Consider the following 246216-nt stretch of genomic DNA (forward strand, 5'->3'; position numbering starts at 1 on the left):
TTAAGCACCTTGACCAGATCTCTGCTGGTCACAATGAGTTACTATGTAAAGTGCCTCCTGAAAGAATTGAAGTTCCAGGTCAGTAATCAATGCTTCTGCGCCCATAAGATTGTGGACTTGTACTTCTTGGCTTCTCAGTGGTGGTATCAGCATCAGTCTTGCACAAAGGCTATCATCTGAGATCTGCATATGGGGTATAATATAACGAGTATCGTGCTAATCCAAGGCAAAAGGAAGCTCACAAAGTAAGACCATAGCAGAAGTGTGTTGGTTTGGAAGCTGCCTTTTAACGGATGCTGGTGTCTGGTTCCTTGCCAAATGCAGCCTTCATTGTACAAGGAAGAATGTCCGCACGCCTTCCCTTAAGCGGTGACCAGTGAAGAGCAATTAGCACAAAACATCCCTACAAGAAAACACACAAATCTGCCACTTGATCTGAGCTGAGACTGATGTCCTTCACGGTGAGTGATGCCTTGGTTGTGCTTTGCACAGCTCGCACTGCACCTGTGGCCATTCTGGTTGTTCCTGCAGTTGCTGGGTTGGGTTTGCAAGCGGAATTCTACTCCTTGTAGTGAATTCCCTACTCGGGTACAACAGGCACTGTTTCATTCACCGCAGCGCTTTCTCTCCGCAGGTATTTCACTGTTTGTGTCGCTGGCAGCAAGGTAATGAACACTAAAAAGTCCAATACAGCTGTCACCGTTCATGCTTTGGCTCATCTCATCCCTTTTGACAAGTTCCTGTTCCCGTGCTCCAGCACCTCACCCGCTGTAGGGCTGGCTTTTGGGTTTCTCCCACTGTCTCGTTAAATCCAACCCAAACCATTATCCGATGACGTTCAATAAGTGGATTTTATTAACTTACAAGTGTATTGTTATGTTTAAAAGGGAATCTCTTTTGATGGGTAGGAGCTGTCAGTACGTACCTTTTTGACATGATAACACAGCTGAATATCTTGCAAATGTTTATCATTTAAGTCTTGCTGGAGTATTTTTCGCCTGAAGCATTGGCTGTTCAACTAAAAGGCTGCAGCTCTGTATCAAATGCCAGCCAGAGTCCGTTGGGTTTAAACGATGGTTTGCTTGTGTTCTGTAAAGTGAATCACCTTATACACGTCTTTGGGTTTTTGAACTTCATAGCCTTGGATTGGTTGGGTTTCTTCCAGCGAGTTCTTTCGGAGACTGGAGCGTCCACAGAGATGGGGCCTAAGCATGAAATGATGTGTGCAGCAGAACGAGACGCTTGGTTTTCCCCTCTCGATTGCTCTGCTTTACCAAGTTAAGAGTTTCTAGAAGATGAAACTTCACCCTTGTGCTTGGCCGCCCTTGCCTCTTCACTAGATATGAGCCAGGGGACAGGCACACCACGGTATTTGTGTATCGGGATGGGTGCGCTTGGGTCTTTGCATTTCCCTTCTTTCGCTGGATAGTTTTCCCTCCACTAGGATCAGATAGGAATTTGAAAGAGAAATGAAATGGAAACTTATGGTTGAAGGAGCTTAGAGATGTAGTCAATAGGGAGCGTCTCTGCTGGGAGTTTAATTCCAAGGCCTCTGTTTGTTATATAGTCTGCAGAGGATGCTTTACCTGAATCGCTACCATTTAGTGCTATTCCCTTCTTTAGCTTTTGACTTCCCTGGGTAATGTTGCAGTCACATTGCTGATAGACAAGCTGATAAAAACCAAACCAGAAAGCAAACTAAATCAGGTCTGTGAAGGTTGAGAGTCCTCTTCCGCCCCCCACTTCTGCAGTATGGATGTGAAGCTCCTTGAGAGATTATTATAATTGCTAATCTGAGCACCATTATGTTTTCCTAATGATGCTGTTCGTGTTTTGCCAATTTGGAAGTTATTTTATACATTCTTTACTGTGCTGCTGTAAATAAGTGATTCCAAATAAACAGCTCAGAAAAATCTGAGCTTTGTGTCTTCTCCTGCAGCCTGTGCCCTTGAATCCCAGCTAGGGATGGGGGAGAATCGTACTGCGTCTTTTAAGGGCTCTTTTACATACACTAGCATGGAATTAATCTCTCCTTGCTGCCTACCATAGGTAGGGGAGGAAGACACAAAATAGGATTGAGAGAATCTGGTTTCAGGTGGTCATTTCTGGGTTATTTTATGACGAGAAACAGCTGGACAGGCACAGCTCACACTAAGCTAAAGCTTGGATGTGTTTGTTTTAAGCGTGATGCATGTGAGCACGAGTATGGGACTGGTACCTGACACGGGCCTCTGTTTGAGTAAGATACTGGCTTAACAGATTTTCAACACCATTTTAGATACCTGTTCTTTAAAGGGTAGCTTCGGAAGGCAGCCACAAGTTTTAATGCTGCTTTCAGCTCTACACTGGAAAGGCTGGAGCGAGAGATGCCACGAAAGCAGGAAGATAGAGCTGTGACTGTGCGAGGGATTTCAGAGCTGGGAGTGTGGCAAATCAAGCTCCCAGCCCCATGCCCTGATGTGACCACTGCTTGGTTAATAGGGCTGGGGGAAGCATGCTCCTTGCTTGATGGCTGTGAGATCCCTCCCTCCTACAAGCGGGGAGCATCCATTCCTCCTCTCTCCAGATGGGAGTTTGCAGCTGCAACTCATCAGTTGGGCTTTTGGCAGAGGAAAGTGCCCAAAATATCTCTTGCTGCTTTCTTGCCCCAGTTTGTTTGTTTCCAGATGTCTGCAGCTTCTTCAGCTGCAGGCAGTGAAGTGTTTTCCCTGATCAATATTTTAACCTTCTTGTTGGTATTTACTCAATGCTGCTGAATAAACTGCATTAAGTGGAGCTGCGTGGATGAGAGAGTAAATCTACATCTCTGTCAGCTCTCTGGAGCTTCCCCAGTAATTCACATTATCTGGGGTTATCGTTAAACTAGGATATTAATGAGCGCATCTTCCTCGTGTCTCTCGAAGCTTCAATTCACATCTCACTCACGGTGCTAAGACAACACCTCCGTTGTGATCATGGAGAGGAAAAAGCTTTGTGTTTCCCACTTGCCAGCTCCAGTTTGAAAGAACGCCTTTAGCTTTATCAAGGTGTAGTTGATACAACTCCATCCATTTGCCTTTGACCTCCATGAGGATGATGAGATTCAACCCGTCCCTGTGGGCCCTCATTGCAGTTTTAAATCCTGCTGTGGAGGTTGCTGCTCCTCCTCCTTTTACCATTCCCTTTTAGAAGTCTGAAGTCTAATTAGCAGTGAGCAGAAGAGTTGCCCTCCTTTTCCTCCAGCAGTTCTGGTGTTTGTTCACTATGCAACACAGGAACTTGGTTATAGAACTGCCTGTTCCATGTTCTGCTGTGCATGTCCTTTACCCAGTGTTTCACCTCCAAATACTGACTTCTTTTAGCTCTTTATTTTGCTTTGGGTAACTTCTGTCCTTTAAGAAACAGGTTCACAGTGTTTTGCAAGCCACCCGGACCCATTCATCATCATCGTTTTAGTGGATGCGTGCAGCAGAAGTCAAATAGCCTCAATTGTGTCTTATATTGAGCTCATCTTTTCTCCTCTGCTATTTCTTTATTCTGCTATAATAAAAGTAGCCCTGTCACTGCTGAGCTATTGCTCATCTGTCTCCCTCTATAAGATGGGCTCTGCATCTGGTCTGGAGTTGGCAAAAAAGAAAATGCTTATGTGAGGTAGGACGGTATCAGGCCACCAGATCCCAGAAGTATTTCTTCCATGCTGCTAATGCTGTTGCAGCTGCAGTGGTTGTAGCTGTCCCCTGCCAGTCATACACATAGGACAGCTCATAGTAGCTTAGCCAGTATTAGTAAAGGAGCAGGGAAAGACTCCAGTTTTGGCTTCTCTTCTCAGTAAACCCTACCCTCCGGATGGCACATGTTCTGCACCAACACCTGCATCAGAAGCATGTGCTGTGGTGACTGCATACATCAGCTTCTCTTCTGGGGCTCTGCTCTGTACTTGGAGTATGCTTAAAAGACCTGGGGATTGGATTGTCAGATCTATATCCTTCTGTTCAGCTGACCGTGCTGATGCACACCATCCTAGGCTAAGCCTTTGTCTTCTGTGCTTTGCTTTCTTAACTCTCCATGGAAGTACCAGTGCTGGAAAACACTGTGCTGATGGGAAAAACTGGGATGGGATGCTTGGAGCTGGACTCGCAAAAGCATCTCCCCCTCTTGTCCTCGGACCAACCTCCTGATGAGATCTCTGAAGTCAGATTCATTCTTCATTGCTCCCTTTTCCTGTTTCTCACCTGCAAGTCTCTTCATCTTCTGCTTTCACCATGTCTCAGAGAGGTTGGTTTAGTGGGTTCGTGGTGGTTGTTCTTGGAGGGGTTTGTTTTTTGCCTTGCTTTTTCAATGACCGCTTTTATTTCCCTTCGGTGTGTGAATGGAATGCGTACCGGAGAAAACATCCTTTGATGGCAGGGATCACAAAGAAGAGAACACCAAAAAGCAGGAAAATGAAGGTGCAAGCGCAGATAAACACTGCAAATAATCAGTGCAATGTTTATATCACCTGGAGAGGGTATTTCTCCTTGTGAAAGGACAGGGCTGTGACTAAACACGCTCTGGGTTTAGTCCTGAGATATGCTAAGCAAGCCTGCCTGACCTTACTGAAGTCATGCCATTGCTCCAGCCCTCTTTCCCATCTCTAAAATGGCAACGCAGTGCATCTACTTGTTTGGAACTCATTTAAATGCTCTGATCTTCCAGGGTTGTGTCTCTGTGTGTACAGCACCTGAGAGAGTGTGTAATCAATCTCTTTTGGAAGCGTTAAGCACTAACTACACACACATATATATGTATTTATTTATGAGATTACGCAGTAGCTAAGGGAATGTGTTGCTTTCAAAAGTGGGAATAAGCAGAAGCGTAAGGATGGAGGCTGCTGAGAGGCAGGATATGGCCTAGAAAGGAACGAATGAGTGCCCAACTGTTGGTTTGAGCCAGGAATTTGGGTGAATGTGGGCATATTGCTGCATTTCAAGTTAAAAGGATTGCTGTGATTGTGGCAGCCGCTGTTTCAATGTCTGTAGTGCCAGCGTGGTAGCAGGGCTCCCACATCTCTGGGAAGCAGGCCTGTAAGGCAAGTCATCTCTGCATTCCTGGCTGCAGAACCAAGCAAGGCAGTGCCATTCCTGACTTCATTACAGCCTGTATCCTGCAACCACGTACGTGCCTGCTGCAGCGGGGTGGGGGGGAGTGAGACAACACAGTGTGTGGAGCATCCTCTTCAGATGGGGCTACCAGCATCCACCCATGGCCTTACATCAGGATTGCAGATACCATTTCTGACTCGAGCTCGTCTTCGATTCACACACATTTTCTTTTGCATGAAAAAGAAAGCAAACAAACTGTTCCACAAAATGTTCCTTATTTATCTAAGTCATCCTACTAACTTCTTTGAGCCATCTAAATATCTATATATAATTAGATGGGCTTCTTTATGTAACTGCCACAAGATAGTTACTCCGCTAACCGGTTCCTTCAAAGCTGTTCTTATCTATAAAATTATCTAATTTGGACATGTTCTATTACCAACAGAAAGTGGTTATGAACCTTGAAGGAAAAATCTGCCACACGCAGAATAGATTCATTTCTTTATATTTCAGTCAAATGAGAAATCTTGCCTTGTGCAGTGTCTTTTCTCCCCAGAAATCTCTTAGTCCTCCATGCATTTGACTGACTCTTTCTTACAGCGGTAACTGTTATTTACTGTTCTGCTGAAATACGGCCACCTATGAAGATAAATGTAGCAGTTGTTTAAATGATTCACGACTCAACTTCACGTCAGGTTGAGATCAGAGCCCCTCTTAGTGCAACTGAGAGGGAAAAGATAATGTAATTGCTCAGATATATCTAATGCCGCGAGGCAAGCGCTGTGGTTACTGATGGTGGCTATTTCCCCCAGATGTTTGGATCTGGAGACGTTACATTATTCCGTGGAACAAACAGTCTGTTGTTAGGGAAAAAGGGGGCAGCCTGATCCATATGCATCACTGCAGGCTTTATTATACTCTGCATGGGCACAGCTAGCAAAGCGGCCGGTGGGGAAAGCGTGGGTTTGGTCTGGAATGAGCTGGACCTGCAATAGTGCAGCTCTCTGTTTTGAGCTCTTTTGGACAGGTAAGTCCTTTTCTGGGACTGTCTCATTTTCCCTTAGGAAAGGCCTTGCCTGACCTAAGAGAGCATCTTCACAGTGGCTACCAGGGAATGAGCTTTCTGGTGCAGTGCTGAACTCCCTGGAGGGACAGGCGCTGCCTCTCTGGCTTTCTGATGCATCAGTGTCCCTTCCCTGTCCTTCTGTGCCCTGGGGAGTAAGCAGGATCCCAAACCTCCTCTAATCTTTACATGCAGAGTCTTGCAATAACAATAGTTCCTTCCACAAACAGGATTTTCTAGGCCATCCGACTCCCTTCCTTTTGCAGGCAACCGGGTCGGATACCCTCATTCATAAAATGACCAAACTCTATTCGAAATCCAGTTGGATGGCTTCCCTCTCCCCCGTCTCCCCACATAACACTTTGTGGCAGAAGGCAGTTTCAAACCTCTCCTCTTATGGTTGGAATCCCTTTTATTTCCAAACCGGATTTATCTGCAGACAGTTTCTACCCTGTTTGTTCTTTCAATTATCTCAAATGCAACGATGCCAACAGGTTTTAAACGCAACACAACTGCCTCAGAAGCTGGGGAAGGCAAATGAAGCTGGAAATAATGGGAATCCAGCTATCCTTGTTCAGACTTAGCGGTGAGACTTGCAGCAGGACAGCTTGAGCTTTTCAAGAGCAGAAGGAGAGGGGAAAGGGAACCTCTCCAAAGGCAGGAGATGGCAGGGTCATGAGGAGGATGCAGCATCCATCGGGACCATGCTTGCCAGGGATGCCCAGAGGGAGCCCTGCCTGGCTCAGGTAAGAGGCAGATTCCTTCAATCTCCCACTGCTGGCGCTTGCACAGGGGCTGCTTTTGGTCCAGAAGCAATCCCAGCCCTGGCAGGTAAACCTGTGTGCTCCTGTCTCTCAGAACCCATTGCTCTGCCCATGCTCATCTGTGAGCACGGAGCCCTGTTCCACGCAGCGCTGCGCTGCAGCCCAGGCAGTTGTGAACCGGGACCTTGAGGGCCACAGTCATGGATCTCCAAGCAAATGCAGCCCAGACGCAGGGAAATGCTCTTCTATCCTGAGGATAATAAATGCTTGGAATGGCCTGGCGGGCACGGTCACTGGTGCAAAGGCCCAGGGATCATTCGCAGAGGCATTGGCTTGTAGCTGTTGTCCTACGGGAAATGATGTGCGAAAGGGATGAGCTCAAAGCACCCTGTGCCTGTTACCTATGTATCTTATGAGTAATTTGTCTCTGAAGCAGAGGCGTTTCACTTTTTTCTGCTGTGAGGCGGATTCTTTTCCTCCAGCTTATTTCTTCTCAGCAGGAGGGGAAGATGAATTCCTGTCAAGGAGTAGTTCATTGCTCCTAATGCAAGAGTCCAATTAATTGATGGTTTACAAGCTTTGCTTTGCTCGCTCTTGAAAACAAACAGGAAAACAAAACTGCAGTGTAGCAGAGACGGCTGGAGCATTACAGCCTACAGGGACACCATGGCTTAGGAAGCTGGCCGCCTGCTGCTGCATTTCCCAGCCTTGCACTAGACGACAGGTCCTGTTCGTCCCACTCCTACCAGTTTCCCAGTGCTGGCTGATGTCTCTTGGCCAGCATTGTGTTACTGTGCAGGGCACAAGGAGGAGATTAACGTTGAACATGAAGATTTTAGGAGCTCTGGGCAAAAGTGTCCTTTCCAAGTAGTGAAGAAGGAGAGGACACAAAGGGAGAGGTAAGAGCAGGGAGTGCTAAGCAGCTCAGGATTTGGGATGTGTAGGGAGAGAAGGCACAGCCTTTCCCTCTCGGCAGTGCTCAGCCTTACGAGAACCGGTCACTTTGGAAGCAACAGTTCCAGTACCCCACTGCTCCCTGCCCTCCTGACCCCCTCCTCAGTCCCCTCCCCTTCCTGCATCCCTCTGCTCCCTCCATCCTGGTTTCTGCCCCGTTTCCTGCCATCCTCACTCTGCCCTCCTTCGATCTCCGTTCTCTAGCCCCTACTTCCTGCCCTCCCTCCATCCCACCTCCCTCCATCCCGCCCCGCTCCACGCTGCCCCGCACGCCCGCGGGGGGGGGCCCCCGCGCCGCTCACCCCCTTCCCGCGGCGCCGTGCCCCGGCAGCCGCCCCTGCAGTTCCCCCGCTCGCCGCTGGGGGCCCGACGCCGCCGCCGCCGCCGCGGTCGGAACGGGGCCGGAGCAGCCGCTGGCAGAGCCGCGCCGCCCAGCCCAGGTAGGAGCCGCCGCGGGGAGGGAGGACCGGGCACGGGGGGTGGAGGATGAAGGGGCGGCGGGGACCCAGAGCACCGCTCCCCGCTGTGGAGGCACCGGCCGCGGTCCCCGTCCGCCCCCCATCGCGGGATGCCCGGGCCCGGGATGCGCCGCTCGCCCGCCGCTGCGGAGCCGGGAGGCGCTGGGAGCCCCGGGCAAGGCTCGGAGCGGGGGGCGAAGCGGAGCCGGACGCGCCCATGCTTGCCGGCGGCAGCAGCCCCGTTCGCCCCGGTTACGGCAGCACTTGGTGAAGGACTTTGTTACCAGCCCTTGTGTGTGTGTGTGTGTGTGTGTGGAGGGGGGCCGCAGTGTGTTTAGCGTAGGAAGAGTTGCAAAATGTCGTGTTCCCCCTTTCGGGAGAGCTGAAGTTCACGGAGTGCGGGGAATGGGGGGCTCTGTGTGACTGCAACTCCTCTGGGTTACCTAGGAACGGTCCCCGGGATGTCTCCAGCGTGCGGTGGACACCGGGAGCGGGGCTGGCTGGAATGGATGCTCCCCGGGTACTTGCGTGTTGCTGTATTCTCAGCCTGCGTGCGACAGGCATAGGCGGGGGGGGAGATGGTGTTGAAGTGAGATTTTTCTCAGGCTTCGGATTGGAAAGAAAAGGTTCATTGTTCTGGAATGCGTTTCGCTGGAGTTGCGCTCGTGAATAATTTGTCTTGGGATACATGAGGTACTTGTATGCGCAGACGTGCAGGTTTGATGCTGGCGGAGACTCCTTTAATGAGCAAGCAGTGTTGATTCTGGGCAGTGGGGGGAAACTCCATGCAGCAGCCTCTTCCTAGGCCCAACTTTATTCTGTGTTGTTGATGCATAAACTCCGGCATAGCCTGCAGCTCTGGGAGCTCTGCGTAAAGAGATGCTGTGAGCGTTACTCAGCTCTCATCCCCCATCAGGCCTTTTCCTTTCCCAGCTGTGAGACCCCGAGGTTGTGCCCCTGGGGAAGTTAATTTAGCCCGCACGGGGGCTGTTTCATCTCCCACACGTGTGGCCTTTGCAGCGTGGTGCTGCTTCCCGGAGGAGCCGGAGCTGCTCCCCGCTTCCCCGGGGGCCTTCCGCTAGCGGGAGATGCCGAGGGGATGGCTCACTCTGCCACCGCATCCTGGGCACCGTTCCTGCCCGAGCGCTGCTGGGCACTGGCTGTCCCACGCCGCGGCAGCGGGAGGTTCCTCTGCTCGCCCCCAGCAGGACCCAGTCCCTTTGTCTCTCTGAAGCCTTTCCTCCGAGGAGCCGCATCCCGGCTGGATGTGACCGCCGCGGTTAGCCGGGAGGGAGCACAGCGTTCCCTGCTTCCCTGGACAGGCAGCCGAGGCTCTATAGCATCGCAGAGCGAGCGAGCAAGCAAGCAAGCATCCCCATGGAGTCGCTGGTGCTCCCGTAGAGCTGCCGGCAGCAGCTCCTGCCACAGGCTCCTGGGCGCTAGGACGTGTGTGCTCACAGGTAGGAGATGATGTTCTAACGCTGCTTTTCTGCCATGGCTTGCTTTAGTCTGCGTTTTTGCATAGGGGTAGAAGTGTGCTCTGTGGAAGCAATCTGCAGAGAGGCTCCCACCGTGCCAAGGCATTTAAAAAGTGCCTTGGTGCAAGTCTGCTTTAGTGTCTGTGCATATTAGCATGTGTATTTGAAGGGAACCATCTGGGTAGAGAAATATATGGTAAGCGGCTGAACCTTTCCCCGTTGGTTTCCATTTCGGGGATGGGTCTCATTAGCAGTCAGAAGTTGGGAAGTTGCTGCGTGGCTCTGTCTGGTTTGCAGGTGCTGCTTTCCCCACACCTGGTGTGAATTAACACCCTAAAGTGAGACACCTGTACCTGGGTTGTGGGCAAGGGGGAGCTGACAGCCTGTGCTGAGCAGGAAGAGGGCTTCAGAGTGTGATAGAGCTGATGAGAATGCTCTTTAAATGGCAGTTTGTTTTAACCCTGTAAGAGCTGGCTCCTGCGGAGATGATGTGTGTGCTCTTGGTGATGGGAGCAGCGTGAGCCCCAAATGAAGGGCTGTGGGCAGGCCAGTGGGTTTCCCAGAGTGGGAAGAGGCTGATGGAGGCATCAGCATCTCCTTGAGAAGAGTCACCTGTGAAAGGTTGGCTCTGAAAGGGGGTTTAGGGCAGCTGCCAGCGAGTGAGGGACCCACGGAGACAGTGCTGATGCTGTCTGCAAGTTTCTTGCTGGAGATTTCTTTTGCAAGCTGTGCAAGGAGGAGAAGCCAAACAGTCATGTGGGCTGGCAAAGACCTAACTGCTCAGGTGCCAAGGAGCATGCAGCAATCTGTGGGTGAATGGCAAACGATTCGAGGGAGCTGGTCCTCAGAGAGCTCATCAAAGGCACAGCAAGGAGGTGCTGCCTCCAAACTGGCTATTCTGGAAGCTACATTTGGTCAGGAAATCCCATCTCCAGCACAGGGGAGCGTGCTCACGCTGATTCCTTGGCTTGCTGCAAAGCGAGTGAACTTACAGCTCGCCCGGGACTTGGGGAAGATCCTCAGATGCTGACTGATCGCATGAGTTCTGATGGGCAAGCATCCGTCTGCAGTGTAGGATCTCTGCTTTGACCACGCTGGCTTAGGTAATGCTTTCTCTGGGAGCAGCAGCTGGTTTTCCACGTGAGATGAGGCCTTGGTCTCCTTTGCTGGGAGAGGAGCTGTGTGGTTTTGCTGGCTGTGCATGCGGAGAGAGAGCCTGTCCATGCGGGAGGGTGGGCTTCCATGGCAGAAAGGGGGAAAAGCAGGGGAGAGGAGAAGTGATGAAGGAGCAGGTACATGCTTAGACTCAGACATCACTGGGCCGTATGGACAGAGATACAGAGCAGCACCTAAGAAACTTTGATTTCTTTGACAATTGCTTAAGCTCTATTCTGTATTCAGCCTGCACTAAGCATCTGCAGATGTCTTGCCCTTTTTAAAGGCTTGCTGATGAGCCTGGGTTGTGGATATTGATTCTTTCTGACTTTGAGGGGGAAGATCTTCATGCCCAGGACTTGCTAGGGTCAGATTTGATTTATTTTTCATGCTTTAGGTGGCAAAAGGTGAGACAAAAGTTTTTCAAGCCTTCTCAGAACTGTTTTTCTGCCCTTATGTTTTCAGCATACATAAGGCTGAAGTATCTTTTAAAACAGGGAACATCTTGCTGTGTGTGAATAGGAAGGAACACCCTGATAACTCCCCATAGTAACTTTTTGCCTGATGCATGGGACATGGCTTGGAAGGATAATCAGTGCTGTTAATCCAACAGTGCTTTCTGTGGCCTTTGTTCTGTGCCTGTGGAAGGCTTGGTGTGCTGCTGGGGATGGATGGGGCAGTTTTAACGAAGGTGCAGCAAAACACAGTGAGGACCAGCTCAAACAGGATCATTTCCATGTTGGTCGACAGCGAGTAGCAGATGGGTAGAGCAGAGATCACAAACCTCAACCAGTTCAAAAGCTATCAGGGCAGTAAACCCAGGAATGTTTCCTGTACCTTGAAATGCTCACCTAGTGTCTATAGGAGCTAATGTAAATGAACTGAGCCTGGGCCTCCTTGGGTGCTTTTCAGCCACGTTTCTGCAGGTGCTGTGCAAGAGAGGGGAGAAAGGAGGCTCAGCTGTGATTTATCACCGCTCTCCTGCCACCAGCTTCTCTATGACTAAGCCAAATGAGGTGAGCTAGACACAGGACCTCAGTGTCTGCTCGTTGCTCTGCCTCTGTGGGAGACCTTGCTGGAGCTGGGAAAAGCCTCCCCGTGCTCCTGGATGCAGTGAAGCATCAGCAGCGTTGTGTAGGTGGTGTCCAGCACAGCCAGGCAACTGCAGGATGCTGAAATGGGCAGCAGTAGTGAATGGAGGCTCCCTGAACCCCAGTATGTAGGAGAAGCTGTGGCTGAAGGAAAAGTGATTTCCTTGTACCAGCATGTTGAGGAAATCCTTCCCACCATTTGCAGTAAATTAGCAGTGATTGAACTGTTTAAAGAGCAAATAATGACCAAAGGGAAAAAAACCTGGGTGTTGTAAATGAGTGGGACTGGGGATGGTTCATCTGAGAGCCCTGAAGTAAATAAAGTGTGAAATAGAACCAGCTGTTAACATGGAAGGGATGGTTCCTCCTCTTCCTCCTTGCTGGGAAGTTACCCCAGAGGAACTGAAGCGGTCAAAAGGAGCTGCCGGATACAGCAGGAGTTTTACCATGCAATGCCTTTACAGAAACCAAATCTGAGGGTAGGTGAGTTTTGCTTCTGTTCTATGCTAGGTGGGGGGGTGCTAATTATCACAGATAATGGGTCTGGAATGGATGGGTCTAACCTTGGGGGGTTAAATCACCATAGCTTATATGGGGAAGATGAGTAGGGAAGCCTGCCTTCCTAATGCTACTTGCAGCTTGGCAGGGTAATGAAATAGGCACTGGAAATGTACCTCATTTATTTGGATTTTTCATTAGACTCACCTGAAAGGGACTATTTTGGGAAATAAATAGCTATAGGGTAAGGGGCAGAGTTCAGTGCCAGCTTTCCTAGTTAAGCTGTGGAAAATAGAAGTGTAATGGAGGGGTGCTGATCAGAGCATAGATAGGTGGTTATGTGAAGGCTCCTCACACTGGGGCTAGGCTTATTTATTCTCTTTAATGATTTGGAGGTGGAAGCAGATCAGAGCTGAGTTAGAGAGAGTGAGAACAGAAAGGGTTTGCTTTAGCTGTTGAACATTTGGAAGGATTAAGAGACAAGGCTGATGGATCTGAGCGTGCCGGTGGTTCGGCCACTGTAGTTGGGGTATAACTCAGAGCATGACAAGCACATGAAAAGGTAAAACACAAGCACATCTTTTCCTAATGATGTAGCCAAAGTGCTTCTGTGGGATTCCATAGGAGAACATGCAGGGGTGTGATCCGTGTGCCCCTGATGAGGACTTGTGGCTGTGTGGGCAAAGGGGAGCCATGGGAGGTGCAGGTGGGCTGTGTGGTCCAGGGGGTCTGTGGAAGGGGTGTTTGCAGTGATGGAGCAGGGGCAGTCAGCTCTTCCCAAAGCCTCTTGTGTTGGGTTAGGGATTCAGTGCTGCTGGAGCAGGAGCTGTGGGCATCCAGATAGTGCTGCATGCAGCTGGGCTTTACGGTGAATTATGGGGAACTTTGCTGAGTCCTGGTGGCTGCCCCCCCCGGGTTTTCCAAGGGGATGGATACCATCTTACTGAAGGAAGAAGGGAGCTGAGATGTAAGCTGTCCATCTACATGAGTGGATGGACGCATCCTCCCCACATCCTCCGTGCCTCTTACCCAGAGACTTGGGAAGTGTTCAGTGTTGGAAGGGGAGTGTTACTGTTTGCTGCTGTCTCACGGTGGTGGCAGGGGGATCAGAGAGCCCAGAGGGTTCCTGTTCCTGCTCGATTGCAAAGCCCTGAGCCAGGTCTTGGTCAGGTGGCAGGGGAACTATTCTGACCATCCTTTACATGGAAGCAGCTGCATAATACATGCCCAAGCAGTGTCTTAACTGAGCACCCGGTGAGCCATCCAGCACGAGGGGGATTTTCATCTCTGCCGAGATCTCCCGGCTTCAAAGCTTGTGGAATTTATTTGCATCCTTCATGAGCGAGAGAGCCTGGCACACATTTCTTTTCCCTTATTCTCTCTGTTCCTCTCCCCCCCCTCCTCCTTCCCCACTCGCTTTTCAGTTTGTTTATTTGGTTAGCTCAGCATCAGCACAATGATGTGGAAATAAAGCAAAGGAGCTTCGTCTTGGCCTTATTGCGTATGCATAAATGGGAGAGATAGATCATCGTGGCAATCCCGAGCTAGGCTGCAGTTAATGGCAATTCTTCTGTGACCTTATAAACCCTGCTTTGCAAGGGTTTGTAATGAGTCTGCAGGAATTCATTCTGGGCACAAACAAGTCATCTGAGGTCTTAGACCCCGGGAGCACACGGTAATAATAATAATACTCATTTCCCACCCACTCTGGCATGTGCTCAGCTCCTGAAAGGTTTTGCTGTATTTAAGAAACAGGTTTTTTCCTTTCTGGGATCATCATATATTGTGTGTCGAGTTGGGGGGAGGATGATGGCTGGTGGGGAACAGCTCTTTCTGTGCATCCTAATGCCAGTTCACCTGCATCCCTTGGGAGCATCACGGTGGGTGCTTCCCATGGCTATGGATGAACTGTGTGATCGCACCTCAGCTGATTGAGCACAAAGTCAGCTCTTTCTCCATGGTAGTGGCTCCTCACCCTCACTCCCCTTCCTACACGGACATCTGAATCGGGTAGCAAAGATAGTATGGGATGGGTTGTTAAACATCACTGCCATGTTTTCTATTGCCTTCATGTTTGCTTGTAACTTTTCTGTGGAAACCAAGGGTTTTGGGGTGCAGCGACAGAAGTTGATGTTTTTCTGAATGAAGTGAGGTTTTTAATGCCTCTCTGGCCCTGCTCTGAGTGGTTGCAAGGCTCCTTGTCACTGATGTTTGAGTCTGTAGTGGGATTCATGTTGGGCATCAACCCCGTGCTTTCTCTTTATAGCATATGATGAAGCAGCCAATTGTTGTGTCTGATAGAGTCGTTCTTAATGTGGCTCACCTCAGGTGAAGAGGCAAGAAACGGAGCCACGGGCAGAGCCTGGCTGCAAACACACTAGTGCACTGCAACCACTGATCTGCAAGCTGTTAGATGTGCCAAACCTGCTTTTTTTCACCCCAAAATAGCTTGATCAAAAGGTATTTCGCTCTACCCACGCTCACTATTTGCCGTTGTTTTCTTGTTTGGTCTCGGCTTGTTTTCTGTTTCTGCTCCACCTTGTGTGTGATCCGGTAACATCTGGTGTTAAAAGATAGTATGTGTGCATGGGCAGCTTTGAAAGCAGGCTATCACATCTCTGTTTAAGCTGAAAAATGTTTGGGGCAGAGACTGTGCTAATGTTCACAGAGCATCTGGTCCTCTCCAGGTCCAATTCATCACTGTCTTGCGCTCTGCATTATTGTTCACACCAAGGGAAAGTGGGTGTGAAGCTGGAATAATAATGTTTCACACTTGCTTTGCATTGGTTTTGATATCCAGCAGCAATGTTAGCCTATCAGAGAAGGGGCAAGGAAATGGAGTAGTTGGAAGCTGAAAACAGAGTCTACAAAGAACACATTAATTCCCCTTACTGAGAACATGACCGCTGTGATTGATCCTCTCTCAATGTAATCCTCTATCAATGGCAAACTTAAACAGCAAGAGGGGATTTTCAGGTTCTAACTTTAAGGGTTCAAATTATCACTCAGGAAGTAGGAGGTGAGGGCAGCAGCAGAACCCTGTGCCCATGATGATGGCAGCTATCACGTAATGGTTCCCCCAAAGTCAATCTTCTGCTGTACAGGTCATCCAAATGCAACTCCTGGTCGGGCAGCGGTGGTAATCTGAATCTGGGAGAGCCCTGAGCACCATGTCTGTCGTACAAAATGCCTTGCTCACTTAAAAAGGGGTTGTTGGGAATACTAGTTGTTAAATGATGTCGCTTCTTTAATGAAACCTAATGGAAAGAATGTAATGCTGCATGGCCTATCTGAAGTTCTGTGTTTGGGAAACAGGGCCTTTAGGTACCGTTACTATGGACTTCTCAAGGGTCTTTAAAGGAGACGTATCTTCCTGTGATTTACACTGACATGCCTTTTGTTCTGTTCCTGCCGAGTGTTAAATAAGATTTAAGTCTCCTCAGTCACTCTTTAGTTATTGAAGAGCATCCCAGCCAACACAAATGCAAACAGAACTGTCTGGATGTTTGTTTATGCAACAGATCATTAGAAAGTCTGCAGGAAAAATAAATGTTCTGGTCTCTTAGATAATTAATCTGCATTTTAAGGATTGTCTGAAGACGTATTTGCAAGCTAGTCCATTGAGCTGCTGCTCATCGAGTCCATAATCCCCAGATTTAATAGTCCCTAAGAATGTATTTCCATAATACCCAGTGAACAGTTGAGAAATCTGCACCTTTTTTGTCTTAAGATGTCAGTGCTTGCACGTTTGCTGGGACGAATTTCTTTCTTGGTGCAAAAAGCAGTTGGTGTTAGCATCCAACTGGTAAGGCTGGGGATAGGGAGAGGGAAAGCTTCCTAATGCAGACCCCTGGGTCCTGATCCCTTCAAATGCTGGATGAGTTTGCAGTTTTGATGTGGCATGAATCTGCAATGTGCTGGCAAGCATTGCCCAAAGCACACCTCGGGGCTGGCTCCGGCTCCTTGTCCTGCGTGGGTCAGAAGCACGATGATGGCTCTAGGAGGAGGATCTGAGCTATGTCTTGAGCTGCATCTGAACCAGCACTGTGTGGCAGGGGTAGTTCTGTTGGAAGGGGTGTGAAATGCTGTAGTCCTTGTGTGGTAGATGGTTTCTGGCAGGAGCCTGGAGTGCAGATACCCTGGCACTGCCTGGCTGTGGTTGATGGAGCTGGTTTGGCTCCCAGGAGCTGGCTTTACTGCAACGGCACCAAGCAGGGTTTGGGACCTGCAGCTGTGTCGGGGCAATGAATGGCCTGTTCTGGCTGGGATCCTGACAGCAGGAAGCTCATGTATGGGATGGTGAACCAGGCTCTGGTTTTGAGGTGTCTGCAGCATGACCTGTGTTATCTGAGCCAGGGTAAGCCGTGTTCCGGTGCTGTGACAAACGTGAGGGTTTGAGAAAGAGCCTGAAGTGCAGTCAGGTTGTTTTGTAGTGGGAACTGGTAAATGTACAGACAGCTCTTGCAGCATCACTGGCATGTGATAATTTACTAATCCACATTAAGGAGGGTAGGGAGTAAAACCACACTTTGGGAGAGGAACCCCTGGGAGCTGCCATGCCAAGCTGAGAAGCTGAAGCTTAATTTCATTATCTTATCAATAGCTAGCTGGTCTTGTGGTGTGGCTTCTCAGGAGTGCTAATGCTATCTTTGGCTGTCTAAGCAAAGAAATAATGAATACAAGTAGGGAGATCATTGTGTGCAGCCGCGGTATCTGTACCTTTAAAATGATGTTGGCAAACTGGTGGGAGATAAGAGCCACAGGGATGGTGTGAGGTCTCAAGCATGCTGGAGACAGAACTGAAGCTCAATCTGTTCTTTTTAACTAAGATAAGGTTAAGGGGTGTTTTGATTACTGTCTGTAAGTACTTAACCAGGCGAAGGGACCTGTGCTAGCCAAAAGTACGGAGGCAGGATGTGGGTCTGCGTCTGGATGCTCCAGCTAGATAAATTCAGATGAGAGAAAGGCATGTTTTATTTTTGTACAGCTTTATGTTTAAGGAGAGGAGCAAATTACCCAGGACTTGGTACTTTGGCTGTTTCTAAATTGGAACGATGCATCTTGCAGAGTTCTTTTAGGTCAGCTTGCCGGCTGTGGAGTCGCACAGAAACAAAGGATGCTGCAACTACGAATCCCTTATGCCACCACCTGGGACATGTTCAGCAAACTCGGGGAGAGAGATTAAGAGGTATCATTACCATTCAGGTGGTGGCTGGTGTGTTAATTAGGGCACAGGGTATGCTTAGGAGGGTTACTTTCACCTAATACCCAGCTCCTTGCCAAACTTAAAGCTGCAGAGCAAGGTAGGAGTGGGAAGGAGCAGTGGCACGTTGCACCTTAAATGTGTTGCTCCAAGCCCTGTGCAACCTGGCCTTGTACATTTTTCAGCAGCCTATCATCCTGCAGCCTTGTCTTGTCTCCTTCTGTCCCTTTGACTTGGCCCTTTGCAGAATCAAAGGGGTATTTCCTCTCCCATGGTGGCATCTGAATTTCTCTCTTTCAACGTCTGATGTTGGTGCGTTGAAGAAAACTAAATTAGGGTGGTATCAGTACAAAGGAGCTTGCCATTAGCAAAAGCACATTTTGCTTAAGTTAGTAATATTGTAACTGTTAATTGAGTGTTCATTGATTGCCTGTCACCACATTGATGTCATCTGTTACTCTCCATTCAGGAGGATGGCCTAGAACTGATGAAGTAGTACAGCAGCTCTTGCACTGCTTAACTGTCTTGACTGTTTGTTGTTATTCCCCCAGTGATTCCATTTTAACAGTGGTATAATTAGCATCCTCTCCTCCTTTTTGGAGTGATCTCAGCCTGCAGTGCCATTCTTGTTCTCTCCCAAGTCTGTTTAATGCATCTATTCTTCAGGGGTTTTAAGTGGCCTGAGATAAAGAATTTAAGCAGGGGATGCGTTTGAACTCTGCCCAAGAGCTGTTGTCTGCATGGATTTAGGGTCTGAGTTTCCCCAGAAATTGCTTCATTTGTTAGAGGTTCTTTGTTGCTGAAGGTTCAATTATGGAAGTGAATAGTGTTTTATGGGAATGAAGGGGGAACCGAAACCTACATTGCCTATGGCATCTTTCACATAAATGGCTCCTTAGTCAAGTAATCATGGACAAGCCGTCCAGGGTATCTGGTATGTAGCAGTGAGGTTATGTGTGTGCTCATGTAGTGCTTTTCGCTGGGGACTTGTCAAAGCCTTTTCCAGTGCTTCAGTGAAGCCCTTTTCTGCCAGGTTTTGCAGGAAAAAATGTTTGTGTTTGGTGGGCTTGAGCACCATTGAAAGATTGATTAACCCTAAGTGAGAGGCTGTGATTTAACGTTTATATAGGGGGGAGGGAAGTTAATATTCTTTCTGCCATGCTGAGTATGTTTAAACTTCTGCTTTCAGCTTGTCTGACTTGGAATATCTCCTAACTTGTACAAATGATGGAACAATTTATTTTAGATCATGAGTTATGAGACTATTGCTCATGCACCCAGAACATGACATTCTCAATCACATCTTCATTGCGCTGGTAAGAAAAAAATGATTTCTGTATCTTGACATGCTTATCCTTTGGAGACTGAGTCAATTATCATATTGTGTAAGAATTCACTCTATAGCCCTTAGGTCTCTGGGATTATCATCATGTCAAGAAGAAAATCCTGCAGGTTTTATTCCATTTGTTACAAAGTTGGAGTGAATAGCACTAGTTGATGTCTGCAGGTGGCATTCAGGAATAGGAAAATGACTTAATAAAGGAGTCATGTTAAAATACATGTTAGAGCCCATTAGGTTCTAGGAAAGAGCTGTCATAGAGAAGCAAACATCCTCAAATAGCCTGCTTTTCAGTGTACAGTCATACGGACAAAACCTTAGAGGGACAGGGGGATTATCTGGTCAGCCTCTCTGCTGACTATTTATTACACTATGAATGTCACCCTATGATAGCAGTGATGCCACCCTGGGTGGGTATGGTAGTGTATGTGCATAGTGAGCTTGGGAAGAAACCTGTGGCAGGGAGGTTAAAGCCACAAAGAGAAAACCATTTTAGCATTCATTTTGCCTATCGGTTTTTGGCAGTGTTGAACCTTTAAGCTTCAAGGCCACCAGAACCAGGAACTGGCTTTTCGTCAGGTTAAGATGAAGGCGAAGGTTCTTTTGCAGGCTCCTGAGGTGCAGATCCAGGGCTTTTAGCAATGTGTCAGGAATCATGAGTTGCATGATGGAATCAGCTTTGTCTTGAAGCTCCTTACAGCCCTTAACTGAGGTAATTGATGGGATTTGTGCAGTGGTTTGTGGGGTTCATCCTGCTGCGAACTGTAGCAGTTTGAGTTGTTCTCCTCCCTGTAGACTTGCTGGTTTGGTCGGGGGCATCATACTGGGAGGCCTTTCCTCAGTTCTCTCTGTGTGTAAAGCATGGACAAGACTGCGCTCCTGCAGTGTGGCAGATGACAGCGGGTTTGTGCTACAGGAGGTGCAAATGCTGTTCTGACCATACCACTCAAAGCAGTTTTCTCCTCGACTCTATGTTGAGCAAGTTTCCAGTCACAGCAACAAAAATAAGAGTCCCATTCGCAGGCAGTGGTGTTAATACAGTGCAGCTGATACGCTCCATTTGCTTGCATAAATGCAGCTCTTAAGGCTGCCACATATGCTAGATAGAGCCTCTACCCCTCACCTGCTTCTTCTTGGAATGGCAATGTTTGGAAGGGATTCCCAAGACCATGGAGATGATGGTTGTATCTATGCATTTGTGCATATGTCAGGGCTAGAAACCCACCATTTCCAAGCTGGTGTGTATAGCAACACTTGAGATGGAATGCTCCAAATGCCGTTATACAGATGGAATTTGGGAACTATATACCTTGGCTCAAGCGCTCCTGTTTTGGTGGCTTTGTTTATGTGCAGGGTTTTGATTTTCCCATTATTGAGGTTGTTATGTTTTTATAGTGGTGCATTACTCATTGGCTCCTTTTATTCCTTTCAAGTTTGCCAGCCATGACTAATGAGTTTTGCTGCAGCGCTGCTATGGAGTGGAGACTCAAGCCTGGGTTAAGGGGGCTTTTTCCTTCTCCTTTCCCACCCCCAGGATTTGATACCGAAGAGTTGGTGCTATCAGTGGGAAGTTGTGACTCCTTTCCCCCGCCAACACACACACAACCCAGGAAGGGGTGATTTAGGAGTGCTAATGTGGTGTCTCCGGTTCGGATGTGCATGCTATGGGCTGGTCTTTCTAGACAGATTAATGCATGCCCTGGTAAAGTACTGTCCCCGTGTTATATCCTGCGAGTCCCTGGCTGAGGGAGAAGCGTGTTCTCTGGAACTGTTAGGTCTCATGATGGATGGCAGGAAATGTGCTACCTTTTTCCTGGAGCAGCGGCAATGAGGTTTCTAGTTCATTTTGTTTCCATTACTGGGGTGTTGATGCTTTAATGAAGAGCTCCAATCAGGTAAAGACATCAGCCTGGTGAAGGGATGAACTTCTGTTCAAGTGAGAAGCTGAACCTGTCAGCAATTGGCCTGGCTTAAAGTGTGAGGGTCATTATCTCCCTGAGATAAAGAAGAGGAGGGAAATTAACAGTGCTTTAAATAGGAATCATTCTGCCCTGCTCCTAAAACACAGCTGCTTTCTCTGGACAGCTTTGCCTTCCCTGTCACGGGGGTATTGTTTGTGCAGGAAACCCCTCTTGGTCTGATGGGAGCACTGGAGTAAAGGTGCTTCCCAGTGACCCAGAATCACAATGGATTGAGCTGGCTGAGCGGCAAGCAGCAGCAGCTGGTGTTTTGCTGGAGGTTTTGTATTCAGATGGCAGAGTGGAACATTTTGTGCTAGAGGTACCTTGAGCAGTTGGCTCTGGACTAAAATGTGGGCATTTTCTCCCAGTGGAAGACATTGGATCTCCGTTGGGGAAGCAGGAAGATGGGCTGTTGTCTGCTCAGCGTTGATGCCCGTGGGCTGGGGAAGATGAACTAGCAGAAAATGCAGAGGTTTGGAATGCGGTTGGTGCCGCATCCCTCGCCACTGTGCAGAGCCACAAACGCATGGACCGCCCTTAGATGCGGGGATTGTCCTTACCCCTTTTCTCCACAGTGGTGTTGCAGCAATACGGAGTGACCTGCCTGGGGCAGACCCCTGAGTTGAACACCTATCTCCTGACCTGTCAGAATTAGCCCTGCTCATCCCATAGCTCTGCAATGCTAACTCCCAGCTCCCTGCTGTAAACACGTAGTCACCGCTCTGAAATTAAGCTCTTGTGCTTGTTACTTCTGGCAGCCTTTGGCTAATTTTGTTTCATTCTTTCCCCCCTGCACTTCCTTCTCTCTGTCTAACGAGAACTGCATAATAGACTTTTAAAGGCCACTTAATGATGCAAACATAAAAGCACAGAGGAGGCATGGTGAGACAAAGCAGGGGAGCGTGCAAAGGGACAGGGAAGATACCAGGCTCATATCTCGTCTCTAAGAGCCTCCTGTAGTGCAGGTGAGTGTAGGAGGACCCCATGAGAGCAGGTGATAAACAGTGCCTTGGAGGGCTGTGATTACTGCTTTGCATGTAGCATGCTCCCCCCCGGGTGGCCCTGTGTGCATCCATGCTGTATTCTGGCTATTTAAACTTGCCTGTAATTCAGAGGGATGCTGATTGCCTGGGATCCCAATATGAAGCATTAAATGGTTGGGAAAACCTGAATTCAGTTTTCAACAAACATCTACAGAGCTCATTTTTATCACGGTAGACAAGCTGGGTTCAGTACCACTTGTGGTATGCTTTGGGGTCATGGTGGTTTAGAATCTTGAATGTTAGGACCAGCGAGTGCTGCAAGTGGATGCTATTTGAGTGGTCCTTCACTCCATCCTCAAAGAACAATGGGTATTCATAACCTCATAATGCTGAGATTTTGGGTCTGGATGGCCCTCTGTCGCCTTCCTTAAGTGTGAATAAATTGGGCTGTGGCAATAGGTAGCTTTGGACAGGCAGCCATTACTTAATTCTGATTAAAACTGGCAAATGCACTTCCTATCCCTAAAAGACCAAGGCAGTGGGAAACAGATTGAGATGCCTTTGTGTAATTAAATGAAGCTGTTGGCTTGTGTACTCGGTGCTCCCACTGAGATGACTGGCTTCTAATTCACTGCCCGTTTATTGTTCACTGCTCTCCAGATTCTCTGCCTGAACTTTGCCCTGTGGGTGGAACTAGTGTTAGCCTTGTTACAGCATCTAAACCCTCTAATTACTGGAGAAATGGCTTGCAGTGGAGGGGAATTATCAAGCCAGCTGCTGCGTATGCGTTGGCTTGGTTTTCCTCCTAGGTGTGGTGTGAATGTGTCTTAATTTAAGCAACAGGGAGCATGTAAGTGTGGCTTGATTAGTGTGTCTGCATGAGGGGTCCGGCAGAATGAGGTGTGCTTGTGTGCCTGCAGGTGTTTTCATGGTGTGTAGCCACTGCTGTCCAAGCGAGCTCCGAATTGGTTTGTATTTGGGGTATTGTTAGTTTGCAACCGAAATGAAGTAACATGGAATATCTTAAAAGGCACAGAGCAACACGGAGCCACCGGGAGCCCTTAGTGAATCCAAAAAGGCCTAATGATGACAGGGAAAAGTTCTTTATGGGATCTGGGAGCAAAAAGCAGGGAACAAATGGGGACATATGCAAAGGCACAGGATGGGATTGATCAGGGAAGCAGGGCTTGCAAATCATTGCATATGCAGTCCTTAGTATCTCAGGTGATTCGTTAGGGTCTGTTGTCCCATCCTTCTTGGGCTAAGTGCCTGCAAGAAGGGAAAAAGAAGGTTGCATGGACTAAAGAGAGATAAAGAAGCCACTCAAAGGGTGTAACAGCAGTATAAAGTGGTCTGGAAGAATGAAAGGGGGAAGTATTGGAGGCATCTGTCTGGATTCTAGCTACTTGCAGTCAAGCAGTTATTGGCGAGGTGTTTGGTGCTGTGTGTGAAAGCAAGCCTTAGGCACATAAAATGGGGAGGCCAGCTTGCTGCCGGGTTGTCTTTTGCTATCTGTCTATGAAAGTGATAAGCTTTTGAGTCCCGTGTCCTTGCTTGGAGGCAGAGCCAGCCAAGACATGGTAGAAAGAAGCTGGGTTCCGTGCAGGACCACACTCAGAACTGTCAAAGTGGGCTCTGGCCATGGGGCTGGAGTACAGCTCACGTTGGCAGAGCTGAGTGCATGGAAAGAAGGGGGCATGGAGGTGACAAACAAGGAAGATCTCCATGCATAAGGAGCAGCTGGGAGCAGAGAGGCTGCTCAGCAATTCTGCTTCAGTTACAGGTGTGAGATCGTGCCCGTTTCACGTGCATTGTGGTTACTCAGCTTCCCTTCTCTTTCACTTGCTTCCCACCATGATCCCATTTTCCCCCATCTATTACTTGGTTTAAAAACTAGCTTGTGTTGCCTTGGTCCCGATTGGCGGTTGCTAGGTCCCAGCTATCTGGCACAGCGCTGCTCTCCTCTCCTTCTGGTTTCCCAAGACTACAAGCCAACGTTTCGAAGTTGGGAGCTTAAGGCTGAACTCCAGCATCCACAACTGAGGCGCAGAAATAACCCTTTGAATGCTGCATCTCTGAAGGTAATTGGCTTGTCTGAAACAGAGACGGATGCTTTGGGTACCCAGGTCTGTGTGCTGGGGTCTGCCTTCTCTGTGGTCGGAGTATGAGGGGGAAAATGAGGTTGGTGCTTTTAGAGAGTGGCTGTTTCAATTTTGGTTGCCAGTTTGAGACTGTAATAGGCAGAGCTCCTATTTGTGCTTCTGTCTTAGCTGTGCCATATGCATAGGCTTGGATGGCGATACAATGACAGCAGATTTCTGAGCCGGGCTTGCAGAGGGCAGTTCAAACGAGACTGCCCATCAGTTCCGTTCTGTAATGTTTGAATTATTAAAGCATGGAAACCTGCGGCCATCTCAGCCCAGAACACATGCCCACAGGAATCAAAGAGAAACAGTCTCAAAGAAAGGCAATGAACTCTTCTCAACAGCATCAATCGTGGCAAGAAAAATTGAGGCTGGACACGAGGAAACCTTGTTGAACAGTAAAAATAGTGAGGCGCTAAAATAGATTGCTAAGGGAGTTTGCAGAGCGCCTGTCACTGGAGGTTTGGCAGAACAGATTAGACAAATGGCTTGGAAGGATTGAGTTTATTGGGTAGACAGGGGGACTAACGGAGCTCTTCATTTACTCTCTGTTTCCCATCAGTGTCAGGGCAGCCTGAACTGCCCCGTGCTTGGCTGAGGCTGTGCTTAACTTTAACCTTGGCTTGGCACCATCTGGTTCTGGGGTCTGCAGACCCCTGGAGGCAGGGAATTTGGGGTTACTTTGCTCTTTCTGAACCATAACTCTCTGAGCACCGAGAAGTCCGTGCCAAGTACTGACAGTAATACATGGGCAGCAGCCCTGGGCTACTACAAACTTCAGTTTAATTCATAGCTCTGCCAGAGACCTCCCGTGTAACCTTGAGCAAGTCATATTAACCTCTTGAACGTGGGTCAAACTTGAAGCAACACATAGAGGCATCCGTGCTAGGAACTTGAGATGAGTTATGTTCTTTTACAGTCCACGAATAGCAGAGAGAAAGTGGGAAAGATCTTGACATGTATCCCATGATTCCCGAGAGCAAAAGCAGGACCAGGCTTTATAGTAATTAATTGGTTTTGCACTGTCTCAACACCTCTGCACCCCTTCTTGTGCATGCTTGCGGGTGGTTCTGCTTCTTTCCTTTCAAGCAGTTTCTCATGTAGATCGGGATGGGTGTTAGATGACAACGTTATACCGCAAGACTTGCAGGGCCCTGGAAGAAGGAAAAATACCTTTGGAAAATGAAATATTTCTGATGAAAGCCTGATAAATCTTTTGCTATTTAGGAAGCTGCGGCATTGAAATTGCAGAGCAGGCAGCGAGGGAGCTAAGGCAGGGTGCGTGGCAGGGTTGGCTGGGGCGAGGGAATCAGCAGAGAGACAGAGCTCGTGCGTATTCAGACAAGTCTGTGCCCCGGTATGGTTTCGTTTGTGTGTGTAAGGATAATGGCAAGCTCTTAGTATACAATGCTGAGCCTGCTTGTGTCTATAGTTATTATCACTTATGAGTATTTTCCCTTTGCCTGTGGTTTGAGAGTGCTGAGAAGACTGGGGGGGGAGTCACCCGTGTGTTTGTGCCCTTTCCCTGTCTGTTTTAATCTATGAAATCTCTACCAAGATAAACTGTGGAGTGACTTGAATAGCTGATTGCAGATGGAAAACCAATTGACAAATATATAAGCATGGGGAGAGGGAAAGGAGGGAAATGCATGGGTCACCCGGTGATCTGCTGAGTGCCGGAGTCTAGTTTAGAGCGCAAGATGTGTGACAGGGTAACTTCTGACTTGGCCTCCCTTTAAAAGGAAAATCACAGGGTGTTTTATTTGATCTGGAGAGACTGCATTCTCTGTCTTAGCAGGCTGTGTTAGCACTCTCAATGTACAAAGCACAAATTATGCCCTCCCTGTCTAAGAAAACCACTCTGTTCAGCCTTTGCTGGTCTGCTGGATCCCTAAGGCCAGATTTTGCTATATAAAGCAGAAGACATCATTGTGTTTTATTTCAGACTGAAGTACATTCTCGGAGAGATAGCTGATGCATTAACCTGTCAAGCATCCTTCTTGCCGTCATGTTCAGTTGTATGCCTAGGCCCTCAGATGGGGAAAAACCTTTGGGAAACCTGGGTTATAAGCTCTGGGACTGCAGCGAGGGGTAAATAGATGATCTGATCAGGTCAGAGTCTCTGATCTGAGACATGAAGCTCTGGCTGGATCCTAAGGGGTGACTTAGAGCAGGGTGGCAAAGTGGCAGCATGGTATTATCCCCATTTCACAGGGGGACGGAGTGGCCGGTCCAGAGTCACTTGGGGTCGTCTGCAGCAGATGCCAGGAGCTGGTTCTGCATCTCCTGGTGCCTCTTTCCTTTTCCTGCTCAGCAGGAGCTCTGGCGGCTGAGCTTATCCCCATGGAGGGACTGAGCACCCCTTACCCATGTCTCCAGCCCTCCGTAGGGTGGTGGCAAGCAGGATGCCAGGCAGCAGTCCCTTCCTTCCCATGAAGCATGGCCTGGCAGCTCCAGTGCCTCGGTTACTCTGGCAACAAACTGCAATCAGACAGCACCAAGTAGCTGAATTCAGCCCCTTGTTCCAGGGAAAATGCTCTCATTGAAGGCGAGCCGGAGCAAAACCCTCCTGCCTTTATTCTGCTGAATGACACCGACATCCATTCGTGCACTTACCAGTTAGTGTGTGTGTGGTGGGGAGCAGGGCAGGAGGTGCCCCACAGAGGGGAACAGTGGGCACAGCCACATCCTAATCGGGGCCACCGAGCCACTCTCCCCATGCCGTGGCCCTGGCGCTTGAGGAAGTCTTGCAAAGCACTTCTCTCCCTGCCCATTTGTCAGCTTACAACGGTATCAAAGGCACTTGCGGCACTGGGGATGTGCTGCTTCTCTGGGATCCAGGGAGCTGCCCAGAATGATAATTGGGTCCTTTTTCATTGGTTTTAAGAAGCTAACAGGCTACTGCACAAAGTAATTAACTGGACAGATGGATACAGCAGAATCTGTAAACAATAAGACTGGTTTTGTTCTTTGAAGGCCTTTTCTCAGCAGAAGGGCTCCGAGCTGGGGTTAGCTTTCAGGAAAGCAGGTAAATCAATGAGACTTAAAAACTAATCATCTTGGTAGCTGCAGATGATGCAGGTGTTTGGTGATGGCTGGCCAGAAGATGGAGGGGAAAGCGAAAGGGCCGGGGGTGTGCGCATCACATTGTCTCTGCAGAGCATTCCCCCTCTGTGCACTGTGAAGGGGTAGTCTCTCACCAAACACGTGAAAGGACTGAAAAACTATGATTGTTGCAGTAGCAAATCCCACCCAGGGATGTTACCATTAGCCTGGGACTGTCAGTTCTCTTTCAAGTTGCCTGTAATGGATGATCAAAAATGCTGGGTTTGGTAGAGTTTGGTTCAAGAGGGAAGGCACGCGTTTCTCCCACATTTGCTAACTACTCCTTTCAGATGGCTGGGTCTTTCCTGTGCAATGCATCAGGCTTTTCAATTCTTGCTGGTTTAGTTATGTGTGAGGTGTTCTTTGCATTGAAGAAATGCTGGTCACTTGTTATAGCAGTAGCCTTTCAGTTGATGGCCTGTCAACGTGATACCGAAGGCAAATGAAATACAAGTAGAGGGCATGGCTGTATGCAAGCAGCTCATGCAGAGCTTGCTTGGGTGCCTCTGGACCGTGCTGCATTGTGCAAGGAGTCTGACCTAAACAAGAGCAAAGTACCAGTGTTGATTTATAACAGGCTTTTCGTTCTGTGTTGCCATCCGTCTGTCCAACAAGACTCGGAGGATGTTGTCCTCCAGCATCAGCATCCCAGGAGACGTGTTCAAAGTTAGGCGAGAAGCCCATTTTCCCTGACAGCTCAGTGTATATCACCAGAACATCTATCCTCCAGATGAAATATTGTAGACACCGGGAAGGAAACTTGCTGCTAACGTGTTCCTGTGCTTCCAGCCAGCAAACAGGTCTCCGGGCTTGTTGGCATTTCCAGCCCCCTGTTACTGCACGTGGAGGGTTGTGACTATGTCTGTGGTGCTGAGCGAGCATCCCAATACTGGGGACACCTTGCCCCCAAAAGAATGGTTTGGTTTTGGGAGTTGTTTGCTTAATTTATTGCTTTTAGCAGCCTAAGTGTGTTACGGTTATGTCACTAGGGCTGGAACAGTGTGCTTTACGGCATGGGTGTTATGGTTATGTGTCACAGTAAGCACGAAGTCACTGCGAAGATTCTGATGCTGCACCCAAAGAGAGCATCTCCCTCATCATCTACAGGCTCTTCCTTTAATTAGCGGGCAGGAATTGGGACAAATTGTACCAACTGCCTAAGTGGGGGCATATGGGGAAGGAAATGGCTTAAAATTGGAGTTGCATTAGCATGGCAAGCTTTATTAGGAAGAGAGGGTAAGTAAAACATGAGTCAAGTGGTGTGCGGTGTCTCCTGAATTTGTAATGACCCTTGCCTAGCTGGAAACACCCTCTCCCTGGCAAAGGCAGTGTAAAGCATTCGACAGATCAAACCCTGTCAGGGAAACAAGGAACAACAGCAGGATAACCTTGTCTAAATCATGCTTGGCTAATCAAGTTAACTGTTTTATGGGATTGTGATTAGGGCTTTCAATACATTGATGCCAGAAGCATCTTTCCTATGGTTTGTGCTTCTGGTTTCCGTTTTCTTGTAGCGGTACCTTGTTTTCCTTCCCCTGGGAAGGATTTCTTTTTTCTTTTTTAGATGTTGCATTGAAATAGGTGGTTTTCAGGTTGTTTTTTTTTAATAGGAAAAAAAAGTCCTGTCTTTCTCCCTTGAAAAAGAGGAGATGTGTTGGGCTGTTGTGCCAGGGATTACACATTCTCTGCAGAAGCAGGGCAGGGTGAGTAGTGTTAGCATCCCCCTCTTGTCCCATCAGTGGGCTTTGGCTGGGGTCCTCTGCTCTGTTGCCAAGTCTCCATGTGAGCAATGGGTTCATCATCTTCCATGTAACGCAGCATCTGCCTGCAGACCTGCTTGCTATAAGATATCCTTGAGTTCAAAGTCATCCAGATTGGGCACTCTCAGGGCTAACAGGCAAATCAAAGCCGAAGAAGAGCCAAGGGTTAGGCATAACTCTCCCTCAGGACAGGTTAATCTGGTTTTCCTTGCAGCTTATTCCAGATCTAGTTTGGTCGGAGACCAGGTCTAGGACTGTGGATGCCAGAGCTCTGCTCTCATTGAGAGATTTATACATGTTGATGGTGATGTTTTAGCTTCTAGAAACTAAGATCCAGCAAATTCATGGGCCACCAGGCTTCATCTAAGCAGCAGGCCAAGGAAGCACACTTGAAATCCTCTTCAGCTTTGGTACCTATAAACCCAGTTTTACAACAAACTGTGTGTTGTGGATGAATTGTCTCCAGTTAGACTAAACTGCTTGTTCTCCTTCCATGCAAAAAAGCCTCCAGCCATTTGTGGGTGGCTTTACTGTTAAAAGCAAGATGATGTTAACAGGTGAAGTCCCATTTAGCTGAAAGCTCTTTCGTAGGCAGAGGGGCTGCTGGGAGCACAGGACTAGTGTAGCATCCCTTGGATTTTTGTGCTCTGTCTCAAAACGTTCAGGTCACTGATTCCTAAGATAAAAGACTCCTGACTTCAACATAACAGCTCTGCTACAAGCTGCTTTAGTTCGTTATGGGAGGGTAATTAGCAGACTCTTTCAACTCTAGTGAAGCTCAGGGCTGTCAGGCAGGGAGCAGGGGTAGGTTGTGAGGCTTTCTGCATGGCAAAGCACACAAATCAAGGCAGAAAACCTGTCCATATTCATACAGAGGGCAGGCATGGCTGATCAGGAGGCAGCCTGTGCTTGTGGCACTGCCTGGCTCCTGGTGATGCCAGCAGGAGTTGAAACTGCTCCTGGAGCTGAAGGAAGTGTACGTGTCTGCCTGGGATCTGCTCCAGAGCACCTGGACCAGGGGGAGGGCGATGGGCAGTGTGAGCAGGGGGTTAGAGGAGGGAAGCAGTGGTCAGAGACATGAGCGTACACACGTAGCACCCTCGATCGGCTGCTTCTCGCTTAGCACTGGCCTTTTTCTTGCTATTCTGATGGCTGTTGCACCTCTTACCAGTAGTGAATAGATAATAAAGGAGAGGAAATATCCGAAGGAAGACATAGCACATCAGTGACAGTGTCCACTGACGCCTTTTCAGGGTGAAAATGTGGGGGAGTGTAGCACAACGGCAAAGAAGGGTCAGGCTGGGCATCAGCATCAGGGAGGGAGGTTCTGAGCAGTTATTACAGTTAACTTCTTCAAGCCATTGGAGTGGAAAGGAAAGCAGTACGTTTTTATATGTAAAAATATATGAATAGTGTAATCAAGTGGAGTATTAGCTCACAGGCTGGAAGCACTGCTGTGTGCCTGAATCGAGGTGCCTGCCTTCTAGGTCATGGGAACAATTACACTGGGGAGAGGAGGCAAATGGGGTCATGTCCCCACTGCTTGTCAGCCCTCTCTGTCTGCTCTGTCAATTGGTGTGCAAATATAGGGCAGGGATAGCTGCTGACCGTGAGCGTGTTTGGCATCTTCCTCAGACTGGGTTCTCTTGCCTTGCCATGCTGGCAGTGCATATCCCCATCACCCTGCAGCCTCATCCCTGTGGGCAGGAGAGCATCTTTTGCCTCAGCCTGGGGCTGACCCAGTGGGAAAGCACATGTGACACAGGGCAACCTGAATTATCCCATCTGCCTTCTGCTCTGTGTGAGCTTGAGTAAACCCACGAGAGTTGGAGGAAGTTCCAAAATGGCAAAAATAAATAACAGGGATTAATAATCGCAGCTTTGGAGATAAAAAATGAAGTCACGTTCCTCCATCTCATGGCCTCTTTTCCCTTCTTGTTCCTTTTTCCTTTTTGTAAGAGCTTGTTTTCTATTGCACCTAATAAAGGCAATAGAAACTAAGTGTGCTACTTGAGGGGCTTGTGGGCAAAATTGGAAACTTCTTGGTGAGGGGGCTGAATTACAAAAATGATGAATTTTTGGAAGAAGGCCATTCTTTTGGCACAAAAAAAACTGAGAAATTCTCCCCAGCTCCAGCTCTAATGTATTTTGGCCACCATCCTGTGTAATCACAGTTCATTATTTATGGAGCACGGATGCTGCCTTAGCTGGAATATTCCTCACGTGAGAATGATGATGCCCCAGTGAGGTGGCAGCAGAGACCTGCTCTCCCCTCCTGACCCTGCTAGTAAGACTGGATGGCTCCCCTCTCCCTGCTCAATGGAGCACACTGTGCTTTGCTTATCCTCCAGCACCCCAAACCTGACAGAAGGTGCCTCTGCCTGGCTGGGAGTGCAGCTTACCTGGCCTCTGCCTCTGCAGCAGGGCCAGAGCAGAGGGAGAATGCTTTGACTCGTGGTGATGGGTTGATGATGCAGTTTTAAAGCTCCTTCTAATTCTTCTCCCTGAAGTAGACACGAGCGTTTTGCAAATGTTGTGAAGTACCAATGACAGCAGCACAATGCCAGTACTGTTCTATTTAGTTGCTTACTCTACCTCTCCTGCCTTCTCCCTCCCCTCAGCCTCCACTCCTCCCTGAGCACCTGCCTTTTATCCAATTTGATTTTCACACCTCCTTCTCCTGCTGCTGTCCGTGCCAGTTATCTCTGTGCTTATGCAATGGGTGTCTCTTTATTATAGCTTTGAAGGCTCCTATCCCATCCCAACCTGGCTTCCATGAGCGCAGCAGGTCTTATCCCAGAGCTGACTCTGTATGGCTTTCTTCTGTCTAGGGGAGAAACACCTTGGATCCTCACAAGTGCTACGGTTAACTTCAAATTTGTGCTGAAGTCCTGTTGATTTCAGTATAAACAAGTCCCTTCATCAGTCTGGCTGGCTGTGTGCTATCGCCATACCGGTACAGTGGAGAGAAGGGCACATTCCTCCTCTGCAGACTTGTCTGGTGGTTGCTGTTGTGTGCAGCCGCTGTTGCAAAGGCTTTTAGCCAGACCTCTCGTATTTATTCTCCTCCTTACCCTGGCTAGCCCTGCAGAGACGGTGCAGCAGCTGGAGAAGTCATCATCTGCTCTGTCTCGGGCATCACCAGCAGTGCTAATGAAGTCTCAGCTGAAGAGGCAGGCAATTGCACTTGTACATCCCCAAAACCAGAGCCGGATTCTCTTGGGCCCAGTGGCCTCATAGGCTGCCTTTGGCTTGTGTGATCTTTATGACTCATAATGGCAAAAAAGGGAAGGACCCAGCGTGAATCTACATCTCCCGTATGAGTTTACATGATTGGCAGTTAAGAAGAGTGGAGACAGAGAGAGTGATACGCTCTTAACAGAGAAATCTAGGCTCATTTGATCAGAGTCACCGATGTGCCAACAGAGATGCTTGCTCAACCATCCCATTTTTCAGAGTGCAGTTACCTTTTATGCAGGGCTGGGAAGGCAGAGTGTGAATAGCAAGGCTCCAAAGGGCAGTGGGTGGTGTACAGCCCCTTGTGCGGAGACAAGGCAGAGTCCTACGCAAGGTACTGCATCCTCTCTAGCGTGGCAGTGGACACTAAACTGAAAGGGAATAGGTCCCTTATCTAGTGAGGAGCACCCTGTTTGTTATTAACCTTGAGGTGCTCAGCCAGAGATTTCCAAGTATTGTTTTTGCTGTGAGCGTAATAGTTAGCACTTGCATGAAATAATGTCATCATCCAGTCGTCACTTGGAACATGCCATTCTGGAGAGGACAGCAAGGGTCTGTAATGTGCTGCTGAGGCACAGAGGGTGACACCTCCAGGGGTGGAGAGTGTCACCCTGGTTACGCATCCAGAACTGCTGTCTTTCCAGCCTGCTGTCACTGCATTAGTGGTCTCTGTCCCTGCCTGGCCTTGTCTCTTCCGAGGGCTGAGCTAGGGCAGCTAGCACTTACGTTCTGCATCCTACCAGTAACACCAGTATCTCTGTGTGAGTGTGTCTGCAACCCCATGCTGATTTATTCAATAAAGGATGCAGGTGATTAGGAGGGACCTTGATCAAAAAGACAAGAGGTTATCTCAACTGGGAGGAAGAGAAGATAGTGCCTGCACAGCAGGGCTGTCTGCAGCTGGTAACCTGCCTTGCATTGCCACAGTGCCCCTTTCTAACCGAGGAAGCGTGAAAGAGGGAGAATTGCCATCTTTTTTTGCTAGGATGAAAAGAAAACAAAGTGTGAAGGGTCATAATTTAGTGGGCTCCTGGGTAAGCTTGCTTTTCATTCCGATTATTGAGTGCATTCCCTAATTGCAGCAATAAAACGGCGCAGTCCGTCTTCTCAACGCAAGCGGTAGTGCTGATTGTTATTTAATTAGTTGTTTCCAGTGGTCGAGGGGTGAGCTTGGAATTGCAATTGCAGCTTGTATTATTTCACTGAGATTGCCGAATTAATTAGGAGAACAATGGGATTCTTCATTATGGGCATCTTAAGAACTTGTGACAATGACTTTAAAAGTGAAGGAAGAATAAAAGGCCGTAATGGATTCTTTTGCTGACACTCGGGAGCACTGCAGAGACTCGAGCTGTCTTCCCATCCCCTCTTTCCTCCTCTGCTGCCCTTCCTTGCCCTAGAAGCCGAGATGTCTACAGTGAAGTTTCTAGCCTTGCTAGAGAAGAGGACATGTTGTAGGAGAGAAGCAGCAGCTCTGCCACTCTGCAGCCGTATGATGAGTTGTGTTTGGAATAACAATAGCAGCAGTGAGGTGCCGGAGCAGAGCTTGCCATCGGGATGACATGAGAGAGAGGAGTCCTAAAGCATGGAGGGAGGAGCAGTGTGCACCTCTTGCTGGTGTGCAGTGCTCGTCTTCACTTTGTTGTGTTTCCCCTCTGCCCCGTGGTTGTGTGGGTGTAAGGAATTGGGCTCTGGGCAAGGAATCCTAGTGCGGGAGAGTGATGCTGTGATGGATGTTGCTGGTGCAGGGGCTCCTGCCTGCTGTGGAGTGAACTCCCTGGGTTTGCTATCTCATCTGCAGTTTGCCCCGCATGCAGCGGCATAGCAGTTGTAGCTCTTGTGCAGGGTGATTGCGTTTGCATCTGAGGAGGTTTGCTAACGGGATCTGGAGACCAAACCTTACATTATAAGGCAATTCCTTTGGCTGTATTTGATGTGCAAGGTTTTCTCTATGATAAGCAGACAGAAGTGTGTGGATGGATCATTCAGGCAAAACTATTAGGAAAGACAAGGTGATTTCAAGTCAAACTTGAGTTGCTGACGTGGGTTAATTCCCATGTATCGTGAAAAAATAGCCCGTGGTGTTCATTGTCACACAATATAATTGAAGTTGAGAGTAGATATTTATGTGGCTTATCAGAGTTTTTAGGGTTATAAATGTAAAAGCAAAAATGAATAGAAAGCTCTAAATTCTTGTGCTTCAGGATATGACCTAACTTAGGCTTAATGAGAGTTGAGTGGATGCTTAACCTCAGGGCAAGCTGTGTCTGCTCTGCCTTTGCACTTTGTTCTCAAGTACCCTGTGCTGGCTGCTGTCAGGTCCTGACAGCCAGACCAAAGAGATCAAGAGTGTGTCCCAAGGGAGGCTGTGTTATGTTCACCTTCATGATCTGCTGGCCCTCCACCCTGGAAGGTGCTGCCTTTAAAAGCATCCCGCTGTGATGGCTTTGTACCACGAGATGAAACCAAGACTATCACATGCCCCGTTCTCATTGCTGTACAGGTTGAGGGTGATTTGCGTCCGTGTCACAATGTTGGTCAAGAAAATAAGGTCTTGCTGTCTCCTGCCATCATCCAGATGCAGTGCTTGGGAATACAGCCGTGTTTCCCTTTGAGCTGGTAATGACCCGCCGAAAACGGTTCCTGAAGTGAGAAACAGAGAAGTCTTCAAGAACTGAAGCAATTTGCAGGTGTGTTGTGAGTGCTGGGCAGGAGGCATTGAGGTTTTGCTCAGAAAATGTTGTTTTTATTGTTTTCCTCTTATTTTATTTTAAGGAAAATGTGTTTCAAATAATGGCCTTCTTGTTGTGATGTGGCTTCTATTGTAGCTGACGGAGTATTTGTGGGGTTATTACAGCCTCGCAGTAGAAGAAAACACAGAAGAGGTTTGCTCAGAATACATGGGAGGACATCATTATGTTAAAGTAATCATCTTTCCTGACCGAACTTGGCTTCCTCTTTCATGGGTGCTCTGCAGAGAGTTGTTCCTTTCTTGTCTATGTCTTTGTATTGTCAGGATTAATTTTTCAGAGGGAGAAGTCTTCATAAGTTGTTATCTAGTCCTTGCTTTTTAGAGGCAGAAGTTACTATTCTTTTCTCTCCCCTGCAGAAATAGTGTGTCTGCAATCTACCACGTTGCTCGTTTTCTTCCCTTCCAGTGCCTGCTACCAAGTCTCTGTTTTCCTCTCCTTCTAGATGAGTGTTCTGTGTCGATTAGGGGTGTTTTGAAGTAGGCTTCTTTGCTCTCTGAATACTCCTTTGTGGGGATTTGCAAGGCCATTTTAGCTGGGGAGAGCTCAGGATAGGCTGATGTGCCCCAAGGGAAGCAGCTGGTGTGGCTGCAGTGGTGCTGGGGCTGTTTGCCCATCCACAGCATCATCATGGAGGCTTTCGTGACTTCCTGCCCTTCTTTCCCTCTCTCTCCAGCTCCTACATCCCCATACCCTTCTCTTTGGCGTGGTTTGGATTTCCTGCTTCTGACTCAACCCAGGGCTATATGTCACCTGCTGGCAGGACCTCTTCACTCTGGCTGTGCTTGTAGCCAGGCATGAGTAGCTGCCTGTGCCTCAGCATAGCCAGGAGCTCAGTGAAGGGGAGCTGTGCCTGGACAGGGCCTGAGCCCATGGGCAATGGGGCAGTGTGTGTAAGCCCTGACCCTCGAGGCTGCAACTGGGACATCCTCCAGGTACCTTGACCTGCGTGAGCGAGCATCCCCTGTGCTAGGGGAGGAGTCTGGCTGCCTTTTGGAGCGTAGGAGCTAGCAGGAGGTGAGTCTGTGGGCTGAAGAGGAGGGGATAATGTGGTCAAGAAGGGGTAGAAATCTCTGTGTGTCCCTGCAGGTTTCTTAGGAGGTGAGAGAAAAGGGCAGAGCAATAGCGGGGACACTTGGGGGAGCCTTTGGGAAGGGTGGCATGGAGAGGGGACTGTTCAAGAGCTGGGTTGGGTGGGTTTGGGCAGACCTGTCCCTGTCAGGCCTGACACTTTCACAACATCTCAGCAAGCTGCAAAAGCTCATGGGTATAAACTGTGCTCCAGGAGCCAGGGAGAAAGTGTGTGCTCATGTGTGTTGTGGGATGAAGGCATGGCAATGGGAGCACAAAGGATAGAGAGAATACAGTTCTCCCCCTCTCCGTCTAGTTTTGATGTTGGAGTGCTTCAAGTGCTTTTTATTCGCATTTGAAGGAAGAAGCTTGTGGCACCAGTTCGTTCTCTTCACTCAAAATCGATTTGAAGCACAGGGCAGAAGAGTTGGCAGTACCTTCTCTTTGTAGTCCAGCTTCCCCCTTCTCCTGTCCCTTCTTCACTTCTCAAGCCATTTTCTCCCCTTAGCTTCTGCTTGTACCTGACAAGCAAATGTGTCTCCTCCCGCTCTGCAGGTACCTTTTCTTTTTCAGCTCACTGTTTTTTTCCCCTTCAGACTCCAGAACATCTCTAATCTCTCTTCCCTCACTGATAAGTAAAATGAGTTCTTTTCCCCAACCAGCAACAACTCAACTTGGGCAGGGCTGAAGAGCAGTTTTGCTGTGATTGACAGGGGATCTTTGGGATACTGTGGGCTTCCCTCTTTCCCCCTCTTTTCCTCTGTCAACTTCCCACCTGCAAGGGCAACGGAGCTCCATGCCCGGAGTGCAAAGAGCAAGGGGAAGGAGGCACTGACCTGACAGGGGTGTGGGTGAGATGAGCCTTGCTGGGCACTGGTGGTCATGAGTCCATTGTCTGTGGGGATGAAAGCAGCTCAGGGGAGAGTGAGGTGAAGTAAAGAGAGCAGCAAGGAGGAGAAATAAGAATGGCACCCTGGAGATGTGGAAAAGAGCCAGACAGAACAGTGTTCGAGATAGCAGGGAACTGATAGTTAATATACAGTCTCCAGGGGAGGAAAGGGGAAAGAAAAGGGGAAAAAATAGCTTTGTTTTGAAGAGCTGATACAGAAGAGAGTCAGTGATGCTGTGGAAATACATGCATCTCCCTGACCCCAGGTTTCCTCCTCTTTCTACTGCAGTAGTCCTAGGAGTCCTGGTCAATGCAAACTACGTCTTCCTGAGGATCCAAGGGAAACCCTGGTCCAGGAGCTCTTCCTTACCACCATGGAGAGGTGCTAGGTTACACAGAGATGATGGAAGAAGAGCCGAAGCAGAAGGCTGCTTGCAGTTAGTGTGAAGCTGGGATTTGGGTTATCTGTTTTTGCTGTAAGTTGGATTTGAACGGGGTCATCCTTCCCCCCCCCAGTAGGCACCGGGCCCCTGAGATCAAATGTGGCCATGATTCTTGTTTCTTTGTCTGCTGCTGCCCCCAAGAGGGACATCACTTTGCCCTCTGGTCTGGCTCCAAGCTTTGCCTGGTATGTTTTCTCCTACTGTAGTCCTGTGCAACAGAGCTTCTGGATTTGCTGAGCCTTTGCCCTAATACACTAGAGGGTCTGTTCATCAAGGAACCCCTGGGAGTTGTGATTGCTGACTAGAGCTAAGGATTACTTTTAATCTGTGCATTTAGTTCAGGTTTTGAGGCATAAAATGGATCTTGTGCATCCAGTGATAGAAAACCTTCCTGAAGGCGGCCTCTATCCCCAGAAGCAAGAAGCCTAAAGATGTGCCAAAGAGAAAGGGGGCACAAGCTATAAGACATGATATTTCTTTGTCCTTTTGGTTGAGAGCTCCCTACAGCTTGAAGCTGGAGCTGCTGGAGTGAGCAAGTTGTGAGGCATATGGTGACATACCTCACATCAAGCTGGTCCCTGCTGTTCCTACCAGGAAAGCATTGCTGGCAATTATGAACAACTGCTCCAGCACTGCCTGCTTCTCCAAGGCTCCCTGGAGTCTGGGTCTGTGGTCTCTGCTGCAGGAGCAGTGCTCCCTGCTTGAATGGCACCTGGTCCAGCATCCCTCTTCCCAGACCTTTTTGCCTGTGCAGTATTGCTTCCTGCCTCCTTAGCTCCCCATCTCCCAGCTCTCTGGGACCATCAGCTGCTCTTCCCTTAATGTCAACCTATATGGCCCCTTCATTGTCATTGCCATTTGCTGAATAATTTACAGATTGTGTATTTTCAGCTTAAATACAGTATCCTTTCTTGGAAGAATCACCATTTAGGTTAATGGGATGCTTTAAAGCGGATGAAGCCATGGTGCGAGGGAGAGACTGGGATGCAGTGGAGATGCAGCTTGCTTAGTTCGGATGTGTCCAGATAGGTTATTCAGTGGCAAATCAGCCACTGTCTCCTTTGACAGGAATATAGATGCAATGGTTCTTTTTCACTCTGTCTGAAATAGCTTTGTAATAACAGTAGGAGTTGGAGAGGCATTTTTATTGATTAAACAATTGAAGCTATTTGTCTGTAGAAAACCAAAAGTATAGAGGTGTCTTTTGCTTCCTACATATACATTATACACATTCATTATAAGCAGCAGTCTCTGTAATGAAGCTGATGGTTATGGTGGAATGGTTTATAACCCTGGATTGAGGTGGTGTAATGTGAACTGAAGTGCAGGGGAAACCTGATATAAATATGCTGAATAACAAGGACTGGAATCGAGGCAACTCATGAAGGGAGGGAGGGAGGCAGGCCATGTACTGGCTTCTTGTAGGAGATGTGTGATGTGGGCAAAGAATTACTGCTCCTGTGCTCTCTCCCAGCAAAGCACCAGTGATTTCTAAGGCATTCCTTTGACCAAACACCATTTCAGCTATTGGAAAATCTGTAGCTGAATCTGTCTTTTGACCCTTCCTGCTGATGGTAGTGCATGATTGTCTAGTGTCAGTGTTTCTCTGAGGCCAAGGCAGAAGACCTCTCTGGTATGTCTGTGAAGAGGAGGGGTGTCTCTGATGCACACAGCTTAGCCTTTGGCATAGCAGTCATCTTATGATGTTTGTGGCTTTCTCTGCTCTCCCTCTTGTTTGGTGTTATCAGTTTCTAGGTGGTACCCACGATATGCCAGTCCCAGAGCATTGATACAGATCTTGCCTTTGGATGTGTTTGTACTACCTTGTTGGCAACTGACTGCTTGGGAATTATCTCTGACTGCATTTACTCTTATAGATTTTCCATTTTTTTTTGCTTTTTTTCTCCTTCTCCACATGGGCACATGAGCATTTCTCTGCAATCAGGAGCATGTGTGTGATGGAGCTCAGATGCCTTTAGACGTGAACGGACTTTCTGAAGTCAGCCACTGACCAGAGTTTGTATATGTCAGATACGAGAGCTCTCTTAGAGATGTGTCTGACTCCATCCCTAGCTTTGGGCTGGAAAAAGGGGCTTATTTTGGCAGGCCTGCATTGCATTGGCGATAACAAAGGCCCTTCAGGGGCCTGGGTTTCCCCTCTGTTTCACACTTGCAAACTTCCTTAGCAGCCTTCCCAGGTAAGGAGATGCAGTCCAAGAAGGGATGTGAGCCTGAACAAGTGGTTTGTCCAAACAGAAGTGAAGCGGATTGATTTTTACTGGATTACTGAGTGATCATTTAAATAGCAATACTTGGGGCTGGCTTGGTTGTTCCAGTTCTTCAGGGCTTCTTTAGGAAGCTATGGCCTACAGATTGGAGAGAAACCAGTTCAGCACAAAATGTCTTTGTAGGTGTGTTTGTTTATGTGGTATATTAGGTGCACAATATGTCTGTGTATGCCACAGCCACCTTCATCTTGAAGAAGTGGAGGGCTTGGCTGAAAACACTGTGTGTGTGTGGCACATATGTACGCGTTGCTCTGTTCTCCCTGTGTGATGTGTTGAAGGATTATTGGATGTAAGCCCGGACTGGGACCTTATGAGACATGCAGGCCTTGCAATCACCTGCCTTGGTAGAACTTAGCAAGCACCATCTCAGAATTGCTATTGGGTTTTTCCTTTGTTAGTGTTTGGGAAGGCTGATCTAGATTCTTGCTGCTCTACTGGATGGGAACGCCTTCAGAATGCCAGTCTAAATGAACTCAGAACTTGCTTAGCCCCATTAGTTTTTGTGTCATTATTATCCTTGGACGCAAATAGTCATATAGAGGAGCTGTCCACTGAACTAATCTTAGCTGATAACTGTGCACATCACAGTAGCATGTAGATGCAAGCTTACTTTGACTGGGTTTTGCTTCAGACTTCCTTTCAGCGTGAAGGGAAAAAGGTGTCCTTGTCACTGCAGCTTTGTAGGGGGTGATTTACATTTCCACAGAGCCTCCCTTCCGAAGAACATGCTAAACTTTCCCAGGTTAAAATGATAGCAAAGAAACCCAAAAACAGTGGATAAGAAAGAGGCATCTTGTGGAAAGGTTCTTTAATGAAAAACGTCTTTTTTTGATGTGACAAGCTTGTATGTGTGTGAAGTAATATCAGAGCTTTGATTTTTGCATGATTTAAAAACAATCAACTTTTGTCGTGTCCTAGAAGGGAGGAAAGGAGACTATATTAGTAGAACAAAGTGGAATGCCTGCTGCTCTGGGTGGAAGCTGTCTAGCTGCCCTCAGAGGGCTAGAGGGGGGACAGACAGCGGTGTACTTCATCCACCTGAGGACTGAATAAAGATGGCTGGAAAAATGTCATCTTCCTATACATGATATATGAGGATCTTATTTCATTTGGATGCTTTCATAACACATGGTCAGCAAGCAACCATATGGTCAGGCCCTTAGGGCATGGTAAAGGGGGGCCAGAGAGACCACCAGTCCTGGGTGTGCTATGTTGAGCATGGAGACAGCATGACGCTGGTGATTTGGGGGTTTTATGGCATAGTTGTATGAGGACTTTTATATAGCTAGTTTAACTCTGTCTGGTTAATGCAAGTGCAGGCATTTGCTCAGTAATGAGTGAAAGAAGTCCCTTGCCACAACTAAATTGTGAGCACTTTTGTCCCTCGGTTTCTTCCGAGCTGAGCCCATCCTTGTGCCGATTCCCTATCTCTTACATGGGAAGAAGAAATAGGATGGTTTAAGTGGCATATGTTTCTGTGAGGTGAAGGACCAGCTATAGAGATCAGCTGGTGGAGGGCTGAGCAGGGGTACCAGCAGCCACATTGTGCAGGGAGGGGGGTGAAGCAGAAACTGCCATTTGACTTAATGCGGCTGCTTGCAGAGCTGGGAGCGCTTGGCTGCCTTCTTCCTGCAGTGGTTTAGGGTTCATCAAGTTGTCTTTATGCTGCCACCGTGTCCCTTGGTTCTAGTTTTGCTACGTCTGCCTTAATTGGGTACTGCAACAGTTATGTATGTTAAAATAAATGAACTTTTTACTGCAAAAGAGGAGACGAAGAAAGACAGATGATCCCTCAGCAACAGCTGTTTGGAGAAAGAATCCCACAGAAGCTGCTTCCTTCACTAATTAGAAATCTGCTTTCCTTTAGGAAGGGTAGTGTCTACATTCTTGACTCCTGTTCTTGCTTCTAATTACTTGGAGAAATGAATGAAGGCACTGTTAAATGTGTTTTATTTAGAGTTGCTGAGGCAGAGAATGTTGGGTGGAAATATCTTCTGGAGCTGGGAAGGAAGAGAAGGGAATGAAATAAAGATGTCAGATGGCACTTTGAATTTGAGGAGAGGGGGGCTGTGTTTCTGCTGGCAAGAGCTGCATGAGCCCTGGATTAGAAGCGCTGGTAGAGCTGGTATGTGGGAACTTCTGGGTCTCTGGGGACAGGATGCTGTTCCTTAGAGAGGACAAATCTGTAGGAACTGGTACTTGGGAAAGATCACATTGAGAGGTTGCAGACAGCTGAATGGCTCTGCTGTAAAGCCAGACAGCAAACAGTTCCCTGTCCCCTGCAAGTGACAGCTCTCTTGCACAGTGGCTTCTCTCCATAATTTAAGTGAAAACCAGCACTGGTTGTTGCAAGTCGCTGTGTCCAGCTAGAGGGGAGCGAGTGATGCTGGGCAGAGGAGCCTGTTGCCATCAAGGAGGGATGCAGGACAGGCGTTTGAGGATGTCAAACCTGTCTGCGCATCAGGTTGGGTTTAGGTTTACAGAGGTGTTACTGAAATGAGGAAACTGCGAGGAGGTTTAACACCGTTGCTGAGAGGAGCCTGTTGCAGGCTGTGGTGGGTGGCAGCGAAGGGAAGGTGCAGCCATTCTGCAGAGCAGCCACTGTGGGAGGGGAGGAAGGTGAATCACAGCGAAGGCACCAGAACCTGCGTGGTGGGTGCTGCTAAGGGGCTTGCTGCTTCGCCTCGGATCCTGGCCTCCTCCTGTCTAGCCCAAGGCTTGTTCCTGAGGAAGGAAGCAAATAGAAATAAGCCCAGATACCTCCCTTCCTAATTGTCACTGCTTACAGTGGGAATTAACTATGTAAACCACTGTGGGGTTCCAGCTTAGTGATTACAAGACAGAGGGGCTCTGCAAGCGCCGCTGGATACCTGGTGAAGAGAGCAACTTCTTGTCAGAATGTGAATTCATCACAAAACAAGTGCTTAGAAAAGTGGAATGGTAAAGCTAAAATCCTAGAAAAGAGTAGATGTGTCTGTTTGGCATCTTGTAAAAAAAACAAAACAAACCAACCATGCTTTGATTGTGTTCCGTGAAGAAATAATTCTGGTTTGAAATGCATTTAATCTTTTTGTGCTTATAGATGCTGAAATAGCAGCAAAGCGTTTTATTCAACCTGAAACCATCAGTTTTGTGTTTTCCCCATTAGCCAGCGAGTGCTCTGGGAGGGGCAGGATGGAGGGAGCTTTCTTGTGCTGCTCTCTGATGGAAAAGGCACACAAGAGGCTTGTCGTTGTCCAGTGGCAGTGATTTGAGCGAAACCTCTCTCTTGCTTAAACCACCACACTGTATTTGCTGTACTTCTGAAGCCTTGAGCAGGTGGTGCTTTGCAGCCCAGCAATCCAATTACTCTGGGCAATAAATTTCAAGGTGAGTGTTGGAAACTCCATCACTTGAAGTACCAACGTTTTCCTTTTTTCCCCTGGTCTTGGAGGTAGCATCATCATCAGCAGAAGTAATGAAGCCTGGTTTCTTATGGATTTCTTTGTCATGGTTGGATTCTTTGATAACTAAATAAGCGTGAGCTGTGCCTGAATGCCCCGGCCACAGAAAGAGCTTCAGAAAAGCTGTATTGAGTGTAAATTCTCTAATAAGAAGCAAACTTGCTGTCCCTGAGGATGCTGTGAGACCGGCTATTGTCTGTCAGCTATTATTGTGCACGTTGAAGTAATTATCCTCTGTCAGATGTAGCTGCAGGTGGCTAGTGGGTTCATTTATGGCTGTGGGAGGCTGGTAGACACCTGCTTTCCATAGGAAAGCAGGTTAGATGTATAGGTGGGCAAAGAACAGTGGGGAAGATGTGACCCTGATGGATTTGTTGGCACCGTTTCTGGACTCTGACAGGAGGAAGGAGCACTTTTTTCCCCTCAGGAGTTGGTTTCTTCTGGGAATGTGTGAATAAACACATCCATTAGCACGGTGACAAACAGGACTTGGCATGCAGGGTGGATGAGCGTGCTACTTAAATTAAAGCTGTTAGTTTACCATGACCAGCGATAGGATTTAAGCGCATTGGTTCTTGTGTTTGGTGAGTACCGTATCCGTGGTTAGTTAAATGGCATGCAGATATTAAAATAATGATGTATTTCACTACTGCAGCTGCAGTCTTCCTCAAGTCACTTCACCTTTTCAGCGTTCGGCGTTTTCAGGAGGGTGCTTGAACAAAAGCAGTGATGTAAAGTGTATGTGAGTCCAGGCAGTAAGGAGGAAAAGGAGTGAAATACCTATTTCATCTCTCGCCCAGGGGCCATACAGATGAGTTCCTGTCTGCAGAACCTATGGTTTGCCAGATGAATTCCCCCAACTCTAAGAAGAACTAAGAATCAGGGGGCAAAATCAGTATGGGAGAGCCGAGTGACAAATCTTTCACGACAAATAGCAAGTGATAAGATGATAACTGGTAGCCTAGATAGGCAATTACCGTGATTGGTTAAATTAACTGATGGCAGACATCTCTCATGTAGAGGTTTGCCTCAAGACTTTGTGCCCTTTCTGAAGGCATGCAGGGGATAGCTGTGGAGGACAGGCATCTCCAGAAATCAGCGTGACTTTCAAGCAGCATGGATGATTAATGAGAGTTTATTGCTCTTGATGGACAAATGAAGCACCTCCGGTTTTCTTGTGAGTGATGTTCTGCTTGCTTTTTCCCCAGTAAATGATTCAGCTGCTCAAACTTTGCTAAGAACAATTAGAGGTAAAGAGAGGGGAGAGAAGGGAAGAACTGGCCCTTCTCAGCTTGATTTATGATCCAACTCTTTTGTAACGAGATTTCCAGTGTTGTAAAATATTAAATACATCCTTATATTCAATATCACATTTTGATACATTTCATGCCTCATTTGCTACTGGAGTCAAGGACAACTTCACATTTTTCATGGCACAAGGCCCAGATTTGTCTATTTATTTATTTTTAATCACTACATTTCTCTTTTTTTACCTGTATCAATTTGGATTAAATCTTGGCAACCATAGCAACCTATTCCACTGGGTGGTTTCGGGTCTCCAGCACGTGGGAACTTCTTGGTTTGGCTTATCCCTGACGGGCTGCTGTGCAGTAACCATCTATAGAGGATCATGGTTAGCAGGGAATGGGAGAAAGGTACGGATTTGTGATGAATTATACACTGAAGCAGGCAGCCCTTCCTGTCGCTGGCAGCATCGTTGTTAAACAAAAGGCTATTTTGTTTAACATCTCACGTGATATAATGAGGGGGATTAAGTGGAATTTGCTGCCACAGTTAAAGGAAGACGCACGTTAACTCCTGTTGGTTAGGAAGGGCTCGGGATTTGTCTTTGCCTTGATCTGTGTGGGAGGCTTTTTGATTATCGCTTCTCACATGGGGAACAACAGCTGAATTCTGTTGCCTTCTGTGTCGAGCTCCCAGTACACAGTGACTCTGCTTCTGCAGGTAGGGACGGCAGCTTGGGATGCGTCAGAGCTAGCGATGCATCTCTGGAGCTGGAACGTGGGCTCCATCCGATTTCAAGTTACTGGACCGTGGGTGCATCCTTTTGAATTCCCCTGTTAATCCAAGGAGTTTTTATGGGACTGTGTGAACAGCTGGGCTCTGTGGAAGCTGAGTGGTGTTGACTGGGGGAGGGTTATGCCTTTGGGGGAGAGCTTAATTCTCTCCACCCTGAGTCCATTCCACTTAGCTTCACTAAGGTGTCCTACCTCTTTCTTAAGCCAACATAGAGGAATTGGACTGTGTTCCCTCTGGAGGTGATATCTCAGATGTGAGTCATCCTCCTGGGCTCAGGGTGTCTGGCCTTCTCTTTATAAACTCCTGTTTCTATTTCCTAGTGGCAAGGTGACTCCAGTTTTTTTTGCCTGAGAAAATGCATTAAGAGCCATTTGCAAGTAACTGGAGCTCAAGAAGCTTTGCCTTGAAATACAAGACAGACGTTTTGAACAGTGAGAGTAATTAGAACCTGTAATATCTCCCCTAAGGCTTGTGGTCAATTATCCATGAATGGCAACTTTACATTGCCATTGGATGCTTTTCCTGAAAGATGTGCTTTAGCTGAAGTTGGAACGAGCTCAAGAAGGCCCATGGCTGGTTGTTTTGGAAGGGGGCCTGGACCACCACAGGGGTCCTGGCTGATCTCTAAGCGGGAGCTGGTTTAGCAAAAGAGTTCGGTGTTCACAGATACTTCTCAACACGCTCTTTTGAACTGCTTCAGCTTTGTCACAGAAGCCAAATTCCCAAGCGAGTGGCAGCCAGACTTGGAAGAGTTTGGCTGGATGAAAGGTTTCAGAGCTGACCTATTGGTGCTGGTGCCCCTTCTGTTCCCAGGAGTGCACATCTCCTTTCAGAAGTGATCAGCACCCAGAAACTGAATCCTTTCATGTTGAAGTGATAACATCTCCTAATGGGCAGGATCTTGGCTGCCTTTAGAGACAGGTCATCGCCAAGGCATGGCTCCCTGAACGGATGAGTTTGAACCTTGTATCCATTAGCAAAGGGATCTGTGGACGATGAGAGTTTCACAAATGATAAACAGCTTTTCTCTCTCCATAGGGCACTTGAATCTGTACTGGAGAACTTCTAAGACTTTGGATCAAAAAGGCTTCAAAGCCCTTCTTTTTAAATAAAAGTATCAATAGGAGTTGGGGCCCTTATTAGTTTAGGGGCTTTTAAAACTCCCATTAGGTGCTTAACCGCCTCTTTTGGTGGTTGATATCCTTTAAAGATCTGTCCCAGAGCATTTGAATCACTCCTGAAAGTGGAACTTGCTCTTTCAAATTACCTGGTTGTCTGCAAACACTATCCATAACGTTGCCTTTTCCTAACAGCCGCATTAATTAAAAGCCTTTCCACATCTGGCTGTCAGCAGGCCCTGGTGTATGATAGGGAGTGCAGGAGTTTCACCCAGGCTGGTTCTTTTATGATCCCACTGTTTTGCAAGTGAAGCAAAATTTAGTAAGAGAACCTGTCTTTGTTCCCCTCCTTCCCATACAGCAAACTAATTGAAAACAACATGAATGTTAATGATGCATTTCGCATTTGGAAGTTAGAGGGGTGATTAATACATTGTACGTTGTATATTAACACCTTCTCAGGGGCATAATGAAGACAAAATATATGCTCTGAGCCGAGACTGTTTATTTCACGGTGTTTCCTGTGTTCCACCATCCCTTTTTGCATTGAAATACAGGCTTTCCAATCCAGGGGGTTTTGTTTCAGAGAGTAATTTTAAATCAATCAATAAACTTTTATGTCTTAATCCTTTTCTCCTTCCCCTTTTGATTGGATAGCTGAAACAATGCGTGAGTGGAGATGCGAGGAAGAGGAAAGAAAAGCTCGGAGGATGATGTGAAAGGGCAGCGATGTGGCAGGTTCCTGAAGCTGTCACCTCTTGATGATGGTGGAAATGATCAGTTATGGGAGAGAAGGGTAACAAAGCATAACCTGTTAGAGCCCAGGCAAAGATTTCTTTCCCCTCCTCTGCTCCTTGACCGATGGCCACCTCCAGAATCCTTGTAAAGCTTTTTACAATTCCTGTGATCAATTACTCTTGTGAAAAGCTGGAGGCTGAAGCTTTTGATTAACCTCTAAGGCAGTTGGGTTCACTGAATACATCCATGTGACAAGCAGAGATTGGTTCCGGAACGACAAGCGCTGTCATAATTGGGCTGTGGTGACCCGTGACTACTGGAGCACCCATGCACCTTCAAAGGCGTGTCTGCTTCCAGTTAGGCTGGGACTTGGGCACTGTCATGGCCCCAGCCTTGCCACGGTCTGACTGTCCCAGTGTGCCACACTACAAAACCTCTTTGCCTCCAAGAGGACTTTAAGCAGGGTTCCAGGCCAGGTAAGCTGTCTTTGGTAATGACCAGTGTCCGTGTAGCTGGTGCTGAGCATCTTGCTTAGAACCTGCTTGCAGCCTTGGTGCAGGTTTTGGCTGAGCTGTAGGTGAGCAGCACTATCCTGCTCAATAGTTGCCAAGCTCCTCAGGCACAGAAAACAGGAGGAAATGAAGACTGCCAGATGTGTTGGTCTTCATATGTTACTTCATGAGATAATACGGGTTTGGAGCTTTGTTACTGCGTCACTTGAGATTTTGGCTAGGGTTGTTTATGATGGAAAGGCATGTGATTTTCTCTTTGGTATGTATGTGCCTAGATGGAACTTCTCATATCTGCAGGGACAGTGAAGTTCTAACCTGAGAAAGCATCTTAAGCCCTTTAGATGTGAAGCCAGGACACTGGTGTTGCATAGCTGAAGTATCAGGCATTGCAAAAGAAGTCAGTGGGTCTGCAAGCACGTGATGGATAAAAACCTTAGCACCAGCAGGGAGATGAAGCTGTGTCTGAAATCGCTTAGCACGGGGAGCAGAGCCTCCCAGCTCATGCAGATCACCACTGTCTATGAGCAGGCATGGTGTTCACCTCTTCCCATGGTCTCACAGACTTCCTGAGGACCACGAAAGGTGACGAGCATCTGCAGATCTGCATCCCTCAGCCTGCTCACAGGAAAAAGCTCTGGGAAATGACTGTTTAGCACGATCCGGCCCTTAAGCTGTAATATTGTCGTAGGTGGCAGCATGTGGTGGTGGCTGATTATGCAACTCCAGGAAGAAAAGATGATCACGCGAGCTCCAACACGTCTATAATTAAGCCCAGTGAATGGTTATAAAACAACAAACACTTTGAAAGTGCTGTTCTTGGCCACAACGGAATTGTTTTCCTCCTTCGGCAAAGTCATTAAAGGGGAAGGTGGGGGGGTGGGAGGAGGGGAGTGTGTTTGTATCAATCCACTCTGTGTGTTTGAAACCTTTGTTATTTTTTGATGAATGAAAACTGAAGCCTGAGAATGGGTAGAAAGTCCTGGCGAGAACGGCTGCGTTTCTCTTACTGATACCTGGCGCTGCTGTTGCCACTGGTGTGGTGAGGAAGAATTCCAGTTCTGATGTGTTTTTCAATGGGGAAAGGATCAGTTCCTACGTTCCAAGTCTGATGTTTATAAATTTTCAGAAGGGCAATGAATGGAAATGGGCTTTATCTATTAAAACAAGCAAAATGCCTTCAGAAATTGACTTTTCCTGTTCTTGCTGCCCTTAACGCCTTTTACCTGCTGTTTTCTATGTGTTAGCATTAAACCAGCTTTGTCTCTCTGTTTTGCCTGAAATGACACTAGGCTCAAATGAAGGGCCTCAGGCTTTTTGATGGCACCTTCTACCTGATTTGCTTGGCTCTGTCTCCCTGCCTTAGGAGCAGTATCCTGTGGCTGTTTATATGATCTTAACCTGCTGTGGCTCGGCTGTATCTTTAATGGCTTGCTTGTTTGGCTCTAATTAATCTTCCATTAATAACAGAGCCCAAAAGATACAGTTACAGGTTTCAGTAGTCCCAGATAGAAAGATCAGAAGTTTAGAGTGATGGTACCAAGGAAAAACGTCATTTTTCACATTGTGTAATAGAACAATTTTATCCTCCTTCTGTAATTCCCAGGCCAGCTGTGGTTGGAGGCAGGATTTACTGCTGCTCCTCTCTGGCAGGCAGGGTCATTCCCCTGACCTTCTGCTCTAGCAGACGTTTGAACCTGCACATAAATCTGGGGCTATTGCTTCTCCCAGGCATCTTGGTGATCTCACTGCTGCCTTGTGCTCGCTGTTGCGTATCTGCCTGTCTGCCTGCCTCTCTTTGTGCTCAGATCCCAGTTTTTGGGGGGTCACGGGGCTGTGTCCTTGCTTATCTGCAGTTTGCAAAGGGTGGAGAGGCACAGAGGGGAGGGTTGCGTTTCACAGTTTGGGCAGCATATCTGGTGTGTAACCTGAATGTGGCCTGAATGGGTGACTGGCTGGAGCTGGGTTACTGTGAACTGATAAACGGAGATGGGTACAGGGTCTGCCAAGGCTCAGGTACCATCTGTATCCTTGAAGTTAATGATTATTTCTTATAAGGGGAACCTTTTTAAAGGTGGAGATGTAAGGTCCTGAATTGCTCAGCTGCTCAGAGATTTCCAGCCCTCTCTTTCTGGGCACAATTGGTGTTTCATCCTGCTCTGCTCTGGAAGCATCTGAGTTGTGCTGGCCTGGTTGCCCATGCTCAAAAGCCTCTAAGGAATGCTGATGGAATTGCCCAGTGCTCTTGAGATCAGATGGGTTGATCTGATGACCGCGTCAGCAGTTCAGGTGTGCTGTAATGGTCAGCCAGGAGCCATAAGTGACTGTTCTTACAACTGCTCATGTACAGAAGATTCTCTTTTACACCTTGGTGCAGAGTAAATCCAAGCTGTCATAGCCCATAAGCATAAGTCCTTGTGTACAGCCTCTTTAGCAGACTGCAAGAGCTGCTTCCAGAGCAATAACTCAGGTAATAAGGAGTCCCTAGGTTCAGCTTAGTAATGGCTTGTAATGACTCCCAGGGAGTGATTTCAGCCTCCAATATCCTCCTAGCCATGCTCTCCTTCTATAGCAGTGTCTATGGGGAGCCGCATCTGTATCATGAGCAATCTTGTCCCTCGTGGAAAAGCTGAGTGCATGCTGTTGGTGGGGAGCAAAGGTATAAATCTATGGATGGGGGACAGTTGGGGAGGTAGGGAAATGTGTCTTATGTTACGGAGTTGGGAGCGGTGTTTGGAAAACAGCACTGTGGTGAGGAAGAGGTGAAGGGGAAGGGGCTGACTGAGCAGATAAGGGCACAGATCTGTTTAGAAGCCTTGATCAAGAAACTTCAGCCTCGGAGACTCTTAAGACCGGGATGGAGGCTCTGATCAATAGGCTTTGAATGAACTCCTATAAAAAAGAAGGATTTGGTTTTGACTTTGTAGGCACGCTGCAGGAGAATTGAATCCATTGTCCCCAAAGGAGTCTTTCCAGCCCTCCTCTCATCAAGATAGGCAGGGATTGAAAAACCTGCCAGGTTTTAGTGGGGTTGGAAAAGCAGAAGAGGTGGGGGAGAGGCAGAAATTAAACCTCAAATGTTCACAGTGCAGTGGTAGTAGAAATGGAGATGGACAGGGAAGACGAGATCATCCACATTGAGTCTCAGGGGACCAGTAACTTCCCAGGGCATTTTTGGCTCTTCTCAGGTCTTTGCCTGTGTGCTGCAAAGGCCTGTGCAGGCTGAACTCAATCAGTTGTTGCGGTTTTGGTGTATTTTGGTGTCAAGCCCTGTGATTGGCACCCAGGCAAGTGCTTGAATGCCTCCCACCTTTTGAGATAAGGCTTGTCCAAGGCTAAATGCCAGGCAGAGAAGTGAGCTTTCTGATGGTGAGCGCATGCCCGAATGTTTTGATGGAGAAGGGCCAGAGTACCTTGCCTTTTGTCAAATCAGCCTTCTATAAGCTTATGTTCTGCAAACAGATAGGTTTTTCACCTTGAAGCTGAGCTCTGTGTGTGTATGTACGAGAAGGCTGCTTTTTTATACTTCATTTTCCTGTGGTGCTCCTTGGCTTTAGCTCACAAATCCCCTTGCAAAGAGGGGCATGACCTTGTCAGCGTATTCGTATGTTGCTATGTGCTCCGAGAAAGAGTTGAAGGCATCATCTCTCCATGTAAAGAGTCATTACAAACACCCTTTGAATCCATGGTGGGACTTCCAGGCAAGCGTAACTGGAAATGGCAGTCTCCAGTTATGGAATACGTTACATGGCGTAATTGGGATGGCAGATCTGAAGCTCATTTGGATAGATCCATGCAGTACCAAAGCAAGATAGCCTGGTGGGGAACATTTCCAGTCTTATAGAGGGGGAAACAGTGGGAAGAAGAGACAGTTATTTCAGGATAAGGAACAGGGCAGTTGCAGAGCTAAAAATGGATTTCTGGAGTCCCAATTCAATAGACCAAACTATCACGCTGTGTGTGTTATCTTTTACAGGCTCACTAGCAGGCACAAACATGTACCCTCCCACACAGTTATAATCTCAGTTTGTGTGTCAGACATTGCTGATGGGTGAACCCAGAAAGCTCCACAAGGCAGTTGCAGAGGCATTGCCAAAATTTGCCTGGCTGTTAGTCTAAGAATGTCTGCCCCTTGGGTCTACCAAAGTGAGCTGGGAACCCTTGGAGAAGCATCTGTTACTTCTAGCAGTGGATTTCCTGGGAAGTGGATTCCCCGCCCCAGACTGTTGAGCTGTGATTTTTGTCCCTTCCGGTCCCACCCAGGGCTGACAGTGGGAATGAAGCCATGAAACCCGTGCTTCCTCCCCGGGAGCATGCACAAATCTGGGTCACATTTTGGTGGGGCATCGAGAGCATGCAGGGAAGGCTAGGTCCTCTTTGTACTTGTCCAAACCTGCCTTGTTGGCCAGTGGATCAGGTACTGCGCAACTGAAGCGATGTCTGAATGCACTGACAATGCTTTGATTGGGCTTTCTTTTTTCCTCTTGGACCTGCTGGACTCCTTCAGAGTCAACCATAAGCTCCCTGTGACATTCTGGACAAATTATTTGGTCTTTGGGTCCTGGTTTTGCCTTCTGCAAAGTGAGGATGGATAACGGTACCAAGGGAAGAAGCAGTATGCGGAGCTGTGCTGAGAAGGGGTCCTTGCATCTGTTGTCTTCTGACTCTTGCTGGTGGCAAGGATCAGATTGATTTGGACAAGGCTGTTTAGAGAGGGCTATTTAGGCTCCTCTGTAAACCCCAGCAAATCCGCTGTGGGATGGAAGGCTACTTGACAGCCATTACTGCCAAGCTTTGATACTCTATTTACACATGACAGAGATGGATTGTAGACACAGCGGATGACTAAACAGATTAGTTACCACATCGTTAATTACCTTCATCCCAGCACTGTTCTGGACAGTGCTCTGAGGCTGAACAGTGACCTGAGGATACCAGCGCTGTGTTGCCTGTCCTGAGCTGTCAGTGGGAGAGTTATTAGAATCGCTTGAACTGGTAAATCACTGGCGACTGCTTTTGTTTGGTGTGAGAGAGAGCATCTCTATAGAAGAAAGTTGCCTTGCATGGCCCATTTGGTTTGTGTTTACAATGAGTGACTTTCGTATGTCCTGTCCCACTGTGGAAGGGAAGAGAAATAGCTGAGCTTGACTGTGCCACAGGACGAAAAATCCCAGTGAATTCAATGGAGATAAGGGTGTTGTTAAAAGATGCTGTCTTCTCCTTTCACTAAATATTAGTCTTTGAGTACTGGCTAGAAACTTAAGGTGAGAAATGTTAATGGTAGCATCTTGTAGTGTGCACAGCACTGCACTGTGAGGCCTGGGCTCTATTTCGGGTTCCCCTCTTGGCTTGGATTTGCTGTGTGGAGCAGCAATTGTCTTGGTTTGGATGACAGGAGCATAGTATTTGGAGACAAGGATTTCATCTGGAGTCTTGAGGATTTCATTTGAAGTGCTGCTGTAGTTCAAGCAAATGACCAAGTCCAGCTAGGCAAAGGACCATAGTGTGGGTTTACTGGGGCAAGAGGGAGGGAAACCCATTCCAAATGCAGCTGGGAGAATGCTGCTCCAGGTTTCCAGCCTCTGGATTATTCCCAGCTGGAGCTAATGATGATATATGAGTCTTGCAGAACACTCTTCATGCTGACACCTCAAAGCCCTTCACTGAAGAGGTTTGCAACATTACTCTCACTAGGTACAGGTGGTAAAATTAATGCATTCAGAGAGCAAGTAGTTTAGCCAAGGAGTAGAACTGGGGATGAAATCTTGGTGTCCTGAAACAGTGCCATGCTTTGCCTCATAGAAGCCATTAGCTTTTCCAGCTCTTGGACTTCATTGGTGCTTTGATTGCCAAGTTAAGCCCTGCTGTTCTAGGAGGTCAGCAAGCTTATACCTCTTGTTCATGCATACTTGCTTGTCTGTTAGCTTCCATGAGACCCCATAAAGCGCTCTTAACCCTATCTGCCAGCATCTGCTGTGTGCTCACAATGACAAAATCAAACACAAGTTTATCATCATCTTCTTCCTTCTGCTGAGCAGCTGCTGTGAATAGCACATGCCAGTGCTTTAACTCTCCTAAATTGCCCACAAAGCCTAGGCAGATGTGTTGAAAACATTTTAGGGCTTTTTCTGGGCATGGTGTAAAAGCCATAGGAAAGAGTGAGCCTTGTGGCTGTTTGGGGACATGGCCCCGTGGTCCCTGTAGGCTCGCATCTCTGCATGCAGTGCAGCCTGGGCCTGTTGTTTGCTAGGAAGTGACTGCGGGCACACAGGCATCTCTTTTCTCATTCCTGGCGCTAGGGTAACCTGGATATAATCCTCAGATTAGTATGGTCAAACCAAGTGTGAAGGCTGAATTATATCAGCGGCAGAGTCCAACACACTGGCTGCTCCTGAAATACATCCATATTTCTTCCTCCCTCTCCAGTTCCCCTCCTAGGACGCAGAGCAGCTTGAAGTCCCTCTGCCTTTCTGCGTTCCCTGCCCTGTGTCTCTTAAACTATTAGCAGTTGAAGCCTGTTTCTTGCGGCTTGTATTATTATTCCCACTTTTGCCAGCATGGATGAAGCCATTTCACACCAGCCCAGGTACATACTTGGCTCTCTCCCTCCTCTTTGGCTGCAGCTACAACTGTGCCACCCTCACTCAAGCACATGTGTTAACTGCGGGCATTGTTCTCCTCCCCCAGGCTGGGTTTGCTTCCCTTGGTGTTGGCTCAGCTCCCACGGCTTCTTCCTCGCCCTGGGGAAGAGTTGGGTCTGCCACCCAGTGCGGAGAGCCCGGGCTGTGTAGGTGGCTGCCTCTTTCCTCTGCCTGGAGCACAGAGCCGGAGGTGTGTGGGAGAACACGGTCTCCGCATCCCTCCTGTGCGCTCTGTGTCGAGCTCTCCCTCCTGAGATGCTACCGCGCAGCACACAGATGGCCTGAACAGTTTGGGGAGCAGACTCTCTTCATTTGTGTAAAGGCAAATAGGCTTTGAAGTGACTAAACTGCTACAGCAATAGTGACGGGGGAATTCAGATCTTCCTGCGGGGTTTGTTCTTAGGCTTGCTTCCTTTCGTTGCAGCTACAGGCTTTGGCACACACAAGGAAACCTTCTGCATGTTTGCACTTTACGGTAGCATCCTGAGCTGCCTCTGACTGCAACAGCTCCTGCGGTTTTGCTCTGAACTGTGGCACGATGTGTCCAGCGTCTGCTGACGGTCGCTTGGAAGGGGATACCGGCTCTCTTTTGGGAAGCTTCCTGGTCATTAAGGAGCTTAAAAAGTCACTGGGGTGGAAAGAGCTGTTTCTGCCCTGTGGAAAATCCCTGCCGCTTGTTTTGTGAGCTAAAGGTCAATGTGGCAATCTCCCCTGTATAGATAAAATATGAATGCTTCCCTTCTCTGCTGGAAGCCTGGACCACTTCTTGGTCTTTCAGCATGCCTGTGGCAGGGAGTAATGGATCGGGGAGACTGAGGCTCCTTAGGTTTCTGGCTAACTTGGAGGCTTTACTCAATGCCTACTGTACGAGCAGAGATTGCTGACCATGAGCTGATGAAGTGAGACGCGGAGGAGTTAAAGGGAGCTTGAGATTACCCCTGCAGCTGTGATGGGCTGACAGGATGCGGCACAGCCCAAAATTCTAGTCAGGCTAAAATCAAATTAAAGTTTCCCAGCATGATATTTTAGGGAAAGGGCTGGGGGAGATGGATAAAGAAAAACCCAAACCAAAAAAAGCCCCCCACAGAGTTCATCTGGTGGATGGAGTTACATTAAGCGAATGGAAATTAAAGGCTTTTCATAGAGATCTTCAGTATAATTTGATGGAAGACTTTAATTATTTCCAAGTGCCTAAGAAAAGGAGCTTGGAAAGAATTTGGAGGGGTGAGCTCTCATAAAGATATCTCTCTTCGCAAGCCTTTAGAGCTGTTGTTGCTGCTGTCAGCTCCAAAAGAGGGATTTGAAATTCCTGTGCCCCCCATCCTCCCCAGAGACCGATTCCTGCATAAGTGGCAGTCAGTCTCATAAGAGGAGGCGGGTGAAGGAAGAGCAAAGCCTTGAGTACTGCCAAACAGCTCTCTTTATCAGCCTTCCCAAGGCAGGTGGGATGAAGAGGGCTCCTGGCCGTTAACATGAAGACAGCAGGATGTGGTTGATTTGGATCTCTCTTGGCGTTTGCACGGTAGAGCCAGAAAGAGCATCTTCTCCCTGGCACCCAGGGGAGATGGTCCATTAAAGCCATAATGCTAAAGTTGTCATTCATCCAATTCTTGCTTGGACAGCCCAGGAATTGATGGCTCTTTGTCTGGTCTCCAGGTTGTCATAAATTCAAGTATCTGGAGACTGTCCATTCTTTCCCTGGGACTTGGATGCTCTTCTCCTGCCTCCAGCCTGCTCATTTTTAGGCAGAAATGTGGCCTCTGCATGCTCTGAATGTTCAGTGTCTTCAACTCCTTTTCTTCCCCAGTCATGCTGGTTTGAGAACCCACTTTCTACCTCATATGCACCTCTCTAGGAGGTGGCCTGATGGTGTAGCAGGCAGCAGGAGGGCAGGACCGTGCTTTCTGATGGTGCAAAAATGGGTGTGATGCTGATTTGACCATGTGGGGCTTTGTGGGGTGCTGCATGTGCCTTACTAGAGACTTAGTGTGTCTCCTCTGGTGTGCTGGATCTCCTCTGCAGGGATGCTCTGAGGATTAACATGGCTGAGGATGTTCATAGCAAGCGAGTGGGGAAAAACAGACCCAATGTAGCTAAATAGGTGAGATGTGGGATCCATTCCTAAGGATGGGGGCAGGCACTCGTTTCTCCTGCTTGTGAGGATGGGTGTTTGGCTGATAGCTGGCAAAAAAGGCAGCGTTGGTAGCCATGGGGATGGGAGAAGGGGGATGCTCCATTGCAGGTAGGAGCCAGGGCAAAAGGGGTAGGCACACATCTAATGGGCTGCACCAGGCAGGTGAGCTGCCTCCCCTTCCAGCAGCCTGCAATCCTGAGCGATCACTGCCAGGCTTCAGGAACCACTGAGCTTGCATGACTTGTGGGGGAAACGGTCCCAAAGAGGGAGCCGTAGGGGTAAACATCCACACCAGCTATCCAGAGAAATCAGCTCTGTTCTTTGGAGGCTTGAGTGACTGCAGAGTGAGGAGAGAGAGAAGCTTGATCTAAAGGGGCAGTGTGTTTCTTCAGTCTGTAATAAGCAGCTCCCTGGATGTGCTCTCAGATGGAGCCCTGTAGGGATGATGCACCTGAGGCTGTTCAGGGGCCAGACTTAACCCAGCACTTCAGTAACAGGAAATGATGCCCTGTTTCTACTGAGAACCTTTTGGGTTTTTCCCCCTTGGTGTGTCAGAGGCTTTGTGCACCGGTTGTTCTTTGCTGCGTTTCCTTCCTAAAGCTGCTCTTGAAGGCAAAGGGGTTGGTGTTGTGGCACTGCAGAAGTCTGAGCTCTGCGTTTAACCCTTTCTGTCTGGTGTCGGCATCTAACCTCCTTCCTCCCACACCGCATCTCCTGCGCTCCGCAGGCACTCGTGCTGACGTGCGCTGGCGTCAGCGGGTGAAATCGGAGCCCCTCCTGACCCCCGTGGGTCCCACAGCCGACGCTGGGATCGGTGGCTGAAATCCAGGTGTGAAATGGCCTTCCAGATCGATGTGTCATCTCAGCACAAGAGCTGCTTCGGTAGAACGGCTCTTTGAGAGCAGACCGCTTCCTCAGCGGGTATATCTTCAGGGCAGGGACTGTTTGTATAGCAGGAAGCAACTGAGGTGATGGCAGTTGGTTTGGCTTTTAATTTAAGGGTTTATTTACACACACCAGGCTGTCCTTGTTCTGTTAGTAACGGCATCTGCACGCTGGGGTCCCCATCTCCCTTTGAGGCACTCTTTGAGGCCTCATTGTTTAAGCAACAGTGTTTGTTAGGGGTGGCAGAGAGAAAATGGCCCCCCAGTGTTAGTGATTTAACTTCTGGCAAAGCACGCTGAGAGGTAGAAGGGAGCAAGGGCTGCTCCTCGTGATGCTGGGGGAAGAGCCCAGGCTGGATGTGACTGCCTTCGTTCACCTTCAGAATACTCGGTGTTATCTGTCCCTCTGGGTGTTTTGTCCCTCTCCCATCAGCAGCGTCCGAGCTACTTTTGGAAAGGAGTCATGTGGAGTTCAGCATTAATAGCTCTTCTTTTGGGGGCAGGAGAAGATGCAGAGGCTGCCAGGCTGCAGCAGTTAGCAGCCATCAGCTGGGCTGATGGTTACTGGGCAGCTGGAGTAGTTGGAAGCCTGCTGGGCTCTAAACTGGTTCAAAATGCGTTGCGCTGAATCACAGGCACTCAAAACTTGCTCTGCTTGGAGCGTGTCTGAGCTGAAGTGAATCCCAGGGGGTCGGGGGTGGGGGGAGAAAACCCAAGTGGTTGCCATGAGCTGGGGAGTTGAGGCAGTCTGGTGTAGAGTTTATGCCTCATGGCTGAGTTCGTTCAACTCTAATTGATGATTTTTCCCTATATTTGGAGCGTGTATAACAACTTCCCTTTGTGGATTCCTGGGTGCCTAATGGGATTTGAGCTCAGATTCTATGACTCTTAAACATGTAATCCTTTATTCTGTGGGGAAATCTCTCTACTAGACGATTATTTCATTAAACTCATATAAACCAAGTTTCGTGCATCTGCATCCCCATGAAATTTGGTTGGATACTGGGCATCATATTCCAGGTGGATTAGGGATGGTCACGTCAATGGGTATTAAAAGCCTAACTGTGCAAGCTTTGCTTCCCCTGGTATTGAGAACAAACCAGAAGTGTCTGGATCAGCAAGCAAATTCAGGATGTCAGATGTCTGAGTCCTGTTGGCTCATCTGGCCAGACAGGCAGTGAATTTAGGCTTAAGGGTAACAGCTGCCTTAGAATATGGTGCTGGATTTTGGATGGCTTATAGGTCAAGATGCAAGCATTAAACTTGGGCTAAGGCTGGTTAATGAGGACAAATTATGCTTATAGCTTGAAGAGAACGATGCGATCAGGGTTTTCAGAGTGCTCAGTGTGGGCATAACTTAGTCCCTTTGTACTTCCCTCATTTAACTGGAATTGATGTTAAGGCAGTGATGAAAACAACTGAAAAGCCAACTCTGGAAAGAGTTGTTCCTTGCTCAGTTTGGAAATTGGATATTGCTGATGAGGATGAGTGCTCTGGGAGCAGTTTTGAGAATGCTGCTAAGTCAGGAGCACAGGCAGCCTGATTATAGCTCTCTTGGAGCAGGGGAAAGGCAAGGTGGTCAGAACCCATTTGTTTTGTGAACAAATTTGTTTTTCACACTGAGGCGATGCGCTGTGCCTTTGTGTGCTTGCGTGTTATGCTTTGCTAATGAAGTCAAGTGATCTTTGCTTGCTGCACGTTGAACCCCTGGATAAAGTCTGCAGCTGTGGTGTCATTCTTCTGCCTGTATCATACTGCAGATAGGCAGGGACTTCATGTGCTCAAGTAAGAATGGAGTAAGGGCCTATTAAGTGCCTGTGAGATTTATCCTATGCTCAACTCTTCACAGTGATGGTAAGATGCAGACTCCATTTGAATCAGTAGTGACATTCTTTGCTGGGTGTGGGGTTTTACTCGGGGCTTTCCTAAGGTTAGTGTCCATGGCAGTTCAGAAGTGCAAGTCCCATCAGCACTTTTAGAGATCTCTGCTCTCCTCTAGCATAGAAGAGCTTAGCTCTCTTGCAGGAGTGCCTCTGTCTGGACAAGGTCTCTGCAAGCGAGCAGGCTGATGGCATTTGGCTTGCTGAAAGAGGAAATGGCAAGTAACTTGGGCAAAATGGTGTGTGAAGTCTGGGGGTGTCCAGGAATTGTGTGTGTAATGGCCTGAAGTATCTGTCTGAAGCCAAGTGCGCAGGTATTTGAGAAACAAAGGGTAAACCAGACGAAGAGCGGTTGTCTCGAGGCTTATGAAACTCGAGTGGTGCTTTGTTTAGAAGTACTTCTTGCATCGTCAGGCAAGCTGCTCTGTGCCCATATTCCCTGTTACGCAAAAGGCTCTCCAAGCCTTAGAATAAATACATTAAAGGCCATGAGACGGAGAGAAGAGGATGGTGAGAAACTGAGAGATGCCAGAGCCAAGACTGCAGAGGGAAGCCATGTCTCTTAGTGAATTCTCTGTGCTGCCGTGAGGGGAAAAGCTGAGCAGCTTTTTGCCAAGGATATGTGCGTGTGATTTCTGTGGGGTTGTTTTGCCCAGTAATGCATCAACGGGCCTAACAATAAGGCCTTTTGTCGACAAACATTGCTTCATTTCTGCACTTCCACCGTCACTGCCGCAAGGATGCGCCTCCTGCGGATACAGCAGAAGTTGAGGGCTCATTTCCCAGTGAGGGAGGTTGGCAAACTCTGCCCCCTCCCGAAGCATCGCATGCTTGCACTTGGTATGGGTATTTCCCATGTGGCCAGGAGGGAATTTTCCCTCCCTTTCCTGCTGCTGCTTGATGTGGGATTTGGCGTGATGTTGCAACAGCGGGGGATAAATGCCAGAGCTGCCCATCCTCCATCCCTATGGGACCTGGGTGTTTCATCTTGGTAACGCAGTGGCACTGTACCTCTAATTGGATGATCTTTCTTGTTAAACTGTTGATCAAACACGTGGGTTTCTGGCTTGAAATCTCTTTTTTGGTCACTTATCCTACAAAGCAGGGTTAAAAGCTTCTGTCATGCAAATTAACGCCTTTAAATGCAGCATCTCCTATTAGTTTGGACTTTGGTTCTGCTTTCGTGTGCAAGGCTATTTACTGCTATAGCTGCTCTATTACTGCAGGAGCCCTCTTGTTGTGTGTAGTTCTACTGTTGCATGTACGTGCATCCCGTGACTCCTGTGTTTTCCTTTAGCTCTGTAGGTTTCCTTGCTCTCTGGTGCAGACTCTTCTCCTCTGCCCCTCCTCTGTCTGCTCCCAAGCCTATCACCCCTATGCTTTCTCATGCGTATTTTTAGCTTGGCATCTGTCCTCTTTCCCACCTCCTTTCAAATGCATATGCTTACTGTCTTCCAAACGCACACCCGAAAATTCTCACTCCATTAAAATACACAAACCAAAGCCTTACAAGCATCATCCTCAGCCATTCACAAATTGCCTCCTCCTAGCCTCAAAGTACCGGCTTTTTGAGCTTGTGTGTATCAAAACGTTCTTATGGTGATAGATGGGAGAGGAATCTATTTGTTTCATTTAGAGTCTGAGCAGCTAGCAGAAGCAGCAAAACAAGCTTTTTGGCCATAAACCACTTCTCGCAGGTTGATTTGGTAGAGGCTTCTTTGTTTTCTTTCTTTTCCCTCTTGAATCTGCCAGAGCCTCTAAGTGAAATAAATAGATTAATCTTCTTGCTGTAGCCCAGAGATCAGGGCGATGTATTTAAGAGCTTTTTCTCCCCCTAGACTTGATATGTTCACAGATCCGATTCATATTTTAGAACTTCCTTCATGTGTAAAGAGGCTCCATGGTAGCAGTAATTCCTCACTAACAGCAAATAGGGGCGAGTGCTGGTTGGGTTTCATTTCTTCTGAGAGAGCTGAAAATTCTCCATCCAAGTGTGTTTGATAAAAGGAAGCTTTCTAGCAAAAAATACCAGTCTTGGGGAGGGGAGAAACCGCCCAAAACCTGAAGATCTCCTTCAAAGGGGAAAGTTGCTCTTTTCCAACGCTGCATTCAAGAGGGTTCGATTGCTGCAAGGCGAATGGCTGAAAGCAGATTCCCAGAAGCGTGCATGCTCATCGAAACAGAGCTGTGAAAAGTGTGGCAGGACTGGAAAAATCATCAGTTTTGAGGAGGCGAAAATGGTTTTCTGCAGAGCTCTTTTCTGTGGTGAAAGGGTATATACGCTGTCAGGAGTATACCCCTATATAGAGACTATATACTGTAGAGTATAACCCTAACTCATGGAAGGGGTATTTTAAAGCGGTTCGTTCTGAACACAGTCTTTGGCACGTTATAAAGCTGGGGTCCTGGTGACTATGTTTTTCTTGTAGTGTGTGCACTTGCATCACAGCTTGGTGAGATGAAGTCAAGCTAAGTTGGAAGAGCTGCAGGTTTAATGCCGTCCGGGTACTTGTGTCTTACACCGCGCAGGGGAAGGTGCAGTATGGCTTAAAATGATGTGGTGAGTCTGTGTTCTTTCCTAGCGTAGCACAGGGAAAATGTAGGTGCCTGGCTTGCCCTTTCTGATACCCAGCTGCTAGAGATCTCCTAGATGAAGCCTGTGTCTGCGTCTGTCATGACATACAGCTCTTAGATCAGAGGAGCAATGCTGGTGTGGACATCTCTGGCCCCTGTTTAATGGCAGCTTGAGATCCCCATCCAGATGAAGGCTGCCTCTTTCCTTCCACCTACAGACACCCCCCCTCTTCCTTTAGGCTTGTGGTGATTTTTCCTTTATGATACCAGCTTCAAGGGAATTAAGAATGTCTGAAGTGGGTAGAGCAGATGTCGTCACTGTATGAGGCCACGGTGCTTTTGACTGCTATTGTTTGTTAATAAATAGAAATCGTGGACACTGGGGAGGTAGAAAATCCCACCTGGTCTTAGTTTCCTCTTCATTGGTTATTTTTTCCCAGTGACAAATGAGTTATCACAGCAAAAGGATGCTTTCGGTAGATGGTCTCAGGAGGGTTGTGCTGGGATGGTTTGGAAGGGTATGGGTCTTGTAATCCCTTCGTCTGGAAAGCATTGCTGTGCCTGACAGTGCCCTGTGAAGCAGGGCAGAAAGGCAGGGATAGCAGCACACACACTGAATGTTCTTGTGTTCCCAGAGGGTTTGCAAGCACTGTTATAGTGGCAGAATTTCCTAGCGGAGAAGCAGCTTAAACCTCTTAGAATACAATAAGCTGCCCCAACAACTGAGTTTTAATGCTGTCAAGTCAATGTCTGTAATGGGACTTCTGTAAGCATCCCTCTGAGGGGGCAAGCGGGGTTTTCACACTCGTAATTCACTTTGCTGTGCCAATACTGCTTTCAAGTATTGACCGACCCTGAGGGGCCTGATGGGTCTGGTGACAAGCCTGTGGAGGAGCAGGTAATTGAATAAAGACATCCTGTGACTCAGCCTCAAACTGCAACTGCTGAAGTCTCCTCCTGTTCACAGGTCTGTGTTTGATAGTGCTGTGGAAAAATCTTCCTGCGAGATAGCTGAGTCTATATGCAGCTTGTATGAGGAATTAGGATGGGTACATAGAGCTTTTATCTCTAAGCAGTGATAGGAGAAGTTGATCAAGCTTTGCTAATGCTGGGGAGGATTGAGAAGGGTGAGATGAGAAAGAACTCAGGATTGCGGGGAGAGGAAGTTAAAGGAAATAATCCTAAGGAATGAGAAATGTCAGGAATACATTCGTCCTTCTGCTTCACTGCCTCCAGAATTCTTTTCTCCTTGAAGTTTCTTGCTGCTTTTTCTGGAAGTCACGAAGGGTGGAGGGGAAAAAAATAGAAGGAGAGAGAGATAAAAGAACACAGCTAGAAGAATTCAAAAAAAACCCCATTTTATGTATCAGCTGAGCAGGCATTTATCACCAGCATCACCTTCCCTTGAATATCACCTCCTCTGGTGCTAAATGAATGACCCTCTGGGAGCAGTGCTGTCACTGTGGTGTGATGGAGAGTCAGAGGTCTTTTTGTCCGCCCAGTACCTGGGCGAAAGAGATACCACTGCTCTGTCTCTCACTTCAGATGAGTTCATTCCTGGCGAGCCATAGTGTGAATATTGTGAGGGCAATGTGAGGAGGGGAGAGGCTTGGTGGCTGAAAGGAAAGCAGGCTCTTTAATGCTGATGGAATCTCAAAGGAGACATAGTTTTTATAGGAACATAGAAATTGCTAGACTGGAACAGAGCTGTGCTTCATATTGTTATGTGTGCTTTTTCAGTGCTAGCTGCTTTCAGAAGCAGCTTATAGAGGCTTGCCCCGAGGGGTGATTCTTCTAACCCTCAGACACAGGGAGTTAGCCAGTGCCTTGCAGCATGAAGGGTTTTACATGCCTTCCAAAACCTTATTTTCTCTTTAACCCCCCCCCAACTTGACTATTGTAATTCCAGCTATTCGTTCTCTTTATACACATCTGATCCGTCTCTCAGTCTTCCCGAGGTTTTGACTGCAACCATACCTGGTGGTAATGATTTACCCATGCTAATTATGCAGTTTGCAGAGGAAAACGTACTGTTGGTAGCTTTAAATGGAGTGATTTTTCAGTTTAATTGAACTTACCTCTTTGTATCCCTGGGGCAGGCTTGCAATTGAGTTCCTCCCCTGCCCCTGAGACACACAGGCACGTTTTCGAGCCCAGCAACAGTCACTTGTTGAAATGTTTTCCAGTTGCTTTCCCTCTTGTCTGTTCCATTTACATCGGAGCCTCTCTGCAGATGAAGCTTTGCGAGAGGAAATAGCTTTCTCTGCTTGTCGAAAGAACGAAGAAAGCTCTGTTAAGTTGTTTGTTGATATTTCCTGACAGTTCTTCAGAGTTCCTTGCTGCTCTGCAGCTGTTAAATTTGTTGTCTCAGCTGCGAGGATTACTCTAGCTTTGCTTGAGCTGCATTTTCTCACCATTCATCAAGCTTCTGGTGATGCACGGAAAGATCCATCAACACCAAAGCCACCTCCAAAGTAGCGTTTGAGTAAAAGTCTGCCTCCCGATTGCCTGGATAAGATTGAAGTTGCTGCCAATTTTAAAGGGTGTTTGTGGTTTCTCAGCGAGCTTGCAGACGATGGTGTAGGGGGTTTGCAGTAGAAGAAAACGGAGGTTACATCAGGATATAAAGCACACGTTGGGGTTTCTGAAAGCCTCCTTCCAGGACCACGGAGCAAAGCGCAGCTGGAGATGCTGTGCCTTACCTTGATGGGGTGCAGCCCATCTTTAGGGCTCCTCAGCTGGAGACAGATGTGACAGGCCAAAGGTGGCAGGGCAGGTGGCAAGCAGGTTTTCAGGGTGGTAATAGCTTTGCAAGCGTGAACAGAAACAGAGCAATGAGCCTGGATTTCTTACGTGTTCTTGGCAAGAGGGAACAAGAGGGAGAGGAAGGAGGTGGCTGGTGTTCGGGCATACCTTCACCGTTGGTGTGGCAGCTTCAGGAGGGGTTTATTCTGTGATTTAGCAATTTATTCTGCCTTTTGGCTGTTGCTGTACTGTCTAAGATCTCATAATCCCAGGACGGTGTGGCAATGGTGCTCTTCTTCATTGCTACCTCAGAGTCATTAAAAATGTATAAGTAGTTTCAGAAGCAAGTTGCTTCCTCTGAGGAGCAAATCGTCCATAATTCTGCTTGGTATTTAGAGACTTATCTCCAGAGAGAGCTCAAAACTCTTCAGTGTGGTCTTGATTTATTTTATTCTCTTGAATTTTCAGAGCTAAAGATGAAAAAGGGCTTAGCAGGAAAAGAATTACAGGCTTGAGCTGCGCAGAGAGAAGCCAGGGGCCACCTTATGGTCCACTGCCTATTGAGCAACTCATGTACCACCCTGAAGGACCTAAGAAAGTCTTTTCTAGCCAGCCTACCCCTTTTGGAGGTAGCAGATTCAGACTGCTTTATAAACAGCTGTCCATCAACCAGGCTTGCTTGCTGTCAGAGCACTCTGCCAGTGTAATAAAAGGGAAACCATTGATGCAAGAGCTGTGCATGTATAAACAGGCTGGCGTGTTCTTGGTGCAAACTTGAGTAAAGGAAGTTTGGTTTGATTTATTTCCAGCAGACTGTGGTGAGAAAATGAGCCTGGGATAAGCCATCTCCACATGCACAAGAATTAGTGCAGCAAGTTGCTAAATACCCTTGATCTCTTAAGTGTTTTCTTGGCTTCTGAGGCTTTCTGCTTTGTGTTGCACGAAAGAGGGTTATCATCCTCCCCTCTCTGTGTGGAATCGGAGGCTGCGCTGGACTTGATGCCTACGAGTCATTGCTGCACTCAGGCAGAAAGCATGTTTTATAGCTACTACACATGGGGAGATGAGAGAGGGAAAGGTGCACCTTGCAGCTGTAAGGAAGCAAAAGCTTTTGGGAGGATGGCCAACTCAGCAAGGCAAACATTACCTTACAAAGAAGGGGTTTGAACTGTGTTTGCCACGCTTTCACACCTGAATTTAGAGAGTAGGAGACAGGAGCACCTTGGGGTTTCAGGAGTTAAAGAGCCATGAGGACTGAAATCCCTCTTTGTTCTTCTGAGAGTAGATACATTGATGTTAGGCAAGGAGGAAAAATCCTCTCATCCTAAGTCTTGAATTCCCATGTCTGTTCCCACTGCTCGGTGGCACAGGTGCGATGATGCCAAAGTGCCCATGTGTTGCAATCCTTGGCTGTTTTGCCAGCACCTCCATCAGCCAGATGGTCGATGGCTATGGGTTGCAGGAACCTGTGTAGTTCTGCTCTTTGGCGAACCCCAAGGTGTGTTTCTATTGCTGACAGATGCTCCTTGGGTTTGCACTCAAAAATCCAAGCACTGGGAAGCCGTTCTTAGCAGTGGGTAATGCGTTAGGTGAACGCAGCATCCCTCTGTGCTCCATGTTCTAGGTAATTACAACCCTGCCGCTCATGTAGCATAGCACAGCGGGTGCCCTGTATTTATTATTTAGCTTTGCTATTAGCACTGAGCTGGTGATGCAAAGGCAGCTGCTTCTCTGGGAATCTTGTAATTCTCCTCTTCCCCAAACCAGGCTGCAAACAGGAGAATCGGCCTTGTGGTTCATCCCTCCGATGTGCAAAAGGGAGGGGTGAGAAGTGGGAATGGGCTGTGGAGGGTGCAGGTACCCTGCTAAAGGCGATGGCAAGGTGCAAAGAGCCAAAGGTTTCTGCTAGTTTTTGTTACAAACCCTTTTGATGAGTTGTTCTTTTGAGCAAAGAGGCAATGCTGTGGTGAGGAAACAGCTGGGATGAGCATTTGACAGGTTTGTAGTCGTGTGTCAAGATGTGTTTGAAGCCTTTCTCCTGTGTCTCTGTCGCTGATGGCTCTTGTAGTCTCCTCTAGACTGCCTTGCCCAGGGAGGAAGCGACAATAGAGGAGAAATAAGGCAAACCACATCTGAGGTCCTTTATCAGATGTGCTTTGCTAGTTGACATGTAGTTAATCACCACCGGCTGGCTGCTCAGGACATTGTTTGCATGGAAAGCATGCCTAGGGCGGCAGCGCAGGACATAAAGGAAGAGAAGAAGACTGTGGGTCTTGTGCAGTGGCTTTGGAGCCGATCCTGAGCATGATGCAGCTCTTTGGGCTGCAGAACTCAAGCTTCTTTTGAGGTTCTCTGGCTCCTTCTGTGGCTCTGCAGGGAAGGATTGAGAGGGGATGTGTGTGTGTGCCTGTGTGCGACTTTGGTGCTGGTGGTACGGGTGGGAATAGATCTGATGTGATCCTGCTGTTGGGTCAATAACTTGGAAAGTCTGGAAAGAGCTGCTTCAAAGTGCTCAAATGATAACATTGCTCCACAATCTGTGCTTCCACGTAACCGATTTACCATGCACTTAACCTGTTAGGGGTTTTGACTCCCTAGGAATTAACCTGTAACTCCCACTAAAAAGAAGGCAAAATTGTCATTGCCTTTCTCAGAGGGGGCTAATGGTTTCCTGGTGGGTTTTGGCAGCTTTTGCTTGTTAAAAATGCATTGAACTCACAACTTGTGTCATCTTCAAATGTCCAGCTGATATTAGAGCATGGAGTCCCTTGATTTTCTCCACCTGAGAGAACTGGGACTCAGGATGCAAGGGAGGCATTGATCCGTAGAGAAATGAAGCCCCATGGAATGGAGATGCTGCTCAGCCCCTGTGTTGCCTTTGGTTCTATGGGCACATGTCAGTGTTTCTTCCCCTGTGAAAAGGGGTGATCTGTTCTGAGGAGCGCTGAGATGAGATGGAGGAAATGGGAATGTAATGTAAAATGAGACAAATGGAAAAATTCCAAGTTAAAAGCTTTGTCTTTCTCCAACAAAACTCCTGGTGACTTCCAAGGCAGGGTAAAGACTTTGCCTGTGTCAGGACTGAAGTATTTAGCCCAAGAATTAGACAAATGGAATAGCATGAGAATGTTTGCCAGATAATTGGACAAGGGGAGAGATAAGGGAACAGATTAAATAGTTTGCATTTAAGGACATTGCTGCCTTGGAGATAATTTGATCAACTTGAGGTACAACCATCTTTCCTGTAAAGTGAAATCCGCCCTGTAAGAGGAGCAACAAAAAGTGGTCCTGCTCTTAGTCTTGTCCTGAATCCTCTCGCACCTGAAAGGGAGGGAAAGAGGTGGTGACTGTCACTGGGGCAGGAGCAGTGCAAATAATGGGTTTGTAGTTTGGTGGCCCAAGTTATATTTTTGGTATGCAACTGCTTTGTCCTAGCCTAAAACCAGAAGTCAGTATTCTGGTTTAAGGTGGAGGCTGCTTTGAGCGGAAAAAAAGGGAGGAAGGTGGAAAGAGAAGTTAAAGATCTGACTCAGTATTGATTTCCACTTGGTTTTGTGGCAATGCTAAAAATGCCAAAACGAAATATTTGGACTTTTCCTTGTTTTGTTTCCATTTATTATTTTTTCTTTTTTTTTTGTTGGAAGCTCTTCTGAATAATTCATAGTCTGTAAATAGCTTCCTCCTCCTCCTCCTCCTTTGGTGAATAGACTCTTTGTCCCAAGTGCTTGGCAAGCTCGAAGCGGTGTCATCCTGCTGAGTCTCTGGTTCAAGAGCAGAGGTGCTCATGGTGCTTTGTGTTCTCTCTACAGAGAGTTATGTCATGCCCAGACCACCAAAGGGCTCCATGAGGATTTATGGAAGATGCCCCGTGTCTTGGCGCCTCTGGTGCTCCTTCTGCTGTGGCTGATGAGGATCACTGCCAGCCCCCATTCCCTGAGGATCGGTGAGTACAAAGCTTGCTCTGACCTGTGCTTAACCATCCTTCTACTCATTGTTTGAGCCGCTCTGTGTAGAAATGCTTGCACCAAGGGTGCCAAGCCTTGCCTTTGTTGGCTGGGCTCCCTGCCTTGGTGGTGTGCTCACAGTTCAGGTGGGGATGAGGTGTTATAAATGAAATGCAGTTTATGGTGGGTGTACGTATTTGCATTGATTTTTATGGTGGTAATTCTACCTGCTGGGAATCTTTCTGTGTAATATGAAGTGAAAGCCACTCCTCCGGGAGGCACTGAGGAGTAAAACTTTCCCCAGGCTCTGCTTGATGCTTTCCTAAGCTCCACACAAAAGGAACTGGTTTTCTGTCACAAGTTTATTTGCCCCCACATGGATGGGCAGGGAGTGTTTGAGTCCTAACCAAACCTAGTGAAGCAGTGCCACTTTCTTTGTAAGAAAGCCCTATGCAATCGGTCTCCTTCTGGCTTTATCAGAGTGTTCAAGAAGAGGCACCATCATCTTTGCTTGCTGCCTGTGCGGATGAGCATTCAGAACCTTGTAATGAAGCTTGCTTCACATTATTGACACGTTACTCTGTTGTTTAGAACCCTGACTGTTCTCTCTGGAGCTACTAGCTGGTTGTATTAACTATTTGTTGCAGATAAGCTAATCTATTCCTGTCCCCACTTGCAACTTTCAGAGGTGACACTTGAAGGACAATTACCTCTCCCTTCTGTTCCTGCAGCATGGAGCAGCTCAGAAATACAGCCAAGGAGGGTCTGTGCTGGCAGGAGTTTGGGAAGGGTGGCTGGTGCTTTATACCCCCAGCAACTGTGATTCATGTGGAGCACTCAACACTGCGTAGCCTCAGCTCCGCAGACTGCATTTCATGTTGATGGGCAGATCCCCTCCCTGAGCGAGCAGATGGGGTTGGGGATGGACAGTGTGTTATCAGCGTGCTGAGGGTGAAAGAGCCTTCATTGTACCTTGTGCCCCAACCGTCTTTCGTGTGTGCCTGGGGATGCAAACCAGTCTGGGAGCTGTGCAACCCAAATGGGAAGGTGTTGGAGAGAGGTGGGAATGTGTGTGTTTGTGTTCCTGGTTGATGGCTGGCAATGAAAATCTGTGCTGCATTGCACTGGGGGCAGCTACCAGGCAGGATTAGCTGCTGCCTTCCAGGTCTCAGCTTGGTGCGTGCTCAGGGCTCCCCAGTGGAGTTGATGGTGGCTGCTGTGATCTGTGTCAGTGCGGATCTCTGAGGGCAGGCAAGAACAAGCCGTGGTGTCTGTGTGCTAAGGGGGACAGAGAGTGTTAAATATGAGTGGCCAGTCAAGTGTCTCCAGTCACCTCCTGCCTCCGAAGGATGGGACATCTGGAGTCCTGATCATGGACCTGGCCGATTCCCACACATGGATTTCCTGAGGGAGGGGAAGCTTGGGTAGGTATGGCAGTACATATCTGCTGCTTTTGTTCTGCTCTTGGCCCCAGAGCCAACTGCTCTGAAAATGGTGCCTGAAGCAGATGGGCAAAGGGCTAAGGGGGGGTTGGGGTTTTATCTTTGTTTCTTCAGGAGATGCTTTTATTTTAACAAGCTTTTCAGCAAAAAAGTTAATAAAAATAAAGTACAGAATAAAAGGGCAGAAAAAATATTACTAGCAGCTCTGAAATCATTCCCAAATGCACGCTTTTGGCAAGGCAGGGAGATACGGTATCTAGCAACATAAATCAATGCGCTGCATAAGAAAGGAAAACAGGCCAGCATGAACATTTAAATGTTCAAAGAAAATGCAAGCTAACATTTAAAATCATCCTGAAACCCATCTGGTAATGGACTGCTCAAATGCACAGTTGTATGATTAGTAATGTGAAGTGAACACAGGCCATGTCGTGTTTGGGTTCTTCAAGTTGCTAGAAGAGATTATTGCCTGCTGCGCTTGGCTTCTAGGGTAGGAGGAGGCATGTTGGTGCTGAGTCAGGGGCACTTGGCTTTTACAGTAAGCACTGAGCTTCCCTGCTGCTGCTTTCTTGGGGTTTGGGGTGGATCTTCGCCCAGATACTTCTCAGTGGAGTTTCTAGGCAGCAGATTGCTTAATCTTTGAGCACACAGTGACAGGAAACGCTGCTAGCCTGGCCAGGACCAACAATGAGTGTTGCATTGCGGTGAGCTTTAGAGGCACAATCTCTGCAAGAAAGAGAGCAGAATACAGGCTGCAGGGTGACCTTCCCTGGGATGCTGGCATGCACAGGAGCAATCTGTAGACTATTGTATACTCTTTTTTTAGGGAAAAACATTGGTAAAAACCTCTGGGTTTTTTTCAGCCTTAAACTCCCTGTCCTCCCCTTCTGATCCAATCCTGGAGCAAGTCCCCTAAGACGCAGTGTGTGGGGAGAAACTCTAACCCACATGTCTTATCCCAAATAGTGTCCTTAAGAGTGTCTTTTGTTTATCAGTCAGTTTACCTGTCTCGGTGAAATATTATTCCATAGATGCTCAAAAGCTGATTGTGATCAGGGTGTGAAAAAGCAGGCAGGAATGGGCATGTTTGCAGGAGGTATGTAATGAATTGCCTCAATACATGCTGTAGCCCTGAGATAATATACATCCTACAATGTATATACATATAAAATATATATATATATATAAAATATAAAGACAATATACATCCTACCATGTCCTGGGAGCTAATCCCAATAGTTGGTCCTTTCCCAGTGTGTGCCCTTGCATCCGGCCGTACCAAGAGCAGGAAAGACATAGCTCCCTCCTGCTTATCCCAGTGGCAGGCAAGGAGATGGCTGGTGCAGCGTGCTCCGGGCCAGCATCTCCCCTAGCTCTGGTTTCCTGCAGCCTGTAGTGGCTGTAGAAGTGATTCTGAGGTTTTTCTGTTTGGTTGGTTGTTCGTTCATGCTCAATAAAGTGCCAGGGAATTTGCTTGAGTTATTTACGGAGTTATTTACTTGATCTTGTGGAGCAGGCTGACACTGCTCTAAATTGGTATTCTTGTGCTGGATTCATTGGGTGTACTAACAGCTCATTGAAAATTCATATGCAAGCCACTGTTGTAGTTTATACATGGCATTGCCCTAACTAGCAGTACATTCAGTAGCACTGATATACAGTCTACTGCCAAACTCCTTGCAAGGCCTCCTTCAGGCCTGCAGCTCTTTAAAGTGCTCTTTTCTGTTATTCCCTGTCTCCAAATCCCTTCCCTCCCTCTTTCCCCCACCTCTGCAAACTTCATACAAAAGGCAAGACACAGCTCTAGCATTAAGGGTATTTTGTTTGGTGAAACTTGGTGTTCTTCTATCCCTTACTCGCTGAACAACCTGCACTGCTGTCCCAGGGCTTGTGGTAGGGTTTCATCCATCAGAGAAGCAATATGTGGTTGGAGTCTGAACTGATGGTGGGACTAGAAGTGGCAGCCTTGGATGTTTGTCCTTGTATCTAGGCATGTTTCCAGAAATCTAGAGTAACTAAAGGGCTTTGGATCTCCTACATCTATTCAGATCATGGAACTATAATGGCAGGAAAATGTTCTTGGGATCCTCCAGAGCATGTGGAGTCATGGGAAAGGATTGGCATTTAGGTGTGCAGGCTGAAGTTTGTGCAAGAGACAGACCGGAGACGTGCATCCAGCTTTTCTGCATCACTGTGACTGTATAGTGCCCTTCTGTTTCCTGCCTGTCAGAGCAGTGTAGCAGAGCATCGTTTCTGTGGCCTTGCATCCCTGCATAATTACTCTCCTGAGGCACTTATGCGTTTAGTGAGCTGAAGTGCCTGTAGCTGCAGTGTGCTTCTGCCCTGTCCAGCACACTTTGTACACTGGTGTGTGCGGGCTGGGAGCAGGGGAGAAACACTGAACCTTAAAAACGTGTAAGGCAAAAATGAGCGATAATGGCAATGAAGAGAACTGTGGACTGTTTAGTTCAGCTCCCCCAGCTCCCAGAGGATATACATAATTCTCCTAAGGCATTGCAGAGAAGATCCCACAAAGCAACACGCTGTTTAACATTAACATTTGGAAGGGTGATGGTGCCACTGATGATGAGGGTGCAGCCAGTCCCCCGGATGCTGTAACAGAAAAGAGTTGATGTTAGACCCAACGGGTGCATTCTGAGATAGGAAGAAGCATGACTGTGCCCTTTATGGCAGGCAGAGCTGTGCCTTTGTGGCAGGTTGCTTTGTGCCAGCCCTACTGCCCCTGTATCCCAGTTGCAGCTAGCTGACATGGCCTGAAACTCCACTTCTCTCACCTGCCTGCAAGTGGAGGAGCGCATTAACGTAGACAAAGCATAAACTCCTTTCAGTATGCAGCGTTGCTTTCTGGCATGCCCAAGGCCTTTGTGGATGATATCAATGCAACTGCATTAAACTGCTGTCCACCAATTTGCTGTTCCCCAGCAGAGAAATGGCCTTACCCTGGCTTTGAACCTAGCAAGGCTGCGGTGATCAGCTTAAAGCAAAGAAACACTCTCCAAGTCTCACATGGTGGTGCTGTTGCTGGAAAACCTTTCCTCTTGTAATCATGGATAATGTTAAAGAAAACAAAGCTTCTGGTAGGGGTTAGGTGATGCTGCCCCTGGCCAGCTCTCCCACCAGCACTGGGAGCAGAGGCATTAGGTACTGCCTATGCAGGATGTGGCTCAGCTCATGACTCCTCACCAGAAGGCAGCAGGCTGGAGGGGAAGAGCTGGGCTAGAAAACAAAGGATTTCACTGAGACATGTGAGATTAGCTGGCTTCTCTGTGTGTGGACCTAACTGCTTTTAGAGGATTAAAAATAATCCTTAAATAGCCTTAAAAATAAGCCATTGTGAGCTACAGGGTGCCAGTACCCGACACTGTACCTGAGGGGCAGCAGCAGCAGCACTCGTGGGATATGTGACACATGCTTTCGAGTCCCATTGTGTTTGGGCTGTGGTAACATCAGCCTGGCTTGAGAAGAGAGGAGGGTGTAGTTGCTCTGGGGGGGGCAGGTTGAGGGGTACCTGTTTGGCACAAGGGACAGTGGATGAGTGAACTGCATTACGTTTGTCAAGTCGCATCTGGAGAAGTAAGGCACGGACAGAGGGCTGTGGTGACAGAGGCAGGTGTGAGCTGCAGCTAGGTTCACGTTAAATGTGGGTAGATGCTTCCCATGGGTATGTTGTTGTCCTAGTCCTTAGGGACCTAAGCTGGAGGCTTGCCTGGGGTGCCCTGTGGGTCCCCTCAAGCCCATATAATAGAGTCTTGCCCTGCGATGTGGCTCACCATTACACCCAGCCCTTGATGCTGGGAAGTGCTACTGGGTGCCTGAGTTTCGGTTCTGCCCTCTGCCTGATTCATACCTGACTGGGCTCATTTCAGCACTTGGACATAGGGTTTGGCTTGCACTGATTTGATGGTTTTTAAAAGGCTTTCCTGTTTTGTTCAGGACTTTACTAGGCTCTGAGACTATAAAGAGATAGAGAACTGTGCAGGAGGAAGAGAGGTATCCACATCTTTGTTGATGCATGATGTAGTATATTTGTCTGGCTGAAACAATATCCATTTTCCCCAGTAATAAAAAGGCCCAGTTGAGTTCATTAAGGCAAAGTAGATTCATAGTTATTCGCCACTTGCTGCTGAAGAGTGATGAAAGGTAGAGAAAACTGCAGTATCCATTTAACTGTTTGCCCTTTTAATTTTGTTTTCATTATTCTTGTAGGAGAGTGATATTTTATTTATGTGTTCTGAGTTCTGTGCATAAATATTTAGTTCCACAAGTTACCCATATAGATGCAGGCTCTTTCAGCAATGCCTTGTCTAGACCTGTGCTTGGTTCTTCACAGCTCTCCCCAGGTACCGCTGTGCTGCAGCGCTAGGAAGAGTGGCTAACAGCGCGCCTCTCCTAGCCAGTCCCTGCCCTGAGTGAGCAAAGGCAGCTCATCTATGGAAGCCTCTTGCAGGATGAAAGAGGTTGGCTTTTTCAGATAAAGGGAGCTGAAGCTGTTCAGAGAGGGACTGCATGCTGCTGGTGGTGCTGTGGTCTCTTATCTATCCCGTTCTTTACTGAGATCCAGTGAAAAGGGGTTTTCGTGGATGCTCTTGATGTCGGATGCTAAGGCAGTGCGTTCTGACTGTTGGTGTGGTCACTGCGTGCAGGCAGGGGCTTGCCTGCTGTTCCCTCTGGCTCTGAGAACGTGAGTTTCCCTGGGGACGTGCTGGGTGGTTTCTCTGCCTGCAGACAAGGAGGCTCATTAGCACCATGGAAGTGCAAGGGAAAACTGTGGGACGAAAGCGAGGGCTTCCCAGCGAGGAGCCATGGGAGAAAGAGTGGGAATCCGGTTGAGTACTTGAGGGATGTGGGAGTCCTGCATCTGGGCTTCATTTTGCTTGGAGTTTGAACAGCGAGGGGCCTGTTTGGCGTGCTGACCGAGGACTGGGTACCAAAGAGGGAGGGATTGATGGTTTCCTCCACCATAGAGGTTGCTACACGGATTGCTTGTGATCAAGGTTGAATGCATTTGGCTTAAAATGGACTGAGCCGCATGCTGCAGGGAGCCTTCAGGAAAGAAAGAGGGGTTTGGTGCAAAGTGGGGTGACCAGCCCTGCTGTTGGTCCCTCTGCAGGAGGAAGGTGTCTGTGGGAGCATTGCCCATAAGGCAGCACCCCTTGCCTTATGTAGGAGACCTTATGTAGGAGGCTGTGGTCTTGCTACTTAAAGCGTAATAAGCTCCTGGTGTACTAAGGAATCTGGCACTATAATAATATGAATAATAAATATTAAGCAGATTTATATCTTGGCTCAATGCTACAGGGCAAGGAATGAGGAGGCGTGTGGATTCAGCCAGACACACCATCTCTTGCATGTTTTGCACCCCTGTGGCAGAGTTATTTTTACTGATCTGATCATTAATGTCTGAGAGGCAGGCGACACAGTGCATCCCAAGAGACCTTAACCTTTGTTTGGATTCATTATATACCCACATATACTATATAGGTATGGATCTCTGTAGAGCATCTGCATGGGCAAGTCAGCTGGTAGCTCAGGAAAGAGCCGTGTTGCTAAAGCAGCAAATCAGCACAGAGCTCTGTTTTAACATTTGCTTGTTTGATGAGAGCTATTTGCTCCCCAGCACGGGTACAACTGTGATGTGCCAGGGCACAGCAGCCCTGTGCTGTACTGCCTTAGAGATCTGGAAGGTGAATGGGTGCGAACTAGGTGCTGATACAGCAGGATGAGGATAATGTGCTGTAAGGAGAGGAGCCAGGGAGAGAGGGGCTGGTCACTACCAGGGCCATATATGTCTGTCTCACAGGCACAGTCTTGTGTACTCATGGGGCAGGACACAGAGGGTGGACGAGGGTAGGTGCATGTACAGGTTTTGCTTCAGAGGTCTGATTCTTTACTTCTGTTCCTGAATGTTGACTCTGCCAAAGCCAAGGATCAGGATCTGAAAGCCATATAACTTGTTTTATATCTAAATACTGCTCCTGCCCTTGGGCAGCACTTTGTGTAGGTAGCTGCTGAGCCATTCTTAATACAGATCTTTTTGTTTCAGAGAGTGAAAGCCAGTAGCAGGAGCTACTCTGTAATTTCTTTCATTATTTTTTCATATGTATATATGAATAAAAAAAAAGTCAATTACATGAATGAAAGATGCTTGGTTCCCTGCCTAACAGCTGCCAAAATGAATTCCAACTCCCAGCCAAATTCAGCAAAACTGGATTTTCTGCAGCAAGCTCCAGTGCAGCATGAGGGAGGGTTGTGCCTTCGTCTGCATTACAGATTACTGCTGCCCAGCCCCTTGCCCTTGGCTGTCTGTGTGGGCAGCTGAGGAAGGATGGATTTCACACACCCCATGCTGAGCTTGATTTCGCTGCGGAATAAGCCTGAATTCAATATCCTTAGCAGTGCCTTGCTGGAGTGAGTGCCATCACACTGCAAAGCAATGCTCGCTTGATAGAGAGCAGCTGTCTCGGCAGCTCAGAGCACCTGAAAACTTAGTGACGGCATCAGCAGTACTTTGAGCTTCAGTTTTGTTCCTCCCCATGGACCAATCAACTTGCATTTCAAGAACCATCTGAACTGGAGATTGACTTTGGATGTGGACAGGAGCCGGGTTGAGTTATAAAATGTGATTAAGCACACAGGAGAAGCAAGCCCTCCATGCAGGCAGCACCTGTGGGAGGGCAGGGAGCAGTTATAAGGCTGATTACTGAGGATGGGGCACCTGTGGGTACAGGGCTGAAGAACATGGTTTCCTGCTTTTTGGGAGGTGCATATCTCTAGTGACCATAATGGGATGTGAAGTGAGGTGAAGGATAGCCTTGCAGATTAAGGTAGCGACCCAAGTGTCTAAAGGTGGGTTGAGATAAAGCTGAGAAGGCAAGCTGAAGGATGGCAGATGGGAGGAGGAAGACAGCAAGGCAACTCTTAGCTTGTAACAGTCTGTTGGAGCAGAGCTGAGAGCCTCACACTGAATGTAAGGTAGGGTTTCTTTCTGTTTGGAGCAGCATGCCTTGCGCTCAGATGTTTATTCCTCATTCTCCTGCTGTGTAACTCTTGGCAAGCTCACTTGTCCTTGTTCTGTAGGTGGGTGGACTGCAAGCTCAGGGACCTGCTCTCCTGGATGCAATGCGTGCAGCGCTCAGCTCAGTGAGGTGTTAAAGACCTCTTGCAAGCGTTAGGCACTGCAGGGCTGTTGGGCAGCCTGCCCAGGAAAGGTGCTTTTGACCTGACAGAGCCCTTATGTCGGGAGTCCCTTCTGCAGCTGATTGCTCATGGCTCAGTTTAAGATAACCATACCCCTGTAAAGCTAAAAGCCCAGGCTGTCCTGGCTTGCGTTCAGAAGCTCCGGGTGTTTTGAACCTATAGCATCTGAAGAAGTCCCAGTCCCTGGAGCAGAGAACAAACCTGTTGACAAAGCTCCTTCTGTGCTGCTGCTGCTGTGCCCTACACAGGGCTCCAGCCTCTGCAAGGAGCAGGTCCTCTCCTTCCTGCAAAGCCTTGCTTCTGGCTTTGTTCTTCTCTTCTCCCTCACTGAGACCTCATTGCCATGAGGTTGGAGCTACCGGCTGAGATTGCTGGGGCAATGCTGAGGGAAAAGGGAAGGGTGGAAGCATGTGAAAGAATGGATTTTGCTTTTCTGTAGGATGTCAGCTGTGGCAAGCAGAGCTGCAGTCTGTGCTGATGGGCAGGGGAAGAACCAGTGTGCATGTGGGAGAGAAAGGGGGCAGCATCCAAGCCCTAATCCATAGCTGTGAGCAGGCAGGACAAATGGGTGCCCTCAGCCTGGATGCTGGGAAAGCCATCCAAGAGGGTGCTGCTAGAGAAGCAAAGGTGGCAGATGCTGATGTGTTAGCACAAAGATGGACTTGGGCATAGAGTGAAAAGGAAGCCACAGAGGGAGATCTGCAGTGCAGGAGCAGCTTAGCCCTGTGGTTGCCAGCTCTGACTTGACCCCTGCCAAATGAGGACTGTGGATGTAAGGGGGCTGCAGGGAGGGATGCCTCCTTTTCCCAAGGACACCACTAATGAATTCCTCCTGCACCTCCAGACGCTGTAGGGGTTTGGAGAGACTAAATGGAACTTTATGTGAAACTGATGGCTGAATGTCAATTCTGCTGTCGAAGCCAATTTGGGAGCTGGAAAGTGCTAAAAGAATTAAGGTTGTTAAATGGAAATAAGTCTACTTGGTTGAGATAAAATAGGGTCTAAATGAGTGAAATTATCTGTGGATTACCCTTGTTAGACTACTGCCTTATTTAATAAACTGAGTTTTAATCTGCTGCAGGGATTCCTGAAGGAAAAGTTTAGCCTATGGGGGTACATGAGTGTGATGAAGGGGATGGACCAGCTGTGCCATCATCCTTCAGAAATGGAGCCACAAGAGTGAAGGGGAAGTAACAGTTTGTCCATGAGTGCTTTGTGCTTTCATAAGCATCTCATTTGCTGCTTTGTAAATGGTTTGATTTACTAACCTTTAATTTACTACTAAGTTGCTTGGGTAGTTCTCTTTTGTTGGCAGAATAGGAGGCCACTTCTTGTTCATGATACCTGTTCTGGACATCATGTGCCCCTTGGGAGCATTTCTAGCACAGGGCCATGCAGCACTTACTGCTTCCTGGGGTAAACGTAGTCAGACCTCCCCTTTAGCACTAGAAAGGGGTGTGCAAGGAAGGGAATGAACTCTTGCTGTATTTAGAAGGCAAAGAGAGAGTGCTGGGATCTTGAGGGCTGCAATTTGATTGCGAAGACAGAGCCTAGTAATTATTAATGGGCACTGATTATTTGCTTCTGCAAGAACAGATCTGTTGCAGAAGAGCCACCAGGCACTTGTAGCTAACTTTAGCTGGCCCACCTGACTTAATGCAGATGTCACCTGGCATCCTGCATGTGTTCCTGCCCCATCTCTCTTTAGTGGCAGTCATGAAGGCATAACTGCTCCAGATGCTTCAGAAACTGTCTGTAGGGGAAGGACCTGTTCTTAGTGTTGAGCAGTCATCTTTCCGCACTGTAGGACTCTGCTCTGGGCTGCTGGAGCCATATCATGACTTTGGGAGCTTAGGGCCTATGGGAAGGGTGCATGGCTTAGAGGAGAGGGTCTGAATGCAGAGTAAAGAAGGCTAATGCACAAGGAGGGATGAGGCTTGATTTTCCTCTTAGTTGTGTACCTCTGAGGTTTCAGAATAACTTTATGTCCTGTACTTGGAAGATTCAAGACTTTTCAGGCTGTTTTCAGACAGTTTTGAGAGAGAAATCAACTCCGAACTCATTGGTGGGTTATGAGACTCAGATGGGATGCAAGAGATCCGGGATCAGACTCCAGCCACTGTAGAAATGTGTGGGTAACCTGTCTGCGTTATGCTCCTGTCTGTTCAAAGGAGACTGCCTTCTGTAGATACCATGTCTTTGGTAGCCCTTGTTGTTGTCAGGGAAGCTAATAGTATTGGGTAGCAGGCAGAGCTGAGCCACCGCCTGCCAGAGCCATCCTATCCTGGATTGTGCCTCGTTTCCTGGGCCTGTCCTGACCACCTGGTCTCCATAGATAGTGCAGTTTGTTGCATCTCATGCTGCTAAAGTGGCTCTCAAGGAAGAAGTTAGAGCTGGGACAGCAGGACAAAGGCAAGGAAGGGACTCCATCTGCGCATGTGTTTTTCTCTCGTGGGGGGGATTGCTGTTCACTGCCCTGTGTTGTAGCACAGTGAGGAATCACTGGAGCTGGGCTGGATGCGCCGTGTCCTCTGGAATTATCTCTGGGTTGCTGTCACAGAGGTGCAGGCCAGCATGAATGCCTAAGATCTAGCCTGAGGCTCATCCCACATGATCTTAAGGCTTCTGTGATCTTCTTGCCAAGCCCAAGGGATAATGAAGTCTGAAAAGTCATAATGTGGCGTCAGCTTAGGTTTGTCTGGGGATCTTCACGTGTCTTACAGATTCCACCCCCTTCCCAGCCCTGAGTTGTGGTTCTGCTTGGCAAGAAGGAACCACTCACCCGTACCCGTCAGCACCACAGCTCACTGCTAGAAGGTTTTATAGTCTCAGCATCTTGCAGAATCGGTGCTTATGGCTGCACATGTGTGCATGCCACAGTGTTTGACAGCACATTTAACCTCCACCTTGTACCAGATCTGATTCATACGTGCCTAATTGAACCATGGCAGGATGTGCCTCATCACAGTTCTTCATTTACCCTGCCGTATGGTTTTCTGGTCGTGTTCAGCTGCCCCACACACCTTCCCTTTTGACCTTTTTGAAGTTCTTTCTGCCATTTGGTTTTGGAACATCTTGTTCCCCATCCCTTGCACTGCAAGGCAGTTTGCAGACCTTTAACATTTAGTATCTGTTGTGTTTCTATCCATTTCAGTGGCACGTGGAGTTTTTGGCATGCTCGTTTCATTGGGGGCCCTGGTACAGAGGGAAGAAGTGCTTTGTTATTCCAGGCATGTTTAGAGATGCCATCATTAGCAATCACACAAGACAAAGCCAAAGAACGGTTGAGTTGGCACTGAAAAGCCTTGTAGGACTTGTGCAGAGTCTTGGGTATCCCATACAATAGCCATCCCAGATAGCTCACCAGCCCCACTTCAGTGCAGAAGCTGGTGTTGGGCTTTTGGGACAGGATGAGACCGCAGTGTGTGGCTTTCCCAAGCAATAAGCAGTGCCCTGCAGCTCTTGTATAAGAGCTTGCCTCCAAGTCCCCAGCATGACCAGTCTTTGAGAGGTAATGCTATGGGATAGCTGCCTACCAGGTCTGGCAGAAAGAAAGCACTGTGGTTGTCCAGCTTGGCATGGCTGAGGAGCATTAGCAGGGTAGGATGGGACTGAGCTGAGTGCCTTGGGTTTTGGAGCAGAAAGCTTGTTTTCATTGTGATGGCTGTGGCTGAAAAGGCTGTTCTTCTCTTATGCGTTTAAATCCCATGAAGCATCTCATTAGGAACAAATGATGCCTCAGGCAAATAGAGCTATAGAGAAGTAATCTTTATTAAGCACCCTCAGCGGTCAGAGTTACTTGATGAGCTCCGGAGTTTTATTTGTAGGCAGCTTGGGTTGTTGTTTAGCAGTAAAATGCTTTGAACTCCCTCTCTTCCCTGTCTCTAGGTTACTGTTTTCTATTTCTGTGTGGTTTTAGTCCCTACAGCCCTGCAAATACTGCTGGTAAAATCATTAACACTGGGAACAAAAAGGATGGAGGAGACTGGGTAAGGAACATGCAGCCAGCCATGCCTGGGGAAGGTGCCTGCAGCACATCATGAGTTGCCCTGAGCAGGATGCAGGCACAGCTGTTTCCATGGGAAGTGGTGCACAGAACCCAGAGATTGATGTGGAAAGAGGAACTTCTGTTTCTGCTTCAGTGCAGCATATTTGAGGTAGAATTTCCACTGGGAAAGCAGCATGTCATCTTGGAGCAATCATCTCTGCTTCTCCATGCTGGCACCTATAGTAAGCTGGAGGGCTGGTTGTCATGTCTGGACTCTGCAAGTTCTCCACAGGTGATAGAAAATGGGCTGTAAACTGTAAGAAAAAGGGAGAAAGATGACTCCATGGTCATTATACTTGGCTTTATGAAAAGAAAATGAAGGCAGGAGATTCAAAAGTTCACCTGCATCTGTCTTGTCAGGCGTGTGAAGCTGACATGAGGATGGAGTCCTTACAGGCTCCTCTGTGCTCTTCATTTTTTGGTTGGTTGGTCGTTCCCCCCCGCATTTACTTAACAGCCTGTATTTGATCTGGAGGAGCAATCACTATTTGTCAAGCAAGAGCTTTTTGGTCATGTCAATCAGCTCTAGCATTCATAGTCCATAGGAGCTTTTTGGCATCAGAGTAAATGCCTCTGCAAAGTGCAGCAGTAAGAAGGGCTCAGTCAGTTCCTTGCACAGAGGTCGTATCAGATGCTTTCAAAGCTCTACACTATGATGGGGACCTTTTAGGCGAAAGACATTTTCCATGGGGCAGCCATGCATTGCTAGAAATGGCTTTGAGCTGGTTGTGGTCCCTCTGCTGCCTTCACTTCTCTTCCTCCTCATTGCCTAGCTCCTGCCCTTTCAGATGGCAAATGCAAGAGGTCGGTGGGTGTTTGTTGTGCTGGAACTGCTGAATGTATTGCGTGAAAATGGGTAAGCGTTACCAGGCATTGGCTAGCGGCACAGAGTGTTTGAGCAGGAGTTCGTGCCACTGAGCATGCTTTTGGAAGATGTGCCCTGATGCTTGGGGAATCAATTAACCTCAAACAAATGTGGTGCCTTTATTTAGAAGAGCACTGGCTTTGAGAGTCTCCTTCCCTGCTACTGAAACAAGCCACCTCTAGGGTGAAGCACGGATGCTTTCTAACACCGAAAGGTGAAGAGAGAACAAAAATAGATCCATAGCAAAACTCCATCAGATATGCAAGAAAGAGCATCTGTGTGACTAACACCCGGAGCCCTTAAACAGTCATTTGTTGAATATATAGCTCTACACTTCTGTTTTAGATGTCCTGGTGCTATTCTTTGCTTTTCCCCAACCCCGTCTAGAAACATTCCAGCATTATTCCTGCTTGAAAAGGCAGAACTGGCTCTCTGTGCTGAGCTACAGCCAGCACCTGCAGGGAGCTGTGCAACAGGTTACTGTCTGCTTGCTATTTTTGCTGCCTTTCGAAGGGAGAGCAGAGCAGTCTGTGTAGATGAGTGCATGCTGTGGGATGTGCATCCTCCCCTCCCTGCTTGCCCAGGTCAGTGCAACCTTTCAGGGCTAAAAGCGCAGGCTCCGCTGCGAAACGTGATAGTTCATGGTACTTCACTCTTGACACGTGGAATATCATTGCTTCTCTGCTGGTTTTCGAGATCTCTGCTGGAGCTCGATTGAGCACGGTCGGCACTGCCATGCTGAGAAGCATCATTAGCTTCCTGACAAGAAGTTTCTTAACCACCAGGAACACCCTTTCCAGGTTTAGGCTGAGGAGATGAGTTTTGCTTTCAGGTGCAGAAATGGAAACCTCAGTGAAATTAAGCACAGGCGTTATTGGTTCCTGCACCTCTCCCTTCTTTCCCTTCCCGTTCAAAAGCCAAGTGGATACCTGGCTTCTGAGACATCTGTGTTGTCTGTAAAATACAGCCATTTCCAGGAGCAGTACCAACCTCTGGCTTTGCCTTCTCAGAAGATCTCTCCCCGGTAGTAAATCTGAATGTGTTCAGTTAAAAGCTGAGACTCTGGAAATGTAAAAATGTTAGCATTGGGTTTGTGTATTTTTAGAGCCAGGATATCAATGTGTGAGTGGTTGGGACCAAGTGGATTTCCTATAGCACAGGAAAGGATGTCTCCTGGAGACCAGCAGGGTCTGATAGCTGGGATTGTGGTACAGGGTTCTGGCTTTTCTCCTTCTTTTTGTAAGCCTGGGCTCAACACACACGTGCTTTAGGTTTCAATCTCAGCAGGCTAATCTGCTTTCTGACCTAGTGATTATTGGTTTACTTCATGCAAGTCAACTGCACAAGTGCTTCCTTAGAAGAGCCAGGCTAGGTGACTAGAAGAGGTTCATTTTGTTCTTTCTATCATGTCTTCCATTTGGTGTAGGGCTGGATTTCTTGGGTTTGCTGTCTGTAGGAGGCCTGAACCCCGTTACTGCATTATATCTGTAATATGGCAAAATCCCTTGGCCTGGAGCAGAGAGGTGTTGTGAGGGAACGCAGTCAATGTGCTGTAGCATGGGGAGGCAGGAGCTGGCCAGCCCCACTTGAGGCTGGATGGATTTGGATGGGACTGTAAGGCACAGCATTTGCTGAATCACATTCTTCTTTGCCCACATTGTTCCCCAAAGTCAATCTGACCCTGCTTTGCACTGTATTTCCATGAAAGCTGGAGGGTGCTGAGCATCTTGCAGACATCAGAAACCTCTTTTAGGCTGGGATTATCCAACTAATCTTGTGATTATGGCGATAATCCCCTTTGCAATGGTGCCCCTCTCTGAGGAGCTCTTCCCTCAGGGACTTTCAAGTCCCAAATCATATTTTCTCCTAATGCTTAAGTACTCGATATTAAATTAAGGCACTCTCAAGGATCAGAGGTGTGCAAGTCCTCTGGTATTTATAGCTTTGGAATCTCTGGTGTGTCATCCATTAGGGCTCCTGTTAGGGATGGAGAGTGAGGGGCTCTCCTATTGCAGAGGAGATGCCTTTTCTGGCATGCGCCCATGTCCTTGTGGCAGAGGGAGCGAGCTGGAGCTGACCCACCAGCCTGGTCAGCGATGCCTGAGCCTGCCAGCTTGCTGCTTCAGGGGTTGGAAGCAGCCAAAGAGGGCAGGCACCTGATGTTCCCCTGCCTTGGAGGGCAGGCAGGGAGGCAATAGAAGCAGCGCTGCGCTCCGAGTTGTAATCCCTTCCCAGTCCTGCTGCCAGGTACTTGGCGGCAAGTAAATGTTTTGCTCACAACTCATTGGAGGTGGCATCTAACCAGATGTGCTCTCACTTGGTACAGCAGGAGATTTATTTGGTTGTCCATTTATAGCTTATTATTTTCTTCTGTCTCCCCCCTCCAGCCGCCCCAAATTAATAGCAGTTTGCTATCCACGAGGGTATACATTTTCTTCTGATTAAGTGCCATTTAGCCGTTGGCTGCTTGCTCATTTTACTTTTATAGACACATTTACAGCAGCACAGACAGAGGCACAAGCGCCTGGGAGCAAGGGTAAGGAGAATGGAGAGTCGCAGCAGCTCGGTTAGATTGGATGTTAATAAAGTTCCCAGCTAAGCTGCATCACAACTGTTCCTCACAGCGGAGATGCTGGAGGTGCGCAACTTCTCACCTGGTGGGACAGCCGGCGGGAGGCTTGTCATTACATCCTTGGCCATCGGGATGTTTGAATTCCATGTAGCCCGGAGCTTGTCTTTCCAGGGTGAGGAGCGATTTCCCAGCTTTCGGCAGCTGCTAATTAGTTGCAGATGATGAGATAATTTATAAGAATTAGGAGTGATTTTCTCCATTGTGCTAATATCGCTTGGCAATAAACCCGCGCTTTTCCAAGGGTGACTTCTCTCTAATGTAGGGATCAAGGCTAAAAATACAGACGTGTGTGTATATCAGTAGAGCGAGAGAACGTGCTTCTTAACCACATGCAAGGAGGTGTTTCAGACTTTCATTTGAAGCATAAGAATGGATTCAAATTGAAATGCAGATTTCACTGTCACTTACGGCAGCGTATGGAGAAAATGCTTGATGGTGTCACCTTGGTGGCAGGGCAATAGAAAAACCCTCTGCAGCATGCTGTGGAAGGAGGTTTGAACGTGGAGCAGACAGCTTGCCTGACGTGGCAGATTTGGCAGTGAATCAGCAAAACGAAGGTGGTTTTCATTCCCTTCCCCAGGAGTGACAGTGATTCATTGCCAGTTCATAGTCATGCAGGAGTAGCAGCTCGTGGGGAGACTTACAAGAGGAGTGTTTTGTCTCTTGTGAAGGGTGCCTGGGGGGCAACAGGATGCATGAATGAGAGGAAGAGGTGGAAGAGAGTGTCAGGGAAAGGCTCAGCAACAGTGCTGCTTATCCAGGGGCTTGCTGTGGCAATGGAGTCGAGATGCAACTCCTCATCACTGGGCGCATGTCCCACCTATCGTGCGGTGGGGTTGAGACACAGTGGTGGGATTTGTTCCCCATGCCGCATCAGTGTTTGAAGGTGAATCCTGTGCTGTGGCATTGCTGCTGGGCTTCTCTCCCTCACATGAGCCTCAGGCATTGCTTGTTCCTTCAGCTGGCCTAAGAGTAAATCGAGCCCTCAAGTGCGTGCCTGTTTCTTTCTGGTCTAGTGAGAACTGAGAAGCAGGAGCGTTGTTGCAGTTGTTCAGAAAAAAGGCGTTCATTAGCCTGAAGAATGAATTTTCCACAGACTCAAAAGGCTTCCAGTGCTCCATCACATTCCTAATGATTTTGTCACGCTGTTAATCCCTCAGGTGAGTGGCAGCATTTTGATATCAGCGAACAAATTGTGTTTCCGCATAGATAACCCAATAGAGAGTCAAGCATGAGAGCAGAAAACAATTCATCAGCTCCTAATGGAGCCTGCAGGTTTCAAGCAGGGCTGGATTCAGCTGTGTTGCAGAAGGGAGCCTGCGCCTGGAGCAGTCTCTGTGAGCCCTGGGTGCCCGGAGGAGAGCGTGTCTGCATGGGGCAGTTGTGCAAGTGCACGCGGGTAACCTTGTTTGGCTTGTGGTGATGCCCAGGGTTGCTGTACAGCGTTACTTATACCAAGAGGTAGTGGAAGGTTTGCTGAAGGGCAAATCATGAGCAGAGTGGGGAAGGTGGAGAGCATCAGTTGCTTTGTGACTCTCCTGATAGGAGAACCAGAGAATGCTCATAGGAGCCAAGTTGAGAACAAACAGCAGGATGGTGGTTTAGAGCAACAGGTGATTGATGTGTTGAGCTCAAAGGATGCTGTGGGTACAGAAAGTTTTCATAGATTTAAGGGGAAACTGGGCAAGTGCAGGGCAGAGAAAGGCACTTAAGAGTTATTAAATATATAAACAACATCAGTTTTAGAAGTTTCCTAACCTGAGAGTAGCTGAAGGCTGGGAGGCCATTAGTAGGAATTATTGGATGGACTTCGCATTTGACAGTAACATTTGTTCTTGCGATCCAGATCTGAAGCAGAGGCACAGAGAAAATGGGAAGAATTGCCTGTAGCAAGCTCTCAAATTAGCACCTCTATCTCCCAGGTCCTGAGCTAGTGGACTGTCCATCAAGACTGAAAGGTGTGCAAGTCATGTGGGCTGTTGCAGCCTGCTCTGGGAAGCTGGAGGAGGTATTTGCACAAGCCCAGCACTGGAAACTGCTGCTGGAAATTATTCCCTAGTTTTGAGGAAGCAGAATTAGTTTAAACCCAGGTTTATTTTATCTTGCATGAAACAGAACATCCTTCTCCTGTTCGGGCAGCTCTGCGTTCATTTCTTCCTTTTAATGCCATCTTTAAATATCTGCTTCATCAATAAGTGATTCTCTCTTGCACTTTGGAGTTATCTTGCTCTCCCAATCTCTCCTGCCCTCTCCATGCATCAGTTTTAGTTGCCACTTTTCTCGGAAAAGCATGTTGTGTTCCTTCAACCTCTGCGTAGATGTTGATCCATAATTCTTTCCAGCATTTTATTAGCCTCCCTTGGATCCCTCCTAATTTAAACATCTTTGGGTTTATAGCTTTGTGCCTCTTGCTTTCTCTCTCTGTATATACACAGAGCTGTGAGCGCAACCTCATTGAGACTCCATTAGGAGGATTTATATCCTGGCCTAATCTTATCTATGATATGCCTTTGAATCTTTCCTTACTGCAAGTCCTTTTCTCATTCAGTCTCTCATACATCATCATGCAAAAATCCTGGCTAATGCCTGTCTCTGGCCTTGTTGAAATGAGGTGGATCTGAGTGACTGCTCATGTGCTTAAAGGAACAAAAGGTGGGGCAGGGGAAAACAACTGATGCTTGCACAGTTCCACCTTTCCAAAGGAGGATTTTGCATCAGGCTTCTGCAGGGAGGCAAGTCCATCTAGTCCAGAGAGGGAGATCTGCTGCGGGTGGATTAGGAAGCCTTCTGTGGCAGGAGAATCTATGTGAATCATAGAATGGTTTGGGTTGGAAAGCACTTTAAGATTATTCAGTTCCAATCCCCTGCCACAGGCAGAGACACCTCACAGCAGATCATGTTGCCCAAGGCTCTGTCCAACCTGGCCTTGAACGCTGCCAGGAATGGGGCATTTACCATTTCTCTGGGCAACCTGTGCCAGCACCTCAGCACCCTCAGAGTTAAGAATGTCTTCCTTATACCTAACCTGAATTTTCCCTGTTTAAGTTTGAACCCATCACCCCTTGTCCTATTGCTACAGTCTCTGATGAACGGTCCCTCTCCAGCATCCTTGTAGGCCCCCCTCAGGTATTGGAAGCTGCTCTGAGGTCTCCACTTAGCCTTCTCCAGTCTGAGTGTGTGTGACTAGTGTTGTGATGTCAGGCTAAAACAGGTCAAGCTGCCATCTGTGGGCTTCAGCTATGGCTGGACAAAGCAGAGGAGACGTGGAGAGCTAATGAGGAAGGAACCAGGTCATCTTATTAGCAAATGATGCTTGCAGAGCATCTCGGTCCTCTTGCCCTTCAGGTCAATAAAATGAACACTTCTTACGGCTGAATCAGAGACTCCACAACTTCATTACATGTGTAAAATCAATCACCATTATCTAGCTCTCTTTCTATTGATCCATGCTTCAGTATGTTGACACGTTCTGGCAGGTGGCTATGAGCAGAGAGTGGTCTTATGTCTGCGTGCCATTTTGCTGAGGTCCATTAGAAGACACCCTGAACAGAGTGGTCTTTTCCAGATGGGTCAGACCTTCCTTGGGTCTTTCATCAGGGCTCTCTGCAGATGACTTTGCCATGTCAGCACACTGCTGCTCAGAAGGTGTATTGGAGCAAAGAGGCCACAAGCTATGCGGGAGGGTCAGTTTGCAATGTAAAAGGCAATGCAGCCTTGTGAGCAGGGTTACTGAGGGGAATTTGTAGCTTCCGGACTGCTGCTGGGAGCCTTGGATGTAAATGACAACGCAGCTAATAAGGTCTAATTGGCTATTAAAGGAGGAAGTGGCCCTGGAGATGCTAAGGGCCAATTAACCCTGGGAGCCGGGAGCGTGACACTGTATTGCTGTGCAGTGATGTGTGCATGAGGCTTTCATAAATGGATATAGAAAAGGAGCAGTGGAGGTCCATACGAAAATCCTTTTGAAATAGCTTGGGATACTTCGGCCATACAGCAAGTTAAGTGTTCACTTGCCTTTGTAGCAGACTGGAGGCTGGATTTGTGGCTGACTAGCGTGGGTACACCCAGCACAGATCTTACAGAAACCCTGTAGGGATCAAAGGGGTCCTAGTGGGATGAAACATCTCGGGCGGCTTTTTGTTTAACTGTCTGCTTTGCTCTTAGGAACTAAAAGGTGGGACAGATCCATAGGGAAGCCTTATTCCTGCCTGTTGGAGTATGTTACTGCCCGTAGGAGGTTGCGGCAGGCTGTAATTGAGGCTGATGCTCAGTTAAACCCGGTACAGGGTGACCACGCGCAGCCATGGAGCAGCTGGAGGATAGTCACACGGCTGGGGACCAGCAGGGAGGCATGTCTGCTCCGAGAGCAGATGGGCCTTGGGAAGCTGAGATTGCTTCTTGAGCAACCCAGTCCAAAGCTTGTTGAAGGCAACAGAGGACTGTGGGCGGCTCAATCAATCATTCTGCATCAAAACCTCATCCGAGATCAGGGCTGGTGTTTTGACACAGACTTGTCACTGATTTGAATAAACAAATTGTGTCTAATGGCTTTGTCCCCTAATTAATGCCAGCACCTTCTTATTAAAGGCAAATTAAGATACTTAATGTTGCAAAACAAGCTACCTATTTTCAGAGTTGGTTTCTTCGCTTAGGAGTGTGCAGACAAAAAACGGGATTAGGTGGATTTGACTAGGAATTGGGACCAGACATCATGTGGGCTGTGTGGCATACGTTGGAGTCTCTTGCTTTCCAAATCCTTATTGCGCGAGGCTGGTTTTGTGTGTTGCTGTTGTGCTGGTGGTCTCGCTCTTGTTTCTCTTCCGCCCACTGATTTTATTACTTCTGATTTCTGCAGTTTTGCTGCTCTGAACTTTGGCTATTCTGTACCCCAGGGAGCTCGGTCGAGTAGGAGTTGAGTTTGACGCTGGGGCTGAGCTTACGGATTTGGAGGAATGGCAAGATTGATATTGTTTGTCTTCTGCTTGGCTCTTTGCAAAGTAGAAAGAGCAGGATTGTGACTTTAGGGTCTGTCCTACAGTAGCACACTCATGGTTTGACGTGTTCCAGTTGAAGGAGTAAGATTGATATACTGCCAGCAGCACAGTTCTCACTGTAGTTTTCCATGAAAATCAGAGCTGAGTGTAAGAAGAGAGTTGCTGTCCTCATTTCCTGATGATCCCCAAGGACATTTCTCTCTTGAGTTCAGGAAGCAGAAGTAAAGATCTAGTGCTAGCCTCAGCAGACAGCCAAAACTGGTTAGCTTCTTTAAACCCAAGCATCTTTTAGTCTGCCTGGGTGATGAGACTCCTATTGACAATCCCTGGTTTATGCGCTTGCTGACTGGGAAGTGAGCTGACCTTGGCTGGAATTCCCATTCAGAAGAGCCAGCAAGATCCATTGCAGCCATCATGGACAGGGACCAGCCCTCCAGGGCTGAGTCCTGCTGTAACCCTCTGGCTCTGGGGGGACAGAGAGGGGTTTCGGAGCTTGCTTTTTATCTTGACTCATGTTCAAAGGAGACAAAAGCTTCTTTAAGCCACGTAGCCCGAAGCTCTGTGCTGAAATAATTTCTGTTACCTTTTATCTGCCTCAAAGGAGCACTTACAAAAATCACCCTGCCCATAGCGGGCAACCTGATGAGTCCAATTTGGTGGTATGAAAACACAGCCACTTGGAGCTTTCCAATCCATGCTCTGGCTAATTAGATATACTTCCCTTGCTAGCTTCTGCCCGCTGTGCAGCGTTGCGTGCACTCAAACACCCTAGCAAGAGCAGGAGGTGTCTGTATGCACATTTTGGTTGATATGTTTGTGGAGGGTAGGAGTTGATGTTCTTAATTGCCAAGCCAACAGAAAATAGGATGCTCCATCTCCAGCTGTAGAGGCAGCATGTCTTTCACGGCTTCTGCAGTCTTCGACAGCCCACAAACAGCAGCGTGCGGGGTAACATCCTGGTCTGCTGCTCTCTTTTGGCTTGCTCGTGTGTTTGTTTTGGTAACCTGTGTTTGCAGGCAACACTGGAGAGGCTTTTGGAGGAGGAAGGATAATGTTCTCCAAGGGGAGCTCGCTGTGGGTGGTAGGAGACTGCAGGGACAGAGTGAGGATGGCAGGACTCCAGGGCTTGTGCCTGAGCAGCAGGCATGCAGCAGCTCTGGGTCACTGCCACTTCCAATCAGTAGGCAGAGGGGATGATGGCATCCCGCATCTGCAGGAGATGAGGCTGTGCACTTGAGGGGACCACACTGGAAGCGTTGCCATAACTGTGCTGCCATTGCATCTGACCCTCCCAGCATTTGCATTTACAGTTGTCAGGGCGTGTTGTCTACAGCACAGAGATGGAATTGACCTGAGTGGTTTGTGTATGTGTGGATGCAGCATGGGCTGAAAGAGGGCACTGGGTATGGCTTGCGGGTCTGGGCATCCAAGTAACACTTCCATGCCTAGGACTGACACTGCGGTGCCTTTCCATCAGCACTGAATTGCTTTTGAAAATGGACTTTGTTAGAGGCTTGCTTGTGGAGAAAGGAGGACTGGTTTTTCTTAGGAGATGACAAAGCTCCTAAGAGCTGGTTTCCTTGAGGACGGAAAATGTTCTCTGTGCTCCCTGCTAGAGGGATAAGACAGGGCCTCCAAGCACTGAGTTTACCCTCCAACAACGGGTTGTTTCATGCCCACTTCCTGATGCCCCTCGCAATGCATGTCCTGTCTACACACACATCTAGCACAGACATCAGCTGTGGGGGAAAGGCACAGCAATTCAACAGGGTCTGGCTGAGGTTTTCACCCAGGCAAGAAAGAAATTGGCTGCTCCTGCTGCTCTCTTTGCTAAATTGGCAGTACCTGGAATAAGGCCAGCTTGCTCTGGGAGACACCTATTGCTTCTCCAGGGAAATCTCGGAGGGGACCTGGGGAACAAGGTTGGCTTGTGGTTGTGGTAAGCAGTGGGATCTTGTAAAGGTTAATTGCATCCAGCTGATGTGCTACTGAAAGACAGCTTTTGGGGGATGAAAAACCCCTGCAAAACTGAATCCCTGGTGTTGCAATAGGCTCTGCCCTAGGCGTGCACACGTTCCTGCCTCTCCCGCTCTGTTGGGATAAGTGTGCACATCATTTAGGTGCCCAGGCAGCAGTTTACAACAACAGTCTCATACATGTTTATATTCTCCTAGGGGTAAGCGCTCATACTCTGATAAGCCTAAGAATATCATCAGTTGTGCCTCTAATGGCCAAGCACATGTTGCAGATTTTGGCTTAAATGAAATCTGATGCATTCAAAAGCTGCACAAATCTCTTAAAGAAAATGAGGTCTTAGCAGGAAGTCTGAAACCAAACAGAAGGCTCTTTATTGGCCATCGGATGCTGTTTTGCAAAGGATACTGCAGGTGGCTGTTTCTATGTAGTAAACCACGTAGGGTTGGTCTGTATGTGTTTCTTCAGACAGTTAAGAAACCAATGAAGTTAAATTGGTAGAACTATCTAATGTGATTACTGCAAGATGGGGATAAATGTGGTTTCATTAGATCTTGTTTTGAAGTGGGAGACTGTCATTTTCTGATGGAAAGCTAAGATGACAGGGAGCATTGGTATTTGAAGTGCCTTTTTAAAGGATGACCTGCTCTGTCTTCTTGACATCAAACATATGTGTGCAGCAAGAGAGCACTGGTTTATGTATTTCCTGGCGCAGCAAAAAATGGAAAACTCCATTTTTAGTCTGAAGTTTTCTAGCAAAGAATTTCACAAGGGAGGGAAAAATAACTCCAGATAAAAGTGCTTGAGCATGATGTTTATAGCAGGGTGTGTTTGCAAAACCTGGTCTTGAGCTGAGACCTGAGTTATGTGCAGGCATCTCCTATGCAGTGAACCCCAGGTATAGCCTGCAAGCTCCAGTTGTGGAAGGGTAAGCTGTATAGTGGTCTTTGAGGTGCTCAAGGAGCGTGAGTCCACCAATGAGGGATATACAAGCTCGTGCATACAGGGTATCCCAAGTCAAATACTCTTCATTGTGGGTTTTAGTCTTGGTGGAAGCTCCTTCATTGGTGGCATGTGCAGGACAAGTATCTGATGTTCCTGTCTTTGAGGTTTCAGGATTTAGGGAGATAGAGGCTATGTCCTGGGATAACTCCCGTCCTTGCCCACCCTGGAACAAGGATTCTGAGTTGTAAAGATGGTTTCCTCTAGTGCTGGTGGTCTCCTTGCCAGCGAGAAAGAACCAGATCTTGCCCCTTTGGAGCCATGTATACCTGCCTTGTCTCTTCTAGGGAGAAGGCTCAAAGCTGATGCTCAGCTCCAGTGTGGTTCCTTTGCCTCCTGGCTCCAGTCTTGCTGTTGGTTATTAAATGATTCACAGGGACTTCCCATCGTCCCTGGGATGTTAATTAAAACATTTCCAGCCTTCAAAATTCCTTATGCGCTGTTGGTCTTGTGCAAGAGGCTACAAAGTAGATTGGTGTTTATGCTGTTAATCCCCTGATACCTCCAGGAGACCAGCACCGGAGCAGGGCACAGATTGATTTTTCCTGGTGGTCACGAAGGAGAAATGCAATGTCAGATGCCCCCTGGCCAGGAGATGAAATCTGAGAGGGTGTGGGTAGAAAAGCACCAAGGAGGATGAGAGAGAAAAGGGATGGCTGGGATCCCATTACAGCAAAGATGATATGCCATTGAATGAGTAACACTGATGGAAAATGTAGCAAATGATTAATGCTGCAGCCAGGGTGATTGTTTGAAGGACTGGCTTTTCTGGTGTGAAAAGATTTACAAGTGAGCTTTCAGTAAATAAAGGAGAAATTGGCCCTGAACTTCAGGGCTAAGATTTAGCAGCTGAAATTGAAATAAAGACGGGGGGGGGGGGAATATTGGTTTATGTACTTGAAGGAAAGAAAACAGTTTTTCAAGCTGCATTTCACTTCAATACCAACAGGAAGGGCTGGACTGGAAATACTTAGGCCATAGAACTAAGAGAACACCTCACCAAGGCTGCTTATGGCAACCTGGCCATCAAACTGTCCCATGTAGAGCAAACAGGGACCTTGCTCATGTAATCCCATATAAGTGTAATTTCAGTCCCTCTTTTTGTGCTGTTACAAGCATTAAAGAATTCACTCTTTGGGTAATCCCTGGTGTAACTTTTGCTGGTGCAAAACTGCTTATGCAAGGTTGTCTGGAGTTTGCTGTGTACGTGGTGGTAGCAGCCACAGCTTTTCTGAGCAGCGGATGCTTCTATGGGTCTGGGATTAGTTCATTTCCTTCATGGATGTTGGGTAGCCAAGGCAAGTTAGAAATCTCTTTGTGATGGGCTGACTTCATTGCAGTCTGTAACTGGGATTTGAGGCTGTCAGAAGAGCATGTTTGTGTACCCTAATGATCCCATTTCTCTCTATCCATCTCATGATCTTTCTGCTCTTTTCTTCAGGAGTACCTTTTCCACTTGGTTAAATCAAAGTGCAAAGCTCTGGTTATTTGAGTTAGTGACCCTCAAGATAATTAAGACCAGGGCAGATGGGATGCCATCAAGCATCAGCTTTTGATGCTTGTTCTGTGGGGGTTTTACCCATTATGTGTGTGGATGGGTGCAGAAGACTGGGTTCATTAATAGGAGCAGAGCAAAGGCAAGCCATGTTCTAATAAGCTGCTGTTTGGAGCTTTTATAATGGCCTCTGGAGCTGCTTGTGGCTTCCAGGGTGTGGGCAGGGTCACCCTTTTCTTCCTTGTTTCTCCCTGGATTCCTCTGGTGAGGATCAAGAAAGCAGTTTGATGTGGAGGACAGAGGTCTGGAAGTGGACTCACAGGTTCAGGTTCCAGCTGTGCCTCACGTTTGTGTTGGGACCAGGCTGGGAACAGGGTTGTCTCTTCCCAGCCATGCAAAGATCAGAGCCACTGGGGGCTTGATACCAGGAGCTCAGGGGTACGTTGTGTATGCAGAAGCTGGCAGGACAAGAGGGGAAGCGGATGCTCTGTTTGCACCCTCTGTCCCTCTCTGCCCACAGTGGGAAGGACAGCATTCCCAGAGGAGCTGTACCCCTCTGCCTTTGGAAGCCCACAGGTTAGGAGTGTGTCATGGGAACCCATGAGCATGGAGCTGAGCTCCGGGCTGCTGATGCTATGATGAATACTGCAGCAGGGCTTGTTCTGCTGGAGAGGAGCCTTTACTCCAGAGACATTAAACATTAATAGCAGCAATAGAGACACAGATAAATAAGAGCAAGTTATAAACTGTTCATTCTGAGGGCATCGCTGTTAACTCTGACAAACTCATGTTACAGCCAGCTTGGGAACATGGGCCAAAGGCTGGTATCGCGTTTAAATCCCTGGATTTCTACCTGTCTTTAGAGTTCCTGACTGTTTGCCCAGCTCTGCCCTGCAGAAAACACCTTCCTAGCCACGATCAGGCCCCTGCTGCAAAGTGGCAAGGTCTTTAACCTGACACTAACGCTCATACTTGGTCTGAGCTTCCCTGGAGGCTGCCATCTGCACATCGTGTTTTCTCATTCTGCTTCAGCGCATCTGCTTTATTCAGGAGTTTGTTCTACAAGTTCCTAGATAGCTGAAAACTTACCTTCAGAAATCAGCTCTTTTTAGCCTTGTATCTTGCCAGGTCATTATAAACTATCCAGGTGGGATTGTCTCAGTGCATCAGCACGGGGCAGGACAGCCCGGTGCTGTTGGAGATGGTAGGGATGCTTTGGTAGGATGAGACCTGCCGTGGGCTGGTCTCAGCTGGTGCTAAGAAATGCTGTGTTGGTGGAGCTGTAGGTGTTCAGTTCACTCTATGGGGCATCTATGACCAATGAATGTTTGTGGTAGTTCACGAATCTGACAGGGTTTTGCATGTTTAAACCTTACTGTTTAATGCTGGAAATGCCTCAGGCTTTTGTGATAATAACTGGACCATCAGCACAATTCCAGGAGCTGGAAACTAAATGTTTCCAGTGTAAACTGAGAATCAGTAACAAGCATTGTGTTTGCTACTTAGATTAAACAGCTTTCAGATGAGAAATGGTTGTAAACCCCTATTTGAGTAATGCAAAGTATTATTGACTGAATTCAAAGTGCGATCATTTATAACATGTCATGTCAACTCTTCTACTGTAATTTGTAATGGATTCTTCTTCCCAAGGGATGGGATGAGAGGCTGTAGCTGGTTGATGTATCACACTGAAAGCAACTCTGTTTTGGCATTTTGTACGGCTTTGGGTTCACTTTTGGCTGTGCTTCGTTTAGGGAGGACCACTGTGACCTGGAATATGTAAGGATATCAGATGCACACGAGCCTTTGGGTCAACCTGCCAGTCTGTAAAGTGCTTAAGGTGCTTCTTTGAACAAGCAGGTCTAGAAACGTCTTGTTGATGAACGCAAGGTTGGAGGGAGAGTTCTATTCTAGCTCCTTCTGTAAATAAGCTGATGAAGCACTAAGTGTGGGGAAACCACTTGGGCAATGACGTGATCATCTCACTGGGGGACGTGGGAACCTCCAGTGAAGCAGAACCATGGAGCTGACCAGCTGTTGGCATGCAGAGCAACAATCAGAGTAACTAACGTAAAAGGAAACAAGACCCATCTCATGGCTGCAGAATGGAAAGAGCAATAAAATGAGCACTGCTCCGCCATCCAAAAGCTGACCAGCGGGGTTTAAAATCCCCTCTTAATAACGTATGCAGCAGCAAGGAAAATCGGATTGGGAACCTCCGGTTTTAATATTGAGAGAAAAATCAGGCAAACAAATCTTTGTTTCAAAATTTGCTCCCCTTGTACAAGACTTGTATTAAGCTTCTTTTTTAATACCATAGGGACAAACACATACTTGAATCATTGGATTTTTTAGCATGGCCAGGCTCAATATATGAGGGTGGTGTTTATTCAGACCTTTTCAAACATTAACAGATGGTGAAGAGAAGATACGGAGTTCTCTTCTAGTTCAAGATTTAATCAATCTTTTTACACACAGTCCTTGTGCTGCTTAGCTAAAGCCCAGGCAAAATCCGTACATCCTCCTGGAGAATAGATCAATGGTACTAGTTACCTACCTGGGTAGCCTATACAATAAGTATATAATTAACACTTTGCTAATCAACCTGCAGAACTCTGTTGTAAGTGACTATCTGTCCTCAAAAGCTGTAGCTTTGAGTGTTTTTGCAGAATATGAAGTGTACTTTCTAGCCCTTTCTTTACACATGGGTGATAATTCGCATTGATGAATCTCTACCCTGTGTGCCTAGCCTTTTTTGGGAAAGCTTCAGTAATCAGCTCAGTAAAGCAGCATTTCATCTTCTGTTTGATGGAGCTAGTCGCCGGTATATAACTGAGTCACTTGGCATGCTCAGCCCTCAATGAGGACAGCTTTAGCCACTTGGACAAAGCTTGGTTGTTAGGTGATGGTAACACAAAGCTGGGAGGCAGTGAGCTCCCCAGGTTCATGCATTGCTGTGGCCCTGGCTGTATGGCAATGGTCCGACCATCCTTCCTGCGTGAGCTCCCTGGCAGCTTCCTGCTCATTTCCATGCGTGCCATTACAGCTCATGGAGCCCCACGTTGTAACTGATGAAGACAGATGAGTGTTTTACAGAACTGGATGGCACACGGAGAGAATGGCCCTTGTCACTTCTATTTGTGTTATTAATTCACTCTTCTGTGATAATTGGTGATTGTACAAGCCCCTCTCATCTTTTCCGGTTAGAACCCTTGAATGGAGTTTGTCTTCGCGTGATTTATGGCAGTGGCACTCTAAAGGTAATTAAGATTGCTGCAGCAGTTTCTTGAAGAAATCCTGAAGGATATTTTGGGGGGTGGTGGGGAATGAAGGGAACAGACAGGCTGCAGTTAAATACCTGGCTTGATTTCCCCTGGGATGCTGGCAAAAGCATCTAGGGGTTGCCTGGTAGAACACGTGCTTCCCCCCCCGCACCCCAGAGAGACACATAACCACCACCTCCTGCACAATATGAAGCTGCCTGTCTTTTCTTCAATGAGACAGCTTAAAAGGGGAAGAAATATACAGAGCCAAGTGTTTGGCTAATGCTTGCTTTCAATACACCAAGACTTGCTGTCATTATTTCTTCCAAGATGGCTTTTTGGTGGCGTGGCTGGGAGATGGATGGAGCTATTGTGTGCACATCGGGATGGGAGATCAGCAGTGTGGAGTCAGAGGGAGAGGGCTGTGAATCTTTCAGAAGTGTATTTCAGCCAAGATCCTACATAGGCAACAGATGTTGTACTGGTTTAACGATGGATTTTTATAAGTCCATTTCACCCTCGTTTGAATCTGTTGGTAAATTGCTGCTCTTTATAGCCACTGTGGTAACATGTGATTAGCCCCATTTACTGGTAGGTGCTGCACAAATCCAGGCAGGAAGGGAAACACAAGTTCTTAATGTCAAACTGTGAGGCACCGACCCAGTTAGAGTCAGGTGGGTTGAGCATTCATGCCAGCTCATGGCTTTGAGCTATTCGTTTTGACTCTGGCCATTGCAGTGAAGTTATAGGGACAGAGCTGAAGAAGTCTTTGACATTTCTAGGCTCCCTTGAGAGCTCTGGTATCACCTTTCTGTGTACTCGGTGTTAACTGGCTCAAGTTATTTGTGCTTTAGTTGACCTTTTGAGGAGTTTAATCTACCCAGCCTTTTCTATTGGAGCTCAGCTATTGATGCCCTGCTACATCGTGGGCATCGACTGGGGTGCCCTGTGCTGCCCAGCAGCCACAAAGGCTGGGGTCTGCTCTGCTTCGCCTTAGGAAAGTGGTGGGACAGCTACTCTGGCTTCTGTGCTTCCTCCCTCTTCTTCCTCCTGCAAGGTGATGCCACTGAGCGCTAGAGGAAATTAAAGTCAAACTTAGATTCAAGAGACTAGAAACTCTCTGGGTGTTTTGTGATAAATCCACATATAATTGAGGTAGTGGAACAAGGAGAAAGCTGAGCTAGAAAAGCCTCTTTCTTTGTTCTTCTCCTCTTTCCCTCTCAGGGACAAGAGTCAAGAAGGCTCCATCAGCCAACAGAACAGGCTTGTTAAAAATCATTGCGTGAATGCTGCAAGCTTGCAGGGAAAACAAGAACATTAATGATAGCCATGCCTGGAGTCTGAATTATAGTAATGCCATTTGTCTTGGTTATTGCAACACATAACCTGGTACAGAGATTCGCTGAAGGGATAGTAAAGTTTGTGTAAAAAGAGTTCGAAACAAAGCAGAAAAGGGTTTTATGAACGATAACTAAATTGACCCTGTCTGAGAAGGGGGGGGGGGGGGGGCATGTGGGAGGGATGCTGTGGTTGTCAGGTCTGTAGCAATGCTGATGCTTTTGCTTCTTCCACTGCTCCTTCTCCATGCAGCTGAAACAACTTGTCTGACCACTGAGAGGTCACAGTCCCCTCTGCCCTTCCAAGCTGAGCTGCATCCCTGCACACTTGGAGCCATTGATAAACAGCCTGCTCCATGCATCTGGCTTCCAGAGCATGGGGGAAATGGTAGTGATGACTCCCTCCTTGAAGCAGCTGGGACAAGTCCTTGTGCTCATCCTGTGCTCCACAGTTGTGTGCCCGAAATCACATTGCTCTCACTCAGCATCTTAGGTCACTGTCTGGTTCCTGTAGGATGCAAAGACCTGCTGGAGCTGTACTGAGAGGCAGCAGGCGAGGTGTGGAGGAGGAGGGGAGCTAGAGGCAGGGCTAAGCATTGACATCTGCAAAGCGGATTCATTCAGGTGGTGATGCCAAGAGGTAGGGTCACGGCTGCCCAGCCTCTCTTGCCCTGGTGCTTGCTGGGCTGAGTGTGCCGCGCCTGATGGAGGAGCAGGTTTTCAATGAGGGCATCAGTGAAACGGGAGAGCTGGAAGCCCCAGTCATCCTCCCCTCTCTGCTTTGCAGCAGGTCAGGGAGCAATGAGCACTATCAGAAAGCTGCCTGCACACGGGCTGTTGCTGTGCCAGAGCCAGAGCATATGGAGGAGCAGTCAAACAGCAGAGGAAATTAAAAACGTGGCATGCAGTCAAGGAGCAATGGCTCTGGCGTGAGGGACAGCCAAGCCCGTACTGATGCTTCCTGATCTCCTGTACCAAAGCAGCACCTTCAGGGCTGTGCCAGCCCTGCTGCCCTGCCTTGGCAGTGCGTGGGACATGGGGAGGTGACACTGTTGGGGCATCACACTGGTGCCTGGGCTAGCCCTCTAGCTCAGCTGGCAGTAATGCCGGGGGATGCTCTGGTTTGTGCTGAGGTTTGCCCTGTCTGAGGGTAAGGCAAGCTATCAGAACATCCAGCCCCCTGCTGTTTGTGGCTGGTGGGCTGCCCAAAACTCCTGTCATGCAGGTGCACAGGCAACCTGTCTGCATCTTTCTGAGTGGTTGATAAGTGGTACCATGCTCTTGCAGCACCTCAGGGGACTGCATTTCCCCAGCACCTTTTTGCTTTTTAATATTCTTCTTCTTTTAACCCATTTCTAAGGTGCATGTTGAACTCCTACTTTTTACGGTAGACCACTGGCAGACCTGTTGCTATGGCTTTATTTTAAATGGCAAATAATTTCCTTGTTTGGAGTGTTCTTTTGTACATGAAGTTCCTGCATGAAAGCATGGTTTGATTGATGTCGACTGAGAGTCAAGCTTTGCTCCGGTCTTCCTGCATCTTGATCTGCCTCCAGTGGAAACTAGAGGCAGCATCAGCAGCTGGTCCAGATTCAGTGCAAGGGGTGACTTAGGATGAAAGTGGTGCATTTGTAAAAAGAGGGGTGGCTTTAAGGAAAAAAAACATCAGTTTAAATTCACTGCCTGCCCTCACCATCATTTCTGCTTTCAGGAGTTGTGTTTTACAGAAGCCAGGGTGGCTTTTGACAGTGAGAAAAGGATTTCAGTGGTGTCAGCAGTGGTTGTGAGGATAAGGGCAGCATTAATCCTCTAGTGACAGCACCTCCAGCTAGGTTGTTAGTCCCACCTAAGTCCTAATGTGTGCGTAAGCCTGGAACCACTTCCCTAGTGAAGCCCTAGGGTCAGCACCATGCTTTGCCTGGTTGGGATTCGGAGATGGAGATCTGGTCCAGGCCAAATGCAGAGCAGTGTCTGTAACTGCGCCTATAAGGAAAAGCATTTTCATTTCATTATTGTTGGGCTAATTACATGTGTCAGTTGTAGTCCTGCTCCTGAAATCAATCAGGAATGAAGTTTTGTTTGGCTGTATTTGAGAGAAAGCGCATTTCTAGTCTTCCCTTGCCCCTGCAGCAAATGATAGTAATAACAAATCCATATTTCTGCTCCTTGTGTTTTCTGTTATATAGATCTCTTTACTGTGATTACATGAGGAGCAAACTATGTAGTGTTCTTTCTTTCTTTTCTTTCAACTTTTCTAAATTAACCTTATTGACTCCAGTATTGCAAGCATTGTTCTGGATGCTGGGCTGTGTGGGAGGCTGCCTGAGCCTCGTAGGGGGAGCAGAGCTGTAGTGGCAGCTGATAGCGCTCTGCTGTGCCTGCTGCCTTTTCCATGGATGGATTTTTGGGCCACCTTGGTGCATTTTCATACATGGGAGCAAAGTGTCTTCACCACCATCATGAAGATTTTTGCCCTCTTATAATCAGAGCACCCGACTAGGTCGGTACTGGCTGATAGTGGGTGGCTGTGCCTTTGCCCTGTCTGCTCCTCAGGGCTGTCCCTGGTGCAGAGCTGAAGCTGTGCTGAAGCATTGTAGGGCATGTGATTGTTCTTCTTCTCCCCTTTAAGTAAGCAATATATATTCAAGACTAAAATTAAAGATGCTCAGGAAATGAAATTGCTCACATTGCTTCTCCTGGGTGGGGAAATGATTTCCATCCCTGCTAATGGAGAGAAGGAGTCCTGCTCTTGGGTCTGAGGTGGGGGCACAGAATTAGCAGCAGCCACAAAAATGGGAGGAGAAAAGATAAGTAAGCAAAGCCAGGGAAAGCCTCTGAAGGTGTTTGTGTATTGCCTGTGTTCAGGCTGTGTTCCACCCCGCAAGGTTTTCCTAACATCTGGAACAGCTGAACGCATGCCCAGCGCTGGATGTAGGGTTATTACCAGGAGAACTGCAGAGGAGAGGGAGCCCCAGCACCCAGCCAAAGGCTCTGTGTGGCCAATGGATTAACTGCAGCAGGGGATAAACCTCCTCCAAAGCCTGTCATAATAGAGGGATATCCCTGCCTTTACCCTGATACTGCGTCAGTGTGCTTCAGCTCCCGGGCCAGCTCGCAGAGGAAAGAGGTGAAATCCCAAAGAGGCTATGAATCCTCCAGCCTTTCCGCAGGAGAGCAGTGGGGTTTGCTGGCAAACAGACTGCTGGGGCCGTGGGAGATCTGTGCCAGAGCTCTGCAAATCTCTGACTGTATCTCTCGGGGTGGAAGGAATTAAGACCATCCAGTTAAATAAGCTTTTTGGGAGAGGAAAATCCTGAGCGCGAGTGAGCGCAGAGACTTAAAGGCAGGGATTCAAATTCCTATCGCTGTTGATTCATTTAATGTGAAGCACAAAAAGCGGGGACGGAAGGGAATTCTGGAGTAATTTCAGGATTGTCTCTGAAGAAAGCCCACTGCAGTAGCCTAAAGGCAACATGGAGATGAGCAAGCTCTGTGAGGTCTATATATGAGCGGAAAACTGGCAGTTTTGGGGCCAGCTACTGAAAAAGCACCTCAGGCAGCTGATGGTACATGAGAGAGGAAAAGCAATGAAGGACCCCAAAACACCTGCTAGCTGCAGGCTTTCTTGGCATTGGTTGGGTTGCTGCTTCAGCCCCTCCTTTTGCTCATCTCCTAAAGACTGATCCCTGGGCTCATTGCTCAGCTGTGCACCAAATGGGACCCTGGGGCCCTGCAGGAGCCCCTGCTCCCAATGGAGAGCCGTGGAGATGTCCTGATCTCATAGAGAGGGGGTGGAAAGATTGCTTTATTGGTGCAAACCATCAGAGCACAGAGGTGGGGAATGCAGAACTGCTTTATGTTTTTCTTGAAAACTAGGTTAATGTCACAGTTTAAAGCGAAATAAAGGAGAAGGGCTGGAGGTGAGAGAAAACACATATATATAATTTCTCAGTTACTGCTCCCATAGTTTTCCAGTTTGACTGTTTGCCTCTCGTGTGTGAAAGCTGAATCTGAATCCAGGCTTTCTCAGCTCCCTCCCTGTTGACCTCGTCAGAAACACTGAATGCAAGAGGAAAGAAGAACAATAAATTGCCTTATGTAGCTCCAGACAGGAAAACCCTGCATTTACCCTCCCCGGCAGTCTTTCCCATCTGCTGCCTCACTGTGCTGCCTCTGGGTTACCTCAGTCAGAAAACTTAATTGAGGCAATGTCTTGTCAGGAGAGAATCATGGAATCATAGAATGGTTTGGGTTGGAAAGGACCTTAAGATCATCCAGTTCCAACCCCTTGCCATGGGCAGGGACACCTCACACTAAACCATGGCACCCAAGGCTCTGTCCAGCCTGGCGTTGAACATCGCCAGGGATGGAGCATTCACAGCTTCCCTGGGCAACCCATTCCAGCGCCTCAGCACCCTCACAGTAAAGAACTTCCTCCTTCTATCCAATCTAAACTTCCCCTGTTTAAGTTTGAACCCGTTACCCCTTGTCCTATGATACAGCCATTTGATACAACCTATTTCACTCTTAGCAGAACCACACAGGGCTTGCAAGATTGGGCCCGGTGTCTTTCTAATAATAAGCTCCCTTCATAATATTTCTCATTCATACAGACAAACACGTCTCTGTTGTTACTCCCTTTGCTTTCAGTAGCTGTGTTGCAGTAATTGTCCTCTGCATAACCATGTGTGTTTAATGCCTAGATGCATAATGAGGGAAAATCTCTGCTGCTCGCAGGTTGGACTAGATCTAGTGTGGGAGAACAGAAGGATTAATCCCCTGCTTTTTCAGACAAGGAGATGACAGGAGGAGACTAATGGGAGGTTTTTAACAGTAGTTAGAGACTTAACGGGCTGTGAGCATTCCCTTCCTGTCATTATAACCCGAGGTAGGGAGCCGGTGTTCATTCAGAAGCTGTGGCTGAGCCTGTCCTAGCCTGTGTGCCGCTCACTTGATGGCTGGGGCTGGACCTCCATCGTTTTTAAGCACCTTTGTAGCACAGGAAGCGCAGCATAATTTAGCTCCCTTTGATGCTCCTATTCACTTGCTCCCTTTTCGAGGGAATAGTGTTGCAGGCAGGCAGCCAGGAGCTCAGCAGCCTGTCTCCTGCCTCAAGCCTTTGAGTTTTGAACTTGCCTGAAGAGCAGAGCAGAGATGGTGGTGGTGTGCGCAGGAAACCCTCCTGGCTTCTCAGTACTTGCGGGCTCATGATGGGAGCATCTGGGGCTAGGGTTTGGCCAGGGTCCCCTCCGTGCCTTGCCCCAGGAGGGCAGCAAGGTGTGGGGAGCTGGCCCTGCAACACAGAGCCTCTCTCTGGTGTGCAGCACAGCCTGGTCCAGCACTTCCCTGGGGCATCCTTCTGTGCCAAGAGCTTCCTTATAAACTACTTTACAGTGAGTGGTCTGCCACTCTCACCCCTTTCCATAGTCAATATTAATAAATGGCAGTTGAGTGAGTGGGGGAGCTGTGTTTATCCCATGGATGCCAGGCAGACAATGAACCTCATCTGGCCCAGATGGCACAGGCTCTCCTCCAAGCAGATAAACAGGGCTGGTGCCATTGAAACGGGCCCAAACACACGGAGTTACAGTGGTAGTATGGCAATTACAGCGCCTCCAGTGACCATCTGGACACACAAACTGATTTTCTATTTGGATGCTAAAACCTCTCCTATGTCTCCAATATTAGCCATGTATGGGGATGCTAATTGATTTAATTGAAGCTCTCAATGTTGAGCCGTGGGTATTGCCAACCTTTTCAGTGTAGGTACGTGATGGACGTTAATGTCTGTTTGAGGCAAAGAAATAAGGGGGTGCGTGCTCTGCTTTTGATCTGGTTGCAAAAGGTAGGTCGGTCAGAGACCCTGGAGTATGGGACTTGCACAGGCTTCCTTAAGCAAAGGGACAGAACTTTGCTGCTCCTAGTAGGGCTGGAGTTGTGTTAGCTTGTCTATTGATTTCAATCAGATGTTCTCTTTCCATGGTTTATTTATACATAAACGTACCATGTGTTAGATTTTGGTTATATGAAAAATGAATTGGTCAAGCAATAATAACCTTTATTTTGTACTTCAGTAGCCATCTCACAACTCTGGTTACAAGCCATGTGCCAGGTCCTGCGCAAACAGCGTAGCACAAAAGCAAACAGGCATTCGGAGACTTCCAGCGTAACGAGAGCCCTCTCTGTGCCTTTGGAAAAACTGCTTATTTGGCTTCTTTTCCCAAGAAATCTTAATGTTTTTCATCGTTTCAAAAATCCCCAGGTTTGGCCTAAAAGACATTGTCAGGGCTTCTCATGCCAAAAAAATTATCCAAGTCTTTTTCTTGATATGACCTTCTGCTAGTTAATGGACAAAAATAACAGCAAAAAGAGAAAAGCCACAGCCTTGCAGCAAAGTTATCCACCTAAAGATACAGCCAAAGGTGACCTCCTGCAGAACTGGCATAGTCAGAACCACTTGTATTAGAAACTATTCCCAGGTGACCTCAGACTATTACTTAGCACTGGGTAATAGTCCTGATCATTAATGCGCTTCATTGTGTTAAGGATATGTAGTAGTGTAACGTGCAGGATGTGAGCCCCAGGATAAGCAGCGTCCTTAGCACTTTACCTCTTCTCCTGTAGCTTTTTGCCACTCTTCTTGGGGGAAATGTCTGGTATTTTGATCCTATGCTTTCTCTTGCTTAAAACGGGAGGGATGTAGAGGCTCATGTTAATGCCTTAACCTCCTGTTGGTTTTGCTCTATCCAGGTCCTTCATTAGCTGTTTAATTAGAAACATGGGCAAGCGTGTTTTGTGAAAGGCATATTGAGTTTGGAGGGAGTAAAACAGCTCAGAGGAGGCACCTGCACGCAACCAATGACTGGGAAAAGGGGGATGGCTTTGGGGGCGCTGCATTTTCAAGCGCAGGGCTTGTAAGCAGAATGTAGCGCTGTTCCCTACAACTGTGGTCCTGTGCCCATGTGCCTCATGGCTAGTGTGTAATTAGCCTTAAGTAGCGTAATTAGTCTGGGAAACAGTTCTTTTTCCCTTAGCTAGAAGGTCGGTGTGTCCTCCCCTTGGTGGATGGATGCTTGGCAGAGTGAGCAGGACCCGGTGATGCCAGCAGAGCCATGCTGGCTGGTCCAGGGTGTACCGTGTGGTGCTGCAGCATCATGGGAGGTTCTGGGATTTAAAAGGTGTGTGTTGAATTGGTCTCCCAGATGACAGGCAAGTCCTTTAGACCCTTTTGGCTCATTAAGTGCGTGGCTGCCATTATGCCAAAAACTCCTGCAAAGCTCCTTGAATAGGTGGGATTTTACCCTCTCAAAGGGCAGGACTGGCACCTAAATGCCACTGCAGAGTTGGGCTGTATCCATTTTCTGCCTCTGCTCCCTGTCACATGGAGGTGAGAGCACTAACAAACGGCAGCAGAGGGGTTTGCCTGGAGCACTGCAGGCAGGGATCCAGGCTGTTTCAGAGAGTCCTGTGCAAACAGTTGATAGTGCAGACTCAGTTGCCCCATGATTGCGTCCTGGAAAGAACACTCTTGTTTGTCGTCATCAAATCAGATGAAAGTGGCATCTGGCAGTTGCATTTGTGGTGTGCTCAAAAGAGGATGCTCTGTGCCAGAGGCAGCAGTTTCCCAGCCTGCACCCAGCTCTGCTGAGGTGACTGCTACCCTAGCATTAGTTCAGAATAACCTCTTCAGCAAAGTCATCCTGTGCTCCTTAGCGCAAGCTTTCAGGGAGGAAAGAAATCCTCCCATCACAGCTCCTTCTGATGTGTGTTTCCTGATTGTTTCCTGATTGTTTTTCTTATAATTACCCACAAACTGCTTGAACAGGAGCTGAAATGCTTCTCCATGACTGGCAGGAGCACAACACCCACTGATGAGTCAGGGGAAGAAGGGTACTGGGGAAAGGGAGGGGAGAAGATGGGGAAGAATAGCTGCCAGAGAGCTGGGGAGTAAATGACGTTTGTTTAAAGACACATTAGAAGATTAACGATGGGAGTCAAAGTATGAAAGCAACAGGGACTAAATGCTGTATTAATGGAAGCCATTTTCTTTGCCATCTCCTGCAGGAAGTCTTCAGGAGTACAGAAGGGGGGAAATCACTTTACAGTAATAACTGTTACTTATCTAAAAGAACAACCTTGGATGTATCAAAATGTGAGGTTCCAAGGTAATATGTGCATCATTACAATCATTGTCATCCATTTAAAAGGCAATTTCTGTGGTGGTGAATAGATGGAGAAAATAGTCCCAATCCTGCAACTGATTGTAAGCAAGGTTTATTTTGTTATTATTGTTATTAGTTAGTTCCAAATCTGGTAAGATTGTGTTAAGAAAAAAAGGGAAAGACTGGAAGAGATGGAGCTGATGACCCCTGCAGAATTTGTTGGGACCATTTCATGGGCTTAGTAGTGACTTAGGGCCTCATCTTGGCTCCCTCCAGAGTCAATGTCAAATGTCCTGTCACAGCTTTGTTGATTCACATCCCACAAAGAGCAGCGAGCAAATAGGTGATGTGATCTTGTAGCCTTGGAGAAGTGCTCCTGTTCTCTACCTGCAGTTCGCAGTGGTGGAAGGTGACTACAGTGTTGTTGCAAGTACAGGATGAATGAATAGGGCAAGCCCTGAGGATAACGGCTGCGCTCAGTGACTCTCCTGATGTTAGCTGCGTGCACATCATATAAATAAATCACACACATTCCCATCTGGGGATGTGCAAGTGGCCTCTGGCAGGAGTCGTCACTCCACCCATACAGCTGTCCATGTGTGGTCATGCGAGAGGGTAATGGGCCATGTACCACAAGGATTGTCCTGGCACATCAGCTCAAGCCAAGAGGCTGTTTCTGTGCTTGGGTAGAGTGAAGGTGAACAGGCTGTGCTCCACAGGCAGAAAATCTGTTTAGCACAAAGCATGAGCGCGGTTCTTTAGCAGGAATGGGGATGAATGATTCACGAGGAGGGGTTGGGGGTAGCAGGAAGGGTGATGATGATGCTATTCTCCATGTGGTCAAAATATAACAGTAATACCTGATTTTTAATCACCACTGGGTTTGGGAGCAGGTGTGATGGATGAGCCTGAGCAAACCATAGCCTCCCGAGCTGGCTTTTCACTTCAGAGCAACTAGTCCACTCTCTGAAATACTGGAGCTGTGTGTAACTTGTTGGGCTGTGGGAAGAAGGAGCAGGAAGTTAAAAACAGGGGAGAAAGGATCTGTTCTGTCTTCACAACGCTTGGATTAGAATAACTGTTGGACGTGAGCTTCAATTCATCCTGGTTCAAAGGAGTGCTTGAGTGGGAATTTTATCTTTAAACCTCAAGCCTGGCAGAGTGAACTCCCTCATAAGGGCCAGAGGTTTTCCTCTTGAAGCCTGCATGCATGGCATTAGCTTGAGCATGGAAACTTGGATTGTGATGCACAAAGCGGCAGGTAGTGAGCGATGGGGAGGGGAGGTCTGGGTGTTTGATGGTGAGACAGCAGTTTGCTGAGCCTGGACATCTCTCACATGGCAAGAGGCTGGGGAGGATGAGAAAGCAGCCCTGTTTCTCCAGGCAAGTTCTGCTAGCTGGGATAATGAGAAAGGATTGCATCTGCGAGGGCAGCTGACACAGCTCGCTGTCTCCAAGACGTTTTCAGTGTTGTGTTAAGACACCTTTTACAGACTTTGAGAACTAGAGGGAATGTGGTGCTGCCTGCGGCTGCCAACCCTAACTCTTGATGTGACAGCAGCAAGAGCAGACCCCCAGCAGAGAAGCCTGGGCCACCCACTGAAATGCAAGCTGGTCTCAGCCTTCTCACAGCGGGAGGGTGCCTTGGCAAGGCTCCCCTCGTCCTGCCCTCCACTCCGGTGCGTGCTTGGGCTCATAAGTGTGGCTGGATTGAGCTCTTGCAGGTATCCTCATTAAGGTGGTTGGAAGTAGGAGGATTTAATGATATGAACCATGACTTTAATTAATCAGCATAAATGTTGCTTATTTATTTAATTAAGCTTATCACTGTGAACCCGATCCAGTTCCTTGCTGCATTAATGTAACTAATTCAGTAACCTCTCCAAGAAGCATCCTAACAAACTACAGGAGATGTAATTCACTCCGCTCATCCTCTGCTTTACAAGTGGGGCTGCTTCTGGTATGCCTCATTCATGACCCAGTGCTGGCATTGACTCCTCTCTGATCCCACCAGCTGCTCCTGCGTTAGCGCGCTGCTTCTTCCATCACGCCTAGCGTCTGGAATAGCTTTTCCTTTGGTTTTCTTTGACCTTGTTCACTCAGAATTTTTGTGTCTGATTTAATCTAGTCTTAGGCAGACGAGCTTTCTCTTTATCCTTGCCTTTTCTATTTTTTTTATTCCTTTTCACTTGCCCGTTCCTGTTTGTGTAGCGTGTTTAAAACTCTTCCACATTGCACAGCTATAGGGGGATCTGTAATGAGCTCCCAAGCTGAAAGCTTTTGCTGTTTGCCTAAGAGTTGTTCTTTACCTACATTGAAGAGCGTTGTATGAGAAACCTCAGAGATTCTTTGGGAGAAGTTTCAATAACTTTTAAGGATTTTGTCATTGTTTTCTGTTGCGCCGAGGGCTCTTCAGGCACCGTTTATCGCCCCACACAGCGGTGGTCTGCAGGGGATGCTAAGACAAATTGCCTTGAGCGGGGATGTTACTGTGCACTGCTTCAGTCACTTAGGTCTCTGTAGATCCCTTCTCTTAAAGTTATCTGACAACAAAGTGTGGCTGCTTCTTTTTCCAAAGGAGAGCATGCCCAGGAAAGTTCAATGTACTGTAACCGCTGCGTGCTACCTTCAGATCTTAATTCATTTCAGCTTTCTGGAGTATCTGCATGTTTCTTGACCTCTTCAAAATGGACCAGGTGGTCCATTTGCTCCATGGAGGTACTGTGAGGATGGATACCTGAGAACCTCACAGGTTGCATTAGAGACAGAGTCTGCAAGAGGTGCCAGAGGGCTCAGTGCTTGCGGCAGGTGATGAGCCTCTGGAAACCTTGGTGATGTGGCTGAGCTGGTTCAGCTCTAGTCTCAGAAGTGATCATTGGGCTTAGGCACTGAACTTCTGTGGTCATGGATTCAGTGCAGGGCAGGTGGGCACAGGTGCTGATTTGGGGTTGAACAGGAGCCACTCTGTACACAAGCAAAGGAAGAAAAAGCAGTTCTCTTCAGGCAACACGGCATCATTTTCTTAGCAATCAAGTGTATAAACTGGGATTAGATGCAGTAGCAGCTTGCTGCTGAAATGAATGGAAAAGGAGGGAAAACCGTGTCAGAGTCCAGGGAAAAGAAACTACCTGGTTTGTTTTCCCAATCCAAAAGCCAGGGGAAGAAGTCATTGGGGGCTGGGGGGGGAATGCAGTGAGCAGAGCATGCTACAGAGGAAAGGCAGAAGACATTAAAGTAACCTATTAGATTGCTGAAGGCTGAGTGGCCTTCAAATAACTAGAGGCTGTGTAGATTGGTGGATATTGGATCTGAAGGGCTGCCACATCTGGTGTGGCAGCTCTTTAGCATCTCATTTCAGTGTGACTCAGCAGGAAAAGTTGTTTGTTCTAACAGGAAAGCAAAGAGATGCAAACAGTCCCCAGGCGCATCAGCGAAGGGCTCAAGTGTCATTGGTTTGTAATTGGATCAAACTCTTCCGTGTAGTTTAATACATCTGGATCTTCTGCAACAGGGGTGAGGTTCCCAGTGTCACCTCTTCCTGCCCTTGTTCATCACTCAGCTTCTCTGTGATCACCTCCTACTCTTAGGCCATAGTGTCTGTACCTGCACATCTGTGCACCACATCTGGGCAGTGTGGGGTTAGGGAGGTGTTTATAGGTAGTGAGATTTTTCTATGGAGAGGGTGCATAGAGAGCAGAGATGCTAAAGGCCAGGTTGATAGAGGCAAATTATTACCTGATTTAGGTGCTCTGAATTGCCCTCTGTAGGTCCTGATGCTTTCCACTGGCTATAAAAACCCCAAATGTAGTTTGAATCTTCCATCCACGCTGTGCTCAGCCTTGTAGCATTGACCCTGGCCGCCTTTTATCTTCATACATGTTTCTTTAAATATGCTGCTCTTTCTAGAGATGCTCTCTTAATAGTGCTTACTTAGTGATGCACTTGGATGCCTGTAGATTGAAGCAGAAGTGTCACATTTCAGTGGCAGTAAGTAAAAAGGCTGAGGTGCTAAACAAGGATTTCTGAAGCCTTCTGGCATAGTAACTCTGTATATTTGCCATGTGGTCTTGCAAAACCTTGAGGAGTCTCTTTGTCTCTTTTTGCCTTCGTTCTTCATCTATCGTAAGAGAATGAAAGTCATTCCACCTATCATTTGTCTGTCTCGTATCTTTAAAGGAATTGTCATATCTGGTATCTACATCCAGCATGGTAGGTCCTTGTCCTTGGATCCATCATTTAGAGGTTTGTAATAGTAGCAAGGGCTAATTATTTGTAACAAGAACAGAACTGGTGCAAAAAACCTATAAGCTGTCCATATCACTGGATGCAAAACCTTACATCTCATTGCTACAGCAGATTTTTTCCCCTTCTCACCTTGACATTGGGGGTACATCCTATTTGCTATCTCTGGGTATTCAATTAATCAGCTGGCTGAGGGAAGCCTGGAACCGGGGCCTGGCGCTTATGTACTCTATCATTTGGTCTGAGCTGTGCAACCTCTGCAATGCACTGGTGTTTGCCAACCTGGGAAGAGCCAGCAAATGGTGCCAAAGCCATAGCATCCTTGAAATAAGATGCTGAAAGAAGAGCAAATGCGCTGTAAATGCTAAGATTCCAGGAAGGGTTAAGAGGGAAACGGTCACTAAAGGCTCCACATAAATAAATGGAAATCCACTGGCTTTAAAGGGGCCCCAAATTCCTTTAATCCTGACGCTTGGAGGTTCAAGGAATGGCTCCCTCTGCAAAAGGCAAAGTGTCAGCTTTGGAAATGTTGCTCTCCTTACATCGCTGTCAATCAGTAAATCCCAAAGGATTGCAGAAGGTTGCGTGTGTGCTGGAACAGCCTTGGCTGCCATTGAAATACAGCCACTTCTGGAGATGGAGCTCTGAGCTTTGTGGTCATCTGTCTTGTTTAGGTATAGAACATGCTTGTTGTGGGGTGTGATAAGGAAAGCATCCCGTGTCATCTGGGACTCTGCAGTGGGTTCCTTCCCTGCCTGCCCATCCTGTGGCAGGCTCTTTCCCACTCCAGTGGCTGCTGCCTGCTCTCAAATGCAGAGTCCCACAGCTACGCTGTGCATTGCCATCTCTCAAATCTATGATTATAACTATAAATCCTGGTGGACTTCCCCATTTGTTTTTTGCCTTTTTGTTTTTTTCCTTAACTTAGGATTTTACACATTGTTTCTTCCGTCCTCATCCTTTTTGCTTGCCTGGAAGTGGCACTTGGGGTTTGTGCGGTTATTTTTCTTGTATTCATACTCTCCACTGACTTAATTAAGTTCTTGCTTGTTTCCTGGTCCTGACAAATTTATTGTCCCCCCCCCAGGGCTTCCCAGTGCTCTCCTCCTCAAAAATGCAGCTGCTGCCAGTCACCTGAGACCATGAAAACTTACTTTCCGAACTCAACTTGACATTATTGAAACAAAAGATAGACAGGGAAATGATGTTCCTGAATCCAGCCAGGGTTTTTAGGCTGGTTTCTTAAGAAAATAAGATTTAGGAACTCAGACTGACCTTGTGTGGATGTGGGTAAGCATCTCTCCAGTGCCAGTTTGACAGATAGGCTTCTCAGTGATGCAGGGAGCATCTGTTACGAGTACGTTCTGCTGTGAGCAGAGCTTCAGGGAAACGAGAAGGCAGCCCACCGCCCCACATACACACATGCAGAAACAGGATCGTGGTGGCTGGAATAGTCTTCTTTCTTGATGGAAGATGTCTGACATTCCTAAGAGGCTCCTCCCTCCTGGTCCCTGTTTGCTTCCATGCGCCTTTGATATTACCATCCCTGGGTGGTGTCCAGGGTTCATGGAATGCCTTGGTATGAAAGGGGTCCCACCATGCCTTCCTGTTGTTCCATTTTTAGCATTAAACCTTCACCTTCTTCCCTTTCTCTCTGACAAGCCCTGCCCTAATGAGATGGAGAGCCCTTCTTGTGCTATCTTCCAGCCCGACCTGCTTAAGGGCTTGCACATCCCCTTCTGTCAGAGCCATAATCCTTAATTCCCTGCTGCAGCCCTGACTGTACACCTCAGGAAGGTTAAGTCAGTTATTCCTCCTTCTCCCTGCTTTTTTCTCTTCTTTTTTTTGGGAAGCCTCTTGAGAGGTTTTTCAGGGATTAAGCAGGACTTGTCTGGTTGCAAACACTCTATTTGAATTCACAGATCAGGACTTTATCCATAGCTACAGCGTGCCTCAGGTTCATGGATACCTGTAGGAGTTTTCCTGTTGGCTTTAAAAGACTTCATTTCTGGACAGGACACTTCCATTTCAGACCCCTTTCTTATCCCTTTGTGCTCTTTCGCTTCTGTCTTCATGCTCAGGGTGTTTGCTGGCTGCCTGGTAGTGAGATTTGTATTCAGAACATCAGGTGATCTTATCGGAAGAGCAGGACCTTGTCTCATTACTGGGTTATCCTCCCCACGTGTGAAGCAGAGGAGTGAGAGGCGAGATGAGAACTGTCCTGCGGATGCCTGCTTTCAGAATGGCTGCTGAAGTTCCAGCCCTTCTGGGCTACAAACAGCTACCTCTGTTTGATGTAGATGTGAGCGGAGGAGGGAAGAGTGGTCCAGCAGTGCTTTTACCTTCCTGGCCTAGAGGGACAAGGTTTGCTGGGCACAAGGGTGAGCTGCCCCATCTGAGGCTTTGCATCCCAGCACTGTGACAGGCCCAGCACAACTGACAGACTCGGGGAAGGCAGCAGGGAAGTGTGATGGCATTCTCCATCTTCCTGAAACCTTGGAGAGTGTTACTCTGATTTTATGTACACAAAGTGATTATTAAAGAAGAGAAAAGAGAGGTTGTGTTTCAAGCAATAGAAACAAAACCCCTCAGCAGTTTTTATCGTGTTTCTCCTTTTCTCCCCTGAGTTCACTCTCTCTGGGTAGCAGAAATGAAAGGAAAGCTCCATTTAAATGCAGATTTGAAACGTTGGCCAAAAGCAATAAATAGCCCTCTGCTACAGTGATCAGGCAAACATTATCAAGTCTCTTTGTGAAGGAGATTTTATGTTGGGAGATTTTGTTTTTCCGTGATGAGATCCTCTTTCCTCTCAGAGCAATAGCATATTGATGACTTCTTGCTTTATTTTTAAGCAGCACTTCAGAGATTAGAATGGAAACACAATCCCACCTGTTTCTCCACTGGAGCTGTACTTGACAGCCCTGTAATGAGGAAGTCTCCAAATTTCTTATCCTTTCCTGTGTTGGCAGCCTGAAGGGCTGATATCGTGCTCAGCAGAGGGGAAATGTGCAAAATAAGGCAATCCTGCAGCCATGTTTAATCAACTGACCTTCAAATGATCTGAAGCCTCGTGATTTCAGAGCTGGTTTCTGGTTCGTGAAGTCAGGAGCAGCTCGAGGTGGGTCTCTGATGATAAGAGATAGTGCAGGTGGTTGGAGAGCAGCAGGAAGGTGAGATGTGGAGGTGTGGGGTGATGCCCCTGTGTCCCAGCGCATCTCTTGAGGTTGGTGTTCCTGAGCAGGACATCAGTGCTTGAAGAACAGAGTGTTTTGGATCCAGGTGTGCCTTGGATCCAAAGGCTTCCTGCTTTTGAGACCGAGGCACTGATATGCTTCAGTGGTAAGCATTGGATCTTCTAGGTGTCTAAACCTGGTTGAACTTGAAGTTACAGCTCTTAATTTGAAAGTCCATTCATAGCGGGTATGTAGAGGATTTGAGGACTGTGTTTACAGTATAAATCAGAGGAGGTTGTAAGTGTGATCATAATCTGTCAGAGGAGACACCTGAGATATATTGCATATAGCTCTAGCTTTTTAACTTGGAGGAACAGGTCGCAAACAGGGAAATATCATGTTTACTAAGCCAGTGTTTTGCTAAATCTACATCTTCAAGAGATGACTTGAGATGGCACTTGTGTTTCCGAGTGTGGCTTTACATCTTAATGGGATGATAAGCATCTGGGAAAACAGCAATGCTTAACGGAGTTAACAGGGAAGGGTCAGCAGAATGCTGTTGTAGCAATGTACAAGCCTCCCGGTGGCATCTGTTCCCTGTTATTGTTAGAAAAATGCTATTTCATTAGATCTTGGTTGGATCTGGCATTAAGCAGTGCCATGTAGTAAAGCTTGCAGTCGCATTAGGCTTGTCAGAGCGCGTATGTTGTGAATCTGGCTGGTGGCAGGTAGCGCTCTGGGGAGCCTCATGGCTTGTGGGAATGGGAGAACAGAGGCTCTGTGCTTATTTAGCCCTGGTTGAAACCCAGCTGAGGGGGGAAAGGATTACATTTCCATGCTGTCTGAAAGGGGCTGGTGCCTTCATCATTAGGATGAAGTTGCTGCATCTCAGCCCGGCTCTGGGAAGACAGCTGTCTCCACCACTGAAAACACACCAGCTGACAGCACTGCCTGCCCGCCTGTTTGCTGGTTTAGGTGAAAAAGGAATAGGACTGGATTGTTTGAGGTGAGAAATCAATGTTCTTCTCCTCCTGGAGAAGTTTCTCCAGGGTAAGAGGCTAAAGGGCAGGAGAGTTTGAGCATCTGTCTTTGCTACCGTGGCTGTGCTCAGCTTGAGTGGAGGATGACATATAGGAAAGTTATTGAACTCTGCTTTTCTCAGAAGGCACTGTCACATCATCTTGCATTTCTTTGGCTGCCAGTAATACTCTTTTTGTGGTTCTTACTGTTGAATCATTAACTCTGAGGGTTGCATTTGAAATATGTCTTTGATGGAGATTTTCAGCTCAAGTCACTTATTGCTTGAATGTTAAGAAAGTGTAACCCAGCTATTTTCAGTGCATATTCAGAGCGATAAACTCTGATTTGTAGCCTCTTGGCTTTATGGGTTTTGTATTAAGTGTAAAGAAAACCTGGGCATGTAGAATTAAAGAAGAATTATTACTGCATTCGGGGTGCATATCTATGGCTGGAAAAGATGTTTCCAGCCAGTCCTTCCTGACTTCACTTGAAGCTGCTTGACTTTCACTCCCTGGGAAATCCTATGCAGCCCTGAATCGGGCATCACAGACCCAGGTGTTCCTGGCTCCCTCTGAAATACTCTTCTCATAATTCATAGAGAAGGCAGCCGAGATTGGAGACATTTATTATGATGGGGAAGCTGGAAGTGATTTTTGAGGCCAACAAAGTTCAAAGACTTTGCTGTAAGCCTTCAGGATTAAAGATTTACTTATGCATCTTCCCATATTTAATAGACAGGAATAGATGAAAGGGAATTTCTGTAAAGATTTTCGTTCCTACTTAATGATGCCACTATTAGACGAGCTTTGGCACCGTGTCCTGAGACGTGAAGCTTTAAACCCAACCTTTTTTAAACATTAAGTGACCTTTTTCATCTGCTAGCTTAATAAATAAAGATTAGTTCAACCTCATTACCTACTCCTGTTCTGGGGGCTCTTTGAATGGTTGGTAAAACTAATGAGTCTCCCAAAGTGCGAGTGAACAAATGGTGGTGGTTTTCTATCCGAAGCCTTGCAGGGAGGTAGGAAGCAGTAATGTGGTTTGATGAGTGCCTAAGCTCTAGGAGTGCCATCACCACCTCCATCCTGGCATTTAGGCTGTGTGGGTCCTTTCTCATCCTAAACCTGCCACTTGCTGGGAGCACTTCCACCTTCCCTTCGTATTTGCTGCCAAGGTGGAAGGCAAAGTTCCCATTGAATCAGAGCAGAGAAGAGGACTTGTTGGGGTTCGGGTTGGTCATTTTACTCAGCTGTAGGGAGCTCGTCAAGATTTACAGAATTAAGAATGGAAAATCCCGTCCTGAATGGAGACAGAAAACCTTTGTGCAAACATTTTTGCCTCGGTGGCCTGAGGAATTGACTTGAAATGCTTCGGGTTTTGACGCTTTTGTATTTAAAGTGTATTTAACTATACATTAGCGTAAGTCAATTTTGTTTGGAAACCGACACTTGAAGGATCTACTTGTAAACGTTTTCCAATGTCGTGATTTTGAAGCCTTAAATGAGAAAATAATGAATCAAAGAATGCTGACACACACTCCCCAACCACTGATCTTTAATTTCGCTATGTCAGCACCTCGAATGTAAGCAGCACTTGGTAATGTTCATCAGATCCAGTACATTGCTTTACCCTTTCCTGGCAACAGGGCTGTAGTGAGGAGCTTGCACACATCAGGTAGTTTTGTGCATGAGGACTTTCTTCTCTGTCTGCTGCTGCTGCGGAGCTGGGCAAGCTGCTTGCTGGGGCACTTTAGCTTCCCTGCTTCTTTGTCATTAAGATCCATATCGATGCTTAGCAAACCTGTGATCCATGTCCCTGGCCTTAGAGGAGAGCACAACCTTCTTTCTTGCATAATGAGATTAACTGCCCTAGCTTTACAGATAATGATGGTGCTTGTGTGTTAGCTGAGCACCTGAAGGACTGGGAATGTTCACCAAGACATCTGTGCATATCGTACAAGAAGTATTGCTGTGCGTTTCTTTATCAGTACTTCAGCTTAGCTCCCATAAAACTGGGATAAAGTAGGAAAAGAAGGAGTTTCTTGAGTGGGTATCATCAGGATGCAAGTAACTCGGACTAGCTTGGATATGCTTCACCAGTGGATTTGGTATCTAGTTACCTTCTACTGTGGGAGTCAGGGCAGGATGAGGAAGCAGAGGTGCTCTGCAGCTTTATGAGAGAGGGGATCCCGTTGGGATGAGCATAGCAAAGCTGAGAAAAGAATCCTGAAATGCGATGTAAATGGGTTGTAGAAATTGGGCTATGCTTTGAGGTTTGGGGTTGGTTCAAAGCAAGGCTCAGGCAGGAAAGCCAAAGTAATGGGACCCTGAACCTGGGACAAGTTTCTTTGTCTAGGCTGTGTAGGAGGAGACCTCCTATTAGCAAGGATAAACCCACGGGGGTGCAGAAGATGTGCCAGCTCATAATGAAACACTGTGATGAATGCTCGATTCTAATCTCATTTTGCCTTCCATCAAGGAAATAAAAATACCCCACACTATCTCCCTGTGCCGAACACAGATTTGAGTGGGCAGGCCCAGGAGCTGAGTTCAAGAGTCAAGTGCTTTCTGTTTGACAAATATTTGTCCCTTCCCACCCACGGCTGCCCACGTGCTTCCTGAAATATTCCAGCTATTAGCACCGTACTAACGCGCTCTCAAACGAACAAACCGAGGCTATCTGGGGACGTTTTCCCTTTGTTAGGATGCGAGGCAGTGCCTGGATCTGGGCTGCTTTGGGCTGCACGGGTGGACGTCCCTCTTTAGAGCATCCGGTGCGGGCGGCTGGCTGTGCTGCGGTGGGTGTTAGGCACCACCAGGTCCCCAGGCAGCGTGGGTGGATGTGTCGTGCTGCAGTGCAGCAGCAGCTAACACAGCCACTGCTGCAGAGATGTGAACACCCACATGTCTGGCAAGACCTGGCAGGTGGGCGAAGCAGCAGGAAAGGCCGCACGATGGAGGGAGGATTCTCTAACAATAGCACAAGTGCTGACGCGGTGGTTGCTTGCGTGGCACTGGAGATCCCAAAGGGAAGGGAATGGAAAAGTGGAAAGCCGAGCCGGGTCCCTGCCAAGCGTAATCTTTGCCATCGCTTTTGCTTCCGCAGCTGCCATCCTGGATGACCCCATGGAGTGCAGCAGAGGGGAGAGGCTCTCCATCACGCTGGCCAAGAACCGCATCAACCGTGCTCCCGAGCGGGTGGGGAAAGCCAAGGTGGAGGTGGACATCTTTGAGCTGCTGCGAGACAGCGAGTATGAGACAGCGGAAACCAGTAAGTACCCCTCCGTGGAGCTGATCCTTCCCCACTTCTGCTTTCTGTTGGCTCCCAGGAGGTGCCTGGCACACTGTGCAGAGGATAAGTGTGTGATAGCCAAGGGAGGTACAGAGGGCAAAAAGCACCTCTGTGCTCCTCTATAAGCACTGGAAAGAGCAACATGTGTTGATTGATCAACACATCAATCTCTGCAAAGACCCAGACCTGCCCTCGCTGCCTGAGCGCAGTCAGGTTTGGTGCAGGGGTTTGGTACACTCTTGGACGCAGGTGCAGCATTCCCTTGGGAGCTGCACTGGATCTTTAGCAGCACTCGTGCTGAGTTCAGCACCAGCCATGCGTTTGGAAGGGCTGGCTCTGCCTGGCTGCATCCAGCGCAGGTTACAGTGGCACATTAACAGGAGTAAGCTTTGCCACCATGCAGCCCAGTGGCTTGGGACAAATTATTCCTTTAATCTGTGTGTCAATAAACAGAGGTAATGGTACAGGAAGCGATGCTCCTTTGTGAAGTACTTTATAGTGTGCAAATAAGAGAGGATGGGCAAGTTTAGTGCAATTAAGTTCTTTCTAAAACCCCACAGAACGCTGCGTGTCAGCAAACACGATAGCTTTTTCAGTGCTTCAGATTGGCAGTGGGTTCGTTTACACAAGGGGAAGTTTTCAAGGGATGTTTGAAATCATGTGGATTAAAAAGAGCTGGTTTTGAAAGGCAGCGTACTTCCCATGTTGCTGTCCTCGTAACGCAGATGGGTCTCTGCTCTAGTTGCTCCTCTCGATGCCCATCGTGCCAACTCCATGCTGATGACTAAAAGGAGAAATTGATGGTTAGTGGCCACAGACCTCTCAGGAGCCTGGGGGAAAGAAACCAGGAGATCTGTGAGAGGCTCTTCCTGTAAGAGGGAAAATCCTTTGGAACAGGTTATGGTCCCTTTAGACCTATTTTTAAGATGACCTTTAGAGTTCAATGAAGGACTATTATTTTTTATTACAAGTTAGCTTGAAAAAGCTGGAGAAATAATTTTAAGTAATAGGGATTTTTAGGCTCATTTCCTAGTGGTTCCCTGTTGCAAGCCTTTGTAATCTGCAGGGTATCCCCAAAAGGTGTGGCAGCCTGGTTTTTCTCCGCAGCTTTGGTGTTCTGTACAGCACCGAGCATCCCTGTGTCTGGGAGGCCCCATGGAGCACGGACCCCGTGCTGCTCAGGAGCAGGTCTGTGGGTATGTGGCAGAACGGGCTCGGTAGGCCTGTGAGATCAGCAGATTGCTCCTTCATTTCCTGAATTAGTGTTTGCATTATTTATAGAAGCATTCAGTTAATAAAAGTGCATTTCAGCAAGTACCTGTATGGCTATTTTTAGAGCCTGTCACCCAAGAGGCAGTCTAGATTAAGATCATCACATGCAGCATCACGGAGACTGTTCAAAACAGCAGCTCTCCACCTTTTGGAGCTCGCATCCCTTTTAACTTCTTCTTGGGCTTTCCCATCTGTTGAGGCTTGCGTACATCCTGCTTTCCCCTCGCTTGGCAGAGCCGTAGGGTGAATGCAGCCTTACTGGCCAGACCATGCAGAAGGGATGGGGACTGCCTGGGTTTCCATTTTTCAAGCAGGGGAATATTAATTTGCTGGGAAATGAAGTATTATGCAAGAAAATGTTGATTTCAGCAAATGCGGTCTTCAGGGAGAATGTGGAAATGGGATAAGTGGGGAAGAGGCAATCTTCTGGTTTGAGTTTTCACCTCAGGGTGATTCTCTTTGTTTCCTTTACTTGAGCTCGCAGAGTGTAAAAGGTAAAAATTGGAGCAAACTGATGTGGTTTTGGTCAAGTAAATATTGACACAATTTTGCAACGTGTTATTTGCCTTTTCTTCAGAGAGAAAAGTCTCTTAAAGCATTTTGTACAAAAGGAGAAATCCGTGTTCTGCATGGCTTCTCTATTAATGTCACTGGAGTTATTCTTGATTTATACTGGTAGTAGAGGAGAATCAGATCCTTTAACTTACATTTCAAGGCTTTCATAGCTTTCAAATGTCTGCCTTCTCAGCTTTAATAAAGCGCTTGTATTTGTTATCACACGTAATATTAATAAAAGCAGTTGGGATGTTTTAACCTATGACTGCAAAGCTGTTATACATCTTTTTAATCCTGATCTCAAATTTCACACCCTGTGAATCACCCTCAAATATCACAGCTGGCATGGTTAGCCGACTGATGGAGGAGCACTGCAATTCCCCCCCATCAGTGACACTCACGTACAGCTAGTGCTCCAAGAGAAAGGGTCTTTGAGAGTTAGTTTTGTTTTCTAGTTTGAGGTGTTATCTTTCTGTTTTCTTCCTGACTGACTCAGGCATCTTCCTGTTAGGGAGGCCATAAAATCACTGTTTGGATAGCAGGTAAAACATGAGTCAGTCTGAATCACACCCAAGCATGGGTTGCTGTTTCTGCTTTATAGATGAATGGAGACAAGCATTGACTGTTCTGGTATGCAACACCTGTGAAGTCCTGTGTTTTGAAATGATTTTGCAGTGAAAGGTTATGATTAGAGCTTTTTTTTTGCTGTTACAAGTGATGCCTGTTCTCTGTGTTTGATGTTTCAGCTCCTTTTATGGAGATCCAAAATGACTTGTTTAATCATGCCTATATCTGAAACACCTTATTCCTTTTGATGTCCGGGGAGGGACAGATTTTCTGCTTGTCACCCTGTCCCCTATCATTTCATCAGTCTTTTAAGCATCTTTTTGATGTTAATCCAGACATCTCGGGGCAGTTCACCAGTCAGAGTGAGCAAGCAACTGGAGGATTTTAAACTTTTATTTATTCATACTAATACTTCAAAGTGCCCGATACATCCTTTCCAGGGACATTGACTCAACAGAGCTATTAACTGGTCCACCATCTTTGTGATCCTCTTGGATTACTCCTGCTGTGGTTGTGGGTTCCTGCTAAGAAGCATAGAGGGTGCTGCAGGAAGCAGTCTTGGAGCCCAGGTGCAGGATGCACTCTCTATAGCACCGTCTGTTTATGCACTTGATGTTTTCTGTATGAGAATCCCGTCCTGACCAGTCCTGTCATTCAAGATCCTCAGATGCGTTTGGCAATCTTGGAAACGTTGAAGTAATTGCATATCTTCCCTGATAATTTATTTTCTATTAGAGGCAGGAATCTTCTTTGCATGCTGTTTGAAACCCTTGTATCAGGTGTCTGTAGGCAGTGAAAGAGATGCTGTGTTCTGCACCCTGGGTGGATGCTCTCACCTGAGCGCTTCCAGCATGATTTAAATAGGCAGAGTTAATGGAAATGCTTGCCAGGTGCCCTGAGACCACAGGAGGTGAAAGGCACTATGTGACCACAACAACTTGGATGTATATGCATTGAGCACAACTCATTTGTTGTGCCTTTTTATGTTCAAAATAAGCACGTATTTCTGTGTGCCATTGGACGTTTCAGATATGATGTCACTTCAATGTCCAGTATTTCCTGAAGTGCTGAATTCTAAAACCCATAAAAGTTGGACACAGTCTTGGGCAGAGGTATAGGGGTGTGCAGCAACCAAAAGTGCATCCTGTGCTGTGTATGTGCATATGTGTTGAAGTACAAATACTTCTGAGTGGTAGGGGCTACACCAGTGTCTTATGGTTCTATCCATGTAGTTATCGGGGATGAAACTGTGGTCCAGGGCAAACATTTCTACATCCCTCAAGTGCTTGTCTGAATCCACGCTGTCTATGGTGGTAGCTAGGTTGAGCCTTTTCTCCCTGTGGAGATGAACAGCATCAGGTGGTGTTTTAAAATAGGAAATGTGCTTTGATTACAAAAGAAGCTTTCCAAACATGCCCAAAACCTTTGCCTAGGGCACCTCCACTTTGTTTCCATTCATTTCCCTTAATTTTGCTGGATGTTTCACCCTTGGAGTGATAAGCCGGGTCTTTTTCTTCTGCCAGTTGTTACGATTCTGTTGCTATGACTACTTAACTTGCTTTTTATTCTCAATACCAGAGATGAGAAGAAAAACACTCGGCAAACTTTTCCCTGCATGCACAACAAAATTCCCCTCGGGACTTTCACCCTAATGACCTGTGGATAAGAGGGCTTGGAACAGCTTCTTCCTCCTAGACGCTGAATTGCCGATCACCCGAAGGGCCTACGTGCAGCTTAGAGGGACTGATGAGTACCACTGAGATAGTATGCAGGGTTTTCAAATTGCTGCTGCTCTCATTTAAAAGGATCTTCTGAAGAGGTATAAGTGCCTGTAAATTTTTAAGCAGAGAGGAAAAGCAAGTACTGGATTCCTTTGAAGATGCTGCAGAAATACATCAGTAGCAGACAGAGGTGGTGGAGGGGCATGGAAGGAAGGAAAACCCAAGAGAAGATGCTTGAACTTGCGCCTTCTGTAAGAAGGCAGAGCAATTGCTATGTACAGGGTCCATACATAGCAGTAGGTGGAGTTTTTCTTTCAAGAGGTTTGGAAAGAGCTAAAACCGCTTCCCCAAAGTGACGAACTACGTCCTCAGCTTTAGCACCGTATTCCAGTCATGGGGCTGTGGAGACTTACATAGTCTAAGGCCAGAGGTGAGCACCTTCATTAGCTGATCTTCTGCAGAACATGGACTGTAGATGTTCACATGCTGAACACAGCACTCAGCCCCATAGCCCTAAGCGTAGTATAGGCTCTCGTTTCATACCTTGATTTAAAGACCTGAAGTTGATAGAGAACCTGCTCTGATCTGTAGGACGACAGTTCCGATGGTGAATTCCCTTCACTACAGAAAATACATCCTGGTTTGACTTGTTCTAGCTCCTTTTTCCAGCCGCTGAATCTAGATAACTTTTCATGAGCATCACAAAAGCTTGTCTGACGTGTAAGCCAGGGACCTGCGGTGAGGATGGTGCTCTGAAACAGGCTGCCCATTTGATACTGAAGAGGCACTGTCTTTAATATCTCAGCTTCATGATACAGTGGTTTAGTTTTTACATCTGAAAACGTTGTGAGCTTCCTTTTGCCAGAACTGATAAGTACTTGTGGGGCCTCTTTTCACCCCGGGGGCATCCCCTTTCTTCACTTGATGCCGATTGAGCAAATGTGGCTTTATCTGTCTGGGGAGCAAGGAGCTGAGTGCGTGGGGATGCTGAGGCAGGTCTGGTATCTCAGAATGAGCTGTGGCCAGCCCATGTCCAGATGTGCCTTTTGGAGTCCGGGGATTCAGGCGGAGGGGCTCTCGCCTTCTGTTCGAGGCTTTGCCTGCACAAGCTGCTGCAGGAATGCTCGTGAGCGTCGTGGTTGATTGGGATGGCAGCAGGGAGGTGACACCAGCTGGGCACGTCCTTGGAGTGCCATTTGGCTTAATTTGTGCTGTGAATTAAAGGGACAAAAGGTTGCAGTTTAACCGGGGAAACTTGAGGGGAAGAGATTTAACTTCTTCATTTTGTCAGAGTCGGTTTATTGTTCTGCTAACCTGGGTGGCATGGAGACAGGAGTTTAACTACTGCCGAGGAAAAACCACAAATGAAAAACAGTAATGTGATCCTTGTTATTACCACTGAGCTCTGCAGAGGGTGAGGGAAGGAGTTCGTACAAGTTTGTTTGCTGCTGGATGATGCTTTGAAGCCAGGCAACTGCTGTGCTTAGCATCTCCCATAAACTTTAGTTACTGTTTTCTCTTGGAGAATAGCACTGGGGCCAGAAAGGGATATTATAAGAACAAACCCCAGTTCTGAGTTGGAGAAGAGATACTGGGGCTTTGGGGAGAGTTCAGGTGGGATTTAGAAAGGCTGGGAAAAGCTGGAGAGGAGGGTGTCACAGGCAGGGGGGCAGTGCTTCAGAGGGAATAGTGGAATTTTAGGGGGACATAAATGGCAGGGATATGTTTTGTGGAGGAGCTGATACCGCATCCTTAGTAAGGTGCCGTAAGCGTGTCTGTCTGCTCGACACTGAGGATGAATTCTAATGCATGTTTCCTCTCTCTGGTGCCCACAGTGTGTCAGATTCTCCCCAAAGGAGTGGTGGGTGTCCTGGGACCTTCCTCGAGCCCAGCCTCGAGCTCTATTATCAGCAATATCTGTGGGGAGAAAGAGGTAAGTGAATGAGTTCTGTGTTGGAGTAAGTCTGTGCCGTTGTGCTGACTGACTTGACCCTCGTGCCCAGCAGAGGTAATGCAGGAGTCCTGGCTCCTTCCTCGCAGTGTTTCACAGCAGCCTGGGGTGAGAGCAGAGTTCACCCACCATGGGTAAGAGACATGCAGAGATCCTGTCCCATTCCCCAGCCCCATGTTCTTCGTGTTGCCCTTCAAATGGAAGGTGCTCTTGGTGGGCTCTGATCGCAGCAGCGCTTCCCGCTGCCTGCTGCCGGGTGCCCAGATTCCCCGGGAACACCTCCTTTTGCTGCTGATTTACTAAGTATGGATGAGGTTTTTAATTTACCACTATACTGAGCAGCAATGCCATCTGCGCAGATCCCATGCAGAAGGGCTTTCTGCAGCCTTGAAGGGTTTCATCTGAGGTTCTTGTGTCTGTGCCAAGTCCCAGCCAGAGCTGCACAGCTCGCTGCAGCTTCCAGCTCTGCCTTACGCTGCCTTCTCCCTTGCCTGGGTCTGCCTCTTGAAGTTCTTGTTCAAGTCTGGTGTTCTGTCTCCATGTCCCTGTTATAAGGCGGAGCAGGGACATCGCCTCCATGAGATAGGGGAAGTGAGGTACATCCCTATGGTATTCCAGGTCATCCTTGGCAAAGATGACTTGCTGTAATTGTCTTATCTGCTATATTCTCCTTCCCATGATCTGCCATGGCTTCTAATGATCCAGCTTGGTTCATCGCCCCTTCTCTAGTCATATGTTCTTGCAGCATCTTCCTGTTGCATTTCTTTTCTCTGCTTCCCTTGTCCTTGTTTTCATCTGTGTCACTGTTTACTTCAGCTTCCCTCACGTGCCACCCCGTGCAAACCATATGGGGTGCAAAAAACCAAAGCTTGCCCTGGCAGGTGCAAATCCCGGCCAGAATCCCTGGATGTGACCTGACTTTGTGCGCATACTTGGAAAGCTGCACCCCTTTCTGTTCGCTGCTATTCCATCAATGCAAACCCCTTTTATCTGTGCCCAGACTTTGTGCTTGATTTAATATTGTATAAGCCTTGAACCATCCTGCACTCATCTGGCTCTGCTCAAGGGAAAAGAAATGGAGTTCTCTTCACGTAGTCCATCCCTTTAAAGCCAGATAACATCTCTCAGCCTTCCAGTGGCCTCCCTCTGGAGCCCAGGAGGGGAGTGCCTGGAACTGAGCACTGTAAATAATTTGCATTCACAAATGACTGCTCTTCTTTGTTCCTTGAGAATCAGAAGTGTTGAAGAGGAGGAAGAGATCTGTTAGACCTCGTGCTTTTGGCTGCAGCGGGATGGGTCTCTTGAGAGCACTTTGTAGTGCTTTTTCCAGCTAAACGTCCCAGACGTGTGAGCCATCCCAGGTAAAGGGAGCTCTGCAGTAACAGATTGCAAGTGTTTTTCCCCTGAAATGCATATTCAGAGTCTCTGATCTAAGTCTCTTCGTTTAGTTTTGCTTGCCAGCAATGAAAATGAGTGCTAGTGCCCTTCTAAGGTGTTTGATTCTCAAGCTGGATTTCGGCTGCCCTCCTAGTGATGTAAACCTGCAGTAACTCCCTGTGATTTATATCACAGTAGCATCAGTTCATGCCGCTGTGTTAAATGGGATATAGCAGCCCAGCCAAAGCCATTGTACTTGCAGCCATCCACCAGGTAAAGGAAAGTGTCCCCATTTTACCACCAAATGGTGGAGCGACTGGCCTGGTGCTCACCAGGGGGGATGAATTGTGTCTCCTGTGTTAGCTTTCTAGTGCCTTTGGCCTAAAGATGTCTTGTCCTTGTGTCCGGAAAGGGGTGTTGCACTGGGACAGAGCTCTTGGAAAGGAGAAGAGGGCTCGGGGGCTGATGGTGAGGTCTGAACCATGGCCATGGGGGCTTGCAGGAATTGCCAAGGTGCTGTCTGCCTTCAGCTCTCTTCCCTGGTCGTGGTTGTTGCTGGAAGTCTCAGGCTCCATCTGGCTCCCAAGAACGATCCGTGTTCTTGTGCTGGAACTGCCTTGTCTGCTCTGGTTAAAGGAATTCACCTTTTGCTTACAGTTTTCTTCTCTCCCTGTTACCAGAACCTGGGATGAGGGCTGCGGGCTGAAATTAAGGCAGATAGCAGCTTATTACTCCTTAACTTTCCTATTGCTAACCCAAACACCTTATGCTGTCAATAAAGCAGCCATCGCAAAGTACTAATAACCTTTCCCACGAGGAGAGAGATGGGAAGCATAGGACGATAGCTTCTGGAAGGACTGATAATGGAGGAAAAGAGGACTTGACACTCCTGTAATGAAGCCGAAGCAGACGTTTCCCTTTCTCTGTCTTCTCTTTCTTCCAAAGAATTCATTCAGCAAAAAGAAAACAATATTCCTTGTCCTTATTTAGCTGAACCCCTCTGTGTCTGAGCTTGGTCTGTCCGTTCCCTCTATGCAAAGCTATGAGGTGTGCAGCAGAGCTGCCTTGGAGGGAGCCCTCGGGCTGTTCCCCGCTCCCCCTTCCCCACATTCCCTGGATATTCCTCTCCCACCTCCTGCTCTGCTCTGTTAATGACATGCACAGCACTATTAGGACTTGTGGTTGTGTCCCACTGGAGTTTGCTCACCGTATGGCCACCAGTTACCTCTCTGCTGATCAAAACAGTCCAAAGCTTCTGGCTGCTGCATCTGTTCCTCTCCCTCCTGGGCCTCGCCAGTGCAGGGTCATCTTGTTCTTCCCTTCATCTCTCCTAATTACCTGATGACACATGGGTACTGCAGGCAGAGGTGGGTTTGCAGCGCTCCATCCATCTAGCACACAGCAAAGGGCTGGGGGGTTCCAGCATGGGCTCTGTGATTCCCTGCCTGCAAAGCTTCCTCTGAATTTACCCAGGCAACAAGCCCAAAATGAAGTGGGGGCCCGGCTGCAATTAGTACCCAAGCTAATTAGGTTGAACTCATCCGGGATGGCTTCCTGTGCTGTAATCACAGCCCCCATTGCCTTTCTCTGAGTGGCTCAGCAAGACTTTTCCTGATCCACTCCTTCCCGTGGCTTCTTGTTGCTCTGATAATTATTATCCTCTGCTATTGCACAAATCCCACCCTCCTCTCTTCACTCTGGCGATGCTTCTGCAGTTTTATTGGGATATTTCCCTTTCTGCCCGCTGTGCGTTTCGCACCAAAGGTCTTTTTGGGTAGATTTATTTGGTTTTATTCCTTTTTTTCCTCTTTAATTGTGTTTTCTTTCCCCTCCTCCCCGTTCAGGTTCCTCACTTCAAAGTGGCACCGGAGGAATTCCTGAAGCTGCAGCTCCAGCGGTTCACCACCCTCAACCTCCATCCCAGCAACACCGATATCAGCGTGGCCGTGGCAGGGATCCTGAACTTCTTTAACTGCACCACTGCCTGCCTCATCTGTGCCAAAGCTGAATGTAAGTCCTTGCCAGGCTGGGTTCGGCTGCCCCTCTGCACCCAGCGCCTTCTCTTCTACCTCCTTCTGCGTGTCTGGTGCCTGCTGGAGAAGGTCCCACAGGCAATGCGTGTGAGCATCCCGGGGTGTGCATCTCGCCTGGTTGTGGTGGCAGGGTCTCTTCTGTTTGCAGCAGGTCAGCACTCAAGCAGAACAGCCTGAACCAGCGGTGCCCTGCGGGGCAGGTTTCCCACTCTGTTGGCCCGTGGAGGTGTTTGTGAGAGGAGGAAAAGGGGATGGGGAGAGACTTGCCTGCCTTCTGTTTGACAATCTGAAGGGTGTTTTGCTTGCACAGATGGGTTTATATGAAGGAAAAAAAAAAAAGGCTTGGGCTTGTTTCTGGAGATTATTTTAGGCAAGTAAAGCTTTTTGAAATATGCCTTTCCCAAACCCGTGTGCCACCTGTGGCCTAAAAGCAGGACTTGATTAATAGTCAAAACACTGCACACCCTCTCGGGCTTGCAAGCCATACATCTGCTGGTAATTGTGCATCTGGATGCACATCTCAGCAGGATCATATTCATCTTGGCATAACTTCCCTAAGGTGGCAGGAGCAGGGTGTGTAGCACAGTGGTTAAAGTGTGTCCTGTGCTTTTTAAGGTCAGTGTGTAGGTAGATGGCTGCTGCGTATTACCCGCACCAGTTGTGCTTTTATTATCCTGTAGCCAGGTTTGTCAGCGCTAGAGCTGATCATACAAACAAGCCTAGAAAAGGGGCTTTGAAAAGGCACGTGGATCCAGGGAGAGCTTTGGGATACTGGCAAGAGCTTAGCAGTGTCTGACAGTGGGGCCAGGATCCTTTACAGCTAGCCCTGGGCAGACTTCACACCACCAGCAGTGTTGTGGCAGACTCCTGCACAGAACAGACAGAATAAGAGTGTCTTTGCCTTTTCTCTTTGCTTTATGTACCCTGAGGAGACCACATCCTCAGCTGATGTAAGTCATTAAATTGCCTTGAGGAAACATGCTCAAATTTACCCTAGCAGAGGACCTGACCCAAAATGATGCCATTAAAATCATGTAAATGGTCTCCTGCATTGCTTCTGGTGCTGGAATTTTTCATTGTCTAAGCTTAATTTAAGCAAAAGGGAAGAAAAATAGAAAGGAAGAGGAGATAATGAGGTTTTCTCACCTGTGTGCTCACAGCTCTGTCCTTGCACTGCTGCTGGGCACAGAGCACACGTAGTCATCAGCACACTGCTGTGCTCCCCTGCCCTAATCCTCAGGTACGTGCCAAAACATGCAGGCATCTCCCATGGAATACAGCATGATTCTTCATTTAACTGGGATCCAAACCTTGGGAACCAAATAGCTCACATTAAAATAACACTCCTTTAATTGAATTACTTCCATTAGTTTCACTCTGCTATTGCTGGATAACTCGGTATTTAGGATGCGCTGAGCAACCCAAGTCCTTCCCAGACCCAGGGAAGCAGTGGGATGGGTGTCGTTCATGCATCCTGCTCTTTGTGCCCAATAAGGACCTTTTCTGAGCTAGGCTTAAAGCACAATATGCTCTCACTATAATGGAGTGCAGAAAAGGTATAACCCAGCTTCATGTAGGAGCGCAAGCCCTCATTTTCCCTTAAGACAGGTAGTGTTCCTAATCACAGTCCTTAAACAAGTAACTTAAGGCGCTTTGAGTTTTTGGAAGGTTCCCTGGAGGCAAATAGGGGAGCATATGAGCTATCTGCTCATCAGTGAGGAAATGGTGGTTTGAGGGATGTTGTTATTTAGGTCCCAGGAGGGAGAGTCATAGCTGTTTTGGTTTAAGTACAAGGCTGTGTGATGGGACTCCTGGGTCCTATCCCGTCACGCTCATGCTATCACTGTAAGGAGTCACATCCTTTCCCTGGGGACCGATACTAGTTTCTTCTGGCAGAAGCAGAAAATGACCCTTGAAGTCAATTGAACTTGGGCCAGGCTAAGTGTAATGGATGGTGAGCAGAATGGCGTTATGTGACTCAGTTTCTCTGCAGTGTGAAATAGATTAGGTAGTTTGTGAACTGCTCTGAAGTGGCTACAAGGTAGGATCTGATATGCTGGAAACGATCATTTCCTTGAACCAGAGGAGATCAAACGCTTCCCTTTTAGCCTGGTCCTATTTCCTCCTCTCTGCGCCTGATGTGCTTTAGAAAGCTTGCAGCTGAGCTCTGCCTTCCTCACTTCCTCACCACAGAGGCCAGGGTGGCTTTTGTACCTGGGACTTGTGCCCCAGTGAGCTGTGGGCTGGAGGAGAAGGCAGGAGCAGCGGTGCCGATGTAGTCAGCAGAGAGAAAAATGAAGAGGAAGCTGAGGGTCTGTTGTGAATCACAAACCCATAGCCGCTGGCAGAGGGAATGCTCTCCAGTTTGCAAGATTAACTTAGAGCTGAGAAATACAACCTGCAGTGTTAAGGAACAGGATCTGATTTTATTTCTGCAGGAAATTAAATGGAAAATGAGCATTTCCAAGGGGGATGGCTGAAGATTTCCCTCCAGATGCCCATGCCTTTCCATGGATTTATGTCCCTTTGAAAGTCACGTTGTGGTGTAAATCTGGGTGTGCAGAGTAGTGCAGCTTTCCCTTCACCTTCTGGTGGGTGAGCACTTTCATACAGTCCAAGTGTGGTTAGGTTAAGAGTAGAGGTCTGACTTGAGGATTCGATTTGCTTCTGGGACATCATTCTGCTGATGGTTCTGTTCTTTTCAGTTTGCTTCATGCAGCTTTCCCCCTCCTTTTTGGACCATCTTTCTGTAGGGATGGGACGTGTGTCTTGCTGATGATTACATCTGGTGGACTCTCTGGTTAATCAAACTTGACAGGAGGTAATTTCCTGCTGAAACGCAGCAGCTGGATGGAAGAGACAGACTATCAAATATTCTTTCTTGACTAAGGAAAGCTGTGGCAAGAGCTTTGATGTCTTACTAGACATCAAGGAAGCTGTGTTGGAAGGAGCCCTTGCAGTGACCTAGCTGCAGGAAGAAGCTTGAATGAGAAGTGTTGAAGGCAATAGGGCACAAGTCCAGGCAACCTGGGACTCATCCACGTGGGTGCTCACTAATTACTTGCTTTGTTCAGCTCCTATTTGAAGGGAGAGCCTGGTCCTGCACTCAAAGAGCTCGGTGTGAGCATGAGGGAGGCAGAAATGCTGATGGCAAGGCAGAAAGAAGGAGGCAGGCAAAGTGATGGAGCCACTGGGCTGCGATGACTGTCCTACTTCAACCTCTAATTCCTCTCTAAGGCATCAAACATGCCGGTTTGTTTTATTATTGGCTTCTGTGTTGCTCTAGGAATCCCCAGCCTGCAGGTAATTCCGCACTGTGCCAGGACCATACTCCCAGTTTTTGCCACATATTTGCATGTAGACCTCATGTTGTGTTTTAGCAATGATCTCTGCTCTGTCTGACTCTCAGCAGAGCTCTCCATCCTCAGGGATGCATGCCCTTGGAAGACAGCAGCTCCCATCAGAGTGCTCTAAGATCTCCAAACCGAGTCATGCCTTGCAGGGCACTTCATTTGGGAGGTAGTAATGCAAAGGCTTAGGAGAGGGAATCATCCTCCAGCAACCAGCGACAACCAGAGCAATCCTGCATGCAGGAAAATAGTGGAGAAATTGTGTGGACCCTGGGGTCCTGACCAAATTTGTATCGGCAGTCTTCTCTCTTCCCAAGAGGCTTTGTCTCGTGTGCAGCTGGGGTAACTCCCTCATTTCCCATTGCCTGGGAATGGACACAGGCCCAAGCAGTGAGCCTGTGCTGCAGCCCCAAATCCTTTCCTTTGCATAGAACTGCAGGACTGCTTCCTGCTGGGAATGACTATGGGCTATGGAGAAACGCTTTGTGAACCAAGCAGAAAATTAAAGGTGTCTGCTTGTTTTTTTTCCCCTAACTTTTATTTGAAGGCCTTTTAAACCTAGAGAAGTTGCTTCGGCAGTTCCTCATTTCCAAGGACACTCTCTCGGTCCGGATGCTGGATGACAGCCGGGATCCCACCCCTCTCCTAAAAGAGATCCGAGATGACAAAACAGCCACCATCATCGTACACGCCAACGCTTCCATGTCTCATACCATTCTGCGGAAGGTAAGGGTCTCTTGAGCATCACAGTTGTAAAGGCTGCTGCTTTCACTGCGTGCAGGGTGTAAGCATGCACGTGCCAGGGGTTGTATGACAACGGAGCGTAAAACTTCCTGCAGCAACACTGGAAATGGGGAATTGCCACTGATGGAGTTTCTGGGGAAAACAATTTGCTCTCTCTTTCCGGGACTGTCTCTTTAGAAGCAATGATTCAATTGCTCTGAGCTGATGTGTTTGCTCTCTAGAAGTGGTCTGTGCTCGTGGCTCTGATGCCATCAAACAGCCGTGGAGAACTGCTATAGGCGCTCTGAAATCAGTCAGTCAGTGCCATCGTTTTTGTTTTTTATCTCCAACTCCATTTATAAGTTTTTGCTTCCTTTCCTATTGCCTTATTAACCGAGATTTTGGTTTAATCATGTTTATTTTTAAATGGTCTCTTGCTGCAGTTTTTAGCATTTGGTTTGATAGACTACTTCAAAATTGAGCAGTGGCTCCAGATGGAACTGTGAAGTTGTGTAGAGTTTCCCACATCCTGGAAGGAACAAGAAGGACTTTCCTGAATGGAGGCAGGATCCAGGCAGTGGGGTCCTCCCTGCTGGGTCAGGCTTTACATATGGTGTCCTGGCTGCGATGTCAGGGACTCAGTCATTCAAAGGCATTGGCTCTACCAGATTTATTCCTGGTGACAAGCAGCAGAAACCATTAGAGCTGTTTTAGTTATTCCCTCCCACCTTCCCCAAGATCTTTATTCCCCTGCTTGTATTTCAAAACAGGCAGGTTTGGGGTTTTTTGGGTCCCTTTTATGCAGGGGGAAGGTGTTGTGGTTCTTCATTTCTCTCTTCCCTCCTGGTCCTTCGTGCTGCCTGGCTGCTGAGGGCTGTCCCCCTCCTCTGTTGCTATAGTGACTTCCCACCAGCACACAGCAGTGCTCTTCATGCACCCGCCGTCTCCCTTCCCTTCTTGAGCATCCTTCTGCCACAACTGGTGAAGATGTCGGAGATTGCCATGATTTTTCAGCAGTTGAGTAAAACCTAAAGCAGTCTTCCCAACTAGAGGATTGCAGGAATGGAAGGTAATAAATAATGAGCTTCTGATCTGGTAACTTCCTTCACCCTCGGAGGATGAAAAGTGTTTTCTTTACAGAGGTGCAAGCAGAGTAAGGAGTGAGGTTGTGGTGAGCACATGGTACATCATTGGCCTCTGCCCACAGGTCACCAACAGCATGAAAAACATGTTATTGCTCTGAAAGTGCCTTGTGTCAGACGTGCCTCAGGAGACCAGTCCTGGCCTCGCACAACGAGAGAAATTGCAGTTTCTCATCTCTTACCCTCCACATATGGTCTGGAGACACACGGTTGCTTCCTCGATTACCAGCCTCTCCCGGCTGCCCACCTGCCAGCGGGCACGTTAAATGGATGGGAGCGATGCTCGCAGGAAGCGCTTTGTTGCTCGCTTTGATTTTCTGCCCTTGAAATCAAATGCACTGACTTCAAAGGGGGTCAGACGAGGAGCTGATGTTATCAGTGTCCTAAGGAAGGGAACTGGGTGCCAGGGTTTATTGTGTAGGGCTTTAAAATGAGGCCAGTGACTGAAAGGCAGGGCTGCAGCCTCCTCTGGAGTCATGGTGCTCTCGTGGGCAAATAATTTTGCTGGGTCCGTTTTGCCACTTGTGCAAAGGACAGGGAGACAGTGTGCAATCTTAAGGCTGGGTACAGCCAGTCCAGTCTATGATCAGTCAGTATCCATATCTCCCTGCTGTCCATGTCAACTCCCACTGAAATAGTAGTGGCCTTGTTTTTTCACAGAAATAGGTGAGGAACAGGGAGGAATAGGGAAGGATGGGATCTAAACCACCTCATTGTATCTTTCCTGCATTCACTTTCTGTTGTAACCATCCTCCAGCTTCTGGGGGAGACAGGAAGTGACTAAACCCAGGCTGCCTTTGGTCCTTGCCTCCCTGCCTCCAGCTCCCCTGTGTGATCTGGGGTGATGGGAAAACCTCTTTGCCAAGGTCCAGAAGCACGGTTTGATACCAGCTGTGCTTGGCAGTGAAACACAGGCTTTCAGGAGGATCTGCAGATTAATCCCCCACTTTGCTGAGCATCTGTTCCCACAGACAGCTTCTTGTTTACTGGGACCTGTGAAGTTTAGAAAAAGACCTCAGTGATCTAGTCTGGGATCTCTAGAAGAGATCACATGGAAAAATCTGTGTCCTTCACTCTGCATCTCCATATGCTTTTACCCTTGTTGATTATTTCTGTGGCCACTGCATCCGTGTCTAAATTCTGGAGAACAGGCTTTGTTACTAGATTTCATTTGTGCTAGTCAATTTACAGGGCTGGAGCCCAAATCTGACAGATACATGTGGGAAAACCACCAGTGGGGTGACCGTCCATTTTCTCTACCTCCAGAAGAGCTTTTTCCACCTTGCTCTCAGCCTCGCGGTGTTTGTGGCGAAAGGAGACAAGCCCTGAGCTCTCCCAACTGCTGCATCCCCTCGTTATGTTCAAAAAGATGTTAGCAGTTGAACAGCAGAAAAGCAGCAATCTCCAAACACGCAGTATTCCCAAGGAACTCCTCATTCCAAGGGGCTCTGGAGGCCTCGGGCTGCCGTATCCCGCTTCACCTTGCCGGCTCTGTACATCGCTGTGGGGATGCAAAAGCTTTTGCTTCCAATGGGCATCTTCCTTCCAGGTTGTCCTTGTCTGGAGTGGGGCCACGTGCAGAAATCCCCATGTGTGATGTTGCAGAGGGAGCAGAGATGGTCACAGGGGACCAGAGCTGCTGCTCATCCATCACTGGGTAGTTTCTCTCCGCCGGGCAGCCCCTGTGCACGTGCTTTGTCAGTGCTGATGCAGAGAGGAGACCTCAGGGGTAGGCTGAAAGATTGGCTCCCCAGACTTTAATTTCACAGGTCAAATCGCGTTGCTGTGTCCCACCTTTTCCCTCCTGCAGGAAGACAGCAGCGCTTGCAGGGAGCGATAAGGATGAAGAAGCAAATGGGGCCCAGTCTCTGCCTTGCCGGAGTGGAGATTGAAGATTGTCAGGCTCTGGTCTAATCTCCTTTCCTCTCCTTCACAGGCAGCTGAACTGGGAATGGCATCTGCCTATTACACGTATATCTTCACTAATCTGGTAAGACATTTCTCTCAGCTTTTCTCCTGTGTGCGTGTAGAGTCATGTTAATGGGAGCTGATCTCCCTGGCCCATGGGAGCGTTGGGAAGAGCGACGTGCTTGCGGAGCTGGAGTTTTGCAGCAGAAAGGGGATGGAAGCAAGTAGAGGTGTCCCCTTGCAAACCTAATTATCAGGCAGGGGAAGTCTTGCCCTGGCCTTTAGGAGGTGAAAGCTGATGGGCTCCCGACAGCACTGATTGATCCCATGTAGCTGTGAAAGGATTTGCAGGCATGGAGATGGCGCAATGAGATGTGTGGGTCCTTGGGAAGCCCCAGCTGATGGGTGGCTCCTGACCCATCTGAGGGGCTCAGGAGGGTTTTGCTGGAGGTGTCGGTCCCTGAGCCCTTTACCCATGGGGTAGGTTGCTTGGGGTGTGCACGTGGAGGGCACCACAACCCTGTGCTTTTTTGCTTTGCCTCTGAGAGCAGCTGTGTAAGACAAAGGAAAGATGATACCATAAACATCGAGAGGCAGAGCAGGGTATATATTCAGCCTGGCCCCTGGTGATTTGGCTTTATAGCTACTAATAACATTAATGGGGGGATCGTGTGGTTAAATCCCTGAGTACTGTGCTAAACAAGGAGTAATGGGCTTAGGCAGCAGCAGGGGGAAACCCAAAATAAACATGAGAGAAACTTTTCCTGCTGCAGCAGCTACAAAGCTCTTGAACCAGCTGCCAAGTGGTGTGAGGGAACGCTGCCACTGGGGAAAGCAGATACCTGCCTATTAATGCTGGTGTGGGGATGCTGGAGACTTGAGTGCGGCAGGGTAGGGCGGATGATTAAGTGGAGGTGCCTTCCAACCCCAAATGATACTCATCTTCTCTAATTTCTATTAATATTTATGCCATGGTGTGCGTGTGCCAGGAAAGCCGGGAGCTGAATCACGCTTTGTGTTTGGGTGGGAGACAGACGGGAATGGATGGAGCCAAACATGTAGGCAGGAGAGGAGGAGGGGGAAGGAGTGAAATGGGAGTTTGAAAGCCAAGAGAGCAATTGGGACGGAGAATAAAAAAGGGGTAGGGAAAGGAGCTGTCAAAATAAAGAGAAAAAGGCAAAAAATAGAAAACCCCACACGCTTCCTACCTGAACTAATAGTGTTCTGATCCCTGCTTAGTGCTCAATGCATAGGTCCTAATGTTGCTCAGTATCAGTCCAGCAAGAGCAAGCTTCACTGCTCTTGTTTATTCCCGTGCAAATGGAACTAGCAGGAAAGCAAAAGGAAGGGATGAACCAAGGGGGGATCAACCAGTGGCAGAGACTGGAGGAAGAGCTGTGCCCTTGGGAGGCTGCTTGTTTCAAGGCAGTGGCTGCTGTTTTGTGACTTCTCACCCCCAGTACAGGCCCTGAGATGGAGTGTAGCTGTGCTGGTGGAGCTGGTAAGGGACAGTGGCCGTCCCCATCAGGTCCTGCTCACAACACTAACCCACTCCAGTCACTTCCCAGTCCCAGCAAGTAGTTTTCATGTTGTTTTCTGCTCGCAACAACTGTGTTGCTGTGCACCCCATGGGCTGGGACTACGCACGTGGTAAGGGATTCTATTTGCCCATCACCAGCAAAGTGGAGTCTGTGTTTATAGATGGTGTTCAGACAATAGAACTATAAAAACTAAGTTCCCCACCACTGCCACCACACTAGTTTCAAGCACGGGTATGATTAAACTTTTGCTTGAGGTCAGAAGGTGATATTTGTCTTTGAAACCCATTCATCTAGTGTAATGCAGTTATGGCAGGTGAGAAAGAAATGAGTTTTGTTGCCATTCCCCTGCACAGGGTATTAATCTCTTTACCCAGGTTATTTTACCACTTCTTCCAAAAGACCAGCCCTCAGCAAAGCTGCATTTTTGGCAAGGACTGTTAAAGGTGACATCGGGCAAAACCTGGGCAGCTGGAAGAGATGTTTAAGGAAATTAGTAATATTTAAATGGGGATGAGAGATGGGAACGAGCAATTTAGTCTAATAAATCTGGAGGGATTACCAAGCTCCTAATGAACCCTCTGAGGTTTTTTGCAGTCGCTGCCTAATAGAAAAGATAAAATCATAGTGAACTGCTGTCAAGGGGAGCAAGAAAAAAGATGGCTTTAAATGAAGGGAGAGCCTATCAGAAGGGGAATAGGCAGTCTGGATAGCATTAAGCTATCTGGAGGTGTTAAAAAAGAAGAGAAAAGGGGATAAAATGCTGAATTAAACACCTGCCCTGCGGCTCTGGAGGGGAATTCTGTTTCTATCTTCCAGCATTAATTTTACCTAATAAGCACATCCCAGCCGACAGCTAGTTGTATGTCTCAGCATTTCCCTCTGCGGAGCGTTAGATGGAGGCAAGTTGCTGCAGCTCCCATGGCGAGGGCCCATGGGAGAGCGATTTGGGGGTGACAGCTCCTCCGTAGCCAGCAGAGAGCAGTCAATGGGGAGGCAGAGCAGCACAGGAAAGCAGATGCCAGCCTTTGGCAGGAGATGGCGAGAGCAAATGAGGAGGAAGTCCTTGGGCCCCCGATGCATTTCCATCGGAGCCGAGGCGAGCAGGCTGATGTAAAAATATCCAGAGGCTAATTTACAGCGTGCAAATTCATTATCAGCCTCCTTCAGCCAGCTCAAGGGACCCTTTCTGTCACTAACACAAGCTCCAGAAGTCCTAATGGTATGCACAGAACAGAACAGGTCTGGTGCATTTTTCTTTCCCATGTCCATCATCTGCGTACGTGGTACTCATGGCAACTGAGCACCCTCCTGTCCTCAGTCCCCTTGCAGGAAATCTCAGTCTCTCGGTTTCTTCCTGGCATCTCCACATGGTGACAAACTTCCTTGCCCTGGGAATTACCCTTCTGGGGGGGTTGAAATGTCCTGAACTAAAGGCAAATGCTGCCCCAGGTCATCCTCCCTTCCCCACTCCCCAGCACCTTATGACCATGTAAAGGTCCATAATAAAAGTAGTAGAAATATAATAATAGTAATAATAAATAATAAGGATGATGATGCTAGTGCTTAAGTAGAGAATTGAAAAAAGAAGTGTTCCTGTTAGTGCTGGGAATCCTTGAATTCACCAGTGCAGAGCAGAAGGGGTGTTGGATGCCTCCAAAATCCTGTGCTGCAGTTAATTCTTTTAGCCTATTAATTCCGTTGTAGCTTGTTATTGTTGCCTTCTTTTTCCTCTCTTGTTTTTCATTATAACTTGTGGACCTCGGGCTGGGTTTAAATTTCAAAACGTTCATCAAGGAGATTAGATGGAATTAATTGAAACAGTCAAAACTATTGCTGTAAGAAGGAAGGTATAAAGGAGTTTTACTAGTGCCCTCAGTCAGATGGTCTGTTCATGGGGTGCACTTTTGCTCCCTGACAATATTGGGCCCAGGTGGTGTGGCTGATAAAAAAGCTGCCATGTTCTGTTTCCAAAGGCCAGCTAAATCAGTTGTGGTTTGGGGGTTTTGTTTCTTGTTTTTCCTTCTTTGTTTAGGGACTTACAAAGAGGTTGGTTTTTATATAGGACGAGGTTATTGAAGCCCTACTGTTGCTCTGGGTAACCTGTTGGAACCGGAGGGGAAATGAGTGTCCAAATCATCCAGACAACATCACACTTTTCAGTGTCAGCTTGTCATTATGATACCATCCTTTGGAAGGAGGGAAGGATGTCAAATCAAGCAGAGGGAAAGTGGACTACAGCTTAGTATTTGACCAGGGTTGTGACACTGAAGTTGTCACTCCTGCCTGGTGAAATCACCTTCTCTTGGTGAAGTGATCTGCTCTTTCTGTGCCTGCTTTCATGGCGTGAGCTCCAGCTTGGGTTATAGTGTTTGGCCTCACTGCATCAGGTCTGCTGGCCGCAAACCCCCTTACGTGAGTGAGAGGATGGGCTCTCTTGTTAGGCTTTGACAGATTTTACCTTGCAGTCCGGCCAGCTTTCCTGTTGTTAGGAGCTGATGCAAACCTTTTTGTAGAGCCCTGATCGTTCTCTGGATTTATGGTTCCTATTTTCCATGGCATGTGGTAGCAGGGCAAACAAATCAGGGTTTTGCAAGGATGCCAAAGCAATTTCTCCTCATTCTAGTTAGCATGAGAACAGGAAGATTTAGATGAAGCAATAACTATACCTCCCTGCGTTTTGCTGCCTGTGCTACCTTACCTGCCTGGGTCTTCTTTATGTGTTGTTCAGAGTCCATCCTGTGCTTGATTTCTGGTTGTTGAGTAAATCATTGTCCCAGATAGAGCCCAGACCCACAGATGTGTGAGCAAACCTCTCTTTTATCCTCTGCCCCCCTGCTGTCTTGTCCTATTTGCCTTTCAGTCTCCCTACCCCTTGTTTTCTGAGAGCTGTGCTTTTCAGGTCCCAACCTTAGCACTTGACCTCTTTTGCTCTTTGAGGATTTGTCACTTCAAGCCTCAGGCTCCCTGCAGAGAAGTTGCAGTAAATTGCTTTCACGAAGGATGTGGGCAATGTATTTTCCTAAAGTGCTCTCGTTTGAAGAACAGCCTCCAAAACTTAATAGCTCTCCTTGCATGAGGAGGTAAAAGACCCATCATTACCAGCATAGGGCACATTGATGTTGTGATGCATCAACTTCCTAAGAGCAATCCAATTATATATGGATGGTTCCCCTAAACTGTCCCTGAGTTCATTGAGATCGCAGTTCCTCTCTAACTACATGAATGGCCCCATAACAGTGCCTTGGGTAGGTCTCCCACATGCACTTACCTGCTAAAAGGCCACAATTTGTTGCTGTGATGACTTTCTTCTTCCAGAGGAATTGATTTTTACATGTGGCCCATTCTAAACCTATTGACTCTGTTAATAGTTTATAAACAAACTGAACCGTTCAGGAAGACCATAAAGCCCTTAAAGTAATGTTGTCCACTTGAGCAAAGAAATAGATGTGTTCTTACAGGAGCTTAGCAATGATTAACAGACTCAGCAGCTCAGCCCTGAGGGCAGGAGGGTCCAGAGAGGTGAAGACAGGTGTTTTCTCCACTGATGCATCTAACAGAGGAAGTTTGATGATCTCAGGGGAGAAATTGGTAGTGATGGCAGTCCCTGGCATGCCTCTTACGGAGGAGAATGGGAGGTAGCACCTGTCCCCTGGGAAGCTCATTCACTTTAACCTGTGTTCTGTTGATACCCACTTTGTCCTCTACTGGTACTCTTGCTGCTGTTAATGATCTCCATCAGTAGGAGAGCAGTGTAGGGGACTTCAATGACACAGGAGCCTAAAGTCTTTTCAAGCTCCTTGCGAGGAAACCATATGGTTTGGGTGTCCCTGGAGGAAGAGCTCCCCTTTCTGTCAGCGAGGCTTGCTCTGGAGTCAAGATGTTGTTCGTGCCTGAACTATAAAAACCTGGAGTAACTGCAGAGCAGTTGCACCACATCTGTTCCATGTAAATAATACCAGGATGGTACTTCCTGCTCCTTGGGACTGAGCTTACTAGTCCTGCCACCCGTGGCCTGGGGAAAGAGTCCTTGGACAGAGCTTTGTTTGCCCAAGGAACCAAGAGCTGAGGTGCCTTAGCTCCTCTGTTTAACCCTAAACCAGTGACTCATGATGCACACTGGCACGCGGTGATGTCAGCAGTGAAGTCAGTAGAGCTGTGCTGACTTGGCACTGGCTGAAGGTTTGGCTCTTGTCTAAAAGCTGCCAGGCAATCTCAGTATGGGAATTGGAAGGCTGTCTTTGGAGGATGACAGCTTTTCTAAGCACCACATCCTCTTGAAATGGAAGTTTTGCCAGAGTGAGAGCTTAATAGAGAAATGGAAGCCTTGGCCCAGTATTCTCCCTCCCATCCCACGTAAAAGTGGAGAAGGAACAGTGCGTTCTGGACCCACGGAGAGCTGAGCCTGGTGTAAATCAGCCTTTGCTGCCATCAGAGGGCCAGATCCTTGGCTGGGACTGAGGGGATTGAGGTCAGTGCAGCATAGAGAGCTTACAGCACCAGGCGTTTCTGCTGCTGAGCAGTGAGCAATGACAGTGACAGAGGGGGGTTCAGATGCTGTTAATCAGCAGATCCAAAAATCCAATAAAGTCCTTGCAGTGATTGAGAGAGGAAATAACCATGTGTGTGAGCAAGAGAGAGGAGGGAGATGGACATCTTGGAGTCATTGAACGAGTCCTGTTCTTCCCAGGGCTTTGGGATGGGATAGGGTCGAGCTGGGTGTGAGGAAGGTCTCAGGGTCACTATAGATGAAACGAGCCCATCTTTACATCTTTATCCTTGTTTCCCGTGTGCAGGTAAGAGCTCGCTGTCTCCCTGCTTCCCGGGTGATCCAGGTTATTAAAAATGTGATAAGAATCGAGTCGGGAGCAAGGTTCTGCACGCACAAATGGGATGCAGAACAATATCACCACCAAAATCAATAAAGCTGGAAGGAGCTCAATAGCTGATGCAGAGTGCTGAATAGCAAAGCTGAAGTCTGCCGCTGTGGGCTGAGCAATTACTGGGAGCCACTCGCTGAAGTGAGACCACAGCATGGCAGGGCAGGGGAGTCTCGAGGGCTCACAGCTCCGCACATGAAGCAATATTTGCTTATGAGGCAGGCTGCTATGACACTAATGATCATAGAATCATAGACTGGTTTGGGTTGCTCCAACCCCCTGCCTTGAGCAGGGATGCCTCACACTAAACCATGTTGCCCAAGGCTCTGTCCAACCTGTCCTTGAACACTGCCAGGGATGGAGCATTCACAACCTCCCTGGGCAACCCATTCCAGTGCCTCACCATCCTCACAGCAAAGAACTTCTTCCTTATATCTAACCTGAACTTTCCCTGTTTTAAACCATTTACCCCTTGTCCTATTACTGCAGTCCCTGAAATGATCCCCTTCTTGGCTTGCCCTTTCCATGCAGACGTCCCCATCCTCTTCCCAGATTTGGGAGGGAGGATGTGATGGATGGCAGTAGTGAGGGAAGACCTTGGCCATCCTTTGCGGGGTCTAGTTTAGTTTGGGAGTGGATCGCTTAGGTGCAGATCTGGGAGGATACTTGATTAATGAGATGCTTATCTATGACTGCTGACTTTGATGCTTTGCATTGTAAGGCACGTTGTTAACCCACGTCTCTTCTAGGCTGAATTGTGCTGTCAGGTTTTTAATTGCCTGCCGTTTTTAGCTCTGCGCCTCAGTTTCCTCCTCTGTATTCAAGGCATAATAATTCCCTGGCAGGAGTCCCCAGGAGGCAAGGCAGCCCCCTCTGATGCTGATTTTGTACTCTGACACGCAGTGTGCTGTGGCAGTGTGAGGAGCAGTGTGCTGCTGTTGTGTTACAGGGAGGGAAACGGGGCAGGAGGGGGTCTCCATCAGAAACCCACCAGCACATTGCAGGAGCCCCATTGCCAGTGGGAGCTGAGGTGGGAGAGGACTGGTGGGTGCCGAGTCCCAGCTGGGATCAGCTGGCCTGTGATCTGAATGTGCAAGTCAAGAGGGTAAAGTGCTTGTACCTTATGGGTTTATGTTCCTAATGGAACAGAGAGTATAGCCTGTAAATCTCCTGATCCGTAACTCGCAGCTAGCGGTGCCAGAAAATCCAAGCTCATGGCTTTAAAATCATGAATTACAGGGCTTGGTTGTGTGGCTTTTATTAGCCAGCTTCTCCAAATAGTCTAAATGTTCAGGTCACTCCCTAGCTTTTGTGTGCTGCTGTAAAGTGAGAGTGCAGGTCGAGTGCTGCATGAAGCACAGAAACCCAAGAGTGATTTCATCCTCTAATAGCTCCTCCACTGCTGTCTCCCAGGGAACCCCTTTGTATTCAATTAGCTAATGTGTGCCTAGCACTTGGAAAATATAGAGTACTATAGAATTGCTAAGTGTTGTTATTTAACAGCACATATTTAGTGGTTGCAGCCCTGTATAGAAGTCAGAAAATCTACTCTGTAATTGCCTGGTGCTGCTGCAGAATTTGCTGTGATTTGAGCAAAGCCTGGGGATTTCTCTTCTCTGATTGATTAATTTTGGCTGCAGACCCTCTGGGCCTGCCTTCCCTGAGATCTCCTCCCACAGAATGATGGCTTTTGGTGGGTGCTTTAAAACAACAGGCTGAAAAGAGGGGTGAGAATTCAGACAGCCAGGATTTGTGTACCTGGAATTCACCTTGGCTTGATGCTTGATGGTCTTCTCTGTGCCCCAAGTTGGACCGGTTGGCATAAAGGAGCTGGGCTGAGATGGAAGGCAAAGTGCTGGTCAATCATTGCAATGATGGGAGGGGGGAAAAGGCATTGGCAGTGGAATAGGAGGTGATGAGGGAGAAGCTGTTTGCACCCATCTCTGTGCTTCACTCCTTGGGTTCACCAGGTATGTGTGCAGGCAGAGGAGGCCATAACAAGGTGCACCAGGGCTTGGAGTCCTCCTCTAGAAAGAACCTGCTGATAGGTGTGAGTTATTTTCCTAATGGCTGCTTGCTTGTATTGCCCTGGAAAGCCATCTTCTAGGCTACAAAAGCATCAGCCAGCAGTGCAGATAAGGAAGAGTAACTGCATGAGCCGAGGAGAAGAGAGGAAAGGCAGTTGTGAAACTACTCTGTGTAAGCAGTAGGCTCACCAGCTTTGTCTACCAGTCAAGGCAAGGTCGGGTATGAATGCCACAGTTGTGCCTAGCTTAGGCAAAAGCCAGCTTCAATGTCAAAGAAGAATCTAACACTGAATCCCCTTGTACCTGCTACAGAGCCATTCGAGTGTCTTCTCAAATCTGAGCAGTATTTCCCTACCTCAGTCTGGCCTTTGTCAAGGTAAATGCTTGCACACAAATACATGGTGAGAGAAGCCATCTGGGATCATCTCCAGAGCAGGGGTTTCCACCCCTTTTCCTGGCTGTGCTCATCTCTTGCCAGGCAGCATCAGAGGCTCAGCCAGCCCTTGCCATTGGGAGGGCAGGGTGGGAGGTTGGGCCAGGGCTGAGGATGGGAAATCAGCTGAATGGTGCAAGCCTTGAATGGTAAATGAGTTTGTTTGCAGTATGTGGGTTTGGAAATGTCAGGTGTGGTGAATGGCTGTGTAAGAAAGCTAAAAACAAATAGGGACAGAAGCTGAGCCGGCAGATACTGGAGTATCCGCATGCTCTCACCCCTTTGCCTTCCATAGCAAGCCTGACCTAACCAAATCTCTTATATCCCATTGCAAACAAAGCGTGTCCCTCAAGGATGGTTTATCTCCCTTCCACTGCATAGGCAGCTCATGGCTTGTTTCCTTGTTTCTGACCTGGGTCAGCAGAATGCTCTTGTGCATGTCCAATGGAAAAGCATTTAAAGATAGAGGGTTGAAGCGAGGGCAGAGGGAAGGGATAGGGAGTAATGAAGAGGAAGGGTTGTGTACCATCCATGTGTTAGAGGTGAATGCTTTATGAGCGTGACAACAACAGAAATGGGGTTTTCTGCAGCTGGAGGCTTGCCTAGAAAAAGACAGATATGGAGATTGTTGTCTGTAGAGAACAACCAAAACTTGCAAGGACAAGCAATGGGAGCTGGGAAAAAGCTGCTGTTAATATTGGAAGCAGAGCAGAGTTGACTCCAGATCTGCCTGTGGTTGTGTTGTCAGGCAGACCCTGACAGCTGCCTCCATCCTCGGCAGGGCACAGGCATTACCCCAGGGAAATGAGGCTGATGTGTGCGTGGGTCCCTCTGGAATAATGAGTGATCCAAGCCAGGGGCTGGGACTGACCCAGCGAGCTCGAGTAGAGTGGAGCTGTGGGTCCAGCTTTGTCAATGCTGTGTGACTGGGGTAGAGCGCACCTCTGCCTCAGTTTCCCCCATATGAAGTGGGGCTCATTCCCTCACCCAGGAGTTGCTAATATAAGAAGCAGAGTGTCACAAACCTGCCAGTAACTGAGCAACCTCAAAAGCTTAGAAATGCTTTGAAGGGAGAAAAGGCACTAATAAATAAAGGCACTGATTTCAGCTGCTTTGAGGTTGGGGCGGTCTGGCCTGAGATGGAAGCCTTGGACTGTGTGGCTGTTTCGATACACAACATCTCCTTTCCTTCTGCATATGATGAAGCCAAGAGGGCAATCAGGCAGCTGCTTGCATTGTCCCACACACAATTTGCCTCCCAGCTCTGGCCTAGGGGGGAAGTGGGGCTGAATATACCTCCTGCTGCTCTGCTTGCATCCAGGATCTCCTCAAGCCCAGGTTCTCATTAGCCATCTGCCCTCATTGCGTGGGTTGACAGGATGCTGTGGGTGAATGGATAACCTGTCAGGAAGGCAGGAGCATAATATCATTCAAATGAATCAATAGTTCGCAAGCAATTTCATGTTACCTAACGTTAATGCGGTTGTGTCCAAAACGCTCTTAAATCCTGTGCCTGATCGCATCCTCATGGGACATTGTTGTGCTGGAATAGTCTTGCAAGTCCATGTTTGAAAGATTTACAGGCATTATTCCTACATGCACCCGTGTGCAGGAAAGATAAAAAATGCCTTGACTTGCTGAAACCTCATAGTCCACAGAGCCAAAAGACATTCGTATTAGTGATGGAAGAGAATGGGCATCCAGCAGCTTCTGAAACTATCACTCCCACTTTCTCGCTCCGTTTTAGCAGTTAGCCAAAGAGAGATTAGTGAGGAAGGCACCATTATTTCCTGCTAATAGGACAAGAAAGGCTGGACTTTCCTCCAGGACACTGGCTTTGTCGTGTAACTGCTTCCATTGATGCGAGTAGCAAAATAGAGCTTGTTTGGGGATGTTTTTATCCTCTTTTATACAGTCATTTCTATACATCTTACCACATTGCTCTTCAGAAATGCAAGAGGATGAGCTGCATTCCAGAGCCCACAGCCAAAGCAACTTCCCACAGGGCATTAGGATGTTCCGCAAGTGGCATCTCTTCCTGGTACCCGATGGCAGAAAGGAGCAGCGCAGTGTTGCCTTGTGGGGAGGAACTGCTTTGATTTAGCAGCTTAAACTTGGCGTCACTGAATTGGACACGGTGGTGGGAGAGCTCACTGCTGCACTAATGATTGCTGCCCAGGCTCTTGGAGGAGATAGATAATAGTAAAGGACATTAGCTTCTCTCCAGACATGGAACTCCACAGTCTGGTCATCTTGGTGGCCTGGGCATCCCTCCTGCCCTAGGTTTGGGTGAAGAGCCATGGCCTGTGTCTTCCCACTGGTGTTCTCAGCCATAGCAATAGTCAGGCACAGCAGTGTTTTCATGGTGAACACAGCATGGATTATTTTCTGGGAGTGCCTTGGAGAAAGCGTTGCTTGGGAAGTATAAATCTACACCGGAGCTTTGTGCTCTGGATCTGCCACCATAAACCTGACCACCTCTGAGTGGTTATGGCAGGTTACTGGCTTCACCTGCAAAATCTCCTCCTCCTCCTTGCCTCTGCTGCAACCTCTGTGTAGTGGGGAACCTCCTGTCAGGAGAGCTGGTTAATAAGGAATAGCCCCACAGTCAGGCATGGTTAGCAGGCATCACGGTATCCAGTGGTTTTGAAGCTTTTGGTGCCCGTTTTCTTCCCTAATCCCGTTTTCTGTTTGGGGTTGTTGTAGGAGTTTTCCCTCCAGCGCCTGGACAACCTGCTCGACGACCGAGTCAACATCCTGGGGTTTTCCATTTTCAACCAGTCTCATGCTTTCTTCCAAGAGTTTGTCCAGAGCCTCAACCAGTCCTGGCAGGAGAATTGTGATCACGCTCCTTTCACTGGGCCAGCAGTAAGTAAAATTCATTCCCATTGCCTCCCTGAGCTGGAAGTTGCCATAGGCCAACAGGAAAACCTTGGGAAAAGAGCTGGTTCAGAGCAGGCAATGCAGTGTGAAGACCATGTGAAGAGACAGAAACTCTGGTCTTAAATGTATGGTTTCAACTACTTATTCAACCCCTGTGCTAAAGAGCTGGGGCGCATCACCAGGCTGCTGTCATGCTGCTGTGCCTTGGATTGGCCTTTGTGGTGGTTGGTCTTGGGGAGATGGTGGTCCAGGATTGGGAAGGATGAACTGGACAGAACTGCTTAGTTAAGTAGGTAGGAGAGGACTTCAAGTGTTGAGCATCCCTATCTGGGGAATACTAAAGTGATCCTGAAAGTCTGCAGCCTTCCAGAAGGGACCCTGGGGAGACGTGTGGGTATAGAGCTTTAGAGGGCTTGTCTGTGCTTGAGTGGCTGTTCAGCTTTAAATTAAAGCCTCGTCTTAATTTGGATTATATTTAAATGTGTGTGCAGGGGGTGATGCAGCCCTGTTTCAGTGTTTCCCTTGTGAAATCTGTCCCTGTCTGTGTATTTTATCTCTAGGAAAATGGTTTGTGGAAGAGGGAGTCTGGATGCAAATAGGATAAAAAGGGCTGGGTTTAGGCAGATGCCAAGGGGCTGGGTTAAGTTAGATGCTCCCTGATGAGCGTGCAGATCAGCACCGAGATCTTCCCTGGGGACTCTTTATAACTGGGAAGGTTGCAGAGCAGATTTGCTAACTCTGGGATGCAGGGGGTCATGGTTGGAGCTGGGGGAGAGCGGAGAGAGAAAATGCCATCAGTGGAACCATTTGCATTGCTTTTAATGACTTCATAGTCCCCTTAACAAGCTGAGGGAGCTGTCTGAAGCTGAAAACCTCCTTATCACCACAGAAGTGATATTAAACAGGCAAAATAAGGAGCTTTCTGCCCTTTGTGTCTCTGTATTGTTGGCTTGCCATGGAGCTCAGGTCACAGTTAATACGTGCCTGGGACCATCCTGCTTTCCCTGCTCCCAGCCCTGCTGTGCAGATATGACTGCAGCGAGCTTGCTGTCTGCCCTGCTAAATCTCTATAGGGTTGCTACCAGGAAGCTTCCTATTTGGATGACAGTTGCAGGGGCTGTTTGGAGTCATTAAAAATAAATTTCCTTTTATTAGTACAAACAGAAGACAGTAGAAACTGGAGCGATGGGGGAATAACTCATCTCATTGTGCCTTCCTTACCCTGTGTTGTCTTGAACCACGAGCAAAATGAGGTGGAAGGATGCAGGAGTGTGCCCCATTGCAGCACTTTCTTTAAGGAATGAAGGAGTTTGGAGCTGAATGGAGCTGTCTGGTTTGTGAGCCTGAGCCTAAATCACCCGTCAGTGTAATATTAAGTCAGCTGCATGCTCCTTTCAGTCATTCATAAAGTGTAATCAGGCATACAGCAGGCTTCCTCCTGGGCCAGGGAGGACATGTCTGGAGGCAGGGGGCTTGGCCACGCTGCATTGCCCTGATCTAAACACTTCCAGCCCTGCTGTCCTTATGGGACCTGCCCTGAGGGCTGTGGTGGCTTCCCAAGCATTCACTCTGTGGCTGCTCTTGCCTGTGATGGGTAGTTCCCCTTGTGCTACTGGTGCTCAGTGCCCCAGAGGGACTGTAATCCTTGTCATACAAATGGGGAAGTGAGGCATGGAAGTGACTTTTCCCATCATCTCAGAGCCAGGCAGTCTATTGGAAAATGGGTTCAGCTCTCCTCAGCCCTAGTGCAGAGCCTTAACCAAAAGGTGATGTCTTTCTGATGATGTGAAGGTTCACTCTCTGTTTGTAGCAAAGCTCCATCACCAATATGCCATGTCCCAGGTAATGGGAAAAGGGCCTGGCCCTGGGTGGTGGTGATGGTGCAGGTCGGAGGTTAAGTCAAATATTCCCTGGCAGGGAATGTGTTTCCTCCCCTGTGCTGCAAGGGAAGCCCAGTACCATTTTCCCATGCATTGTCTCTGCTGTTGGAAATCTGGCAGTTTGCACCTCTCTCTATGAGAACGTCCCCTTTTAGTCCTGAGAAGCAGATATCTTGTGGAATAACTCATACTAAAGGGATAAAAAGGGAGCTCAACAGCTGGAAGTGACAGGAGGGAGGTTTCCTGTAAGCTGCAAAATCCCAGGGCTTTCTTGCTAGAGCTGAGGAAGCATCTGAAGAAGGAGGAGGGAGCTGCTTGCTCTAATGCTATTCTCATTAATCACACTGCAAAGAAAGGAAATCAGAGAAAATCATTCAAATTACAGATGGCTAGATTAGGTAATTAGGATTTAGGCTAAAACAGATGTTTGTAATTAAGTGTTTATGTCACTGAATAAAATCCAGATTGTAAAGTCTATTTCACAGGATTTAAATGGTTTCAATTCTCTGTTACGTTTGGGGGCAAAGATACAGATGATAACGTTCCAGGAAGAAAGGGACAAAACCCCCACGTGGCAAACCCCAGGCTGGCCAAGCCTGTTCCTGTTTCCCTGGAGATCAGTTTACCTTTAAGCATGGCCTTTACGTGGGAGATTTCTGTCAATATGAAGTGAGATCTTCCAGTTAACCGTGTCTTACCTGCTGTTAGTTTAGAGGGGTAGATCCGGTGTAGTTTACCCAGGGAGAGCTCAGGCAGGGTCCCTGCTCCTGAGGTGCAGGGCATCTGATAGCGTTGGATGTCTTGCAGACGCTGGTCAGAATGGTCCTGCCAGCTGATGCGTGCAGGGCTGGAGATGGGTTTCCTGACCCTTTCTAGCTGGGGGCTTGTTCCCAAGGCCTTGTGCCACTGTATACCTTAGCTCTCGGGTACAGCCCCCAGGCTCCCTTTTCTGGAGCCTTGTTGTGATGAGGCATCCATCAGGTGGCAATTTTTATCAGCAACTTTCATTGTCAAGAAATAGGCTTAAAGGATAGAGGGAAGTCTCTCGAGACCCATGAATCTTGGAGTGGAGGACCACTGCTGAGCTTACCAAGTCTTTCACATGCAGCCTGTCGCAGAGCTCTTACATTGCAGAGATGGCACAAACCCAACAGGGACCTGTGCAAATCAGACGATGCACGCAAGGAACAGAATCAATTTGTTAACAGGCAAATTGGCTTTTTGTGACAGAGTGACAAAGCTGTGGTTTAAAATGAGAGCATAAAAGTAGTGAGAGATTTTATAGGTGACATGAAGAACAATGTACACAAGAGCAGTGACGGATCCATTTGCTGAGTCTGCGCAGAAGCAGTTCAAAAGGTGCTGCCTCCATCCCTCTTTTCACTCCTCCGCTGAAGGTAATGGTCCCAAAGCATGAGAGACCATGTGGTTAAAATGCCCCAGTCCTCATGTGAACCTTCAGGGCTGCAGGAGATGGCTTCAAGCAGTGAGCTTGTGTTAACCAGTTAACCTTCTGATAAGACCTACAGAAGCCAGAGAGGCCTCTTCTGAGCTGCTGCCCTCCAATGCTATCTAATTGTGAATGGTTTCCTCCACACAGCCTGCATCCCAAATTACCTTGCTGTGTTGAATATGATCTATGCGAGCTACTGATTGAATAGTGGCAGAGGAAGATGGCCATTAGGTGGGTGGTGCAGGGCAACACAGCAAACGCTGCATTGGGTTGAGATGAGAGACTAATGGGAGAGAGGCCACACTTGTGATGGGGCTGCAGGTGGCAGTGGAGCAGGATGATCCCACACCAGTGACCATGGGAAGATATGGAGTGCCCTAGAGGATTTTGATACTGGAGGAGAGAGGAGGGAATGAACCTCTTCCCTAGGTCTGAGTCCTCGTGGCTGTTCAAGAGGTATTGAAGGGGGAATCAAGGTAAGTGCATGGGTCTGTCTTGCATGTTGCTGTGCTGCCAGGCTCCCATGCATCCAAGTGTCTTGCTTCAGGGCCGCAAAATTGGGAAGCTGATGTAGGAACCTGGTTCTGAGCTGAAAGGGGCAGGGAATGTCTGGCATAAATGATAAGCAGCATTAGGAATGGAAATGTGGTGCTTCTGAGGAAAGCTGTGATTTTCCTTTAAGGAAGGAAAGGGGGATGTTGGGGTATATTGAGGATGTGGGAGGAATTCCCATTCCCAACACAGAGGACTTGATCCTGTGTATTCCAACCCTCTCCCTAATCCCTAAATTGTTTGAAATCATAAGGGGGCTGCCAGAAATCCTAACAAATTGAGGCTTAGGAGTAAAATATCCTAATCAATAATGTCAAATGCTTCACTAAGATATACAAGCCTCTTGCTCACCAGCTAATAAGAGATCATTAACTGCTCATGGCAAATGGAAATGAAAACCCAACAGCAGACAATTAAAAATGCTGGGCCAATGTTCTCATTTGGTATGAGATGATGAAACTTTGGGGTCACAGGGATTGCATTTGCTCTCATAACAGTTCTGGTTGGCCAGCCGGTGTTATCATGGTTCCTGATTGAGGGAAAGCAATTGCTGATTGTATATGGCGTCTGTAACCTGAATGGGATTCAGTCCACATGAAGCTGGAGAGCTTCATGGAACAGGGGCTGAGGACAGGACAGGCTGAAAAGGTCCTATTAGAAAAAGAATCTGTATTAAAGGTAAAAAAAGAAAGGTAGGGAGAAGAATGGATCAGCTCCTTTAAGAAGCTCTGGAAAATGCTTCCCAGGAGGAGAATGTTTAGGTCAGATGGGAATAGTAAGCAGAAACCCTTAGCAGACTTGCCTGTGGAAGAAGTGCAGGAGAGTGGCTTGCTGCCATTGCAAAGGGACCTGTGGTGTCTCATAGCTGAGGGAGGATAGGAAACAGGATGCTCAAACTGGAGCATTGGCTTCCCACTCTACCATTAAGTCACTGTGTGTCCTCAGGCTGCTCAGGCTCCTCTGATTTACAGTTTATCTCCTGCAAAATAGCTGTGATAAAACTTCATAGCTCTGCAGCCAGTCAATTCTTATTGTTAGCAGCAAGTTCTTGACATATATGACCAAAGGTGCTGCCTGTTGTGTGGGAGGCAGGTCAGATGCAAGACTGACAGATGCCAGCCAAGTCGTTCAGTGCTCACTGAAGAGTTCCCTAAATGCTATTTGTGTAAAACAGGCTAAAATGATGCACGTAGGAAGAATGCGATAGAGCAAATGTGAGCCTGTACCGGGGTTGATTAAGTGAGAGGTTAGAGCTGGCGTTTGGGGTTTTGCTAGCATTAGGCTGAAGTCATGCCTTGTAACTCATGCAGCTTGCACATTCCAAGGCATCGTGCTCCTTGTCAGCTGCCTAATCCCGGGCCATTGTAGTCAATGAGGTCTTGCCACTACTTGAGTAAGATCAAGCAGGGTTAAGTCTGGCTCACTCCGTTCCAATTAGTAATGCAGTCGAAGCCAAAGGTTCCTTGGGGTGAATGAACTGGGCAAGATTGTTCCTGCAGGGCCACTGGCAGAAGTGAATAAACCTTATCAGGCTTTGGGAGGAATAGAGGACACAGATACCACCGAAGTGCTGCAAGCCACAGGCAGGGAAAGATGGGGGAAAGGAGCCCCACGCTAGAGATTGAACCTGTTGCCAGGAGCTGGGATGGTAAGAGGATGCTCTTGGAAAACATAGCCTTGATATAATGAGCTGCAACAACTTAATTCCAGCAGAGTCTGGAGGTGACAATAATTAGAAGCGAAATCTTCGTCACAACATTGAACTTGAGAGAGCAAATGGCTGATTAGTACCTAGATCAAAAAGCATCAAAACGTTTGTGCATGGGCGAACAACACAGCTTGTGAGGCTTGATGGACAAAGAAATCTGACTGAAGGCAAACAAAGCACAAATGAGGAGGAGAGGGGATGAACTCTGTGATTCTGAACATTGCTTCAGCAGAGTCATTACAGAGCAGGTAACAGCCAGCAGGGAAGTGGAGGCTGTTTCAAAGACCTAGATGGTCTCTACAGGGTCTGAAAGCCAGGAGGCTGTTGCTTAACAAGTAAATCTAGCAAAACCTCATTTCCTGTGGATCTGCCTTTCAAAGGAGGATTCTTTGGTGCCTAATGAAGGCTGGAGCAGCAGTCATCCCTCCTTCTGTAGGTGTAGGCGCAGGATCTTTATTCTGTCCAGCTGCCTACATATGAACTTCATAAACCTGATGCTCTCAAGTGTGTTCCCCCTTGGCCAGCAGTTTGATCAGCAGCCACCAAAGCAGCAGAAAACACACCTTGATTTGGGAGGCTTAGTTGCTTTAGGAAAGTGAGGTAGAAAAGAATGGGAAACGATAGGGACAAAAGGTGATAGTGATGAAAGAAACCCTGAGAAACAAGCAAGCAGAGATAGAAAGGGTAAGGAATCGAGCAAGAAGAGAAGGAGAAATAAAACAGACTGGCAGTGGGACTGGCAAAGGGATTACTCTTGCCCTAGCGATGCTCACAGAGGCACAGCAGTTCAGGGATGCCATTGCTTTTGTTCTCCTTGCCCTCGGATGGGTGCAGGATGTTGCTGGAACATAATGATGGGCAAGCAGGGCTTCCTGTCCTCATGGGGGGGACAAGCATTTTGCCCCTTTCTGATCCCATCGAAGGCTGTGGATAGAGCCACAAGGTCCCGAACGCGCTCAGTTTTTGTCTTCCCATCTCAGCTCCTTCTCTTTGCCCGCAGCTCTCCTCGGCCCTGCTGTTCGACGCTGTGTATGCTGTGGTGACCGCCGTGCAGGAGCTGAACCGGAGCCAGGAGATCGGGGTGAAGCCCCTGTCCTGTGGGTCTGCCCAGATCTGGCAGCACGGCACCAGCCTGATGAACTACCTGAGAATGGTGAGAAGGGACTGACGCTCGGGGCGTCGGGAGCTAGCGCTCGTGGCTGCCAGAAGGAAGGATGGATGTGTGTGTGTGTGTGTGTACATGCTGGTGTTGGCACGGTTCTCAAGCACAGAGTGCCGGTTTGTTTGAAGGTAGCTCTGGGAAGGAAAAGAGAGATCTGAGGGCTGGTTTGTCACCGGCCTTGGAACAACATGAAACGTGCCGTTTTCCAGGTTTTGCTGCAGAAAAGCCGGAATTCAGTGAAGGGTTTTTTAAAGCACAAATGTTTCTGAGTTATTTGAGCTGTGTTTTGAGTGAACTTGGACTGATGTAAGGTCATGCGGTACAATTGCTTAGAGCTCAGTGGCGTGATGTGAGTTTGCCTATAATGGGGTTTGGGCTCCTTTGAACCCGAAAGCGGGGTTGCTGGAACTGGTCAAGCCTAGTTCTGTCATGAGAACAGATAATGAAGTTTCAGCCTTCTGCAGTAGTTGGAGTTTCTCAATACGGTTCCTTGGAGCTGAGCTGGACCACGCAGCAGGAGCGTGTTTCCTGAGTCTGTTTGGGATGCAGCTGAAATGTCGTGAGATGGGGAAATTCAATGAGACATTTCTTTCCTCCAAGGGAAAGCTCCACTGAAATTGAACCTTGCACCACTCTGGTCCATGCCTGCCAACTGTGCTTTAAATCTCACCTTTAGTCCAAGGCAACTAAATCCTCCAGCTTCCCTTGGCTCTGTAGCTTGCTCTTCTTCCTGAAGAGGTGCTCCAGCAGCAAGCAGGCGGTGGTTAATCTGCACAGTGAGGCTAGACACTCATCCTGGCTCTGTTGCAATGCGCTCTTGTGTTAAATGCCATCCTGATCCTGTGAAACAGCACATAATGGTTTGTGGAGGAATCCCCAGCCAGAGATTCAATGTGAGATAGTGAAGAGCTCATGCCTGCTGCAGTGTTAGCCTTGGGATGGAGGGAGGGAGGCAGTGAGGGGCTGCAGTGGTGAGATGTGGGGAGCCGTGCACCTCATGCTGCTGATGCTCCTGCTCCCCTCCATCTTTTTGCTACCCTTGCCAGACTCCAAAAGCCACTAGGATTGAGACACAAGGGTTGCATTGCTGTAGGTGCTAGGAGGATGGATGGCTGGTGCATGGGGCCTCTGGCTCTGCTGCAGGCAGTGGGGTGAGCTGCCTCGATGGGCGCTGTAACTCATTCTCTCTTGGACAGGTAGAATTGGAAGGTCTCACCGGCCACATCGAATTCAACAGCAAAGGCCAGAGGTCCAACTATGCCCTGAAGATCCTGCAGCACACACGCAGCGGCTTCCGGCAGGTGAGAGCTGCGCTGGGGATGGTCTGTGTGTAGCGTGGTGTGCATGTTGCAGTGGGTTAGCAAACAAACCATGTTTCACTTCATCGAGAACGTGGTTTGAGATGATTCAGATTTGTCTTTATCTATCAGGCCCCTGAGGTGGTGATTTTAGAGCCAGTATCTGTCCTGTCACAGTAACCCTTCTGTGCAGGAGATAATTCACAGCATCAGGGGTGTGCCAGGTACAAGCTCACACTCAAGACTCTTTAGTTTGTGGAAACACGTGTACCCAGAATTATTTGAATGAGTTAAAATGAGAATTTGCCATGAAATGGGCAATAAAGGGTACTATGAACCTTTCCAAACAACTCCTTCTGGGAAGAAAGGCGAAGGGGGCAATCGCATCTCAGGAGCTCCCCACCATCTCTCCCCAGGGTGCAGGAGGAAGCGTGACATAATTTACCTCTTGGTTTATAGTGCGTGTTCCTCTGTAATGGGTTTGCTTAGCTCAGGCTCTCCTTTGCTTCTTGTCTCAGTGCTCATAGAGTCCTTAAGCATTGGTCCTTTTTTTCTGCTTATTGCCTTCTTTCTGTCCAAGGGATGTTTTCTGGCTTCAGCTAAGGTTAAGGATGACCTTGTGGAGCCATAGATATCAGACTGGTGAGATAGCATCACACAAGCCCAAGGAATTCAGGTTTTACTGGTAAATGCAAACCTCATTCAGGGAAAGAAATGGAAGTTGCAGGAAAAGGGTTTTCATCTGGTTTATTTCCCTGCTGACAGCTCCACACCTGCCCTTTTCTCAGAGATTGCCACTTCTCCCACATGCTGACAGAGAACAAAAGCTGTTGTATCTTACCCCACACCAACAGAGCATCCTGGTCTGGCAACCATGAACTGTAGCCTTGGCAAGGATGTTGCCTGCCAATTCTTACCTGTCAAGTGACAGTCCAGCTTTGATGCTGCCTTTAGCTGAGTGAGCAGGAGACCACGATGGCATTTTCCCCACAGTAAGATAGCACCAATGCCCTTTTAATCATTTCCCCAACCCATCGTTCTCTGAGCAAAAGTGACAGATCCAAGCCCATCTGCATTAATAAGAGCACGCACTTGGCTAGAGCAAAGCAAGCAAATGCTGTAGGATTCATATGACAGCTATGGTTTTGATGTGTTTAAATGTGGCAGGGTGTTCACATTCAACACACAGGTCCTCCTGTAGCAGTGCTTCCCCCAGAGCTGCACAGAGAGCTCTGAGTGCAGCCTAATCCACCCTGAGACACGAGTCTCAGCTCTGCTCCCCAAACCCAGTCTGACAAGAGAAAACCTATTTAGACCTATTGTAAGAGCTCGGTAAATAAGCAGCTGTATGTTTCAGAGGTACCCAGGGGGCTCGTGTGACTGATAGCAGTGCCAGGAGGGGTGTCGGGGCCCCTCAGAGGCTGCAAGTTGATCATGACGTGCCCAACTGGGAAAGGAATCCCTGGCCAGAGCTCCCCTCTTGGTTCCCACAAAGGGAAGCCAAATGCCGCTCTGCTGTGCCATAGGTGGTTATTTTCTTCTCACCAGCTTGGCTCCTTGTAAGAAAAATAACTAAATAAATCATAAGAAATCATTTAATTAAACCTGCTATGAGGGGAGCAGGGTAAGGAACAGACGTGCACATCCTGGAGACAGTTCTGTTCCCAAGGGTTATTATATTAACTCATTTGCTCAGGGTCTTGTTTGAAACACTTCTATTCCCTCCTTAGTTTTAATCAAGCTCACGCTCTCTGCCCATTTCTCTCTTTCCATCTCTCTCTTTCTCTCTCCTTCCATCTATCGAAGCCACAGGGACTTCCAGCTCATCAGCTTTGATAGAGAATTCACTGAATTTGGAAGCTGATCCAGCCAGCAAACAAATTAGAAGCACTTAGATTTTCTAACTTGCTGTTGCTTTTGGGCAAGGAGAGACAGGGCTTTTTGACATCCAATTTTTAATACATTTATGTAACGCACCAAACGTGCCTTCTCCTGATTTAGCTTAACTAGTGGAAATTTTTCCACAGCCATATGAGAGCTGCTCTCTGTTCATAGGATGTGCAATAAAGCACGGGCTCATTAACGTGCTGGTGATCCGTAGATCTGAGGAGGTCTCAGTTGGGAAATGTCATCTTTTTATTTCCTGCCTTTCTTTGCCCCTTTAAGAAACACTGCAGCCCAGAAACCTCCGCTTTCAGTGCGGTGATGTGCAGTAAACCAGGAGCGCTAAGGCTTGGCAGCTTCACAGGAGAAGGGAAAGAAGAGGAGCCGTCATTTAGACGGCCCCAGGGAAGGCATCTGTGCAGAGGGGAGGCAAGGAAAGCTGCTGACAGGGCTGGAGCCCCACCATGGACACGTTGTCCACAGCTCTGCCTGTGACCCCTGGCTCTCACTTGGTCCTTGGGGCAGCCAATTAGTCACCTTTTAGCGCAGTGCTCTGCTGGTGTCCCAAGACAGAGCAGTGGGAGTGATGAGGGCGTCTAATCACTATGGTGGTGGCATGCAGATGAGATACCAGCCGATAGCTCTGAGGCCCTCAGCAGTCCCCATCACATCAAACCTTTTTAACTTAGAAGCGGCTAATCAGCCTCAATGGGACTTGTTTCTCTTTAGCTGTAACCCCCACCAAGAGTTCAGGGACAGACCCTGCCAAGGGTCAAGTGTCTTTTGCCCCCCCTCCCAGGACCCGATGAACTCGGAGTGTGGCACCATCAGTCCTGCCTGGGCTATGTCAGGTGTCAATCATGTTGTCTGAAGGGGATGTCTGGGGAGGTTGAGCATCATGGGGACTGCTGCGTGGTCACTGGTGGGTTGTGTGCATGTCTCGTGGTTGTACACGTGGTGCTCTCTGTGTCCCGTGCTAACTCCTGTGGGGGAAGCTTTTGCCTGGTTGTGTCCTTCAGGAATGCCAACCACACGGTAGGCCTGTGCAGTGTCCTCTGAAGGCTTTCTTGCAGTTGTTTTATTCCCTTTTCCCTCCGCAGAGCTCCCAAATTCCTCCCTCTTCAGGCCAACAAATGCACCAGGTACCTACTTAACTGTACCTTCTCCTGGCACAGTAGCTTTCCTGTTAGCGTTGACAAGGTTCTCCAAACACAGATTTGATGAGAGCTGATAGTGTTTTGCACTGCTGCCTTTTCCTGTGGACATGAGAAAGGAGAGGTGAGGAATGCAAGCTGTGGGACAGTGCTTGCTAATCAGAGCCCTAAAGGTATCTGTGCTTGTCGCAGTGGTGGTCTCCTGCCTGTTTGAACACGCCTGTATTCAGGGCTGGCTTTACCTTAACTTTTAGCTGGGGAGCGAGGATGGTGAGTACCTGTGGTGCCTCTGAAGCTCTTGCTATGTCATCACTCCTTGCCATCAGCTGCCGTTCAGGCCTGCGGGGCACTGAGCTGAAGACTTCATTAAAATCATTAGTTTGAGCAGTATTTTGTCATCTCATGCCACGAGGAACTTGAAAGCCCGGCGTCATTAACGTGGCGGTGTCTGAACAGGGGAGCTGAAGGATTGAAGGAGTGAGGCGGGAATACCCCGCTTGCATCTTGTTAGCCGCTGGTGATGAGAGATCCTTTCAGTGTCACTGATCATGATAACACCTTTTGCAGAGCAACTAAATTGAGGCACCTTTCCTGCCTGTGGGGATGGGGCAGTGTCATGAGCAATGGCACTTGTGTGCTTATTCCAGGCTCAAGGCTTTTTGGGCTGGGTTGCTCTGGAACTGTGTGTTAGCTCCCTGCCTGTGGTAAGGACATACAACAAGTCAGACCTGAGATGCTGGCAGGCATCCCGGGCAGGGCAGGCAGAGGGGGCTGGCTCTCCTTCTGGCCCTGTAAGGACATCGAGGGGACTTTCCCCATCCCAGCCACAAGCTGTCGTCTGTCACCAGGTTGGATAATCCCTCTCACAAATGTATGGAGCTCCAGTTTGCAGCAAGGCGGTTGTGTTGCCCTCGTTGCTCTTCTGGGAAAGGTATGCCATCACTGAAGCTCCCCTGATCATTAGAAACCCTCTTCCAGTTTTCAGCCTGTTTATTTCTGGCTGGTTTATATCTGTTTATTTTTGTGCCAGCGCTATCATTTTAGCTACAAAAGCTGTTCTACCTCTTTGCGATGGGCCTCCTCCACCTGCTGTATTTATACAGACCAATCATATCTGCTACTAAAAAATCCCAAGTCCTAAAAATTCTTAAGTCCTAGTCCAGTGCCTTAACAACAGGATCATCTTATCCACGGCCGTGTAGAGCACTTGATTGTTTCCTCATGCATTTTGCAGGTGAATGTGTTTTGTCTTTTTCAGAGGCTTTTTATCCATCGATAGAGATGATTAAAATCACCTTGACATCCATCTTGCAAGAGAGGAAGAGATCTGATGATCCCAGACATCCTGACACATTACACTTCAGAAGGAGCAAACAGCATGAGGACTCAATTAGTGGCTTTAGCATACTGTGAGGGGGACAGTGGTGAGCCGGAACAAGCCAGGATGGGCTTGAAGTACCCCAGCACCTTGGGAGTGTTTGGCTTTGGCGCTGTATTAAGAGCGAGGTCAAACCCACCGCACTGTCGGAGGGGGGGAGGCAGTCAATTAGTCTCAGTGTGCCAGCAGGGGAGGGACAAATTTGGGAGCAGGGCGGGCTGTTAACGTTAGTGAATCTGTCAGTAATCTCTGGTTGAGGAATCTAGGCAAATGCTTATGACTGATCACTCAGAGAGGAGATTGCTGCAGCGGGTCCGTTGTTCAGCAGTCACAGCAAGAGGAAAGCACCTTTCTGCCAGGATGAATTCCTCCTCTCGCTGATGCAGACCCTGCACAGGCTAGTTAAACCTGTGCTTCAAGGACTCCCTGGCCATGAAGTGCATGGTAAATCTCCCAGTTTGGGACAGTTGCTCCTAGAGATGAGTCCTGAGCTACAGCACTGCTGTGATGCCATGAGCTTGGTGGTAGTAAAGTCACAACAAGCTGTCAAGAGAGCAGGATGCTCAAGATCTGCTTCCAGACACACTGTCACTGTGCCTCCATGTCTCCATCTGTCAGGTGATGCTAATAACCCTCAGTGCCTCTCCTGGTGCTGGTGAGCTGTGAGAATTGGTGCTTCCGATGCATTCAGAGGTCCTTGCCATGACTGGTGCTTTTAGCAGAGCATTGTTGATGGTGGTGAAGGGGGGGAATAATCTCTGTTGTGTTGTTTGCAGAGTAAACAAGCCCCTCCTGGGAGCTCTGCCTGCACTGCTGCATCCCAGTGCCTCAACTGCAGCCGGGGAGGAGAGCAGACATGGACATGCACATGGCTGTCCTTTGCTTGCCCTGCCTGCTTTCCTTCTGCAAAGCCATTGAGTCTAAGATGCCCTGACTGCTTTTCCCACCGCTCCTCGTGCCTAGGGCTGAGGGGCCTGGATTTGGGATTCTTTACAGATGGCCACTTTTGTAATGGCTTGTCAGTCGCTTGGGCTGGATTTGCCCTGACAGCCAGGAGAAGAAAGGACTTGGCCCTTTCCTCAGTGTCCAAAGCGATCCAGTGTGCTGACAGCGCAAGCAGAGCCGCTGCATTTTCAGGTTGTGTTTGGCTGGGAAGTGACTTCTGAAGTCCTCGAGCCATCAGTTATGCCAGAGGCAAAGCACTGCCAAGAAAAGAGACTGAGTGCATGGAGTCAGTCCTGGGGCGGTGTAAATCAGCGTGCCTCCCGTTCATTTCCATGGCAGTGCCTCCGCCTGGCCGGTGGCTCTGCTGTCGCCTTCCACCCAACTCTTTGAACATAATGAGATTACTCTTTGACGGAAGAGAAATCGATTTGTTCCTACCACCCTGACAAGCGTGGCACAGAGGAAGGATAACCTGCCTGAGACCAACAGTGCCCGAGACAGCTCCTGTCAGTGCAAGGGAAGTGGGAATGGATTTGCTTTGGCACCGTGGCTCTAGAGGAGCTGTGAAGACACCCCTGTGCATTGGGGTCACTCACTCCCTCTTAGGGATGCAGCAGCTTGCTTGAGTGGTGTCAGAGGACTTTGGGACATGACTGGGGGAGAGAGGCTTTGCAAGGAGAATAAGGAGAGAGAATGGGTCTCAGGGGGAGCTGGCCTCCTTCAGCCACCGGTCTATCCATGAGATAAAACAGAGGCTTTTAGGGAGCATAAGAGAGAGAAAGCCTGATTTGCATGCTCAGAACGAGCTGCTGGAGGTGCTGATCTCCCTGCCCAGAGCTCGGAGGGAGGGAGATTGGGCTCTTGAAGTTAAAATTAGGTTTTATAGAATATTCCTCCCCCCTGGCTGAAGGCAGCGGCTGGTTGCCTTGAGTCACAGCTGAGTCACAACGGCCTCCCGAGCACGGGAGGACCGCTCCCTGCCACTGGTGCTGGGAATTAGGTTTGCTGCAGCGATGCTGATGCATGGTTGGTGAATTCAGCTGGCCGTGGAGCTGTCAGGTGTGATGAGCCTGAGTCAAAGAGTTTGGATCATTGTACTTAATCATTGTAGTTGGCACCCGTTGCAGTAGATAGAGGAGATGAGTCATGGTGCAGCACCACTAAGAGCATGGCTTCATTTCACCCACTGCCACCAAGGTGGAGCTGGTGGTCAGGGCTGGAAGGCATCTGCCCTGTGTTGGCACTGGCTGCTGCTCTGGGATTGCAGGGGAAGCCGTGATGCTGTGATACTCCCTGTCAAGTGATGTTTTCCTCCAAGGAACAAGCAGTGCCTATAGCAGCCTCCAACTAATGACAGTGACACCCACAGGAGGACAGTGAGAGGTTTTGCTTGCTTTCAGGCAGGTGAAAGCTTTGTTACACAGACAGCATAAGGCAGGACAGGAATTTGGGGGCAGGAACCCTCAGTTTTGAGCCTTCACTGTAAAATCAGACTTCCAGCACTTCCTCAAGTTCTTCCAAGCTGTGTCCATAACACACAGTGTACGTGTGAGTGTGAGGGATGGCAGAGGCTACCAGCTGCACCTCACTGGGAGGGATGAGCTTGCAGGTTTGGCTGTGTGGGGACTGCTGGGTAAGATGGACCCGTCTTGGTGGCATTTGGGGACAATGCAGAAGGCTGCTTGGCTACCATGAGCTGCCCATCACACGGCTTTTTCCTGTGCAGGGCTTTTCCACTGCTACACAAGGACATGTGAGAAGGCTGTGAGCAGGGACAGGGTTTTGGCATTGTATTTTGGTGGGGGAGTGCTGGGGCCATGCACCAGTGTGTTAATCTTTCTGCTGGCCCTTTGAAGGGGTGCACTGTAAAGCTAATGGAGCATTCATAAGCACCTCTTCCAGGGCCAGCTTTGATGGTTGTCTATCACCAGAGCCATATGGCAGGAACATACAGTGATTTGCCCTGTAAATTCCCTTATTGTGCTGTTTTATCTCTCCAGATCGGCCACTGGCACGTTTCTGAAGGACTCAGCATGGACAACAGGATCTTCTCCTCCAACATATCAGACAGTCTGTTCAACACCACGCTCATTGTCACCACCATCCTGGTAAGTGAGGGGGTCACCTACAGTTCCAGTTAGCTCTTCGCCATCCCCATGCTCAGAGGTGTCAATCAGCTAGGGTGTTATTCCCTCTTCCTACCCCCGTCGGCCCCTGGCATGCGGAGTTGAACACTGATTTCATGAAGAACAGACGATCCAATCTCTAATTACAGCACTGAGGACAATTCATGACAGTGTAATTAAACTCAAGTTGATGTTTCATATGGAAATGATATTTGATGAGTTCAGAAGCAGCTGGGGAGAGGACTAGGATGGGGATAAGTTGCCATTTTACATTCATCTCGGAGCGATGTTCTTGTTTTGTGTACAGCTGGTAAGTTGGAAGGGACAATTGTCCCTTATACCCATAAAATTGGCCAAGATGGGTGCAACTTTCATGAACCAAGAGTTCACACCTGCAGGCACCACTGTCCTTGTTGCAGGTGCTGCTTGTTCCTATGGTTTTCCCCAGTGCTCCATCATAAAAAATACTCAGAATCCTGAAGAGCTCTGTGGGATGTGAGGAAATAGTGCCAAAAGTTTGTTGAAAAGAGGGACAAACTGAAGAAGCGGCTGTATGCCAAGCGAGGCTGGAATCTGTCCGTCCTGCCATAACTCGGAGCAGTCACTGGGCTGCTTTGGCATATCCCATTTGGAAACGGCCCCCAGTGCATGATCCCTTAGCTCTGTTTCATATCCTAAACTGGGATAAATCCAATGCACTTCCAGCATATCCCTGACACAGCAGGGACCAGTGAGTACCAGGGTAGAAACGGCTCTGTTAGCTTTACACCTTGGCTTCCTAAGTGATCAAACCGGCTTTCCACACCTCTTATCCCCTGGTTGAGAGGGATACATTGGGATTGGAGGTTGGCCTGGGTGCCCCTGCTCTTTGTGCCCTGTGCTCGGCACCGTGCTGGTGGGATACCTCGGCTAAGATGGGAATGACAGCTGCCCAGTTTCAATGCAGGAAAACCCTTACTTAATGCTGAAGTGGAACCATCAAGAGCTGGAAGGCAACGACCGCTACGAGGGCTTCTGCGTGGACATGCTGAAGGAGCTGGCAGAGATCCTGCGTTTCAACTATAAGATCCACCTCGTTGGTGATGGGGTGTATGGAGTTCCTGAGGCAAACGGCACGTGGACAGGGATGGTCGGGGAGCTCATTGCTCGGGTAAGTGAATTTAGCTGCTCTTTGTGACCATGCTCTAGTGGGACTTGGCAATGAAAAGCCCTGGTGCTCTATTAAGTGCTCCAGGGTGATAAGGATGGATGGGGGTTTTAGTCCACTCGTGAGTCTTTGACCAGAGGATCTCCATTTGATGTGTCCTCCCAATGGCAAATGTGTTTGTGGTGTTGATGTGACAGCGTGTAAAGTAGTTGGAGGAAAGCAAGTAAGAAGTGCATTTCTATGCAGAAAAGTTTGGGCAGATTTATTTCAGTCCCTTAACTTTGAGTATTGTTTTTGGAGAACGTTTTTGGTCTGCTTAAGTGTGTGGATTGAGATCCTTTCACAGCTCTGCTTTGCAGCGTTGCTGCACAGCAGCTAGGCTGAAACCTGAATGCTTTGGCTGGCTTAGACAAGAGTTCTGAGTTCATGTGTGCTCAGCCTGTCTCCGTCTCCCTGCTCTTTGTTTTCCTCTGCTGTTAAAGGTAGTCCTTCCCCAGGGATCCTGAAGCTTAAATACAGCTCACAAAATGCTCCAAGATCCTTAGTAAAATAGGCTTAGCCAAAGCTAACATTAAGATTGATGTTATTTAAACTAATACTTCCTTGCTCACCGATTTCTACCCTGCCTTGTTACAACCGAAGCACCTGTGAGAACCCAGTGGTAGCTTCTCAGCTGGTGGCCATACCACAGTGAGGTGTATCCATGATAATCCACTGTGTGAGAGGAGCCTCTGAGCCACCCCATCATTATCCTCACAACAGTGGCACATCCTCCTGCAAAGCGGAGGAACAAGGGCCCCAATCCATCCCCTTGTGGCTCCAGGCAGGGGTCTGGGGCTCCTGCTTTCCTCCCTGCTGCAGACGATGAGTGAGCATCTCTAGGAGATGCCCACCACCATCTCTCTGCTTCTTTCCAGATGGCCTGACATGGCTGACACTTATCCTACCTTAGGAGCTTCATCTGAAGTCAGGTGGGACAGCTCAATGCCTGAAAGACTTTCTAAGGGCCAGAGTCAGGGCATGGTATGGACTGGAGATCCCTCCTGAACTAGCACACTGTCTCCTGGGTTGCCTTTCCCCAGTGGAATGATAGTTCCCAACGCCAGCCGAGATCCCACCTCCGTCTGCTGCTACTAAAAAGCCTTCTGCAAGGTTGTTTGAAAGTGCTGGGGGCTATTGGCATAGTTTTTATACACGTCTCTCTGTGTGTATATACACACACACAATTACTGCTCTGCAATGCTTCTGGGAGGCAAGAAGGAAGGCGCAGAGAGCAGTGTGCGATCTGTGCAAACAAAGGAAGGGAACAGCCATCAGATTTTTGGCCTACTAACCTTGGCAGTGCCTCTCCATTAAATGGGAGCTTCTGGAGGGTTGTTTTTCTTTAGCGCTAAGTGTTTTAACTTCATCTTCGCTGGGAAACCATTTGTTTCTTCTGCAGCTCGAGCCTTATTTAGGAGGATTTTCATTTCTGCTTCAGCAGTGTGGAGCTAGCAAAGCCTGTGTGATGCTAAATCAAAAGCTGGAGAACAGACAAAGCCTTCTCTGCTTTGCTCTTCCCAGACCCTTTAGAGTCTTTATAATGGCTTCAGCAAGTTTTTGATCAGTCCCAGGGACTGGCACTTTGGATCAGGTCCGTGAGGGCAGAGCTGGCCATGTGCGTGCTGTTGTGTTTATTCAGGGCTGCCTGGGATGTTGCTTTCTGAGGCCATTTCTGAGCCCAAAGGGCTCCTCTCCTTCCTTGACAGTTGGCCCCCAAAGGGGTTTGTTCCAGCCCCTTGTTCATCCCCTATCCTGCTTTGAGGACCGCTCAAAGCAGAAGAGCCAGCACATCCGATGCTGGGCACACAGTGGATTTATCCCTTGGCCCCTTTTCTCTGTGCATTCTTTAGCGCAGAGAGGGGACATCAGTTGGGACACAAACTTCCCAAATCCTACACAAAATAAAAGCTCTGCATCTATCTCTCCCTGCAGTGCTGTATTACTACAGGGAAGCGATTCCTCCTGCGCACCGATCAGAAACGAAGGCTTGTCTGACATGGTGTGCAGGACCAGAAGGTCAGACAATTATCCAGCTCCATGCAATACCTTTCCACTATTATTTTTTCCTCTATAATCCCTTCTAGTGGCACTGAATCTCTTCAGAGCAACTGTAGGCAATATGGGAAAAGTGTTTCATTTTATTGTTTCTAAATTAACCAGCTATTGATTTATTCTTAAGTGCTGAAAATTGCATTACAGCTAATTGTGAGCTATGATATGATTGAGAAGGATGCTATATAAACATAAATCTGTTGTTGACCCAAATTTACCAGTACATATCTTATCGACCTGCTCACAAAGCAAATTAAGAGCTAAGGCAGAGCGGGGCTGGGATTAGGGGAAGAGCTGTAGAGTCTTCTGTGTCTAAGTGAGCAGTCTTGATCCAAGATCACTTTAGAGTGAGGGAGATGAAGCTGTGCATCTCATGGAAGGGTCCTGCCTTGGGAGCAGCAACACCAAGAACTGAAAGGACCTTAAAGCTTTTGGATGATGGTTTGCCCAGCTTCCTTGCTGGTGACAAGGTGGTGTTTTACAATCAGAGGCGCTCTCCCTTCAACTGCTCCAAAGATGGGGAAGGGCAGGAAGGAGAAGATAGTTCACAGTTGGCAGTCCTGCTCTCCACGTGGCAGTGGGTGTTTGGAGAGAAAAGCTATGTGTGGGTGAAGGGAGGGGGAGTCTGTATGCACACTATTGTGCTGGCAAATGTGACATTGGGGGGCTTAAGAGGGTGGGAAGCAGGGAGGCGTGGGAGCTGGTTAGGTCTTGCTGCTGTTCCCCATTCCTATGTGCTTCACTTTAACTGGCTTTTGCTGTGGGCATGGTGAATACCTGGCACAGATGTTTTCCTCCCAGCCAAGTGAGGAAAGGTGGATAAAGGCAGACCTGAGGCTGACATCTGCACTGATTGCTGACTCTCATCGCTGGCTGTGGCTGAAGTGGAGGGCTGCAGCCTCCAGGGTTTGCAGGCTGTCACTTGTCATGTGTCAGAAATCATGCGTGTCCTTAAGGAAAATTCAAACACTGGTTTTGAGTGACCCTCGTCTGGCCCTGCTTTGAAATGCAAGAATATGCATCTGAGTGCACAACCTGGCTCCATCAGTAGGAGCTGCATTACCCAAAATAGCTCCTGTCAAATCAGATGGGCAGTTGGAGCGGAAGCAGTCAGTACATCGATCCGGTGGCAGAGCTTGTGCCATGGGACAGATCTGCAGATGCAGAGAGACTGCTCTGTCGTTGCTGCAGGCTGCAGCCAAACTGCTGTGCCTTGTGCTCAGGTGGGTCCTGAAGGCTGAACACTGATTTTGGCTTTCTAGAAGGCTCTTTAAACATGGAAGCAGTGTAAGAAATCACTGTCCCTAACCTTGGTCATGCTTTCATGGGCAGCGCTGGTGAGAATGATGCTCTTATGGGTACCCAGGGGATGTAGCATCCAGTGTGCTGTTCAAGTCAGGGATTCCTGCTCCATGAAGAGCCTCATGCTCCCAGAGCTGTCCTTCAGGTTTGTTTTCTGTGTTTCTGACACAGAGACAGCCCAAAGCCTTTTGCCACTGGGACTGTCACTGTGTTTTGTGTCCGTAGGTTGACAGGAGGTTGGGAATCACTGTGGGGCTGGAGCAGGGCTGGTCTCCTGGCTGGTAGCCCATGCCATGGGAGACTTCTGGGGATGCTCTCTGTCCAGGCTGACATCAGGCCCCATTCATCACCATTAGTGCTGAGATGAGCCTTGTCAGCAGCACCTGCAGCGGGGAGGCAGCTGCCTCCTCTGGACTGTGGCAGTCCCTGCAGTTTGCTTCTTAAGGCTGCTTAATTGTAGTTCCCCTTTAAGGGGTCCAGCTTGGCCTCTGGGTTTAGCATCCTTCATAGTGGCAGGGTGAGCCTGATCCCATGGTTAATGCCAGGTGTGGTGGTGGCACCTCATGCTTTTATCTCAAACTAACAGCGCACCGGGGCATCCTCTTACCTATTGAGAGTTTGGGCTTGTTTAAGCTGTGTTTTGTTAAGGAAGTGTCTGTCTCTAGTCCCAAAATGCTCTGGGTTTTTTTCTAAGCCTATTTCACACTGACATTTATAGCTGCAACCGTGTTGGAAGGATGAAAATCAAGCAGGGTTTGCCCCTTCTTCCCCCCATCCTTTTCCTCCTGTTCGCTTTCCCCCCAGGGCTCAGCTGTGGACAGAATGCAGAAGCACAAAGCAAAATCCTTTTCTTCCTCAACGCATTGTTCAGTCTATAAAATGCCAGCTCCTACCCGCGCTCAGGTGGGGAGGGCTGGAGAGCACTCAGGTTGGCAGAGCTCCTGTAACTAAGATACACTGACCTCAGTGAATCACAAGAAGTTTGCTTAACATCAGGAAGGAAAGTAGAAGCATGAAATGGATGGTGTTCAGGCAGGGAATACATTGCCTGCCATTCCCAGATCAAAGTTTATGGCTGTCAGAAATCGGCTCTTAACTTGCACGACTTCTGAGCCTGCAGAGAGAGTGATTCTGTAACAGAGCACAGCTAAAGCCACAAGGAGCCAGGTTTCTGGCGCAGGGCACAGGAGAAGGAAGACGTGCATGTGCACAAGTTAGAGCAGGCTGTAAGCTCTGATGCTGGCGTAAGTCCTGAAGGGGGCTAAAGTTGATCAAGCAGGGAATGAGCATAAGGAAATCAGCTCTGATGGCATGGGAGGACCCTCTGGAAGAAAGAGAAGGGGCCTGGGCAAAAAACCCATGTGCAACCAGGGAAGGCAGCCCTTCTGTGCTGTTTCTGCTCCGTAGGTAGAGGGATTGGGATGGCTTTGCATTCTATTTTGCATAGGGAAGAGCAGCTTTCAAGATGTTGCTGCCTACATGGTCTGGAAGGGTCCCAAAGGACAGTAGCAGGGGAATAACCAGGGTGCAGAAAGTTCCCTGACCACATCCCACCTGTGAGAGCGGGGTATGGATTTAGCTGGGTAGACCTGAGAGCCACGCTGCTCCTGTCAGCAGCACCTTTGTGTTGGCCTCTGGATGGGAATGGAAATGTCCTTGGAGCTTTTGCATGACACACTTTTGATGTGGCATATTTTCCATCTATTTAGCCTACAACTTTGCTGGTTGAACTGTATTCTGTTTGGAGAGCTGTGGGAAGAAATCTGTTAGAATAAGCTGTATTCCAGGGGCTTTCCTAGGGGAGATCTCCTCAGGACAATAGTACCTGCAAACCCTTTTAAGTATAGACAGGAGTGGTTTAGGAAGCTTTAGGCTCTCTTGGTGGATAAACTCCCTCGCGTGCCGTGGTCCACAGATGAACTGATCCCATTTTAGTAACCTGCTGGTGTTTACACAAGGCTCAACTGCTCACACACCGCGTTACGATTATTGGTGCCTTTTTAAAACCCTGTGGGTAAATGTCTGGCTAGGCAGAAATTCTCCCTAGCTCATAATTCATTGCAGCCTGAACCTCCTAGGAATCTGTAATAGCTTCTTGGAAACAATTGCAGAGATCTGGCACTGAGCTTGTCCAATAAAGCAGCCCTGCATGGACGGTGAAATATCACCTTCCCCGTGACCCCCTCATCACTGGGCAGGCTTGCAGAAGACCTTTCTTTTCTCTTCCCTTCCCTTCATCCTGCAGGCTCCAGCAGTGCTGCTCTTCCCTTTTGCAACTCCAGCCTTTCACCGGCCCTGCCTCCCTGCCTGCCTTTGAGGCTGGTGGGGACAGAGGTGGGAAAGCAAAGCTCTGCTGGGAGCTGATCAGTCCTCCTAAGTGAAGTGATGCAAGAGCAGTAGGGTCAGAGAGCACGGTAAGAGTGATGCACCAGCAGATGTGCCTTTGTGTGGTGCATGGATCCAGGGAGATAAGGCCCTTATTTTGCCAGGTCTTTGGTCCTGATGGTGCCTTGGCTTCTGCACAGACCTGATGAAACTTGGGGACAACGAATGCAGATAGTTTTTCTTTTCCTCCCCTTCTCTTTTTCCCCATGTATAACCACCATCCTCCAAAGCAGGCAAACACATGTCAAAGGGAATGGAGAAGGTTAAATTTTGACAGAAAGCAATTACAGACATTAAAAGAGCTACAGTAATAAAAATAATATTTAAAATTCAAATCCCTTATCTATATTACAAGGGTATTAACATTGGAAGAAATTCTGTCTATTTTTTCCCCTAATCTCATTTGCTTTGCAAGTCATTCTGGAAAATTTTATGCCAGTCCCCTGATTTTTTTGGAGGCTCATCTGCAATTATGGAAGTCTGGGGCCAGCAGGCTTGTAAACTCAGGCTATGGGGGTAACGATGCTCCTGTGCTATGCTGTCCAACTATGGTGCTTGCAAGTAACTGAAAGGGGCAGCTGTGGTCAACAGGGGCTTTGGAAGGGGGAGCTTGTATCTTGTTCAGATGGGTACACTAGTGCTTGTCTCGATGGCTCCTGTTTTGCCAGGTCTTAACACATTTAACTAACTGAAATGGCAATCAGGCTGTGAGCACCTGGGGCAGGGGTTACCATTCTGTTTGCTCTAAGCACAGCGGGCTCCCTACTGGTTGCTTGGTGCTTTTCCAACCTTCACGTATAAAAACACCCGTGTGAGGAAAGGGAAAATGAGGAGAATGGTCTGGAGCACAAGGTGAGTTAAACTTGGGAGTGTGTATGATCAGGGCGTATGCAAAACCCACCCGGGGAGAGGGATGTGGGAGCACAGCCTGAACTAGTGGGCATCAGCAACAAGGCGCTGTTTCCGTGGAGCCTCGGGTTTGCCCTACCACAAACACAGGGATGGGACATCCATCCTCCAGGAGCAGGTGTCCTGTGTAGCAGGGCTCTGCTGCTTTCCCAGGCTCGGGGTCCTGATCCTCTCCGCTCTCCTTTCTCTCCAGAAAGCCGACCTGGCCGTGGCGGGGCTGACCATAACCGCAGAGCGGGAGAAGGTGATTGACTTCTCGAAGCCATTCATGACTTTGGGAATTAGCATTCTCTACCGAGTTCATATGGTAAGAGGTTTATTTTATATCCATTTACGTCCTGCCGTTATTTGCATGCGAGTGTGCCGAGATATGGAAGAAAAATGAATGACTCATAAAAATGCTTTGGTTTCTTAATTAAGCGCAAATGTGCTTGACCTTTATTTCCTTCTTTCTTCTGTCTTTCTGCCTTGTGTTGGCTTGCTGGATTCGATTCCTGTTGTTCGAATCCCCCATCCCTGCTGGCTCTGCTTCCTCCTCCTCCCATACAGCACTTCCTGGGGGGGCCATGAGCAAAGCCCTGGTCCCGAATGTCCTAATCTCAGCTGTGTTCCCAGCCTCTACGGTGTGCAGCCTTGCTGCCTTCTCTCCTCTGTGAGTAAGATCAGGCCAGGAAGATATCTAGGATTGCTTTCTCAGCTGTGACCTCCTGTGGATGCTCTACACACAGATTGGTGCTCTGCTTTCTTAATCACAAGCAGGCAAAGGGAAGAAGGCACTCCTTGAGTGGCCTAGGGCACTGCCCTGGAGAAGGCACACAGCGGGATGAACTCTGCTATGTACAGTTAGCTCCTTGCCCTGCACTGGCTCTGTTGCTCTGCCCTCAACCCTTGTTATTTGCCTCCTCTCAGTTGTTCACGCTAAAGATCAGTAGGTTCTGCCCAGGGGAAGCTCCTTACAATTAGGATGCTCTGTGCTTTGCTCGGGTGCTCTTAGGCCCCGTTGCTTCTGGCCAGGAAGGAGTGAGAAGGGAGCTTGCCGTTGTTTAGCAACTGGCTCTGGTTGTTGCTTCCCTGCATTCAATAACCTCTTGCTATCCAGTAGCAGCAGTGGTGTGGTTGGGTGCTGCCACCCGAAAGGCAGGTCAGGCATTGTGGTGGCTGTGGCTCAGAGCAGAGGAAGCACATACATGATGTTGTGTCCTGTCTTCGCTTAGGCAACACTTGTCTTAAATTCTCATAGATTTTCTTGCACTCCCATTTTCTGTTTGTTCTGGCTTCTTCCTGAAGCTCAGGAGAGGGCAGATTTCCCCCATATGGACCACACAAAGACCCTGGTTCCCTGGTATCACAGGAGGTGAGCTCAGGCAGCCAGGTCCTTTGTAACAGGATGTCTTACTGTTCCCAATCTGCAGTCTGCCAACATGCTCTGTACAGTGCTGAGTGTGATGCGAAATAGAGTCTTGGTTGCCCATCAGCTCAATAATAGCAGCCAAAAGGGTAAAACAATTAAAGCTGGCTCTCCAGGCAGCCCCTCCATTCGGAAGGCTGTTAAGGATGCAGTGTTGGATGTAGGCATAAACAAACTTGTACATACATCTCTGTGCCGACGGGCTGCTTCCAGGAATAAACACGTCATTAAAAGCTGGTTCAAATGGTGTTTCCTTTGGTATGTGCAGAATTTAGCATCAGTGATTTCATAGATCAAAAAGGGTCAGAGTCTTCAACCTCCTGGGAATCAAATGTATCTGTCTTTTCCCTGCTACACTTGCCTTTTCACACCACAAGCTTCCCTGTGGATCCAGGAGGTCTCTTGCCTCGATTATACTGGAGTTTCTTGCTTTTTCATATACATTAGTAAAGTTTGGGGACTGAGTACCCTGCGTGCTCTGCCTCTGCTTTACACCATAACCTTCAGCGCGTCCCTTAACAAGGCATCATTCCCTGAACAGCATGAGGCTGATGTTGCCCCCTCCGGAGGAAACACAGGAGTGTTGGCACAGGGTTTGCATGTGACCTGCTCTGTAAGTACAAAGCATTTGCTGCTGCCTCTGTGCAAGGCCAATATAAATGTGTCTCATGCATCTACTCAGAGTGTAAGTTCCTCGGGGCAGGACCATCTGCTGCTCAAGCTGGTACCAGAATAAAGCATCAGAGCCATGTTCCATTTTGCCCTTCAGGCATTCACCAAACCGAACAGGGTCAATAATTACTCTTAAGAAGTATAGGCAAATAATTCCCTGCTGTTGGTCAGGACTTGGTCTTCAGCTGCCTGATGAAGGACCCAGTTAGGGCATGGAGTACGGCTGCTGCCCAGTGACCCAGGCAGGCTTCTAAAGGGGATGCAGGGCATCTCCCAGGTCAGGTCACCCCGTATGAGCCCTTCTTTGCTGCACCAAGGCCATGAGGAGTGGTGGCAGGGGCAGCAGGGACATCTCCCCTTCTCTCTCCAGCACTTCACCCAGGTCTTTGCCCAGACCTTTCTTCCTTTGCTTGAGGAAGAGTGAGAGCTGTGTAGCTATTAACTTGTGAAACCGATACTTATTTAACAAGGAGAGGCAAGATAGCCAATTGCTCTGGTTTTCCTTTAAGGATGTGGTTTGGAGAGCAGCGCAAGACAGCCTCATCTGCTCCTATCTCCTCCCTTCCCTTCCCCAGCCCAACAAACATCTCTTCAATGTCTAAAATTGTAGCTGACACACGTTAATTACAGCGCAGCTCAAGTGTAGCCTAATGAATAACCACAAATACATCTCTTGTCTCCACACCCTGGTCTCCTCCCAGTGTGATGACATTTACTTGTTACTCCAGTGGCAAGTGATTTGTTCCCCCTTTCTCCTCCTCAGTCACCAGGGTGCCTGTGTCTCTTATCACACATAACCAAATATGTCAGCTTTAAATGGGGCTGTCATTTTTCTCAATTTCACCTGTTGTGATATAATCAAGTATGGATTTCAAACACAGGGACTCTAATGGGCTTTCTGACCTGTAGGCTGCTAAAGGAAAAGGTTTGCTTGTTTTTTATTATGCCCCCTTTCTGACCAGCTGGTGGGACCTATGGAAAGCAGGAGATGGATGAGTCCTGAGCAGTTACTCTGCTTGGCAGAGGGCTGAAATCAGGTGCCCATTTCTGCACAGAGGGATGTGAAAGTCAGGCTTATTTGTAGCATACACATGCTTTTACTCACATACCTGCCTCTTTGGCAGGGAACAAGGGGCTGGCTCACGCACGATGCTGGCTCATCAGCCCCTTAAAGTCCTTATGAAAAATGTTAGGTTTGGTGAGTACACTGGAATAGGTGAATTTAGGCCAAGTGAACTGATGCTTAAAGTGTTTCTACTTGATTGCTGCGGAAGACACGAAATGGGAAGGACTGGATGAATAGCTCCTTTAGTTAAGCCAGGGGAGGCTTGACAGCCAAGGCAGAGGAGCTGAGCACCTCTCCTGACAACCCATACTGCTCTGCCAACAAGCTTCTGCCTCACTGAAGCAGATGGGAGCAACTGCTGGCCCCAGGCATGCCCTGGGCCGTGGTACACATTGGCCTGTTGGTTGTGAACCATCTGGCAGGCAGGGAATCCGTGAAGTGTCTTAGAGGCCTGAACCCAGACAAATCCAGGACCATGCCGTATAGCTCCACTTCCCTCCTCTTCCTGGATGTTCTGCACATTCAGGCTCTTCGTCACCTGTATCTGCCCAGAAAACTGGTTCTCTCTGGCTGAAAACGAAGATCTCCAATGACCAAGGGTGGTAAATAAATCTCTGCTGCTTTCATCTGAGGATTTGCAGGAGGCCTTCATCAATTATTGGGCATTTTGAACATTTCTATCCCAAGAAAAATAGCTCTTCCAATTAACAAAGCTGTACTGGGACCAGCTAAAAATATCTGTCAGACTCCAGATATTGTCATTCCCCTGTTCAAAACAGACAGATAAGAGAGAGTTTGTGCCCTCCGTGGGAACAGGATATCTTTATTCTTACCCACAACTGTGAATGAAAAGAATATGCAGCAGCAGCCTGAAAATGACTGTAGCTGAAGAGAACCAGAGCTACTACTACTGTACAGTTGCGGGAGAGAGTCAGTGCCAAGCCTGAGAATTAAAGCTTCCAACACAATTTCCTTAATGAGTGTAATTTATTGACAAACTGCCCCAGAAACATAGAGAAGACATCGAGGCCTTCATTACAGAAATGAACTTCGTTACAGGAGCATCTCACAGGGGAGCCTCAGCCAAGGCATTGCCAGGGCCGGGGAGTTTCCTGCCAGCTCTGGGATGCTGGGGAGGGATAAGCCACCTGGAATCATCTTCTGCTCGAGAAGCTCCCATTTGCTCGTCTGAGGGCAGATGGTGCCCTTGACACCTTGCAGGTTCCCATTGCCTTGTTTCATTCTTGAGTGTGTAAACAGCGCTGGAAGAGAAGAGGCAGCTCAGCCTTAACTCATCTATTTGTTAAAAGACTTAATAAGCCAGATTCGGGAAAACTGCTAACATAGATCCCAAACTCATCTTGTCCTTAAGGATACAGGGAGAGGATGTTCTGGTGCGGTCTGTCCTGTAGAAGCTTTCTGAGATGCTACAGTCCCAGCTGGCGGCTACAGCTGAGGATATCACTAGATATTCTTTAGTAAAGGAAGATTTTTGGGCAACAGCTGTTGCCTTTTTTTAGCAACAACTTGGTCTTTAGAAGAACTACCAAGACCTTGTGAAATTTAGGTTTTGCATAAGATTCGGAATGCTTCAGTAGTAAAACTGTGTTTTAATGGGAATGGGATTTAAAGAGCTGGTCTGGGGGGAGTCTGGGGAAGGAAAAAAGGGCCAAGATGTGATAAGAAACTGTTTCCCTTCTGATTTTACTGTAAAAGCCTTTGCAAGAGCTCTGACTCGTGGGCAGCTCCCTGGTTGAAAGTGCTTGGGGAAACCATTGACCTTGAGGTTCTGGGATGCCAGGACTGACTCTGTGGTTTGGGGCAGAAGAGAGAGGCTCCTGTGAATTGAGGGCTCATAATCTCCCAAGGTTAATGCAAGCCTTTAGCCCTTTGCTGTGATTTACATGCTGTTGCTGGGATATTTAGCCTTATGCAGGGATTTATACGCTGTTGCTTTCCGAGGAGATGGGAAGGGAAGAAGATGCTCGAGGTACATGGGCATTGCCCGAATATTTGCAACGTTGAGGGTGGGAGAGCCATGCCAGGGGTGCACAGTGAAACAAAGCACTTTGCGCTCCACAAAGATGGTGTAAATTGCATTGCACTGAGAGCAAAAGAGCACTGCTTTAGACCTGCGGCTCCCTTTACGTCTCCCCTTGTCCCCTGTGGCGGTGTTGAGCGTGTTTGGAGGTAAGTCGGTGCTGCTCTTTGCACCCTGCAGGAGGCTGCGTTGTATGTGCAGAGCTGGTGGTGATGGGAGAAGCACACTCACCCACATGGGAAGTGTTCAGCCATTAAGAAACTTCTAGAAATGAATCCTGCTTTTGCCCAAGTTCTGCTGTATTTGATGAGTTTTCAGCAGTGGCAGGCAGCGTCCTCGTGCAGATTTAAGGTGCTTTGAGCGAAGATCAACTTGCTTTTTCTGGCACCGGAGCCTTACTTTTCAAGGAAAGGTGGTTTGCTGAGAACAACCAGGAAACTGACGCATCCCAGAGATAAAAATACCGCATTCTCTGAGATAAAAGTAATAATTTTATTGAGTTTTGTGGCGAAGAAACGTTCCGAGGCCCAAAAAAAAGAGAACCAGAAATGTTGCAAGCGCTTCTTTTTATGTTCTTTTTCCTGCCCAAAAATATTTTCTCCCCACTCTGCTTCGTGCGAAGGATCCCTCCCACCTCCGAGCCCAGTCGTGCTCTACCAGGGGAGGGAGCGCAGCCTGCTTAGGCTCTGGATGCGGTCCAGCACATCCAGCAGAGCCATGAGGAGGGCAAAGCGCTGTGGTTGTCCTGATTTAGCTATCAGTTCACCTGGAGGAATTAAAGTAGTTGAGATGGTGAAAAACAATAGCCTCAGGACACGAATTCCAACAGGGGGATGCTGCAGGACTTGGTTGTTGGATGCATTCACTGTGACCTGTTTGTGTTTGCAAAGCCCTGTTCATTTCCCTTCTGTTGCTCCCATCCATTGTCAGCATCGGCTATGGGATTTGTAGAAATACAATGCAAACTCCTTTCTGTTTCCCTTCCAGGGCCGCAAACCCGGCTATTTCTCATTCCTGGATCCCTTTTCCCCTGGCGTCTGGCTCTTCATGCTGCTCGCCTACCTGGCCGTCAGCTGTGTCCTATTCTTGGTTGCTCGGTAATGTGCCTGCTGGTGTCTTTTCCTTCCTCGCGGTGCCATCTAGCGTCATGCTCCCAGACCCGGGGTGGGGGGGGGGAATCATAGTGAGGGGATGGTCAGGGGGACATGGGGACACCCCCCAGGCCACCGGGATGACCGCTGGTATGGCTGTTACAGGAGCATTATGCTGTGGTTCTTGGCCACAGCAGTGCGTGCCGGTGCTGAGAGCTGTATGGGAAGGGTGGGAGGAGGTTTGGAAGCAAGGCTGATGCTGTGCAAACGGTGCTGCTCCCTGTAAATGCTTGATCTGCGACACCTAAACCAGCTACTTGCCTTGAAGGAGGCTGGCAGGTAGCAGCAAATGTAGTCAGAGATACTAGTGCAGGTGCCAGTAGTGATGCTCGGTTCCTGTGGCCCTGTAAAACCCCATGCGTACAGAAAAGGAAAGTTCATTAATATCTTTCAGCAGCCTCTTGGTTGATGTGCAGAGCCTCACTTGACAGCTCTCAGTTCCACTTCTCTATGACTAATTTAAATCAGCCTTAAAATAAACCACTGTGTGCTTGTCTGCAGCGTGTCTCCCACCAAGGCCAGGTTCTGTGCTCCGCTGCTGTTTTCCCTGTCCTCCTAACAACCTGCTTGTGGTTGGTGGTATAGATGGGTGATCCCTTTCCAGGCAGAACTGAGCTATGTCCTGGCTATGTGTACCAAAGACACGCTCAGGACTTGACGGCTCTTTCGGGACACAGTTAATACCCAATTCTCATTACAGAAATTGGAACTGTGCTGTCACACAGTCCCTTAGCATGGCTAAAGTTGTCATCCTGACAAGGTTTTAATGGTTTCTTCGAATGCCATTACAGCCCCAGAAACATAGTTCTGAAGAAACCATCAAATAATGTGGTCCAGCACTCTCTGCAGGCTGAGATTTGGTGCCTCTTTAACCCCCTCCATTTGGTTTAAACATGATCCTCCAAAAAGGTGCTTTTACACAGCTTCCTGCTGGAGGTGGAGGTTTGGATGCTGTTGTTTGCCTTGCTCAGTAGTAAGGAGCTTGTGACCCTCTGAATTGCAGCAGACTCTCCTAGAGCAGTGGGTTTTACTGCCAGTGCTTGCTCCAACCTTAGAAAGTCTTAGAGACATAACGTGGCTTCACAGTGAGGTAGGAGATGCAGAAAGGAAACTGAACATCACATTTGGTTAAATGGTGTGTAAGCTGGCAGAGCCACACAGCTGTATTGGCAGTATCCCCAAAATGACCCTCCCAGGCACCAGCTTTGTTAACCATTAGCAATATAATGAAATGCAGCATAGGAATTAGAAGTCTTTCTTAGCAACCGGGGAACCGAGGATTGGAAACAGCACAAAAAGAGAGCTAGGCTGCCATCACTTCAGTGACAGGCTGTCAGTTATTTCAGATTGCCACCTCTGTCCTGTCCCTGTGAGCACTGAAAGCATGTGATGCTTTGAAACACCAGCACTTGGCTTCAAACTGGGACCTAGACCTCGCTGGGGCAGTCAGACCTTCTCAGAGCAACCACCTGCACCGATACAGTTCTTTGTGTTGATGGTGTCATGCATTCAGGTCTCACACACTTCCCTTTTGAACTTCCCGTCGATGCTCATTCTGCAGCCGGGAGCGCAGCCGAAGGTGTTTGATTTCAGTTCCACATCGGGTCTGCGCGCCCCTGCAATGATGGTTGTGGATGTCTGCGCTGTGGGTTTGCACACAGGGCTCCAGCCTCCCCACAGCCCATGCCCAGGTTTTCAGCAGAGCCTTTAGAAACTCTTGCAAATCTTAACATGAAAGCCTCTGGCTTCTGAATCTTAAAGCGAGCATTTCACACTGCGCTGAGCCCTGGGCATCCGTTGACAGCAAAGAGTTTCCTCCTCAGAAATATCTGCCTCGGGGAGAGTTAGGGTTATTCACAGCTCTTCTTTCTTGTTTTGGCTTCTTTTCTCCAAAGTGCCCCATTTCCCAGGGAATTACCCATTTCTTGTCCTTTCAGGTTGACACCATATGAGTGGTACAGCCCCCACCCCTGCTCACAAGGTAGATGCAATCTTCTCGTGAATCAGTACTCTCTCGGCAACAGCTTGTGGTTTCCAGTCGGGGGATTCATGCAGCAGGGCTCCACCATTGCCCCCCAAGCATTATCCACCCGCTGCGTCAGTGGAGTGTGGTAAGATCAGCCCTCCCCTTAAGGAAGGCTTCTCTGTGTGGGTGGTGGGAGGGTGGGGATGGGGATCAGTCCACGGGGAATCTCCGTTCACCATCTTTGCTTCTGCTTTCCCTAGGTGGGCGTTCACCTTGATCATCATCTCCTCCTACACAGCCAATCTGGCAGCCTTCCTCACCGTGCAGCGGATGGATGTCCCCATCGAATCCGTGGATGACCTGGCTGACCAGACAGCCATCGAGTACGGCACCATTCACGGCGGGTCCAGCATGACCTTCTTCCAAGTAAACCCCGTTCATTTGCTAACTGGGGCAGGGGGTGCGGAGGGCACCCTTTAATCACGTTTGGATGTCCCCCCACGTTGTCATTCCTGCTTCTGGCACAGGAGGGACCTCTGGAGAGACCCCTGGCCACAGTGGGTGATGATGAGATGAATGGTGGGGGATGCATGGCAGAGGATAGGGAATGCAGGATGCTGTAACACAGCATCCTGGTGTGCTCTTGGGATGCTGGTTGACTAGGATCAGGACCTCTGCTGATGCCTGGGCGTGGTGCTTGGGCATAGAAAGCAATTTACCATTTGGAGTGTCACCAAGTGGGTGAGACAGCAGTACGCATCCCTGTGTCGCAGTATGCTATAACAGGGTCTTCAGCAGATGAGCATTTGCAGTCCAATTTCTATGGGTCTTTATGTGCTTTTGATGTACTCTTAGCTTTTGCATGAGAGTACCTCCGGTTAGGTAAGTGCAGCAATGTTTGCACGCCCCAGGCAGTATGTGTCAGAGTGCTGGAAGTCTGCATGTGGTCAGTGACACTGAGAAAAGGCAAGTGTATGCAAACTAAAGCGAGCCATTTAGCCCAGTGTAATTTTTGTCTTCCATGCTCTGTTCAGAAGGGAAAAAAGGAGTGAATCCTCTCTGCTGTGCTCTGAATGCACAAATTGCTGCTTGAGGATTATTTATTTATTACTTGTTGAAATTCCAAGAGGAGAGAAAGCTTTTCTCGCTTTTTCTTCTCCTCTCTGAGTCTGAACTGCATTTGGAAGCCTGAGAAATCTCTCAAGTGAGCCTGAGCTTTTCAACCCAGCTTTACACCCTCCAAGGCTTTGGCAAAAAGCTACTTTTAAGCAGAACATTATATCTGAAATGAGCTGAACAGAGCCCAAGTGACCATGGTGGTTGTGTACAAGGCACTCGCTTAGCTCTTTTCAGGAAGGCTTTCTGGTTTAAAATCCTGTCTGTGGCTCTGTGCTGCCTTGAGGGTGATGGAGTTGCTGATAGCAGAGGAGGAATCAGCAAAAGGTATTCTTGTACCATTCGCAGTGCTTTAAACTATGTTGGGATCCATTTACCTCTGGTGTAATAATGGTGGGTCTAATACAGTGATGGATTAAGCCAGCATGGCTGAGGCTGTCTTTACCAGCCCTTAGTTCCTGGTTGCATGAGATGTATATCCACTGCTGGAGCACCTTGTCTTGTAACCTGTCCTGGCAGCCATTTCCCCTGACACTAACACACAGGATTAAGGTTTAAAGGTGCAGTAAACCGGGAACACAGTCTCTGTTTGCCTGTCCCTTGCCCAAGTGGCTGCACCCGGGGGACAGAGCTGGATGGATGAGGGTGGTAACGGTCAGCAGCAGATTCCCTGAGGCTTTCCAGCATCATTCACCAGCCACAGAAAATGAGTGCAATGGCAGGAGGTGCCCTAATGTCATGTACCCCTCTTGGCTGAGAGGGGAGGTGGCGTAAGAGGTTCTGTGTGCTGCAGAAACACAGGGGGAAAGGGGCAAATTCAGAAGCTCCTTATGTAGACCAGAGTGTGTTTATCCTCAGTTTCTGTGCCAGCAAGTTTCACTCTTCGTTCAGCACAGGCAAGAGAGGTTAACAATCATTAGCTCTTCTCTCAATCAACCACCAGCAAAGTCTGAGGATCCGGGACTGGTTGAGCTTGAGTTTACTCTAGTCAGTAAAAAGGCTCCAATTCTCTTAAGCAGGTACTTTGATTTGCCTCACAAGGGGGTGAGCCAAAATCTGGATTCAGGGAGCAACAAACTGCTTTGGTGCTGCACCCATCCTCAGAGCGTTTCCCAAGGTGATGGTGTCTGGCTTTGATGCTGGTGACATCTTAAGCACAAAGTTCCAGTGACGGACAATAGGATGAGAGCTGTACAGGGAGCATTTGGTGGTTTAAATCAAGCCATTTCTCCTTCTGGCTTTTTTGACTGTTATGAAAACAATGTCTTTTTCTAAGACTGAAATATGCAGAGAGCTTTGCTGGAACACATTGGAATTAGGTATGCATTTCATGCCCAGCTTTGGCAACAAAGTCTCAAATCCACCAAGATATTTGGGCCTCTAACTCTCATTGAAATCAGCGGAGGTTGGGCATCTAAAGCCTTCTGGAATCTGGCGCCAGATCTTTGTCCTTTCTACAGTGGGGTTTATGTCGCAGCAAGATGCTCCTACCTCAGCTGCTCCCTTTCTCCTGCAGAACTCCCGCTACCAGACGTACCAGCGGATGTGGAACTACATGTACTCCAAGCAGCCCAGCGTCTTCGTGAAGAGCACGGAGGAAGGGATCGCGCGCGTGCTGAACTCCAATTACGCCTTCCTGCTGGAGTCCACCATGAACGAGTATTATCGTCAGCGCAATTGCAACCTCACGCAGGTCGGGGGCCTTCTGGACACCAAGGGCTACGGGATTGGCATGCCCGTCGGTAGGCAGTGAAGACAAATTCTAGTCCTTCTCAGCTGTCGGCAGAGGACCGGAGCGTTTGAAAGGCTGAACCGGCTCTAAAGCCAAAGTCACGTCTCACAGCTCTGCCCAGGGTCGTTTTCTACCTCGGGAGGAAAATGAAATACATTGCGATTGCCCAACAGATGTGCGAGACCCTGCTCTGATCCAGAGCCATGTGACACGCGACTGCGGCTCTTTAAATAATGAATGTGAAAGATGTGTCAAAATTGCTGCTTATTTTCTGCGTATATGCTCTTTTCTGACTGCTTCCCCTTTGAACCGGTGATTTTTGACTCATTCTGTGCTCCTGGTTTTATCTAAGTGCTGTAAAAGTAGTTTTGCTGCAACTCTTGTTTTCAGCTGGTGGTTCTTTGAGCTCCAGGACAGAGAATTGGGCGATTCAGTGACTATCTCAATAATCAGGTTTAACAAATGCAGGGGTTTTGTCTTTTAAATGTGAGAGATAGCAAGAGAACATCATCTCCCAGGGCAGCACAAAGAAAGGATGCAGTGGTTGTTATTCCAAGAGATGGGTTGTTGTTTCAGCCACTCACAGGCTTGGGGAGCCTTGTTCCTGACCTTTAAGCACCTGCACTTAGCAATACAAAGCTAAGGTGAATTGCATCAGAACTGTCACTCAAGCGATCGCTATAGTTGAGCTAACATGCATAAGCTTGTAAAGTCACAGTAACCTGATCCTGAGTACAAATCCTTACTTTCAGGACTAAATTTGTTCTCACATTGTCTTGTTAAACAGTGAAACTGTAGCAGATAAGAAAAGCAGAAAAGCTGCTGGCTGGGACAATAGTGCAGAGTTACTGGGAGAACTGGGGTCTTTCCCACGGCCCTTCTTTGGGATCATCATCCTGGCTGCAGTACAGCTCGGTGCTGAGCACAGAAGTGAGCCTCCTCTACCGTGAACCTTTGGGCTTGCACTGTAGGGTGAACCTGCTGCTGTTGCAGTGCAGCGGTTTGAGGGAAGAGGTGTTAGAGCGAGGTTAAGCTGGCGGCAGGATGGCAGGAGAAGGGACCTCGGTGGTCTGGAGGAGCAGCAGTGTGATACTGCAGACCCTGCCCCTGAAGCCAAAGCTCTCCCTTATAATGGACCTCTTTAAACGGGTCTTGGTGAACAGGTGAATTTGCCATCTGAATGAGAGATGAACCAGATGACAGTCCCAGCAGAGAGGCTGGCTGCAAGTTTCAAGGGCTTACATGAACTGAAGTCCCTTCCAAACCATCCAGAGATGAGCTTTTGTACCTGGGCACACTGGCAGGGCATCGTGACGGGGATGAGTGGGGAGGAAGGCTGGCTGAGATGGTGCCTTACCACCTACTTCTTGGTGTTGCAGGCTCTGTGTTTCGTGATGAGTTTGACCTGGCCATTCTCCAGTTGCAAGAGAACAACCGGTTGGAAATCCTCAAGAGGAAGTGGTGGGAAGGAGGCAAGTGCCCCAAAGAGGAGGACCACAGAGCCAAAGGTAAGCCACATGCATGCTGGAAGGACGAAGCAGTCGACGCATCCTTGCCAGCAGCGTAAGGTTGAATGTCCATCTGCACACGAGTGCTGCCAGGTTTTCTGCCTGAGAAGTACTTTTTCCCCTTGTGCTGACCTGAGATTCCGTCACAATTCAAGGAGAGAGCCAAACAGCTCTGCTGTGCCTCATGCTGTGTGTTTTTGCCTGGGGCAGAGATAGCGAGAACAACCAAATGACAAATATTGGAGGCATATGGAGGGGAAATTAGTTTCTAATGAATGTCTGGGAAAATGGATGGCTAAAGGGATCAGACCAAAATCCTGGGTTCCTTCAAGGGAGATGGATATCCACCACAGGCCCGCTGGTTAATGGCTCCAAGTGAAAGCGCCTTTTAAACAGCCAAGGGAAGGGACGCAAAGGCTTCATTAGTACATCTGTAAACTGAGGATCAAATTCTTTTGCAATGCTATGCAAATTTGCATCAAAGCTACCACATTAGGCTGATGTCCCAGCGTGAGAGCAGTTGCCAGCTTAATGCAGTTGCTGCATGTTTTAGTGTTGGCACTCACCCTTTCCACAGCAAGCGTTTGCTGGGAGGCCAGCAGGTCCCCCCCCCATTGAATGGGCAATCTTCTGACCTCTCTAGTGCAGAGATGGAGAGCCAAGCCTGGTCCATGGTAGCTCTTGTCTTTGCTTGACATTGCAGCAGGTGGAGGTGTTCCAATTCTGAAGTGGAATCTAGTGTGTGCTCTGTTTTGAGGTAGCGTTGAAAGGGGTCACTGGGAAGCAGGGTCCTGGGCTGCTTCTGTTATTGCCCAGTACACTTTGTGACCTTGGGCAAGTTTTCCTGCTGTTTTGTGTTATAGCTCACTTCCTCACTCTGGGAAATGAGGAAGGCTGCAGCCTGCTGCTAGGTGTATATGGAAGAAGGAGGTACCTCTCAGTGAGCTTGTGAATGGGCGTCTGTGGTGGCACCTGGTTAGGATTATAGAAGGATGTAGAGAGAGGTACTGGCCCTAAATTCAAGTTGAGTACCGCTGGGTGGGGAGGATGGTCTTTATCTTGGGTCTAAACTCTGAATATGGGCTGTGTTTTCTGCCCCGCAATTGCTGTCCTATTGGGAACAGCCCTGCAAAGGGCTGATTTACAGAGCCGCCAGATTGCTCTGGAGGCAGTGCCAGGAGGATGACGGAGGAGGAGGGAGAAATGTGGCCTCCTAAGTTTTAGAACAAAACAGGTCAGCGATTTACAAGGATTTTGGCGAGATTCTATGTCTAAAAGCCACACAGAGATGAAGTCAATAAATCATTGATTCTTACACTTTGATTTAGTGCTACAGAGGGGAGATGCAGACTTGCATAGATGTTTTTGTAGAGTAATGGCCTCATACAGTCACCTCGCTGCAAAGCACCACACGCTTTTTAGTGATCAATTGAATCAGGGGCCCAGACCACTTGAGACCCAAACCCAATAAGCACAGAAGAGCTGTTTCTCTGAGGCTCTGTCACCCCAGCCCCATGGAAGGGACTGTTTCCTCCTTAGGGTCCAGAAAGTGCTAAGCAGAGAGCACCCAACCCCACAACCAGGTACCACTTGGGTGCCAGGGACCCCATTTGGTCACCATACAGTGTGAAACAGTGTTGGGTCCTGGTCTTGTTTGGAACCTCTCCTTGCTACTGCAGCAGAAGCAGCTGTAATCGTTTTTCACCAGCACTTTGTAGTGCAATCAAAGGAGCTTTTCTTGATGCCAGCTTCCTTTAAAGCCCTTTCTTGTCTTCATCTCTGCTTCTTTAGCACGGCTCATCTTCCTTTGCGAAGTTCAAAGTAACTAGAGCTGGGTGAATAATTGTGCCCGATTGATCTTTCATTTTTCCTCTTGTTTTCGGTTTGTCCACAAATTGCTTTGTACTTCCCACCAATGTACTTGCTGTTTATCTGCAAAATCATCATTTCTGAGAATGCATCTTCGATCCTGCACTTATTGCAAGTCACTCAGGTTGCCATCTGAGTCATGCGGTTAGCTATTAATAGGACAGTGCTGGCTATGTGGTTTTGATCCCTGGCTGGGGATATGCAATGCCAGCAAAGATGCCTGCAATTTATGTTGTACCTGCCTCTCACAGCATTGTCCCTTCTGCTTTATTTTAGGCCTGGGAATGGAGAACATCGGTGGAATCTTTGTGGTGCTCATCTGTGGCTTAATCGTAGCAATTTTTATGGCAATGCTGGAATTTTTGTGGAGCCTTCGCCACTCTGAACAATCAGAGGTAGGGCCTGAAAGTGTTCTGATGGGATAGTGTATGTTTACTGTTACCTGCGGGGTGCTCAGCAGCGCAGTGCTCTGGAGCTAGTAAGGCTGAGATAAGCGTTCCTAGTTTAATGAGACTTCAAACACAGGGTAAGGCTAGGTCCGTTGGCCAGGGTCTAAAATGCAGTAATTCCTACTAAGATTGAGGCTATGGGATGCTCCAAGGGCTTTTGAAGGGAACAAGGATGCGTACAATGTCCAAGCACCTTTCCTAAAGAAGGGATCACTTGACAGTTTCTACCTGCAGTAATTCTGGGTCTCATGTTGATTTGGGGAGCCAGAACACAGGAGCGTCTCTGACAAGAGGTGGAACCTATTGGGCTAAATCAAGTATAAATGTCTGAGCACTGATGTTGGAAGCCCAGTGGTCAGATTAAGGCCCGAGGCCGTAGCGCTTTGGTGTCCGAATCCAGAGCAGACGCAGCGCTGCTGGGGCTTGCAGCTTACTTATGTGAGCAGTATGTCTCGGGTCTGCCTTCCAGGTGTCGGTGTGCCAAGAAATGGTGACGGAGCTGCGCAACATCATCCTCTGCAAGGACAGTTTCCACCCTCGTCGGAGGCGAGGGGGAATGGTACGGACTCGCCCCGTTCTCCCGGAGGAGCGCCGAGCCCGCAGCACAACCACGCTCAGCAATGGGAAGCTGTGCAGTGGGGGAGAGCCAGACCCCCTGGCACAAAGACTGGCTCAAGAAGCCGCCCTGGTCGCCCGAGGGTGCACGCACATCCGCGTGTGCCCCGAGTGCCGCAGGTTTCAGGGTCTCCGGGCACGGCCGTCTGCGGGCTCGCCCGCACAGAGCGAGGAGAGCTTGGAGTGGGAGAAGACCACCAACAGCAGCGAGCCTGAGTAACGCTGGGGCAGGGGGCGTTGGGGTGGGACGAGGGGGTCCTGTTCCATTTTACAGAACATGGACTTGTACAATGTCAACTCGTTTTTAAACTCAAAGCAGTTACCCAGCTTCTCCAGAGCAAGGTGGACCTTTGGGCTGATGCGCAGGCCTGTCCAGAGGGTCAGCTTTGGTTTAGGTGTCCGAGAGGACGCGTGTACCGCTGAAAGGGCTGATGCAGCAGGAGCGAGGTCCTCTGCCTGGCCTGTCCCCAGCAGTTGTCTCCGTGCCACCGTGCGGCCCCGAGATGGGAAGGATGGACGTGGTGGGTAACTGGTGTAGCAGATGTTGCCCATACAGGGGCAAGAGTGGTTCATTAAGATTCTCCACCCCAGGCCGGGAGAAAGGATGCTGGCGCTGTCTCTCCATCACATCGACTTACCAGGGGATGTTCTCAAAGGGCAGGGAGGGGGGTGTCTTTTTATTTGATGTGGGTAAGGGATGGGAAGGGAGGAGTTATTCTTTTGTTTCGGTTTATTTTGGGTACGTCAGGACCTAGTCTGCGAGGCACCGGGTTTCAGGTGCTGAAATCTTCCTTTTCAGAGTTTGTCGGATGGACTGAGGGAGGAAGGGAAGGATGGGATGGGACAAGCCCCCCGTGAGAAGCAGCTTTTAGTGAGAGTCCATCTGAGGAGTTGTTTAAAATGCATAAATATATATATAAATATATATATACATAGATATATATATATTAAGATGCCAAAAACCAACCAACCAACACAGTGAACTTAAAGAGGCCTTGAAACGCCTGGAATTTCAGGGGTTCTGTGTCTTTCGTTTAGTTCTGGGGTTATCTTTTGCTTTTTCCTTCCTGCTTTTGGGATCGGGCGGGGGGAGCCTTTTGAGGAAGGTGAGGAGGGACCTTCCTGCCATAAGGGAGGTGATATTTGCTGCCCACTGTCGCTCCTCAAAGCATCCACAGCCCCAAACAAGCGACCGAGCTCCCTTTGTCCGTGACCCACGGAGCACCCTCAGCCTTGGGGGTGACTTGCAGCCCATGTCTAGCAGCAGCAATGCCTCACAGCATTCGAGATAACCATTAGCCTGGGATGTGATGTAAGGAAAAATATTTACTTCCCTAGCAACAGCAGCAGCTCACCCTCTGCTTGGTACAGACGTGGGTTTTACATTGACAAATTTAATTTTCTGATTGAAAAACAAATTCTATGCAATTTCTGATTGTAGAAGGAAAGAGACGACAATGGAGAGAGGCAGGGGAGATAAAGCCTTGAGTGAAGGTACATCCTGTTCTTGAATTGTTTTCTTTTCTTTTTGTCTTGAATGTACTGAAATAAAAGATGTCCTTGTATAATCATGCCTTTTTTTCTCTTTCCTCCCCTGTCCACACTCACAAAAGTCATGAGGCAGTTTGAGGCTCGTCTGCTCAGGAAGAAACCCAGCTGAAAGGGAAGCTGTGCTTTGGCTGTTGCAGGTCTCTGCTGCCTGAGTGTGTCCACATCCGTGGTGTTGCCGTTATCTGTAGCTGAATGGAAACAGGAGAATAAAAAGAAAAGGCAAAAAGAAAGAAAGCTCAAGATATACGGTGGTAAAGGGTGAAAGAACCCACAACTAACAGCAGTGCAGTCTGCTCAGGGAGCCCAGGTTTCCATGCAGTGTGGACCACATCAGTTACAGCCTTCTGAGACCTGCCGGTTGGATCCCAGTTGACCAGGGTCTGAGGGTTAGGTACAGCAAGTCAAATCCCTCATGTTACCACGGGCAGGAGCCTGACTCCAGCAGATGTTTCTGAAGAGGATGTGCAGGGAACAGGATGCCATGGTGATGGGCGCGTTAGAGTTGTTCTGTTGTTTCCAGGAGCATGTGAAAAGAGGTGTCTGCCACACAGCGACAGTAAAATGTGCATGCTCAGAGAGAGCTCGTGTAACCAGGAGGAGAGGATTAGAGCTTATTATGCAGGATGTCATGAGAGAAGTGCATAAAGGTCCTTTCTGGCCTTAGTATTTGTAAATCTGCAGTGAAGGTGCAAGCATGAGATGACGTAAGGCTTTGCCAGAGCCCGAGGATCCAGTGCCATGGGATGAGAGGGGGCAGATCCTCAGGTGAGGTAAGTCAGCAAACCCTCCATCCCTGCCCTCTGCAAGGAGCCGCACTTGGGCTCTCAAAGCACTGACAGCAACAGCAGAGGCATCACAGTGTGCCTGTGTTGTCTTTAAATGCTGACATGTTTTTACGAGCAGCAGAATACCTTCATCAAAAAGAAGCTTCTCTTTAAAATGCATTTACAGATTAGCAGCAGAAAAGGCTCCATGAATCATTTATCAGACCTGATGTTTTCTCACCCCTTCACCGCAGTGAACAAAGCGGGATCTTGACAGAGGCAGACATTATTCCTCTGCTCCTCCAAAGATCTTGCAGTCATCTGCTCAGACAGATTACGTCAGGAAAGAGATTTTGAGAGACCACCTGGTTTCTCACTGTCTTTTCATTTCAGCTCTCCTGTTCGTTTGTGCCACCCATATGGTATTTTATATCTGGGCCTGTATTTTAAGGAGATGTTTTTCATGCCCCTCTTGCCCTCTTCTGTCTTCTTTAATGTTCAGAATGTTTGCACTCAGAAGAGGAGTGGATGGATAGAAGGTGCTGTCATTTGGATGCCTTTTCTCCCTGGTCCTGTATATTCCTGCTCCCTGGTCGATGCCTACAGGTTTTAGACAGGAGGGACCCAGAGCAGGCAGCATTACACATATGGCTGGGTTTGTGCTCACATACTTTTGTGTGCCCAGGTGGGTTTACATCTCCCATGTTCTCTCCCTCTTCAGTTCTTGCTCTCATCTTTGAAACTATTGTGGGAGCTCTTTTGCTCAGCCGGTTCCAATGCTAATGCAGTTCAAGATCTGGAGTGGTTCACTGTCCAAAAGGCACTTTCCCAGTATTGTCATCTCCTGATAAAACTCGAGTAATTCTAGTAAGATATCTCTGCAAATTCCCCCGGGAGCCAAAGATTAGATCAATTAAAATGCACTACTTTGCCTTATCCCCTGTAACCATTTTCTTTGATCCTCTTGCTTCCCCCTCTCTTCAGGGGCTGAGGCCTCACGTTTTTCCCTGCAATGACAGCCAATTCTGGGCCGACAGCACTTTGGCAGGTTCCAAACTAAAAGGCCTGAGATCTCTCCCTGTGCACTAAAACCCGTGTTTGTGATGGTGCTCCAGGCAGTTCCATTTGCAGCTAATGATAAAAACCTATTTTCTCCCTGGAGGTCGCATGGGTGAAGGTATTAACAAGTTTTGGGCTAGTTACTGGGGGCACTCACTGCACTGAGTGGCATACATGAAATAGGAAAGAGTTGCTCTGTGAACTATGAGAGCCTGCAGGACTTAGCAGAGAAAGATGGTGAGCTATAGAATAGGTTTAACCCTTTGTATAAAATAGATTTAACCCTTTGTATAAAATAGATTTAACCCTTTGTATAAAACAGCTTTAACCCTTTGGACCTTCGTGGTCCTGAGGTAGGAATCTTTTTAACCATTTCAGATCCACAGAAACCTTCCCTGCTTCTGCCCTGCCATGTCCACTTCTCTCCTTGAGCCCTAAGTGCCTCACCAGGTAAGTGACCCAAAAGGTGGAGGCAAAGGGAAGTGATGTTGTTTTGCTTTGCTTTTCTTGCACTGATCCTGAGTTAACACCCCCCCTTCCAGATGCTTTCTGTATCCCAGCAGTCATGTAAGCTGCTGGTGATACCTTCAACACTGATAACTGCAGCCCTGGGCGCAGGGTAACTGGGCTTAGACACAGCAATGTGGTTAACTGGTTTTGATGGGTGACAACTCTGAATGACAAAGACATCCACTGGGAAAAGGAAAGCACCTGTAGGCCAGATCTGCTTGGTGAAGGTTGGATGGTGACTGGTTTCCAAGGTTATCAAAGAGTAAAGGAGCAAAGGTGGACTGCTCCTTGTTTAGGCTTGGGGTGAAGCTGTCACGATTTGGCTATGAAAAGTGATCAGTGAGTTTCGTTTAGTCTGGCAAGGTACGTATTTCTTTCTTCTACATCACTTGTGTAGCCAATGAAGGTGATATCTCCTGTAGTGGCTTTGACTATATGGCTCTGAGTAGAGCCTGCCAGTGAGGCACCTCTCCAACCCAAATGAAAGAGCCCAATGGCTTAGAGGCGTTAAGTGGAGGCAGAATCAGGCCAGTGACCTGCAAAAGGAACTGCAAAGTGCCATCAGAAATGGTAAAAAGTCAGTCTGGGCTCACACTTGACACTTGCAAGTGTGCTGAGCTTTGTCCCTCCTTGCTCAATAGCTAACCATGAGGGTATACATACATATATATATGCCTAAAAATGAGGAGCTGCAGCTTGAGCGGAGTTAGAGCAACAGCTCAGCATCCTGAAACGCTTGCTGAACAGAGGATAAAGCACCCACAGTTCCAGAAACCCCATTAGGAGTTTGATGGCCACTAACTGATTGAAAACACAGAGCTGAACTCTTCTGGGTACAAAGTAGCACTGATGAATTCAGTATAAATAGGCTCCTCTGGAAGTTGATACCACACTGGGAAAATAGCCTTGTTATCAGCTGGATCGGACAATGGGCAGGTTTATGCATCCTTCAGGGAGGGGTTTTTTCCCCTCCAAGGGGGAATCTGCTGTGCTCCAGCCGAGTTAATAGGCTGATTTGTGGCAGGACTGCAACATTTCATCCCAGAAAGCATTCCAGCCAGCAGATGAGGATCGCCTGCCTTGCCACCAATGTGCAGATGCCTTAAGGGGGGGTGTGCTGCAGTCCATCACCAGCACAAAGGGCCACACAACAGCAGATCTCCGAAAGCTCTGCTGAGGCCAGATCAGTAAGAAAATGAAGGGAGCTGGCTTAATTAACAAAGGCTTTCTCCTCTGCTGTTTAGCTCTGCAGTTATCAATGTAGCTGGCAGTTTGCAGAGGCTGAAATGACAGGAGTTGGCTGTAAAGGAGATAACTGTCAGATTAGCCAGTACATAGCTTCTGCCTAGGGTTTCTATGTCATACCTATCTTGAAGCATCTCCATGTATCAAAGGGGCTAGTTGGCCATTTGCCTTTAAAAAGTACCCTTCTCAGTGTGATAAATGGGGGTCTATTACAGCAGAAAGACCTAACATTTCTTGTTTCTTGACTTAGGCTGTTTTGGAACAGTATTTTTTGTGCTTTAGTCAATTTGGACGGAGTAATCCTTTCTGTTGTATTTATTGTGGTGCTTGTGGTTTTGGTGTCTCAGGGATTGACCTTAGGGTACAACGGAGAGAAAATATCTGTTGGAGTGTAAATGCAGTGAGAAGGGCTGCTCCAGGCAGACAAAGGTTCTTCTTATGGCTGGTTAGGAATCCCATGGGATCACATCCCTATCTCCAGTAAGGAGCTGTGCTGGGCTATGCCTGCTCTGGAGCTGGTCCAAAGGCGCTGCTGGAAATCCCAATTGGTGAGCAGCATGGAGAGCAGAGAGGACTTGCTGCTTTGTTTAGGACAAAGTGTTACCTGAGGTAAGGGGGAATTTCACTGACCTTGGCGAGGAGGAGGCAATTTAGAGCAGTATGGGTGAGACCCATGCATTTTGAAACCTGTTCTCTTTGGTGTTTCCCTCTGTTTCTGCCTTCCAAACACCTTTCTCTGTTCATCCTCCAGATACTGCTCCTCATGCTGCTCAGGCTCAGCAAAAAGGTCCTGGCTTGGCTTTTGCCTGAACTCCCAGGAAATGCTCATGAATATCATCTTGTGGCTTTTCAGGCTTAGCTCTTGCTGAGTTCAGATTTAAAGCTGTTTATTTTGAAGCCAACAGTGAATGCAGCTGAGGAGAAAGAACTAGGGGAGGAAAAGAAAAAAGACCTCTTATTCCCAGGTGAGCACTAAGATGTCTGAGCTGCCTACCTAAACCTGATTGTTCTTCCAGAGTCTATAGTAAATACCCTTGCGTGTTAGCTGTAGAGAACGCTCTGATTATTGCTTGCTGAACTAAACTGGGACAAGGAGGTGAACACACAGCCTCTGGTTTTATTCCCAAGCCATTGATCCGCCACGATATCTTTAGCCCTTAGACAGCTGAAATGGAGGTCACGACGTGGTAGGGAGCCAGACATTAGGAGGATACCAAGTGTCTGCGCTCTGAGGTCCTGTGGGCCACATTGCTCTCTTCTGCGAGGAATGTTGGTTTGCTGGCTGTTTCAAATAGCCCCAGCACCCTGCTGGCCATGTGGCTGGGTCAAATGGATGGGTATTCCCTTTTGAAGCTAGACTTCAAACATAAAAAGAGAGGTTTGTAAGGTGAGTGTCTTTGTGGAGGAAGCCTGCTGGTTTAGCAGACACAATTAGTGACGATGACCAAGCTGCTTCATTATAACTCCCCAATGTGCACATTATGTTTCAAGTGAGCATCATTATGCTGGAATGAAGCCCCTTTTCTTTCAGTTTACTTTTGGACCAGTTCATGGCCACAAAGAGCTGTCAGAAAGCAGTAGCAAGGATGGCAAAACTGGGTGGCAAAAGTGCCACCAAGCCATAGCAAGCACAGTGGGAGATGGTCTCGTAGAGGATGCTACGCTGTGGCTGGGCCACGCTGCTCACAGTTACTTCTGTCTGTGATGGCAGTTGCATCCCAGCAGCAAGAACAGCAGTAGAGTTATCGCTCTACCAGCTTGCTGATCCACGTCAGGCTTTGGGCTTAGCCTGCATCCCTTTCCTGCTTGCTCTGTCTTGACAGTGAGATAGGGATGAAGACATGGCAAGTGGAGGAAGGATGGTGCAGGGTTTGAGGTGCTGCCTGCAGAGTGGGAGGCCACAGCTGCCCATTACTGCTGCACCGGCAGCGCTTAGGAATGTCACTTTACCACCCTGAGCATTGTAAAATGGGGATGAGCTGAGTGCTTCCCAGCCTCACCATGTTTACTAAATACCCTGTCAGAGAATAGAAGCGGAGGAAATTCTTTGGATTAATGGGTAGGACTCGAGGGGGTCTGGCAAAGTTTAATCTGTTCATGTTTGCAAAGGGCTCTGAGAGCTCTGGATGAAAACAGGTGGAGATTTGCCAAGTGTTTGCTAACATTAATAGTTAATTATTATGAATACTGGCAGCCTCCATGCTCAGGCATCATCATTCTCCGAGTGAGATCCAGACCTGTAATGGAGCTGTTGCACACACAAGACGGGAAGAGACATTTCTCACTCTGTTTTGTCCTGTTCTCCCAGCCAAAGTCCCATTCCAAAGTCAGACAGCAGTGGCACTTCTGTCTGATCATAGCAACTAGTTATGAATCCAGAGCATTTGGCAGAGGAAGACATAGCCATTCTCATGTCTGGATTCATTTCTGTCTGCTGGTGTCCTTTTTGTTTGACAGAATGGAAATCATGGTCCAAAATGAGATGTGCCCTGAATGGTGCAGCAGATGGGACAGACCCAGAGTCAAATGGAGAAGGGCGGTGGGCATAACCAATGCCCAGGTTTGTCCTTCTTGCTGCTCAAGCTGGGTCAGGGAGTAGCCTGCCATGGTGCTGCACTTCCCAACGTGTGAGATGGGAGAGAATCCACGTCACGATGGAGAGGACGAGACAGCAGCCAGCTGAGCCTAGCCCTGAGTGTGCGAGATTTGATTTGCAGCCATAATTTGATGGCCAGTGCCATTGCAGCGGTACCTGAGAAAGCTGCCTTTATCTAATAGTAGTCATCCAGAAAATGAAATCAAATGAATAAAAGGCTCAAGGTCCATTTGGTCCTATGAACATGCCTAGCAATTGCCAAATTATGAAAATCCAGCAGGTCTTCAGGCTGCACCAATGTACTGATTTCCCTTCTGCGTTTGAACGTGCAGCCTGAAGTTCTCAAGTTGAAAGCTGCATCGTTCCTATCCTTTTTGGCTACTGATAATAATTTAGAGTTATGGCCATGGAGTAACGTTTGCTCTAAAAGGTAACTTCAAGGTGCATTAGTCCCAGATAATTGACAAGACACTGAAGAAATGATTTGGGAAGCGCTTATGTGGAACCAAAGATCTTGGTGAATTGTTACCTTAAATTAATGGTGTGGTGAGAAGCTGCTCGGAGTTGATCGGCTGGCGCTAGTGCAAAATGAATGTCAGGCTTTAAAGTTATTAGCAAAGCATCAATGAGACAGCACTGCCACAGATTTATGCACCATCATTGTGTCTTAAGGGGCCCAAATCCGCAACATGCTCTGAGTCCACAGGGCTTCAGTGGGAGCAGAGAGCGCTCAGTATCTCTCAGGATTGGGCTCTTTAGCACGTTGGAGCTTAAGTTAGGCCAGCATGGCTAACAGGATTCACACCTTTAACTCCCTTCTTAATCCCCAGATGAAATGAAAGGTCTTCTCTCGACACTTAGTAAATCTCCAATTTTATTTCTCATTATTAAATCATGAAATTGGCCATAAATGTTTAAATTAAGTGAAAGGAAAAGAGATTTGTGAGGAAATTGAAGTCTCTTTGAGGAATGGAAGAATAATCTCCAAGGATGAAGAAAGTTGCAGTTGCCAAACCCAGAAGCGAAAGGATCAAAAAGCTACAGAAAAGAAGTAGAAAATTGCGTATGTTTCAAGTCCTCTCCCTCCTCCTCCCCCTAAAACCTAAATATAGGGAAAATTATACAGATAAGCAGCAGATGCTCCTTCCTCTGCCGCTGCCATTATCACCATGTACACCCCGGAGGAATTCTGTGATCTCAGTGGGTTTGCGTCCCCATGTGTGACGTGATGCTGCCTCCCTGGGCACAGCGAGACCTGTCGAACGCTATTAGTGTGGGTTAGGAAGTAATTGGGTTTAGGTGCCCCATTCCGACTAGAATGATGCCTTTTTATTATCGTTATTTATTTTCCCTCATTAAGGTAGTGAGAAACGAACTGATTTTGCATGGCCTGTGTTTGATTCTCCGTCTCAGGTAATTTACAGTTAAATACAGTGCCTGCATATTGTTGTGCCTGAAAGAGCTGCTCCAGATCAGATGGGAATGAAATCAGGGGAGTCTGTGGCTTGTGTTCTGGGTGTTAACAGTGGTTCCCTGCTGCCCTCAGTATGTAGGAACCCATGAAGCTGCTTGGACTCTGGTAGGTGCCCCCCTTGAGAGCAGGTGATGTGGTACATTAGAAGCGTGAGTGATGAGGGAAGGATTATGATGGGACTTTTTCAGATATTGAGGATGTTTTTTACTTCTCTAAAAGCCTGAAAACAATGGATTTGGATTTGGGGTGCTCTGTCACCCACCATGGGGTGAATGCTGCTTAAGTGGCACCGGTTCCATGGGCGTGAACCAGCTCCAGCACTGCTGAACACCACCTTTGGCATCTCCTGCACAGCCAGACAGGGAGGAAGCAAGTAAAGAGGGAACTGGTTCCCGTGGCCTTTTGAATCCTGGGGGGAGGTGGTGGTGGGAAAGAGAGGAGTCTGCCAGGGAAGGGTCACCCACGATGGCCAATGGTAGAAAAAGCTTCAGCAAGTGGATACCTGTCTGCTGGGGGGGGGAATGTAGTTTGAGACCCATCAGACTTAGTTCACTTGGACAATGAGACAGCCAACGGATGATAAGCACATTCAATCAGCCCTAGCTTGGGCTGAATTCAAACTGGCCCCTAGAGGTGAAAGACTATATTGTGTTAACAATTCCTGGCTTGTCCAGTCCCTGCTGGAATGGTCTTTAAAGCAGGCCAGGGGATACACCGGTCACTTTCTCACACTTGCAGCACTGACCCAACGGAGGTTAACACGGACATCTCTTCTATCCAGTTGATCTGTAACTATAGAAAGCAGCAATTGAAATGTATTTCAAACCAGAACGTAGCCTGCTGGTGCCAGTTACCAGCTAAAGTATGCTCTGTCTGCCTTCTAGCAACTGAATAGCACACGTAAGCTGTGCAAAAAACATGAGGATTGTTAGTAAAAGAGTGTAGCCTCTGAATGCGATGGAGTTCTTTATCTCACTGAAACAGATACGAGAAGTAGTGGGGGAAGGAAAACCAAATGGAGACAAAGCTCTCTCCGGAATGTATTAAAAGAATCAAATAAGCCATTCAGAGCATGCAGGTGGATGGGGTTTTATGGAGCATTAGCAAGGCAGTGTTCATCTGTGCTGGCCCGCATAGGAGCAAAATAAAACCAATGTTGTGTCAACAGGGTAATAAGAAAGAACACCAAAGTGTTTTTCTCTCTGCTTAAGGGAAGTCAGGCCTGTGAAAGCCATGCATATATTTCAGCACTTGACAGCTTGGGCTGCCAGTGCTCTGCTGCAAGGAGTCTGGGGATGATACGGTGCCGCACAGCAGAATTACAAGGAGAGAGTGGGTGTGATTTGGACTGTGCCACCTGAAAACCCTGACCCCTTTCCCATAGTGGCAATGGTGGAGTTTGCCCTGGGGTGCACAGCAGCAATGTGAATCTTTCATAATGCTGCATCAGGCGATGTTGGGAATTCAGACTTTCCCTACCAGTGTCTTGAGGACATATACTGTGAGTGAACCAAGTCCCAGCACCAAGGAGAAGCAGGGAATAGGAGACAGAGTTGCTGAATTTTAGGGGTGGTAACATTGGGGCACTTTTAAGCCTAATGCAGCTTTTAACTTTGCAGCTGGGGCTAATGTGGTCTGCCTGAGGCTTGCTTTGCTTCATGGGATGGAGGTTTTTTGCTGCTTTAGCTGTGGGGTTCCCAGAAGAATTGCCTCCTTGACTAGCCTGAGCTGTCTGACTCCTGGCTGTAAATCTGTGCGCGTGAGTCAGTGCAAAGGGAGGCAGAATGGCAGAGCAGGAGTTAAACCAGTCTCTCACATACACACCATGGAGCTGATGCTGAGCACTGTTCTGGGTAGCACCCACAATGCTGCCATTGTATGCTGCTGCCTGGATGGGTTGTGCATAAATCAGGGTGTGTAAGTAACAGGATGAGGTTGTCCCGATGATGTTACAGGCTGGGGAGAGCGTGCAGATGTGCTGCAGCTATTCATCCATGACTGATGCAGCTCTCCTCCAAACTGCAGGAAGGAGAGGCCACGTTTTGGGCAGTTTCTGATGCTTCTAATGTAAGGATGGGGATGGTGAACCCGGCAGGCTTGTTGCTAGGCAGATTTGTCCTTATTCCCTGCATGATTTATCCTCCCTCCTCCTAAAGTCGTGACCAGCCACTGCAGGAAAGGTGCCACCGCAGAGGACATAGGGCAGATAAATAACGAGCTCTGCCTTAAGAAGGATGCTCACAGGCCGTCATCACATTGGGAGCGAGCATCATTTACCCCTGCGCATCCTTCGGGTACCAGTGCGCAGCCGTGCGGGTGGTGATGGGGCACTGGATGGGCTGGGAGCCATAGGGGGTGCGGGCATCATGTCGTCACCCTCCTGCATCCCTGCCTGACGTCACGATGCGGTTAGGTGACGTCAGATGTTGCTGCCTCTATGGAGTCTCCGTCTCCATAGCAACCGGGACGCCTCCGCCGGTCGGCCCCCTGTCCATGTGACCGCGCTCAGTCACGTGATATTTGGCTGCCGCCGAGCTGCTTCCGGGTCGATGCGGGACGCGGCCGCCGGGCCTGGGTGAGCGGGGCCGGGGGTGCCGGGGGGGGGGGAACGGGGCTGTCACCGGTGTCGCCGGGCTCCTGCCGCGCTGCCCCGGCGGGGGAGGCCACTGCCACCCGCGGACACCCGCATCCGACCTGCCCGGGGGGTCTGAGGGGGGTCGGGGCAGTTCAACCTCCGTGTTGGAGTCGGCCGGGCCGGCCCAGGGGCTCTCGGGCGTTCGGGGATGGGGCCTCGGGGCTGCCCCGCACCGTGGGGCCCCACAGCGCAGGGCAGGAGCCGGCAAGGGGGGCTGCACACTTGTGCGGTGGAGTTTGTTTTTGCAGCAGCCCCCAAGGGGAGTGCTGGTAGCATTCTGTCAGAGGCAGGGTCAGCGTGTCTACCCTGATGCTGTTCATCTCTGTCTGTCAAGAGCGCTTCATGTATAATAATCCTGAATCGTGTCATAGGAGAAGGACACAGCAGCTTCTCGTAGACAGATGTTTGTCCTGTCACATCTATTCCTTACGCTTTGCTTTCCGTCTATCCAAACATGTCAAAGTGTGTTCGGTGTGTGGCTGGTTAGGACCTGCTCTGCAGGCATTCGAGTGGCACTGGGCTTCATTAGAATGGCATTAGTGATGCAGTTCTCCTGGAGGGTCTCTTGTTCTCCTCATAGGCTTATAGCATGGGGATAGAAACGTTTTTCATGTCATTTCTGGTGTTCTCTTGTCACTTCACTGCCTTGGATCTTGAGTCAGGCTCGTGCTCTCTGTAGACACATGCCATGCTGTGTGTCACTGGAGCCACAGCCTTCTGGCAGAGCATTTAAATATAGACAACAAAGACGACTCGTTGACTCCTTCCAAAGACTTGAGTGTATCTTTTGGAGCATACATTTGTCATTCAGAAACCCCAGAGTTATGGCAGGCCGTGAGCTGTGCCTTGTGCCATCGGCAGAAAAGCACTCGGAAATGGGCACCTTGCAAAGCACCCTGCCCTTGTGCAGGCAACGTGCACTTGAAATGTGTCATCCTTGCTTTGCATGTTGTTAGTCCTTGCTCTCGAGCAATCGTAGTGATTCAGAGGAGCCACGTGCATGACAGATGATTATAGTGAATGTGAAAGGGGAGGAGAAGGGAAGTGGGAAAGGTGGCTGCCCGCTCCCTGACATCTTTGTCATCCGGCAATGGCCTTGGCATGCAAAAGTATAGCTTGAGAAAGAAAATGTTTGTGATTCAAAGCTGGTGAATGTAAATGGCATTAGGGATGTTTTTTCTCAGTTCTGGGTTGCACTCATAGTGTAGCTGAAAACACAGCTTTTTGCCTCTTTTGTTATGTTAAGGTGACTTTCTCATTTGGGATTCCAGCTGATGTTTGCTCAGCAGATAAAGGGGAATGGAGCTGATAAAAAAGCAATGTGAAGGACAGAGAGCTTTATGCATGGGGGAGTTCCAGAATTTCCAGACCAGGATGTGTGAATGTGCATTCAGGGAGCAGTATCAGTGTGTCCTGCAGCACTGAGCTCCAGACCTGCTTCTGGAATGAGGCCTTTCAGCCTAAAGCCTTGGCTGTCAATGCAAATTGTTCCTGTAGCATGCAGAATGGTGTAGCAGGAAACTAAATGCCTTGTTCCTAATGCAAACTTTGATTTCTTTCTTGATTCTAGATAATCTAGTGACAGGAGGTTCAGTTTGAGATACACATCAGCCAAGTTGTTGAGGGCTGCAAAAGGTGTGTTTGTTTTGTTGGGGTATTTTAAGTAAGACCAATCCTTTAAGTCCCTATTTGTGACATGTGAACTTGTTATATAATATAATAATTACAACAGGCTTCAGTCAGCTTGCTTCCTGTTATAGTGAAGTCCTTTGTGACAGAAGTACCTTAGTCTGTTTATGAAGAAGTAGTTTGTTAAGCAGCCAATTCTCAGCAAAGGGAACCTGAACCTCAGTTAAATCCCTTCTGCTCAGGATTTTCTCTCTCTCCTTTCCTGTAATAAAGCTAAAGGAAAGTTTATGGCAGCAGGCACAAACTTTAATGCAGTGTCGGTTAGCAACATCACTTTCAACATGCATGTGGCCCCAACAGGAGCTCAGAAGTAAGGATTTCCACCTGGAGGTGCAGGTTTATGTGCATAATGTATGTATCTTTGTGAGCTGGGTTTTGCTGCTATACTGGAAATGTAATGATGCAGTTCTTAGTAAAAATGCTGCTCCATGACTAATGGTACCCTGTAGGAAACCTGCAGTTGAATCCGTGCCTTGTATTAGAACCCGTGGATGTGAATCTCTGCTCCGTGTCCATGGCTGGTAGCAGGCACTGCTTTGGACTACACAGCCTGTGTGAAACCTGGGAGCAATGTGGTTCCCTTGGTGCATGTATCAAGCTAAATTCCTTCATTATCCAGACAACTATACAATGTCAAGGTCAGCCTATGCGCAGGAAAGTAGGACAGATAAGCTTAGTTCCACCTAGGGTACAGCAGAACGCCGACCATCACGGTGTCTTTGTGCCAAATATACTTCCAGCTGACACTCAGTATCTTTCTGGGCAGCCTGCAGTGTGGTGAGTCCTTTTTCCTGTGCTGTTCTGTGACAGACACAGATATGAAGGGCACGTTTATCTTCCAGATACATTAAGCAGCTGCAAAATTGAATTGGCAAAACTGGCTTTTTGGACTGGCCAAATGATGTGCTCATACGTGCTCGAGAGTCTTTCGTGACACAGCAATTGCACTCTAATCAGAAGAACAGGTTTGCAAGCAAGATGGGAGGGCTGTAGTTCATTGCCAGTGTCAGAGAAGAAATGATGATGCTTCTTATGAGGCCAAAGCTTGCTTTGAATGGGCCGCTGCTGTCGAGGAGGGTGAGAACCCTGAGTAAGCTTACCATCAAACTCAAGTAGTTCCATGACACCCAGTGAGCCAGCTGATGGAAGTCTTGCTATCAGAGCGTTAGGCTCCAAGCTCTTTACACCATTGTCCTGATATTACGAAAGCAAGCCATAACCTGCTTTGCAGAGTGTTTCTTTATGAGCAGTTAGAGAAGTGTGGATCCTTTTTGCCTTTCTTTTTTTCCCCCATCCAAAAAGCTGATCCTGACAGAAAGTCCTGAGTTAAAGACAAGGGTGAAAACACTTGTTTGAGCAATCTTTTACCCAGAAACAGCTTCTTGCTCTTTCCCCTTCTTGCTGCCCTGGAAATGTGCTTGAAGATATCTGAGTATCACACAGCCCTCTTGGCAGGTACAGAAATCATGTTTTGCAGCCTGGGGCACATTGGCAATTGTCCTGTAAGAACATGTGGGACAAGAAGGTCTCATACTTGGCCTGTTGTGATATGATTGAAAGCACATTTGTGTAGCTTGGACCCTCTGCTTGGTTTTGGTTTCATCTCAGGTAATGTTTGACTGTAATTTTGAATTGGAAATAGGACCTGTTAGACGTAACCCATCGAGACACTGTGATCTGTGTTCTCAAGGACCAGTACTGGAGATTATTATTGGTTGCTGACTGGTTGTGTGCTCTGTTTTTTCAGTGCTAACCAGAAGTCCAAGAAGGGAGCATGGACCAGCCCAGTGGAAGGAGTTTCATGCAAGTTCTTTGTGAGAAATACAGCCCTGAGAACTTCCCATATCGTCGTGGACCTGGTATGGGGGTGCATGTCCCAGCAACTCCACAGGGCTCACCTATGAAAGGTAGGTGAACCAGGCTTCTGGTCTTGCTGAGCATCTGTGGGGTTCTGGGTGGGATCAGTTTCTTGGGCATTCTTTTGTTGAAAGAATTGCCCTGAATTAACCAGAAAAAGAAACATCATGGTGTATTATAATGTGTTCCTTGTGAAGAACTGAGAGACTGCAGTCTAACAAAGAAAGTTGATCTAGGGGCTGAACCGGTTGCTGGAAAAAGTAAGTTTCCCTACAGCATAACAGAGTCAGAATCTGTCAATGAAAGATAGAAATAAGGCCTTATACAGGCTGACTTTTGAGGATTCAGCAGTCCCTGGAGTTAATTTTCTCCAGCTCTTTCATTATTGGCTGCAACTGTGGCTATTTTGGCAGAGATGGCTTAACAAATACATAACACTTGATCTGAATTTGAGGTCGGTGCCGTGTGCTAGTGGAACTGCCTCTTCTTTGTGTAACCTCTTACCCATCTTGATTGGTAAGTGTGGTTTAAATCCCGTCAAGTCAATTTGTATCATAACCAGCCCCAAAGGGGAAAAGAGCCATGGAAGTCAGCTGGATGAAGTTCACAGTTACTGAGTGTGACAGAGGAGAAAAAAAGGGCCTGAGTTCAGTTGAGGATAAACCGAATAGCGTGTTGCTCAAAATTAACATGAACAGGAAATGGGCCTGATGGACTATTCAGTCAGTGCCCTCTCTCTGGTGTGTGAGCACCCACTTTACTGAGCTATTTAGATGCTGGGAAAAGGGCATGTTTTTAAGTCTAAAATGTGATTGAGATGCGACTTACAAGCGTATCATAACTAATTCCCCAAGTACAACACTACCCTTTAAAGAAGCTGGATACTAATAAACAAGCTTGCAGGAAACTTGTAAGCTCTGATGACACCATATAATTGTCTGCTGCTAGAATTGCTTTCTAGTTGTGTAACTATCAAGTATTAAGGAGAGAGAAAAAGAGCCATCTTTTCAGGCAAAAGCTTGCTGTTAGATTTAGATACTCCACAGAGGTGGGAGAGCTGTACTGTATGCAGAAGAGTGTAAGACTGATGGCTTGCCTTGCCTAAATGTGCATTTCTTGTGTTGAAATGATTTCCTGTTACAGATCTATAGCTTGTAACTTTGTCATGGTTTGGCCTTACCGAATGAGGTTGTCATTGAGATCCAAGTCCTTGTCTGTGAAATAGCTGGGAGAATTTTTACCTGCCTGAGCAGGGACTAGAGCAAAACAGGAATTTAAAAGGCAGAGTAAAGACATGAGCTTTTTGCAGGCTGCAAGAATGCTGAACGTTTTACATTGTTGGAAAGGGAAAGCTTAGAATGGAAATGTTAAAGTACATCTTTGCTGTTAGTAACCACAAGTGGGCTAAGTACCAGAGCATAAGGGAGTCTGACTGTGCAACTAACAGTCCACCTAGTCCTGCATCCTATCTGCAGCAGCAGATGCCTGGGGAAGAGCAGAAGTTCTGGCAAGAGCTGATATGAGACATACTGCAAACTATGAAAGACTGCCCCATCCTTGCTGCCGTGTGAACAGAAATACATGTGGTAACTGAAGAGCACTGATACCGAGTGGTACTTCCTGTTTAGGCAAGAGAAGACTTCTTGATTGTTGTTGGTCACTTGTTATAAAATCCATGTTTATCCCGAGATCCCTAAACATGTGTAAATGGGGGAATTACTGGTAGAGTTTTCCTGTTGCTCAGTGTCATGTTTGTGCTTGTTGTTGCCTTCTGTAAGTAAGCAACACAATGCTGACCAGAGGGCATCGTTTCTTTTTCCCTGTTTCAGATCGCCTCAACCTTCCGAGTGTGCTGGTACTGAACAGCTGTGGCATAACCTGTGCAGGGGATGAGAATGAAATAGCTGCCTTCTGTGCTCATGTGTCTGAGCTAGATCTTTCTGACAATAAACTGGAAGACTGGCATGAGGTAAAATGGCTACATGTGCATCTTTCTGAGTAACTTTGATGGCTATTGCCATGACTGCAAACGCATTGCAGCTTAGAAGAGTGCTTTATTCATTTAAATGAGAGAGATTTCCATTTTTTTGTGACTTCTTTCTCACCTTTGAAGCTGATGCTTATTTACTCTGACAACAACTGAGCAATACACGAGATGAATTTAATCCATTTGGGCACTTCAATACATTTACCTCATGACTTATGATCTTGGCCTGGGCATAACAAATATGTATATACATATATATATTTATCCTGCAAAGCACTTGAACTGCCATTTCTAATATCAAGAGGTTAATGAACAGTGCAGTTTTTAACAGAGCAAGAACTGAGAGGTCCAAGTAATGGCAGCTGATTCCCAGCTTTGTTACCAATTCTGTATTTATTCTCTCTCCTCTTTTGTTTCCCTATCTGCAAAACAGGTTTTAATAACTTTTACCTCAAAAGATATTTCTGAGGACTCATTGATTAATGCTAAATGCAATGTAAAATCCTCTGAAGTGCTTGGGTGCATTTATGCTAGCTAAATGCAATGTAATATGAGTAAACCAATTGCAATGTGTTCAGTTGTTAACATTTCCTCACTGGCTTATGCTCTGCTTTTATGTTAGTGTTTATTGTTGGAAATATATGGAAAAGAACAGGATCTGCAACATAAGCATGTTTATGTGTTTCTGTTGCATCAAACTCTTATCTTTAAACAGGTTGTTAGCTCAGTGTTTGCAGAAATGTCCCAGCTCTGGCGTGGGGGTCACAAAGCCAGAATCGGGATGGGTTTCCCTGTTCCTGTTATTTCCATGTTAGCCTAGAAGGTGTTAGCTCAGCAAGTAGGAGAGAAATGTTAGGCTTGTCTGTTGAGATTAGAGCCAGGGAAGATGGTTTTGTACTGAGGGTGTATCTGCTATGAACTGGGATTGTCTCCTGGCTTGTCTTATTCTGAGGGAGGCTGTCTCCAGCATCATGCATTCCACACTTGATTTCAACTGCTGCATGATACAGCTGCCCTTTGCTAGCAGCTGGGCCCTGTGTATGTCATGGTCTGCCCCATCTCTTCCCATCCAACACTGGGATTGAATGTAAGAAAGCTGCTGTTTTCAGAGTAATGGAATTGAGTAAGGAATCCATTGTATGTGTGCAGTGAGCTTCTGGCTTTTAAGTTGGGCAAAATTGTGATGTCTGTGGCTAGTGGGGAGCAGCATAAACCCGAGCAAGTGATCAGTGTTGGCCATAAACCCAAGAGATGTGCCCATTCCCTTCCTGCTAAAAGAGAGGTACAGTATGCTGGCTCCTGGAGCGTGCTGCTGCTTAATCTTGGTGTTGAGGTGGATTTTACGACCTCTCGCAAGAGACAGGCTTTCTCTTATCAGGCTGCTTGGAGAGTGTAATTAAATGAACTGTTGAGGTGAATGAGCAATTAACCAATCGATCTAGATCAGTGAATAGCAGGAGTATGATTTACAGGGGGTAGTTATCCAGAAGCATTGTTTCCCCCCCCCCCAGTATAATTTCTTTGGCTCGTGGTGATTCCGAAGGCCCCTCTTTTAGGGGATAGGGTGTTAATGCATGAGGTTAGATCACTGCCTGATACACTTTTCTTTCTCTCTCTTTTTCCCTCCCCACTTAGGTCAGTAAAATTGTGTCCAACGTTCCCCACTTGGAGTTTCTAAACTTGAGTTCCAACCCTCTCAGTTTGTCCGTTTTAGAGCGAAGGTGTGCTGGCTCTTTCGCTGGGGTTCGCAAACTTGTGCTCAACAACAGCAAAGCTTCCTGGGAGACAGTCCACACAATCCTGCAGGAATTACCAGAGTAAGCGTGGCAAGTGGGGCATAGAAAGGGGTGCTTGCTCTATGCAGGTCAAATCACACGGTGAGGGATGAGGGGGGAACTGGCCAAGTAAATAGTTCACATTGTCTTAAAAGCGCATCAGTGGTGTTGCAAAGCCTTGGGCTTCTCATCCAAATCTGCATACCAGGGATGGATAATGACCCCAACAATGCAGGAGGTGATGTGCTTTCCTCTGAGTCACTGCAGAATGAATGGTGCGATGCATACCTGTGCTAATAGCTTTTGAATGAGATGCAAGTCTGAGGGTCTGGCTGCTTGTCAAGTAATATTTCATCATGATTTTCTGGGCAAAAGTGTTGATTTCTGTGGCTTGGCCACAGTCCACCTTGGCAAAGGCATTCTGCTTCTGCAGATGTCCTCAGTGGCTTCAATTTGATAAGGGATCCCTCTTTGTGTGGCTTTGTGAGCAGAGATGATGATAATGGTATAACCTGCATGGCCAATGCTCACTTCCTTGGGATTAGGAGAGCTAGTTTAGTTGGCTGAAAACCTAGTGGGACCTGTTTATTCTTTAATGGGGATATTTGGCAAAACCAGTGATGTAGGGAAAAAAGCATCATCAGTGTCATGTAAAGACACCTCTATAAGTTGTGAGCATTGAGAGCAGTTACCAGCCACCACTGGGGCTGGGTTGGTGGCTTGTTGGGCACACATGTGGGACACCACCCAGAGCAATCTGTTACACGATTAATACTGGGGGGCTAGGGGAACACTTGGAGGTGTTTTTCATCTGTGGAGGAAGCTTACAAATGGAAGCAGAGATGCTCCATTCAGAATGCTCAAATCTCTTCTCTACACCAGCTTCTCAAATCACATAAGAGCTGTTGTAGAAAGTCATGTTAAAAGCGCATGCGCGTGTCCCTGTACCTGAGATCTCAATGTATGCTGAGATGGCGATCTGATCTTTCTTCCCCTGTGCAGCTTGGAGGAGCTCTTTCTGTGCCTTAATGACTATGAAACAGTGTCTTGTTCTCCAGTTTGCTGTCAGTCTCTCAAATTACTCCACATAACTGATAACAATCTTCAAGACTGGACTGAAATTCGAAAACTGGGAATTATGTTTCCATCACTGGACACGCTTATCCTGGCTAACAACAACCTCACAACCATTGAAGAGTCAGAGGATTCCCTAGCAAGGCTGTTCCCCAACCTGCGATCCATCAATTTGCACAAGTCAGGTGAGAGCCTGGAAGCAGTATGCTTTTTGTTCTCTGCATTGAGCCTCTCCTCTCGAGAAGGTGAAAACCCACACTTGCTTTGTGCTCTTTGAAACGTCAGCCTTGAGGTGCTTGCTTCTCAGGCTGCGTTAGCACTAAGTAGCCTGCAGTCAGCATTGCTTCCTGCAATGTAGGAGAAAGGGCAGGTGAAGGCAGAAGTGCTGAGCAAGAGTCTAAACCATTGGGATAGTTCTGTTGCTGTAGCAGAGCTGGAAATGCCCAGTGACCTTTGAGCAGTCTGTCCTGGCTTCTCTGCAGGGTCGAAAAGCTGTTGATAAATGTAGTCCCAACAGGCCTGGCACGTCCAGTTTTCTAATGGTGCTAATGCAGGGCTACGCAAGCAGATGCACTCAAGTGTCCTGACCTGAAGAAGGGAGCATTAGGGGAGGAAAACGGGCAAGAAATCAACTTGCCCATCTCTGTGGGCTTCACCTGCTGCTTTTTGAGGTTAGTCGTTGTCTAAAGGATGAGTCAGAGGAGCATGGACCTGCAGCTACTCAAAAGGAGCTTCCACAGGTTTTTTACATTAGTAGTTTCCCCTCTGTTTCCTGTCCCAGCCTCAGATGCTTCTGGCTGGAGAAGGATAAGTGTCTGGCTGTGGAGGGGATGAAAGAATCCCATTTGCCTTTAATCCCTCTTTTATTCTGAGTGAAAATGAGTGTATGTGGCATGTGAGGGCTGTCTGTCATGTGTGCTCAGTTATTAGAAGCTCACAAGTTATGCTTGAGGCTGCTTTTACATTTCAGCCCTAGAGAATTTTCAGCCAACGCTCCAGAAAGAGAAGCAGCATTTGGCATATCAGGAAGAGCACCCCATGCTCGGGGAGCAGGAGCTGCAGGGCAGCTCGTGAGGGCTCTGATGTGTTTGTGAGATGCCAGAAGTTCTTCTGCAGGAGTACTTAATGCATCATAATCTTCTGTTCTTTACAGCTTTATGTGCTGTGCAAGTGATAGTTAAGTGTTAGCCAAGGTAGAAGGTGATTTATTAACACGCTCTGCAATGTGAGCATCAAGGAATCCTTATAATAAAAGCTTAAAGCTAACTAGAGGAAGAAAAGCCTGTTAAGCTGGATTCGAAAGCACTGTCTCACGGTGTAGCGAGTGCTCCTGTGGTAAGTAGTTTTGCAATTTTGATGCCAGATATTCAAGAACTCTGGACTCTATATTGCATTTTGATGTTTTGGGAGCTGGAAGTCAAACAGAAATCCCAAGGAGCATGTTAAACACTTGGCAGATGTGTTTTGAGTGCTATGGGGAACGGAAGCTCTGCCTGCCTGCCGTGATGCTTAGTTTTCTTTCTGCTCTCAAAAGAGCCCCTTCTTCTGAACTGAGGCTCAAATGAGACCCCTGATTTTATTTAAACCAGTACTATTTCTGTTTTTTTTCTCATTTTCTGTACTGTGTGGGTGAAGCTGTTGGGTGTTGTTCAGAGAAACCAGTCTCCTAACTCACATTGCCAGTGTAAGCTTTTGGAGCAGTCATCAGAAAAGCATCACAGAAGATGTTTCTGCAGTCACAGCAAGGGGAAGAGAAGATGAGAAGTGTTGATGTCAGCACATAATGAGGGCTGTATTGCTGCTCAATCCTATTTTATTTTACACTCTCTGCCTGCTTTGTTATCCCAGATGTCAGGTCTTCAGGGGGCTGAAATTGAGTTAAAGTCTTTTTCATTAAATGGCTGGATGGCTTCTGGGACTGTTTTACCCTTGGGTCAGGAGTGGAAATGGGACCCAAGGTGGTCATGTGTGTGAGCTAAAGCTATTTAATAGCTATTTAGTGATGTCTAGAATGGCCAAAGTCCTGATAACTTTAATACTACTTAAGGCAGCATCTCTATAGATGCAGCCGTCATAACTGATGCTAGTCAGTCGTCAGCAGTGAGGCCAAAGAGTCCATAAAAAACTGAGCTCCCTAATCAGCCGTGGAGATCATCCTTCTAGACATCCAAACCATCATGAGTGAATTTAAACTGCTTTGTCTTGTAGCAAATGAAAGAGACTTTTTGCAGTACATCGTGATCAAAAGGCTGACTTCTCCCAGAAACAGGATCTGATGCTCGCCTGTCATGTATAGTCTTGTTATCTTGGATACACGATGTATTATCTGTGTTTGTTTAAGCAAGTCTTTTCTTCTGAGCAGGTCTGCATTGCTGGGAAGACATTGACAAGTTAAATTCTTTTCCCAAGCTCGAGGAAGTGAAATTGCTAGGAATCCCTTTGCTGCAGTCCTACACCACTGAGGAGCGCAGGAAGCTGCTAATAGCCAGGTCTGTTCCTTGTTCATTGTGCTCAGCAGAAGTTACATGGTAATGAATGGCTGGGAGTGGGTAATTGGAGGAAGAGGCTGTTAGGAGACAGGGTTTGGTGTGAATTCACCACTCAAGAAGATGTGAGCTTTGGTTTCTTTGTTGTGTTGGAAAATGGGAGTAGTGGCAATGTTGAGCCTGATTTCTCTGCTTTTCATCGAATTTTGAGCCTGATACGTACCTGTGCACACGATGCACACGTGAGATGAAAATACTTTGGTTTGAATGTGGCGGTGACTGTCTTGTCAGTCACCCTGTGGGTTTCTCTTCTTGCTGACTGTATTTCTTGGTGTCTGCATGCAGGTTGCCGTCTATCGTCAAGCTCAACGGAAGCATCGTTGCCGATGGGGAGCGAGAGGACTCGGAGCGATTCTTCATCCGGTATTACATGGAATTCCCAGAGGAGGAAGTCCCGTTCAGGTATGCTCTTTGTCATGGAATGGAGAGCAGGGGCAGAAGGGCAGCAAGGCAAAAGGAAAGGTGACAGAACGGATTGTGTTATATCAGGCTAGCTGTTCCATGTCTTGCCTTCCTCAGTCTGTTTTAGTTAATGTTGTTATATTAGAATATTGTCTGATGACTTGTAGAATCACTTCTGAGTCAGGTTTAGTCTTAGAGTGTCCATGTCAAGTGCCATTAAACCACATGACTGTTCAATTCATGATGTTCATTGCTTCCTGGCCTCCCTGATGGCTAGCTTCATAATCCACCTGTGTTTGGGAGTCCCCACAAGCCAGTACAAACGTGTTCTCTGGTGCCAGGCCAGGGCGTCTAATTCTCTTGACCATCTGGTGTGTGGAATGTGACTGGTGATGGGATGCTGTCCCCTCACTTTCAGGCCCACAAATCACAAATCTGATGGGTTTTCTGTGCCAAAAAAAGTATGCCCAATGATCCGTTTATCTTGGTAAACTAATGAACTTTGACAGATGCTGTTCAGTTGGTATCTTCTCTGTGCCAGCATCTACTTACTGCTTCTTAATGGGCTGAGGAAGGATCACGGAACATCAAGCCACTGCATTGGCATGCCTTTTGCCCTGGAACCCCTATGTGCTTTACAGACAGCAAAGCTTTGGAGCCCTCTCTTTATGGAAAGAGGGTAGGACAAGAGTGTGTATGTGTTTCCAGACAGAGGAAGGGAGAAACTGAGGCAGAGAAGGTCAAAGGTATGGCCTGGTACGGGTAAGAAAGGTGCAAATGGAATCTGGTTGGTGTTTCCTCCAGCTTAACTCCTAAGTAAACTGTCTCCTGTCTGTGTATGTGCCCTAGCGATACAGTAAGGGCAAGGAAGGGCTGGAATGGGGAATGAGGGCATGGCATTTCATGTGACTACTAATAGGTCCAGCAATTACTGTGTTTGTTAAAGGCATCCTGGGGTCAGTTCAGAGGCGAAGGGTACTAATGTAGTCAGGGAAGCAAGACAGCTGGTGATCCCTCTTGTGGCTTTTTCTGAGGACAAGCCCTGCTTGTAATTTTAAAAGTCCTTGAAGCAGAAAAATGGAAAGAAATATTGGCAGGAATTGCAGCAGAGGCGGAGGATGCAGGGGAGAGGATGGGGAGCCGGGGACCGTGAGCTCATGGTGCTGCTCCCAAAATGGATTATTTTCCGTAACATTTTATTTGTACCAAAACTGTTTTGTTCCCTGTGTTTGTGGCTCTAGAAGGGGAGAATAACGATGTATTCAGCTGCATACTGAGAGGGACGCTAAGGTATGAGTAGCCCTTTGATCCTGGTGGAATGTGTGTGCAGTACTGAGCTTGCCAGGGCTTGTGCATAAGAGGACGACTAAATGAGTTGATGTCAGACTCTGTTTCTTTTCCTTGTGTCTCTGGGTATTGTGGTGACAAGTTTTTTGTTTGTCCAGTTGTTTAGAAGGATACAGTGGGATACAACTTGATGCTACTGTTAGGATGTGGACTTTGGGAGCAGGCTGTGTGCATATAGTACCACATGCAACTAGGGTCAGTTTCCAGACAGGAGCTCATGTAAGAATTAACTGGTATCTCGTCCTATCCAAACAAGCTGGGTATAACCAGCATGCTAGCTTTATGCTATTTCACTAAGGTACAGGAGAATTACCTCCTCCTTTGATTTCTTAACCTTTAAACACTGTTACTGCCCTTTTCTTGCTCAATGGGTTCTTTGTCTGAATCCCTTCATCTGTGAAGCATTTCCAAGGGACTTAAGCAGCTACTAAAGAGGATTGTTCTGTTCTGGAGGAGTTGTGTGCCACTACAAGCTATTTTCTAACAAGGCTGCAGATGGCTGAGAGTGTCCCTAGTGCTGAGGGCTGGTTTTCAGTTCCTGGACCCGTGTGCAGCAGCCCTTGTAGGAAGGGAAAGCTGGCATTCTCTGCAGTGATTCCGTGTGTATTTGTTGCTAAAGCTTCATCTTATTTGCTTCCAAATCTGGTGTGGTTTCTCTGAAGGTGATTCATAATTAGAGTCTAGTCAGGACACATGCATGTTCTTGCTGGGGTATGGCATCTGCATTGCAGTGCTGCCTCAAGCAGAGGAAGAAGACACGCTTGGGCATGGAAACCTCACGAGTGTAAGCAGCCCCCCGCAAGGCTGTCGAGGTGCAGCATGTGATAAGTGAAGAGCACACAGCAAACCCCTCTGCTTGCATTGCGTGTCTTCATGGGCTGCAGCTCAAAGGGATCAGAAAGGAGGGAAATGGAAAGAGTAATCTCTGCCTGGATGTTGTGGGTTAGAAAGCAGTGCTGAGCCTACAGTCCAATATTGGCTGTCTTCTTGATTGACGTCTTTGTGTCTGTGGGTTTTTAATGAGTCCTCCGCTTGCCTGGTCTGCTGTTTATCTGCAGAGTATCAGAGACACTTTTAGCCGGGCTCAGTTCTTCAGCATCCTCTGCTCTGGCAGCCAGCGACTGCCAGGCTGCAAGGGGTGATTATGAAAGTCTCCAGGGTGCCTGTTATTGGGGTACAAAAGAACCATATGAGCAGAGTGCCTTCGTTCTTACTGATTTGAGGGAAGCCAGTCATTCAGGCTAAACTTTATTTGCAGGCTGCAGCTAGTATACAAGGAGCAGGCTTCAAACCTTGTTCTGCATTTCCTCAACATGAGAAAATGTAAGACAGCATTGCCTGACCCTCTGCATACTTACAGCATGCATTTGGGTAATCTTAGCCCACTCCTGGTGCTTCTCTCTCCCAGCTGGCTTGAAATCTGCCCCCATCTTTATACTCTTCCCACCATCAGCCCTGTTCACTGCAGTTTCCCCAGGCATGAACTACTTCTGGTTGGCACATAAGAACGGTTGCAGCATGTGGAGATGATGAGAGCTGAAGGGATATCCCAAAATGGTCTGCGGGCAGCAAAGGGCAGGTTTGCTCTCTTTTCCTCTCCTGACCACATCCTTCCAGAGGTGTTGGAAACTGTGCTGCAAAGATCTCCTCTCTGCTGGCGACACGTTGGCTAGCACTTGTTCTTACTGCAGGCAGTAGCCCAGTGGGTAAAATATGGGGAGTGTGCCGTCTCCTGTGAGCACTAATGGTTTTTCCAAGGAAATAGGCCTGATCCTATCGTTCCGCAGGTGAGTGTGAGAGCAGGGCTCCAGCCTGCCTTTGGATGCTGTGCCTTAGTGAAAGCTCGTTTTGTCTGTGAGACTGGGGAAATCCTAGTGCGTTGTGGCCCTTACCTCATTCCCCTGCAGACAGAGGGTCTGCTGTTCTTCAGGAGCATTCCTGTCCTGAGCAGGACTCCCTGGGGTCACCCAGCCTGCCAGGTCCCATCATCTCTCAACAGGGGCCGTGACACAGCACCGATCGCATTCAGCTCGGGCTCGTATTGGGAACAAAAAGAGCTTTCTGTACAGCACATAGTGGAGGGCCTCTGAAACGTTACCATTCCCAGCAGCTCTTGGTCTTTGTCATTTCAGTCACATTGTGTTTTGTGTGGTCGTTTTGCCTCTTTCCCAGCCAGGCAGGGGAGTTGCAGACTTGGAGTGATACCTGCTGAAGGGAGTGGGAGAGTGAGATGGGCTTTCCATTGCAGGAGATGGCTCCCGAGGATGGGCCTTGTGAGGGACAGTTGAAGAACGTGGCTCCAAAGAGAAAGTGATGGTGCAGTGTGTGGCTCTGCTAGGAAAATTCCCCTGTTGTTTTAGGGAAAAGGAGCCTTGTATGGAGAGAAGCTCCATGCAATTTGAATGCTACCTCAGCAGTATTCTTTACACATAAGAGCCTCATCCATCCTTCCCATCTTGACTGAAGTGCCAGTTAAACTGCAAGGTGTTTCAGAAGAGCCAGCTATGGAGGATGGGGACAGCTCGTTGCTGTCTGGGTTCTGGTTTTAGCTCCATCAGAGTTCCAGGCTTCACATGAATCACACCCTGGGACCTGTGCTCACCCTTTTGTCATCCAGCCACTGTACTCTCCTTGCCAATGTTTGCTTATGCTTTGCAACCTAATAGCATCCTTGCATCGAGTGGCAGCTCAAGTGCGGTAGAATCATAATGTGAAACAGAAACTGACTTGTGAAACACTACGAGCAGCTCTGCTGTAACTCTGGACACGTTTAATTTTACAGGTATCACGAGCTGGTCACGAAGTATGGGAAGCTGGAGCCCTTGGCAGTGGTGGATCTTCGGCCACAGAGCAGCGTGAAGGTGGAGATTCACTTCCAGGATAAGGTGGAAGAGATGTCCATCCGTCTGGATCAGACTGTGGCAGAATTGAAGAAGCACTTAAAAACTGTCGTGCAGTTGTCAACAAGCAACATGCTGCTCTTCTACTTGGACCAGGAAGCTCCCTTTGGTCCCGAGGAGATGAAATACAGCTCGCGAGCACTGCATTCCTACGGCATTCGGGATGGAGATAAAATTTACGTGGAGCCCAGAATGAAATAGCCTCTTTTCGGGTGCACACACATGCCCCCCCACACCCACACACATGCATTAAGGAGTTTTGGCAAGGTTTTTGTTTCGGTTGGTTGGTTGAGGTTTGGTTGTGTTTCTTTAGCAGGTGATTTCTTAGCCCGGAGGACGTGCCCTGATCTGAAAACCATGCCTGCCATCCACTGCAGGTGACCTTGAGGTGACAGTTGACTTCAGTGCGTGTGTTTCAGTGTGTGCAATACCTTGATGTTTCCTTTGATGCTCCGGTATACTCGTGATTTGGCATGAATGGTCACTTGTTCAAGCTAAAGGGTGCTAGGGTCCATAAGGGAGACGATAGCTCGGTGCAGAATTTGACCTGTTGTCTTCTCTGTCTAAATTGTTAGGGTTTGGGCTCCACCAGAGCACCCTATGGCCTAGCTATCCAACTGTGGCTCGAGCTTGCTCAAGTATTTGTTTGCAGCTAGGTGCTGTCTCAACCTTTTGTTACGCTCGAGTTCAGTGACAAGATCTAAAACAGTATTCCGCTTGATTCAGAGCTCAGGTACTTAGTGCATCCACTTAATTCCACTGGTTTGGGTTAGATGAGTGCACGAAATGGGGGAAAGAAAGAGACCCTTATTAGAAAGAAACAATTTATTTTCAAAATGCAGGCTTTATATCCATACTGTCCTGATTTTTTTGGTGGGGAAAAAAAGAAGTATTGATTTCTCTCCTGGGAGAGAGTAAGGGGAAAGTTGAAGTTTGTGTTTGTTGCTGTTGCACCAGAAATGAAACCTAGCACTTTCCCCCCAGGGGTTCCTATCTGCGGGGTCCCAGCTAAGGGTCTGAACTAGGAGAATGTGTTGGCTCAGATCAGTTTCTAGAAGACGAGTAGCAAAACTTTATTGTAAAGCAGGTTTTCACTCTCTCTGTTGGCTTCCCCCCTACACGCACCTCGTAGGCATCGCAGGCTGCTGCTTAAATTAGTCTCCATTTTCTACTGCAGAGCAGATTCCCTTTATTGTGTAATGAGATCCTCCTTCCTTTATCTCTCTTATGCCCCTTGTTCCTCTGTCCCCTTGACAAGTTGAAGACCTTTTAGGTGGCCTCCTCATAAACAGCTACATACAAGTTTTTGAAGCTGTGCAGTGAGGGCTCTAGTTACGTGTGAACTTCTGACCTGAATGTTGAAACACTCCCTTCTCCCCATGTGCACTTTCTTTCCCATAATGCTTTTGTCCATATCACCAAGCTCCTTTTATATTCTTGGAGTTGTGTATTTCTCTTCATATTTTACCTAGATCGTAGGGTGGGGTAGGATGGGGAGGGGAACAAGTATTATCTCATAGTCTTCAGGTCGGGGATGTGGGGACCAGCCAGAGCAGAGTAGTTCTGCGTCCAGAGGAATGATTAAAAATGGGAGGATTTAAGACAAATTACTAATTTGTGCCTCATCTCCCTGCCAAAAATGTCATTTACCTGGCCCTGTTGAGATGAGCAATAGGAAATGGAGCAAGACTCATCATTAGTAGCATAGAGGCTGCGGCACGTACCTGCGGAGCTGTGGTACCCATAAAACAAAAGAGCAGGGAGATGGTGGCAGTGTAACATAAGATGATGCTTTTATAAGCTAGAGCTTTACTGAAGATGTATTTTCCATTTGGGCAGTGAAAGGCATTTGCTGCCTTATAGCAGAACTCTTAAGCCAACACTTCTGTATGATATATACATACATAGGCATAGGAAAAGTTGTGTTTAATAAGATATTTTGTTATAAAGCAAAGTTTTATGAAGATATGGTTGTTTAATATTAGAAGCCTATTTCTCCCCTTGACCTCCAGTTTAAGTAGGTTATCTCTCAGTCGCTGCAATGTCAGAGGTAAGCGACCGATGAGGATGCAAAAGTGTCTCTGGCCTAGTTCTATAGAGCAGTAATTACCTATATGGGTATGTTTATGGCATTGTAACTGGTATTAATGAGATGCTGTACTGTTGACCAACATCCTCAACACAATTAAATGTCTTGGTTTCAGAAAAGGAAGTAAACACCATTAAAGAGTGGAATGGGATGTTAAAGAAGTGCCAAGTATGTGCTTTGACGTTTGTTCACCCACAGTTTAGCCAGTCTGTGGAGGGAACAGTGCTGTCACTGTGCCAGCTTGGAAAAGTCAGTACATCATGCTTTTATTTACGGTGGACCCGGTGGGGAGAGGAAGGTGGCAAGGAGAACACCTACAGGTATACAAGGTGACAAGTGCCATGGAGCTGACAGGGGTTTGGTGCTAGCACCCAAACCTGCTCCCCTGGTTTGTTCAGGTCAGTAAGTCATAGTATGAATACCACTGCCTTGTTGCTTTGTTAGGGGAAGATTGTTTTGGGATGATGTTCTGAAGCAGTTCACATTCTGTGTGGCTAGCAGAGCACTTGTGGGCTGGAAACCAACGATCCTGGTTTGCTTCCCACAGACAAAGAGTTGTGTCCAAATCCAGGGACAGTTTATGTGTCCAGATGGTTGACTTTGAAAAGTAGGGCCAAATGGCATGCAGCTGATGTGGCAAAATACCCCAGGTCGGCTTGCTTTCCTTTTGTAATGCCTTCTGGGCAAAGGTCTTGTATGTGTGCCATGTAACCACTAAAGAGGGGACAGTGTCAGTGGGAGAGAGGGAGGCCTCTGAGTGAGAGAGGAGATTTAGGGCTGAGGATGGGTGCCAAGAATCTGTAAAGGTCCTGAGCTAGCAAGAGGCTTGATTTAAATCAGTGCGATGTCCTGAGGGGCTGTGACCTGGTGGTGTTGGCGTATCCCTGCTTTAGGAAGAGGTCCCTGGATCTGTATTACACAATAGATTTGCAGGCTTCTCTAGCTTTTGTTTCCTTCTCTCCGAGGGCTACTTTTGTCGAGAACTGTTTTGTTGTTCGTGCTGGTTCATGCATAGCGGTGGGCAAAGCACCCGCTTCGGAAGGAATTAGGTGACAGCTATATACCAAAGTGTCGCACGGCTCCTTGTGTTGAGATGAGATGCTGTGCTGTTGTGTTTTTTGGATACATTCCTATTGACTATCCATGTTTTGACCAGATGTTTCATGCAGATCGCTTAACCGGCGATGTGATGAATATGCATGGCGTGACGACTGTCCTCTGCTTCCTCACTGGGATTTGTAACCCCCATTACTGGGAGTTGCGCACATTCCGGTGGCAGATAATTGTGTGGCCCGTGGTGGCTCAGAGGAGCTGAGCCTAATGGTGCTCGTTGCTTCTGGGGATAGGCTCTTGGTTTGCCCTCGCCTCCTCGGGTCTGTAATCTGATGAAGGCGACTTGGCGGCTCTGCCTCCGTCGGTTGCTGTTCTTGCTTGTAAATGAGATTCTGTAGGTTCTGTTCGTGTATGGAGTTGAAAATGCAAACGAGGTGCTGAAAGCAGCCCAGAGGCTGAAATATGTATTCCTGGCAGCTGTGCCTCCCTCATTTGAATGTGGCACTTCTGTAGGCGGTAGAGAGACGCCTTCCCCAGAGCGGCGTTCGAAGGGCTTTAGCCATCTCGGGCCTTTGCCTCTGTGATTGCTTTTCTGCAGTTACTGGAAACTTGAGCTGTAATTTCAATGTGAAGGTCTATTCTTGCTCCCTATTAATGATGCATCCATATGTAATTTTAAAGAAAAAGGAAGAACTCTTAAGTCCAGCTTGTTTTTTACTCTGGTTTCTCTCACAGGGGATATACTTCCTGCTCCCACAGTTTGCCTTTGGTTTGCTCGCAGACTTAGCGGTGGAATTCAGGCCAAATAGGTAATTGGTTTGGATCAGTTCAATAAACTTATGTAAGTTTTTACACAAAACAAAGTGTCCCAAGTTTTGCACTTTTGTGTTCCCTCCGTCTCACCTCTGTCTTTAACACACACCTTTGGCAGGCTGAAAGCTGCTGAGATTTCTTTGTCCTGCTGACTGTTCCTGCCTCCTGTCTGCCCGAGGAGCTCAGGCAGAGCCACCTCATTGTGTGACATGTGCTTGTTGAAAGGAGAAGTCAGGATGCTGGAAGACCTAATCCTCTTCTGGACTGTATTCCTCCATGGTGGTTACTCATCTCCACTCCAGGTGCTGAGGAAGGCTCCAGCTCACTCTCCGTTACCTGCTCCATGTCCTAAGTGGGACTGGCCTAGGGGTTAAAACAAGTTTCACCCTCAAGGAAAGGTTTGTAGGTGGTGATGGGGAGGGCAGCATCCCCACTAAAGCAGGAGTCATGAGCTAAGCCAATGCTGGCCTGCGCCAAATGACCTTCAGGATTCTGGATGGGATGCAGTCTTCCCTGGACTGGGCCAGGTCCCTTGGAAAGGGAATGCAATACGGCTCTTCCTGCAGTTGTTTTGCTGAGGTCAAGCAGCCGGAGATCCCCTTATCTCATCTTGCAATGCTGAGTTTTCCTTGAGGTCAGGCACAGGAAGGAGGTTTTCTGGTAGAAGGATAAAAAGAAGAGGGAAAGCAGTTGTTTGCTCAGCACTGCGTGAGGGGAGCATCCCCTGCCAAAATAAAATAGCCTAGAAGACAAAGTCTTCCCCAAAGAGACTGTGAAACCTAATCAAAATTCTTCAGTGTAGACTTGCCCAGGATGAACAGGACCAGAATATTAAGTTGACAAAGGAGCAGAGGGAAACCTCTTTTCCCTGGTTTTCTCTGTGTTACAAAACAGGCTGAGAAGAGTCAATTGATTTTTTTCTGTGGCTAGTAACATTCACATTTTGTATGGGATGGAAAGGAAAAGCCGTGGTGCATGGAATGGCAGGCTGGAAAAGTAACTGCCCCTGAAATACCAGTCAATGCTTTACAGTGCCCCAGCCCTCCTAAAGTAGTTGTTGGTTTAGAAGTGGGGAAAAATACATTAAAAAAGGAAGCTTCCTACTAGCAAGGCCATGCTGGGGTGTACGGAGCCAGCAAGCTCTGGGATGTGCTGTGGAGGCAGTGCGCTGCCTGGTGCCCTGATGTACTAAAAGAAACTGCTGAGGTAAGATGCAGCACTTTGGGGCTGAACTTGCTAGACACAGTTCTAGGAGCAGCCAGGGTCCTGGGAAAGGCTTCTGGGCTTCTAAGTGCTTCCTGTTTGGCTGCTGGCATTCCTGTCCCCTCCTGTCCTGATGGAAGGGCAGGGAGTGTGTGTATGGGTAGCGCAGGGTTCTGCCGACTGCGGAATCCATCACCTCTCGGCTGCTGTTCTGCCTCTTTCAATTGACACCAATGGGAATCAAATGAAAGCAGTCGGGATCTTAGGCTACACATGAAGAGCCTTGGTCTCTGTAACACAGTTCAAGGCCTGCAGACCTTTGGCAGGTACCACTCTCTGGGGCTTATGGTGTTTCCCAGGCTGTCAGCACAGGTTGAAACGTTCACCGAGCAGCAGCCATCACCAAGCCCTGAGAAACAATAAGCATCCTTGGTAGCTGCTCAGCTCAGGTGACCACGGGCATGGAAAGCATCCTCCCTCAGCCCATTATGTCCCTGTGGAACTGCAGGCTGCTAGAATGAAAACAGTAATAACACAGCAGCCCCCCAGTGAAGCTTCCCACGGGATCAAGCAGAATCCTTCCAGAGAGGGTGGAAACAGGACCAGCAATGAAGCCCTCTCCGGCAGATGTGGAGAGAGCACGCAACACTGGGTAAGTTTTCCCTTTCCCACCTGTAAAATCAGAAGTAAGTTACAGAAAGTAAAAGAAGACTTGGATGGAAAAGTAACTCGGTTGGAACTCTGGGGCACTGCCTTTGAACACTGCTTTAAGCCTAGCACTCTTTAATGCTAATCCTGTAACATTATATAGATGGGCGTGCTTTTTCACTGACACAAAGGAGGAAGGGGCTCAGTTCTTTTGAGTTGGTTTCTTTTTTTCCCTTTGGTAAAAAGTGATGCTGAGCAGCACAGCCGCAAGCCCGGCTCCGGCTCGCTGGCATTTCCATCTGAATCCACCTGAGGGGGGTGAGTTTTCGGGGAAGAAAGAGGCTTCTTTCCCTCTCCAGGCCAGAATCTGATCTGCAGATTAGCTTGCTGGTTATCAATAGAGGCAACAGTTGTGATTGCAACTCAACACTCCTCCAGCCCTGGAACAGCATTGAAGGAAACAGACTTTACAATTGCAAGAGCAAGGGGACTGAGACACTGTTTCAGTCATCGGCAATAATTGGCAAAGGAGGACCGGGATGCATTCTCCATTGACATAGGATTTTTCCCCGGTCTACCAAGATCTGTCTGAAATTTCAGATTTAGGTTGCTCCTCTATCTACAAAACAGGTTGGTAATTTTCTTTTCCATACCTAAAACTTTGTAGTTTTGAATGTGATATGTTAAGTAGCATGTTCTGCATCGTCTGTCATGCTTCCCAAGCTCTTGTTCTTTGACTGCCATAGCTTCCTGTAGTCACTGTGTGCCCAGTCTCTCCTAGTGAATCCACAGTGACTCAGATGTATGATTTATGTGAAATTCTGACATTCTCCTTTTGTCTTTCCAAGATTGGTAAAACTTTTCCTTGGTGGATTGAATTTTTCTCAGTGCAGAAAACAGTTGCTGTGGGCCCGTGTTGATGCGAGTGGCATGCTGAGGAGCAGCAAAGCAGGGAGGAACCTTCCTTCCACTGTGTTTCATGCTTTCTATGCTCCTGGTAGTGGGAGACAAGTGGCAGGGATGTGCGACAGATGATGGCATGTTCCCTGATGCAGTCCTGTGCTCTATGCATTATGTAGGTATACTTGGAAGGAGTTGGATCTGTTGATCCCCATACGCTACTGAGGCAGACCTATAGGGAGAACACAAAGAGATGCTAGATTCTGTAGGCAGCGTGTCCACGCAACTGAAATGCATGGGATGTATAAAGGGGGAAGGCAAAGATACTGAAACTAAGGCTGTACATGATGCATAGACAGAGTTTGTGTTGAAGCTGATCACGTACTTATCTGGCGGGCGCGCACACGCTGGGAGCACACAATACCTTCCTGGGAGTTCTGTGTGAGCTCTGCCTGCGTGTAATGAAGGGAAAGCGACAGGCGAAGTAATCAAAGCAGGTGTTTTAGCAATAGTTTCTATTGAATTAATAATGAGTAACAAATTGCATTAGGCACAGAAGGAATTGGAGCTGGCGCAGGATTTCGCTTTCATTTTCCCAGCCCTGTATCCGTTTCTCTCTCTATCACTGATTCCTGTACAGCAAGGAGTTGCCCAGCTGTGTAAATGTTTGTGCTTCTTTCACACTTGTCAAAAATGGTGATTGTTGTGTTAGCAGCCAGCACAAAGCGTTAGTTGAAGTGGTGCCTGAAGCCCCTTACCCAGGAGAGCACGCTTCAGCTCTGCATCGGCTCTTGTCTTTGGAGCAGCGCAAAGCTGTTGCTCTTGAGGTGTCTGTCCTCACACTAGGTACATCGGGAAGGAATTGCTTTTGAACTGTCAGAACAGGCAGCCCACGGAGAGCCGGGGCTATCTACAACTTGCAGACACTGCGTGCAATGAGCAGGGGTTCTTCCCTGGGGCTATGGGCTTACTTTGCCAGGACCTGCAGGGTTATTTGCTGCTATCACCAGGGAAATCTCATTACACCACTGAAGAGAGCAGACATTTCTCCAGGGTCTGCCCGGTGGGTGAGGGACCTCAGTCTCTGAAGCATGCTCATGGCGGTGGCTTCAGGAAGTGATGGCACTCAGCATCACCCAGGGCTTCCTTGAGGATGCGTTTTCCCATTGATGTGATACGTGTCCGGGTTTCTTTCCTTCCCGTAGGATGAACAAGCGATCAGTTCTCGGGGCCTGGGTGGCCCTTTTGGTGATAACTGCACGGCAGCAAGGTGAGTTATCTCCTGCCTGGGAGGCCAACGCTGGTTAGCTATGCTGGGAAGTACAGAGAGCTTGGAAAACACACACAGCCCCTTGGCTGGTGCAAGGGCAAGACGCAGGGTGAACCTAGTGTTTCCTATGGGGAGGGAGGGACCACCAATATGGGTGGGTAATGTGGCAGATGTGTGCTGCCTGACATGGGGGCTAGCTCGAGAAATGCCCTCCAGGGCAAAAATCACAACCTGTGGGGGCCTGCTGGGCTGTTTGGCTGCAGGAGGTGATGCATATTAAAGTGTGGCAGTGTCACACTAGTAGTGCTGAAGCTTCTGCTGAGTTTCCAGTTTAAAGAAGAAGTAAAATGCCTGTCTCAGCTAAGCCTCAGCTGCAATAACTGGTCAGGTGCATTACAGCTGTGAAATGACTGATTTTACTACCTAGCAGCCAGGAGTTTTGCTGTGGTCCTCCGGACATACCTGTGAAACCAGGCTTGCAGCCCAGACACCATCACACACCACCTCCCTTTATGTCTGGTGGGGCACATGTGTGTCTTATGAAGTCAGGATGCCAGTGGGTTAGGCCAGGCTTCACTTTGTCTCCTTTCCCAGAGGAAGCTGAAGCAGTTGAACCTGTGAAGAAGGGTTAGATGGAGGCTCCCTACTCCCAGGCAGGGAGCATCCTCAGGGTGACTAGGAGATAGCTTGGGCAACAAGGAGAGCTCCTCCTGCATCCATAATGGGGCACAAGAGCAAGCTGTCCTCAGCTGGAGGCCCCTGAACAGTGCAGGGCATGGGCTAGGGAACCAAAGCATGTCCTGAATCCAGGTGAAGAGAGCCAGGATTGTTCAGAGCCTCATGTCAGCCAAGATTGAATGTCGTGAGTCCAAGGTACTGCTTTTCTACAGCAAAGAGGGGAGGAGGAGGAGGAAAACCCAGCAAAATCCCCATTTGCTCTGTGATGAGCCACTCCAGTCGCTAACTGGAAGAAGGAGGCCATGAGGTGACAGCAGAGATCTGGTAGAGGCTGCAATGGCAAAGGACACATGCCCAGAAGTGGACGCTTGCAACTCAAGCCGATCAGTGGCTTTTATTCTGCTAGGAAGTGTCAGGCTTGTACCGAAACACATCAAAACTGTCTTCTGAAATACCTTTAGGAGAGGCAATTACGTTCCCTGACAGTGCTTTTTAGCAGGAAACCTCGTTTTGCCAGCAAACTGTGGAGCTGTTGTGGCACATCCACACCGGGGAAGGAGGGGAGGGCAAGGCAAGGCAGCTCTTTTGCTCTTCCCAGGAGGTCAACATTAGGGGATAGGCAACCCCAGCACCTTCCTGGCACTGCCATAAGGCCTCTCTTCTCACTCTCCTTCCAGCTCATGCCATGAAGAGTCTGTATCCGTTCTGGCAGAACGACACCAAAACGCCCAAAGTGGATGATGGAAGCTCTCCTGAGATCAAGATCTCCGTCCCATTCATCTTCTTTGGAGCCCCATACAGGAGCATTTATGTAAGTGAAGAAGCAGACCGTCCCTTTATTCTTTTTCTTGCCATTAGCAGCTGCATTTTAAACTCTCTCCCTGTCATCAGGAATTGGAAGATTTATTAGCACCTACCTGACAAGTTCTTAGATTTCATGAACTGATAGGTTTTATGATTAAGAATGTCAAAGGTATATTTAATGGGCTAATGTTCATGAGGAAGGAATATAAAAGGCAATAAATTTTTTGTAGGTGATTAAATGATACAGCAAAGCTAAGGCCTTGACACAAGGAACATTATTCCTGTTACATGACAAGAAATAAGCACATGCAGAGACCTGTAGGGGAAAACACAACTGCAATGGCTTGGACCCGTACCTGAGACAAGGATGGGCTGCTGTGTTCTTAGATGAAAGCACAGCAAAAGCCTGGCAAAGGGGACTTCTTCCTGGCCGTGCAGCCACCCGTGTCATAGGCCAGGGTCTCTCAGTGCTGCAGGGCTGCTCTCCAAAGCTGGGTAAACCCAGAGCTCTCACTACATAAGACACCTTCTGCCCCAGGTCACTCACCTGATAAAGCAGCAGCTCTCTGCTCCCTGCAGAGGCTTGCTCAAACAGAAGCGGGTCTCTGTGCAGGTCAACAACAACGGGGTGATCTCCTTCAACGCACTCGTCAGCCAGTTCACACCAGAAGCCTTCCCCTTGACGGACGGCCGGGCCTTCGTCGCGCCCTTCTGGGCTGATGTGCACAATGGCATCCGGGGGGAGATCTACTACAGGGAGAGCACGGACCCCGAGCTGCTGAGGAGAGCCTCCAAGGACATCCGCAAGCACTTCAAGGACATGTCCTCCTTCTCTGCCACCTGGGTCTTCATCGTCACCTGGGAGGAAGTCACTTTCTATGGAGGAAGCAGCACGACTCCGGTAAGAGCCACCAGCTGTACTTCTTGACGGGTGGTGTTTGATGGTTGAGGTTATCCATACATGGATAAAGCTGTCTTGGCCTTTTTGCATGAATTGAGTTGCTTTGTGTTCCTGCTCCTCAGTTCCCTCTTCTCTGTACTGTGATATGGCACCTTCATTTTGCAGTGATAGAAAAGAGCTATTTCTGCAGGAGGCTACAGGGACCTCAAGCAAAAGTCAGTTATAATGGAACCAAACTTTTGGCGTTGAACAGTAGCTATGTCACGATATAAACCACTCGAGGCTCCCGCTTGCTCCTGTGCTGGATCAGTTCTGTCCACTACAGGGGTGCAGGATAAACTGGTGATGGAAAGAACAGGCTGCAGAGGTGGATGCCCTTCATTTTCTCACTGGTCAGAATCTTATGCTCTGTGCTCCTTTCTTCTCCTTGGTCATCCTCTTGAGGCTGGGTTTTGTAACCTGCCCTTCCCTCTCCACTGCCCACTTCTATCCAGGATCCAACATGAGTTTGCTCTGGTTTGCACCCTGAGCTCACCTTGCAAGGCCCCAGCATCTTTGAAATGAGCTTTGAAACAAGCTTTGCTCCTTGCCTGTGTGAGGAGGGAGGGCTGCTCCAACAGAAAAGGAGCAGGAATCTGTGGTAAATTAAGTTTTGGAAGTAATACAGTTTCCAAGGAGCTGGAGAAAGGAAAGAGAAAATGAGAGCTTTAATATGTATTTATTTGGGAAAAAAAAAAACCTTTTCCTTTCAAATCATGATGTCTTTCTCTGTGGCAGAGGCTGCAGTGCTCTCTGCAAAGCGTTAATCCAAGAGGGTGGTGAGGGCATCTAGAAAAGGGCTGAGTGGCTGTTCTATTCAGACATTGAGGTAGAAAGGGAAAAGCCAGAGGGAATACTGATGGCGTTTTTTGTGATGACAACTGGTCTGCCTGCATGGGCGGCCTGATCCAGACTGACCAGAGGGTCACACTAGCAACCCAGTCGTGGTAGCTCCTCAATTTCCATACAAGTGCAAGATGTATCTCAGAGTTTGGAGACAGCAGTGTGATGCTTTTGAGGGCATGAACAGCTTTTAAAACCCTAGCTAATACGTGAGCTGCAACCACAGCTGGTGTCAAAAGGTCCATGCCAGACCACTGATGTGTTGCTGGTAGGGCCCCTGTGGAAGCTTGGGGCATAGATAGCGATGCGAAAGATCACTGCTGTTGTTTGGGGCCAGGGTCGTTTAGGATTAGCCTGTGTGCTGTGAGTGCCAAAAGCTGTGGCCTTCTGTCTCAAGGAGCTGGCTCTGATAATCAGTTCAGTTCTTTTCCATTTGTTAGAGAGGCTGAGATTTAATGCATATTTTTTGCCAGTCCTGGCAGTGCTTGCGGAAGAAAATAATACATATATATATATTTGCAGACAGCAAGCAATACAGAGATTCGTGTATTGCCTGAAGAATTACATTTGCAACACAATGCAATTTATTTTGTTATAGAGCAGCCTTCCCGTTCAATAGCAGCCAGGGCTCCGGGTTGGCACGTGGAGCAGCACGATGCAGCTTAAGCAGGGAATTCATCGCAGTGCAGAAAAGCTGCAGGAAAACAATTGTGTGAATGTGGCACCGCAGTTACTGCCCCTCAATGACACCTGAGCCAACGGGCTCAGCTGTGAGAGTCCCGTTAGGTGCTCAGGATGTGTTTGACCGTGAGCAGCACACGTTGTAAACCTCCTGGTACCTGCTCAGCTCCACCACCCCCGAAGAGGCACCTGAGTGGAGCAGCGTTTGCTCCGTTGAAGAGCTGTTGTTGTACTAGCAAAGCGATCTTGCTTTGTGATAAGTGCCTTCTGAGCTCATGGCCACGGGAAAAGGCTCGGGAAAGGCGAGCAAGTGTGGTGAATGGGAAACCAGACGCAGGCAGAATCCCAGGGAAAGGATGCAGGAACGGAAATGATGGCTTCCCCTTAGCTTGCGCTCTGCTTGCTCTGGTGTGAATTGCACCGTTTGCAGCTCTGTGAAGCAGCTCTTCCCACACCTCTCACTCTCTCTGACAGCTCCTACAGGCTGCTTTGCCTCCCTTTTCAAGAGCCTAATGTGCCTTGGAAGTGACATCCCTTGTGGCATGCAAATAGTGAGTGCAGGTCCCTGTGCTCACCTTTTAAAGCTCTCTCTGCTTGCATGGCTTGGGGGTTGCTGACAGGGTAAGCCCCAACACTTTCTAGCACGAGATGGTTCCATCAATGTGTTCTCCCATATCATCTGTGTTTCTGTGGCTGTATTTGCTTCACAGTTTGCTGTGCCCAGGCTCCTAGTGTTGCTCTTGAGTAATTGAAAGGGGACAGCCCATGCTTTCTGCTCTGCTAAAATCCTGCTCGCTCAGAAGCAGAAGGAGCACTTATTTATCATGGCATGGTCCCAGTGCAGACTGGTGTAGGCTGGGCAGGGATTGGGGAGGGCAGGGAGATGCAAAAAGCAGAGAGAAGTATCCCGGCTGGAAGGATAGAGGGGATATCTCAAGGGGAGAGGCATCTTCTGTACTTGGGGCTGTCTTCTGAGCTTGGGGCTATGTCACCCTTGTTGGCTGGCAAAGCACATTCTCCCAGCCCGGGGCCCAGGCTGGCAGTCATCTGAATGTATCTGGAGTTTGGGGGCTGGAAATGCAGCGTCATTTTAAGGGAAAGGAAGAATGAGCAGCAGCTTTAGCAGGTACCAAGGGCATCTGTCAGCCAAGCAAAGCAGCTCATAATATACATGGCTGCCTTGGATGTAATGCGCCGTTAACAGTGTTGTAGGATGTGAACGTGGAAGGGAAGCGGGTAAGATAACGCGGCGAGGAATAAAGCTAAGATAGGGTAATGGGAGATAACAGGTCGTAACAACCCCAATCCTGCCGACTGCTTCTCCCCGCCAGTTTATTCTCATGCTGCCATCTATTGGCGTTAAGTTGGATGTAAGGGAGTCTTGTCCTGCCCCGTCTCACCCAGATGGTGCTAGAGATGAATGTCAGCAGGGCAGGTGAGCAGAGTGAGCAGAGCAGCATCACCTTGTGAATGTGCTCGTCTTTTTCAACAGGTAAACACTTTCCAAGCGGTCCTGATCACAGATGGAGCCTCCTCTTTTGCCATATTTAACTACCATGAGATCAGCTGGACCACGGGGACAGCCAGTGGAGGGGACCCCCTAACTGGTCTCGGTGGGGTGATGGCCCAGGTGAGGCTCACACTCTCATATCCACATCTCTGTTGAGCTCTCAGTTGGCTGCCTGTGGCTTTCCCAGTGTATTTGAGCTCACTCAGTCCCTCAACATCTCCAGCGCTGGCCTTGCAAGCTCACTGTTGGGCACAGGTGATGAGTGCTCCATGTGTATATACATATGTAAATATACACCCATAGTGCTTGTAGTACCTGTTAAGCTTTTCACTCTCATCCAATCTACCTGAAAACTGAAATGTCTGAAAAGAGACTTTAAAAGTCCGGAGTTACTGTGGGGGGACAGAGGATTGTGGAAATGCAGCATCACTTTACCATAGCAAAGATGTGTAATGAAGTTTGCTCTCTTACTTGTTTTAGGCTGGCTTTAATGGTGGGAATATCACCAACTTCTTTAGCATCCCCGGCTCCAGAACCCCAGACATAGTCAATATTGAAGAAACAACCAACGTTAATGTCCCCGGGCGCTGGGCTTTCAAAATAGATGGCAGAGAAATAGATCCAGCCAATGGCTGCAGCCTGAGAGGTAAGGGGGAAACGACATTGCCCTTTTTCATGTCTGGGGGCTCTGTAGCAAAAGGTAATGCTCTTGGGGTGCTGGTGGAGAGGTGCTTGACTGCTCAGAGCTGCTGTGCAGCTTGGTTTTGCCAAGGCATCCCCTCAAGCTGCAGCTGCTGGGACAGAAACACGTGAGCAGGGTCTGAGCCGCTGCATGCAGCGCATGATCACCTGGCAAAACAAGCCTTGGTGCTAGGTTGTTTTCCTTCCTGGGATTTTAGTAACATGGTATTGCTGTAAGCCTCCATTTGTGGGGCTCAGAAGACCCTAACCCAAAGTCAAGGGCAGATGGAGCCCGAGTGTGTTGCAGTGCCACTGAGCCATCATGTTGATTCTTCTCTGTGATGCTGATGGCAGCAATGGGAAAGAGCTGGGAACAGCAATTTCCTTTGCCCCCAGAGTAGGAAAGCTCATGGTGTAGTCCCATTTCCCTTGTTTCTGCAGAAGAAAATCAGATTTTGGGGGCAGAAGAAATGTGACATTGACAGCATGAGGATATAAAGGGATTTATAGATGCCCACAGTGACTGCACAGGGACTCTGCTGCAGAGAGATTATTGCATTACCATTCGACAAATAAAATGTCAGGAGCATCGACTTTGCTCCAGGAGTCCTTCTAGCATGAGAGGACTGTCACTTGCCAAAGGACACTGGACATGTCACCAGTGTGAGACATTTGGCCTCTTTATGGTCAAGGACTGTACTAAAGAAGGTCCGTGAGGCTTCAAGGGTCTTGGAGCCCGTGGAGGTTTCAGGTCCCACTGTTGCAGGTACTGACCTCAGGAATAAAGGTAAAGGGGCTGAAAGCCTGTCTCAGCTATGGAGGTGGCGAAGATGGATAGACCCACCACTGGATTTGTGTTTCACAGTCCTCTCCAAGAGGTGATGCAGTGTGTGGCATTGGAGGGGAGGTGGCCTACCATGCCTAGTAGCACTTGTGTGCCCAACCCCACACCAGGAAGGTTGGCACAGGAGCCCTCACTAGTGGGTCTTGCTAAGGAAAGATGCTGTTTGTTGCAGGGAAGCAGAAAATAGCTCTTATTTTTGTAGCAGGCTGGGAAGAGAACAAAAAGTTTAGGAGAGGTAAATTCAGGCAACGCGCACGGTGGAAGCCATGCACATGAGAAGTGTGAAAGGCAGCCATATGGAAGAGAGGGAAACTCTCACGGGTATTTGCCACCCTTGTTCTCTCGTCTTCTCTCTGCCTCTCATGTCTCTCACCAGACAAACCTGCCTCCCTTTATAGTGCCGCCGTGTAACAAGTCTGCTCAGTCTATTGCTGTGTGATCACTCATCATTTCCTGTCGTCACTGGTGTATGGTGTGGAAATTACTTATCAACAGCTCTTTGGTTTCATAGCTACTATGAGCACTTTCTGAATGGGAATAAATTGCTTCTGGGCAGCTGATGGCAGACTCGCACTCCGACTGGCAAAGTTATGTGAATGGAGGAATTGTGGGGCTGGCAACAAAGCTGAAGGATGACACGAGTACAGCAACAGTGCTGGAAATGGCTTCCACAAGGCACAAGCTTTACCAGTGGACTCTCCCTCCGAGGAAATAGCACAAATGGCTTGTGTCCTGCAGTACTGAAGCACAAAGAGGGTGGTAGGTGTTGAAAGCAGGAGGAATAGCCTTCAAGTCAGCCAGCCTGCTCAGTACAGCACTCACACCATCCCATGGGCTTGCGGCATGGGCAGGACTTAAAGAGGGGACACACTGTACATTGAAAATGAAGCTTGTCATCACAGTGCTTTGCCGAGTGGCTCTTGCTGAGAGTCTGCCCAACGAAAGCAGCCAAGAAGCCCACAGCAGGATGCTTTGGAGGGCTGGCAGACCCCTCTGAGACTGACACGGTGCAGTTCAAGTCTGTTCTTTTTCGCATGGGTTTTTCCATCTCTTGTCTTTCTAGGGCAGTTTCTCCGTCAAGGGGAGATCTTCTGGGACAATGCCAACTGCACCACCAAGTGCCGCTGCCTGGACTTCAACAATGAGATCTTCTGCCAGGAGATGGCTTGCGGCCCCTTTGAAGCATGCGAGCTGAAGACCAAGTTCTTCCAGTGCGTGCCGGTGGAGAGCAGCACCTGCGTGGTGTTCGGAGATCCACATTACCACACCTTCGACGGCTTCCTCTTTCACTTCCAGGGTTCCTGCTCCTACCTCCTCACCAGGCAGTGCTGGCCAGGCTCCCAGCTGCCCTACTTCAACGTGGAGGCCAAGAACGAGAACCGAGGCGGCTCCTCCGTCTCCTGGCTCAGGGATATTTTTGTAGAGGTCTACTCGCACAAGATCGTCCTCCCCAAGGGCAGCTTTGGGAAAGCAAAGGTAAGAGCCCCACCGAAAGGGGGAGAACTTGCTGGGTCAGCTCCTCCGAGGCGGTGGTGAGACTGCATGGCAGCCTGGAGAGCATGGGACAGCACTTCCCTCTGCATCCCTCAGGGACTGGGCATAAGGGACATCTGTGGTGGCAAATGCCTTTGGCTTACTGATGGCTGTCCTCCTGCACACGTCCCTGACACTAAGACCCCGTAACAGGGCTGTACATCTCCTGTCTGTGTCCCAGTATGAGGGCTCTGCTATTTCATGCGCTGGCTTAGTGTTTTGGTGTTGTTCCCACAGGTGGATGACTTGGTGGTGTCCCTACCCATCTCTTTGGAACTGGGTGCAATAAAAGTCTACCAAAGCGGCTTGTCCACAGCCCTGGAGACTGACTTTGGCTTGCTGGTGACCTATGATGGACAACACTATGCCTCCGTCTCCGTTCCGGGCACGTACATCAACGCCACGTGCGGTCTGTGTGGCAATTACAATAAAGACCCTGAGGACGATGCCCTGCGCTCAGACGGGAGGTTGGCCACATCCGTGCCGGAGCTGGGCGAGAGCTGGCAAGTGCCACATCCCGAGCGGAAGTGCTCATCCGGGTGCTTGGAGAACTGCAGCCTCTGCGACGCTGCCACCGAGTCGCTCTATTTCACCTCTGAATACTGTGGCTTCATCAACAAGAGTGACGGGCCGCTGTGGGAGTGCAGTGCTGTAGTGGACCCCACTGCCTTCGTCCACAGCTGCGTCTATGACCTCTGCGGCGCTCGGGATAACGGCACTGGCTTGTGCCAAGCCATCCAAGCGTACGCCGCGGTGTGCCAGGGCCTGGGAATCTCGGTGGGAGATTGGCGCACCCAGACGGGATGCAGTAAGTGTTCGTGTGCTCGGGCCGGGAGTCTTCTCCTCTGGAGCGGTCTACCCAGCAGTGTGTGAGATGAGGGGGGAGAAATCCAGAGGAGGGAGTTGTCCAGAGTGAAGGGAGTCAGATGGGTCCCTTCTCTTCATGGCATCAGACTCTTGCACCAGTGAAACTTGGCACACATGAGGCATGACGAGTGATGGAGGCTGGACCAGAACAAGGACGCTTGTGTAATTAAATAGCTGTGGGTGACTCAGTGGCTCTGGGGCTGTTTTGTGGGAGGAATGGCCAGGGAGGCACAGTAGGGAAATAGAGGGGGCAATTCAAGCTGGGCTCCTGGGTCACTCTGCATTGTCACTGCTGTGGATCAATAGGAGACGGGTAGCCCTGAACCATTCTGTAACGTAGTCCTCCTGTTGTTTGTCTCCCCTCTGCACCCACAGTGACAGCTGTGCAGTGCCCAGAGCTCAGCCACTACTCAGTGTGTGCCAGCAGCTGCCCTGCCACGTGTTCAGACCTCACAGCCCCACTGGCCTGCACCTCCCCGTGTGCCGAGGGCTGCGAGTGCAATGAGGGCCACGTCCTCAGCACCGACCGCTGCGTCCCCATACACAAGTGCGGCTGCGACGTGGACGGCCGGTACTACGCCATCGGGGAGTCTTTCTGGGCAGTGGCAGACTGCACAGTGAAGTGTCAATGCGAGGAAGGCGGCGAGGCCAAGTGCTTTAACACGATCTGTCCCGAAGGAGAGGTCTGTGCCATTGAGGACGGCTACCGGGGCTGCTACCCGAAGCGGGAGACTCTGTGTTTAGTGGGGCAGAACCAGGTGCTGCAGACATTTGATGGTGTTGCCTTCCTCTACCCACTGGAGAACTCTTACACGCTGCTCAAAACCTGCCCTGAGAAACCAGACTTCATCGAGGTGGACATCAGCCAGAAGAAGCCCGGATCTGCTCCCAATGGGCCACGTGTTGTGCGGATCCAAGTGGTTGGTCAAGAGGTGAAGATTGGAGGCACCAGCCTGTCGGAGATCAAGGTAAAGGTGCTGCCATCAAGGTGGTCCCTCCCGGGGCCGGGGCGGGAGGCAGTGGCTCACAAGTGTGATCCATGTCCCTTTGGAGAAGGGCTTATGAGTCTATGGCACTGGACCATTCCCCCAGGTTGACACCATGCTGGCACTTGGAGGGAACCCTGTGTGGGCCCATGAGACGGTGCAAAGTTGTCACAGCACTGTTATTCTGTTTGCTTGCTGTGTCAGCTCTGGAGACTACTGCATTGCTGTTGACTCCTGCAACTTGTTTTTTCCCTGGAAGAGCATTCTCGATGGGGCAAAAAGCAAGGAAGCAGCTGTATGCCCTCACTCAAAGGAGATTCTGGGTCTTGGAGGCTGGCTCCAGGTCATGAAGTGTGTCTTCAGTGTGGTGTGGCCGGCCGACAGGAGCAGCCACTCAAAGTCCCATAACTCTCTCTGAAGTGTCCTGATGTGCTTTTTATTGTAGGTGAATGGCTATGATGTGGAGCTGCCTTATTTCCACCCCTCTGGCCACCTGGAGATCTACCGTAGTGACAACGGCACCGTGATGGAGTCAGAGGGGCTCCTGGCCATTAGCTACTATGATTCAGGCCTGCTGGAGATCCGCCTCTCCACCACCTACTTCAACTGCACTGGTGGCCTGTGCGGCTTCTTCAATGGCAATGCCAGTGATGAATTCTGCCTGCCCAAGGGCAAGTGCACGGACAACCTGGAGCTCTTCCTGGAGAGCTGGACCACGTTTGATGAGATCTGCAATGGGGAGTGCGGGGACCTCCTCAAGGCTTGCAACAACGACTCGGAGCTGCTGAAGTTCTACAGGAGCCGCTCCAACTGCGGCATCATCAACGACCCCACCAACAGCTCCTTCCTGGAGTGCCACAGTGTGGTCAACGTCTCGGCCTACTACAGGACGTGCCTCTTCCGTCTGTGCCAGAGCGGGGGCAACCTGTCGGAGCTGTGTGACTCAGTGGCACGCTACGCCAGCGCCTGCAAGAACGCAGAGGTGGACGTTGGCCAGTGGAGGAGCCACAGTTTTTGCCGTGAGTCCAACAAAGCTTTTAAGTATCCAGGGTGGGGAGAAGGGGATGTAGACCCCACCGACCTTGGGTGAAGTGGTTTTGGCAGGAGCTTGCGGGTGTACAGAGGTAGAGCTGCTTTCCTTATGGGATGTTGTGGTGTTCAGGCTCTCCCCTGCCTCCTCTCTCATTTCTGGTGGGTACCCCGGACCCACAGCGTGCTCCTCTGTGGCTGTGTTGGGAGACACTCAACAGGAGAAGGGCTATTTGGGGGGTAGGCCCTGACAGCACTCGCAGCAGCATTAGACATCCAAAGTCATATGAAGGGGTAGGGACACAAGTGCCTAAACCTGGCACTCTGGGACAATTTTCCTATTCTTTTCCCTACCAGTCAACCAAAGCTTGGCTTTGCTATAGGAAGAGCTATGCCCAGTAGAACTTTCTGCTGTCAGGGAGGCTGGCACATACAGAGCATGTTCTCATGTAGCCTATGGAGAAGAACTGCAGTAGGAATGAGTATGTGTCACGAGCCTGAAGGCAAGGCAGTGCCGCCCCATGTACTAACAATAGCTTCTAAGCTGTGCTCGTGCTGGCAGAGACAGATTTCCCAGCGAAACTATTCCAGGGTGGCATTTCGGGAGGCATCACAAGTTTTATGATGCGGTGTAGGAGCACTCCAGAGCTGCAGATGGTGTCTGACAGTGCTGAACGCCACCACCAGAGGATCATTTGAATAACGCTTGATTTCAGCTGTCGCTATAAACTTGCCGTTGATGGGAAAACATTCATAATTCAGAAGTGAATGTGAAAAATCCCCAGTGTGGAATTACATGGTGGGGAGGCAGCCCCTGTCTCCACTGTGGAGGTTTGAGGGAGGCATCTGTTCAGGAGCCCTTTGAAATAGAGAGAGGAGGTGTTGGTCAGCTCATAGTGGCACAGGGCTGTGATGTGAGGAGGGTGCTGCAAAGGGGATGGGAAGCAAAAGGGGTGGGAAGGAGCTGTTTCCCTTCTTGCTTCCACCCCCCCCCCAGATTGGTCACTGCTTATTTGTTCCCATCTTCTGCCTGTTCCTCCATCCCATTCTGCTGGAGCTGGGAGCTCACATTCCGTGTTTGTCGGTCCTGCAGCTCTCACCTGCCCGGAGAACAGCCATTTCGAGGAGTGCATGAGCTGCGTGGAGACCTGTGAGACCCTGGCCACGGGCCCCGTGTGCACGGATACCTGCGCAGAGGGCTGCCAGTGCAACGAGGGCTTTGCCCTGCGCAACAACCGCTGCGTTCCCCGTGGTGAGTGTGGCTGCAACTTCGAGGGGCGCCAGCTGGCCACCAACCAGACCTTCTGGATGGACATCTCCTGCCACTTCCTCTGCTACTGCAACGGCTCCGACAACAGCGTCTACTGCGAGAACGTCTCCTGCAAGGATGATGAGTACTGCCTGGAGGAGAACGGCCTCTACTACTGCCACGTCCGCACTGACGCCTCCTGCATCATCTCCGGCTATGGACACTACCTGACTTTTGATGGCTACTCCTTTGACTTCCAGAGCAGCTGTGCGTTGGTCCTGTGCACCACCATTGCCTGGCCAAGGGCAGAACGCTCAGATACCTTCCCAGCATTCACTGTCACAGCCAAGAATGAGGATCGGGACACTTCTCTGGCTCTGTGGGTGAAACAAGTCGAAGTGGAGGTCTTCAATTACAACATTGTCATCCACCGTGCCTACAAGTACACTGTGCTGGTGAGTATGAGGCCACAAGGGCTATGCTTATTTCTCCCTGCCACAGCTCCCAAACTGCGGAGCGATTCCCTAGGCACAAGACACTGTATGGCTTGAGAGGTTTTCTTGAGGATATAGAAGTGAATACGCTTGGGCTCATCCCAAAGATGCTGCCCAGCACAGCTTTTTGGCTGCCTTGCTCTGGGAGTGCTGAGCTGCCCTCATTTGTGTCCTCCTGCAGCAGCTCAGACCATCAGTCCCACTCATGGTGCATCTTGTTTCCTCCCCCGCAGGTCAATGATGAACGTCTCTACCTGCCCCTGAAGCTGGGCCAGGGCAAAGTAAACATCTTTGCCTTTGGTTTTCATATCGTGGTCGAGACTGACTTTGGGCTGAAGGTGGTGTATGACTGGAAGACCTTCCTGTCTGTCACCATCCCACGTGGCTTCCAGAACCTCACTTACGGCCTCTGTGGCCGCTACAATGGCAACCCAGAGGATGACCTGGTGCTTGCAGGCGGTGCACAAGCCGGCAGCATCACCGACTTTGTCCAGAGCTGGGTGAAGAGGGATGCATTCTGCCGTGTGGGCTGTGGTGACCGCTGCCCTGCCTGCGGGAAGGTGGAAGGCTTCTGGAAACCCCAGCAGCTCTGCAGCCTCATCCCAAGCCAAAGCGGTGTCTTTGCCAAATGCCACAGCAAGATCAGCCCCAGCTTCTTCTACAAGAACTGCCTCTTTGACACTTGTGTCGATGGGGGAGCCATGCAAACAGCCTGCAGCTGGCTGCAGAATTACGCCAGCACGTGCCAAACGCAGGGCATTGCCATTACGGGCTGGAGGAACTTCACCTCGTGCTGTAAGTGTCACCCTGCGACCGGGTTCTCCTGCACTAGAGGTGCTTCCTGGGGTTGTCCACTGTAGATGAGCCTGTAGAGGGCTCGAAGAGCACCACATGGAGCACCAGCAGTCTAGGCCATCGACCCAGACACGTCCAGGGTCCCCATGGCCACTGCCTGGGGATGGCCTTGGGGATCCTCTTTTACTGCCAGATAAGGGGCCAGTCAACAGAGTGGTGAGCTAAAGCTATACCAGTAGGGCTGGCAGCTTTTCCCTCCCATGCTTGCCAGCTGAGGCAGAGGTATGGGATCATGTCTGGAGCACTGTGTTCTCTTGGAGTTGTTACAAACTGCATGTGGTATAGGAGGAGAAGCAGGGATGGAAAGGGAGAAGCCTCAGGTTCAGAAGGTATCAGCCTCCCCTCTCCACTGTTAAATGAGATTAGTCTGTTTCAAAGCCAGGAGTATGTGTTTGCTCTTATGAAGCCATAAGCTCTTGTCAATAAGATTACAATGTGATGTGCAATTAGGCTCCTGAGGACGGGGACCACAAGCCTCCTTGGCAGCTGATCTGCCTGGCAAATCCGATGGGAAGCAATTGTCTTTGCTAACAAGACTGAAAATTACATTCATGTCATTGTGCCTTCTAACAAGCTAAACTTGTGGCTCAGAAGGCGCTGCTCTCGCAGGGCAGGGTGCTGAGGCTGCCGACCAGCATCCTGGATGCCAGGAATTATCCCTGATGGGGCACAGGGAGAAGTGTCCTGCTCAGGCATGGGCAGCACCCCTTGCAGGCTTCACACTGTGAAAACATGCCCTGAAACGTGTTCCTGTATGAAGAGCACAGAGGCTTGGTACACTGCCTGAAAGGCACCAGTGCCAGCACGAGCATCCCTGCTGCAGGGAGTCTGGTGTCAGAGAGCAAGCTTGTTTGTGGGAGAGCAGGGAGCCAGGGTGCAGGACCTCAGAGACAGTGGTGAGTACAGAGAGGTGTTGGACTGCATCAACTTGGACTATGCAGCTGGCAAGTGGCATACGACAGAGGCATGAAGGCTGCCTTCTGCCTTCAGTTGCATGCCCAGGAGTTTCAGATCCCTCTCTGGGTAGTGTTGCCATGTTGGCCGGGGAGTTATACCCCCAGGGATGCTGACAGCAGGGATTACAGCCCGATGTGGTGCTGGCTGCCCGGCTGGTCTATCATCTGTTTTGTCCTCTGGTACCTTTGCAGCCATCAGCTGCCCCCCCAACAGCCACTACGAAAGCTGCGTGTCCCTTTGCCAGCCTCGATGCGCTGCCATCCGGCTGAAGAGTGACTGCAGCCACTACTGTGTGGAGGGATGCCAGTGCGACCCTGGGTACGTCCTCAATGGCAAGAGCTGCATCCTTCCCCACAACTGCGGCTGCTACTCCGATGGCAAATACTATGAGGTACGCTGCTCGTGTCCTCTTCTTGAGGCTTTCTCCTTCCCTCATTATGATATTTCTGGGCCCTGAGCAGGGATGGTGATCAGGCCAGGCTGAGTGTCATAGTGAGTCTTTGCCAGGGTCATAGCCTCAGTGCTCTGGAGGTACAGGTCCTGTCCTTCCCCAGCATCGTGTACTCATGGCCATGTTTGGGGATTACTCTGAAGTCTGGTGCTTTTGCACTGAGCAAGAGTGAGCAGAGAATAAGGGGCAGAACAGGTAGATATGCATTGACCGGAGCCAGAGATAGGTGAAGTGAGATCCATAGAGAAGTCCCAGCAATGGCATGTGGGATGTTTGCTGAGGCCAAGCTGTCCTGCAGTGTCCCAAGTCCTTCTCTGAACTGCAGACCATAATCCCTGTGTCAAGGCTGGGCTTGCATGGCCACTCTTTTCGAGCTCTGGTGTGAGGAGGGCCAGCGTGGGAAGCCTTGATCTGAGGGCCTATGGGAATTATGTTTCCTAGAGGAGTGGGAAAAGTGGTGTTGGTAACTCCACAAGGCAAGAGCCTGGTACCATGCTGGTGATAGAAACTGAGGTTGTCGGTGAGGGAGGGGATGATGCAGTGGCAGCACAAGGCTCTCACAGCTCTAGGGGGTACGGGGGGGTAGAGAGGAGAGGGATGTCTTTCCACAGTGTGCTGCATAGCGAATCTTTCTGTCTGGCAAAATCATCCATAAGGAGCCAATATTGGGGTACTGTCATATGGGGACCATAGCAGATGGGTTGGCAGGCAGCAGGGTGCAGGAAGGGGAGTTATTTAGCACGCTGTGGTTTTGTGCATGTACGAGAGGCAGGGGAAGTTGCGGTGGCAGGGGAGCCATGCAGTTGCCTCATGCCTGTGGGTCTCGGAGGTGTTGCAAGGGGTGGGTGCAAGCTGCCAGCGTGTCCTTTGCACCTTTTCCTCTGTCCTCGTTGCCAGCTCTTGCTTGCCCAAGTGTCCGCAGAGGGTAGGGCAGAGGTCCGCAGCCCTGCTGGCCTGTGATGGGTCCCTCTTTCAGCCCAAGCAGCTCTTCTGGAACGGGGACTGCACCCGCCGGTGCCGCTGCTTCCGACGCAACCTCATCCAGTGCGACCCGCGGCACTGCAAGTCTGACGAGGAGTGCGGGCTGCGCAACGGCGTGCGCGGCTGCTTCAGCACCCGCAGCTCCTTCTGCCTGGCAGCAGGCGGCGGTGTCTTCCGCACCTTCGATGGGGCCTTCCTGCGCTTCCCTGCCAACTGCGCCTTCGTCCTCTCCACCATCTGCCAGAAGCTGCCCGACTTCTCCTTCCAGCTCATCATCAACTTTGACAAGTGGTCCTCGCCCAACCTCACCATCATCTCCCCTGTGTACTTCTACATCAACGAGGAGCAGATCCTCATCAGTGACAGGAATACGGTCAAGGTAAGGTGTTGGCAGGGGCGTCTGCCCCCTCCAGAGCAGGAACAGGGGCTGTGGGGAGTGGGATGGCACATGGGGCCACACGACGGTATCTGTGAGAGCACCGGAAGGCCCTGTTGAAGCAGCTGTGGAGGTTTGTAGTTGTATGCCCGTCCACTTCTTGGTGGCACTTATGAAGCTGTCCTTTTGAGCAAAGGATACAGATGCTGCAGCATCGCTCAGTCTCCAAAGGGCAGCATCTGTGGCCTTTTCTTGTGAGTGGTGAGTCCCAGGCTAGAGCTTCTGCACATAAGTAGGGTTCCCTTTATGGCACAGCCTTGTGGGGCCATTTAAGGGAGGCAGTGTGATCAGAGCGATCTATCAGGCTTGGAAGAAGGAGGAGGAGGATACGCCAGCCCCTGCCAAAGGCAGTATGGTGTGTTTTCACAGCTGGGATAGTGGGAGGTAGCCATGGAGCCATCTGAGGGCAACTCACGTTTGTGGGCAGAAAGGATGGCAGGGTCACCAGTGCTGTTTCCTCTCCCGCATCAGGTGAACGGCAGCCAAGTGAGCATCCCTTTCGTCACGGGGCTTTCCACCAAGATCTTCAGCCAGGAGGGCTTCCTGGTCATCGACTCCAGCCCCGACATCCAGATCCGCTACAACGGCTTCAACGTCATCAAAATCACCATCGGGGAGCGGCTGCAGAACAAGGTGTGCGGCCTCTGCGGCAACTTCAACGGCGACCGGACGGACGACTACGCGACGCTGCGGGGGAAGCCGGCGGTCAGCAGCGTGGTGCTGGCGCAGAGCTGGAAAACCAACGGCATGCAGAAGAGGTGAGCGGTCGGACGGCCCTTCCCCGCTGGGAGGGAGCGGGAGCGGGGCGGCCGCGACGGGAGCCTCCGCGATGTGTCCGGTGCCCACAGCTGCAACGAGCTGCAGTACTCGCAGTACACCGCCTCCTGCGACAACGTCCAGATCCAGGAGCTGCAGAGCGACAGCTACTGCCTGAAGCTGACCGACATGAAAGGCTTCTTCCAGCCCTGCTACGGCCTCCTGGACCCGTTGCCCTTTTACGAGTCCTGCTTTCTGGATGGCTGCTACAACCAAAAGAAGGTCCAGCTATGCGGTTCGCTGGCTGCTTACGGCGAGGCGTGTCGCACCTTCGGCATCCTGGGCACCGAGTGGATCGAGAAGGAGAATTGCTGTAAGAGAGCCGGGGTTGAGGGATACGGGTCCCATTGGGACTGCAGCCGGTGGGAGGGGGGTGTCCTGTGATGGTTGGAGGCACCCACCTTGCGGTCTGAGAGTAAAGATCGTGTTTGTGCTGTCTTGTGCTGTTTAGCAGGAGTGGTGGAAGATCCCTGTGTAGGAGCTGACTGCCCCAACCGCAGCTGCGAGCTGGACAACGGTGGGGAGCTGTGTGGCTGCATCGAGCCCCCACCCTATGGAAACAGTGAGTCCTTTGGTCCCGCCTGCAGGGTTGGCACCGAGCAGCGCGGGTGCATATTTGGCTGTTGTAATGATGGGGCTTTGGGAAGGGGGATGCTGAGAACCAGGACCTCTGCTAAGATGGGGTTTGTGACCATTCAGGATGGGAGCAAGTTTTCTGGAGTGCGTGTTATGGGCATCTCTGGTTCAGGAGCACTTTGAGCAGCAGATGTCAGACGGGGAGGAGATGATCCTAGCCTGTTTCTGGTGGTGGGGAGGAGAGTCAGGCCTGTGGTGCCATATGTGGTGATGCAAAGCTGTTTCTTCTTCTTCTCCTCTAGCCACCCACGACATCATTGATGCGGAGGTGACCTGCAAAGCTGCCCAAATGGAGGTGTCCATTTCGAAGTGCAAGCTGTTCCAGCTGGGCTTTGAGCGTGAAGGCGTGCGGGTCAACGACCGCCACTGCCCCGGCATCGAAGGGGAGGACTTCATCTCCTTCCAGATCAACAACACCAAAGGCAACTGTGGCAATCTGGTGCAGGTGAGCCAGGCACAAAGCACGTGGGCGTAAGGAGCTCAATTCCAGGGTTAGGGCACTGAGGCGTGCATGAGTGTGTGATGCTCAGGAGGCACTTTGATGGGGTGGGGGTCAGGGGTAAGGACTAGCCTAGTAGTTCTTAGCTCTACCATACTGTACCCTTTCTGGCTAGAGGCAGCAGTGGGGCAGGGTGCCCTCGGTGTCACACAGCTCATTTAGGGGCTGAGGCGTTCATTAGGAGCAGGGAAGCAAAGGCAGGCAATCTCAAACGACTCCCTGCATTCCTTCTGCAGTCTAACAGCACGCATATAGTGTACAAGAACACGGTGTGGATCGAGAGTGCAAACAACACAGGCAACATCATCACTCGGGACAGGACCATCAACGTGGAGTTTTCCTGTGCCTATGAGCTGGACATCAAGATCTCCCTAGATTCAGTGGTGCGGCCAATGCTCAGGTAGGAGCCAGGATGAGCTGCGTAGCCTCTCTTGTTGCAGAGGCACAGAAGCACATAGGCAGAGGAGGACATGGTGAGGGTCCAAAGCAAGGCACCAAGTCGGTTCATAGCCTTTCCTCCATCCAAGCTGGTATGTTTTTTATTGCTCATTAGTGTAATTAACCTGACGGTGCCGACACAAGAAGGGAGCTTCACCACCAAGATGGCCCTGTACAAGAACTCGTCCTACAAGCACCCTTACCGGCAGGGTGAGGTGGTTCTCACCACCCGGGATGTGCTCTACGTGGGGGTCTTTGTTGTCGGGGCTGATTCCAACCACTTGATCCTGATGCTGAACAAGTGCTACGCGACCCCGTCACGGGACAGCAATGACAAGCTGCGCTACTTCATCATCGAGGGAGGGTGAGTGACCGTGGGCCAGGCTGCCCAGCATGCACTGTTGGTTTTTGGTGTGGTGTTTTTTCACTGGGGAGGGTGCTTGAAGGGGTAGTGTTGTGTGATGGAGTCCCAGCTGCAGATAGAAGCAGGCTTCCTTGTGGGACCAATGCCATGGGCATTGGGGCATCTCTATGTGACAGGGGGATGTGGCTTGTGAGGAAGCAGGAGTACAGTGAAGTAAGTCAGAAGTGCTTGAGAGGGGACACGCTACAGAGGCAGGGCACAACGCACAGAGGAATCAGGCACAGCAGGACACATGGAAATGGGCCTTGTGGGGGACAAGGACAACCCTCAAGAGAGGGTCCTGGTCATAGGAGGGCTGATAAGAGCATAGATGCTTTTGCACAGGTGCCAAAACATGAAGGACAACACCATTGGCATAGAGGAGAACGGGGTGTCATTGACGTGTCGCTTCCACGTCACCGTCTTCAAGTTCATTGGGGATTACGATGAAGTTCACCTCCACTGCGCTGTCTCGCTCTGCGACTCGGAGAAGTACTCCTGCAAAATAGTAAGTGGGGCGAGGGCCAAGGGATGGGTGGCTTGCTTTGCAGTGCCTGGAGATGCTGGGACCGGGAGGGTCGTGTGTCCCTCTAGACACCGGGAAGAAAGAGTGCTCTCTGAGCCTGCTCCCAGGGTCCCATTGGGCTGGCCAGCGGGGAGCAGAGAGGGGCTGGACATGAGCAGAGAGTGACGGAAGGAGCATTTATGGGGATAAATAAATTCCCCACACAGAACTGCCCTCAGCACACAAGGATGGCCAGCGCATTCGCTGAGGAGACCAAGGAGCAGATCCTCTCGGTGGGACCTATCAGGAGGAAGCGTAAGTGTGTGTAACCCCAAGGAAGGCTGCAGGGGTTTGTCTGCCATCGTGCAGAGCCTGGTGGTGTGCCACAGGGTGCCCGAGGATTCTGGGGCACGGGAAGGATGCTGGTCAAATGAGTGTATGTGTGGGCCACATTAGGGGTCTGCATTGCTTGGGAACGTGTTTGTTGGCATGGAGATGGCATGACAGCAGGGCAGGTAGTAAGGGCAGGGAGAGTTCTGTTTCTGGCTGTGTGGCCCCATGCTGTGGGTGCTCGTGTCTGTATTCCCCTTTGAGGGTTGTCGGCATCAGATTAGGTGCAGTTTTGGGGTCATGGGGGATGACAAGAGGCTAGCCCCATCCTAGCATCATTCCCATGTCATGTGTAATGTGAAGGTGTATCCAGCAGGTAATGGGCACGTTCTTGTGGGCCCCGTTGTTATAGGAGCAAGTGTGGGAGTGGGGTCTTAAGCAGCCAAGGATTGGGGCTTGGGGTTTTGGAGCATCACTCAGGTGTTTGCCTTTGCTCTTTATGCCCAGGATCAGACTGGTGTGAGGACAATGGAGGCTGTGAGCAGATCTGCACAAGCCGAGCGGACGGACCCCTGTGTAGCTGTGTGACGGGGACACTGCAAGGGGACGGCAAGAGCTGCAGGGGCAAGTACTGGGGATGGTGCCAAAGGAGTTGGGCAAGTGTAACCCCTTTTACTGAGGGGCTGTAGGGGTCAGTAGGGTGGGAAACGTGTCTGGAATGTCCAGTGTGTCATACATAGGAGGGCTGCAGAGGGCAGTGATGTGGATTCTCACCATTCCCATGGAGAAGAGGTGCTTGGTAGTGCAGAACCGGCGTAGTTTGCAGGACAAGCGTGGTACCTGAGGGATGGAGGTGCCCACTGTGCGTGTGCCGGGACACCAGCTCATGTGGGGGGTGTTGTTGTGTTGGCAGCCTCCAGCTCTTCAGAGGAGCACCGTGCTCAAGCAACCCTTCTGGTGGCAGCCCAGCTCTGGCTGTGGCTACGCGCAGCTCTGCGGGACCTGACCTCGTAGGCACGGCTCTGCCACCCAGCCAAGGACTGTTCTCACGTCAGCCTGAGTCTTTGTAGGGTAGGAGACAGCACCCCCACAGCGGCCAACTGCTGCCGACCCATCCTGCTACGTGGAAGCAACAGAGGGACGTGACCTGGAGAGAGTATGGCCACGGACATGAAGATGATGGCATGTGGCAGGAGCAGCAACAGCATCAAGGCAAAGCTTTATGTTTGCTAGCATCAATGTAGGACTTCTTAGGGGGCTTTTTTTGCAGGTTTCTGGCATCCCTGTGGTGCTTGAGGGTTTTTTTTTTGCAGGTGTCTGATAACAAAGTGGTACTTGAGGGGGTTTTATTTCCAGGCTTTCCCTACCTATAGCATGCACTGTAGGTGGCCCACACCCCTGTTGGTAGCGTGGGGTGGGCTGAAATGTGTGTTGTCCCCTTGCACATACAGCTTGGGGTACTCATCATCCTCAGGAGCTGCTGTCAGTGCCTTGTGAGTGCACGGACTCAACCAGAGGTAGGTGTTGCAGTACGGGTCATGGGCTGGAGAAGCACGGCATCATTGTTGGATGTCACCCTTTGGCTCTCCAGAGCAGAGCTGCTGTTGAGTATGCAGTGGAAAGCTGAGCTTGTCCCTGCTGGACTGGGAAGCGTGTTACTGTGCTGTAGTGGTGAAAAGCCAGTCCCAGTGTTTGCAAAGAGGTGTTTTTCTGGTGAGCAGGAGCGAGAGCCAGAGGAATAAGGGATGGAATTCTCTGCTGTGTTTGCGTGGTGTGCCGTGGCAGAGGTTTTTAGAGGGCGAGAGCAGGGTCGGGGTCAACTGGCATGGGCTGCCTGGTGGGACAGTTGTGAATGGCCCTGGGGGGGGCTGTCTGTCTGTGTTGGTGTTTGTGTCTTATGTTTGTACTCAGTGACACGGCTGCGTGGGAATAAAATGTGTTGTAATCCTTCGTAAATGGTGTGGTCCTGTGTGATTGATTGACGGGGAGAGGATCCCCATGAGGGGTGGGGAGCAGCGATTTGAGGGTATTGGTCAGTCTTTAACAGCCACCTTTGAGAAGGACAGGAGCAGTGTGTTCTAAGTCAAGGGAATGGGGTAAAATAGCAGCTGGGCTGAAGGGGGAATTCCTTGCGGGGCTCAAGAGGAAAAAGGAATTGTAACAAACATCTCTCTGGAAGTGAGGTCACGCTTGGCAGGAAGATTATATGCAGGGACAAAGAAGTTAGTTACATTTAATTGGTCAAAAGTTAGACTACTAATTAATCATATATTGGCTATCTATATTACATGGGGTGAATTGCTCTTGCTTGCCGTGTAACTTAGAGTGTGTGCTCCATGATGGTGTCTGGGGGCAAGCTTTTTCGGTTCTGAATTGAGTCAGTGGTCACAATCTATCCCTGCCACCGTTCCATTAGACCCAGTTACTGCTTTTTCTTGTAGACTACTGAAGTACTTCTGTAGTACTACTAAACAAATCTTAAGGATAAGCTTAGTGCTGTTTTGTCTTCAGCAGCTTCTGGTGCAGGTGTTGCGCTGCTATCAGTCCTTTAGCTCTTTTTCCCAGGTTTAGTTAGTGAGGAATGTACTGCTTATACAAAGTCTTGTTTTGCTAAGTGCTGGTTTTAATCTCACCAGACACCATTTGCACCATGGCAAATTCACATCCCACCCCCCCACCTTTGAGCCTATGAGACAATGATTTGAGGAGTCTCTTAGATGTCACTATTATTTCTTTTATTAAACTGAATCGGTTTAAACACAGCAAACCAGTTAATCAATCATAGGTGCCACAATATATCTACATAAGCAAGTCCTATTTATTTCCCAAGAGCAGTCTGTTTGTTAATGACTTTCTGTCAATCAGAGTTTGAGCTCCCCAATCCAAGCATCTTGCCATCATCAGATACAGGTGCTGCCTTTACTTGTGTGTCGTGGATCCAGGAGCTGATTCCTTCCACCTTCACTGCAGTTTAAGTTTGTTTTCAGCTCAGTGTTGAGGCTGCTTTACTTCTTTGAGTGCGTCACCCTTCCATGTTTACACAAAGAAGACTGTCTCCTGGTTGGAATGGGTGAGCCAGTGTGTCCAAGCCAAGCCTGTTGCTTTAGGTACCTGTGTAGTGAGAAAAAAGTCTGTGAAATAGCCATCAAATGTTCTTTAATTATAGTCTGTGCTTTTGTATGCATTTGGTCCCCCTTAGCATTCAAAGAGTTAGTAAGAGATCCTTTCCCACATTCAAATTCAAAGGGGCTATCTGAATTTGCAGAAGCCCTATGGGCAATTCCTGTCCACTTTAGGTGTGTTTCTTGGCAGAGTTTAGCAGTGTGAGGCTTTTTCATTCTTTCCACTTCGCTTTTGGATATGTAATTTCCCATTTAACTTGTAAAAACTTGGACAACACTTGTATTATTTCTACAATAAAATTAATCCCATTATTGTAAGAGATACTTTCTGGATCCCCAAATCAATGTATAATTCCTTTTAACAAGATATTAAACTACTGCTCTACCACCTTTGTAGGTAGGAAAAGGCATTGATCAATATCAGAAACCATTTCTATTGATTACAAAAGGCAGCCCTGAAAGGTAAGGTGTATTTGCAAGTATTCCCCAGGACTTAGTCCTCATTTTACAAGTCCTTCTATGACTCTAAAATGCTTATTTCTTGCACTGACTATGAACAAATGTTCTTAAGGATAAGATACACTCAATGCACTTAGTTTTATTAAGTATTGGATATGATTTTTAACGAGGTGATAGAGTGGGTCAGGCTTCTTGAAATACTGAGATCTTGCAATATATATAAATATACTAAATATACACAAATATACTAAAATGTCTATACATAACAGTAAATACCTATATATAAATAAATACCTATTATATATAAATACATATAAACATATATATCAACAGTACTTGAATATAAGAGGATAGAGATTCATTGATTTGTATTTATATATATATATACATATATCAAAGGGTACATATTCATTTCTACATAATAATATAAGAGGGTTTATAATGTAATAGGGTATATGTATGTATATCCTATATATATGTGTGTATATATGTATATGCCCTATACCTATATATGCAGGTATAATTTATAACCTATTATATATAAATAAATATCTTTAGATATAATAGGGTGTATATTTATTTCTGTATACTTGAATAGGATATAGAGAAATTTATTTGTATTTATATTTATTCATATATCATAGGGTATAAATATACATAAATAAATAATTACAAATGAATCTATACCTTATTATATATGAATACTAATAAATCTATAACCTATTATATATGAATAAATATAAACACAACTAAATGAATCCCTATTATGTATAAATACAAATAAATGAACCTATACCCATAAATGAATCTATACCCTATGATATGTAAATAAATACAATAAATGAATATACACCCTATTCTATAAATGAATCTATATTCTATTATATGTAAATTAATACAACTAAATGAATCTATACCATTATCAATAAATGAATTTACACCATACTATATACGAATAAATATGAATAAA

The 246216-nt window shown here is 48.4% G+C and overlaps 3 protein-coding genes and 1 long non-coding RNA gene across 13 annotated transcripts; 3 read left to right on the forward strand and 1 right to left on the reverse strand.

Moving 5' to 3' along the window:
* Positions 1 to 8214: 8214 nt before the first annotated feature.
* Positions 8215 to 187400, forward strand: GRIK4 (glutamate ionotropic receptor kainate type subunit 4). 3 transcript variants are annotated; one of them, XM_062617643.1, is made up of 20 exons: positions 8215 to 8281; positions 68210 to 68343; positions 118317 to 118481; positions 124453 to 124550; positions 127790 to 127955; positions 131876 to 132054; positions 135130 to 135183; positions 146686 to 146847; positions 153456 to 153608; positions 154814 to 154918; positions 162277 to 162384; positions 163349 to 163552; positions 170433 to 170546; positions 176414 to 176523; positions 178515 to 178688; positions 178804 to 178969; positions 181176 to 181401; positions 182771 to 182899; positions 185045 to 185163; positions 185687 to 187400. In XM_062617643.1, exons 2-20 carry the CDS (start codon positions 68262 to 68264, stop codon positions 186050 to 186052), a joined length of 2880 nt encoding a protein of 959 aa, XP_062473627.1. In that variant the 5' UTR covers positions 8215 to 8281; positions 68210 to 68261; the 3' UTR covers positions 186053 to 187400. The 3 variants fall into 3 exon arrangements, 2 of the variants coding, with proteins under 2 accessions (XP_062473627.1, XP_062473626.1); XR_009964551.1 differs by lacking the exon at positions 8215 to 8281 and adding an exon at positions 9596 to 9759 and having other exon boundaries at positions 181176 to 181352; positions 185687 to 185824; XM_062617642.1 differs by lacking the exon at positions 8215 to 8281 and adding an exon at positions 9598 to 9759.
* A 7014-nt stretch (positions 187401 to 194414) lies between these two features.
* On the reverse strand, positions 194415 to 195236 carry LOC134163051 (uncharacterized). Its single transcript, XR_009964546.1, has 2 exons — positions 195172 to 195236; positions 194415 to 195133 (listed from the first exon to the last, which is right to left on the reverse strand). It is a non-coding gene; the product is annotated as an uncharacterized LOC134163051 (long non-coding RNA).
* A 2285-nt stretch (positions 195237 to 197521) lies between these two features.
* On the forward strand, positions 197522 to 214117 carry TBCEL (tubulin folding cofactor E like). 2 transcript variants are annotated; one of them, XM_062617650.1, is made up of 8 exons: positions 197522 to 197606; positions 201103 to 201262; positions 203042 to 203181; positions 204835 to 205016; positions 205977 to 206233; positions 208411 to 208537; positions 208880 to 208996; positions 213126 to 214117. In XM_062617650.1, the coding sequence occupies exons 2-8, from the start codon at positions 201130 to 201132 to the stop codon at positions 213442 to 213444; spliced, it is 1275 nt and encodes a 424-aa protein (XP_062473634.1). In that variant the 5' UTR covers positions 197522 to 197606; positions 201103 to 201129; the 3' UTR covers positions 213445 to 214117. The 2 variants fall into 2 exon arrangements, with proteins under 2 accessions (XP_062473634.1, XP_062473633.1); XM_062617649.1 differs by lacking the exon at positions 197522 to 197606 and adding an exon at positions 199395 to 200963.
* Positions 214118 to 217377: 3260 nt separating this feature from the next.
* On the forward strand, positions 217378 to 243234 carry TECTA (tectorin alpha). Of its 7 annotated transcripts, none has more exons than XM_062617645.1 (25): positions 217378 to 217500; positions 218910 to 219679; positions 221155 to 221219; positions 222575 to 222708; positions 223315 to 223602; positions 226658 to 226795; positions 227156 to 227321; positions 229264 to 229676; positions 229971 to 230541; positions 230976 to 231568; positions 232032 to 232605; positions 233709 to 234319; positions 234592 to 235153; positions 236362 to 236561; positions 237598 to 237981; positions 238510 to 238796; positions 238887 to 239167; positions 239306 to 239416; positions 239733 to 239935; positions 240226 to 240389; positions 240543 to 240791; positions 241176 to 241338; positions 241563 to 241650; positions 242173 to 242293; positions 242579 to 243234. In XM_062617645.1, the coding sequence occupies exons 3-25, from the start codon at positions 221156 to 221158 to the stop codon at positions 242733 to 242735; spliced, it is 6522 nt and encodes a 2173-aa protein (XP_062473629.1). In that variant the 5' UTR covers positions 217378 to 217500; positions 218910 to 219679; position 221155; the 3' UTR covers positions 242736 to 243234. The 7 variants fall into 7 exon arrangements, 4 of the variants coding, with proteins under 4 accessions (XP_062473629.1, XP_062473630.1, XP_062473631.1 ...); XR_009964553.1 differs by lacking the exon at positions 217378 to 217500 and having other exon boundaries at positions 218741 to 219679; positions 242579 to 242980; positions 243022 to 243234; XR_009964552.1 differs by lacking the exon at positions 217378 to 217500 and having other exon boundaries at positions 218741 to 219679; positions 242579 to 242963; positions 243006 to 243234.
* Positions 243235 to 246216: the final 2982 nt, after the last annotated feature.

Source organism: Pezoporus occidentalis, unplaced genomic scaffold (assembly GCF_034315485.1).
Source record: "Pezoporus occidentalis ecotype Australia unplaced genomic scaffold, CSIRO_AGI_Poc_V1 ctg199, whole genome shotgun sequence".
In the NCBI taxonomy this organism is placed as follows: Eukaryota; Metazoa; Chordata; class Aves; order Psittaciformes; family Psittacidae; genus Pezoporus; species Pezoporus occidentalis.

Bases quoted from the DNA above. Each gene is read 5' to 3' on its own strand.
- GRIK4 (XM_062617643.1), top strand. From the start codon at position 68,262: ATGCCCCGTGTCTTGGCGCCTCTGGTGCTCCTTCTGCTGTGGCTGATG. The intron at 118,482-124,452 runs GTAAGTACCCCT...TGGTGCCCACAG, and splicing joins GTATGAGACAGCGGAAACCA to TGTGTCAGATTCTCCCCAAA. The intron at 163,553-170,432 runs GTAAGTGAATTT...CTTTCTCTCCAG, and splicing joins TCGGGGAGCTCATTGCTCGG to AAAGCCGACCTGGCCGTGGC.
- TBCEL (XM_062617650.1), top strand. From the start codon at position 201,130: ATGGACCAGCCCAGTGGAAGGAGTTTCATGCAAGTTCTTTGTGAGAAA. The intron at 201,263-203,041 runs GTAGGTGAACCA...TCCCTGTTTCAG, and splicing joins ACAGGGCTCACCTATGAAAG to ATCGCCTCAACCTTCCGAGT. The intron at 208,538-208,879 runs GTCTGTTCCTTG...GTCTGCATGCAG, and splicing joins AGGAAGCTGCTAATAGCCAG to GTTGCCGTCTATCGTCAAGC.
- TECTA (XM_062617645.1), top strand. From the start codon at position 221,156: ATGAACAAGCGATCAGTTCTCGGGGCCTGGGTGGCCCTTTTGGTGATA. The intron at 221,220-222,574 runs GTGAGTTATCTC...CTCTCCTTCCAG, and splicing joins GATAACTGCACGGCAGCAAG to CTCATGCCATGAAGAGTCTG. The intron at 238,797-238,886 runs GTGAGCGGTCGG...CGGTGCCCACAG, and splicing joins ACCAACGGCATGCAGAAGAG to CTGCAACGAGCTGCAGTACT.